This window comes from Falco peregrinus, chromosome 4 (genome assembly GCF_023634155.1).
Source record: "Falco peregrinus isolate bFalPer1 chromosome 4, bFalPer1.pri, whole genome shotgun sequence".
Lineage (NCBI taxonomy): Eukaryota > Metazoa > Chordata > Aves > Falconiformes > Falconidae > Falco > Falco peregrinus.
In genome coordinates, this window is record NC_073724.1 from 51,021,233 (window position 1) to 51,291,401 (window position 270,169).

The window sequence follows — 270,169 nt, forward strand, 5'->3', positions numbered from 1 at the left end:
TAACGCTTTTCCTAAGAGCTTGCAAAAGAATTGAAAAAAAAAGCGGGTGTTTTTTTTTTAGGTTAGACCTTTTATAACTAACTTTATTCATATTTTAATGAGTAATGTATGAATAAGTAGATTTTTAAGTTAACAAATGAATATTTAAAGAAAGAGAACAGAATAAATTTGTCAATCAAAAGCCCTCCAAACCCAAGTACATGCTCCAGGCGTGATCTTTAAAACATTTATGCACATGACTAACTCGTGACACATGAGTCATCCCAGTACAGTCAAGGGTACTAAATTAACCTTTTGTGAGGAACACGTGTTAGGATGACAGTTTCTATTCCACCCAAGACAGTGGAAAAGACAAACATCTGCAAGGCAGGAGCCTGATATCAGGCCATCATTAGGCTTTTTCTCCAGAAAAAGGTGGAGGGTCTGGGGATCAGGTCTGTTGGGAAAGGCCCTGGGATGGTGGCAGGCAGCAAGCCAAACATGAGCCCATGGTGTGCCCTGGCAGCAAAGGTGGCTGACAGCACCTGTGTTTATGAACAGAGGCATGGCACACAGACTAAGGGAAAGGATATGGCACTCACCAAGCCATATCTAGATACTGCATTGAGTTTTGGGCCTTGCCGTGCAGGAAATACATGGACAAACTGGAGGGAGCTTTCAGAAGCCCCCAAGGCAGTGTGGGCTTGGAATTCTTGGAGACTGAGAAGAGGTAAGGGCAGCTGGGTTGGTTCATCCTGGAGAAGAGGTGGTTTCAGGGGTACCTAGCAGTCCCCCCTGTGCCTACAAGGGGTCATTGAGGAGATGGAGTACTCACAGTGGTGCAGGGTGGGAGAATGAGATACAAATGTGCACAAGTGAAATGAGAAAGTTTCAGACTGGGTGTAAGGAAAAGCTTTTCCCCCATGACGACAGTCATACAGTGGAGCAGGTTGCCCAAAGAGGTTGTGCAGTCTCCCTCCCAGGGGGTTTTCAAGATCCAGCTGGACAAATCCCTGAGCAGCCTGGTCTGATCCCATAGCATACCCTGCTTTGAGCAGGAGGTTGGACCAGGTCACCTCCCCTAGCTCATTTTCAACCTACAATCCCACAAATTACCTACTGCTACTGAAATCATGTGATGTAGAATTCCCTCATTTTTTATGCTTGGCTGTTACTAGTGAAGAAATGGTTCCTTTTTTCCTATCTTTCACCATAAATTGTTATGTTCTATCCTCCTAATGAAGTTCCCCAAATGTACTGACTACCAGACAGCCTTGTCTTGATCTTCCATAACAATAAGCACTTACCATGAGTTACTGCTATTACTTTTTAAGTCAAGGATGCTGCTATCCTGGCATATCGCATCAACTGCGGAACAACATAAACTAAATCAACATATTATTCAGTCTAAGAATCGATTACGCTTCATCAGCCATCTCACTTTTGTAATTTTCCCAGTAAAATACCGTGATGAAAGGATTATACACATCACCATGTGAAGCTCTATGTGTGTGACCTCTAATATAATACTTCTGTATTGATGACTAATTTGGCCAGAAAATGCACCAGCACATTTGTAGAGAGTGAAGGAGATCGGATATATGATTCAGGAATCCCTTTTCTTTGCATTTTGTATGGTCCCCCTTACACAGGCTGCCCAAACACAGGCTATTTTCAGTTATCTAAGGAATTTATGTATCAGTCTCGTTCCTGTGGGCTAAACACAGAGTTCCATTATAATTCTAAGAAAATCCCACCTTAGAGTCCCTTAGATATCCGAACTGTCTGCAGGCATGAGCATCTCTGCAAGGGTCTAACTAGAAACAAGGTTTTGAAACCTTACAGCCAGCCTGGTTGGGGCACCATGTCAGGAATTGGACTCCTTTAAGCTGGGAAAGGGGTTTTATGAGAAACGGGTTTATCTTATATACAAGATAAGCAATGACTCCTCTTCCTCTGATGACTTTTTAAAAGTATAGTAGCCACTGAGGCTTTGTGTGGAGGGCCACATTTTGTGTGTGCATGTGTGGCACCATGAGAAGTCCCTCAGAGGACTTGTGCTCTGCCTAGTGCCTGGCTCCTAGTAGGGTTTAGGCAGGAAAGATGAACATATGCACTCTAGCTAGGAAAGCATATTCAAACCTGAAATGCTCAGACCTGGGGAACTTTGGCTTTTAAGTCAAAGAGGGAGAGGTCCAATGAGTTTCAGCAGCTCTGAGGTGGCCATGGAGCAAGCTATTCTTACTTATAAGGATTCTGGGGTTTTATATCCTCCTTAAATACTCATGCTTTCTAGATCTGGCCCTAAGTCCATTTAAAATGTTTGTAGCAGATCTTGGGGAGAGAAGAAAAATTTTTGCAAAAATAAAACAATCGTTAAAAATAAAAAAGATAATTTTCTGAAAGAAGTTCTAGACAAAGATCTTCTTCAGCTATTTTCCTGCAAAATGGTCAAGCTCAAGATCTAGATAGTAAAAAGAGAAAGGAACTCTCTGAAGGAATTCTCAGCAGGTATCTTAATAGTTATAAATCCTCTTATTTCTCTTGCAAGATGATAACAACTGTTGCAAACTGCTTCTTCCAAATCAGAAGGGTGAGAAGAATTACAAAAGAGGACAGATTTAAACAGGTTTCACTCATCCTGGACCAAGAAAATTCCAGTGCATCTCTGTTTTGGACACCATCAGAAGTGGTGAGAGGGACTGGTAAGTAAGGAGAGAGGAACAGAGGGATATGCTAGGGCTATTTCTTCCTACAGTATTGGGTTCTTCTGTGCTTTCCAGCTTACTTTTGTGGTCAGGTTCGGAAAGAAAGAGCTCCAGAATCAGATGTTCCAACATCAGAAAGTCAGCCAAAATAGATTGCTTTCCCACTGCAAATCTTCTTATATACAGAGTAATTTACTATCTACAGAAGTTAAAGCAATCTGAAGTAGAATTTGATATGTTTTTAAAATCAAGCTGAGGGAATATCTTGCTGACCAAGTCTATGTTATAAGTTAACTGCCCATGACTATCCTTTGGAGACCGTTCAAGAAACTTCTGTGTCGCCTCCCAGTACAGACCCATAGTAAGTGAAGGATTATAAACCTGTCTCAGTAGATGATAAGAAATAGCCATATTTGTTGGCTGGCCAGGTATCTCTCTGGTCATTCTTGAACACTTAAAAGCAACCATAGTAATACTATGGACTTGTCTCCCTCTAATATGATCATGACTCAGTGGTTTATCTTTACCAAAGGGTACAAATACAACTGTCCTATGTTAATTATTAGCTGAACAATGTGAAGGATGGATAAAGGGTAGCTGCCTGAGCCAAACCTGAGTAAGTCAGGTGAGTGGAAGAACATATTTTTAAGAATTTCCAAGCCCAGTGTAGACGCCCCTTCCTAAGTGCACACCACACGTAGGCAGGTCAGGTTGTACTCATTCAGTGTCCTGCGTGGTCCCCCATTGCTGTATGCTCACACAGCAGCGCCCACTCAGTCACTTGCCAAGGCCTACAGCGCTCCTCTAATTCCTGCTCCATGATGATGTGACCTTACCTATCATCAGATGTTAACGGACAGATGCGCAGTGGTGCTCTGCCCTTTCCTAGCAACGCAACATGTTTAGGTCTACAACCTTATTCATTAGGAAGTTTGACGTACAACAAACATGTCTCCTCAGCCACCTTAAGTACCTCAGAACTTCTCCAAGGGCATGGAATCATATTTAAAATGACTAGCACTGCCTTTGACATAACCCTTGGCTTAGGCCTAAGTTATGTTTAAGGCTGGTTAAAGCCTAAGAATGACATCCTTAGCTATTTTTGTGCTATGGTGGAACTCTACAATAACAATGAAGGCCATACAGAAGATAATACTTTAGCAGGGCTCAAAACAGTGGAAACAGTCTGGGGAGCTAGTGAATATGGCCTTTCTTACCAGCTTCTGTCTGAAAGATTGAAAATATGTTCTCCAGATTGCTTGTAGCATCTCTTTGATTATTAAGGAATAATGAGGCATGTGTTACCCCTAAACAGCAAAAAAAATCCTCAGTGGGCTTTCTGCTACGGAAACTCATCCTTTTCAACATTGCCACTAGTCTACAGCCAGAAATGAGTCTAAGTCATAAGTCTCTTGCAAAGGCAAGGTCTTCTGAGCACATTAAGGAAGCATAAGGGCAAGGTTTTCTTTAAGCTCACTCAGGAGCTGGTTTTAATATCTTCATTAAGAAATACCTTTCCTCTGGAGAAATTTTAATATTGTAAGTTAGTGCAACCCAAAGCTAAATGTTTGCCCTGGCATCAGATGCAGAGCTAAGAATGATGAACAATATAAATACACATTAAGGTTTTTTGCTTTACCCTCCTGGATATGTTCCTTAGGTGCTTCATGCTGTGGCATCTTTAATCTATTAAAGATATGTCCTAACACTTGCAAATGAACAAATATAGCTGAAATATGACTTCTTGAATAACTTTGGAAGCTGTAGAATATAGTACCTGACTGAAGATGCACAAAAGCTTTAAAATTTCATGTGTTGTACTTCCTTTTCTGTGTCTATTCTTTAACCAAAAAGCTTGATAGAGTTAATCCACATGGCACTTCTGATGTTCATAAGCATCTTCTTTCAATACTGTTACCTCATTGTCTTCTTTCTTGTGTCATTTTTTTCCAGAAGTGAACCAACCCCTATTCTAGTTTTTGATTTTGGTTTTATTTTCTCTTTCATGTTATATATGTAAAGGAAGGAATATTTTTCCCCTGCAATATAAAATAATTAAAGTCACGCTGATAACTGAGAATCCATAAACTGACACTAACCAATAAGTCCACCTTCACCCCAGGATAATGCTGTTTAGCAATGAAGTGTAATGTTGTTTGTGAGCTGATTTGTGGCTTCTACATTTCAGTTTAGCCTCACCAGAAATTCATCTCAAACAGACAAGGAAACAGATTCTTCCTGTCTAGTTCTATCACATCTTCAGCAACATCTGGTCTCCAGGATTATCTGTTGGGGCCATACTTTGCACAGGGCTGCCTGAAATGGAGCCTGGGTGGAGACACTGTGGAACAAAGCCCTTGGAATGGTCATTCTTTAAGAATTTCTCATGTATGTAAACCTGCCCTGTTCTTTTTCTCCTCCCCAACTTTACAGCAAGTATACTTTTTAATGAAAATATAAAGAAAAGCAATAGGCTGAAGTTCCAGAAGACAAACCTATAGAAAACTGTCACAGCACTCTCCAAACTATCAAGCTCCAACAAGGTCTTTTACTATCTCATACCAGCATACTCTTGTATGCTAGTCCCTCTACTGCCTTCTCCTCACCTCATCTAGAGCACACTCTCTCTTCTCTCTGCTTCTTCCTCCTCTCTCTTCGTTGGCTCTCAACCTCTTAACAGAACCAGCCACAGCTGCACCTTTTCTACATCGGCCAACCCACCGTCCCTGAAGCCAGCTCACAGCTGTATATTATCAATGCTAATTAACCCAGCTTCATTCCACTACACTTCCCTCTTTTTTTTTTGGTTGTTTTTTTTTGTTTTTTGTTTTTTTGTTTTGTTTTTAACAATCATTACAACCTTTTTACAAATAATTTTTTCATACAGTCCCCTATAACTCCTCTACAGAAAACCATTGACTCTGAGAGCCCGAAAGAGCAATCCATAATACACAAAGAATTAAAAGATCGTAATGTCACAAACTTGGCATAGCTAAGAGCAGCCTCCAGCCTTGATCAGAACATGCAGGCTTCTTGGTTCCCAGTAATTGCAGGGAACAAGTGCAGCAGTTGGAATTTATTGAAGCATGGAGGGAGGCTGACTGCATCTGAGTTCTCTGGTTGTGTGTCCCTGCAAAGGCCAGACCATCATGGGAGGCTTCCCATCCACGTTGATGTCAGATGATCCTTCTCTTGGTGGCTGATCCTATTCTAGAGCTACATTTTAGTGGTAAAAAAGCACAAAGCCACCACTTTATCCTTCAGAATCAGGCAGAAGCACGAAAAAGGGAGAAAATTCTCCACCACTCATTGTCCTTGTAGCATACATTTTGGAGACTGAAGAAAGAGGTTGGTCTAGATAAGAAATAAAGATGCCACAACTAAATAATGTTTTTAAGCTGAAAATCTCTTCCTCCCCAGATAGTTATAATACTCTTACCAGAAAGCAGAATAAAATTATATCAAGGTCAACTTCACAGAGTGGGTTTAAATGGTAATTCCTACTTCTCACTCAAGTTTTTTGAAGTTTGAATGTGTCATTTATGCTTGTGTCATAATGAGCAATATAGAAGGATTGAAATGATTGAAAATTACTAAATTATCACTGTAATTTAGTACTCAGTTAATGAAGGCTTGAACTGTTGTCTATATTGCCATGGTGTAGTTAGCAGGTATCCATACCGAATACAGTTTACATTTGCAAGAAACAGAGTTAGTAGTAAAGGTTAATCCATTGCAGTATAAACATTTGATCTTGCAATGATCCCATTAACCTTTTTCATATGCAAAGATTAGGAATAAGCAGCTAGAAAAATACTAACCTTATTTAAAATAGCAGAGCTGCAAGTACCCAACATTTTTTTTAGTCTTCCATGTAGGGGCAGAGGTTTAAAGGCTTCCTCCACTTCCTCTGCAAAGTGATCAAGCCCAAAGTCTCACAGGTCTATTAATGTATTAAAACAATGTTACAATCAGCAGTTCTATGAAGTAAACTTAATAAAATAAAATAATAATAAAAAAGGAAAGCTTTCATCTCTGTTGACTTGGTTTGAATCCTATCCTAACTGCAAGAGTGAAGAGGTTGGAGGTTCCTCTCAGCAGGCTCTTCAGCACACCCTTTCACCAAGAACTTCTGTGGGACTCATCTCACAGTCAATAACTGAACCTCCAAGCAGTGCAGTCATGAGAAAGATCCACCCTTTGCTGTTCCTAAGCCTGTTCCTGTCATGCCAGGTTTTACTATGTTAATAGCTGGAAGTTTCTAATACTCATGTCTTCTTGTTACCGAGACCTATCTGCTTTCCAGTGGATGGACCCTGGATAGTTGCATTGTTGCAAGCTTTTTAACTCTGCAAGATCTCAGTGAAAAATAAATGCAGTCAACGGGTGCAGCTGCAAAACCCAACTTCAGGGCTGAGTGCAGCAGCTTAGATGTCAGCATGTGCAATTGCAGACTTACTGTCTCCCGACAGAGGGGAGGCCATTAAACACAAGACCATAGAATAATTTAGGTTAGAAGGGGCTTCTAGAGGTCATCTGATCCAACCCCTGCTTGAATCAGGGAGAAGTTCAAAGTCAGAGCAGGTTGCCCAGTACCTGATGCTTCTGTGATAGCTTTCCATGGCAGGGAATAGTACATAGGGGTGAGCAGTGTGACAGCAGAGTTGTGACACTGAGAATTATAGTGGATGATGGCTATGAAGGATAGTCCTACATTTCTATACCCTACATGGTCTGGCAGTCTGTCTCCATCTTCAAACCCTAGAAAGAAGCTAGCACTAACCTCTTTGTGTTTTCTTAAATACAAACAAACCTTTTTGGCATGTTGCCCTAGGAGGTCATCTTCTTTATTTCAGGAGCAGAGCATCCCAGGTAAAACCAGTGACAACAGCTGCTAAAGGATGAATTTAAAAATTACTAATAATTTCAACCCTGTTAATGGATTAACCTGTAAACCAATACCACGAGTTTTTTTCTGAATAATGGATCTAATATTTTAGCCAGGAAAGAAAAAAATATTAGAAAATATGTACCTGTTTTTTTTCAGATTACCTGAATCAACTTTTATGGTATGAAAATAGAGGCTGTTTGCAAAAGAGGCCTTATGACTTCGATGAGTTTGTGCAGCACCTAGCACAACAGAGCTACTCCCAAAATCAAAAGCTAGAAATAAAGAAACTGGAGGTTTTGCAGATCTTTTGCCCCATGTATTCTCTCACCTTTGTGTTTCAGTAAAAAATAGCTACCGTAGGCTGCTTTGGAACCATTTAACTGCCTTTGAAGCCAGCTCAGACCCTTAGGGAGATGGTGCGTTGAGTTGCCAGGGCACTGCTGAGTCCCTGAGCACTTCCAGAAAGCAGCTGCAATAAATGAGACCAGCCCTGTGGCTCCTGCTGTTCAGGTCCTGCTTGGTGCAATGCCCCCAGAGGTGTACAAATCCAGTGCTGGAGAAACCAACTCCAGGAACGCCAATGCCACTGGCTGAAGGCAGCTTGTGCAGCTGCTGTGGTGGGAGGGCACTCATGGCTGGTGGCAGAGAGGTGGTGGAGACCACTGCTGCAGTGGTCCAGCACCACCACCTTGTAGCCCCCTGGGCAGCTGTGTCTGGCAGGCCTTGCTGCCACAGAGGGACTTGTCAGTGCTGCCCATCTTGCTGCGTGAAAGCAGATGTCCCTCTGTATGGGCAGTCCATTTTGGTCATGCTCTGCCACCATTTATAATGTTAGCTGGAACGTGTTTAAGATGCCATGGTTGCTCAAAGATGGAAATCGGCAATTAAGTTTGTTTAATAACAATTATTACCATAGATCATGGTGACAGTGTGGATAGAAGTCCTTACCATTGCTATGGCTTCTACCAAATGGTTCATGTTTATTTCTCTGTTATGGCAGCAGCAATGGCAAAAAAAGGGAATGTCTGTACATTTTAATGGGCTTGGCATAGATAGCAAGATATTTGCACTTGCATCTAGCTAATATGCACTTGCTAGACTGCACACTTTATAATCTGCAACAGAAGCTGGCAGGCTCTCCCCACCTCTCAGCTAAGATTTAATGGAAGGTACTGCAGTCTTCTATTAATAGCATCATTTCTCCTAGCTACAGCGCATGGGCTAGCTAGCATACCATGAAGAATTGTCTTAGTACAACAGATAGAAAGATAGCATTGTCATAAATAGCAAATCAGGGATGACAACATAAATAAGCTGATCACACCTTTTGACTGATTGCACATTTCCATTTGCTTATCTACTTGTTAATTTGCAAATGTAATTATTTTCAAAAGAGTTTGTAATCATTACTGCAAATTAGTGAGCTACTGATGCACTGCACCTTGTTAGACCAATCTGACTAGTAGGAGCAGAATTAAATAAAAGAGAATAGTAGATTAAAATGGAAGAAATAGAAGTTCTTATAACAAATCTAAGATTACTGAACATTTTATGATCACTTAAAACCAACAATTAACAGGAACAGCCTACACTGTAAGATGTCTTCTGTAGGAACTGATGACCATTTGATAAATATTTGTCACCCAACCTTGCCTTTGCCCCCACAAAAAGCAGGGAATAAAATATACTATGATGAATGTTAACGCTGACATAATCTGTAGCACGTCTTAAGTTAGTGACCACCTCTGGGTTCCTGTTTTCCTTGGTTATCTATCCTGTGGTCATCTGTTGGTGCCATCATACCAGGTTTTTAAGGAAACACTGGTCATATCAAACCTTTGTCAAGAGCAAGTGGCTCTTGGTAATACATCATCTAGGCTGTAAATGGTCTGATAGTATTTTGCAACAGAAATAATGTCACAAGGGAAGGGCTGGCTCTGTAACATGAGTTAAGCCCCAAGCCCCCTTGGCCAAACCAGGAGACAAGCACTTCACTATGTTCAAGTGGAGGTGAGGAAGGCAGGCAGCTGCCATCCCATGCATGTTGCCTTGTGGCTCACCACAGTGCCCATGACACCCCATAATCCTGGTGCGCTGGTTTGGGTGTGCCAGGTCCCAAGTCAGGATCATCACAGACCAAAGGTAAACCAGCCAGCCACCCCGAATCGCCCACGTAAACCATGCTGCTGTGCAAACTTCATGGTGCCATCGCGGCCGGTCCCCTGTGACAGGAACTTTTTTCAAAGGGTCTTATAAAATGCCCCAAGAAAAATCAGTACATTTTCTCTTCTCTTCTCATGTTAAACTGAGTTTTCAGGCAAGCATAGGTCAAAGAAAGGAGAACAAGTTTATACACCAAATTCAGCAGGTGATTCATAAAATTAATTTTGAAAGTTACAAAAATAGACTTAAAGCATCTTAAAAACAGAAGCACTGCATGTCCTTTCACTCTGTTTTATCTCTTCTGTTTGACTGGATCAATAGTGAAAGCACCTGAAGAAACACTTTCCAGGAAGGAAACTTTTAAATTAAAATGCTTGTTCTTATGGTGAGTGCTGACAGGGCTGAGGTGGGCATCGCTGAAGTTAGCAGCTACATCCTATAGAGTGGAGAGAAACTGCTGAGGCAGACGAGAGACAGCCATGCACAGGGACAAGCTGAGCTGAACACACCTGGAGCTCCATCCACAGTCCATCCCGCATTATATTTGAAATGCATTCCCACCACAACCTACTTTGGCCGTGTCCTGACTTGGTCATAAGACAAGTTCATAAAAACAAATGTGGTCTTTGAACCAGGGGATCATGCTCTGTCCTCACAAGGGTTTTATCAGAGAAGAGTTTGGGAAAACCTGATCTACACTGCTGCATTTTCTTCCTGCCAGGCAAGGAGGAAGGAGCCCCATCAAGGCAAAATGCTGATTTACTCATCTACCACCAGGTTTCTGTTGATGAGGCTCCACTAGCAGCCCAAAGCTGCTGGAGTTGAGGGGGATCGCTTTGGAAGAAAATGCTTTGATGACTAAATATCAGTAAAAGGCTTGTCTAGAACCAAAAATCATGTCTCCATTTGGCAGAAAATTCAGTTAAACTGAATTTAATTCAATCTGCGAGAAAAGGATTGAGCATCAGGGTTTACAGGTGACTGGGTTCTCAGAGGCAGCAGACATGCTGCAGGGGAAATATTTCTTGGTGGGTTCAGTTAAATTTGATCTGATTCATCTACTAAATTCCTTGGGATTATCTTGGATTCCCTCTTTCGGAGGAAGTGGCAGGTCAGCCTGGCTCCATGTGCAGGTCGCTTCCCAGCCCCAGAGCCCTTTCCAGCTTGGGAACTCTGATTTGCATTCCCTTTCCCGCACATTACTCTTTCACATTTCTTCTGCTTATTACACCAGATTAAAGAAACAGGCTAATGCTGCAGGCTTTCCTGATGCAGTCACTCCAGCCAAGGCACAAACAGTTCTGAGTCTGGAGCATACAAAAAGTGCCTGAAGACTTCACTTGCTTTTATGCTATTGTTGGGGGCACTCCGGTACCTAAATTTAAGCACATAATAGAAGTGACTGAGAAAGGAGACCAGTCTCACCTAGTTCATTATATAGTTGATACAGGGCTATAGGTACAAATTAGATGTCCTGACTAACCTATATCTTCCTGCAGACCATACAAATGGAATTTGATGACCTAGTTGCTCACATCTAATGTGTTAACATTAACATTGTCCTAATCTCATGCTGAGACCCCATATCATTCCTGACAGACTTTTATATAATCTGGTGTTTAAGGCATCCTTTGATGGACAATCTGTATGTCCCTAAAAAGCATACTCTTTAGCACGACTATTACAATACTTTTTTTTTTTTAGATCAATCTCCTCTGCTGATGTTTAACCTAATTATTGTTTGCCCAGTCTACAGGTGGTTTTGGGGGGTTTTGGTTTTTGTTTGTTTGTTTGCTTTTTGGGTTTTTTGGGGTTTTTTTTCAGTGACATTCAGATGATTGGAGGCTGTTTCAACATCCCCATTCAGGCTTCCTTTGACAAACTCTCAGCTTTCTTCAGTCTTTCTTCACATACCGCATACATCATTTCTTTGACCTGATCACTCTTGTCTTCCTTTAAATTATTTTTAATTTTTACCCTCATTTTTCTTGAAAAGCCATACAGAAAGTCTTTCTGAAACAGCTCTTTTGATGGGGAAAAAAGGAAAGATCACCTCACTCGTTTTACATACAGCATCATCTGCTTATATGCCCAGATTTGCATTTTCCACAGCAGTGTGATGCTGGTGAGAAGCACACCCAGGTAGCAGCATTTCATTGAAATCTCATTTCCTTTCCTGTAGCCAGCTGTGCTTTGTCTCCTGTTTTGGCACTCAGTTGATTCTGCCTATGGAGGTGCAGAACTTTTCACTTTTCCCTTATCAAGTAGCATACCTTATCTGCTTCAGCACTGGCTCGTAACAAGTCAGTACTGCTGTTAGGTAACTGTGTCTAACGAATCTCAAAAGCCTAAAAAGGCTCATACAGAGGACTTGGATTGATAACTCTTCTGGAAAAACAAGATTTTTGGGAAAAGGGGCTCTGTCAAAGTTACTTTACAACTTATTTGCTTTTTAAAGAAAAATAAGCTTTAAGTAAACTCGTAAGTTGACACAGTGTGCTGCTTTCAGAGTTGGGTTTTTTTTCTTAATGTTATTATGAAGAAGGGAAAATTGCTGGTCTTTTCCCCAGCAACAGAGGTTGATTTTGCTAAAAGTGTAGATGTATTCTTCCACCAAGACATAATTTCCAGTCTAAAAAATATATGTACTGACAAGAAATTAAAAATAGAAATCACAATGCAAGGAAAAACAAGAGATTAATTATTTCTGTAATCCACATTTCTGATGAATACGATGCATACCTTTCTGAGCTACTATAGCTGTCTTTTTCCCTAGTAATCATGGCATAATGCAAACCTCTCCATCTAATAACAAATTAATAGAACAGTTCTTTCAATTAGACATATGAAAAATGCATTTCCAAATGAAGCCACCACATGGAGTGCAGATTTTAGAGCCAGAGAGCACGTGATCTTGATTCTCCTCGCCTTTGCTCATTCAGTTTGCATAAATTCAATTGAAATGCCACTTAATCCTGGCCACTCCGCTGATCCTCCCTGCAAGGACTTTCAGCAGAATTGCCACACACAGCAGAAGAGGAGGAAGGAGCATGAAGTAACATGGGCTTCCCAACAAGGGTAGATTTGCAGTGCTGTGCTGTGTATGAATCTCTGGGTCTTGTTCCTGCTTTGGGCAGCCTTTCCTATCAAAAACAGGAACTTTCTGCAGCCTCACCTCAACAGACGGATGAGGTGCAGCAAGCTGGTTTTGTCCACATTGTAGCTGAGCAGTGAAACCACCAAGGATGCATAACACAAGGAGGTGGGACAAATATTTTCCCCATTCAGTCCTTCTCCCAACAAACATTTAAAAAGAATACCACTAAACATGGAAATTTACCTGCTTTCTTGATGGAGATCTGCCAGCAGATATGTGCTTTGAAACGGGCTTTCCTGGCTTCAGGAAATAACCTGGTAACAGTGCTCCACTCATTCCTAAAAGAAATAGGGTCCCGTTTCCATAAACAAGACCAGCAACTGTCTGTGGGCTTGCCTCTGATTTCCATGAAAGCAGGATCGTTCTCCGCCTAAAGTACCTCAGCTTGGAGGTTATTAGAGATATAGTACTAATGAAGATTACAATGCAGTGATTTTGCTGTTGCTGATGTTAGTAATGATTTATTTTGATTATTTTGTGAAAGTACTGAGGTACAGAAGACAACACACAGACACAAAAGCTAATCTAAGAACTCAGCGGGAGGTTAAATGACCACTGATAATTACCTGCCCTCTTTAGAAAGGCCAGAGTGTTGAGAATAAGACTTGGGGAGAAGAAGCAGGGATTTGTTTTAATAAATTATAAGGGGATGACAAAAAACCAAGTGTAATCATTGCTGGTTTCCTACAGTGTAAGCATTCAAGGGTCTCTAGAGATCCCTGTGTCATCATGAAGGATCAGCCTTGAAGTTTAGTCTGAGTTAATCTATCTAAAGGAACTGGTGAATACTCTCTTGATCAGTAATGTTTACAGGCTTTGGAGAGGGAACAGCACAGGGGAGAGATTTAAAGCCTTAGACAAAACCTTGCAGGTATATGCTTAACTTTCAGCACCCTCTTCCCTTCAGGAAAGCAGCTGAGCGTTTCCTTTTAATCTTACCGACTTTTTCTAAACCCTGTTGTCTCCCATGGAACCCACAGGTATTACCTGAGGGTTTTGCTGAAGAGGTTTTGTCCTTCCACAACACTGCTGATCCTTGAGTTTCTGCTAGTTCCACCAGCTCCTGTTGCCATTCCCTTTTCAATATTTCTATTTATAGTTTTTTAGGTAAGAGGACACCGCTAAATCATATACTGAATGCTTTCTTTTCAGATTATTTTTCTTTGAAATCTTACATGCACTCTGTATAATTTTTCTAATACATACAGCAAACTATCCTTTCCACCACAGATTTATTTTATATGATGTCATTAATGTGTCTCTAATATATGCCTCCTCAGCTGCATTATTCCACCTTCGTCTGAAGAGCAGCTCAGGGCTGACCTCACTTAGCTGAAGGAAACCTAGACTCCTTCCAGTGAGCAGGGCATAACTGAGGCTCCTAAAACACCCAAAGGCATTTCAAGATGGCTGAAGTCCAAGACAGTCCAGCAAGGACTCTGCTGACACATTCCTTGCCAGGCAGAAAGGCACAGTGCTGAGTCCTGCCAGCTTTATTTGTTTGTCCCTCTGTCTCCTGTCCACCTTGCCAAGACAAGGAACTGGAGGTCCCCAGTTGGGTCACCTGCCCGGGTGCTTGCCCATGAGGACCTCCCCAGTTTCCAGCTCCCCTTCAGCCTATGTGGCAGAGCTATTGTAGATCAGCTGTATTTTGTATCTCTTTCTGTTTCACACAAAAGCAGTAGCATCATCAGCTAAAACCAAGACAAAGCAGAAGGAAAGCCCCATGTTTTGGAGCTCTGAAACTGTCCTTGAAAATACAGTTTCTCCAGCTTCACAAGTAATAACGAGTTATGCTTTCACATCTATATCCTAAGCCAACACTACTGAAACATTCACCAAAAGCCAAGTAAGGCAGGCCTTTTCAGCCCACCAGGATATTCCCCCTGTCTACGTGCTCAAATTACAGATGCATACTATAGCACGCACAGGGTATGTTCATGGAGTATCATTCAATTTAAAGAGAATGATGATGAGGGAGAAGCTGGCAAGAGAAAAGGATGAGGGCAGTACATTAATGAACTCTCCTAAATCAGAGTGTGTAACCATCTAGCCTCTTCAAGAAGACAGCAATCGGCAGCCAGAAAAATAACTCATTGCAAGAGATGTCTCTTTTTACAGCTGTGGTTATCGCTCTGGCTGCATGGGCATTGTGTGCAATGTATTTAAAGATAATATCTGACACATTTTTTCTTTTCTGATAAATAAAGTGTATTTTAGTCAATGGTATTGATTTATTCCTTTCCTTGCTTAAATAGGAAAATATCATTTAATCAAGATTTCCCTGTCAGCTCAGAGGTAATGAACTACTTTATTGACATGTTTTTCCTTGTAATAGTTATTATCAAGCCCTCCATTTCATTGTCCACAATGCACTTCCTTGTACTACTCTCTTTTTTTATTACATTTGTTTTATTTTGCAGCAGTAAGCTAGTTATAGTTTTATTAAAAAACAACAACAAAAGCCAGCACATTCCCAAATACGTACGAGTCTGTGGTGAATGTAGGAATCGGTTTTCTTCTTTCATTTAGAGCAGAAAAATTATGCTGCTACAAGAATTTCAGTAATTAATTGGTATGAGTGATTTTCGCAAACATGCTCCTGCTGTGAGACCTTTTGCCGCAGATTAACTTTTACATCCACTTCAGCCAAAAAAATAAAAACTAACAAGCAGTTCAAAAATCTCTCTCCCCACTCCACCAAGCTGTTCCTGCAATCAACCTTTTTATTTTTGTATACCCAGCCATTGTAGAAAAAGGGACCAGCTGTGCAGAGGTAAGACAAAACGTGGTAAAGCATCGGTTCTAATTTTCTGTTTGCATTCTCGGGAAAGGTTTTGGCACGTCCCTGCTGTTTCTGATGTAGATTACTGATTCATAATGGGACTTTGCAGTAAGATACTGGTTCATTTTCCATGTGGTTAAAATTGCTTCCTGATATTTCTCAAAAGAGCTCAATAGGGATTAGAACATCTCATTTCTGGAGATCTGCTGGTTAAGTGTCATTGTTCTGGAGTCAGGCACGCCTCTGCCCAAGAGCCAGATTTTGCATGTTGCATTGAAGAAGCATCCATATGTCTGACGTCCATGCACAAGTGGAGCCTCCCCCTCCCACTTGCCTACGGCTCAGTGGTGTCCTGGCTGCAGGACACTGGGCTCAGTGAACCAGAGGATAACCAGCATCACTCCTGGACCATGTGCTCCAGGGAATGCATATCTACTCCTTCTGAGTCCATGCAGAGCACACAGTGGAGATAAAACTCAGCTTTATCATAAACATTATAATGTTCTCTGCTTATCTTAAGGTCTGATCTGCCTGAGAGAGGTCGAGGCTTTTGGGTGATATTTGGACAGGGTGTCCTTTTCTATGCCTTGGAACCGCAGACTAAAGCTCAAAAACGTGAAGCAAGCAAACCCCCAAAGTCCAGAAGGCACTTGGCTCATGAAAAAAAAACCAAAAGACCAAAACCCATTTTTAAAAATGTATTGAGTCAGTCCTATTACTTTGGAAGAGGCAGATCATGATTTTGGAATGCCTCAAGGGAACGACAGTGACCTCTTGTTAACCATGACAGGGAAGAGATTGTCTCTTGACCTTCCTCCCCCCTCTGCACCAGCCCAGCCTGGACCATTCCCCATGCTTCCAGCAGAGCCAGGATTTCACCCAGTCTCTACCAGCGTTTCCCTGCGCAGTCTTGTCTGTGCCAAGGGCACCAGTGTATATTGCGGGAAATCTTCAGTGTAGCTACTAGTGGCACAGGAACTGATTAGTGATGTGATAAAAAATAATGAAAAATCAGTTGAAAGATTCAGATAACTCTTCAATACTCCATGTAGACTGTCAACAGGATATATTTATGTAAATCGTTGTTGCAATACTTTCAACGTAGATTGCTGTAGGCTGGTTTTTCCCTTTCCCTTCCTTTTCTCTCCTCTTTTCTTTTCCTTCCTTTACTCTCCTTTCCTTCTCTCTTCCTTTCCTCTCTTTCACCTTATTATGGTTGTACTTTTGTTGTCTGAACCTCAAGAATGTAAAAGCAGTAGAAACAATACATGTTCAGAATTTTCCCTGAATGATGCCTTGCAGAATTACAATATTCTCCTTCCTGTATTCAGAAACAAACCATAGTCTGTCTGAACTATGTAAACAGGAGAAGACACACACCCAGCTCTGAGGTGGCTTCTGCAGCATGCATGCCAGACACCAGAAGATCTCCTGTCCTATCAGCACAGCTGTTATCCCAGCACTGCAGGCAAAACCAGGTTCAAGACAAGCAGAGGCAAATAGCTGGTCACACCAGCTGCGGTTCGGCTACAGAAATCCTTGCCACAGGATGCTGCAGATGCTAAATGCATCAGGACAAATGCACTGAGGACTACCTGGAATAAAAATGCCAGTTCTGGCTCACAATGTTCCTAATTCTTAGATTATTGGGGCCTGGGAGAGTACTGAGGAGACATTTGCTTGGTTCTTATCTTCCTAGGCACCTGCTGTGGACCACAAAAAAGGCAGGATATTGGGCTAGATGGACTATTCTTGTAGGTGTTTTTAATGTTTAAGCAGCCAAGCAAAAAGAGTTGACAGTCCTCAGAACATGCACTCTTGCATCTCCTGACAGCAGCATCATCAGGGTCGATGTTTCCCAAACGGTTCACCGCATGGCCCAGCCAGGACCCTGATCTCCTTCTGGCACTGCATGGAGAATTGCAGGATGTTTAGTTTTGATTCCGAATGTGAAAGAAAGCGAATATCAAACTCCTCCATGAAAAAGAATTACCATTCTCCATCCAGCTGCATTAACTATTCATAACTTCACTGCACACAGAATTTTGTTTCACATTCCTGTAGTGTACTGCTTCCCAAATTGTGCTAAATGTACCAAGAGCGTTACAGAAACAGCCTCAGAGCAGCATGCCTACACTGCCCAAATATTTTAATGGTTCCTCCTCTGCTTGCCAATGTCAACAGCACTGCCAGAACAAGCCCAGCTTCGTATACCTGCCCTAGCATCTGTCATCCCATACGGCTACCTCAGTGAAACATACCTAACCATGAAAGACCCCACACCAAATAAATGGACCTCATCTGGCAGGGTAAATGAGAACGATCTGTGCTTTAAATAACATCTCAAGCATACTTGAGGTCTTGGAGGGTATCAGGATTGTCTCCTGACTCATGAAACGGGGCCAGGAAATGCCTCACACTAAGTGGGTAGGTGCTTGTTTTCCCAGGACCATCTACAAGCAGTAGGTGCAGCAATGCAGGTGGAACCCTCCAAGAAATGAAGGGGAGCTTGAGATCTAGCTGGAATTTGTTTCAATCCGGTTTGAATTTCTGTCATTCAGCTGTTCTGTGAGATGTTTTGCAGTCTGCCTTGTTTAAGGCAGATGTCTGCACCTTAAGAAAATGTTGGTAGAAAAGAACGTTGTGTTTGAGAAATGCAGATTTTCAGTAAATCTCCTGAAACCAAATTTTTCCAAGATACTGAAATCTCCTGTCTAAGGTATGTGTTGCAGAAATCCAAGCTCTGAAGGTGAAACTAAGAGTGTGCCAGAGGTCTGACCGGCAAGTGTCTTACTGTTGGCATAAAACGTCCATCTGTAACTCCCAGTCCCTGAATCCCTTGCTGAGAAGAAGAAGCAAGTAAGCTAACGAATCTGTGTTATAATGTTAGAAGATGTTTATAGGAATGATTTCTAAACCACACTGACCTGATGGAAAAGCTTTTTATCAGTACCAACCTGATATCATTTGCTTGGACCTAAAAGGCTTGGCTTTGTGCAATACTCTGCTTATCTGTCTCTCTGCTTATCTGTCTCTCTGCATCCCATTCAGCATCTCGGAAGGAGGACAGCTGAGATCCAAAACAGACTCTGCTTTCAAGACCAAATTTCCTTTCCTTCTGTATGTGACACTGGCTCTGGTGTTTTATTATGGACTTCTCATTTGTCTTTGGAGGATGTATCCTCCTCCCCTTTCTTCACTTTAAAGCCTTCCCCTCTAATCCTGCTAGCAGAAGGTTATTTCCCCTCTGGATAAATTGGAGTGTATCCAGCCCATACCAGCTCCTCTTTCAGAGAAGCCTCACATCACATGAATCTAACATTTCTTCTGCCAAAAGTTTGTTTTCAAAATCCAGATTGTTCTTTCTTCGCATTTATTATTCACAGGACTCATAAGAAAGTCTGCTGCAGCCCTCTCCTCGAGTCTTATTCTTCCCATGAGGCTGCTACTTGTGTCACCAGTAGCAGCTAATGAAAAGCAGCCTTCCCTCGGCAGGACTCAAACCGTCCATCCTGATAGCCATATCTTTTTTTTTTAATGTCTTTTTTTGTTTGTTTGTCATACAGGCAGTCTTGCCTAATTTGGAGTCGCCTTTCAGAAGCAGCCGCTGTTTTGCTGTTTTGCTGGCTTCCAGACAGTGTCTCTCAGACACTGGTACCCTTACCCACTTGCTGTCCATCATCCTCATCTCCAGTGTTTCTTCAGGGAGCAGCTAGAAACACACAGCAGCATCTGTCCTTTTCCAAAATGGTGTATCTCTCTGTACAGGCCGTGCTCATATCTCAAGCCTTTTCATGCAAGAACCTTTCAAGTCCAATACCTCCATTTTGCTCTTCTAATGAAGATGTGAATATTTATACCTGAGTTTTTGCAGGCAAGGAAAAGCTGTCCTTAATCACATCAGAGCCACTGTTTTGTCCATGTTGGCAGCAAAAATGCATCTCCCTTTCCATTGCTTTGGTCTTGCTCTGCAGTCAAAGGGGGTAGCATACAGCAACGTGGGCACCAGTGAGGTGTCTGAGCAAAGCTATCATACAGGGAATGGTGGCTCCATGACCTCTTTGCAAACTGCACCTCAGATTGTGATACCTGAACTTCATCTCTCTCAGAGTGCTTTAAACTGCATGCTTTCAGTGGGGTTTCAAACTCATACACTCTCATGTGCGAAGTGTCTATTCTTTCTTCACACTTACACATGGTGCCCAGCCTTTGTATTGCTCAATGGATGTGGATTATGTAGTCCGTGGCTGTGTCCTCAGAAGTAGACAGGTTTCAGCCTTCTGCAAAAAGGGCCCTAAACCTGTTAAAATTAACATTGCCCAAATAGCACTTACAAATTTAAATACCTTAGTGAATCTAGACCTTAAGTATTGCATCCTTTTTGTGACTTACAGGTGGCAGGACAGCAACTTACGTGGTCCCTTCTCCAATACATACATGTCTTACAACAACGGATTTATCACTATTGCCTTTTGTAACCTTAATATCTGCCACTGCAGTTTGCCCTGGTGCCCTGCCTTCTGCTGCTGCTGCTGTCTGGCTTCTTTGCTATCTGTCTGTAACTTAAGTCTCTTTCTTTCTTCTAAATGGGTTTTTCTGTTACCCTGTCATTAATATCCTACCGAGCTTTCCTGTTGTGCAGTGGGCAACATGACTAACTTCAGCTAATTCCCAGTGGATATTCAGGTCTATTTGTCCTAATTCTGCAAGAAAAAAACACCTGATATTCTGACACCATCTAAATATGCCAAATATAGTGAAGAATATGGATGACATTTACTCAGACCATTCAGCTCACATGCCTGAATTTTCCAGTACCTGCCTCCTACATCTGCTGAATTCCTCTTTAAGTATCATTTGTTTTGTTGTCATTTTAGTTGTCCTGGCCTTTCACAGCTCAGAAGAGGAGCTGAAGGCCAGACCCAGTTAAGACTCCTGCATCCACTAAGCAAGGGCTGTTATTTCTGACTTCTCGGTACCTCATTTCTGGGCTGGCAAGCACTTCAAACCAGCAACTCAAAAAGCCCACTGTGTGTGCAGACCCAGAGTTAGAATCAGCTTTAGACCTTTCCACAGCTGGGCAGCTGCTAAGGGAGGGGAGACTGACCTAGAGCAAACTGACCCTAGTTTAAGTACCTCAATCCTCTCTTTTCTATCTAACTCACAATAAGAAATTCTGAAGAGTAGCAAAAACAAACAGAGCACTGAAATGGTGCCTCCTCTTAATTTTTCTTTTTTTCTTTTTCCAAAACTCATATTGGGTTTAGGGGATTGAGTCCCTCCTTGTTCCTGTTCCAGCTCCATGAATGAAGAAGTTTGTATTCCTTCAGGTGCAATAGGAAAGAAATGCTAATATTTTCAGCATTCTCTGTCTTTCAAGTCATAGAACATGTAATTCTACCCTCCCGTGATATTGTATTTGGCAAGGTCTAAAGCACTATCACAGCCCATAAACTACAAAGGAAAAGGAATCTGCTATTAGGCATTTCTGAAGGCAGAACCCAACCATACATTTTGGAAATGCCTGAATTTCACAGCTCTGCCTTTTGAATATTCAGCATAAAATGAGGTCCATCTTAGAAAAAATCTCTGCTCTATTGCACTTCTAATCATTTGGCGAGCTGGAACTAAAAGTGAAGTTTGCTGCTTTTCCACAACAGCATATTGCACAATCCTCTCATCTCAGTTTAACCCTCCTGCAACCCAGTGCTGTTTCAATATCTATCACATTCTGGTAATGATATTTTTACTTCAAAATGGGCAAGAATGTTTTCCAGCAACGATTAATGAAGTTGCAAGCAACGAAACATTCCTTTTTGAGTAGTAAATGTTTTCTTCTTCAGCTATTTAGGGAACACAGTGGAGGATCCAAACTGAAAAACAGATCAAGCGTTATGCACATTTTTGGTAAACAAAGCATACTTTGTTGACTTGGATTAGAAATGTAGATCAGATTCACTAGCAAGGTTTGTTTCCAGTGTGACACCTTTCCACAACACATGTCATTACAGGGAGGGTGGTGACCCAAGCACTAGACTCTCCATTCATGTAGGTTTGTATTCTGTGTATGGATGCAGAGGGACTGAGGCTGTCTGTGTGGTCTGCAAACTGTCTGAGCCTGAGCCAGCTCTGCTCAGAAGATGGAAAGCCAGGTTAAAGTGGAGCTATGTCCAAGCTAGTAAGACCTGACGGGAGCTGTATTCTGCCACTGCCACCACCTTCTGGACCTGAGTTCTCTTGTGTCTGCCTAGCTTGATGCATGAGCAGAAGTGTCCAAGTCTTGGATGTCTCTATCCCTCCAGAAAAAAAATAATCCATTATGGGCCAAAAGAATCTGCTGCTGAGTTCAAGCGATGATTGGTGCTGTGTGTAGAGGGAAAATCCTCATCACTGATGAACAAATAAGGAAACACAAATGGCTTGGGTTTGTACCCAGACTGCGCAGCAGAAACACATCTCTTAACTCCCAGTGCAACCTTTGCAGGTGTGCACTGCCCTGGAAAATGACTTGGAAGTTTTCAGCCCAGCAAGAGAAGGCCAGGTATTCCTGGCAGGATAAGGAGGGAATAGGTCACCATGCTCTGGCTATGTTGAGCCACTGCTTGCAGGCTTCCCATTAACAATACGAATGCACGGACAGGGTGCTGGCAGGTAAGCCGTGCTTTCCCTGAGCAGCAGCAACCAGCAGGAGGGCAGCAGGAGCCACAGCTATTTCCCCAGGGAAACAGCCTTGCCAGCTCAGAGCTTGCTGCAGTGCTCCCCCTCCAGCTCTGCAAAGCTGGTGATGGTCTCCAGGATAGTCCCCGATTAATCCATCCAGGCTTCAAACAATAAAGGCTGGAGAGCTCGATGTGTTGGGGAATATGAGGCTGGAGGAATCCCTGCCTGCCAGTAAGGGCAGACAGCTGCCCAGGGAGGAACTGCAGTTTCTGCAGGAACTGCTGGGTAGTAACTAAGAAGTGTTTGAATCCCTGGTGTAATTGCACCACATCCAGCAGAGTAAAATCCAGGTTACTCCCTCTTGCCTAGCTCATTTAGGCTGTAAAAACCTGTGGAAGAGATTGCTGCCAGGTGACTGCACACAGCATGCTGTTCTACAGCTGCTGTCACACTCACGATCAGAAATGGCAGGCAGCTGGAGGTGTGGGCTGCCCGCAGCTCTGCCGGGCTCAGAACCAGAGTTGCACTCCCACCAGGCAGTCAAGCAAACAGCCATCGCTGGATGAGGGCAAGGCTTCTGTGTCACGGGCAAGCTTCACCACTCTTCATCATTTGTACTCTTGTTGGCCCGCTTTCACCTGGCAAGAAGGAGGCAGTGGCATGCACACAAGGGCACCAGCTCCTTACTTACAGAGCAGTTAGTCCAACCCTTACTGAAAAGCATTGGCTGCATTACACATTGACCAGTGCGGTGGCTGAACACTGCTGGAAAAGACCAAGCACCAAGTGTCACCCCTGCTCTCTCAGGTACCTGTCATGCAGCTTCTCCCACAACCCGTCTTAGGAGTGATTAGGGGGTTTGTTCCTCTCGCTTCCTTTTTGTATGGCGAAGGCACACAGGCTGCTCTGCTCTTTGAAGCCTCTACTTGCCAGCATGGCAGCATTTCCAGCACCAACGTGGCATGCCTCTTTCTCTTGGAGTTCCTCTTACTTCAACCTTGGTGGCCACGGCTGCATCCTGTACCCCATGATGTCACACCAGAGCCCTTTACAATACATTAATACTTCCTTTGCTCTTCAGCCAAACTGGGAAGCCAATATTGTGTTCAAAGTATTTTTCTGCTTTTGTTACAAATCCTTCATTTAGTTTTCATGCAAGAAGGTCATCAGGGACAGAGCTTGCTCTGAGATAGTTTCATTACTTACATTAATAATTCTGATTTGCCTGACTGTACAAAGTCACAGGCTTGGATGGTAATGCATCCTCAGAGCATACGACTCCCAGCATACTAGAGAAGGATGATTTTGTGGCTTAGGTATTGATCTGAACAAAAGGACTGCAGTCGTACATAGCTGAGCTGAGAAATCCTGGGAGTGCCTGAAGCCATAGGGCACTCCCAAGACAGCAGCTAATGTTCTGTTGTCTCTCCCGGCAGCAAGATACCCACTATGCAATGCACCACCTATACACCCCTTGAAGCAGGTACTGTTAAAGGTCGTCGCAGGGAAGACCCAGACTGTTGTAACCTTGATCACAAGGTGGTGTCACTGGGACAATGATGGTGTAGAGAGCTGGGTGCAGAGAGCATCAGAGCTGCCCTCACTGCAGGCAGCAGCACTATTGTGTGCCTGTGTCCCTTGTGGGACTCCTGGGTGGCCAGAGCCGGCAGGAGGGCAGGCTGGGTGATGGTGGCCACTGGGCCAGCCTTCAAGGGACAAAGATCCCACTGCCAGCTCTGCTGCAGGACTGCTGTGAAGGTGAGAAGGCTGCCAGCATCAGTGGTGAGCTCCAGCACAGATCAGGTCAAAACACACACCCACTCCCCCAGACATGGGGGAAGGTGGGCGCTGCTCTGGGTGCAAGCCAAGCTGGTGGGAGGGGGCACAGCACAGTGGTGGCCAAGTGCAAAGCATCTTTCACCTTGAGCCGCAGGTGTTTCTCTTCTTCCACAGAGGCTCATTTTATGCAGTTTTTACTAAAGTACTCAACTTCTTTAAAGTGTTTGGTTTTGTCGGGTTTGTTTTTGTGGGGTTTTTTTTTAGGGAGCTATTGGTATTATACCCGGAGGATATACTAAACTCGCCTTCATTCTGCATGTTTGTTGGAAAGATGCAGCTGGGCAGCAGATAAAATTCCCCAGGTGGATTTCAGGCAAACGCTTTATTGAAAATAAAGAGGTAGACCTTCAGCATTAAAAAAAGGAGGGGGAAAAAAATCAGTCATGGTTCTTTTAGCAGGATTCCTATAAGACAGCAGAGATACTATTAGTAAAAGAAAAGTATCAGCAGAAAAATGTTCACAACCTAGTGCTGATGATTTAAGAGTAGTCAGGGATTCAGCAGACATTTTAATGTGCCAGCAGCAGAAGGCTTAAAAATAAAAAAAGTTTGTGATTTAAAGGGAAAGTTATCAATGTTACAACATCAGTTTGTGTCTCATTCACTTTCTCTCTCCTGATGGGTTTGTCTCTCACCCGTGAACTGCAGGAGGAGCGTGGGGGTTTTTAGGTTTTTTGGTTTGGTATTTTTTTTCCTTTTAGTGGAAAAGTAAGCCTAAAAGCAAGCATGTTCACAGTCACGGGGTGAATCCTTCTTCCCACTAGACACATGTTTCCTGGTGGTGGTTTTCCTGGAAAGGGCAGGTCAGACAGCCTCCATGTTGCGACAGCACAAGTGGGTGCTCCTGCTGGCCCTGGACCAGTGGGCAAAGGAAGCTGAAAAAGCCCTTGCTGATGTTTGCCAGTGAGCAGCTATAACCAAAGATGAAGATTTCTCCTGTGAAAACAACACCTCGAACTGTGCTTTGCCTGTCAGGTCCTAGCCAAACACCCTCCTAGCTCAGCCTACCTCAAGGTGACCGCTCCAAGGCCACGTTCACTGCCTGCACAGACCAGTCTCCACCAGTCCTGTCCAAAAGGCACCATGCCTGTGCCTGCAGCCACACATAGCAGCACAGCCACCCGGACTGCCATCAGGAGAGCCAGCGGATCCATGGACATGCTGCAGGTGCCATCATGGGCAGCAGCCAAAGGCAGGGTCCACTGGCATGGAGGACTGAGGTGTTTGCACACTTGCCACGCTGGTGTGGGGGCGTGAGACATGCAGGGCCTGCAGATGGTGCTATTTAATTGTTAAAATGTCTCCACCTCCCCATCACAACTGCCCGCTTTGCATCGCTTGTTTTTTGCAGGAGCAGCGTGGTCACTGCCAAGCTGCAGCCGCTCAGGGGTGCAATCCGAGCGATCCACGGGGTGGATCACTGCTTGGACAGCAGGAGTGGTAAATCACCCTTTGCTGTAACAATGCAGTTTCCTCTTCTGGCTCCCCGAATAGGAAAACAAACAGTAGTATCAACAAAAGGCCAACACCTGCTGACATGGTGTGAGCACAGCTTCCCCTGATTCAGCTGGAGGGGGTTGCACCTTTGCAGACTGTGAGAGACAGTCATATTTCAGAAGCTCTCAGATGGGGTTTTGTGTGCCATCCTGGCTGTAATATGCACACTAAATCCTTAAGTATTCCTCTTGGCAAGAAGTACCAGTAGACCATAGACAGAGTTGGCTACAAAAGCAGAAGAGATAAATTAGTTTAGGTAAAACTTCCAGAGCTATAAAAACTCAGCACAACTAGCAATGCCCATTTCTTCTGCAAATTTCCAAGAGTCTGCCTGACTCCTCATCACCCAAAAGTAACTTTAAAACCTGTTCTAGTTCGATCCCTTCTGTGGGAACATTCCACCAGCCTGAAAATGATCTCTTGAAGAACTCTAACTTGGCTCTTTGTTCTGTCCTTGGGACACAGCCAAGCCGTGCAGCCAATATAAAACACACTTCGCTTACCGAAGGTGCAAAGGGCAGGACATGCAAAGGATTCTCACAAATTTCAGAGCGTGAATTTCCACTTTCTTTCACTGGGGCTCTGTACCTTTAAGCCACACCACCTCCGCTGCAGTGCTTTTCTGCAGTCTTTAGGGAGAGGGGAAAAGGAGGAGAGAGCAGGCAGGATAGGTGGGGAAGGAAAAGGAAAGCAAAAACCCCTGCAACCTTTGGTATCAAAAGCCTGCCAAGCTGAGGTGGGGAGAAAAGAAAGAAGTGGAATGAGGAAGAGGACAGAGAAGTCTTGCAGGCTGAGATAAGGAGACCAGGAGGTGAGCTCTGATGAAGCTGTGTCAGAATTTCAGGGGCTTTCTGGCATTTGTAAACTTGTTTGCAGATATGGTTTCATTCTTGCTTTTCAGGATTGTGGAAGAAATAATTTGTTAAGCAGAAAGACATATTTGGTATCTATGACAAGGCTTCTCAAATCCAGGTGAGCTCAGGATCTCTCAGACTAGCACCACAGTTGCCCTGCTTTGGAGGTCTTGACATTTCCTACAATGTCCCTGTATCTGCTGCTGCTCAGCAGACCATTCCTCCTCACTGGTCGCAGGTGTAATCCCTCCCCACCCTGGAGGAACGGGGCTTTTTCTGGCAGCAAAATTAATTCAGGGTTCTCTGATCCCCTGTACTGGAGGTGCTGCACCTCTGTCACTTTAACCATCCTCTCTTTAACACTTTGAACCTTCCCCTCTATATGCACCCCAAGTGGTCATGATCCAACACCTGAGAAACAACCGAGTACCACAACCATAGCATTAATGCTATTAATGCAGACATATATATATATATTTTAAAAACCTCACTGAGATTAACACATGACTATTCTTTGAAGCAGACAACAATCCAGATTAGATATGGACTGAGACATTGCGCCAAGATACCTTATGGTATGGTGATAAGTTTGTAATCAATAAATTAGCGTGTCTTTAAAACTTGCCACCTGTCGTGTGACCAAAATCATTAGCTTATTGTAAGTCAACTGTAAAGTAAAAATAGTTTAATTTAAGCTATGAACTTTGTCTCCAAACATACTCCTCTTGATCTTGGTCCCACAGATCGTTCTGTGGTCCAGCATTAGCAGAGACACAGAAACCCATTGCTGAGTTAATTTATTGTTGAGGTGAACAGTTTTTCATTTGTTCAGCCATTAAGATCCTCAGAAGATCCTAACTCCTCACTTAAAACTATCAGGAGATGATGTGAAATAGGCATTGACTTAACCAGTTATGTGATAGTGTTGAAGCTGACACACAAGCACCTTCCGCGTGATGACGAATGATGAAAATGTAGCTGGGATCTTGAAATTGCCAGAGAAAAAAATAGTAGTACTTCAGGCTGGGAATTCAATTTTTCTGCAACCGAGGGAGAGCCCAACATATTTGCATTATCACTAAAAAGGCCTCTCTACAAATGTAGGAGGGTTTTCAATTCACATACTTTTCTCCCAGTGACAGAGAAAGTCTCCAGAGGGCTGAGATCCAGAGCTGGCTGAATTCTGTTTATCTCCATCACCCTTACTTACTGTCCTCTGTGAAAGGTTTTATTTTCTCCTTCCCACTGCCAGACTGACCAAAAAGACTTTCTTGAGGTTTTTATTGAGTAAGTGTACAGCACTCCATTTTAAAACAACACAGATGTGTGAAATCAGTGTAGCCAAAGGAAGGTTTACCAGTAAGGTATCTGAAACAGCACAAAAATTAATGACACAGGGCAAAACATTCCCCAACTGAATTTTTAGGATTTTTAGGAGTTCCCAGAAACATCTTTTTTTGGCACAATGCTATTCATTTGCCTTTTTTATTAGCACTATTTTCTGGAAGAAATTCTAAAATAATTTCTAGTAAAAATGGTGAAGTGATACACTGTGATGAAATCAGAATGCTTATCTGGGAAAGCTCACCTAAACTTTTAACAGGTGCTCTGACAAATATCATACACAGTCAAATTCAAAAATATGCCTTTAGAAATACAAATTTTATCACTGTTACCCTCCTATTGTAAAAAAAAAAAAAAAAAAAAAAGAAGAAGAAGAAGAAGAATCCAATATCCTGGGATCCTTGACAATGGTAATATTTGGGGGAACATGGTAGATAATAACATCACTACAAGCGTCAAGGGCAGCAGAGCAGCAAGGGGTGTAGATCTGGAGGTGTGAAGCATGACAAAAAGGAAAAAGATGGTGTTCCCCTCTCAAAATACAGCATGGAAAAGCCACCCCAGACTACCAACCACCTACATCTCTGCCAGTAAATTACAAGTGCCCTGTGCTACCCACTAGCACTGAGGCTGGTTGGTATGAAATGGTCCATACCCATGCCCGTAAACTATCTTAATTTCTAAACCACAATGGCTGCAGATGAGCTGCCCGTTGGGAATGGCTACTGGCTTGTGCTAACCCCAAACAGTGCTCAGACATTGTCTGGCCTGAGCCGATCTGTCCCATTGATCCAGGCCAAAACCACACCAGAGCCTGTGCTAACAATTTAACACCAGGGGCAATCAAGTTCAAGTGCCCAGAAATGTTTCCCGATTAATTTGCTATTCTAGATGTAGCCAGTGTGTCTAGGCTTGATAGATGCATTGGGAGGATGATGTTGAAAAGTGGGAAAAGGCTCAGAAGAGGGCCACAAAAGCAATTTGTTGTCTGTAAAAGTTAGTGCAATGCTTAAAGAGCCCTATTTATTAACTTTATTTAAGGGACCAAAAGGCGTTGATCATGATCTCCAAGAACCCATATAGAAAAAAGATTTCCTGTAGACAGCTACCCTATACTCCAGGAGTTAAAAACCGTGCTGATATCCAGAAGCCAGATACAGCTTTACAGCTCTCAAGCTGTAAATAAGGCACGTTTTTAAGCATTAGGAGAATTAACTATGGAACAAATTAACAAGTGCTGTGATAGATTCTTCATCATATGTGATCCTTAATTTAATTTGTTTCTAAGAAATATCTTGAGAATACAACAGATGCTTGGGGGCTCATAAGGAAAAAGTATCTGAGTTTCTTTGACTTGTTATAAAAAAAAAGTCTAGATTATTGTACTGGTACCTTCTGATCTGGAATCTAGGATTTGATGAAAAACACACTGTCAATACCTCTAAAGTATAAGTGGGAAGACCTCCTGCTAAATCTGTTAAAAAAAAAATAAATACATGTGTAGTTGTAATCCAAGCTATGTAATTAAACAGGAGCAATTTAGGCAAAAATTACTGTGGCTTATCAGTGCCAGCCACTATCTGGAATAAAACTGCTGTGAAAAATAGAAGTCATTCTTGATATAACTGTGCAGAAACTGCCTGGTTGTATCAATATGAGCGTGTTGCATCTGCCCTTTCTAACTGTCTGAAAAAAGCAAGATCCACTCTACCGGCACCTACGTTTCACTGAGAGCACTGGAATTTCTGTGCCAAAGAACTCTGCAGATCTTTTGCCCAAGACTTGATCGCACATCCCAACCCAACCCAAACATAGCATAAGCTAATTGGCGTGCTCTACCTTACACTCAGATACAGAAATATAACCATGATCCATATGATTGCTGTATAAACACAACAATAGCTGAATTTGGAATAAGTTTTCTGCTTGAATAAGAAACTGATGACACAGACAGATGGGTTTCCTTACAACATCAACTTATTCATGAGGCAAAGGTACAGAGGACAATTGACTGGAGGGAATCAGAGGAGCAGAGCTCCTATCCAGTGCTTTACATGCCCCAAAATGAAGGGAAACAACTGGAGAACCTTTGGGCCCAATGACCACCTCCCATTTTTTTGAATAGTTGTGGGAATAAAGCTACAGGTACCCAGTGTTGTCCTTTCCCAGATCTTCACGCCTGACTCACAAGACAATCCATGGTGATGGCAAAGGGAAAAGCCCACACCCTCACCTCTCCCATGTCTCATGTCAGGCAGTGAGATGTGGGTATATGCTGCACTGCCCAGGTAACTTCTGCTCCCCTTCAGGGACATCACCAAGCAGAAGTATCTGTCAGAGGCACAACAGGGTCCCATCCAGACTCTTTGCAAAGCATAATTTTTCTTACTAGTTCCCCACACAGTGTCTTGAGCCTTGGCTTTGTGGGGCGGGAGATCTCCAGGCTCTCTTGGGTCACTGAGCTGCCAGCACAATTTGCAAACAGTGGAGTTGCAAGGAAGAGGCATTTGCAGCCAATTTTGCCATGCTGGGACATTGGCTGAGTGCTCCAGGGACCTATCATTTTAAAGAGGTCTGTAATCTTGCTTTTCAATTCTTTAATAGCAGACACTGATGTAATGTTACAAACCAGGTTTCAATGGCCAAAGTTATCTGGAGCAGCAAAATGGAAACATGGATGAAAAACAGCTGAAAAGAGGTTAGCAAAAAGTTTGCTGAGGGATTTCCAGATGAAAACCTGGAAGAAATACAATTCATATCCAAAACCCTTAAGATCTAAGCTCAGGTATGGAGTGCAGGAGGCAGCAGCACAAGCATGGAGATCACTCTTCCACCAAGGAAAACCAAGAGAAGAAAGCCTCCGGACAAGATATGGGTGAGAGATTTACACTATACTGCAGTCAGTTGCTTAAAGGAGCACAACTTCAGCTGGGTTCCATTGCAAGAAAAGGTGACCGCATATACAGGGAGAGCTGGCCGAACTCCTGCAGGGAAATCACAGTGACATTGAGGCACAGGGAGTATGTACCCAGATGCAGTCAGTCAAAGTGTCGTTCCTTCTGCCCTCACCCGTGGGGCTGATTTCCACTACACATGTTAAATACACCTGCGGTGCCTTGTCCCCCTTTCAGTTATGCAGCAATAAAGCTATCTAGTCAAAAGGTACTTTTCCTCACAGAAAAGAAATTGCCTCTGTGTGAGACTTTACTGAGAAGATAGTTAGCTCATCGCAAGACACACGTCTCTTTACACAGACTAATCATTTACCCTGCTTCCTAGATTACCTCCACACTAGGAATTAGCTGGATACGTAAAGATCCTGCCTGCAAAACTTCAAACATAAAAATGGGGTGGTGAAGAGTGGAGAAATCCCTGCAAATCTGGTGGGTTTGGAATGGTTGGATAATATTAATTTGGTTATTGGGGTTCCTCAGCTTGAAGCAACATCCCTCTGGGAGGAAAGGTACCTGTGATACCGCCTCCTGGCTCTGTGTGCTTCTTGAGCATGTACCCTTTGTCTGGCACTTCATAATGATAACACCACACCTCCCTCCCTGGAGACTGAAAGGGCTTTAATGCTGTAAATAGCATTTTAAAAATGAGATTCCTCTGAACATTTGCATCTTCTATTGGTAGAAGTTGTCAGGTTAATGATTCATTTGGAATAACAAAAAGCCACCTCAGGTGACAAATTTTCATCTTCTTATCTCTGTAGCTGTTATTGCATGGAACTAGTCCAGGATTTATCTCCACAAGTATTTATGCTTTTTGTAGTTCAGTGTAATCTACTCAGTTGGTAATTAAATATCTCAGTTTATGCACAGGGACATTGTACACTTTGTATTGTGTGACTTATACTGTATAGGTTGTCAGTTTTGTTTCTTATTCCTTTTTCTTGTTGCAGTAGGTGTCTCAGGATGTTGCATTATGAGGCAAATGTTCTCTGATATTTTCTAGATAGTTATTTAGATAAAATAAAACATATACTGAACAATAAGGAATTAACGCCTCAGCATTAACTTAGTGTGAAATGGCTGATATTTACCAAAACCAGAACCTGGTTCTAGGGACTTTATGCACTCAGATGAGGTTTCCTAATCTACTTTTGTCCATAAGCAGCCATTAAAGCACCCTAATGCAAAGTCATGCAGTAAAAATAATAGAAGTTTTGTAGCATATTTTTAGCCTAAGTTCCTAATAACCGACAAATCCAACTGAAAAACAATATTAAGTTACTAGCGTGTCAGTCGAGCAACAAGCTCCATCAGCCTGGGCAGCATGAGTCAGCACCGGAGGAACTTTAGCTCTTCCTTGGGGAGCTCCACATTGGTGCAGAACACCAAACTTCACGGCTCCCTCCAAAAGTATTTTATCTACATGCAGTAGCACAAATTTGTGGCCAAACATCTGTACTCCTCCCAAAACCTCATCTTTTTCCAGGATATGTCATATTCATTTCCAGGTGTCAGCCACGTGGCTTCTCCGACACATCTTTCCCACAGCCATGTATCACAAAAGTTGGATGTTTTGCAGCAGGCATGACAATAAGTCCACAGACACCAAGGACACCCTCCTGCTGTCACACTCAGCCAGGCTCTGCTGCTGCCCCAGTGTCCCCACCAGCCTGCAGCATCCCCCAGCAGTGTGCCAGTGCTGGGAAAGCTACTGCCTATCTACACAGCCTGAAACTGAGCCTGAAAAGATGGGGTTTGCATGTTTATGGCACCTCAGGGAATTCCAAGTCGAGCTCAGCTTAACAGCTATTAAGAACAGGGGTTTAACAACCTCTCGTCTCTGCAAGCTGAGGCAGGCTTGTGAATATCTGTGTGTTTGAGGTCGACAATATTTATTGGCTTAAGCATCCTTCCCAGGAGAACTGGATAAAGAAACTTTGATGGGGCCATACGTTCTTGGACTATGCAACATTTTATTTTATTTGTATATTGTACTCATAAATAAAAATGCCTCATTAACTACACAAATGAATTTCCTCTCCAATTATGTTTATCTTTTATTATAGATTTTAATATAGAAAAACAAGTCACCACTGACATAAAATATTGCACTCTGTTGAACTCTCTGTATTTATTTAAAGCATTTTTTCCAAAGTCCTTCTTTGTGAAGCCTTAAAACATTCACGTTTATTCCTCTTCAGAAACAAATCAGATTTCAAAATCTTCAGCAGACTGGAACATTCATCCTTCTAACTACTAGTAATATAAATTCTGCAAATACAGAACTATTGTTCATCACAGAGCTCTCTTAGCTCTGCAGGAAAAAAGAAAATAATTTATAAAAACACACATATAAAACAAACCCATGCTTCAGAAAGTCTGTGAGTACATGAGATAATATCATAGACTTAGACCCACTGAAGGGGAAGATGCTACTTGCACACACTAATGTTTCTGGCTGGTACCTTGAAAATAACAGAGCAAGAGAGTGGGATGGAGACCAAATTTTCCCCAGATCTCAGGATAATCTCTTTTTAGTATTACTAGTATTGTCGTAGACGTGATCAGTTAAAGATACAAGAGAGGCAACACTTGTAGGGAGAGATAATCTGATCTGTTAGAACGCTTGCTATTAGATCACCCGATTTGCTGTGACAGTGTCCTCAGGAAAGCAAGCCAGTAACTCTGGGTGTTGCTTTCGAAGTGTGAGAGTGTGAATCTCTGTTATGCTCCTTCTACAGACAGGGACTGGGCTGTGGGGGAAGTGACTTGTTAAAGATGCTGCAGTGAGTCACTGGAAGGGCTGTCAGCACCCAGATCTCCCTCCTGCCTGCTGCTTTAGCAGAAGCCTTTAGTGACATCCTTGTGAAATTAAACCTTACAGCCCCATTCCTTCAAGCAGTTACAGACACACTAAACTTCAGGCACGGCAGCGGTCCCATTAGAGCCAATACACATACTTGCATGCATCATGTTGAACAACTTTTTTGCAGAAGCCCCAAACCAGCCCAGACATCAAATCCAAGTTTAAGAGACTATACCCAGAGCAGTGTCACGAACTGTGGACATCTATTGCTGTCCCTCTGCCCTGTGCCAGCTGCCACGTGATCCGCTGACAGGCTCAGAAGCACTGCCTTTAGCCAAAATAACGTTTCCCGAGGGTGCCCCCCTCCTGGCTCTTTGAAAAGCTTTAAAACCTGGAATTGCTATTATGCAAGGGGCAGCGAGGGCTCCACAGAACAACAGGATGGTGGGATTTGCCCTTCCATCCCTGGGTCTGGCAGAAGCCCCACCTTGCCAGCTCTGGAGCTTGCTGCCAAAGGTATTGGCCACTGAAGTTTTGAGTGAAAGTTGTGGGAGCTGTGGATTTGAGTATGGTGACAGTATATGCTTGAACACATCTCTGTCTGCATTCCTTGTGCTTCTAGGCAACTATTTCCTGCACAAGCTGTTACTTAAATTAACTGATAGAGTTCAAAAGAGCTGTATTTTTTTACTTAAATCTAAAACTATGCAATACACCATTAAATGGTGGTTAATGGAGAAGTAGGAAAGGAAAACACATTTAAAGGCATCTGCTGTGTACCACTAGTGATTATCTTTCAAACATAGGCATTATAAGTCACATTTTTCTCACTGAACCTGACCGGTAGTTAATGAAAATGCAACCATTTTGGTCATGTAGGTCTAAATGCATTCATGAAGATAAAATGTTAAGGTGCAAAGCCTTCTCTGGCTATAAGCTTCCCTGGGGCACACAGAGACACATTTCTTCATATGTGAGTGGGAAGGAATTGATGGATAAAATTCAGATGGACACAAGCTGTGCTGCCTTATTCCCCAAAGTTTACAGGAATTTTTCAGTCACTGTACAACGTAATAGAGGAGAGATTTCTGCTTTCTTTCTTTACAGACTCAGGACAGTAGAGCTAAATTCACAAGCCAAATCCACCTACTCATTTGCACTATTTTGCTTTTCCGGTTATATTTTCTGACAGTTTTAAATTTTGCTACAAATAAACCTCACCTGAAACTGGGAGTTGTATTTATTTTGAACTTTTTTCATGCACAATCCACTGATTTAAAGCACTTTGGGTACAGTTTTATTACCATTCTGTGAATTATTTTGTTGTGTCGCAGACTGCAAGAAGAGCAGTCTGAAGGATTCATTAATAATAATAAAGTTGATGGTGTGATGTGATAGTAAAAGGTGGTTTAAGCAGCATCATTTGGTGCGATTATAATTAGCAGTAGCCATTTAAAGGTCCCAGCGTGCATTTTGTAAGAGTAGAAACGTTAACCCTAGTGTCTTGGCTGGTTTCCAGCATAAGCAATTACATTCTTCCCACAGTAGTTAACAATCCCTTGTTGCTTCAATTAGATATGGTATTCTTTGGTTTCTCTCTGAGAGCTGTCGAGTTGCGTTACCGGCGCTGTTACATGGCTGTTGTGTTCCAGCTGAGAAGTCCCAGTATTTAGTTACAAATGAAGCGTTCCCTGCTTGTAAAAGGCTTCTGTAGGGTAGACTCAGAGCACTGCATAAATCAATAAACAACAGACGTACTTGATATTGTACACTGACTTGAGGGTAGGAGGAAAAAACAAAAGAGAGGAATGGTACGGGCAGAAAGATAACACCAGGATATAAATACAACATACGCACCTATCCCCCTGCACGGTACACAGAGGGGGAAAGGGCAAAGGTAGTAACAGTGGGCTTGGTCCTGGAGGAGGAAAACAAATAAAGTCCAGAAAAACTGATTTAGCATTGGATCAGCCACACAGTGTCCAAAGAGATCTTTCTCCAGATAATTTTAGGAATGGAAATATGATCAGCTAGCCTCCGGATTCCCTCTGCATTGAGTGACAGAGAGTAGAGAGCTTCAAAAATTCTTATGACCAATACCAATTCCTTGTGTTCCTTGAAGTTTCCTTAAACTAGTTGATTTCTTACGTGAGTAGTTACAACTTTGCTATCATGGTTAAAAGTCTTTCATAGCTACAGTTAGATGGGATGTTCCTCAATTCACAAAGAACTGTTTGAAGAAATCTTCCCACAACCTAAGCAGTTCTTGAATACCCAATCAATATTTTATAGCAAACCAATAATGTGACTACATCACAAGAGATCTCTAGACAGATGACTATTAGTTGTAGCCAGGATAAAAATGAGTAGAAAGGACAGGGTGTTACAAATTGTCCAAATTCAAACTCATTAGCTTAACTTCTGTGCAGGAAAATCCCCTTGATCACATTTTGTGTGTTTTGAAGACTTCTATAATTCTATTACTTTTGTCTTCATGAAACTTCTTAGGACTGTTCAGTGAATTACAGAGCAGGATTTGTACACCGACAGGATTATGTACACTGTAAACAGGCTACACCGTATATGGCCATACTTTGTTACTAGGTGATCTCATTTTTAGTTGTGCCTTCTATTTCCTTCTACCTCAGATACTGGGCATGATCCATTAAACATCCTTGACTTATGATCGAGCTGTAAGCCATTGCCCCAACCATCCATTTAGTATTAGAACCTCATCTGAAGGAAAAACTGCTACAGAGGACAAGCAGATCTCAAGAAATGAAAAGTGCCATCCAGAGAAAGGAAGGCAAGTGATGGAGAGCAAAGCTCCAGTTTTATTTGTATCGTTTAGTGATGCAGACAAGATGAAAATAGTTTGCAATAAGGAAAAAATGGGTCTTAGAAACTTTCCCCCCTTTTATTCCTATAATTGTAGAAATGGGAGTTTATTCAGGACCTGAGGAAGACGGAGGGGGGCATTAATGCAGAAAGAAGAGGACACTGACTCTAACATATCCCAGTCCATTTGTCTATTTATTCCAATATTTGTAACTTCAATACTCACAGGAAAGACAAACCCTTATGCCCTGATCAATGGAGTGTTGAATGATGTGGAATAGATGATAGATCACCTGTACAACTCCAAAGAAATCTTCTCCAAATGCTACCTAATCTACACCCAGCAGGGAAAGGAGAAAAATTTACTTTAAATTTAGATAACAGTGGCAAAACCAACAACAACAAAGAAGTAGATGAATCAGCTGGCAACAAGCATGGGAAGGGAACATGGAGATGACCAGGAAGAAACTACTTGCCTAACCTTTCTGCAGGACTGTAACAGCCACAGGTGGTTACTGTGCCTGTAACGGCAGTTCCCTCTTTGGAAGAGCACAAACAGGGTCCTGCTGCCCCTTTAGGTGACAGACCTGTCTCGGTGGTGATCCTCAAGAAACAAAGAACCAACACATTCCTGGTGTAGTACCTGATGCTGGCGCAAGCAATCCTGCAAAACTAGGATTTTGCATGATATTTTCTTTGAGCTTGCCTGAAAGTTAAAACTCAGGATCAGGGAAGAGTTAGGGATGATAATGAGCCCCTCTGAGGAAACAGGTGAACTGTGTCATGTTCAGGTATGCAGTTGTTCACAATTCTCTGTGCAATTAGGTAATAAATAGGTAGGAAGGGTGTATTTCTACTCCGGAAAACTTGTGTGGATTAGGGATAAATTACAGCAGCATAATCCCATTCAATAATGAATTAGAAGCACATTTAACACTAATGAGACAGCAGAATGGTAAGGAATGAAATTGGGGGAAAAATCTTCTATAGTTGAAAGGAAAAAAAGCAATGTTCATATTATAATTCAGGCATTTCACACACACAAAACTACAGTAAACTGTAGATCTAATTCTGCAGGTTCTGTGACTCAGGCCACAGCAGCCCTAGTGCCAGAGCTGTGTGTTACTGGATCCTTCAGCAGACCTGGCTCAAGCTGCAGCAGTGTGGCTGGTTTGCAAAAGGTCACTGCCAAAGCAGTGAGATCACAGAACCTTGTCATTTTACACCAGCATAAGGCAGAGCTGTGCCACTTGCTGTCCCACACTGCATCTATCTGGCTCCCCTGCAACCTCATACACTGCCACAGCTCATCCGTTACAATGACTTTTGCAGCATCTATGTGGTTCTGAGTGCGTACTTGATCATCAGACAAAATGGAGAGTCAGAGAGGAATTTAATCCTTACTGTCTTACTTGGATCCCCTTAACCTGAACAGTAGTCCTAAACAATATCTGTGACACCAGGAAAAAAGACAGCTGGTGAGACTTGGACAGATGGGACCAGCTGTCTTTGTACCACTGTGCACCACTGAGGTTTAGGAATATCCTGGCTAATTACTTAATGGGACACTCATTGGGGCTGCTGGTTATAACTGAACTGTGCAGAAATGAGAAGGAAGCAGTAACAGTCTTTCTGCGTATCCTGCATTTCTTGCTATGTTCAGATGCACCTTCTTTTGTTCCAGGCTTTCTGCAATCCTTGATATCCCATCCTTAGAAATAATCAACACTGTTTAAGTACAAGCAGAGATTACAAGGATTTAATTAAAAGAAAGTGCAAACCGTGGGGAAAAAAAGAAAGAACTTTGCACCTGGAAAACATGGGAGAGAGCAGTGGGGGAGAAGGGAGGGAGACAGCTTAGCAGCTAGGACTAGAAATCCTTCTGGTTACCTTACAGTGCTTCTCGAATCACCTCAGCTCTGCTACTCCTAGATAGAGTCTGCAGCAGACTTGGTGCTGTATTACAGACTTGCTCTAGAAAATGTGGCTGAAGAGGATGATTAGAGGTGTAAAGGATATCAGGTGCTGAAGAGACAGGCTGACTTTCCTGTACAGAGTGTTATGCCTCCACCACCTGAAGCATCTCCCAGCGCCCATCCCACTTCACAAATATAGCATACAACAGCAAGGGCAGAAACCTCTGCTTCAGGCTGTGAATAGCATTCACCCAGAACACACTCCCCGTGGCCACCCAGGCAGCTCTTGCTTTCCCCAGCAGACATACGGCTGGGCCACCACAGAGCAGCCAGCCTCCAGGGTGAGGTGCACACCTGGACCTTTCTGTCTGGTTTCAGCCACAGGTTTCTATTCTCCTCAAACAAGAAAATGAAACCAGTCACCACCCTCTCCCTATCTGTGTTCCTCGCCTGGGCTATTTTAGGGCAATTGCCACTAGCATTTCTCGGCTGCCTGGGCTAGCTCTGTGGGCAGCTGTCTTTTTGCAAAGGTATCACCAAACTATGCCTGTGATTCACCACCTGAGCATGTGTGAGAGGCAGACAGGGATGGCGCACACCAGCTGCCTCTGGATGCTTTGGGGCAGTCTTTCCCAGCACAGGCAGACCTGGTCTCCAGACTGCCTCTCCTGGGAACAAGATTCTGGACAGCTGGGCATGAGGAGACCTTCGCAGGGAAGCCTGTCTATCTCAGAGCTGGTATGAGAGCAATACAGCACCATGCTGGGCTGCAGTGCAGCTGTGTGACCTGTGATACAAGAACTGAGGTGGATTGGTGAGGATCAGGAAGTGTTAAGTAGAAGCCCAGGTTAGTTTCACTTCATCAAAGCCTTCTTCTGGTCAAACCATCGCTGCTTCTGTGCCTGTATGTGTGTACACACTCATGCACACACACACACACACACACACACACACACACCACCACCCCCACCCCCTACTTTCAGGTGTTTTAATTGCTGATATGTGACTTTCGCAACACCAGCCAAAGGAACACCTCTGGGACCAGTGAGAAGCTAGATTTCCCCAGAACCTGAGACTAGAGAGCCAGGCAGACTTTCCCACAAGAAGTTGAGATCAGCAGCTGGAATGGGCCCAGGGAAACTCTCCAGACAGGTAAGGAGGCACAGTTATATATGCTTTGGAGCAGAAGACATTGTTGTGAACTTGGCTGTGGTCAGAGATCAGAAGCTGTGTAGACAGGAGCAGGTGAAGAAGTAGCAGAGGTATCAGTGCTTTGCTGTCCTTGAAACAAAATTATTAAAAGAGCATGGAGAAAACATGGGAAATGAGCCTGTTACCTGGGCTGGTAGCTCCATCCTCAGTTTTAGGACCTTCCTGTGGACACCTGGGAACTGAGACACCCGACCATTCTCCTCAAGGGCCTTCTTTCCCTGTGGTCCTTATCCTTGGATTTCACCTTTTTGGGGGATCAGGTGGACTGGCTGTGTTCCTGAACCACCAGTGTGCTCAGGAAATGGTCCCTCCTCACCTTTCGTGCTGCAGTCAGGCTTGCTGCAGTACAGGCAAGCTCTCCCTGCCCCGATGCCAGACTTGGCCACTGATAACCTCAGCCCTCTTGTAGGTGCTCTAAGGACAGCTGGCCTTGCCTCTGTGCCATTCCCTCACTGTCCCTGTTGAAGCATTTCTGAAACAAGGGTTCAGAAAGTGGCATCTTGCTGCAAAACAGCCTTCCTACCCAGAGCCCTGGCAGGACTAATACTAATACCTCTATCTCTAACCATTCTGGACTCCACTGGGCAAGACTGGATCAGGAAGATAAGAATGTTATATATATAGCACGGGATGGCTTGCACTGTCATTAAGGTGCTATTGCACTAGGTACTTTGGATAATCCAAAGTCTTTCAGTGGTCCAACACAAGACATGAAGTCTCATTCAAATAAAGGCCACCAAGGCAAAGTGCATTGCAGATGACAGCTGCAGAGCAAGTTTCAGTGCAGACAGATGTATCTAACGGAAGCCTGGTGGAGGAAAACAGCAAAAAGAAAGTGGAAGCACAGGGCTTAAAACCTGCAGCAACTGGAGGGCATGATGCTGGGTGGCAATGAGCAGGAACAGGAAAGAACAGCAAAAGCTTTGCAATAACTGTGAACAGGCAATACTGATCCAATATAAAGTCTACTGACAGAAAGTTAATCCATCAAAATGCTTTGAACACATCTGAAACTGGCAGAAGTTTGTACACAACTGGCATTTCATATTGTAGGTTAAGGGCATTTTTCAGCAAGTACTAGAGGTGTTTGAGTTTTAACACATCATCAAACCACATCCTCACACTGTTGAGCTATGCACATATGCATACATGTGTATGTACACATATATAAAACAGGAGGCATCTCCACCCCAGGGATCAGTGCCCTCTGAAGCCAGACACTGCAGCTGCCTAGTCCAGGCTGGCAATTATCATCAGTAGATGGAAATATCCTCTCCCAGAAAAACAAGCAAATCTACACTCTGCAAGGAAAAAATCCATCTGTGGAAATCAGTTTGAAAGGATGTTTTTTCATAAAAGCATTGTAGGTTGCAATAAAATACCTAGAGGCTTTGTTAAAAGGCTCCAGCTACACGGTTTTCAACTAGTTGCTGTAAGGGAACATGGAGACGGCCAGCAATTACACTTCTGGAGAACCAAAAGCAACTCCTGTAGTTTGGATGTTGACTTTGAATTGCAGAAACACAGGCAGCCACCCCAGGAAGTAAGAAAGCATTTGATTTTATCTTTATTGTATGCATCCTATTTTGACAGATTTCTAGAGTGGTGAAGAGATTGATTTGATCTACCTAGACTCTCTGCCTCCATGTAGATGTCATTTATTTTTGCACTGACAAACAGATTTTTTTTTGTCCATTTCTGCTTCTTGCTGTGGTCCTGATGTGTAATGTCTGCACAACACTCTGAGTTTGAGTTCATGCCATTCTAGTTAAAGAAAATAAGGAGCAGGTGGACTTGCTGAGGGGGCTACTAAGGATGACTGAGGGAGTACAAGGGCATAAAGACTGTAATTTCTTAATAATGAAAGTTTTCAAGTTTGATTGCTGGACACTTAAATGTTTTCAGGTGGGAAGTTTCAGAGTCTTGTAAATTGAATATAAGCATACTGACAGTAGGCTGGCTTAGTCTGCTTTGACAGATCTTCTGAGGAGCAGTTTGCAGGTTCATAGACAAACCTTGGCTGCAGATGGAAACCTGCTTTACAATACAGCTTCATTATGTCTCAGTGGGACAACCTAGGACAGATGGGAACATGCACACTACTAAGTCCAGCTCAAACTGCCACATGCCCAACTGCACGGCACCTGGGCTAGCTGCAGGATTGAAAGTTGAGTGTCACTGGCTCCCCCAACAGCCTTGCATGCTGCATAGGTTGAAGCACAACTTAACTCAAGGGAAGATCTTTTGTGTGTAGATAGGATGGAGTTTGGGTCAGATTCACTACTAAAATGGAACATTTGCACAGGGCAAGAACTATTTTTTAAGGCTGGTACTTTCATTACCTACTCTTCTGCTTCACGTTTTCTTTTACCAGAAACATACTGAAAGGTTGGAGTGAAATTTTTCCATATGTCTTTGACACCAGTGATTGTGGTTTCATGCAGCCTGTGTTTCTTTTCTTTTCTGGTGATGGACGGCAATCCAATTTCTATGTCACTTCTTCAATGAAGCTGAGAAAATTATGCATTCAGTTAAATTCATTCATCAAGTAGTCCAGTTGACGGGATCTTGACCCTAAATTTATTCATTAGCTTAAATTGTCAACTATTTTCTGTAGTAATTGATTCCTTGACCCTCAAGTGGTCAGGAACTGTCAACATATGCAATGTGAGGTTGGCACTTACCAAATTACAGTATTTATGCTTCCAGAGAGTTTCTTCTTTCTCCTGAGCAGAAGGTGTCCACTGGTTTGAGAGCCACTTCCTACGGCTTACCATCAGCTCCAGCTGTAATAAGATCAATCTGCCTCACAATGGGAAATCCAATGGAACCAGGAGTGTTCCCAAAACAGAAAGATTATTTTCAAGTCTAAGTCACTGATGAAATGACCTTTAGATCATAACAAACCATCACAACAGGAACTGTGAGTCTGAAATCTAAAATTTGGGATTCATATATGGTGACTTAAAATAGAAAGCAAGAAACATGAGTTCACGAAGGCCTCACTGTAAAAGTGTCAGCAGGTGAACAGCTGATGAAGTTATCCCAAAATTTTTCAAGGCATTTGGTAATGACCACCTTATTTAGAAGGGAGAGCTGCTGGACAAAAAATTCCTTTGTTTTGAAACTGATACATCTTCTGCTTTCTAATCTCACCCTCATGTGCATGTCAGAACAGGGAAAACCTGACTGCAATTGTCAGGATCCACAAGAAGACCAGTGGACCACTGTCCAGTCTCCTTTAGAAGGCCTTCAAAATTGAGTGATACATCCAAACATTTTTCCAAAGCCTGAGTTAGTCTGGGCCTGGTTAATCTGACTGGCACTGTTCAACTTGTTTCCACAACTTGCTGGAAAGCTGTGTTCGTCCTCTTCTATCCGCTCTCTGAAATGAGGGTGCATTAGGAGGACCACAGCTAGCACATCAAGGGAGGTGATCCTTCCCCTCTCCTCTGCCCTGGTGGGGCCACATCTGGAGTGCTGGGTCCAGTGCTGGGCTCCCCAGTGCCAGAGGGACAGGGAACTGCTGGAGAGGGTCTAGCAGAGGGCTACAGGGATGATGAGGGGGCTGGAGCATCTCCCTTATGAGGAAAAGCTGAGAGAGCTGGGGCCGTTTAGCCTGGGGAAGAGAAGACTGAGAGGGGTCTTTTAAACATCTACAGATATTTTAAATGTGAGTGTCAAGAGGATGGGGCCAGGCTCTTTCCAGTGGTGCCCAGCGACAGGACAAGGGGCAACAGGCACAAACTGCAACAGAGGAAGTTCCGTCTGAATGGGAGGAAAAACGTCTTGTCTTTGAGGGTGAGAGAGCACTGGGACAGGCTGCCCAGAGCAGTTGTGTGGTCTTCTTCTCTGGAGACATTCAAACTTGCCTGGACATGACTGTGCTCCAGGTGACCTTGCTTTAGCAGGGGTTTGGACTACATGATCTCCGGAGGTCCCATCCAACCCTGACCATTCTGTGATTCTGTGAAATTGCTCTGCTTTCTTAAGTGCAGCGCTGGTGCAGAAAGGGCATGACTACAATCATGGGTGCCTTTTTTGCAGCTCAAGCCTGTTCTTCCTCAGGCTATGGAACCACTTTGTATACGGCAATAATAGGTTGCAAACATTCCATGTACTCCGACAGCTGTAAAACCACATTTCAGAGATACAAAATTTTCATGATTCATATATCTTTTCCCTCCTTCTACATGCACATGTTTTGCCTTTTGATAACAAAATGGGGCCTGCAGTCTATGTAAAAGCACCGCTCACTAATGCTCTGTGGCAGGACAGCATATGACACATATTCAGTAAGTACACACATACCCGCTCCCCTGATGTAGAGCAGATCAGGATTCTTAGGCAGGGATATGGTTAAATTACTCTAATGGCAAAGGGAAAAACATCTAAAAGAGAACTAATCTAAAGTGATGGTTTGTCTCTTGCACAGTGAGAGGGATATTTAATTGCTGCACACAGAACTGCATGCTTTTCTGATCCAATAAAAGGAATAACTTCCTTCTGAACAGAAAAACTCAGAAGCCCTTCCCCAGGCAAGACTCCCACTGAAGCAGACAGTTGCAGAGGGAAGAATTGACCCTCACTGCATGAGGCGAGTAACCCATCTAATTCTTTAAGCAAGGCAAGCACACAGGAAGCAAGCCTCTTCCCAAGACTTTGTTGTTTTCTTAAATTCTAGAAATGTTGATGCTTTGGCATCATGTCTTTGTAGGGCACAAAGATATACAGATTTCAGAGCACTGTTCATGTCTAATGCTGGAAATAAATAAGAGAGCATTATAAAACACACACATGACTGCTAACAGCTCCTCTGTATTTTCAGGGAAAGCATCTACCCATATTGTTTCAGTTCTGACTATATTGTTACTGTATCAGCAGACAATGAGAGAATATACATCATCTCTAAAAAAAACGCAAAAGCTGTTTTGTACATAACATCTTGCACAAAATATCTTTGATTTGTAGATCAAATGGCTCAAGTTGCTTATATCCCTGCCTTAAGGGCAATGCTTGCTTAAGGACATTACTTGAGTAAAGTATTAGAATGCAACCTAGTGCAAAGGTAAATATGTAGGACTACATGGTTCTCTTCAAATTAAGGTTTACGAACAAGTAAATACGTAGTTGATCTCACCCAGTCTCACTATGCTCTTCTATGGATGTAAGAAGCAAACCCTTATAAAAAAGTAAGTTTCCACAGTTACAGCCATGAAAAGAAAAAGGAATGAGCTTCACTAATTCTACATAACAAGAAAGGAACAGCTGAAGATTACCAGGGGTAAGACTGGTAAGTGGAGAACAGTTACCTTAGCTGATATTTATGAATCAATGAGTGTCATCACTCACACAGAGTTCAACATGTAGAAGTGTTTCTCCACAAATATCAGTGAAATACTCAGTTTAACATATTTCTTAAGCACATGAGAACTGACAGGGTGTGGGGACTTATATTGTCCTGGAAGACCTAAGTATTTAACATAATATGGTCAGAGATGGATGGTTCATCTGGGCTATGCTAAGACATAAAATTAGAGTTTAAGAATTAATTTCAGGTTTTCTCCACTTCTACCTGTGACAGGACATTAAAAGGAACACTTTTCTATTACATTCCTGGATGCATTAGAAGTCTGAAATGTAAAAATTTGCACCACTTAGCCTGTAAGTGCCTGATCATTAGAACAGACAGATATCGCAGGGCCAGCCATCTAGATGAAGCTGCTGGCAGAGAAGAAAACGGAGGCTTTTATCAGAAATTCTATCTGACAATTTTTTATCTGAAATCCTACTACTGGAAGGGCGTTTCAAAGTAGGCGGGTGTTTGTCTTTCACCTCAGAGAAAAATGAAGGTCCCTTTATCCTTCACCACAGGTAGGGCTATGTTCCTACCAGTCCCAGGACTCTATCCTTGCTTGTTCATCCCAGATGCTCAGGTCACACTATCACCCAGCCAACAGGTTTCCTGGAAAATCTACCCTTTATAACAACTTGCAGAAATATACAAACCCAGATATCACCCTGGAAGAAATCCTGAATATTCTGCCCTGTAATTGCCACAGGGAACAGAAATTTTATTACGGTGGTGTGGAAATAACATAGCTGCTTTTAGGAGCTCCAAACTTGCCATAAAAATATTACAAGATAAAGATGCACATGACTTGTTAGTTGCCATAAAGATTTAGCACTCCTGTTAAATTATCCACTAATTTAATCCAACCACCTGGAGAGAATGCTAGGACACGTTCTGAACATCTGGGGTGGATCCAGCTATAGGACCTGACTTGCATTCAGACTTGAATAGCTTGAGTTAGCACCACGCAGGAGTATCTAGCTCTGCCCACAGCAGCAAAATGCATGGCTCCCAGTTGTTCACAATGGGGTTGGGGGGGTGGGGGTGTTGGTGAATGAAAGAGTCATTTTGGAAAGTAAAATCAAAATATCCAGTTACAAAGCTAATAGCCAGAGATGCGAACCAGCAGAGAGCAGCAAGTCCCTCCCTGCAGCAGGCTGGCGCTCCTCCAGGAAGGCTGGGAGCAAGTTCCCCCGCAGTCCCTGTCCCCAGGCTGGGCTGGGTCCCATCTCACAGGGCCAGGCAGGAGCCATCCCAGCCCAGGGCTGGGACCCAGGTCTGAGCAGTGCCCCTTGTGCCCAGTCACCACAGGCTCAATTTACAGACAAGGGGCATTGGAGGTTACGGGTTATCAGACTCCACAGGCTGCTGAATCACACCTCAAAGGCATTTTCTGTCACTGTGGGCCTTACAGGGTTCTTGCAATGTGTGTTTGCTCACATAAAAACAACAGTGGAGACCTATTGTGGACTTTCTGTTTTGCACATAAATGACACTAGTCTTGCCAATAAAATCTTGCTAATTGTGCACCAAGTGCTTCTCCCCATCCCCATCTCCCTTTCCATGCTGTGGATGCTACCTCAGTCTGTCACCAAGCTGCTTTTGTGCATCAACAGACCTCTTGGAAAGGCAAGCAAATCCATACTGCAGGGTCAGCTGAGGACAGCAGGGTTGGAGAGGTTCAGCAAGGGTCAGAGACAGGCTTTGGTCCGGAGGGAGTGCAGCCGAGAATGAAGTGCATGGCTGCCTGTCAGGAGAGAGGGGAGAGCGCTCCTCACTTGCCTTGCCACAGAGGTCTCCTATCTGTGCTGTGCCAGGTCTGCAGGCTGTTTGTAACTCAGATGTGGAATTTGATGAAGAGCAACTTTACCCCTTGGCCCCTGTCACAATCCCCCATAGTACATTAACACATGAAACTAGACCAAGGAAGAGTGGAGGGAAAACCAGCAGAGATTGCTTGAGCGGCTGTGTAGCCTTTCTGAGAGAGCAGGGAGAAACTAATGCACGAAGATTTCCCAGCAGATAACAAAGGCAATGTGGTTATAAAAAGGCCCAGTTCCTACACATTAAAGGTATTTTACAACTGTAAGTAGTTTCACCAGCACTCCACAGATGCAAGAAGTTGCCCACATATATGAATGTGTGCAGAATTGGAGCCCTCCTCCTTCTCACAAACCGAATCATACACAGGCTGGCATATGCTTGTTTTGTCAGGGTTTGCAAGAACTTGGCCAGTACCAAGAAACGTTTGGCAGCAGATTTGCTCTTGTCTTCTGCACTCTGCATTGGGTCCCAGTTTCTCTGTAAGATTCCTTTTCTCTTGCCTTTTACATGGAGCACCATCCTTCATTTAGGCAAAGATGTTTCAGAAGGAAAAAGAAGTTTTGTCTGGAAATCTTAATAAATTGGTGCCCTTTGAGCAGGGCATATGAAGTGAGGGAAGCAATGGGGCGGGAAGGCAGGGTGGTTCCCTGTGCAGTGAGGGGCAGGGATGACAGGGGATGCTACTTAAAAGCCCTGTCGCTCAATTCATGTGGGAAACTGCTCAGCCACCACATTCATTCCTGAGCACTTTCTGCCCCTTGCTCATGATAAATGGAGGTCTTAGACGGTTTCCTTGCACCAAGGTGTACCATGGCAAAGCACAGGGTGCATACAAGCTGGAGTCTGCCAAAAAAGCTGAAGGCACCAGTTAGCATAGAGGCTGTAAAAGGAATAAGAGCATCCCCAAGCAATTGGCTTCCCCAAAACACAACCCTCCCCTTTAGCCAAGCCCTCGTATGCAGACACCTTGTACTTCCCCTTCAGCATCTATATTAATACATGAAAGCTTTTCACACCTCCTTTTAAATAAAACATCCATGGTTGCATATAAGCAATCCACATCTGGTGCTCGGTAGACGAGAGCAACTCCTTCATTACATTAAAAAAAAAATTAATAAAAGCAGCAGCTCTAAAGGAGATGATTATCACAAATGCTCAGACCCTAAAATCCTAACTAAACTAAAATGCTTGACAATTAAGCAGCTCACACTGTGTCACTCTATGGTCTTATTTTATTGCTGGGTTGTTTCATTTCTAGTGAAACTGGTCTTTGAACTGTAGGTAGTTTTATCCAATCTGTTATTTACTGCAAGTGCCATCTCTAGACCCAGATAAGGTTCGCCTGATGTTTATTACTGGTTTAATTTGTACTTGTATACTAATACCTTGGGGACTCACTTGAAATTTTTCTTAGTAGGATATTTGCATTGATATTGTTCAGCTTAAAATGAAAAAAAAAAAAGGTTTGTGATTAAACAGCCTGCCTTCTGAACCAGTTCCTCTGGACTAAAGTTCAAAGATCCTTAATGAGACAGTAATGCAATAAAAAAAGTTGGAAAATACTCCATTCCAGGGTTATGAATGGAGACTTCTACCAAATCACAGTCTCCATAATTAAAGCCAACAGCTGTGCCTTGTGTTTGCATACCAGCTTAGGATAAATATATGTTTCTGTGGAGAATGACTGTTGTTCTACTTTCCTGTGCCACTGTCCCAGGTGCCAGCTCTTTCCCTCTCCTTTCAGCCAGCCTTGTACCTCCCCTTCTTGCCCTCAGCTGGATGGTTTTTCACGCAGCCACCCAGAGTGAGGAAAGTCTTTGAGCAATCACTCAGAAAGAGTAGGAGAGCTATGTGCTTTTCAGCCAAAGAGGGGAAACGGACATTACTAAAACATAAGGACCAGACAGCTATGTGAGCTTATGCTCTCACTAGAGGATTGGCTTAATCTAAATTTATCCTTCTAGAAGTTGCTGCCTTCTCTAAAGCGGTCAGCTGGCATCCCTCTGCAGCCATCGGAGAGAGACAAGGCACAGCTGGAGAAGGATCACTCTGCAATCGAGGTGTGGGACTGCTGGGAAGATTCCCTGCTCACAAAGATGTTTATCTCTCCCCACCGATGTAGAAGAAGCCTTGTTTTAGGTGGTCCGGGATATGACTGTGGACAGGAAGCTGGGAACATCCCTGTCATCACGCTGGGTAAGGTTCCCTTCCAGCGACTCTGATGTATGAGATTGTGGGACAGGTCCAGCCACCCTCCTTAGAGGGTAGTGAAAGAATGGAGGGAGCCGGAAGGGTGGACATTGAAACAGTATGCAACAGCACTGTGCTTCATACCCATGCAAAAAGTCATTTTGCCTGTAGTCTACTTCAAAAGCTAAGGAAGCCAATGGGTATGCAACCATGGTGCTGTAGTCTTCTCATGCACCCATGAGTTCAGCACAGGGTGTGAAGTAGCTTACAGTTGTTGCTGTAAAGGCCAAAGGGAAAGAAAATTGCCCTTTGTTTCTGCACATAGTTTGCATTTCCCTTGGTCAGGATGGCATTCCTGCAGCTAAAGGAAACAGAGCAAGTGTCTGGAAAGCAATGCTTGTATTTCTTGTGCAAAGTGCTGCCTGCTAAACCCCCAGCTGCCAGAGCAATTTATTACCTGCCTTGTGCTGTGGTCACTGGGCTGCAGAGCTCAGGGTGAACTTTAGCAGTCCCTGGTGAGACAGGTGGAAGGCACCTGTCAGAGGTGGCCATCTCTACTCTGCTCACTGGAGCACGGGCTGAGCATCATTCTGTCAACTCTACATTTTCTGCCCATGTGTTGGAGGACTGTCCAGCTGCAGCTCAGGCCCAAAACATTCACTTAGTAAGTAACAAGTTTCCTCTGCCTCTTCAGCAACCAGCTGCAAGACTCCTGCCAAAGCCACCCCTACCAAACCCACCAGTTAGACGCCTGACAGCCTAAGTAGTGGAGTAGTGCAACAGCAAGGACTTTCGTCTTGAGAAATACTATCAGCCAAGCCGGGGTCCAAAGGCGTAAACAAACGGGGAACAGGCCAAGCTCCCAGGAGGGAAGACAGTGGCTGCTGCCACTGCGGCTGCTGCCAGCATTTCAGCACAAGCTGAAGCACTTTGAACATGCCAGCAACCCTGGCAGCAACCCATGGCTGCACATGCCCAGTGAATATCTCAGGCTCTTCTCCAGTGGAGTGGGAAACCCTTGTCTCAGTGTACTGCTAACAGCCAGAATTGTGCACAGACAACACAACCCAGGGTGAAGGACATTTAAAGCCACCCTGAGTCATCCTAACCATAGTGTCTGTTTGCTTCTGTAGCTCCTTCTCCAGAAGGACACTGCTTGTTGTGCAAATCTTTACATTTAGTATGGGCAGAATGAAAAGCCTGAAATTTCTCTTCCAAACTATTTAAAGGTTGAAACAAGTCACACTTTTCCATCTGACCACGTGGGAGCTAGAGGGCTGGTGGGCAGAGCTATCTCCTCCTATCCAGTTGTTGTAGAGCTGCAGAGGAAGAGTGTTGTGTGACATCCTGACCTGTTGTCCATTAAAAGCAAAGTTCTCCTCAAATTAACTCACTGCCCCTTCATGAAAAGTCAGAGCCATCAGTGTAAACAAAGAAGAAATACGATCTGATTTTTCTCAGCATCAAATTTTCTCAGAGAACAACCTGAGAAAACATCGAGGCTTTTATTCAGTAGTCCTGACAGGCATATGCTGATCAAAATAAGAGTGTAAAACATGCTTCTCCATTGAAAACCCTCTGTGAAAGAGATATTTGTTCATGAAAGGTTGCAGCTCATAAAAAATTGAGGGAAGAAAGGATGTGGTGCTTTGCAACCAAATTGCTCTCAATGTTAGGGGACCTCAGAGCCCCATGGACACCAATGATTTGAAAGTGAGGGTGAGTGCAGAAATAATACAAGTTGACTGAGCAAACTACAGCCTTCCTGCACTGTCTATGGCATCATCACTGGTGCTTCCTTTTCCAGGGAATTACTAAGACTTAAGGAGTTGCATCCCACTTTCCTGCATCAGCTGCAATGCTTTTCCCCAGTGAATTTCCTCTCCTCCTGAGAAAGACTAGATGGGCTCCAAGAGCTGCCTTTGTCTTCACTACAGAGCAAACCACCCAAGCATAAGCAGGGCTTGGACTTCTGCCTGTACTCCCAGAACAAGCCATATAGTCTGGCCACAATGAATGATGATACCTACCTGCAGGTAAGCATGCATGCGTGGACGGGTGCTGCAGGTGTAACAGAAACCACTGGAAGCTCTGTGCACATTTGCGTTGCATGATGAAGTTCAGTACAGAGATCCTTAGGCACAACACAGCCAGCATGAAGTCAGTAAGGGTTTGTGTGGTGCTGTGCTATGTCACAGACATAATTTGGGGGAATCTTGGCTGCTCTTCTCTGTGTGACACTATACAGGGTACACTTGCTGTCAGGCATGGCTTCATATTTCTGCCTAGCCCAGCTGCTCTCACTACAGGCTTGAACAGATATTTTTATACAGTTCTGGGCTGTAATAAAGTTCCTTTTCTCAGCTCCTTCGCCACCCAGAAGCTAAAAAAGAGGTTGAAGAAGCACAGAGTGTTATGGGGTCAAAATGCAGGTAGTATCAGCTACAGAGCTTACCCTACAGAGCTGTTTTAGCAGGCCACTGCAGAGACAGTATAATGTTACTTTTTTCAGGGAAGAGAAAAATCTGAAAAATGCAGGTGTTTCCCAGTATAATCTGCTCTTCAGTGCTCAGAGTGAGCTACTGCTTCATGGAGACAGTGGGGTCTTCAACAGGTTAAGCACAAGTTTGGGTCTTGAAGGGAGGGATCTGGGTTCTGCCTTCGGCTTTATCAGCATGCAACACATCGGTCAAGGCCTGGCTTCTCTCTGACTCAGTACCTTCTGTCAGGGAAATGTGTGTGATCACTTTTTTAGCAAAACTCTTTCATATGTATTTGTGAACAGCCTTACACAAGACCAAGCTGTTAATGTGCTAGCTCTGCTCTGGGAGAGACATCATTCTGGTGATCCCTCCAGAAAGTGTCTTACTGGTTTTGGGGAAAGACTGCTCAGTTTAGGTTTTGTGTGGCCTATCTGAGGCAATACACAGAGAAGAGCAAGGCAAGGGCTTCTTCTGAGATAACCCACCCATGACCACTTCCCCCTAGGGGCAATGCCACTGCAGTACTGAACAGAGATGGTAGGGAAGGCTTTGGTCCAATGCAGTCTGCTGCTGCTGGATGACGAGTGACAGCCAAGCGAGGACTGCTACCTGGAGCAGCTGGAAAATGGAGGTGGGGAGAACAGTGGTATCAGTTTCCTTTTTCACCCTCCCCTCCCTCGGTTATGCCATTAGTCTATGCCTGGATGTTGATGTTCTAGATCTGCCAGGATTTCTTTTTTTTTGTTTTTTAAAAAAGAAATCTGGGTTTTGGACTTCTGCCCTTTCGTTGGCTGATTAAGGTGGATGAAAGAGCATGGGATTCTTTGCAGCACATTAGACAGTTCTGCAAGTCTTTGCTTGGACAGCTGTCACTTGAGGTTGACAATCTGGCAAGGACAGACTTGCACAAACTTCCATATTGTGGTTAAGGCTGTGATGTATTAGAAAAGCTAGATGTTCTCATCTAGCTGGCTTCAGCTTTGCTTACATCTCTGAGATTACACAGATGGCACTGACTTGCAATCTGCTCCAGGCTGTATCTGTGAATGAGCTCCCAAAGTGGTATCTGTAGAGTTCCCTGATGACTTTGGCATCTTTGATCACCAGGTGCCATCACCTGTCTGCCTTCCCCTGAGCAGGGATGTTAGCAAGGACAGTTGGGTTTGTTCCTTGGAGATCCCAAAAGGCCATCAGGGATACAACCAGGTTTAAAATTTTCAAAGCTGAACGAGATGCTCAGTCAAGCAAACACCACTAATTTCAGCTGGGAGCTGCTATTAAATCCCCAATTCACACTGAAGAGTCAGGGCTGTTTAAGTAACAAATTAATCAGAAATATACTTTAACCTACGAGGCTCCTAAAATGTTATGTGGCTGCTTTTTTATTATAACAGGTCTCTGCATCTTCATATAATTGTGTTGGAAGAAATATACTGAATCCACACTTGCAGTTATATTTCCACTCTCAGAAACTGACAGCTCTGTTTCAAATACACACATGCGTGCACTCACACACACACGCGTATGCATAATGTGTATTTTTAGAATATATATATACACCCTGTCTAAAATGAGTTCATGCTGCCTTGTAACAGGACCCACTCTAAAATGCTGCACCATAAAAAAGCAATCTCTGAGCAGACAGAGCTATAGAAATAAAACATACAGACACTTTGGAGATCAGGTGGCACCAATGTGCACAAGTTAAAACTTTATGTGCTATGCAGTATTAGGAGAAGAGCGGGAATAAAAACATGAGCGACATCTGTAGTTTAAAGATAATGGTGTGTTATTCTTTGATTCTTAACAAAGTAAAGAGCCAATGCCCACACAGACAGAATGGCAGATTGATGCAATAACTTTTGGGTTCCGCAATAATTATTTTCTCAAACAGTACTGAAGACTTAGATATATAAGTACTGGTAATATGTATTTTACATATACACACACATATATATATAAAATGTATATACATATATGCGCCGGGAAGAATTAGTGGGCATTGTTTTTACCATATGCATGGTTAGAATCTATATGGTGAGTCTAGCCAAAACAAGAAAAAAAATAAAACATTACTTTGGAGCACGTTTGCTGTTTTGGTACTTTTTAAGGTAAGGAAAAGAGCATGAACTGAAAGCTGGGGCTCAGCACAATTTTAAATCCTCTGACCCTTTTCTCCATAGCCATGTTGGGCAGGTCAGTAATCCCCCTCCAGGCCCCTAAGAAATGGCACTGGCTATACTCAGCGGCTGCCACCTGAATCGTTGTGGGGATTCAAGAGAGCTGTCCAAACCTCAGAGAAGGTGCCCATTATTGCTTGGCTTTAAGAGGCACCTCATTTCATGTGGTAGTTGTTTCAAACCCCAAGATTCATCCTGCACACTTCTGTACAGAGCACAGGTATCCAACACGGGAAACCAGACCACATTGCTTTGGCACATTGCTGGATTCCCCCTTCTCCCGTGCAGTCACAGTAAGCAATCACCAGGGAGCCGTAGGTACCTGGTTTGCAGGACCAGTGCTGCTATGCGTGATAAGTAACATATGTTCCACTACGTATTCAAAGATGCTCGAGTCTGCCATTGGAGGTTCTCACACTGATCCCAGAGGATATGCTGTTGCCTTCAGTTGCATCTTTTCTTGCTCGAGTCTGCATGTGGGACACGGCTCGGTCCTGTGACGATGTTCTGGAACTTCTGGACAAGCACAGAACTTGGAATTATTTATAATTTTAAAAAAAGGGACTGAAACACTAACAAAGTATTTTCTGCAGTTTGGCTTCTGACTGCAGACCAACTCAGCAGCAACATTTGTTTCTCATTAAGTTTGTGGTTGTTTTTTTTTTTTTAGCTCAATGGATAAAAGGCGGAGGAGGGTAGAGAACAGAGCTATGGCCTCTGAATGAATCACAGTCTCAGATATCAAATTGTTATCCTGTACTGCTTCCCTGCTACCCAGACCTCTGCTGTAACAAACTGAAGTCATCGTTTTCAGTCTGCGATCCCCCGGAGTCATGCCTGTGAAGGTGCAGTCCTATTTAGAAATTTCCCGGATGGATCCGATACCGATATATTCATTTATTTTTCTTTGTAACCAGACTCCTCAGCAGTAAATTCACAATGAGGACCGAGGTTTCCAAGCTGTGAACCAGAGCTGGGTGTTTCTGTGGCAGCCAGAGTAAGAGGGCAGTTGGCTCTCCTATCACCAAAGAAGGTGAAAGGCAGGAACCGTTTTTAGCGTTCATAAAAGACAGCTCCTGTAGTTCCTAAGCACACAGGACAAGGAGGCTGAATGACAGAAAATCTTTTAGATGGTGTTTATTTTCAAGACTGTTATTCCTTCACTATACTAGGTGTGGATGGCATTTTACACCAATGGGTATTTCACCCTATTTCCAGAGGTTTTCTACATGCAATCTCGATACACTTTCCTGGAGATTAAAAGTCATCATCTTTTATCACCCACTATGGCCAACTGCATGGATCTGCAGATTTTGCCGTTGAAAGTTTATTGCCAAATGCATTTGCACCTGTTTGGCCCCAGCCAGGCTGAGCTAGAGTTTACTTCTGGTCTACTTCAGTGCTAGCTTTGTTATCAATATCAGAAACTGCTCTTAGTCATGGAGATGTGTCTTAAAGGAAGGTACAAACACAGTATTGTGTCAGCCAGCCAAAATACTATTGAACTACTGACTTGGTTAGTCTCAAAGATCAGAGTAGCAAATTACATTCTTCCTTTCGGGCCCTGTTCTGGCTAAACCAACACTACATTAAAGCACTTAACATTCCCTTCCACGCTGAAGGGAACCACCCTGTTTGCTGCCTCTCTGTGTGGCTGCACTTCATGCCACGCAGATTTGCTCTTCCTTGTTTGCTTTGGAAACTCGGCAGGAAGCCACCTCCAACTGCACATGGCATCTGGAGCTCAGGCTTTGACTCACTGCTTTTGTCTCACACTACTCTGGATGAAAAGGGCAGCTCAGTCAAGCAGGTACTTTCTTCTCCAATTCCCAGTACCATGACAGCAGCCTCCTCCTCCTTTTGTTCAGAACATCCTTAAATAATGCACTTTCAAATTTCTGTGAGGATCCCAAAGGTGGAGACAGTTAAATTCAGCTTCTTTATCAAACTCCAGAACAAACAACTTACTGCAAAGCATTCAAATTTGATGACACGCAGCAGCTGCACTTTTTTCGGGCAGTACTGTTAATTTTTCATTCAACATCTATTAACAGAATTAAAATGAAAGAGAAAAATGCCAAGAATCTAGAAATAATGTTCTTTCAGAGCTTTTTCCTATCTATTTCAACCTGGTTTCTAAAGGACACAAGACTTCTGCGATCTTGTATCTGAGTGTTTGGTCCCGTGTATCCCCTTGTTCCTTACCAGCACCACCCGACTAATCCTTAAAGCACTTAGTTAATTTCAATCAAATTTGACATGAAGATCAAAACCACAGTTATACTAAGACCCAACCAGTTTTATGGAAATAAGCTACCAAGTAAAGGGAGACATCATTAAAAACACACCCATTGAGGGGAGGCCCCTAGAATGAGCTCAACTCATCAATCACAAGAAATCGCACGTGATAGAGAGACATCATGAATAGCCTACCCAAGAGAAAGAAACTCACATCACCGCATCTACTTTTTATTAGACACCTGAGAATCCAGCCACGAGACACAGGTCCCTAGGTGAAGCATGCTTTGCTGCTTGTTCTGACACTAGAGCTGCTCATTTAAAAACAAGCATTAAGAAAATGTCCCATCCCTTTCATCCATGTGACTCCTTTGACCTCGCTGGATTCCAGCATCTGCATCTATCCTTCACTCTTTCAGGCTCATTTCTTTACCTGATGCCAGCTGATAATGGTTAGGCGGGTAGCAAACCAGATAAGGCTCATTTCTTTCTCCAGTGCTTACCATTTAATGAGGGGCAAAGCAGACGAAAAATATGCAACATTATCTATGTTCACAAATTCTGCACTCACATATCCTATGTAAAGAAAAGATGCTATATGTTTATAAAGGGTAGGTGGAGCCTTTCCCATTCAATTTCTTTTAGCAGGATTTTTCTTAAACAGCGCTCCTTTTTGAGGAAAGAAGATATTAAATGTTCAGGAAAATATTTCCTTTGTATTTTGCTTTTCCCCACACATTTTTAATTATTTCTGAGTAACTTACCCCCTTTTCAGCTAAGACTTGTTTTGTTACCATCTTCTGTTTCTTGCACATTCTTTGGCTGCTTTTCATGCCTGTTATTTACATCTTGACTTTATTAAACCAGTGCATCTGTCCCACTCTTAATTCCTGGGAAACTGCAGTGCTACAGCTGAGCTTCCCACGTAAAGATTTAATTTCTGGGGGGCACCTTGTTCACCAGGCCTCAGGGGTGCACCTACATTAGCACTTCAGCTCCAAAGTGTGCTTTTGGAGCTAATCTCCTGTTTGCCACCAACCATGCTTTTCTTGTCATACTGCGATGGCCTCCAATGGGCATTCAGACCACTGGACAAAGCTACAACTAGTCCAAAGTAAAAATTCCCTGCAGTGTGCCCTGTGTGGGTGCCATTCCTCAGGACCAATTGTTCTGCTCTACAAATGCATTTTAACACCACTTTTTCCAGTGACATCACTGAACGCGAGAGGAGAAATTGCCCCAGAATCTCCAAGGAGTGTTTCTATACTTTCAACTCATCAGTGTTTATAACTCACCCAAGTGCACCCTCAGCATTTTTTCTCTGCTCATTTGACTTGTTTGCTGTACATGAGGGTGAGTTTGCTGCTGCCTGAGCCCATTTTGTGACTAAACTGCTTTCCAAGTTCAAGTTCATTAATAACAGTTAGATTTGAGATTAATCCAGCTGAATGGGATCCAGTCAGGGTGGGAGGGTTAAATGTTGCCTCCAGGGAAATAGAATAAAGAAAGCAAAATACCAGAGAACATTTCCAAAATTTAGGTTAGCTCTGCAGTTTGGGAATGTAAAAATGGAACCCTTGTATATACCAAACTGTCTGGCTGCATAAAAGGCTGGGCTGGCTTCTGTTGTGTGCTTGATCTTGCGGCAGCTTGGGCAATGACACAGGTGGCAAGTTACACAAAATAATTAAAAATGGACTGTCAGAAGGCCCCAAGCTATGTATTGGTACACTACTTTTCAGTTACACTTGTGATACATTGAGACCTAAATTCTCTTGACTTTGCTATTACTGATTCTGACACATGTTGGATTACAGCGATACCTAAGTGAACAAAACCAGTCTCAGTAATCTCTCTGGGTATTCTTGGTTTTATTTTGGTTTTCATTTGCCAGTGCTGTTATAGTTCTGTGTAATGATATTAATGAAGTTACAAGGCTGAAGACAAGATATGAAGAGACATTAGTATTCTTCAGTGCTATGGCACAGAAAAACAACAAACTCCTAAAAGCACTCACTGTGGTTCCTTCTCTGAGGTTTATTCTGTTTTAGATGGAACTAGAGTCTGTAAATAACAATTCAGCAAATCAAATTAATGACATCAAAAGGAATTACAGAGGCATCTGGGTTACACATTCATCTAACTATATATGAGCTCCCCTCAAATGGCACTTTATGTTTTTGCAAATTGAATTAGACACAATCTCATAGTGTACATTAGCAGGAATTAAATACTGAACTAGTTCCAGAGAAGCTACATCCCCAACATGCCCCCAAAACCATTTTATTGATGAGTATGAAACAGTTTATGTAGGCCTAACAATAGTCCATGCATCTTTATTGAGATGAGTGAATTTTATGTGGGAAATAAATCATAATTATAGCAAAATGTGAATGCTTATCATTCTCTGACCTCGTTAGCCTGACCTCCCCAGGGACCCATGATGTTAGTTCTGGTTTGCCTCTGAGATTCACATAATGTAGAAACCAGACAGGAAAGAGATTTTTTTTTTCCTGGCTTCAATCACAACAGCGTACAGTTACAGTCTGTGAGCCAGGGAAATAGCTGTGAGACAGAAACACTCACCACAGGTCCTTCACCCTGAAGCCATGTCTGCTCGCTGTGGGCCTTATGACAGGTTGGCACACAGTTGCTATAATTAGCTTGCACTGACTTGAGAAGCTACTTTCTGTTGCGGCTTTTTTTCTGTTTGGTTGCTTTGGGGGTGGTTTGGTTGTTGGTTGCTTGTTGGTTTTTTTTTTTTCAGAAACCATCCATGTAGTCTGTGTTTATAAGCCTTAATATCCACCAGCCAAGGAACAAAGAAGGACAAGAAGAACATAGCAGCTGCCCTCCCCTCCCACTTTCCACTCCTGTATGCAGGTGTCATGCTCACTACCACCATGCTCCAAAGTTTAAAAAATCCAACTCGCTTTGTTAAGACTGTGAATGCACTGACGCAAGAGCCTGCCTCCCAGCAGATGATGGCCACCAAGAGAAGGGGAGTGACCTTTTCTGTTTGGAAAGCCCCTTGGATATAACTAACACCCCCTTACGTCGAAGCCCACTGTACCCCTCTTCCAGTTTATTGATTTTGCATTGGTCTGGATTATGAGCAGACGATCACTATGAGGAAATACTTCAGGTGGGAAAAAAAAGGGCACAAGGGAAATGGTACTTCAGTCAAGATGTACTACTCAGGGTGTTAACTGAAGTGAACTGGAACAGGAAGGTAACAAGAAGCATCTGGGATTTAATGTAGCCATAGTGATTTTGTAATTAAAGGAAAATAGCTACTGTGCTGTAAATATCAAGGCACTCCAGCCTACTTATCGTTCTAAATCGCAGACTATTGCCAAGCTGGCAAAGCTATATGGACTTTAATGATAACAAAATAGCTTGTGTCAGCACCCACTGACTTTGGTAGAGGTGTCTGACAGAAGCAGAGGTGTGTTGCATTTTTACCCTGGGCAAGAGGAATTACAGGCATGGTAGAAGAAAATGCAAACACTGATTTCTTTGCCCTAGCCGTGTCCTGCGAGAATATGAGAGTTTGAGGGTTTCCTGAGTGCAACAGTTTGTTCCTTGAATGGCACTTTCCCCCTCTAGTTTTTCAGGTGAGGACATAAAATACTTGAAGGAAGAGGGAATTCTAATAATGTCCTGTCAGATGTATTTTAAACCCAATGTGGTCAACATTCTGCTGTGTATACCAATCTGAAGGAATTCAAAATCAACACAAGGTTATAAGTAGTTATTAGCTGTCTGACAGCTTTTCCTCTCAAACCTCATTACGGGAATCTGCTTCAAATGAGGCCATTCATGCTATACTGCCTCTTACATAGACAGCCTTGAATTTTAAATGTTTCATTATCCTTTGTATGCCCCCACACCACAGCCAACATCTTGCACAAAAATGGCTAAATTCTTGCATTATCAAAGCAGATCCTGGGTGATCTGTTGGACGAATTGTTAGGTCTGTCCACTCTTGTCAGTGGGTTAGATTCATACATGCATGTCTCATGGTGGCATTTCTCTACAAAAGTAGTCTTCTGAATGTTTGGGGTCCCCCGCCCCCCCCCCCCCCCCCCCCGCCCCCCGCCATCTCTGTTTGGATGACCACTGCTGTACATTCCTCTGTTCTCACTGTTGTTCACTAAATCACCATGTCCACTAAATTATTACTAGGACTACTCTGAAGTCAGTGGTCCATGTGCTTGCAAAAGGTGCAAAAGAGGGGAAAAAGGGGAACCCTTTTGCTTGAAGTACTTGTGGTGGTTTCTCTGGACCACTGTGTGAGTTGTGATTCTCTCCAGACTTCTGCTGGGTGCTCAGCTGGCTTCCACGCTCTCCTGTCTGTTTTCCTCTTACGTTTACAGGTAACAAACCATCAGCTTGCGCGCACCAGAAACTCATTTGCTGTTGTAGCTTCCTGAGGCTCTGAAGCTCTGCTGCTCCACAGGCTGCTTCCAGACGATGTGGTACAAACACAGCTGAAAACTATTTCACAGGGCTTAGGTACCAGCTCACATAGCAGCCAGACATAGCTGCCTGGGGTGTTCCCAACCCACCTTGCCCCAGTGCTTGTCACCACTCTTCTGCTGAGGCTGGTTAGCAGAAGAAAGTACCAAGGGATCCCCCGCTGTATCAGGACAAAGGCAGTTGTTCACATGCACTGCTCAGGTGACCTGCAGCAAAGGAACAGGGACAAGAGGCTGGGGAGGGAAGGAGCAGTACAAATGTCACACGAGTGCTATGTATGAGCGTGAGCGCCTACCTGCTCCAACAGTAACTATGTTTTTATATTAACCTCTCAAATCAGTGTAATGTGGTACTGAAATACAAACTCTAAGTACCAAAGAAGTTTAAGTACCCGTTGCGCAACATGCTGCACTTACCCACAGCAAGAGGTGGTCCCCACACCAGGCAACACCTAAGGAGCTAACTGGGAAACGAGATGAAGCAGAAAACTGGGTAGAGTAGGGAGGTGACCCAGCCCTGGGTAGACCCTGTCACTAGTGATAGAGCAAGGACATACATTGTCAGTCATCCATGGTGACAACAAAGAACAAAACTCTAAAAAATTGTTCTACAAAACCTCTTCCACCGTGGTGTGTGGGTGCGGTTAGGTTCAGAGCCTGAAAGACAGAGTCCCCATTTGACCTACAGAGCAGATGCAGGTTAAAAGCAGACTTAGTGGAAACTTCCTTGACTGGAATTATTCAACCATGACCCAGAAGACTCCCTTTCTTGGCAGAGGCCATGCTGTATTCTGCTGTCCTTGAGACAGGCGGGTAGCTTGCAAAGCTTGTTCTTGAAAGTGAGGCAGCCTATAAATTGAGCCAGGATTTAATTTTTTTAATTCTGCATGCATATAACTTACCTGGTCACTAAACTGATTTTCAAAAATCACCTGCATTTTTCCAGGTGACGGAAAAGTTGGAAAAGAAATCTCAGAAAATGAGGTATTTTTGTTATGACATCTGTCACACTGAATGCTAGAAAGGTAAGGAAGGTGCACTTTCACTCTTAGTCTAATGTAATTTTCTAATTTTATTCCAAACACCATTTATGTTCACTTGTAGCCTTGGACAGAAAACTGGAGCAAAACTTTAAATATTCACTCTATATTAATCTCTACATTATTGATTTTCAAAATAACATGTATCTGTACGGATTTATTTCTAGCAGCAAATTCAACTATAACAACAAATATGCATAAGCAGTCTTTCTTTTACTAAAGTAAGAATGCAGTATGCAAGAGCTAATCCTCGAAAACCTATCAAAAGTATGCTGAATTATTTAAACTTGCAAAAAATTACATATTAGTAGAAATGGAAACATTTTTTATTACTGAATTCTTTAAGAAGAACACTCTGCCACAACAGGCAATGAGGATGAATGAACTATGTGGCTGGGCAGAGTGCACGTCGTCTATTCTGGATAGTTATTTTAAATGGAAAACAGACAATTTAGACTAATTTTGTCCCTGGTATAAATCTATTAGCATTAATGGTGTTGTGACTACTTGTACCAAACTAAAATTTGCCTCTATTTCTTAAAGACTGAGCCATTTAACTGTGGGTTTCTCAGGCTGTTAGCTGAACTAGGAAGCTTTAGGAAGAAGAGGTGTGTAGGTACAAGCTGTTGAGGGCTTTTTCTTCAGGAGAGAGGGAACAAAGTGAACTCATTGAGTTCAAGAGAAACAAGGACCATGAGAGACAGAAGGAGGCCAGATCCTTGTGGCTTTCAGGAAGAAGCAAACTGCCTCATGGCTTGGGCTGGATTGATGAGGAGTAGCAAAGTGATTGTGGTATATGCTAAAACAGAGAAACTGGGAGGAAGAAATAGAAGAGAAAAAGAGAGTGCTTGGGGAAGGCTGAATATGTTCAGAGTTAGTGGCCATGCCTGAAGCCCTTGGGAGCCAGGATACCAGTGCAGCAGAGCTGGATATCTAGGGAACAGGGAAAGGCCCTTCCGTTTTGGATCAAGGCCAGCAGCTCTTTGACCAGACTGTTGGCTGAAATACAAAAAACAGGCCTGTGTCTGGGCATATCCAAGGAAAGTTCTCTAGTGAACAGAATAGGAAGGAAAAAGAAATTTTAATACAAGCTCTTCCTTCCGCAAGAAGAGAAAAAAAAAATCAACCCAAAGCCAGATAACCAGTTTCTGAATCTGAAAGTTGCTGAGGCTGCAGAATTGGTGCTGCTTTTGGGGTCCATGCCCAGTTTCCTAAGAGTGCAGGAGAGTGAGGAGGGAGGACTCTCAAATAGGAATGACAGTTTTGAACAGGTATCTTTCAGCGTGACTACAAAGTCCTTCAGATTGCCATATTGTGGCTGGCTGGTTTGGACCTTAACAATTCAGACATTTCCAGGGCTTTCTCCTAAGGTTTGGGAGGCTTTGTCCGGCCTGTGACAAAATTACCCAGATTCGTAATTAATAAAAGCAAAAATGTACGTTAGTATGGATGAATGTTTCATTTTTAATAATGGTAATAGAAGACCTTCAGTTAATGAGCCCTCATGGAATAGCTCTGTAACAGCCCCTTCAGCCACACAGAATCATGGAATAACTTGAGTTGGAAGGAACCCATAAGCTGGAATAAGGATCATCAAGTCCAACTACCTGCTCCTCACAAGACTACCTAAAGCTAAACCATGGTTGTTAGTGGGCAGTATTTGCTCCTTAGCAAAAGACTACTGCAGCAGTGCACTGGAGGGAACTATAAACTCCGAAGTTTCTTTTCAATATTTTGTGTCAATAATTCTGACAGATTTTCGCACTTTTAACAAAAACCAGTTCCAGGGAAGCCAATGTTAAACTCCCATTTAGATAGCAGCAATACCACATTTCTTGCCTCTGCACATTTTTCCAGTCTTCTGAGAAAATAATGTCTGGAATAAGATAAGTGTGTTACCCATCGTGCTGCTTACAAGTTTTTCCTACACCTTTTCCCATGTATGGTTTCTGTCATAGGTAGCACGACCAGTAATAAAAGACATTTATAGCACATTGCTTCTCAAAGGTAGGTTTTGGCTGCAGTTTTGCTTCCAGCTACAGTGTCCACATTCGGACAACTTGCACTGCGTTGAAGCAGACAAAGTGGTTTGAGACTATGGGACTGGTAAATGGCAGTAGACAGGTCTAAAGTGTATTGTTTTTAAGCGGTTCACTGCCCAGAGTGAAAAATGACACCGGATATTCAAGTGTGAGCCAAAATAAATCCATTTTTAAATGGTGATGTCTCTCATGGAATAAAAACTGAAGGGCCATGCTCTGACAACGTAGTACAGCCACCTACTTATGGCATGTCAGGACAGCAATAAGTGACTCACCGCCCACCTACACTCCAGGAACACCAGCGCCTGATGTCTCTATCACAGTGTTGTCACAACACTGAATTTAGACAAACTTTTTCCCACTGCCCACAGTCTGTACAGCACTTACCACTTGTTTACTTTTCCAGGTCATCAACCCTTAAAATATCTCAAGGTGAAAATGAGTGGGAATGACATTACACAAACACTTCCCTTTCTTAGTAAGCTTATACTAATATTTGCTTTAAAATCCGTTTGTTGATAAATGCTAATTAAATACCAACTCAAAGCTTTATTTTGACCCTCTCTTGGGGTCTTTTGGATGCCTTAATTTGCAGGGCAATCAACAAGTCCCACATAATTTTTTCTGTAAGGTGATCAAAACCACCATTAGAGGGAAAAAAGAGGATTTCATATAGTAGGAAGAAAGGGGAGAGAAACATCTGGAGCAGAGAGATTATGAGAGTTCCTAGCTGTGCCATCAATTGTCAGTGATGTAAAAATGGAGCACAGCAGTGGCTTTTTCATGTGATGGTCAATGAACTGCAGAGAATATTCCACCCGTAAAGAGATTCATGAACTGGTCTGTCCAGCCAGACATCAGCTGGTGCTTCCTGAGCTTTATTTATCCTTTGAGGAGCAGGTACCTGCCAGGGGCTAGTGTACTGCCTAATTTTGCTGTGCGATGCATGGCCATGGGAATTAGGGTGAATGTTGTCTGCAGGTAGGAAAAATTACTTTCTTGGCTCATTCTGGGAACAAAGCAAGCTAGTCAGGTGGAGAAGAGGATATAAAGGGAAGAGATAAAAAACATGGGTTAAATGGAAGTGTGAAAGGAAAAATTTCAGCCTCAGAGGCTGCTTGTATAATAATAAATCAAATGGGACAGGGCCCAATCTCTGCAGGCTATTAGGATGGTCCTGTTCACATTTGAAGAGCTAAGCTGTCTTCTTCATACTCCCCTCTCAAATACCTGGTACATATTATGCTCCAAACTAATTGGCCAGACGTTGCCTGAAAGACTGGTAGGTGGCACAAAACAAAGCACTATTGGAGACCAAAACCTTAGCTAAAAAGTAAGCATTCCAGGTGACTATACACTGATGCTTGTGCCCAAAGTTTGTTTCTGCTTTGCTCTTAAGCGTGGAGGAGTCAAAGAAGACAGTTCTTCTCCCAGGATGGCATATGGGGCCCTGATCCACAGAGGAGCTAAAGGTGGGGGGGAACAATTTGACCGAACTTTGTACTATCTACATAGTTGCTCCATCTGTTTTATTAGGCAAATTGAGTCGCTTGATATTGAAATAACACATTCTCACACAAGTTCCCAGTCTCCCAGAAGAACCTCAAGGCTTCATACACACTTGCCAAAAGGTAGGGTCTCAGCCCCTGCAATCAGTGACCGCTCTGTCATGGCAATAGCTGAACGCTCCTCACAAAGCATTCATTACTTTCTGGGTTCTTAGATATTTAGTCATGACTGATGTCAGTTCCTCAGTACACCAGCACAAGTGTAACCTCCCAGGGTGACTTTGGATGCATAGCAGAACTAGAAGCTCCTCTGTCCTTCTGACAGGATGAGACATCTTTTCCTTCCCAAATGAGCTGCCCTGTGGTGAATGGAGCCTTAGCACTGAAGCTGAAGGGTGACTATTCACGTCTGATGGCATTGCCTGAGACGTTGATCACTTTGGAATAAACTGCCACCGGCAATGGAACTGCAGCTGAGGTCTGGGTACTTCCACTTGCCACCCTCTCCCCTCATCGACACAGCCTGAACATTGGGAGCTGGGGAGAGGTTAGGTGGTTTTCACTAGTTTTAGGCAGAGAACAAAGAAGTACTGCAGGATTTGAACCAGTTTGTTCAGCAAAAAGTAGGTGATAAAAAATAATAATCCTTAAACCCCTAGATACTCAGATTGTGTTATTACTTGAGAATCTCAGTTTTCATATAAAAACTAAAGCAGGAATATATTCCTGATTGCCTGAAAATAAGTCCCAACACTCCAAATACCAGATGGCAAATAAAAAAGACCCAAACGTACTATTTTTCTTCTGTACATTAGAGGGGCTTAGGGAACAAAAAGATTCATTTTTATATGCCTTGCTTTAGCAGTCTGGTACAAAAATGCTCATATCTAGCTAATAGGAAGGTAATTTTCTGAGGGCTGGCATGAGATAGTAGGACGTGTGTGGAGAATGTGACAGTAAAGATCAGACTACACAGAACAAATGGTGGTGAGGTGAAATACAGTCTTGGATGTGTTTGAGAGGCCAAGCAGGACAACGATGAGTGAGGAAATGAGGAGAGAGAGCCCAGGCCATGGTGTGACTTCAGGAGATATTAACACTGACCTTCGGAGTGCAGAAAGCCAAATTTATGCCATGAGTGCTGTATGAGGTAGCTTGGTACTGCCAGGCTATACTCCAGCCAAGTGTTCATACTCCAGTTGCAGGTTAGATCGGGAAAACTCTGCTTCTGCTGGTAGCGTTGTTGCAGCCCTCTTGAGGAAGGGGGTAAACAAAAAAAAGCCACCCTGTAAAAGAGCACTTTTGCTGATACGCCTTAATCCGTACTAGGGGTTTCTGCTGGCACAGCTATACTGGCTGCAAATCAGACTTCAGCACTCCCCTGATTGATGTACATACCTTGCAACAGTTTGTCATGCTGATCTGGCCAAGGACTGTGCCAAGAGAGAGGGAGTCAACAGACCAGACAAGGAGGATGAAAGTGCAAGAGAGTAGAGAAGTTTTCATGTTGCAACCAAGCAGAGGGTGAATAATAGTGGAAAAAAGATCAACATATTACGGATAAACAGTGCTCACCATGGTTTGCTGGATGAACTTCTAATTCTAGCCATATAAACTTGGAATTTTTTTTGTTTAAAAGAGAAGCCTCTGTTTTTCATTGCTGTGTTAGCTGTCTGGTGTTTTGTTGAAAGAGCATTATAAGAGATATCCTTTTTTAATATAAAGATATATTAGCTTGTAAACTTGAAAGGCAGCCTGTGACTGTTGAATACATGAGCCTTCAAAAATCATGGGCTAGTGCTTCATTACAGGTAAAAATTGCTTTATTTTCATCAAAACATGGTGTTGCCATTGCAGATCTCCTCCACCCTTTAAATTTATTATGCTGGCTGCTCTTCAGATTTCTTCTAACTGTTTTTGATGCACCACCCTTTCACTGGCAGTCCTTCTGGTTTCCCATGTATTATTTATTTAAAACATTAGTTATCTCAGGTCCAGCGCTTTTCTTGCAAGCCATACAGGAGCTTGAGTTGCAGTGTGAGATTATTGCTGTGGCTTAATGAACACAATTGATTTAAGAGAGACAAGAAATGCCCTAATGAAATCTCTCAGATTATGATACTGTTACTACACACTGTACTACATCTCTATATACTACGCAAAGATAGATCCAGTGTATGTATGCACAGACTACGTGTATACATACAATGGGTATTGTATACACACATGTATGTGTATTGTGTTCATATGGTGGGTGCTGTATAGTGTATATATAGCTTATTTATGGTCAGTCTCAGTCATGCGTGGCTTAGTAGTGTTACCTGATAATATAAAACCACAGACAATACAAACCCATTTAAATTAAGGTCAGCAAGGAAGACTGGAGTAAGGAATGGATCACTGACACTGCTGACAAAAAAGAAGTAGCAATTTCCCAAGCCAGTAAAGCCAGCGCAGCATCATGGAAGTACTTACTGTTCATGGGGAACTGGTTGGAAGTTTCAGCTTCTGGACAACAGAAGAAGAAATAATCATTTTTTTCCATAACTGAGAGTTACTTCCAGAAGAATGCCAGTGCTCATTTTCTGTTTTTCCAAACACAGGAAAAGCTAGTCAGTTAAAAGCCTACCCTCCTATTTTAATATACTGTCTTTGACATACAAACGTCTGTTTATTGCGTTAGTGAATGCTGAATTAGAAATCACCTTTCAGCTGTTTTTGTGACATACATTCCCCACTGGTACCTAGCTGTATATGATGCTTATATAGACTCAACTGCCATACAACCTTGACAAACTATTGCTTGCTACACAATAGAGAGGTCTACAGAACAGTAAGATGAATCACTATACCTAGAGAATACAATTTCACTATTACACTAGGAAAAAAAACCAAATAACAAGTGTCTGTGAATCTTTATCGGTTTTTAAACTGTTGGGAAATTCTAGGGAATTCATGAGATCTCTTGAACCAACTTCAGTAGAAGCCAGGTCAGGTCTATTTAGCATTGCAGAAACACAATAACTAGATACGGTTATTAAAAGCAGGTCTCCACTGAATTTCACTAGCTTTAGTAGACCAAAAGGATGACTTATTTCTTATGGTCAGTGGCCTATAATATAAACAGAGACAATAAGTTTGACATATATCACAGTGTTCTTAAAGTATGTGGTCTTTTAGCAGTCTGTGCTTAGAATTTTTAAGGGAGTAGCAAACAACTGTATAGTTGGATCTTGGTATTCACCACTAAATTTGGTCATAGGTATTAAAAGCAAAAGTAGTCAGGAACTTGTGTTGCCCTATTACAGGGATATTTCTACTTTTATATATATATTATTTTGTAGATAGTCTGAATTGATCCCAAACCATTCCTTTACTTGAAGGATTTTTCAGGATGCAAGTTACTAAAATACTGAATTTGACAGTTTCTCTGCTAATATGAACAGACACTTTAAGAAGCTTGCAAGCTGCCCAAGCAGCTAGAAGGGCCCCAGCTACCAGGGATGAGTGCTGCGGTTCCCTGACCCAGACCCTAGTGCATCCCTTGCTGCTGTGGCAAGTGGAAATGCAGACTGGGCAAACCTCCCCATAAGCAGTATCACGAGTCTCCTGACAAACCCAGCAGGTACCACAGAGAATGCTGCCTTAATTTCAGCAAAAGCTCTTCAGGCTATTAGGTTTCAAACACAGCAGTCAGGCTCAATGAACCAGAATTTCTTCTGCTCAGTTCTACTTACAGATGAGTTCCCCAAAGGCGGCAAAGTCACCCTTTCACTCTCCTGCTGTTGAGGTTTTTTTCTTCCTTTCCTTTTCAAATCTTGTTGTTTACAGCCCATTTACACCATTTTGTACTAAGCCTGGGCATTCTGAGTCAGTGCTAGGCAGCAGACAATCAATCAGCACTGCCCTAGACCTGCAGCAGACTGAAAGTGGCCATCACCTTCCCAGAAGGAGAAAAAGCCTGCAGCCACCTCTTTCCCCTGCGTACCCAGCATCCCAGCTGAACGGGAGTCTTATTTTCACCCTGCAGAGTCACAAAATCCAAAGGCAAATCTGACCGCAATGACTGGCCAGCAAACAAACCATGTGGTAATACTGGTTTGCAGAACTTTCTCTTCAAGCAATTCTGACTAACAACCAAATAGCAGGAGAGCCCCAACTTCCCTTTGTTAATTCTCCAGTGATGGCATAGCTCCCCTCAGACGAATCCTTGTAAAAACTCGTTCAAGCAGCTCTAATTAGCCTTTTGGGGAGATGTTTTTTAAGAAACCTAGATATAGCAAAATGTAAGCATAATGGGTCATTAAATACCCCTTAATTTGAAGAGACATCCAATTTGGTATTCAGGAACAGTATCCTTAGACAGTAGTTTCTTTTTAGAGAGATGTGAAACTGAGTTTTTGACTCCGTGTGTACAGGAAATCGTACAACAGCTTTTATATGAGTAGAATCATTGCCAAGCACATGGTGTTAAAAATTGCCAGGATTAAAAAACTCACAGAATTGCTTTAAGAATCACAGTGTCTTCAAAAACATAAACTTGCATCTTTTTTATATTCTCCCATTTATTTTCTGCTTTAAGGTTCCCACTTTCGAGCTTTTTCCAACCACAGTTGCTTGCCTTAGCAAGCTAAGATTGTCGCAATTATACAAGGATATGCAGTTTCTAGAACAGCAACAAATATTGTGAGGCTCACCATAAAATAGCAAGTTGGCAGTGTCGCAGTAAGGATATTAACTTTTGTGTCCTCCCAAACTGCGTTTTCTATAAATAGCGTCTGTCTGCTTTTACTCCTGCAGTTAATTACATAGATTTTCCTGCATTTCCTCTTCTGCAGTGTCCCTGTGAATCAGTATGTTGGCTCATGGACTAAAGCAATGTTTATGGTTATTCCCCAGTAAATGCCTTCAACATTAAAGCATTGATAGAAAAGAACGTATTTCTGCAAGTGGGGAGGTTAGGTGGGTAAGGAGCTGTCTCTGCTTTCCCACTGCAGAAGGGGGCAGCTTGCTGCGGTGTGTTATATTTTTTGGCAAGTGTGCCAGGCACAGATGAATCACCGCAGGATCATGACAGGCTGGGGTTTCTCCTGCATGCATCTCCTATTGTGTGTGCCCCATCCAGTTTAACTTTGTCTTTCATGGTGGAGAGCTTGTTGTTCTGTGCTCTGGACTGGCTTGGGCAAGACTTTAAGGGGAAATTTACCTCCCCCAGCTTTGGATACCACCAGAGAAACACCTTCCTCTGCACTAGTGACTTATGGCTTCTACAGTCAGTGGAAAGCAGTAAGTGCTTTTGAGCATGAGCTTCACCTGACCTGTTTACCTACTAACCCACTTCAGGATGTTCTTGGTGCCCTAAAAGTGATGATTTCTCTCCACCGTTAATAACTCAGTCATGTGAGATCATTAGAGGAAAGTTCCAGATTTGAAATCTCTAAATGCTGATCAATGGCTCTATATGGTTAGTTCTTACAGCTCAAATATTACTGTCATTAAGTATCTGCAGACTAGTATTTTCCACAAGAATTATCCCTATAAGCTAACTACAGCTACCTGATTGCTTTATTTCTTTACTTTCCAGACTCTGCTACACCTTGATTAGTTTCTTATATAGTTTATTACAATGTAGTACAGATTTCCATATCCTTTGTAGTACAGATTTCCATATCCTTTGTCGCCAGTCCCTGCAGCGTCACAGGGACCAGTTGACTCATTTGCCAGGGGCAGATGGGGCTGAACAGCTGGCTCAGGCTGATGGTGTGGTAGAGCAGGAGATCCTGCAACATGTAGCTGGCAGGATGCAAGATGCAGGTGCCCTGAGGGCACAGTAGATGGGAAAAACATTTCAGTGAAAGGCATGCAGAATGTGAGAGACTTGTTAGGTCCTGGTAATGTTGCTCTCACTTCCAAAGGGCAGAAACCATTTCTCAATAATGTCTTACCAATGCACTGAAAAAGTCTAGCTGGACTGCTCAGGCCCTGCACAAGATCCACTTCCCTTAATGCTGCAACACTGAATATCCCTCTTTGTCTTTCACACATGGCTCCTGCTCACCTTGGGACCCAAATCTCCACACTCTGGCTGTTGAGAAACAAACAGGATTTGGAAGCTGCTTGTGGTACATATGTATAGAACCACAGAATCATAGAGTCATTTAGGTTTGAAAAGGCCTTTAAGGTCATATATGCCTCTGTGCATGCATGCGCTTGTCTGTGTGTATCTATGTATCTCCTGTAGCATGGAAGGAAATGAAGAATTATGGCATTTTGGCTGTGTTGTCTCTCCTTATCCCATTCTGGCACTTTTAACATGCTGTTCACACTGAAAACCTCTTGCCTTCTTTCTGTTAGTTTGAAACATGTACACCTGTCCGCTTTACAGAGAGCCAGATGGGATATGTCTCATCTGCAAAGGGCAGAACAGATTTTGTCTGATGTGTGGTACCATGTCTTTACAGCTATTTTTATAGTTCTTAAAGTCCCAGATTCTGACTGAGGCCTCTGGGTGGTTCCATAATATTAAGCATATTAATATTAAAATAAGTCCTTTGGAACAGAGAGGTGACCCTTTATGAGGGTCGGGGTAAATTGATAGATGTTTCTGACCATATCCAACATGAGAAATCTTTATTTTAGGATCATATAAATATTACAAAAGTGTCCTAGTAAATTGGACAATATGTTAAAATTAGATTTGTTTCATCTTCTGATGATAGGAAGAAGTTAATTGTTGAAATGGAATAATGGCAACTCCAAGCATTCAAAGGCCATGACAAGTCAGATAATGAGTTATTACATCAGTAATATATTTGGGATCCTTCCTCCTTGCCTATGGGGTTTTCATCCTTAGGGTTCAGGTAGGTACATTCTCAAACTGTTCCACACAACTACCAGGCCAAACACATTTTTTGGTTGACATTGCGATTCTCACATACCCACAAACCCCAAAACCATAGAAATACTTCAAATATAATCAGAGTTGATAACTCTGAGAAGATAAAAGAAATGGCTATCTAATCTCTAAGGAACCCGCCTGCTCACATAATAACAACTTGATAATGATTTCAAGCTGTAGGCCATGTGGGATCTAAAAGGCCAGGTTAATACAATGTCTTGGGCTGGACAATTCTATAGTTCCTTCTAGCCTTAAGAGCTAGGTCATACCTAAAGGCTCAGCTTTTAATGGTCTAGGCTATCAAAGATGAGCTCATTAGTCATATTATCAGCATAACCAATGCTTAGAGCCTCTGTCTTTTTCAGCTTTAGTCCTTGATCTGAAGAAAATTTGTGCTGTTGAAGAAAAAAGTCAGACATTGGGAAAGGTTCTAGGGAAAGCTTGACATGCAAGAGATATTGGGCATCAGAGGCTGAATTCAGGTTAACGGCAGGAGAAATCAGAGAACAGATAGCCAGCAAAACACAGAATGGTTTGGCCCGTGAGGTGGAGGACAATCAGAAGCATCCATGTGACATCAAAGGAAGGGCTCTGCAAGGGAAGGGGTCATCAATGGATGGCAGGGATTGCTCAGTCAGAACACAGAGTAATCCTCAGGCATACCCCAGTTTTAGTGCTTTGCTCCAGTGACCCTGAAAGACAGTAAAGGGCCCACATTTTAGTTCAGGTTATCCAGTAAAATTAGCCCTTGGCTCTTGGGTCCTCAGGCTTTTCCAGTTAGCTCATGTTCCTAGAGGGTGATACCTTGCAGGGACCATGCATCATCTGGACTGATTTAAAGCCAGACTCCCTCCACCCCCTTTCCTCCAGAAGACCCCATAAAAAAGAGATGCTGGTGTATTGCAGTTAACAACAAAAGCAACATACCTGTCATTTTGCAATCTGAAAGGTAGAGCCAGACTTGTGCATGTGTATTTTGTACCAGTTGAAAGCTGAATTTGCTGCCTGCCTCTTATTTGCAACCTCACATACTTGGACTGTGTAGGCAGAGAGAGATCAACTATGAATTCAGATAGAAATGGTTATGCTTTCTCAAATCTCATGTGCACAGTTTTACTTAGAAAGGGAAAGATTAAATTCTTGGGAGTGTCTACATTGCCAAAATCTTTGGCTAGAAAAGCCTGGCAATCACCAGATTTTATAGGCTTTTTATAATAAAGCTAATTCTTGTTTTTATGTATCACACATTAAGGGTCCTCTGATTTTAATATAAACATCCAGGACAGGATTCTTCATGAGACTGAGAGGTTGCTACAGTCAATGGGAAAATTTTCTTGTGATACTGCCTTGTGATAGTTTAGCTTGCCTATATTAATAAGAAAGCAGTTTACTAGCAACAGAGAAAGTCCAAGCCAATGATAGGAGAACAATAATTTTTCAGCTCTCGACCAGTGGGGTGTTACATTCTTTCTACTGTTTTATTTATACTGCAGCTTTGCAAGGGTGGCCCTTGGCTCTGGTGTGCTCAAATACAAGGGCTTTAAACTGTTTTGAAATTAAGGATTTAGCAAACACAGGGGTTCTCACCCAACTGTTATCTTTCTGCTGCTGTATCTATTTGTAAAACTCAGCTATGCGAGCTGGGGATTACAGAAGAACTTTCGCTCTGTTTAATATCTTTAAACTAAGTTTTCTCTCCTGTTACTCCTTTGTGGAACAAAGTTTGTTAATGAGAACCCTGAGCACTCCAAAACAGAATGCAAATAAAACAGGTTTTAAAATATAGCCCACTGACTTATAGACCGTTTCGCATAGCTATGTGGTTGTAACTGACAATTTTGGGATATCTGGTGTCACAGGTTCAGTCAGTATCACAAAGCATAAGCACAGTTCATCCCAGGTTAGGCTCTGCATACTTGCCAGTACACAGGTGTTTTCCTTAAACAAGTAGCTTAAGGGTTATGTGAGCATGTGTCTTTTCTTACCTTGCCTTGAGCATTGTGATTTAAAATTTAATGCTATTACATCTCCAATCCTTCATTCCCTTTCAGTTACTGTTTGCTGAACATACAGTGCAAAACCTAATCTACACACCTTTTCTTGCATGGCATCAGGGTGCGGTGGACTCACCTGTTTCTCAGTGACTCAGCGACCGGCTCGTGTCCCCTCCCAGCACAGGTTCCTACCACCCCGCAGCACTGGTGTCTGCACCTTCCTTGGGCTCAGACATGCCATACTTGTGAGTCACGTGGCACTGATACAGATGTGAACAGTTTGCTCTGAGGGGTGATGTGCTTTGACATCAGAAAAGAGCAAAGATTACTGTTGCTTCTCCTCTCAACCACCAACCATTGTGTAAACAAGCTAGAGGGCTCTCCAGAGAAAAGACGAAGCCTCAACGCTGCTCAAGCTCCTGAGAGCCAGGAGTGAACCAGAGCCCCACAAAACAGTGGGTCGCAGAGGCAAGTCGTGGAGTCCAGCAACCTGCTTTTTGGCGTATCTGCAGCTGCCTGCAAGGAGCCTTCAGGTGGGTAAGCTTGGTTTCTGGGAACATTGCAGAGTCATACTGTATCCTCCTTATCCCATTCTGGCATTTCTAAAGCACAGGAAAAGGATTTTTGTTCATTCCCGCATACCCCAAGTTAACCCCAAGTGTAAGCAAGTCAGGAACTGGTTTAATCAAGGCAAAAAACAAACACAGAAAATTAAAATTGGGAGGTAGTGTTTGTGGTTTTTTTTTTTAATTTGTCTCCTTTGTCTGTAAGGGATAACATTTTTGTATTTTTTCCCTTATCAAGTAAGGAGCAGATTTACCAAAGAAACCCAGGCCAATTCTCCCTTTTCCCCTTGCACAAAGTAAAACCTTGTTGCTTCCGTATAATGAGCTGGGAAACCCAGGAAATCCCTGCTAACCTTGCAGTAGCATCAGCATAGCTGACAGCAGGATTGGTAAAGGGTTTGTGGCTTCACACAGTACTAATATCAGGCCGTGCACTGAACTAGCACTCACCTAGTGCCTCAGGGCCTGAAAGGGGGTCATAATTATCTACACGTTTCCGAGCAACTACAAACATATTGCAAATGGGGAAAGAAAGGATGAAGGCGCAGCACTGTGTTATAACTACAGGCTGTGAGACTCAGGTAACGGCTTTCACGCAGTTTTCAGGCATTTTGTCATGGCAGCATCTTAAATGTGGGACCCAGGTCCTCTCCCCAGGAGATGCCCCTGTCCTGTCCTGACCTCCTTTTGAGATGAGAGGTCCACACTTTGTGCCCGTTTTCCATGATAACAAGAAACTCACTGAGAAGTATCGGGGGCTCGCTACTGAATGCAGCAAGATCCCACCTTGGGATATCACAGGATCAGGACCAAGGGTCACACCACAAAACGCGCAGCCTGGAGCGACCTGTAGCAACCTTTTGTGCTGCCTGAGGAATCTCATATTTAAAAGAACTGCTCTTAAACCCCAACCTCAAGCGATGCTGCAAAGACTCGCGTCCCGCCTGGTAGCAATAACCTCCGTTATTCTGGTATTACTTGATCTTGAAACATCTGCATACATTCATGTGCTTGTGACTTTAGACCAAGTCTTTCAACCTGGTTTATTCTCTCTTCCGTATTTCAAGGCCGTCTATCGCGCTCCCCACCCCCACCCCCCGCGCGGGCAGGGAGCGCGAGCCGCCGCGCGCGCGGTGCAGGCACTGCCACCCCTGGCTGGAGACCCCTGCCCCGAGGGACCCGCACGGGCATCCACGCAAAGGCTGCGGCCCGGGGCGGGCGGCACACACCGCTTTCCGCAGAAACCTCCGCTCCGGCGGCCGGCCCGGGGCGGCCCCGGGCACCGCGCCCGTACCGGGCGGGAGCGGAGAGCGGGGAGCGTGTGCGGGGAGCGTGTGCGGAGAGCGGGGAGCGTGTGCGGGGAGCGAGGAGCGGGGAGCGAGGAGCGGGGAGCGAGGAGCGGGAGCGGGGACCGGCCGTCGCGCTGTGCCGCCCGCGCTGCGCACAGGGACGGCGGCGCCCGCGGCGCGCGGTGCTGTGGCACGAGCCAGCGGGTACAAACTCCCGCTGGAGCGTGGGCGCGGGCCGGTGCGGCGCCAGGAGCGCTCCCGCGGGAATTTTTTCATCCTACGCCCAGACCCTCCTGGTCCTCCTCCCCGCGCCTGGCTGAAAGTCAGAAGCAGCCGCCGAAGCGTCCCTGGCGGCTCGGCGCCCCGGGCCGGGCGGGCTGTGTGCGGCACCGCCGCTCCCCGCTCCCGTTCCGCTCCCCGCGGGCCGCCCCGCCGCCCCCGCGCCCCGCCGGCGGCCGCGCCATGGCGTACGGGACGGCGGCCGCCGCATCCCCCGCGCCCGGGGCCGGCCCGGGGCCCAGCCCGCCAGCGGGACGGGGCGAGGCCCGCGGGAGGAGGGCTCGGGCCGCCGCCTGCCCACGTCCCCTCCCCGGCCGAGGAGGAGGAGAAAGCGAGAGAGGTCCCGGCAGAGCGGTTAGGAGCGGGTGTGAGGGCCCTCCTCCCCCCCGAGGGGAAGAGGAAAGGAGCGCCGTGGCGGGCGGCGGAGGATGATAACATAGGGCCGTGCCCGGCGTGGGAGCTGCCCGCGCTGCCCGGGCCGGGGCGGCTGGGGGGGCGGCAGCGATGTCCCAGGGCACGGCAGCAGCAGAGGGGGCACCCCAGGTGCTGCCGGAGGGGAAGGAGAGGCAGAGGAAGAGGAGGCGGAGGAAGAAGAAGGAGAGCAAGACACGGGTGGTGCGCTCCAACTTGTTACCTGAGGCCGAGGTGGAGAAGTCCAAGAGGACGGCCCTGGCCTGCAACCGCCTCAAGACCACCAAGTACACGGCGCTCTCCTTCCTGCCCAAGAACCTCTTCGAGCAGTTCCACCGCCTGGCCAATGTCTACTTTGTGTTCATTGCGCTCCTCAACTTCGTGCCGGCTGTCAACGCCTTCCAGCCAGAGCTGGCCTTGGCCCCCGTCCTCTTCATCTTGGCGGTCACTGCCATCAAGGACCTGTGGGAGGATTACAGCCGCTACCTCTCCGACAAGGAGATCAACCACATGGAGTGCCTGGTGTACAGCAGGTGAGGCGGTGCAGGTGGGGGACGGGGATGGGGGGCACTGTGGCGGCGGCAGCTGGCACCAGGCACGAGGATGTGGGCGAGCAGAAGTGTGAAAGCAGGGCAGCGAGCAGGTCCCTTGCAGAGGGCTTTCCTTTCCGCTCCAAGCATGAAGAAACTTCCAGTTGCTCCTGGAGCTGGTGCCTTCCATCTCTTTACTCAGAACTGCGGGAGCTCCTACGGTCCTGTACCTTGAGGTGGAAGTGAGTCCCCTGCGGTTGCTGGGCTCCCCCAGTAAATCACTGATTTATGAGTAAGCAGCATTTTTTATAGGTCTACACATGTGCTCTGGGCTTGTTAGTGTTCTGTGCTTTAAAGGAAGGACAGTGCATGGCAAAGTGAATGTGTTTGATTTGCAAGATTTTATGCAAACACTTGCCAGTGTTGAGCGGTCAGTTACACTGGTGTGTAGTTTCAGGCATTAATTTGGTTTATAGTAATGTGAGGCCTCAGTCAAGTAATCTATGAAATCTTCACTCAGTGAAGGAAGCATGGAGGTCAGAAGCATCTGCATTTGAGTTAGGTCTGTGGGGTTTCATGACAAGTGGATTAGCGAGCCTAAGCTGTTTGCTTTTCCAAAGAATGAGGCAGTCTTTCCATTGAACGCTTACTTTTAAGTGACTGCTTTTTATTTATTGTCTCAATTGTCATCATTCCCTGTGACTTTGCTGTTTCTCAGTGTTCCAATGGATGGAGTGTTAGGTCGTTTGTCTCCTTCAGAATATATTTTTTTTTAATGATCTGGGCTATGCATTTGGAACACTTGGTATCCATAAATCAGACTGAAATTACTTTTGCACCATCATTTATGTGCTCAGAATCCAGCTTTACAGTAATTTTGTTTTGCTTTTCTCTCATTGCTAGATAGTAATCACATAGTAGTTAAGGCTAAGGTTTTCTGGGGACTGAGAGAAAAATACCTTTTCTGAGAGAGCAGGCTTTAGTTCTGTTTCTGGTGCTTCTAAGTTTTAACAGAAATGAAACACGTGCCAAGAAGCTTACACTGTGATTCCACGGGCTGGCTGGGAGGGGTCCTCTGGGCTGACGTAAGCATTGAGGCAGAGAGTAACTCTCCTACTGCAAGAAAAGCATGTGGAAAAAAATAACATAAAATGATAAAAAGAACTCTGAAAAGGCTGCATTTTCAACATCAGTGACTCGGCTTGTTTTTTCACAAAATCATATCGGACAAGAAATCTCACCCAGGGATATACCCCCACCAGTAGGTACACATGCATGGGAACACAAGTAAAATGGCTTTATTTCTGTAAACTAAATCGAAAATAACCTAGCCGAATCACACACGTAGGCATTTCTAACCTAAGGCTGTGCCTAGTGCCTTGTTTGCCTATAGTTGTCGTTAACTCTGAACGCTTTGGTGTTTAGGGAGGTGGGTGGTAGGAGGGCTAGTAAGAGGCTATTCTTGTAGTAAAATAAAATAGTGATAATAAAGATGGTTAATCTAGCCTTTACCAACTAAAATCCATTTAGAAATAAGCTCTCTTATCTCCTAGATTGAAAAGAAAGAAGAAATACCTGTTGCAGAAGCTGTTCAAAATATTAACAGATACCAGTACTGGGATATTCTGGAATGTTTCTACTCCCTGCAATTTTCCATACCCCTCTCTGCTGCCAAAAAAGTTGACATGACTATGAGAAAAGGTGTACCTTTGGTGTTAATACCACTTGTGCTCTTTTAAAGGGACTCCCAGCTAAGTGCATTGCCCTTTATAATGCTTGTGCTGTTCCAGAGTAAAAAATCAGAATTGTTCCTTTTATTGCAGAGGTTAGATTGCTATTGGGTGATACTTAGACAGATAAATTTGGGAGTAGTTTGACTTTACATTTGCATCACAGGCGTGTGTCAGCCTAGGCCCTGTGGGGCAGCAAACACGGAATCTTAAAGAGCTCCATCACCTGTTCAGGGACAGCTTTCTGGTTGTGAGCAGAACTGGACAATGTGTCCTTACAGCTCACTGCAGAAGCCTGGTCCCCAGTAGCAGGTCACCTATTTCCACTTTCCAGCAGTCCCTAGGAAAAGCTTCCCTCCCACAATTAAAACAATAAAAACAAAACAGGAGGTGAAAATAATTTGCTTAAATGTTTTTAATCTGCCCAATTTTTCTTCTTTTTTAGCCTTTTTTAAACTTCACCAAGTCATCTTTTGAACATGCTCCACCCCCAGTGAGTGAGATGGGACTAGAAACTTGCTGTTTTGGAGATAAAAACTAAGATTCTCACTAACTTGAGTGACAGGGAACCAAGATTGAGAGATTTGTATCAAGGTTATGAAAGGTGCTGGGCGTTGAGTTCAGAAAAGCTGTTTTCTCAGAAGGGTGTCATGCCAGGAGAAACAGAAGTGACTGGACATGACTTTTACCTTGTTTCCTTAGTCTCTTGTTCTGGAAAAATGTTGAAGTATAAATGTCACATAAGGAAGTAGTAAATAACAGCTTTTCTCCCCACATCCGCCGTTTTATGGTGATGACCTTTTTGATCAGTTGTGCTGATCAGTTTTACCTCCTTTTGACCAACCCAGACACTCTCTCTCCTCCCCACTCTGCCACTTCCTTGTGGTGCTGTGGAGGCAGACTTTGATGCAAATGCTGTCCTCGATAGAGATGCTTGTGTAGGTGTGGCAGGTTAATGAACATAGCTTCAGTGATGTGCTCCCCTAGGATTGTCAGAGAGCAGCAACTCCTCTCTTCCTGGTCAGTACTTTGTAGCTCTGAAAGAGGCCTTCTGTGAGACAGGATGTATCTGGGTGCCAGGGTGGTCCTCTGAGCCATGATGGCCTCACACAAGCTGCAAGAGAGCCACCTCAAACATGGACTACAGCGTTCAAATGCAGACTACAGCAAATGACAGCGAATTATAAATCAGCAGCTTAAGACGGGGACTTTTGCTTCGCAGTAGCAGAGAAAAGACCTCAATCTTATGTTATACACTGTTTAGTGACCCAGTAAATACTCAAATCAGATCCTGTATATTCTGTCATATATCCTCCATGTGCTTCTTTCCTGGCTGCTGAAGTACCCGTCCCCTGTTTGATTCAAGTAGCAATTAATGATGCAAGATCTACAGGACAGAGAGAATGCAGGGGTAGGCAGAGCCTACTGCTACTCAGGCCAGCTTATCAGGAGGAGGTTCAAGAGCGTGCGAGCAGTATCCACTTCGAGCTCCTCGGGAACAGCCTACTCAGGCGATCATGTCAGTAATCCAGTCTGGGGGAAAATACTGTGCTCTTGCTAGGCTGACTGCTTGACACTGGTGCGCTGGTGTGCAGACCAGGCTGCCTTCCTCCTGCCTGCCCAGTGGACTCAGATGACCTGTTCTCATACAGCCACTGCTGAATCAATGACTCAGTGGCTCATAGTTGGCAACACTTAGTGGACAACAGAACAGTAAAGGATGATGCAACCTAAAGTAAAAAGCTTGAAGAAAGACGCAGCTTGTTTTCACAGAAGGAAGGCAGCTTTTGTTTAGAAGTTCTGGATGTTTGGGAGAGTCCCTCAAAAGATACCTCTTTCTAGAGTCAGATGGTGTCAAGTGAAAAGACCTGATTCTTTGAATAAAATGAGAAGAAGCTGTTGAGTTTGAATTGGCAGTGTATGCTGAAGAATGAAACATGCTAGAGAATTGCAGGCTTGTGTTGCTCTGTGATGGAGTTTGCAGGTCTGCTTGTAAGAGCAGTCAGGGCTATTACAGGCAAAGAGGGAAGGTTTCTTAGCCAAGAGAAATTAATGGGGCCTCTCTCTGGAGGCCTTTAAGGGCAGCTCTCCCATTTAGCAATACAGAGGAAATTTGGCACTTATTTTAGGGGGACAGTTTCACAGGACACCTAGAATTTAGGTTCCGTGCAGGTGCTTAAATTAGGAATGCTGGATCACAGCCAAAACTCTTTCTTAGTTGTTTTAAGTTCCAAAGGCATTAGAGCCACACCTGCAGAAAATTGTTCTGTGTACATAATACTTGCAAACCTGTGATCATCTTGGTGTCTCTTTATTTTTCTTCCTCATTTCCATCACACAGGGATGGAGGTTGAAGAGTGGAGGTTAAAAATTTGCACTCTTAATGGTGAAAACTTATTTGGCTATTCTGCATTATTATCTTGGACTTGGAGGATGGAAGGGTGATTTTTTTCTCTGCGATTACTGTCCTCCAGTGCTCACCAGCTGTGGCTGGAGTTGTGCATCATACATGTAAATGTTTGCTCCAGGTAATTCCAGGATGCACACACTGCTGCCGCTCCTAAGTATTTGATACAACTAAATTTGTCACTGGAGCAGAAGTGTTAAAACTCTTCTAAGTAGTGTGCTTTTACAAAGTGTGGTATACATTTACATGGTATGTAAATAGAAGATGAATAGTGATAACTACAATCACAACAAATAATGGCACTCATCCAGCAGGGAATTACATTTTGTTACTGATTCAGTGCTGTGTTGTTGAAATAATCTCTGCTACCATTTTTCTAGGAGCCTTACGTTAAAAAGCAAAGGGCTTTGCTTTTTAAATCTACTCTCTAACTCTTGTTGTGGCCATTGAACAGTATTGCTAAAGAGTGTAATGGTCTCTGCATGCTGATCAGGGAGTGATAACTGCTTCCTCTGTCAACCTGTGACTTAGAAAATTCAAGACAAATTGGAATTTACGACTAGATATTTGTCTCCCCTCAGGTGTGGAAAATGTTTAATGGGGCACTCAGGCAGCTATCAAAGCAGGCTGTTTTACATTAAATGTTAGTTTCTTTCTGCAAAACTCAAGAGGAGGAGAGAAGAGAGTTTGATGTGGGCAACATGTTTCATAAAATTTCCAAAATACACTCCCTTCTTCTTCCCCTCTGTCACCCTCTGTCAACCCGCCACTGAAAGCAATTCCAGCCATGGAGGCAGAAGATACAACAGTGTTACCAAACCCTCACAAGGGCAGAGCAGATCCCACTCATGGCCTCTAAAATAGTCACATGATGACTTGCCCTGCAACCACTTCACTTCTTAGGTGCCTTATTTTGCTGGCAACACCAGTCTCTGGGGAGATGGGTTGTGATTATCTCCCACTACTACCCGAATAGACCAGAGTAGCTTCTTGTCCCAAAACGTGCTGGCAGGGTAAGACATTTCTCAACAGAATAAGTTTGTCTCATTCCTTCCAGAACACAAATGTCACTAAATGTGATTCAAAAGGAAACTACCTGGGATTACTCAATTTCCTCTGTGAGTGAGCGAGCTTGGTGCACAGAAAGCTGAAAGCAGAAAGTAGCAGTCTGAATCTGTTGGTGACATCAGTGTTCCCTCCTTGAGTTTCCGAGAGGTGCAGCTCTGTTTGTCTTACTGTGTCTTTGTCCTTCGCTTCAGTTTGGGTTGGGCTGGCAGTAAGTAAACTCATTGGGAGATGTAGTAGAGGCTCTTCTATTAGACTGATAGGGAGCAATTTCATTCTGTAGTAGTTTATCCTAGTAGCAAGGGACGTCTGTGCTAAGCTGAGACGTAGCCAGCTGCAATGCACAGGAGAACCCATCTGTCTGGCCATCTACAAGTATGCTGTTTATTTGCTATTTAGTGTAGGGCAGATTTTCTAAGTGCCTGAGTTTCACTACTGGAAAAGAAAAATGCCTCATTACTGAGCTCTTTCATTGGTATAGGCTGTCATGAGAGCAGTTATAGGCTGTTTAATATGCCTCTGGCTAAATGCCAAAGAAGATGATGTTAGTCTCCACTGAAAGACTTAGTGATGTCCCCAAACTAATTTTTGCAGGTGCATGCTGCACTCTGGAGAGACACCATAACTTGTGCTAAGCAGACCACAGCCCAGAAATATAGGTGGCCACCTTATACGCAGATCTACTTGCTGTCATGTGTCAGTATTACCTTGAGACCATAATTATAACTAGAGGTGGCCAAAAGAATAGCAGATCCACTTGGTTCTGTCAGAGTACATTTCCAAAGAAACTATACAAGAGGAAGTAATTGTGTGTATTGTTCAGCTCTGCCTGGTACTGTGATTCCAGATTCCACCTTCCACATGTCATCTAGTCAGAACTGAAAACGAGAATTGAAAACCATGACAATCATGCTATAGATCAGTGTTTTGTGGAACTGCTTGTTAGTTAGCATGGCATAACTCAGCCAGGGCATTCCTTCTGCTAGCAGACCAGTCCTCCAGAAGTACTTATTAGAGTAGTGCTCTCAAGCTCTGCCTGGGAGTTCTTAATTTTACTATGGGAGTGTTGGAGGACTCCCAGGAATGAAAAAAACTTAAGCAGCTTCTTTCGATTTTCCCTCCTCCTCCTGACTAATGTTAGCTGATAAGGAAGGTGAAAATAGAGAAGGAAGGAGTGTCCCTGTCGCTGGGCAGGATTTAATTCAGACGCCTCATCCAGGCTTACACAACTCGTGTGTGGATAGGCAGCCTACCTTGACAACAGCAGCAGGAGAAGTCCGAGTGCCTGATCTCCCTTTGCCATGTAATCCAGCATGCTCTGCATTTGCAGGGCAGTCACTCTGCCCAAGAACAGCGTAAGAGGTGCCTCTCCTCTCTCCCTGCAATACTAGACCTTTTGGGTACGTGTGGGCGTTTTGTGTATGTACACAGTAAGGACAATGCAGCTGGCAAGCCAAACACATGGCTTCAGGGTTATGCCCAATTTGCAGGATTTACGCTGTGCAGGCTTGGTTTTAGCAACCACATATATTGAGAGCAATTAAGTTCATGAAAAGCAGAACAATTTGTTTCACTTCACATAGTTGGGGAGGCGAACCAGTTTCCACAGCCGACCTTCAGCCTCAGTGTTTTTCACTTGGGAGCTGGCACTAACGCAAGTATGTTAGTGGCCAGTCATTTTTGTACCCAGAAGAGATCCACAGCAGAAACACAATCCAAAGCCTGCTGCTACCCTGCAGCAATACACTCTGCTTCATCTTGTCTCACCAGGATGTGGAAGCCAGACAGTGGGAGTCTCCATACGTGGGGCCAGGGAGAGTGCATTTCAATGAATGGCATAATCATAAAGTGAGGAGCCAACTTGATGCTAAAAGCCAGGACACTGACCTCTTAGTGATAAGTTTGCGTAGGTGTATGGGCAGCATCTTCCTCTGATGTATGTCAAGCACAAAAGTTGACCCAAAATGCAGCCACAACGCAGATGTGTGAAAGGTGCTAGCTTATAGCTTTTCCTGGGTAGGGATTGTGGTGGTGTGCAGGGGAGAGGAGGTGCAAAGGGCATGACAGTGACATGCGGTGTTAGGAGCTTGAGTAGCTCTAAGTACTGAGCTCAACTGAGGAAAGGTGCATACACAAATATATCTTTGATTCTGAAAGATTTGATAAAGCAAGCTTCAGATTTAGTTTGAGGAAGGTGACCTGCATGTTTCTGAATGAGTTGGTTTAATCTTTGCTGTGTGTCCAGGAAGTGGGAATGAGGGGGGCCCAAACCGAGAGTTTATAGTGCCTGCAGGATGTGAGCTGCAAGGAACAACTTTCTCTCTTTCGCCATTTTTAGGATATCGTTACACAGCCTGTCCATAGAAAGCTGCTAGCCACCCAGCTAATAGGGTGTTCTGTGCTGTGGATTTCTGAGGATGCCTAACCCTTACCAGCGGGGAAACTACCATCTAGTTCATTGCTCCAATGGCAGCAATGTTTTATTCTGTTTTGAAATTGTTGCAGGTGAAGATCTCTGCCATGGTCAGCATACATCCTTAAGGACACGTTGGTCAAAGGACAGTCTTGAACTGGCAAGGCATGTGTTTTCAGGGGCAAGGCATGCATTTCAGGGATGGGAAACATCTGTCCATCTCCTCTGCTGTTTTATTACAATTTTGTTCTTGTCTGATCACAGTTTCTCTAGAGTGACAAATAGGCCAGTCTCTTCAGTGCAGCGGCCAACATTTGCATCATGCTCAGTCATTTCATAAACCCAGACTCTGCTGGAGATTTGTTATAATAGGCATGGAGGTCACTTGTTTTGTTTTTATGTTCTGGTTGCCTGGAAATACTGACCTACTTCAAGGAAGAGTTTAAATGCTTGACTGACAACTGCACTGCAGTTCTTATATATCTGTGCTGCTACTATATTGACACTGTGGGTGTGAACGCTGTTGCAGAATATTTGGTATTTCTGTAGTTTTGACCTTTTGGAGAGGAAGAGAAAGTCCATTCTGAAGTGACAGCATTTGTAACCATAGCTGTTTTACCTTTGCACGTTATCTTACGCTCGCTATCGCTAGACTTTTTCTAGGTTGAACAGCCACATACCTATATGCTTGCCCCTTGACTGTTCACCTTCCTACCTTCTGGTAACAACCTGAATATGGCTGTTTTGGCTGTTTAGCTGATCCTGTTTGTTCACTAACAAGTCATTGGGCATTGTTGTGGAATCTCGCAAAATACTAAGACAACACATAAAGTGCTGAATAGCAGTCACCTAAATACAACTGAGAGCAGTGTTCAGATTCTCTCAAAATCCAGACATGGAGCAAGACATCTTAGAAGAGATGCCAGTGGATAAATTTTAGCAGGCAGATTTAGCAGCCAAACCCTTAAAGATGCAGGAAGTTCATTAAGCACGTTAGAACAACATTAATATGTTTTTTGCAAAAGTAGATAATAAGAAATGAAATCTAATCCACCTAAGCCTGATATTGCAGTTGTAGTACATTTTTTTTATGTGGGCCCACACTTAACGTTTGAGGGTTCCATATTTTCTTTTTCTCACTTTTCACAGTTCCCATGTTCTCATTGTCAGCATCCCCTTGCTATACTTCCCTCTGCTGTACACCTGCAAAGCTGTGAAAACTTGATCTTACACAGTTTACTAGAATACATATATTGATTTTATCTGCACACTTGAAAGCATTCTGATCTTCCTTCTTGGCTATCTTATGTTCATATTTTATCAGAGATGTTTGGGTGGCAGTGCCTGTCTCCTGAGTTGATTTGTGTCTTAACTCTTCTGCATATGCCATTAGTTGTCTTCCCTGTAAACAGTAGTGAGCTGCTGATTGTAGCTGGCTGGCAGGAAACCCTCCAAAGTGCTGATTAGGTTGTCTGTGACCTGAGGAGAATATTTCCTGAAGGAGCCTATTCAGGTTCTTTCTGGGACAAGAGGTGAGATTTATTTCATGTTGCTTTTAGCAACAGTCTAAGTCATCTACACTTGTGCCACGATCTGTGGAGAGCACTGAACAGTTTGAGGAGGAGGGGGAAATCCTTCCAGTTTGAGACACTTACCTTAGGTTAGTTTGAATCAGGAGGTCTTTACCTCTCTCCAGTGATGACATAGGTGAAGCTGAACTAGCTTATACAGCTGATTTCAGATAAGATGAATCCCATTAGTAAGCTCAGTGGGAATAGATATTAATTCTTCTTAATGCTCTGTATGATTTTTGGACTGTAGAAAGGGAGCCTGTCCTTCTCAATACATTTAATGATTTAAGAACTACACTTTGAGAATAACAGATGCAAGTATGTTCACCTGTAAGGTGAAGGTCATAACCCAGTATCCACTGTTTCAACTCTTGCCACATTCTGCCTTCAGCATTAGCCATGAACATATTGTTCATACTTGTGAAAAGTATATATATCATTTATCTCAGTGCTGAGGAACAATGTAAGAGATGAGTTGTTATCAATAAATAATTTTCCTCTTTGAATAACTGATGGCATTTGCATTCCCTTGAAGTTTTTCAGGCTGCCTACATAATGTGAGGAATCTTGGTATTTCTGGTTGTTGTTTGCTCTTTAATCTCAGATGGCAGCTTTTGGGGAGGACTGTTGAAACGTAAGGTAAGATGTTCCTAATTCTTCTGTTTGTCTGGATGTACCTAAATGTTAGGTCAGCTAAAACCACTTTCCAAGCTCTGTCTCTTAAAATGCAGAGGGCAGTTGTGTGTTTCACATAAATCATGGCTGTTACAAGAGTGAAAGTGGGGCTTCACTGCCAGGTGCCTCACAAATACCACATTGGGCTTACATTTCACGTCCAGTTGGATCAGGTGTTAAAACCTGCAAGTGACATTACTAGGCGATCAGGGATTGAATCAGAGGGATAAATGATCAAATTATTTTGCTTTTTTAAGTATTGCTGGTTTACCCTTGGTTGCCAGTTTCGATGCTGGAATTTTAGTGCCCACCCATAGGGAGCACAGGCACATGCAGACACTATGTAGCTGTAGAAGAGGGGCAGCACCCTAAGATGTGGTGCCACTGTTTGCTGTCTTGAAATTCCGAAGTCCTGTTCATCTGCTTGTTTGCAACATTTACACTCTGCTCTTCCTGATTGTTCAGGCTTAAATGTATAGTCTCCTATTGGTTTTATCTTACATTATGTCCCTTATTTATTTTCAGTACAGTTCCCTGTGTCTGTCTGCTTTTTATCGTGGGATCGTAGGTGTGTGTGGGAGCTCCTGTTTCTGTCAGGATCATAAATTCATTTAGGTTGGAAAAGACCTTTAAGACCATCAAGTCCAACCATTAACCTAGCACTGCCAAGACCACCACTAAACCATGGCCCTAAGCACCATGATCCTGTGGGAGCTTTCCAAAATGCAAGTTCAACAGAAAAGCTGTACCACAGCTGAGCCAACCATCAGTCCAGTAGTGCTGATGTTTAATCTGCCACACCCATTTCCCAGGAGTCCAATAAGTCTGTAATAGCCCTTGTCATGGACCAAACAATCCATGATATCTCTTCAATTTCAGGAATACCCCAGTGGAATGCTTTTTTAAGTTCTACCATGTTATAAAATAACTTGACTTATTAGCAGTGAAATAGCTTTTCTTCCTGGAGTGGAGCATCTGCCAGCTCATGCCAGAAGAATGTGTAGAACACCAGTAAGATCCATCTGCCAAAGAATACTGAAGCATAGGATCTCCAGCCTGACAGTATATTAGCAAAGCTAGCACTGAAAGGATGAAAAATCAACAACCAGTTAATTTTTTGTATTTCCCAAGTGTTTGGTTGTTGATATGTTTTTTATTTTGGGTTGATTGTTTTTTTTGTTGGGTTTCTTTTTGTGTTTCATTTTTCTTCCAGTTAATAAGCCAGGTAGAAATTATCAGTTATTATCCCAGTTTCAAAACTGTTAAAGGATGACACTGATCATTACCAATCACACTAAAGATAAAACTCATGAGAAAAATTAAGCCCAAAAGATGTATTCTTTTTTCAAACAGAAGTACTGAAGAAGAATCTAGTGTTATAAAGACAGAAATAGTGTCTTTGAAGCACATACAGTGTCTCTACCTTTTAAAGACTTTGTTCAGCATTTTAGTGTAAGATTTCTCTAAAATTCCCCATGGTTATTCTAAATTCAATCCTTCTTGGAATGCAGGGAGCAGAAGAGGAGGAGGAGAGTTCCTGAGTTTATTTTCAATGGCATTTGGTTTGGCTTGGAGAATTTTTATAATGCTGATTGGTCCTTGCATATTAATTCATATTCTTCTGCTGCTGCTTCTAAATTGGAAACTTTCCAGTTTATTATTTTACATCTGGCAATCTCATCCTCTGTTGTTTAACCTTTATGCTTTATCACTAGAAATAGCTGGTTTATGCAGTGAATCCAGCCTCTTTGTCATAATAACATTCCCTTCAGCTGTCCTATCTGTCAAGTTGCAGAAAGGTTTTTGTTTTTTTGGTTTGGTTTGGGTTTTTTTTAACCACTATCCACATTTACAGAAAGCATGCCTAGTGCTGCACCCTACCAAAAAGTTTTAAGCAAGAAAAATAGGATACGTGTTCTTTACTCTTTACCACTGGAAGAAACTTTAGAAACACAACCACATCTACAGAAGTGATTAAGACCAATGGTGCATTGCCCCAGCTAGTCAAGCAGTATTTAAACTAGATGCAGACCTGATTGCTGATCATTTAGGAGCAGAGTTCTTACTTTTCCACTTTCTGAATATATATCCGGATGTCCAGCACTTCCATGGGATGTCTCCTCATCCATGTCTAACTCTGTTCTGACCTGCTTTTGTAACTCATTAGTTCCAGTTAGATTCCACAGCAGTTCATTCCACAGAGGTCATACAGAATATAAAAATATCATAACACCAGTCAGTGTTCCCTGTAAATTTTATTTCTGTGCTACACACCTGTACATATTTAGTGGGAGCTCTAAGGTGATATGCAGTATAGAGTGAGAAACTATGCACTGTGTATTTAGAAAGCTTACTCTGTTCATCCTTTTGCCTAAGTGTAACTCAAATAAGAAGCAATTTTTTTTCTGTCTATGCAGTTGGTTGCATGAATGCCAGTCCTTAAAACTCAGCCATAAAAAGTGTGTTTATATGGTATACGTTCAGCTTGAAGTGGGGCTGTCCCAGCTGGTAAATCTGAACAGCTTCACAGCACCATGCAGAGGTGCTTGCTGCTTTGGAAGCAATATGGGCCATTACTGCTGTGCTGTCTCTTAGCAAGGCTTGTCAGCTTGAACATGGCCAAGTTCACATGGCTAACCATTTTCTGTCTGTGGATGGGGCACATCTGGTGCTTGTGTGTGGGACCCTGCACCCTGTCCTAATTATTGTCCTTAGACTGAAAAAAGCCAGTAAGAATGTTCAGTAAATACAGATGCAAATTACATGACCACTTAGTTTTGGGGAGTTGTTTCATTTTAACTCTGACCAAATGGACGGTAAACCGTGATTCTCATTACTAGCAGTTAATGACAGCAGTATTTCTTGAGTAACTTTGGATGAGGAAATAATTTTTTTTAGAGACATTAATGTAATAGGTGTGATTTACCACATCAGCATAGATCAGGTTACTAGAAGACTCACAATTTGGGGTTGGAAAGCAAATTAAACAAGCTGGATACAGGCTTAAGATACGCAAGTGAAACAGATGTAAACAAGTGCTACTGTGAGTTGTTATCCTACCATATTTCTGCATCTGAACTCATTTTTACTGAGAACGTAAATGAAGTGAAAAAGCTGCTTTTGAATACTTAGGAAGGAAGCATAACATTCTTAGTTTTCCAAAGCTTCAAAAAAGCAACCTGTCGTGCCACAGCTGTGTAGGTAGTTCGTGCTCCAGAATCATGTTCACCCTGCTTGAAGTCAGCAGAACTCTCTTTGTGCCATGAGTTTTCCCCTCGCTTTCTAAAATAATTTGGTCAATCTGACATCCACCATGTGATCTACAGGATCACCTTGCATGACCAACTTTGCCGGCTTTCATACTTGACATCTCTCTGCATCTATCCCTGTTGTAAGGGCAATCCCTGGTGATTTCTGTAGGGAACTCAAAGGCACATTTATGCCATGAGGCAAGGAGGTCTGTATTGGCAGTGTGGCAGTGTGGGCAGAGCCCTTTGTGGCATTACTGGGATTAGTGTCTCTGAGCTGCTCAGCAAGGCTTGTGAACTAGTCTGTGTAAGGCACGTAATGCTCTGGTACGGTCATACTGCTTTGAGAGGGAAGCTGGCTGTACAGCAGTTGGTTCAGATGTCTCTAACTTGAGTTTCAAGATTATTTTGCACCTCAGAGGACTCTGTGAACTTGTTTACATAAATGTTCTAATCAAGAGGAAAAATTGAGGTTAAAGTGTTTGCAGCTATAGATAGCACCATCAAATGTTCAGTCCTTGGACTGGGAAAATATTAAAAAGATGATTGGGAGCTTAATAAATCTTAAAATGTGTACGAATGGAGTCACAGCTGTTCCTCTGTAAAGGCAGCCAACAGCGTTTTGTACACCTCAGTTGGTTTGCTTTACGACAGAGTGGGTACAAGGAGAAAATGGCCAGGGTGACAGTTGTGCTGTCTTGCCAAGAGAAAGTGTGACTTCGTAACTAGCAAGTTAGCAGTTTGTATGCTGGGACAGCTGTCTTATTTTGCATAACTGTGCTATTTATCAACAAACCTCTGAATAGTAGACAACAAACAGCCACTGAATGGGTGGCCATTACAAAAGCAGAGGTGGGTCTTTTTCCCCAGGCCTCTGAAGAGTTGAGAAACTGATGGCCAAAATAACCACAGTGTTTTCATGGTACTGAAAGCAGGCAATGCAAATAGCCAAGAAAGTGGAAATTCAGTCTTTTCACCATGACCTGGGATTATGCTTTGGCCAGCTCGAACTTTTGGTCGTGGTTTTACGTTTCTAGGAGAGGCACTTTACTTCTGAAGTTGTGCTTTGAACTCTCCTGGCACAGAGAGGGCTGATGGCTGACAAGAAGATCAGGCTGCAAGGGTGGTACAAGCAGTCCTTAATTCATCCTGCTAGGAGAGGGAAGAATAGAGCCAGACTTCATGCATAAGTAGCACTGGCTCTGTATCCTGTTTCAAGTTATTAAAATAACACTCAGTGTGTTTTTTAAAAGGCATTTTACTGAATGCTCTCTAATGCCCATAACAATTTTAGATGCTGGGAAGTAAATATTTTTCTTCCACCAGTGTGTTTTGGGTTTTTTTCCCACTTGGCAAGCACTGGTATCTGGGGGGTTTGTGTTTTGTTTTGGTTATTCTTCTGCAATATTTAGGATGAAATAGAAATTAACTTTGCTACCAATACCTTGCAGATACACATACACAAGATACTTGAGCTTGCCAAAACAAGTTATTTTTTGCATCAGCATTCTTGATTTTATTTTCTGCTTGCATGTTTTCAGAAAAACAGTGCTTCTTACCAGCTGCTGTGGACAAAACATTGTGGCTGCAAGATCGACAAACTGACGGCTTTTCAGTTAATACTGTAGAGGTCAGCTATGGGAGAGACAGTTGGGGAAAAAATAGGAAAAATTTGATTATTAGAAGGCCGCTTAAGATAAGACCAATGCTAAGATAAATTAAAAAATAAGGCAAAAGACAAATGTGGTTCTGACCTCTAATGTCAGAAAAATGAACTGTTAGTGCTTATAACTGGGCCTTGAAATGAGCCCTGGAAGTAGACTATGCTCTGTGTGATGGTTTTGATTTACATCCCGCCCTTGATTTCTTTTTTTGATGGACAGTTTTCTGTATCATGACAGACTAATTTTGCTTCACAAGCACATGAACTCTCCCCGCAGCAAGATGGGAACATCACCTGTGAGAGAAAGTCAGCAGTCCCAAGGCAAGCTGTATCCTCCCCAACTCAGGTCTTTAAGGGCATCAGTGGATGAAGATGTGCTTACCATATCCTTCCTGTTTATCCAGAGCACTGTTAAATATCCCATCTACACCAGAGTCATGTGCCCTTCTGCCCTTTTTTTTTCTTTTCTTGTTTGGACTAGTGTCTTTTTGAATTACTAAAAGGCCTTCAAGCATTTTAGGAAAGAGGATGGTGTTGAATCTTAAACATGGGAAGTCAGCAGATCTCCACTAGAGTCTTCGATGGGATCTTGGGCAAGTTACATAACCCTTTCTGTGCGTCAAAGTCATAGTCTGCAAAATGGGAACAGCATGATCTATCTCACAGGATTTTTGTGGTTTGACCTGGGACTTTTAAAAGAGGTCTTTGTTGTGATTTGATTCCCCTTAAAACTGAATGGAAGTTCAGTGTCTCGATTGTCTCATTTCAGGGGTTTTCAAAGCAGCTATCTTATGTAGAAAAGCTTGATTATTTGTTCTTTTTCCCCTTGGATTTCTGCATTATTAGTGATTTGATTTCAAGATCTCTTAAAATGGAGTAACAAATAGGTTATGGAAAAACTACAGGCCCGGTCATAAAGAAATCTGTATCTACCATCTAAAAGGATCTGATTAGTCCCAACACTAATGTGGTAAATGGATTATAATCACTCTACTTCTCCCATGATTCTCAGGGAAACTGTGAAATAAAAAATATTTTAAGGGGGCATTGTCAAGAAAAAAGATGGGCATTTAGTTAAGACAAAGCAAAACATTTGGAGGTGCCATGTGTAGAAATAACCACTTTCAGAAATACCTCTTTACTGAAAAAATGTTACTGCACAGGAACAGTTGCCAGCTGGTAGAGGTGGAAGAACTTAAAGGAAAGGAACAATGCAGAATTAGAACATATGTACAGTGACAAATTATGTGCAGAAAGAGATAATATTACAAGTCCTCCATCATGTTCCTTAGCTAGAAATAATCCTGTGAAATATTTGTTCGAAAGATCAAATAAAAAAAGACTTTGTAGCAAGGAAGGGTAATACTGAAACTATCTCTAGCAGATATTCTGAAAATATTTCAGGTGAGAAACTTTTCTTGTGTAACAGTCTCACAGATTTTTACTGTAGGTAATGAGGAGTTCTGCAAATACCTGGACACAAGGATCACTTAATGTCATCAGACTGAAAATGGGGTGTGTTTTTTTGGAAAACTTGCACAGAGGAAGTGGTGATAAACAAGTGAAACATTAAGCCAAATTCTGTGTTCACTTACCTTCCCTAGAACTGGACTATGCAATGGTTTTAAACTCAGAGATTTAGATTGCACATTGAGAAGAAATTTTTTTACGATGAGGGTGATTAGGCACTGCAACAAGTTGCCCAGAGAAGCTGTGGATGCCCCATCCCTGGAAGTAATCAAGGTCAGGTTGGATGGGGCTTTGAGTAACCTGGTCTAATGAAAGGTGGCCCTACCCATGGCTGAGGGGTTGGACTACCTAAACCATTATGTGATTATGTGATTCTGTGTCTCTGTGAGCAAAAGAAAGGACTTACACATGACAATCTGATCAGAGGGAAAACTGGGATTCCCAGAAAGGTTGAGATTAAGGCATTAAGTACCTTCTGTATCTACCAGCCAAACTACCTTTAAACTGCTGAAGTTGCTTGGTTTTCTCTGAAACCGTCTAGAGCAAGATGAGATTTGTCTTGCTTGGCTTCAGCTGTTTGGATATTAGGCATTCAGTCCCACAAACTCTTTGCCTCCTTACTAGCCTGGGCAGAAAGACAGGCATCTCCAGAGAGCTGTTGTTCTTATTCATCTTCTGCTGGGAAGAATCACCCATCAGAAGTGCCCTTGGCCACCTTGCCATCTGCAGTGGAGACAGCTAGGCAAGTAAAGCAGATGAGGTCCCTCGCATCTGGACAGCTGAAATAAGGTGAGATAAAAACCTTGTCTCCTCAGAAGTGTGGATGTGGATGTGCGTAAAGGTGGTCTTACTAACAAACCTGTCACCTGCTTGTTTGACTTTGTTGTAAATATCAAACTTTGTTAAGAATTTTAGCCGAAATGTTACTAAGTTTTAAGCCCAATTACTGCTGTTCCGTTGCTTTATACAAGCCAGGGATGTGCTTTCTCAGGGGCAGATCTTCTTGTTGTCGTACATGTATCACTGAGCTGCTCATCAACACCAAATCCTGTGCTGTATTATAGACCCAGTTTTGTCAGAAGTCCTGTAATTTTGTTAGTGCACCTGCTGTTTTTCTAACAATTGTCATGCTTCATTTCTCACTGGAGAGACTTTGCTTTTCCCATCAAGTGTGATTGAAGCTAGCAAACCCAGCAGCAAGGCAGAAGTCCAGACCCAGGCCACCCCCAGCCCTGTGCCAGCATGGTGCCAAGGGAGCCCTCTAATGTCAAAGTCGTATTGCCAGCAGACGGAGCCTTTCTGGCCATGTCCTTTGCCACCACTCTCGCCCAAGAAAATACAGGCTTCCAAAAGCTGTGGGCATATCTGAATCCACTCAGATCTACTGCCAAAAGAAGTTAACCCTTTATGGTATCCTTTTAAAAAATTACTTGGGAGACCTTACATTTCCTGAATAGTACTCAAATGCTGTTTATGGTTATCCGTAACTAAGAAGTTGAAATTTCTAAATAGTCAGTGCTAAAGTCTTTCTGGAAAAGCCTTCGATGATGCTACAGGAAGAATTCCTCTGTCAGATATATAGGCACTTTAAATGCTTTTCCATTTTCAATAGCACTGAACGTCTCTGCAGAATGGTATCTTCCATAAAATAGGGAGATGTTTGAAAAGGACACGTACTTCTGAGAGTCTGTCCATTGCCCCTGCTGTCTTCTGTACCTCTGTAATAGTTTTGTAAACATTAGGCTATTTTGAGCAATACAAGTGTTCTGCTTCATGTAGAAGGGAAAGAGACATTGCTAAAGAGCTGATAGAGATATATTGTTTTGTGAAGAAAAACTCTCTTTCCAAGCCTTTAGTTCTCTCCTGTTTTGCTCTTCGTGGGGTGGAGGGGAGGCAGGGAAAGGAGGGCATGCTTATAAATAAGATGGGAAAAGAAGTTGTTTTGTCAGAACAGAATATGCATGTTATTCACTGACCCAGAAAGAAGAGCCACATGTACAAGATTTAACCTTAAAAAAACTGAAGACATCTTTCCTACCAGGCCTATAAAGAGGTTTGGACTATAGCAGACTCAGGTATAGGAATGAATGCTGGGACTCAGTAGTGTTGGAGTCTGTTCCCTTCCCCAGCTCTGAGTCTGCCTATGTGGTCTTGGACATTTTCTCCTGAATTGCTCCCCGCAGTAGTTTTCCACCTGCATCTACAAATCCCAGGAGATGTGGGAGGCATTACGCATATTCTGTGAAAGGTAAAAACAAGCTTATTGTCAATAGGCTTAACATGCTGGATCTGTTCTTCACTAGAAAAATGCTTGCACTTAAAAAAATAAGACAAACCTCAAAAACCTCTGCTATCACTTCGGAAAAGCGAAATGGTAAATTTCCTGATGTCTGCTGTTTGGGACTGAAGCCTGCTCCAAACTGCAAAGACTACGAGATGATCTGCTTGTTTGAACCTATCCAGTTCATCCACTTTGATCCATCTGAGCCAAGTTGTTGTCCCAGCACCTTTTGGTGCCATTTTGGAATATTGCAAATAATAACAAGTAGACAAAATCTAATTTAGTGCATTCTACTGAAAAAAAATATTAAAATGTACTCAGTCTTTCTGTTATCACAGTTACTGCTGTCACCCCATTGCAAAAAAGGTTTTTGATGTTTCTTCAGGGTGAGAAGCTGTAAGTTTATTCTGTAAATACAACCTGAGCAGACTTGTAGGAAGGAATGAGGTACATGTTTTCTTTAAAGAGAGCTGTGCAGCATGTCTCAAATGGAGGGATCCTTACTCAACAGGTAAGGATGATGAGCAAAGCCTCTTTCCTCCAAAGAGTTCTTAATTGCTTTCTCTTGGGGGGAAAAAAATGACAAATAAACAAACAGAAAATGGAAGTGTACCAACTATCTGTAAAAGTTTTATTTTCACACTGTGCTTCAATTTCATTACAGCTTTTGAGGAATAACAGTGATAGTCAGACATTCCTCAGATGGGAAGTGATTAGGATGTGAATTGCTGTAGAAAAGCACTATTTCCAGTAATAACACAGCAGGTGTTTTGAAGAAAGCTGTTCTAACCTTTCAGATTGCAGAGGCATCCCAGTAATTCTAAGAATCACAATCTACAAAAGCCTAATTTCACTATTGCTTACCTAATTAAGAAGGGGGGAAAGGGTGTGGTGAAGCTGAATTTTGAAAGGCATTCTCCTACAAATTAGCAGGTTCCTATTTCTGATCTACCACTAGAAATAAGGTCATTTAAATGGAGTTTCAGAACCTCCATGCTGGAGCTGGGCACTCCAGGTACAAAATCTTATGCTGTGATCAAAGCCTAAAAAAGTTTAAAGGCATTGCATCATGGAAAATAGATTACAGGTAGTGATACCAAGATAACTGGTGTCTGATAATTATGTCGTCTTCATGGCACAAGATGCAACTTCTTTAAAAGATTTCTGCATGTTTTCATGTTGCTATTTGATGCACAAAATCTTGTCATAAAGATTTCATCTGAATGCAAATCCACCACATCCTTTTTGAAATTGCCCTGATGGTACAATGAAAAACTTGCACATCGTTTTCTATCTGAACTTTGTTTAGATGTAGTTCTTCACCAGTGAATCTTGTTCTTCCCTTGCCTGCCCACCTCTCTCAGAAAGCTTTGCCCCAAGTAGCTGTCAACAAATTTTGATCAGGTCACTTCTCATCCTCCACTTTCTTAATTAAATGGACCCATGGTATAGAAACCCAGTATTACCCCTGTTATTCACAGTATACCACAAGCTCAGTATTTGGTTGGATTTTCCTCCTGCATAGTTGTATGTTATCTATTCAGTTTACAAAGACAAGTTTTTAATTTAAATGTTAATCTATCCTTGATAATCCAAATTATGAATAGCATCAAAAGAATCTAGGGTCTTTTGGTTGGACCAAATAGCACAAGTCCCATTATTTCTAATGGATGCAAAATTAGTTCCTTCTTTTTGCATGGTAAAAGTGTAAGAATCAGAAGTAATGTGGACAAGTAGAGTAAATAAAATTTATCTATTTGTTGTATTTCCAGACCATGGATTACACACTGCTTTATTACTTTAGCACGATACTCTTTTTTTTCACTACTTGCTAAGGACTATATCTTGCCTTTAGTTTTCATGCAAATCAGCTATTAATATATGGAAAATTTGCAGTATCAAACATCGTGCAAGATATTCTGAGCACAGTGAGAATGAAACTCACTCCCATCCATTCTAGCATGGGAGGATGGGGTTAGTTCAGAGCCTTTTGCTTGGCAGAAATCTGAACACAACAGAGACCTGTTCCAAAGCACACAGAAATCACTGCAAAAAAACCTCCGTGACTTCAGTGAGTTTGGGATAAAGCACTGGGACTTTCCTGAAAGGAAAAGAAAATGGCAAATATTTCTAATTGTAAGTAATCTTAAAGCAGACAGCTTTGTTGTCCAAAATCACTTTTAAGGAGCTGCTAGAGACTAAAAACATGTATAATTTGATTAGTTTGATGTCTAGGATATTTTTTTTCCTGCTTATTCTTTTTAGCTGATGGGGGAAAAGAAGTATTTTCTTACAAGCTTACCCCAGATTGATCACAGATAAATTCAAGAGCTTTGATGTGGCCAGCAAAGCATACTTACTGATCTAATAACAAATACAAGTGTTCTTGGAAAAAAACTCTCGGGCGTATACTGAAATTTCATGTTTGTTTTTCTCCCCTTTTTTGAATAATAAAAAAATGAAACCATTTATTTTTTTTTTAGGAATGTTTCCTCAGGCTCATTGTTCTATTTCAACTAAGCACACACTCTATGGAAGAAAGAATAAACAAGTAGAGCTTTGTACTTGGTCCACAACAAGAGACCCTATTTTCAAAACTCTCATCATAAAAGCCTCTGAGAACTTAACTTGACTTACATTGCTGTTGCTTGGCTTTTGTTGCATGTAAAGCTTGCTGAAACCAGGCCTATCTGCTCTTACAGTTCCCAGTATTAGGAAAGAAGAGATAACAATTGAAAAATTCTCATTTGTCCTAAAATTCAAGGCTAAATGATCAAATTTCCATTCCTCTGGTTGTTATTAACGTCCCTTCTTTAGAGAGGGGAGCTGTGAATTGCAGCAATGCCTGATGGTAAGCTCCGATGGGCTCTTTCAGCTGACCATATGACACATTTTCAAATTGCTTACCTTAAAATGTGGGCTGTGCCTGGCTGCTGAGTTAACACATGTTAATTCTATTGGAAAATAGAAGCCCAAGGGGTTTTTGTTGTTGTTGTTTCGGTGGTTTTTTTTCATCCCCTGAAGCTATCTATCAGATTTGTATCATGGCCATCTTCAGAACTAATGAAAACCAGAACAGAATAAAGTTGTTGGGAGACACATAAACCTAATATTAGTTTGGGAGGAGTAAATATTTATCCAGGGAGAAGACGATGACTTATTTAAAAACTGACTTAATTTATTATTTAGGAAAACCACCTTTCAGTATCCACCCTGCAGCCAAGAATTGTCCTTCTTTTTCGTAAGGATTATTACAGTTTAAGAAATGAACCACACAGCCCAGAAATATACTGGCAGGGGCAGTCTCCCAGAATGGAACTACTCATTAAACTCATTTATCCTCCTAGCAGACCATTCTAAAGGTGTTGCAGCACATTAGGGACAAAGCTGGATCGCTGAAAGGTCATGGCTCTCAGACAGTAGCTGTAGTGGGAGTCGCTCTGGTCAGGTTTGGATTTGTACTAGCAGTTTCACAGGGTGCTTGTCCATGACAGACATCTTCACTCAGCAGTTCTGTTTAGTACCTTATTTTTAAGCTACATGCCAAGTAAACCCCCAGAAAAGTAAGTCTGGGAGTGTGTGAAGGGGTCAGGGAGGTTGTTTCTGTTTTCCTCATTTCATACTTGGTTTACTGGGTGAGGCAAGGGACCATAAACATGGTAGAGTTTCATATTCAAGGTTGATTGGTTTATTTTTTTCTTTTAATCCTGTCCAGACTAGTAACAAGAAGGAACATTTCATATTTGCTGATAGCAATTGAAGTGTCAGGTAGTTTGCAGTCCTAGCTTAGTGGGCAGTGGACAGGCCACCACAATTATTGGCAACTGTGATGCTTTCTCATCTGAGAGGGCTTGAACAGGCTTGGAGAAAGAACTGCTTTCTCCAGCAGAAACGTCCCCTCAACATTGAGCAGGGACAGCAGTGTGGTTACACAGCCTGTTCTAGCTGCAGCAGAGCCCTGCAGAGGTGGTTACCACCAGGACCCTGTTCCACCCCTTCAGCTGCTCAGCTTAACTGCTTTTAAGGTCTCTTTGTAGGTCATTTCAGTCAAAATGATCCAGATGAGCTCCAGCGCTTCTAATAGTGATACTCTTTTTGTTTGTTTGTTTGTTTTTTAACTGACCTGACTTAAGCAGCCACACCAGCAGCTGTGTGAGCAATTGGAGGCATCAGTCACCTGTTACAGGAAGGCAATGGTGAGCACTCCGTGGTGAGCAAGAGGGCCCAGCCGTACTCAGAACAGGCAAAGCCATTGCAGTATCCTCCTAGAGCAGTGCAGGGAAAACATGAAGTACCACTGCCTCTGCTATGCTAGTGCTCAGGATGAGCCATGGGGATATCCAGCCTTTCCCTTCCTCAAGTGTGAATAAAATACAAGTTTCTTTGAACATGTGTGGATGTTGTGCTGCTTGGGCACAACAGCAGTTTTGGTCTAGTAGTCCCAGTCCAGTACTCTATGTTAATGTGTTTGCTGGCCAGATGTAAAACACCTGATGGATTTTCATTATTTTGTTCTGTCTGTGCCCCTTTGTACCACACTAAGTGTGCTTTCCCTCTTTCACATAACAGATCCCAGTTTGTAAGTTTATCACATCTCTGCAATGATTTGAATGCACTTGTACAACATAGTTATTTTTATATTTCCTTATAAAGACCTTTCCATGTTTGTGTTCTTTGAACTCTGCCCAGATTCTCATCCCTTTCATTCCACTGTTGAGATCTCTGGCAATATTTCAAATAGCAGAGCGGTAAAAGGAGTAGAAATCCCTGCTAGATGATGGGATTATCTCTGTGTTTAGCTACAAATTGTGCTGACCTTCAGCTGGTGTGTTTCAAGACAGTATTGCTATCCACACCCTCATCTAGCATGAGTGGGACACATGAGCTTCAGTGTGTTTTCACATCCTAATCTTTTATGTCATCTGGACCTGTGACTTGACCAGAGGATAGTACAGCCTCCTTCCTCCCACACTTTACAAGTCCATGCTTCTGTGTTATATTTAATAGCTCCCTGTTTCTTCTTCATGCACATAATTTCCAAAGGGTTTTCAGGAGAAGGGTTCTTCAGTGCTACTTACAGTAATAAGAAATCTTACACCTAATCTGGGTATTGTGCATCTTTCCAGAAGCACTGAATTAGGAATCTCTCTCTGCAGATAGGAGATAACTTAGCTCAGTAGGTCCCGTACTCTGTGTGTTTGATATGTCTAGTTTACCATGGTGCATACCACTGCCTGCAGATCGTTAGCTTTGATGGTGACTAAAACTGGAGTTAATCAAGCGCTCCTCTGTGACTCTCCCTCACTACTCCATATGCTGTCGTTTATTCTATGTCAACAGCCTTTGAGTAATTTATAAGCCATATTACACTGCTCTTTACACCTGATACTATTAAAAGTAACATTTCCAGAAAGCTTTCGTGAAACACGACATTGATGACAGCACTAACAGTCAGGCATTTACGCACTCTCTTTTCTTCTTGTACTTTTAAGCTTTTGGAAATGCAATCACATTTAGAATTACATCCTTGTAGGTGTTTTTCTGTACTTGTTTTTTGCCAGAGAGGCCAGCCAGAAATCTGCAGTTGTCATCGGTGAGAATTTTGACATGTAACTCTTTGAGAGGTTTGTGATTCGTCATTATTACTCATTCTGGCAGTTAATGTATTTCTTCAAATGTTACACCATCACCCTAAAAATATGATTGCAAGTGTTGAAACTTGTAGTACCCAATTCTTTTTTAAAGTAAAAAAAAAAAAAAAGTGAGGATATCTGTATAATCCCCTGTTACACTGGTGACTCAAATGCAGACTCATGTCTCTCATCATGTCACTTCAATTAAGAAGCCACTATAATAATCCACATCTTTCCATAAACTCCAGTTTCTCATAGAATGCAATAGAATGTTTTTTTAGTCAAAACTCAAATAATAATTAGTAAAAAATAAAATAGTAATCAGTACAATACAGTCAGTGGTTTTATTTACAGAGAGTTATTCCTTCATACAAAGTTATATACAGTGACCCTGCTAAGTTATCTACTTTAGGCATAGAGTGGAATGAGGCATGTTAGCAGTTAAAATAGTCCCCAGACAGTTATTTCTTTTCTCATTTTTCCACCAAGCTATTTTAAAAAATAGAAAAGTGTATGATTCTGCTTGAAGAAAGGAGTGTGTGTATTTGCGTAAAAGGGAGTCATAGGTTTTTACCGTGAAGGAATCAGAGTTTACCTTCATAGATTGTAGACTTTATTATTGGACTTCAACTTTGGCTCATTTCTTGGATTTACTCAGAGTAATTGATCAATCTTAGGGAAACACCTTTTGTATTTTCTGATTTATATGTAATAGTTTATATTAGACCAGAAATAATAGATTTAGTGATACTTTTATATAGTATTTCATTCTCTATTGAAATGCAGACATTCTGTCTATCCTAAGGCATTAAGATAAGTTTCCATTGAAAGCAAAATGACAGCAGCATCATTAAAATGTCCAAGGTTTTTTGAGATGGGGAGGTCTGATATTTGAGGAGCGTATGCAAACCAAATACCTACTTCTGCAGATTTCTTGAAAGTGAGATTACATGATTTTAAAAGACTGTATTTCAGTGTTTTATGGTACAGCAACTTTGATTGTTTTCTATTTCATACTTTTTTCGTTTTATAAAACAAGGAGACATCTTTGTTCATTTTCACTGGATTTCAGATGATGATGGTGTTGACCTCATGCCAAACACAACTTGCTTTGGTTTCGGCTGACTGGTCAGTTCTAACCAGCAGTCTGTCACTAGTTTGACACTAGCATTTTTTTGCTAAGAACTTTGAAACTGATAAAAGTTTCATACGTATAAAAAAGTTTATGTATAAAAACATAGAACTTTGTAGCTGATAGGTGCTGGAATTTGGCTAAGGATCTCTCAGTTTCAGTGCCATGCTGGACAGATTCAGAATCTGTAGTAAACCTAGGATTGCATGACTCCCACACCAGTATTAAAAACCTTTCATTTTGAAGCTGTACTGTGCATGCTATCTCAAATAACTAATCACTTGATATAAACAGGTTTTGAAGTCCAATCTGGGCTTCTGAGGCTTGAAATGTCATGGATGTTTTGCTGGGGAAATACTGAGTCCAGCCTGAGCACCTGAGTCCAGCTAAATACTGGATAACTTTAGTGATACCTGTCAGAAGATAGAGCTCTGCTGAGCTCAGTGTTGAAGTTTAAGGTCATTAAACTGAGTGCAGAATATTAAGTCCACTCCAAGATTAAATCATTTGAGGCTTTCTGACTCAAAGATAACTATGTGCATGTGGAAAGATAAAAAGTTGGGATTCTGCTGGATTCCTGCTTTCCCATCTGCTGCCATGCTTCACTTACCTCTCTGTTAAGGGCTGAAGGAGACAAAAAGAGTACTTTATCTGGGTTGACCAGCTAGAATGATACAGTCTGCTCTTTAGTTTTCAATTGATAGACTTCTTTACATGAAATTCACTCTAATAAGAAATAGAAAGAGTCTAGTGATAAACCATACTAATTATAAAATCCCAGACTATGGATTATATCATTTTACCTTCATCCTTCAGGAAGACTTTTCAGTGTCATCATCCTAAGTTTTCAGGTTGATTAAAAAAAATGTAATTCAAATGAATTCTAAATCAAAGCAGGAAAAATGGATCTACACAGTTTCTGTAATGTTTCCCAAATGAACTGATGTGGAAGTGATTGATAACAAAGTGTAATAGGATGTATTGTACATATCATACATACAAAAATATTACTGGGTCCTTTAGTTTTATATGTCGATAAATGTACAGAACTCAAGATGCCGTACCAAGTGAACTAAGGCTGGCTGTGAAAGGCACAAATAAGGAAATCAGTTTTCCCTCCCTAGATTTCTCAGGAGAAACTGTGTAAGTCTCACTGCTGTGAGGTGGATCTTTGCAACAATAAAATATAACATCTTGCTGTAGTCTCTCTCTAAAAACTTATATACCCCATGTATGAAACTGAATGTGAATAGTCCATTGAGATTCTCTTCAACGTCTCCTGTCTGCTTTGCTGAAAGTCACTTCAAGAGTGCAGCCCTCAACATGGATTCAGCATGTGATTTTATTTCAGTCTGCACCTCCAAAGACCACTGCGGCCCACAAACTGGTAGAATCCCAAAGCTAATATGGCAGACCCAGAAGACAGAGCTGTCCAGTAACTACCCAGTTTTTCAGCCTTAGCAATAAAACTTCCAGTCCCCAGCAAAAGCAGAGTCACAGAATCAACAACCTTTTATTACCAGCCAGCCTTAGTTTCTCCCCATTTTCAGATTGCTGACTGTTTTTTTCCAAAACCAGAACTTCTGCTAAGTTTTCCTTAGCAGCCCTTGCTCTGTGTTTTCAAATGGCCATTAGTTGCCTTTCTTTGCTTTTAATCTTCTTTACAGGCTTTCCTCCATGTATACCTCACACTTTCCTCTTCTGTATGTACGTCTCTCATGTACCTCTTCTTGCATCTCATGTACTTCTCATCTCTCTGACCCATCCAGCAGACTATTCTGCTGTCTCCTCATAAGTGTCTGAGACATGTAAAATCAGGGTTCTCCTAAAAGGATGTAAACCCAGCCTGAAAGGGATCTGCTTACTGATATAAAGATGGTAAGAAAGGAGAGAACATTTTCATATTCCTTGTCAAAAATAAATCTATAGACTGGCAAATGTGTAGGGCTAGAATCCCTCTTTTAACCTGAATTGAAAATTAGTTGCATTGTAACTCAGCTGGTTTGATTCCACAGGTGCCTTTCCCAAATGTAGCTCCATTGCACAAAAGTGCCAAATAGTTTCCTGCAGAAGTCTCCTTTGGGGCTCACTCAGCCTAAGTCAGGTGAACAGTGTGTTACAGTGGCCTGGTCTTCTCCAGTGGGTTGCCAGCTGTGATGGAGTAGCACATGGCAGTAGCTTAGGCTGTAGAAACCTGTTTGCTAGACGATGCCACCCTTTCTCATGGTTCATTTGACAGTCTCCAGAGTCTATTCATGTCATAATATGTCATAGTAACCTGTGTGTTAGAAAGTAATATGTATGTGACAGACACTTTTACCCTTGGAGAACACAGTGGTTTCCATTTATTTTTAGAATTTATCAGCTTGGATTTTTTGAAGGCGTGCTCTGTAGTCACAGGAAGAACTTGAAGCTGCTTACAGCGTTGCCTCTCAGGTTAAGGTCATGTCAGTGCTTCTACTGTGTCCTGTTTGAAAAGATGAAGGAAAATGACACTCTGTATGTAGAGCTCTCAAACAAGATTTTGGGCTAATAGCAATTTTTTTTTTCTCACGTTGCACAAAAAATGAATGAATATGCCTTCCTGTCCTCCATAAAACATTCTGCTTATTTTTATGCAGAATAAATGAATGTAAGTCTAAAAGTGTCAAGGAAATGTGTTTGTTTGGATTACACTAAAAAAATTTTAAAATGACAAAATTTAGTTTGACCCTGAAGAATTTATACATCTTTTTACACCGCTTTCTTGCTGCAATACCACAGCTCAACTGCCAGAGTAGGTCAGGGGTTTCTGAAAGTGCCAATGTTGTATGGCTTTTGTCTCCATAGACAGACCAAGCTGTAGGCAGCACGCAAGCTGGCAGCATGCTGATGGAGTGACCTGCTGTATATTAGAAGCTGTCTAGACTGAATTTCTGTCCTGGTGACACAAGTAACTCTTGCCATATGTTTACAGAAGAAATGGGTTGTTTTGAGGATAATCAGGAAAGCATTTTCAGAATTTGTACTATGCATTTACAAAGCAGCCTGGTCTAAATTAGTGCCTGCAGATAAAAGATTATTTTCCTTTGATGAGTGAGACCCACATCACAGGGGGATTGCAGTCATGACTTTTAGTTTTAGAAGCTTTACAAGCTAAGGTGTCTTCCTTGCAAAAAATTCTCCTTAGTTAACCTTACAGTTACAGAACTGAATGCAATCCATTTAATGTTTGGAAACGTTTTGTCCATTAGATGAGTCCTAAAAAAAGATACATGATCAGTCATGAGGCGTTAACAAAAAAGGTCACCATCTACAGAGGTGTAGCAAAAGCTAGATGAGATGGGTGCTCTGGAGAGGATTTAGCTTCCAACTGGATGTAGCAAAGAGGAGCCGTTGAGTTTAAAGTCATTAATTGCTGAGGACAGAGAAGGAAACTGACTGAAGCAGAGCAAGTATGGAAAAAGGATGGAGGCAAGACTTCAAATGAGTGTCTTAATAAGAGTTTGTCATTAAGGAGAGAAAGAAAGGCAGACATTTAAGATGTGGTGGGATTTTTTATGATGGGGGGAGAAGGAATGAAAAATATCACTACAAAGGAAGTTTAAGAACTGGACTTTGAATGTGTTAAAATTCAACTATCTCTAAAAAGCTGTGATTCAGATTTTTAATGTCTTTTTGAATTTCTTACAGACTTGTAGAGGAAGGGTTCAGGGTAAAAATTTCTTATGTTAGGTCTGCAACTTTTATCTGCAAGATTAGATTGGTTTAATTTGGAATAGCACATTGAGAGATCAGGTTGAAGTTCAGTTTTAAAACTGATGTTCCTGCCTTTCTAAGCTAGCTTCTGCTTAGCAGTTGTGACACAAATGTTTTGGTTTCAGTATATGCCAGGCTGCTGAGTGCTGCTTTTTCTGCCCGCAACCAGGGTGGCCTGCCACCTGCTGAGGTGTTTCAGATCTCAGAAGCTTTTTTAGGCTGTTCCCCCTCCATGATTCAAACCCTTTCAGTAAGTAGTCTCTTTGTAATCGCTTGCTCTAAGCTGAGTTTCAGGGTGTTTCAAAAGCAGAGTTGTTCGCAGCCAGTCACTTTCTTCTTTTGGCTGCTGTAAAGACCTTAAAATTTATTTTTCTGTAGGCTATTGAATTTCAATGTTTTATCATTTTCACCCCAAGGAAGGTATGAATGCAAGCTACAGATAAGGTTTATTTCTGGAGTTTGGCCAGAAAGAGTATTTTTCTGCCTGAGTTAGACACATACTCAGGTACCTTGCTAAATCTGGGCCAAGATTTGTAGCCTGGTTTTGAAGTTCAGTGAACAATAAGTTAAAACCATGCATGAGCATTTCTTTTCTAATTGTAAGAATAATATTTGCAAATAATTTATTTAGCAATTACCTAGAAAGATTGAGCTTGATGAGGTAACCCTTTCATGTAAAAGGAATCAAAGCACAATATCCATTTCTATTAGTTGGCCCACTTAGATTTTGAATTCTTGAAAATGAATTAAAAAGGGAGTTTCCATGAAACAGTGTTCAGAAATGACATTATTTCTTCATAATAGTGCAATAGTGAAGAATATTTTATATTTTTAAGTGTCTGTAAATGTTCAAATGTGTAAATGTTTTTGTTTAAATGTGTACAAATGTGGTGCTTAGGGACATGGTTTAGTGATGGACTTGGCAGTTCTGGGTTAACAGTTGGACTTGATCATCTTAAAGGTCTTTTCCAACCTAAATGATTCTGTGATTCCATGAAATATGTACACATCTGACAATCAACAAGGAAGGTCTTGAAAATATTCAGGTTATAACTGCCTCAGTGATTTTAAAATGTATGGATAATTACTATGGAAATTATTATGGAAAGATACACTTCATTGTGAAAAAGTATTGTGTAGTAAACTGATGGAAACAGGCTATCAAAATTTATATTGATGCTGTAGTCATTATAAATTGCCCATTTTATTGATGATAGTTCAGTAGTAGTGGACAAGTGGCAAAGATTACTTGCTTCCCTGCAGAGCTCTTTGATTACAAGGTCTTTGAATAACTGTGTTAACAGGTTGAGGTGTACTGGCTTCGTTAGCTGACTGTGTCTCATAATTCCATTGGTCTGACTATAATTCAGTCATTTTGATTGTAAATCAGTGTGACAGGAAAGGAGTGCATTTATCTCTGTGAAAACAAAAGTAGTATTCTAGCTTAGTATTTCATATTCAACTACACTCATTGACTGGCTCCAGCAAGTTTAGAATATTAATGAGATGAAGACCAACATCTTGAATTCAGGGGAAGCAACAGATAGTGTGAAAACGGGGGCTTTCAGTATAATCAAATTGACATTGAAAACATTAAATGAATTCTTACCCTGAATTTTTTATATGTGCATACCAACAGTAATCAAGTTGTTGAATCTGAACTACTCAAATGTTTCTAAAGGCATCCTACATTTCCTTTAAATAGTTGAATTTTGCATTTTGTGGTTCTCACTTCTTCAATATAGATCTCTATTATTTACTTTCACCAAGAATTTTAAATATAGAATTTGCATCCGTAGACATACTTGTTTTGGCTCAAACCTTCAAAGATTCATATCACTGCATATGATTTGCATGGAGTTTGGTCTTCTAATTCTTCTCTGATGGAAGTGAGGAACATTTTCATATTCTGTGAATTTTTGTAAAACAGTCTGAGTTTTCAGTGAGGTTGAATTCAGACTGCATCAGGACCTAGAACATAGCAAATTCAGACTTATGCACACCTTGGTTTCAGACTAAGGCAGGATCCAACCCAGTGTGTGTACTCAGTCATGAATATTGGAAAGTGCTTCTAGGTCCCAGTTTAGATGTGGTCTTACCAGTCTTCACTAAGAAAGCATTCTTGGGAAACACCTTGTTATTATTTTATACCAGAATTTTAGAGATTTTCAGATTTTTTTTTTCATTTGAGGATATGGTAATTTAAACATCTTAGTACTAAGATAGAGCTTGAGGCTGTTTGATTTTCCTTGCATTAGTGGTATTGTCTTGCTGGGGCAAGCAGTGATCCAGAAACGTAAACAAGGCTACATAACCTGTGAGGGCAGCTAAAGATAGAGAAATTGGCTACATACAGCCTAAGATAAGGCACTATGTTTAAAACTTCAACTGTGGTTTTTAGATCAGCCCGAAGTACAAGTTAAGGCCTATTCTCCTGCCAGCTACATGGAAGAATTAGGATTCTTCAGAGTTGTAATGCCTTTTACTGCTCCTTCACTCTTGGGGATGTACTGATGCTGGAGATAGATGTTTATGCTTTAGATAGGGGCTCTCCAGGGATTTATACTGATACTGCTTCTCATAAAGTGACTTTGTAGATATAAATTAAAAATGTCAGGCAGTTCTTCGGCTCTGGCTACCAGTACAAGCACTAGTGAGAGCACTGCAATAACCTCCAGCTCTTCCAGGTTTGGTTCAGCTACTGTGATAGAGATGTCTTTTCTGAGAAGTCTCATAGCTCTTGTGTTTAAGAAACTGCATGGACAAATAGCAACAAAGAAGAGGTAACGATAGTAAATACTAAAAACAAAGGCTTTAAGTGAAAAGATCTTTATGTTCATGTCTCAGCTTCTTAGCTGACCCTTCTCTTCCTCCAAACAGGGAAGAAACTTCTGAGAACCCAGTTACCCCAAAACTGCTGACCTCCTTTCCGCAGAGCTGTAGCCACTTAGGAAGACATAACTGTGATGGTGCGTGGGCAGTAGCTCACAATTGAAGCATTGCCTCACCCCACTGGGAATTTGTATTGGGGCATAGGGCAGCCAGTCATCATACCAGTGACAGGGTTCTAAAAGCAGCATACAGCATCTGATCAACAAAGGTTTGTCAGGTGCTACCGTGATACACATTTTGGACTTTTGAATATACTGGGGCCTCTTTTATTCACAGGTTGGCATTCCAGGTAAGGTCAATGTTTGCATACAAATCCTGCCAAACCTTTCTTCCATCACTATCACAAAAGCAGACAGATGTGTCCAGTTTGCTTTGCCTGTTAGCCAGTAGGCATCCAGGACTGCCAGGTAAAACTTCCCTCTTTTCTGTACCTGGCTGGGGGTGTTTGGTGCAGGCATCTAACTGAATAGATGTGGAGATAGACCACAGTGTTATTCAGGATAGCACCTTAAATCTCCCTTTGTACCTCTCAGTGTCAACAGAGATGTGCCTGGGTATGCCTGAGTTTGAGGTTTCCCTGTTTATACAATCTCCATTGAATGCATGTCCTCGCATGGAGGGAAGTAGATCTCTAGTAACTGTAGAGTTAAAGAAAATTCATAATTTACAAATGAATACATACTTCCAATATCCTAGCAAATCAGTAACCCACATATTACACAGCTTTGCACCTCAGTTTCAGAGTAGAAAAAAATGTTAACATGTTCTCTAAATATATAGTAGCATCCAACTTTGTTTTCTTCTGCAAGATTCTTCCAATAATATTACAGGCAAAAGGGGTTTTTTTCTACTTTTTAAAAAATCATTACCAGTTCTTTAAGCAGTTTTTGTGTGGCACTGGAAGTAGCAAAGTCTGGTGTATGGGCTAAAGCTAATTTCTGGAATTGCAGCCAGAAGAAATTTAGAGGGAACAACATGCAAAGGCTAATCTTAGTTGTTCCGAGTGAGCATTGCACTCTGGAACCCACTGAGATCTCAGCTGGTATTCAGATAGGTAAATATTTTTCCTGTCCTCAACCTGAACTTTAGACGTCCAGATGAGAACAAACGAGAGCTTCCAGATGAGATGAATGTCATGGATGGATGTTACCTAGAGAAGAGCAGAAATGGCAGGAAAATGTAAAACTTTATAATTTTCAGGAAGAACTGGAGAAGATCGAACACTTCAGTCTGAGATGCTGATTTTACCTGTTAAATGTGAAAGTGAATTATTAATATTCTTTTCACTAATTGTCTTGTTAACATAAAATAGCTGAACTATATTAACTTCTAGAGTGCTTTTGTGCAGTGATTAGATAATATGTTATCTTCAGATCTTTAAAGGAGATGTGTTTGTATGGCCCAGTTATGTGGAGAAGACTAGCTTCCCAAACTGAGTATCAGTATCAATGAAGAACTCCATCACAGCTGTGCACATAATTAGCAGTAAATGCCTTTCCTAATAAAAATTCTTTCAACTGTTACATGTTCAACTAAAAGACCTAATTATTTTTCAAATAAAAACTGTTGCACTTAGGAAGCACTTTTCTTTTAATAGTTCTTTACAAATGGCTTTTTGTGTATATGTAGTGAATATATTAATGCATTTTTATGGCCTAGGTCAGGTAGATCAAATGAGGCAGGTGCATAGAACCAGAGCAATAGGAAGGAAAAAAAAATTCCCATTGAGGTGTCAGATTCTGTTACAGAATGGGATTTTCGTCATTAACTCTGCAGAGCCATGTTATATATCGTTAAGGTATGAAGACCTCAGTTGGAATGGTCACCTGGCTTAAATTAAGCACTGGCTTAAATGCAGTGGGATACCACTGAATGGAGGATTTAGTCCACTGGATTTATGCATGTGGCTCACACCTGAATTTTAGGCACTCAGTTTTCCTAAGTGTCTTCATGCCATTAATTATTAGTTTAGAAGACAGGGGCCCTGGAAGGCTTCTACACAGAACTCACATCTTACCAAATTTTGGCACCTATGATCTCCCTGGGATGAATTACTTCTTTTTATTTAATTGTTTATGCAGCAGGCACAGATACAGGGGATTTGTGTCATTAGGTATCTGTTACTTGAGTGGGTTTCCGTCAGGCGGGGGATCACTTCTCCTCCCATACTTGCAGAGTGCCAAGCTCAGCTGAATCTTTTTGCAGTGGCTTGGAGCAGCACTGTAATATGAATATTCAATCCTACTATCTGTGATGGCTCTGAAATTCTGGATGAGAACCTTACCTGGCTGTGGACCCTCTGGTGAGGTAGCTGCCTCCTTTGTGTCTGTGTTATTTTGTTCTAGGTACCAGTAAGCAGTGTTGTGAACTGCAAGGGTTGTATTTCATGATACTTGGAAGACGACATCTAAAGATGAGCACTTCTTGCATTACTTTCTTCAGACCAGAAGTTCTCATGTCTCAAACTATCAAAAGCTTTGAGGCTTTCGTATGGAGGTGACTAACTCTCGGGTTTTAATGTCTGTAGGACTAGATGCAAACTACATCCAGGCTGTTCTTCCACTTCTTCCGCCTCCTTGTGTGATATCCATTTAGAAGGCCTCAATACTAACCATCACTTATCCATCCTGCTAAGTATAAACAACTGTCAGTCTTTTCTCCCAATATATGTTTACTGGAAGAGTGATAGGAGTTCATTAACATTTTTGACAGTAAACTGACAAATTTGGATTTTTAATTTAATCTTTAATTTGGAGCTGTTCTTGATGTCAGCCAGGTCCTTCCTTTCCTTCTCAGGGGGCAAAAATAGAGTGGGGTAGTGCAAAAGAACGTATCAGGTAATCTGTGGTCCCAGTGACTTAAACCATGTACAAATCAGTTGGCTACAAGAGCCGTGACAAGTCTCCTGCTCAGGACCAAGGTAACCAAAAGAACTTGGGGCTAATTTGCAGGCTGCAAGCAGAGCAACTCCTGTTAACAATTAATTAAGATTCTGACAGTGTCGAGAATCATACCACTAAAAAAAATAATACTAGTTGTGTCTCTGAAACACTTTTTGGGTTTTAAAATCAAGTTCTTGAAGACAGTGTTTTCTTTCTGCAGTTAGTGTAAAGTTTCATTACATGTTCCACTTTTATGTTTCATGTTGTTATCACAATAACAAGTTTCTTGGCTGAAAAATAATTTATTCTGAATAGCAAATGTTTCATTATAATGAACAATAGTGAGGTCTCTTTCAACATGATGTATAATGGAGATCACAGTGCCAAGAGAAGCTGAATTATTACTTCCACATTATAAACCTGAATCACTGAGGTTTCCTGGGTAATTTTTTTTCATAGGAAGTTTGACTTGTAACAGAAAAATGAGCAGTTTTTAGAAAGTGTGAATTTAATAAAAGGCACCTTTATGCCTCATCATTGCTATACACACACATTTGCTTCATGTAACTGTAACATACGTTTGTACTTGCTAATCCTCCAAAAAAGAAAAAGAGTATTTGAAGTCCATGAAAACAAGAAAACTTTGAAGTGCTGTTAAAATAATGTGAAGATTAAAGGGTCTATATAGAAACTTCATTCATGAGGAGATTTTTTTCTTCATTTCAATGTTCAACATTTCTCAAGAACACACTCTGTTAATCTGTTTTTTCTGATTAATATCAGATTCAGAGCCTCTTCATGATTTATTTTAATAGAAACAGATGTTATCGTTTGTGTGGAATGGAGACATATTCTGGGCATTATGTAACCTCCTTTGGCATTAACTTATGCTACATGTTTTTCCTTCATTCTGCCACAACATTGTAATTGTACCCAAATTGTTCTCAACGCGTTTCCATAGATACATAATGCGTTCAGACATTGTGTAATATATGCCTTGGTCTCACAGATGGCTCTTGTTTTTAAACTCTGAGATCTACTACACCTGTAGTTTTCAAATCATAATTGGTACTGGTTGTAACACAGCAGTTTTTGCATATATTTCAGTGCTGTCCACAAGCTCTGCTTTTGTAGCCAGTGATGAATTATGCAAAATCTCTGCCAGCCACCAAAGTGTTCATAGAGTGCTATGGGCTCAGTTATCATGAACTCTCTCCACATCTGCAGGGATGTCAGAAGAGGTGGAGGATTGAAAGCAAGGGCTCCAGCCCAGACAAGGGAAAGAACAGAAAATTTGGGAAAACCGTATGAGCATGAAGGACCTGTTGAGAAACGGCTAGATGCTGGAGCCTTTTTAAAGATAGTTTGGCCGATGTGACACTTACCTGTGTTATAGTTTGAATTTCTCCTTCAGGAGTTGCTCTACTTGCAGCCTGCAAATTAGCCCCAAGTTCTTTTGGTTAGCTTGGTCCTAAGCAGGAGACTTGTCACGGCTCTTGTAGCCAACTGATTTGTACATGGTTTAAGTCACCGGGACCACGGATTACCTGATACGTTCTTTTGCACTAACCCATTTTTGCCTCCTGAGAAGGAAAGGAAGGACCTGGCTGACATCAAGAACAGCTCCAAAATATGCCTTGTACATACACAACTGACCTGCCTTTTGTGGAGGGCTTTTCCTCTTCCACAGACTTAATTTATTGCTGTGCTCCTTTTAAAGCCCACTGGTTCAATGACCAACCTCAGCTGGCAGGGAAGGCCAAAAGGAGTCTGATTTCTTTTGAAGTGAAGACGATTGTTACTTCAAAAGCAGGTCAGCGGATGGGCTTGGACTGGGAAACAACATTTCATTTGGATGTTTTGAGAGGCTTAAAAACCTCTGGGTTGCAGCTGCAACCTGTGTAGGAAGTGGTATGCTGTGTAAGCCAGACAGAACAGACTGAACAACCCAAAAGGTACAAGAGAACATCCTCTATCGTTTGCTAAATGTATTGTAAAACCCTCGCTGAAATTAATATAGGAGTCTGTGCTGGGACTGAGCTAGGGTAGTGTTACATAGAAGCACAGGTGCCCCAGCCACTCGCTGGAATTAGTGTAGCAAATCTGCATCAGCCATTCTCACTCATTAACTGTAATTTTTGTCAGTGGAGAAGTATATGAAATAAGAAATTATTACCTAGTAGTCCCATCTTCTGGATTTAACATAAAATTCCTAGTATGCAGACCTTGCACAGGTGGAACAGGTCACAGCTCCACATTTCTTTACCCAGTTGCTTGTGATATTTTCCCCAAACTTTAAGGAAACAGAAAGACAGAGAAGAGCAAAGGAAGATTCCTCTTAAATGTTGTGTGTGTATAGTTTTGTTATCTCCCTTTAAATAAATTTGACTAATTCCTTATTTTACCAAAACAGTTAAAAGCTATTCAAAAGAAGGAAGCAATTATTTTTGTAATGTTTAAATAGAGACAGTTTGAAATCTTTGGCATTTTATAGATACAAAGTGACGTTTGGCACAAACCTGCAGGCTATTCTGCTTCAAAACAGAGCACAGGCCAAATATATGCAGTAGGTAAGCTAATACAAAATTTTAATACCAATTACAATAATTTTCTCTATGTTCATACACTTGAAAGGTGGTTGCCGACTTTCCCTTGTATGTTCAAAAGCAGGGATAATTGCACTTCGTTGCTGCAAAAGAACATTAACTTCTAGAGGAGTTTGACTTCTGCCAGGGCCACGTTTGCTATTGGGTAGCAACAGTGATGATGTTGATGCACCTGCACCAGCTGACTTTTTAGCCATCCATCTTTAGATTTCAGTCAATGTCTACCTGTAAAGATATGCTCAGAAAAGTGAGCGCAGTGGCAAGTTCTGCTCCCTATAGTGGCAGAGAGGAGTTTGAAGATTTATGTGACTGTGGGTTTAAACCACAGCTGACAAGTTCGTTGCGTGCAAGTGTGTTGATAAAGATTAGGTTGTGTGCAGGAGGATGGACATTTTTAATATGTAAGCTCAACACAACATACTACATTTAGGTGGGCATAGCTGTCTGAAATTAATAGTTCATCATGGTGATTTAACTGGAGAGTAATAACACTATCTATCTGTTCCTTTTGCAGAATGGCAGTAGTTCATGACAGCATATTGATTTGGAAGACTTTTGTCTAACTCTTCAGGTTTGAAAGATAAGAATTAGTATCTCTGACCTCTTCCTGTGATTCATCATGGTTTGCAGCTTTGGATTCTTGCAGCATCAACCTTAAGTTTATTATCAGTACTAAAATCTGTCTCCAGCCTTGTGATAAGTGAGAACAGGTGGAAATTGAGTTGTGGGGTGTTAGTTTCTGGGCTAAATATCCGTGTCAGGGTTTCCTGCAACAGTGGGAGGGGGCTGGACCCACTAACTGAGATTCTGCCTACAGCCCTATGTTCTGGCTAGAATTCTTTGAGCCCTTCAGCAAAATGTTCCAGGAGGTTTGATGATGTGTACTTAAACTTTCGGAAAGCTTTTGTGGAAGAGTCCTTTGCATGAATTGCCTGAAGCCCTGTGCCGAGACTGCAGAGGACTGTCATTGACCACACAATAGCTATGGAGTCAGGACAAAGCAAGAATAAATGTCAAGGTCTCAGAGACACAGACCAAGGCGTCTGTGTTTGAAACCTTAATTTCTCATCTGGGTAATTAGGAGAGGAAAGACACCAAAATTTGCAGATTATTTTAGTACATTAAGGACCAGAGACAGGAAAGCCTTTCCAAAAACACCTTTCAAAAATGGTAAATGGACTGACAGGACCCTGCCAAGAAAAATTGTGCTGACTGTTGGATGAGTGTCATGGAATCATAGAATCACATAATGGTTTAGGTTGGAAGGGACCTTTAAAGGTCATCTGGGTCAACTCTCCTGCAGTGAGCAGAGACGTCTTCAATGAGATCAAGTTGCTCAAAGCCCCATCCAGCCTGACCTTGAATGTTTCCAGGCATGGGGCATCTACCACCTCTCTGGGCAACCTGCTCCAGTGTTTCAGAAACCTCATTGTAAAATATTTCTTCCTTCTGTCTAGTCTGAATTCACCCTCTTTTAGTTTAAAACCATTACCCCTTGTCCTATCATTACAGGCCCTACTGAAAAATCTGTCCCCATCTTTCTTTATAAGCCCCCTTTTAAGTATTGAAAGGCTGCAATGAGGTCTTCCTGGCGACTTCTCTTCTCAAGGCTGAATAACCCCAACTGTCTCAGCCTGTCATCATAGGAGAGGTGCTCCATCCCTTTGATCATTTTCGTGGCCCCTCTCTGGACCCACTCCAACAGGTCCATGTCTCTCCTGTGCTGAGGGCCCCAGAGCTGGACACAGCACTGCAGGTGGGGTCAAACCAGAGCAGAGGGGCAGAATCACCTCCCTCACACTGCTTTTGATGCAGCCCAGGATACTGTTGGCTTTCTGGGCTGCAAGTGCACGTTGTGCGCTTATGTCTGGCTTTTCATACACGATGTGAGTAACAAGTACCCACATTGCTGCATTTTGTTGATGTTCTGTAAAAGTGCATAGGTTGTGGTCTCCAGTACCTAAATATCTACAGGTGCAAGGAGGTGGTGCCTGGGATCTGGTATGCATTCCAGTCCTGTGTGTAAAACTGCTGGTATCCTCCATGGCCCTTACTGTGGAGAGCTCAGCTGAAGCATCTGTTTAAATGTTGTGTTTGCTCTGAACTTGAAAAGTGTACAGAACCATTTGAAAACACCACCAAACACGATCATGCACATAATGCCCACCCATGGATATATTGTGTTTAATTCAGGTTTTCTATCACAGCAGGCCAATGCAATGTACATCGTTAAAGATGTAGAAGGGGCCCCTTCTGAAGAGGGATTGGAAGAATAATGTCTGTGAGGACACACTGAGGCAAAACTGCTCAAATCCCTGAACTTCAAATAAAATTTAAATCAAGCACACTTGTATGCCGCACCTTACAAACACAAAGGAGAGCTTAAATTTTAAAGACAACCTTTCTTTTATAAGAAGTCTGGTATTCCTAACTCTCTAGATCATATAACTTCTGCGATTTACTGGCACAACATAACAGCAAAAATAAACATTTAGTAGCTGATATAAAACTTGGATGACAAAGTAGTGTCCCTGCAGAAGTCAATGGCAAAATTGTAACTGTATTAACGGGGTCACTTTGTGTGTTTTTACTGGCTAGAGGTATGACAGTTGTCTCGATGCAAACGGACCTGTTTCTTCAGAAGAGTAGGCTAGGGATGTTAATGGAAAGCTTCTAAAGGACTGATATATTTATAGTGCATCTAGTATCTGAACTGCTCCATCTAAAGGTGGTATCATGCCACTCTACTGAGAATACTTGCAGTGATCAGTCACTGGCTGCAGCGAGACAAGTCTGACTTCAGAGCTGTGCTAGAGGACATAGAGCAACCCTGGCTGAAGAGGATTAGGAACTAATCTTCCATGCAGACAGTAATTTTCATCCACTGCTGGCCCTTGTTAGCAGAGAACTGATCAAGTGAAATGCTGGGCCAAATTGTTCCTGTGTGTCTGATGAAGGGGGCTTTTCTCTGGGGCTTTGGTGTGTGTGCAGGAGGTCTTGCATTCATAGATTCACTGAATCACAGAATGCTTTGGGTTGGAAGTGACCTTTAAAGCTCACCTAGTCCAAATCCCCTGCCACAGGCAGGGACATTCTTCACTACATCAGGTTGCTCAAAACCCCATCCATCCTGACCTGGAACACTTCCAATAATGGGGCTTCCACAGTGTCTCTTGGGCAGCTTGTTCCAATGTCCCACCATTCTCATCATAAAAAAAATCTTCCTTACATCTCATCTAAATGTACCTTCTTTCAGTTTAAAACCGTTACCCCTTGTCCTGTCACTATAAGCCCTGGTAAAAAGTCTGTCTTACAAACCCTCTTTATATATTGAAAGACTGCAATAAGGTCTCCCTGCAGCTTTCTTTTCTCCAGGCTGAACGACTACATTTATCCCAGCAGAGCCATTTGGCCTTGTGTTGCTTGATATCCACCCTTCCTGCCACAGTGTGTATAGTTGTGGCAGTTGCTAAGCATGTGAAAGACAAGGAAATGCTAAAATAGCCTTGGCTTTTTAAACAATAGAAGTTAAATAAAAAATTGTAGTTCTTATAACGTAATATGGGCCTACTTGCTATTTTTATCCTGATCATACTTCTATACTACTACTCATTGTACATGCATTTGAACATCACCCAGTTTCACAGTTAAATTTAAAAGGCTTAAGAGCAATGGCCACACCTAAAGGGATTTGGAGTTACATATTGCATGGCTAACACACCATTCAGATCAGCGGTGTGATGATCTGTACTACGTTATGGCACACTGGGTTTCAAAGCAATTCATACTCATTAGCGGGAAAAGTTAAATGTTGGTTGTGGCCTGAGTGTGAAGGAACTGGGTAATTTCAGCACCTAGTGTGTGTATTACCTGCCTTTGTTCAACTACCAAGTTTTTATACTTGGCTCTTAATACATTCCAGGCTTTATCAAATTAGAAATCACAGCCATCATTTTCATTCCTCCCTTTATAAACTGGATGTGAGGAAATTTTGGGAGGTAAAACCTGATCTGATACATCCTTGTTGTGCTACCTGACACGTTATTGTTCAGGATTTGGGCTAAATACATGCATAAAAGCCAATTAAGTTACCAGTTCCTGTGACAGCAGTGAAGGCATGACAAGGATAAACTAGGCATGGCGTAACTATCAGTAACTCCAAAGTAGCAACATTGACAGGACTTGCGTGTTTCTGTTTGGTTACAAATCTATTCATGTTACTTCTGAAATTTCTGTATTTTAAAATAATATACTTTAAAGAACATTAAATAGCTGCTACCACTCTCCACCCCTATCAGAATCCCATTCTGCCAGTTTAAGTGCTGTCACAGGAGACTGTCTCTGGTGACGGTGACAGTGCCAGCGCTGACAGCCATCTAGGTGCTCACACAGCAAAAGGTCTTCTGACAGCTTAGAAAAGTGTCAGAATAGCAGATTCCCATTTTCAGTAAGTATTTTACTAAGTTAATTTTGTGACTGTTTTGAAATTAATTTCTTTCAGAAACACAACAGAAAGCAATTTACACAAATGCCAAGAAAGCACATGAGTCTGTGCGTCTCATGAAAATAAAACCTTGAATTTTAGCTAAAATTAATTAAGCAGTCACCTGTTCCGTTTTGCTCTTGCTCTCAAGAAGTTTAAAAAAAATCAAATGAGGTTTAATGGTTGTATCTAAATGAACAACATACACGTTGCTGTTTCAGTCGGGTAAGTCTTCGAGCTGACAAAGAAATTGCACTCCAAAATAAAAGGTTAAGTGTAACTAAGCAGCAATTAGCTATGTAACAGATGGTGCTGTGGCTAGAATGGAAATACTGCCGAAATATTTAAAACAAATGACAGTGTCCTTTCCCCGTAGAGTTATTGGAACTGCATTTTTCCACATGACATGCCCTTGTAATTCTAGGTTTAGTGATGAATAGTGGAAATTCCTTGTACTTAGGGATTTTTGGCTTCTTCATCCCAATATCACAAAGTTTGTCCCTGTTAGAAAGAGGGAACAAGGGGAAGCTATCTGAGGGAGCATTGGATGGTGGACATTCAGGAGCTGTGCCAAGCAGGTGTCCTGCACCCAAGACTGTTCTCAGTTCCCCCCTTGCCCTGAAGGTGACTCCTTTTCAGCCAGTACAGACAGCAGCCCCCTCCCGTTCGTGGGGTCAGACAGATGGCTCAAAGCATGGAGGGAGGGAAAGGAGAATGCCTGAAGCTCCCGCTTACCCCGCTTAGCCAGGTCTAACAACATATTTTCCTCTGGGCCTTAAAAGACTTTCTTGGGAGTTCGGACGTGGTTCTGCGTCAGTGGGAAGTGGCCTCCTGGCACTCTGCATTGCCTTTTCCCAGCGTAACGTGAGAGTACCTGAGGACCTTCCAAAGGCGCTATACTCCTGTTACAAATCAAACCAGATCTTAACAGAAGCATGCCAGTCTATGTATTAATTTTTTATATATATGTCCTGTAAATGTCTTTTTTTTTTTTTATTTTCAGGAATGAGAAGAAATATATAAGCAGATACTGGAAAGAAGTGAAAGTTGGAGACTTTGTGCAGCTTCGCTGTAATGAAATTATACCTGCTGACATACTGCTGCTCTCCTCAAGTGATCCCGATGGGCTGTGCCATATAGAAACAGCTAACCTGGATGGTGAAACTAACTTAAAACAAAGACAGGTGGTGAGGAGGTTCTTAGAGCTGGTAAGTCACCATTCCTAACTCTCATTTAAGGTAAGAATTTGTTTCAGGTAAGTAAATCGTTTACCAACCCACTCTACACCAGCTAAATCTGCTTGTTCTAGTAGTGTTAATGAATTACTGTTATGGTTGTCATTAAAATACTAGCACTTGCCAACAGCTGACCTCATCATAGTATCAGAATTTTGACCATAATTTTCCCCTGAATTTGAATAGGAATTATTTGGGGCAATTGTGTGCGGTTGGAAAACGGGGATTTCTAATGGCTTCTATTGTAGCTTGAGTTTTGAAAACACATTTTAACTGCCCAGTGAGAAGATATTTAAATATAAACAACTGCTTTTCCTGCCTGTAAACCAGATCAGTTTCAATTAGGAATTTTGCCTGAAACTCTATTGCAGAATATCCCTCCAGCACTTGGAGCATTAAAGCTTGTAAGATTTAAAGGGACAGCATGCATGTATTCTGGAGGTGTCTGTGCTGAAAAACTGTTTTATTGCTCTCTCACTGTGTTTATCTCCCCCAAACAGCACTATTTTTAAATAAACAAAATCCAGATCAGTTACTGTCAGCAGCATTAGAGGAAATTACCTGAAGTTTTACACACTTTAATAATCCTCCTGAAACAGTATTTGTTTTTATGCCCTCCTCTCCCATCCCTCTTGCCAGCTAACTCCGGTTTCCTGTATTTTGTCAGGAAAAAAACATCATTCTCTAGAGCACAGCTACATCTTTTTTTCCTATGAGCTCTCCTCATTTGAGAAATTTTGCAAACAATGGGAGCTGCTGTCCTTGCCACTGTCATCAAAAGTAACTATAAAAGCCTGTATTTGTACTGAGGTAGATCAGCATTACTGAAGTTGCAATCCAACCTATAGGATAAAAATCAATGTGTCTTCCAGATAATTCTTTATGATAGATAGAGCCTTTGAGTAGCATGTAAAAACGTGAGATAAAAACTTGTTTAACCATCAGTGATTTCCACATAGAGTTTAGACATGACACAGCAGCTCCTGCCACGGCAAGAAGCTTAATCAGCTACAGGCCAAAAGTTTAAAAAACTCCGTTTGTTTCAAAGAAGCTTTTGGAATTGCTTTCAAACATCCCATCCTGTTCCCACTGAGAGGAAATTTCACCCAGTGGGTAGAGCTCCAGGGAGGTACTCAGATGATGTATCCCAGTTGTCTGCCAGCGTAGACTTCCTTCATGACCTCAGGCACGTTATATAGGGCAGAAATTATAGATTGCATAGGCTACTGAACAGAGATGCTTTTTCATGTTTGTTATAAGCTAAGGGCATGTCACAGGTCTGTCTCAAAGGAAGCTGGGAAGGTACCAGTTCCTCCACTCATCCACAGCAGATGGTTGGATTTCTGTGATCCAAGACCATCTGACACAGCAAGAGGTGTTGGTAAACACAGTGAAAGGAATTGATGCGTCCAAGTACAGATCACCACAAGACTGACTTTCAAGAGCCTTGCTGCCCAGAGGAGTTCTTTATACTGTATCCCTGGCTTCCTGGTGTCAGAGTCACAATTCAGCACTAGGAGTGTGATTGCTGGAAGCTGTTGAGCTAAGAGGGGACCTGCTGACCCTACAAAATCCCCTGCTCCTGGAAGCTGTGACGCCTAGATGTGTGCCTGAGCCATCAGTTGTGGAGTCACTCTTTTGTCTTTAGCCAATGAACACATGCATGCATTAATACAGCAGGAAAACTGGGAGGGAGTATCCCTGCAATCTCGTGTTTGGCATACTCGCTGAGGTTTAAATTGCTGATCAAAACCAGGCAGCTAAAGACTTCAAGTCTGGGTTTTGTATGGTTTGGCAAGACCTGTAACGTTTAGACTGTTGCATGGAAATGAAGTGGCAGTGCCATTTCCTCCTCAAAGGGGTTAAAGGTTCTCAAAGACTGAATTGGGTCACATTAGGGAAGAAGGCTGAGGAGACAGTGCCCACCTAGAAAGGCAAAGCTAAGTTTATGTGCCAGACCGTTCAGTACATCAGGGTATACGTGGCTTGGCTTGCTCAGCATACCCTGCTTTACTGAGGAAATCGCTTACAGTCAGCTTTGTAGACACCTAACACACTTTGCATTTCAGGCCCATCCTCCTTCTGTATCTTAATTTTTTGTATTATGATTATGGAACTTTTCTATCTCAGAATTGTGCTCCAAAATACGTGGATAAATAATTTTTTAAAATAAATTTTAGGTCACAAGATGCCTAGCTACGATAGCAGTGAGGTCCATAATAAATTTTTAGGGTTTAAACTGGGGTCAATGACAGAAAGCTCATTCATTCCAATGAAAACAAGACTGGGCCCCAAGAAGTAAAGTATTGAAAGAGGGTTTGTAAGAAAACCACATGTGACTACCTCCCCTCTCTTAAAATAGCTAAGAAAGCAGGAAATACCCAAGCCCAGGTTCCTGCGTCAACTAGGTTGTAGGCAAAGTGCACACTTGCAAGTACCGAGTCCTCAGCAGCTGCAGCATCACAGAGCCTCTCTTATACATCATCCTATAATTTATCCAGCAGAATACTTGCCATCCTCATTAAAGTCCTAGCCAAAACCTGTCTGAGCATGCTGTTAATTCATGCAGCAGCATTAGTTTCCTCACCCCATACTAGTAGGGGTAGACTTTTACTGGTTCTTGAAGGTGTTGCCCTGTTGAGAGACACTCAGCAGCAGGATAGAAAACTACTTGGGAAATGTTGGATCAATAGTAGGCCCACAGCCAGCTACATGGAATAGCAAAGTAATGCCCATTTTTTGAAGTGAAGCACAGTTCCTATCTAGGTATGTCTTAAGTTTCCACAGCTGGAGAGAGATTACTGATGGATCTCATAAAATACATTGCAAGACTGGAGTTTTGTTGCACCAAATACTGACCATCCTTTTACTCAACCTCAGAGAAGTTAATTTCCAAGTGTTTTATAGGACGTCCATCCCAGCCTGTTCATGCATTGGACAGGAATGCTTTTACATTTTTATATTACCATTGTACTCAGCAGAAAAACTCTGTTTTGTTTATAGCTGTTTGGTTCTGTGTCATTTTGCAGCCCTGTTGTTCAAACAGTAAAACAAATAGATTATGTAGTCCTGACCCTGTCTTTCCCACACTGCTAAATTCTTTCCCCACCTCCCTTACAGAATGACATGCCTGGTCATGTGGCTTATCATGGGACAAGAAACAGAATTTTTCGGAAGCTTCTTCTTAAAGTATCAGCTGTCAATAGCTGTCTTTGAATAATGTCTCCAGCAGTATCTCAAGCATTTAAAAGAAGCTGTGTTACAAAGCTTGGCCTTTCTGTGTTTCTTAAATGAACTAACTGATAACTTCTGAGCACGTGCCTGTGAAGCAGCTCGATGAAGGATAGCTATTTCTATATCCATCACTCTGCTAGGCATGGGAAAAGAGCGGGGGTGGGAACAGTTTTTTTAAGCCACTTCTATGTTTTCCTTATTCTGTCTCCCTGCCCTATGCCCACCCATGCAAATTGCAGTCCCACAGGTCTGTGCTGAGCTGCTTTCCATGGAGAGCCTGGTTGCCAATTTGGAGTCACTGAAGCGGGGTGTGTGCTGGGCAGTCCTCTTGCAACCACAGCACTCTCTCCAAATGCTCTCTTCAGAGGCCAGCAAGACCAGCGTTGTTATATTCAGTACAGCTGTCCTCTGGAAGGGCAGCCATTCTGCCAGCATGCTCTGAAGGATCTTTGTGTGTCTCTCTTCAGCATTAGCAGCATATAAGGTCCATAGTTTCAGAGAGTAAAAGATCTTATAGTTTCCCCCTTCCAAACCTTTGTTCATAAAAGTACCATTCTGATCTCTTTTTAGCCTGACTCTTGAAGCAACAATAAGCAATTATTGAAGCTGTTCTATATCCTTGCCTCCAGTGCTTTGCAGGCATTATTTTACTCTTAAGTATATGCTCAGAAGATCCAAGATCAGCATTTGTGGGCTTGGATTGGACCTCTCTGCTTGTGAATTCCAAGAAACTGTTTTCCTTTATAGTGCAAGTGACCAGAAATATTGCTAATTTTAGTGCTGCTTTGATTTGTCTGAGTAATTTATAGTAGACTGGGAACACACTGCTTGTTAGCTTCGTGTGTTTGTTAACAAATGTGATCTGTCTGACATAAACCTGTACTTTCTGTACATGATTCTGCATTCTATCAATACACAAGCTGTAAGAAGAGTCACTGATATGTCCCTCTGTGGCTTGTATGTCTGAAGATACCAGTTTGAATGTATACCTCGTTGTTCTATACTCAAAATAGTCAGTCAAGAAAAACCAGATTTTTCAAAGGCCTTGACATTTTTTCCTCTGAGACTTTAAATACTCTAGTCTTGTTATCCAGCTGCTGCAGTGACAGGATTTGTTAGAAGTGTTTGAAATGGTCAGAAATTTACTTCTGCATGCTGTGTTTTTAAAGCCAAAAGGATAGTGGACTGTCTTCACACTGAAACACGGATCAGATCCATGTGTGCAGCATGACACGCTGGCGAGTGCAGCTTGGAGAAGGCACTGTGCTAAATCCCACTGTGAGTGATCTAACAGTGACCAGTAAGCATCTCTTGGAAAAAACGAGTGTTTCTTGGTATTCCACCAGGTTTCTTCTAATTTCTAACCCACCCTTGCTGCTGCCGAGTCACAGCAGCCATTTCTGGTGCACTGGATCTAATCAGAGACACAGTAGGCAGGAGGAATCAATGTGTTTTCTGTGCTACTCTGCAGGCTGCTGTGCCACCACACCCTCCGCAGTTGCTTATGGAATGTTTTCCATCCATCTGAGACGTAGTGTCAGCCACTCTTCAGAGTGGATAAGCAGATACAGCTTGGGCTGCAAGAGCTCAAAACTCCCTTTCAGGATTCATAAACTTGATTTAGGATATTTTGATAGCATGAATCTAGACTCATGAAAAACATTTACATTTCCTTGCTCCACTGTTTCTACTCAGTATGCCTTTTAACAAAATCCACAAAGACTCACTGTGGATTCTGGAGCAGCTTATGGTTTATTAACCACTGGCCACGTCCTGGGTGTTTATGTGGAAAACTTCAGCTGAAAGCTAAGCTAAATCTTGCAGCTTCCATCCCCTGTGAGAAGGTGCATGTATCCCTCTCAGAGCTGGGGGGCTAGGGGATGCAATTTTTTCCCCTTCTCTTTTTCTCCTAAGAGTAGACCTTTGTTCAAAACAAGCTTGTATTAGCGTGATTAAACAGGTTTAGATAGGCCTTGCAAATTACTATGTGGCTGCTTATTTACTTTGTTTAAAAAGCACATCTGAATTTGGTGTCTGCCTGTTTGGAAGGGTTCATTTGCATGCAGACTAGCACCACATCAGTCTAATTTCCTCACAAGTCAGTATGTGAACCCTTCTGGAATATCTATAAACTCAGAGCCTGTGCTTACTGCAGGCACTTTTGCTCATCAGTTTCCAGCCTGGAAGCTGGGCTGAATTGACAGACCCAGCTTTTATTCCTGTTCTTGCATAGTGCTGGAAGCATACTGGGAACAGCTGGAGTTAAGGAACAGTTCCACAGCTCCATGTTCCAAGCATTAAGCCATTTATACCATATCTTTCTTTCCCTGTGAGTCCTAGGCAGAAACTGGTCCAGAAGAGAAGACCACTTTCTAGAAGGGCTGAACTATAAGTCTGACAGTTGGTGGCTGGAGGCTTCACTTTGGGAAGGGCAACCCATGCTAATTGCATGCATACAACTCACAGGGCAGCTTTGGTATCTCAGTGTAGATGTTCCTTTTGCATTGTTTTTCTCCATTTAAAAAAAAAAAAAAGGAAAGAAAGCAGTTTTCAAATTTAGGTTTAGCCTAAACTGAGATTTCTTGTGTAGCCATCTGCATTGGTTAAACTAGCCCAGTTGGAGAGAACAGTTGAAGTTAAGCTAGGACAACTCCCAGACCCAGTTTACAACTCGGCTGCTGATACAAGCTTCTTATCTCAAAGGGTCTGATTGAGTCTAAAGTAACACAAGAATGGGCATAGCTATACTCTTCCTGTCAGGCCTTATCCCACTAATACCCTCATGCTATCATCCACTTTTAATTAGTGGGAATGGTACAATGTTATAATCAAGTAGATGTGAACTGGTCAGCATACTCAATGTTGTTTATACTGAAAGTACTTTAACAGGGTAGAATCAGGCCACAAGAATAGTGAATGTCTATATTGCATCTTTTGGGGGTTATCCCTTTGCCTTTCTGTTTTTGGAACATTTTGAGAAGGTTCACCAGGCTAGGAAAAGTGGCTCAAAAATTCCAGATATGCACATGTTAAAACAGCAGATTAGTGCTCTGTCCCACACGTTGCCAAAATTAGATTTCCCTGAGGGAGAAGAGAGTTAAAAAAAAATAACCAAAAGAAAACAATGTTTTTCCCTATGTACTACCAGAATATTAAATTTATTTTTTTTTTTTAGTTTTACAGTTTAGCTTAAGATATTAGAGAAATAAATCTTGTATGAATACTTGTGTTTATCAGTGCAAAATGCAAGCATGTTACATCCCATTAAGACCTTTGTCCGAGGTCATGCCTTGAATGTTCAGTAGATTTCTGTGATGAGGGTTGAATTGCTATGAAGAGCTCTACACCTATATTGTTGTCTCTTTTTTTGGGTAGTACGGTGTTCAGAGATGACTTCTGTGGAAGCCATGGACACATCTAGTTAGAAGAGGAAGCAACTCCTGTCTCTCTAATAGAGAAACAAACATAGAGCAGCTGCATGCAGAGCAGCCTGGTGCAGAGCAGGACCAAGTCAGTGCTGTGGCTAACTCTTGTGCAAGCTAAAAGTCCTAAAGGAAGGCTGAGAACAATTTTTCACTCTGCTGGCTTACCATGGCATTTAGTCAGCAGTCTCACACTGGAGGTATGGGGAAATAAAAAAGGATGATGGTTCACTTCCTCCTTGGTGGGCTTTGAGCAAGGTTATTGTCTCTTTCTAGTTTCCATTGTGCAGGTGTCCAGGCCACAAATTTGACAGTCAAGAGAGGTTCATTAGAGGGTCAAAGAATTTGAATAACTGTAAGTGAAAAGTTTTAGCATCTTAATCTTAGCATTGTGGGGAGCAGAGGAAGAGTCCAGTTCTGAAGAGTGCCGAGTACTTCACTTTTAGCATTGGCTAAAATGCTGTTTGGTTTGTGCTTAAATATAGGTTAAAGGGGCTAACTTGATGAATCAAAGTTTGTGTCTTGGCTGTGAAGGACCTCCCATCCCTAGGGTAATCCTTCCAGCACTGGTAGAACAGTGGCAAATCCATGTAAGGAAATATATTATGCCAGTACTTGTACTGCATCTGACCTTTAGAGAGGCAGGACATTTCATTCCCTGTATCGATAGTCCAGCATCTGTCTGTTCTGCTGTTTCTCTGAAAAAGCATTAGAAAACATGAGGTTTGCAGACAAAATAAAATGCTATACTGCTTTTCTGTTATAGAGAAGTAAACATTTACATTTAAAGCAAGTTAAAGAGAGATTTTCCAATTTATTTATTTTTTATTTTTTTGGTCATGACTTTTCTGGTCTCTTAGCCTAATTCAGTTTTACTGAACAAAAGTTTATTTCTGGAGCTGTTTATTCCTTAGCCATACATTGGCCTGTCAGCGGGGAACAGAAAGTATCTGGAATATCTGTCCTATAACGCTGAGAACTCATGATTTTAGGGCAAGTTTTTTGAGCTGGAAACACATCACTCTACATTTGTCTCTGATACTGCAGCCCCAGTTGGCAGTATCAGTGATTAGGTAACGATGGAAAGACCTTCTTTTCCAGAGCTGGCTTATTAAGCCATGTGTAACCCCAGCCATGATGGTATGGGCTCACTTTCCTTTGGAAGCACTGAGATGGAAGAGGGGTCTGCTTTCCTGCCAGAAAAGGCAGAGCAGCAGAATGAGGAACTCCTGTATTTATCTCAACATCCAGGATGTGAACCCTCATCCCACTTCTCTTTTCTCCACCTGCTACCCTCCAAGTCTTTTACACATTTTAGTACTGATAAAGCCATGGAGGCCAGTAAAAATTTGCATTAAAATGTTACTTGCATGGGAAGTGACTGGCGTATGTCTCAAAGCTGTTGTTTCAATAAACTTATGAAAATTTCCATTCATTGGTTATACTCAGGTTCATACTTTCAAGGTCTGCTATGACTCTGTGATGGTCAAACACTTTACATATGTGTATATTCTTGTGAGAGAGCAAGCTATGATTGCGCTGTAGGTACGTGACTGGAGAAGATACTGTTCACACAGAACTATAGTGCTTATACTTCCATTTGGTTTTGAATTAAAAACATCAGTAGTGCATGGAGTTTAACCGACAGCGGTGCTAATACACTAATTCAGCTTTCTTACTAATGACACAGTAATGGACTGGTTTACACCAAAGCAGGGAACACTTAGCTCTTTGGCTTCTAAGAGAAAGAGAATTTGATGTTTAACATTCAACACGGTTAGAAAGCACTTATAAGTTGTTATAAGCCTCTATTTAACTTTTATAAGCTTGTCTGCTTATTATATTTTTGGCCTGACTTGATTGAATAGCAGATTCAAAACCATGCCCCAGATGGCTAAGTATACTCATATACCTGTATAGCAATGTGGACTGTATGGCTGAGATGACGGGGATCTGACTTACAAGCTGCTGCAGTGTAACAGGAAGAGATAAAAATGACTTTGTCCTGCTATTAACTACATGGAGGTAGGAACATCAGCCACTGAGAAACAAAAAGCAATGGAGCATCTCCTGGTGCTTCACAGGAAGCTGTTTCAATGATCTTTGGTTAAGGCAGATAGCTGATAATGACATGGAAGAAAAATTACACAAGTTATTTTATTAATTGATGCTCTACCTGTTGGTCTTATCCCTGACATTCGATGTCATTGTTTGCACTTCCACATCTCACATTTATTGAATGCTTATAATAATGAATGTTTACATAAGAATCATGTAGTCATAGAATAGTTTGGGTTGGAAAGGAACCTTTAATGACCATCTAATCCAACACCCCTGCCATAGACAGGGACATCTTTCATTAGATCAGTTCCTCAAAGCCCCATCAACCTGACTTTGAACACTTCAGTGACAGGGCATCCACAACTTCTCTGGGCAACCTGTTCCAGTGTCTTACCACCCTCATAGTAAAAAAATAATCTCATATCCAATGTAAATCTACTTTCTTTGAGTTTAAAACTTGCCCCTTGCCCTGTCACTGCAGGCCTTAGTAAAAAGTATCTCTCCATCTTTCTTATAAGCTCCCTTTACATATTGAAAGGCCTCAATGAGGTCTCTCTGCAGCCTCATCTTCTCTAGGCTAAACCCCAACTGTCTCACAGGAGAGATGTTCCAGCCCTCAAATAATTTTCATTGCCCTTCTCTGGACCCACTCCAACAGGTCCATGTCCTTTATGTTGGGGACCCCAGAGCTGGATGCAGTACTCCATGTGGGGTCTCACCAGAGCAGAGGGGCAGAATCGCATCCCTCGACCTGCTGGCCACAGTGCTTCATATGCAGCCCAGGAGACAGTTGGCTTTCTGGGCTGCAAGCACATGTTGTCGGCACATATCCAATTTTTCATCCACCAGGATCCCCAAGTCCTGTTCCACAGGGTTGCTTTCAATCCATTAATCCCCCAGTCTCGATTGATATTGGGGATTGCCCCGATCCAGGTGCAGGACCTTACGCTTGGCCTTGTTGAACTTCAGAAAGTGTTGAACTTCAGGGTCCATCCCTTAAGCCTGTCAAGGTCCCTCTGAATGGCATCCCTACTCTCAAGTTTATCAGCTGCACCACTCAGCTTCATGTCATCCACAAACTTGCTGAGGGTGCATTCAATCCCACTGTCTACATCATTGATAAATAATGCTGGTCCCAGTACAGACCCTTGAAGGATACCACTCATTACTGGTTTCCACTTGGCATAAAACCATTGACTGTAACTCTCTGGACACAGCCATCCAGGCAATTCCTTATCCATCTAACAGTCCATCCATCAAACCCATATCTCTCCAATTTAGTGGCAAGAATGTTGTGGATCAAAGGCCTTTCAGAAGTCCAGGTAGATGACATCTACCCAGAGGATAAGATAGCTGGCGAGGGAAGCCTGTACAAGAGTAATAGACTCTGCTGTTCTGCTGTGCTCTGATTCAACAGGTCATATTCATGTATGCTTTTAATTCCACACTTAACAAAGCATACAGATTACTGAAGGCTGCACAGGAACTTTGTAACCACTGTGCGTGCCTGAAGCATGAGCCTGGCTAGAGTGCTGAACAGGGTAGCAAACCTCAGTCTCGGCCCCAGTGATACATGTTTGTCCCCCTTAGCTCATTTCCCGGTTCTGCTGTCCGGTTTTGGAACTGGCAAGGCCATCATGAATTTCTTTTCATAAGATCTATGCAATCAGCTGTTGTCTGAAAAAAATCACCCTTGAATTCCTTGATTTTTTGAAAAGGTGTTTTTCACTTTGCTACTGAAGTCTTTAGCATGTCGACCAAGAAGGAACTCGTTCAGTGAAATAGATAGTAGATGAGACTAGACAGACCAGAGAGCAGAGCTCTTAGCCAAAGTATTCTGCAACCATCCCAACTTCCCCCAGGTACCGTGCATGCCAGCCACAGCCTTGCTGCCCTCAGACTGACTATTAACCTTCACAGCTGCCCCTCCACCCTCTCCACAGAGCTATAAGGGAAGTACAGAAACAGCAAGGGTTTAAGCAGAGAAGGTGTGCTCTGAATGCCATGTTTGTGTTAGGAGCATTAATAAAGCAGGTATGTGATAGTGCATGTTGATACAAGACACACGTCCAAGTGAAGATGGGATGCCAGTGTCCAGCTCAGGGAGTTTTTACTTGGCTATATAGCCTTCTCATGATGGAGATGCTCACGGAAAGGCTGACAAACTTGTGATAGTGCTGATATGAGTGTTGCCCTGTAGTATTTGGTGAAAAAAGTGTCTTTTCATTAGGACTGCTTCTTTCCCTCTGTGCTCTCCTGCAACTGGCTGGTGTTGGAGTCTCTCAGTTCCTTGGGCAGTTGCCCTATGTTACAGGTTTCCCCCACATCCTAGAAATGTTTCTTAAACATGATGCCTTGCAAGGTGAAGCTACTTTTAACCAGATTCCCTGTCTCCAGGTTGAGATGGACTCATCAAGCCTTCGTGTGTTTAACTGCGTCCTCGCATTACAGCTACCACTGCTAGGTTTTACCATTCATAAGGAAAACCCTTCATTACCAGCCACTGTCTCTTCTGTCAGGACTCTGATGTTCTGGGTTTTGTTTGTGGATTGATGTAAGAGAGGTGTTTGGCATTTCCCTCTTCTGGTTGAAGGGTCTTGGTCCTTCCCATTCCCATTTCTTCTGGCAGAACTGCATCCCACAAGAAGTCAGACTGGCCAGCAGCCCAGACTAGAGCAGGAGCAGGCCAAGGTATATTCAGAAGCTGAGCTAGCTGTTGTGCTGCTAAATTAAAATGACCGTGCAATGCTTCTGCCACTAATAAGTTTTCTCCAGCAGTTAAAAAATGCATCAGAAAGACTTCTAAAATCTCTCCAGAAAGGGGAAGGCACTGGAGGGTGGGGAGGGTTACATCTTGCTGAGTGTCTGTGAGCATGAAGTGAAAAGCTTCTGGAGGAGCAGTGTGGGTTGTACAGTTTTGTGAGCCCTTGAGAGGCTGGATTTGTGGTTTAGTTGAAGCGCTGAGCTAATGCTGAGGGTGGCTCTTACAGACAGACTATGAAGCCATTCATTTATTTCAGTGACTGGCTTTTGGAACAGTCAGATACCACTTTCTTAACTGTCCAAGTCTGGGTCCATATTTCAGCCTTGACATACTCTGTTCTCTTACCACTCTCCAGTGCTGCTATAGTCCATGAACGAAGTCATTCACACCACTGTAATTTTCAGTGCATTACTAAGGATAGCCATAATCCCAAGGGATGTTGAATTTGCATGTGTGTATTTTCAGCATTGTTGACATTTTTTTGGTAGTTTTGTCCTGTGATTGACTAACAGCAGTTTCTTCAGCTGGCTCTCATATAATTGTTGAGGTCTTCCTAGGCCTTGCAAGCAACACATTTCTTTTCCTGCAAGCTGGGTATTGTGCTGTTCCCTCATACTATTTTGTACAAAGGGGAAAACTTACTTAAGTCAGCCAGAGGAAGACCATCCCCCCTAATGTGTATTTGGCTTGCTCAGCTCTTCCAGTGACTCTGAATAGCGAACATCTCAGTTCCATTTAAACAAACAGTACTGAAAAAAATCCAATTATAGTAGTAGTTGTCAGTGTGGAAAACAAAGCTATTAAATTCTGATGTACGGGTGGATCTGTTTAGTTCCTAAACAGCATAGATCAAACTGTTTCTTCCTTTTCTTGTGAATTAGTGGCACAGATAAATTCTGTCAGAGACTAATGCAGTTTAGACATTAAAACATTTCAGTCTTTTAGTCTATAAACAGTCTGCATGCTTTGGATACGTAAAATCAATATGTAATTCCAGTTGCACATTAATAAAAGGTCAGATTAATTTTATATGGTAAATGCAGGGTACTGCTATATAAAGCAACAATAGGATGGACCAATGCATTAGGAGGATGTGTTCTTATTGCACTTAAAAGCTTTCAAACTGGAAAGGTGTTTTTCTAGGCAGATTTTTGTCTATTAAATATTTCTTTTGAGTTGTCTCCATGACTTCATTTCTCCTTTTTTGTTTCCTCCAGAAATACATGCCAAAACAAGTCCCAGAGCCCTCATCTAGCCATTGTACTGCAGGGAGAAGTCTGGATAAGTTCCCCAGCATAGCCAGTAAACACAGCGTGATAAGTGGGTAACTGTCAGTGTCACCCAAGGGCATCCTGGGGTACTCATGCTGTCCTGTTAAAAGGAAGGACTGAACATCAGACTCAGGTTTCTGCAGCAGTAAAGTAGGGCAGATGAGTAAAGGAAAACATTTTAATAACTATGCATTATTAATATCACTAACAGGCCATTAAATCACCCATACCACACGCATTTAATGAAGGGGAATATGTTGTTTGAACACTGTGTAATTGTCAAACTAAGTCATCTGGCAGAGCAGCATGCTTTGCTTCTTGAGCTATGACAGTTTCGTGAGGTTGCCAGCAGTCAGAAAGGTTGGCATTTCACTGTAGAGATTCAGAATTATCTTGCAGCTAAAGCTCCAAAGTCATGTTGGAGAAAGCTAAATTCAGTCTCCTTTTTTTGTGACAGATCTCTGTAGTTCCTTCGTCTGTCTACCTGCGGGTTTCCCACTCTGTAGAGGTGTTGTAACATTTTCCTTTCCTCAACAGTATACCTTTTTAGGATATAAGTTTTTCAGTATTCACCTGAGAGATAACAGAGAGTGGCTTATTTTAAGGAAAATTTTGAATAAAACACCTTTCCATTATGTTTTCTTCTCCTGTGTTTGTTGTGCTTCCCCAGAGAGACAGCCCAATTCTTGCAGACCTAAGTTACTGTTTTAAATGGAACTCTTTATCAGGTTTAACAGGTAAAGCATTGTTAAAGCCTAGTCACAAAACCCTTTACATCTGCAATTTAACTTTAATTTGAAATTCAGCTTTGAAGGAATCAATATTTAACAGGATTTTGCAATATGACTAAGTTTGCTTACATAAGGAAAATAAGCCTTCCCATTGCTTCATTTAGAGTAAGAATTAATTTCCCTAAATGTTAAGAAATTGGAAGAAGTAGGATTTATGGATAGGCTGTTAAACAGTTTCCTAGCAAGAAGACTCTGGAAGAATTGAAATATATTCTGTGGAATCCCTGAGTACATAACATATCTAATGTAAGTATCACTGTGTGTCCTTTTGACAAGTTTTAAGCTCTCAGAAATACCTCTGAGTTTCTAAAGGGTCAGCATTTTTTTCAGAGGAAGGCATTGAACTAAGGGCATTTTGACAAAATCAAAATCTGAAGTCAGGTATTTGAGGAAATTCTGTTCATTATTATGTAATTAAATCCCTTCTTTTTTTTCCTCTTGTTCTTTTTTTTTTCATTTTGACTTGATATTACTATGGCAGGAGAGTGGAGCAAGAAGTGGTGTTCACTCCTCTGATGTATCTTGTGCATCACTTCATACATGCAGAAACCTTCAAGACCCATTTTTAAAATTATATTGGTAAGAAAGAATTCTTACCGCTAGAGTGAAGTGGATAACGTTTAGTCACCGAAGGCTTCTGAATGCAGGGTACAAACAACTCCAATGGGGAGATACACCTGAATGTTTCTATGCATTAATGGTTGACCAAATGGTGTATTTCTTTATTTCTGTATTTCTGAAACTCTCAGACCATATGGGAAGAAATGACTGAAACCTCTGTTTCACATGTTATGACCTACCCACAGAAAAAGAATGATGTTGTGCCATAGTGGTCACAGCAACAGGTGCCTGGTGTCTTGCTGGGCCACACAGCACTGGACAAGGCATGCCACCAGTTTTATCTTCTCATCCCCTACGTGCAGGCCTATGGTCATTCTGTATTTCAGGCAGTGTTTACCAACCATCCAACCATTCCCTATATTCTCCAGAGCAAAGGCATCCAGATATATCTTGTGGTTTTACTCTTTTGAAGTGACTTGCATCCTATTGCCGGTGTGCAGGCAGCACAGCTCGAGAGCCCTGTTGTAGAGTGACGTTGTTGTGATACCATGATGGTGATGTGAAATTCAAATCCAACAGGAGGAACGGCATCCATCTGAAACACCAGCAGAAAACCAGATTGGTGCCTGTATGGATGATGCTTATATCCATGCTAACTCTGTTAGAAAAGCAGAGGCAATACCTAACATTTGAAAAAGAATGAAAGTATTAGTTTTTTAGAGCCTGTAAGTGCTAAGATAGCGTGTATAGCATGGGCAGAGGGATTTACACTAGTCCCATTTGCTCAAGACAAAGGGAACCAAGGATTCTGTTTCCTTTCAACTTCATGGAAGTCAAATCTGCATTTCTTGACTTCTAAATATCATCCATCTCATAGACCATTGCTCTTCCACCATTTCAAAGAGAATTAGAAATTGATTGGCCTGGAGGGAGAGAAGCATGAGTGGCAATATGATTGTCTGCAGCCTTAGAGTGTTAATGCAGGAGTAAAAACATTTGAGTTCTGGTTGCTGTTTCTTTTTTTCTTTTAACGTAACTGAATGTGCTTGACTTTGCATAGACTTTAACATACATGGTGCTCATAGTGACTTTTTTCAAAGTCAACACTCACTGAAACTAGCATAATCCTTTCTGGCCCTTCTTTTAGATTTCTTATTTCTGAGTATCCTTTCAAACACAGTTTTTCTGTAATGCCTTAACAATGACCAGTCTGTGCTTCAAATAAATTAAGCACTACCTAGCAGTGAGATACTTGTCTTAAGTGTAAGCATCAAAAATCACTAATGTTTGAATAACCTTTTCAGCTACCCATCATACGTGTACAGTCACTATTCGGTTGCTTCTTTGTAACACATGAAACATGCATGCTGCCTCTTCATAATGCAAGCTGTCTCCCTATATTATAGACTTGGTTGGCTCGACATGAAAGATTATTCTTTATCAACACAGAACAACTCTATATTATTTGTGGAAATTATGGGATAAGATTGCATATATGATAATAATATTTAAGAACTATGAAATTATGCAAAGCCTGGCCTTACTTTATTTTACAGGGACTTATCCTTAGAATTAGTCATGGCAAGTAAAATGTATGTTGTAGCAAAAGGAGAACAGGTTGTTGTTGTTGTGGCTTAACTTCAGCCCAAAACTAAGTACCATGCAGCTGCTCACTCACCACCACCACCACCCAACAGGGTAGAGAGAATTTGGAAAAAAATAAAACCCTTGTGTTGAGGTAAGAACAATTTAATAACCGAAATAAAATATAATAATAACAACAACAATCGTAATGAAGAGATAGGGAGAGAAGAATAAAATCCAAAAGGAAAAAAAAACAAGTGATGCACAACAGAGCTGCTCACCACCCACTGACTGATGCCCAGCCAGTCCCCCAGCAGCGATCTGCAGGCCCCAGCCAACTCCCCCCAGTTTATATACTCAGCATGAGGTTCTATGGTATGGAAAATCCCTTTGGCTCGTTCGGGTCAGCTGTCGTGGCAGTGTCCACTCCCAGGTTCTTGTGCTTCTCCAGACCTCTGGCTGGCAGAGCCAGAGAAACTGAAAAGTCCTGCACTTAGTATAAACATCACTTAGCAACGACTAAAGACATCAGTGTAGTATCAACATTATTTTCATACAAAATCCCAAACACTGCATTATACCAGCTACTAAAAAGAAAATTAACTCTATCCCAGCTGAAACTAGGACAGTTTTTTAACAGAAATACATGAATGACATGAACAGAATTTGGCCCTGGCCTTTGCCATCCAACAGTTTTGTGAAGTTCACTGGGGAACTTATTTGCAGTCAGTGAATCTCTCCCAGGTTTATATCAACCAGAAAGTCAGTTGTTCAAATCAGCGGTGCACAAGGCACAAGTCTGGGACACATGCAGAAGTACTGTATAATAAATACGATACGTACCTTCAGAAAAGAAAAAAAATGCCTCCAGCTGCTTTTTGTGAGTAACCTGGCCTTGTTGGTGTGCACTGGGAGACCATAAGAACACCAAATCAGTCATGTTTTCAGGGAAATCAGGAACTGGAAAGCCTCAACTCAGGTTGCAGTCTGCCTAGGCATGGAGCTTTTCATCCCTCTTGAAGCTGGGACCGCTTTAATGCCCAGCAGTTCTGTAAGTGGCAAGCATGACACTGAAAATCAGGCACATCAGATAACTGATGCACAAAAGTCTGGGGAAGAGCTATTCTCAACCATATTTTGATTTTGTATTCTGTGTTGTAACAGTGATGCAGAAAGAGAAGAATTAAAGGTAGTGGCAGAGAATTTAATTTTTTCATGGACTTCTACCCAGAAAACAGCACAAATCTTGATTTGTGCAGTGTAAAATCAACACTTTTGACTTTAACTTTGTTTAGCTGTAGCTTCTCAGCTGTTAATATATTAGACCAGCATCACAGTTTCTGTTTTATTTGCTGCTGAAGTGTGGATATCAGCATAAAAAGGAACAAAATATTGATCATTTTGAAATCTTATGTTAACTTTGTGCTTCTTTATAACCACCGAAAGCAGTCACATGCAGGCACTGTTTAATATATTTGTTCATTCATCTACTGGAAGGCATTTTCACATCAAAACAGTGTCATCAGCTGTTACATACAATGTATATCTACCCTTCCATTTCACAGAGAAGAGATGAAACTATTTGATTTATTAATAAATGAAAGAGTTTCTGCCATAAATCAGAATTCAGCAGTTTTGTTTCCTTACATAAACTACTATTTTAATTGGATTTTCTCACTTCCCAGATATTATCTGGTTAAAGACCATAATCACATATTTCAAGTTAATTGTAACAGAACACAAATACACAGACGATAAACTTAAAAATAAAGAACTTCTATTTCCAAAACTGAGTTATAAATGAAAAGAATCCAACAAAGGAGGGAGAAAGACTACATGGTAGTTGCATGGTAGCAATGAAGAAGTTGAGTAGGTTTAGTCCTTTCTGATCTTGACAGGATCTTTCTTCTCTGTGAAGACTTTATCTCTAGATTTTTAGTAGGTTTTTTCTTATTTGTAAAGTCACTGGCTTTGCTGACAGGCTTTCTTAGCAGAAAGGGAATTCAGTCTGCAAACTTCCAGTTGCTTTAGAAGCTAATGTATCCTTACAGCACTGAGACCATGCTCTCTCTGCTGAGTTCAGCAGTGATAGAAAAGCTGCATTTTATTACATTGGGTTTTATTTTTAGGTGTCTTTAGGATTCCCGCAGGAGCATTCATCAAAGATGTTAAGATTTCTTTTGTTTCTTTTTTAAGACCACTGAATGAAAATTTGTGCTAAATTAACTGTATTATATATAGTATGTTATAATAAAAAGACAAGAAATGTTTCCCTTTCCAGTATCTTCATTTTATAAATGCAATTTAAGTTACAGTGGTGACTCTTCTTTAACACAGTCCATAGGCAGACAGTATATTATTAAATACCTTGAGCAGTGTATATGGATTATTTTTCTTGTAGGTTTGTTTGAGGCTTCTTTTTTCCTGCCAAGGAACATACCAGGGCAAGGAAGGAAAAGATCATGTTCTGGAGCAGCAGAGCAGGTGTTACGCAGACAGCACAGGCTTTCCCAGAAAAACAAGCTTTGGTGTGACTTGGGAGAACTTCACCTTCTCCAAGAAGCTCAAGTAAAGCCAGCTGCCATGTAGCTCTGGCTGCTACTGTATGTCTCTGTAATGTGAACCTTTTGGCTGCTGGAGGCAAGGATACAGGCAGAGTATATACATTTTAGGAGCTGTAGTAACAGATTTCAGATGTCAAGGCCTAAAACCTTCGTGATTTCTGTTCTAGCCAGAGATTCCTTCCTTGTGACTGCTGGTGTCTCTGCCTGTCTGAAGTGAGCAGCTGAGGAGTGAGCATCAAAGGAAGTGAATGTGTTGCTTTACAATATCTGCCTTATTTTACAGCCCAAGGATGTCTTAGGCACCTCTGTAGAACTAGATACTTCCAAGCATGTCCAGCATCAAACTTCAGTCACCTAGAGAATCACAGAATCGTAGAATGGTTTGGGTTGGAAGGGACCTTAAAGACCGTCTAGTTCCAATCCCTGTGCCGTGGGCAGGGGCACCTTCCACTAGACCAGGTTGCTCAAAGCCCCATCCAGCTTGGCCATGAACACTTCTAGGGATAGGGAATCCACAGCTTCTCTGGGCGACCTGTTCCAGTGCCTCATCACCCTCACAGTGAAGATGAATCTACCCACTTCCAGTTTAAAGCCATTACTTCTTGACCTGTTACTGTATGCCCTTGTAAAAAGTCCCTCTCCAGCTTTCCTGTAGACCCTCTTTAGGTACTGGAAGGCTGCTATAAGGTCTCCCCGGAGACTTCTCTTCTCTGGGCTCTCTCAGCCTGTCTTCATAGAAGTGCTACAGCCTAATGACCATCTTTGTGGTCCTTTTCTGGACTTGCTCCAACAGGTCCATGTCTGTCTTGTGCTGAGGACCCCACAGCTGGATGCAGTGCTCCAGGTGGGTTTTCATGAGAGTGGAGTAGAGGCAGAATCACCTCCCTCGACCTGCTGGTCATACTTTTGATGCAGCACAGGATACGGTTCACTTTCTGGGCTACAAACACACATTGCCAGGTCATGTTCCAGTTTTTGTCAACCAGCATCCCCAAGTCCTTCTCCTCAAGACTGCTGTCAATCTGTCCTCCACCCAGCCTGCATTTGTGCTTGGGATTGCCCCAGCCCACATGCAGGACCCTGCGCTTGGCCTTGTTGAACTCCATGAGGCTCAGACGGGCCCACCTCTCAAGCCTGTCAAGGTCCCTCTGGGTGGTGTCCCTTCCCTCCAGTGTGTCAACTGTACCACACTGCTTGGTGTTCGTAGGCAAACTTGCTGAGGGTGCACTCAATCCCAGTGTCCGTGTTGCCAACAAAGATGTTAAACAGCACCAGTCCCAGTACCTGCCCCTGAGGAATGCCACTCATCACTGGTCCCCTTTCCCTGTCAGTGGGAAATTCACAGGCCTGCCCTGACTTCTCAGATGTGATGGATAGTGGCTCAGCCACTTCATCGGCCAGTTCTCTCAGGACCTGCAGGCACCAGTTCCCTCAGGACTCGTGGATGCATCTCATCAGGTCCTATGGATTTGTGCACCTTCAGGTTCCTCAGATGGTCTCAAACCTGATCTTCTCCTACAGTGGGCAGTTCTTCATTCTCCCAGTCCCTGCCTTTTGTGTTCTGTGATTTGGGCAGTGTGGCTAGAGCACTTGCCGGTGAAGACTGAGGCAATGAAGTCATTAAGTATCTCGGCCTTCTCCATGTCCCAGGTAACCAGCTCTCCTATTTCCTTCGGGAGAGGGGACACATTTTTGCTAGTCTTCCTTTTATCACTAGTGTACCTATAGAAGCTTTTCTTGTTGCCCTTGATGTCCCTGGCCTGATGTAATTCTGTCAGGGCTTTAGCTTTCCTAACCTGATCCCAGTCTGCCTTTTGAATGCAATTGTCCAGTCAATTCCTTATCCACTGAGTGGTCCATCTATCAAATCCATGTCTCTCCAGTTTAGAGACAAGGATGTCACGAGGGGCAGTGTCAAATGCTTTGCACAATTCTGGTAGATGATGTCAGTTGGTCTTTCCTTATTCTACAGCACTGTAACCCTGTCATTTTCTTCTGACCAGGAGAAATATCTAATGATCTTAACCAACAGTATTTGGTGCTGAGATCATCTGGATTTCTTCCTAAGGCTCAGGTGCTTGTCTGCCCACTTTAATGTAATCCAGGGAGTCTGATTCTTAGCATAGCAATCTTCCTTGCTCAGAGCTGTCCTTTGTTTTTACTCCCCACTCCCCACCCCCCTTGTTTACAAGCTGAATTCTACATCTAAAAGTGATTCTTTCCTCCAGTGGGCTGTAGCTGTCTCTAAGTGACAGCCCATCTTCATGGTTCTATCATCTCTTGTTTCTTGAAAATACAGAAAAGGTTTCCCGAAGTGTCAGGTGTGGGTGGTTTGAATTGTCTCCTGTATGCTCTAAGTCTTTTTTTCTTGCATGTGTAGCTGGTGGAAAAATGGAGGGCGTTGATGGTGATGCTGACATATCCTCTAGTTTCTTTTATCTTTTATTTAAAATCACCTCTTCTGAGTAGAGACAATATATTTTTTAAAAAAAAAAAAAAAAGGCAGCTGTGTTTCAGAGAGGCTGGCAATAAGATTGTGTCTGTCCTTCAGTTACTGATTCTTAGTCAGCTATTCCCGTACCGTGTTCTGAAAAGTAGTGGTTGGGGTCTACAGCTGCTCAGAAAAAACATTACAAAACATAACAGTTGCAGTATTATTACTGTTGAAAGCTTAATAATATAATAATTCACAATTTGTTCTTTCATTTAAATGGTGTGAAAAGCAGTTTACTTAAAAGCAGTCCTCACTGATGGAGACAAACAGCCTTCTCAGCAGCACCAGGACCGGGTATCTCTGATTTCACTGCATAGTTTGTTTGGTCTGGCAAAGAAGGGAGAACCTTGATTTTTATTTAACAAAATCAAGTAATTATGCTGTGATACGATATTTTTCTTCAGACACAACAAGGTGCTAGCTACAGGTAAACTTAGATAGTCAGCAAAAATACCAGCTTCAGACTAATGAGCTAGAGAATAAAGAAGTTTTTAAGTGTTAATTAGGAAAAAGTTATTCTGCTATATGTGTGTATTTACTGTAGTAGATTAATTTATCGTGTTGACATAAAGCAATCAAGAAGTCTTGCTAATATTTCAAAAGCTCATATTAGCTTTTTCATAATTAGCAGTATATTGACTTATGATGTCCTAGATTTTCAGTAGCTTCGCTGAACATCAAATACTATTGAATATTTTGAGCCTTCCCAGACCAAATTCATTTGACTTCTGGGCTCAGCATCTTTTCTCTAATTCCACTGGTAGAACAAAAAAAGTCATCCTTGCAAGGGAGATTTTGGAAGGAATTTTGGTGCCCAGGTGCCTTTGATTTTCAGTGCCAGTGGTCAGTGTCATTCATTTAATTGCCTTTGAAAAAAATGGACTTTAACATATTATGAAAAATAGAATATAAAATTATTTTGGCTGTAATTTGCAAGTCTTTGCCCTAAGTAATTAACACTTTTATTATTCCAGGACTCAGAATTTGACCCCTTGAAGTTCACCAGTGTCATTGAATGTGAGAAGCCAAACAATGACTTAAGTAGGTTTCGAGGTTACATGTGAGTATTTCATATAATATCCTTCAGTATACACTCCTTTAATATGGAAAAAAAAAAAGCAGGTTTCTTTTGGGCATTGTTCTGTAAGTTGCATCTTCACATTTAAGTCGGGCTGCATATTTAAAGATCTTTTAGAGGATCCTCATTTGAGATTTCAGAGTGAGATGGAAGCCTCACATTTCCATTCCTTAGGGTGGATTTAGTTGTTAGCTTTGTTCGGTTTACACTCCAGCAATGAATGCATGAAGTAGTGCAGTTACAGATACTCTTCTGCCTTCTTTCCATGGATCAAAAAAGCCCATCTGGAAATGGGAGGAAATAGAAGACAGGTCCAAGAGAGCCAACAAACAAACACAGTCTGTTGTATACTACTTTTATGAAGGTGGGTCTGTTTGAAGGCAAAACTGGTACTTTTGCAAGTATGGCAGTATTCCTTTCCTGTCATTCAGATAAAATAATTGGCTCACACAGTGGGTGTGCTTGTGCATCACCAAGCAGAATCACCTACGTCCACTTGTCTTAATTCTAAGCAAACTGAACTGTATTAATAGGGTTCTCATCTCTGGCCAATCAGTCCTGGAGAAAGTCCTCAGAAAAAGATGATTTAGTATGTGCAAAGCACTTTGCTTCTAACATAGCCAGGACTGTAGTGTGTAGGCATGCTGATAATGGTAACTTAGGAGATGCACTCTTGCATGACATTTTTCTACAACCTGTAACCACATGGAGAGTGAGAGCCCAGGATATTTAAATTTTTGTCTAAATTTTAATGAAGAGAGTTAGACACTAATTCTGTTTAGAATACAATGATTTATTACCCATATTGATTAATAGTGATAAGCAGTATTGAATTGCTTAAATGGCTCAAGATAAATTGCTAGAGCTTGGGGAATTTTTTATAGTAATGCTATTTACCACTTCAGTTACTACTCTCAGATGTCACAGGTTGTGTAGGATGTACTGTCAATTGGTGTAAATCACGACAGGTTTTTTTGAAACTACATCAGGTTGTAGTGTGGGAAAATGTTTTCCTTTATTTAGCAGCACAAAGCCCTACAGTACATTTAAAGGTAAAAGTTTTAGTATTAGACACTACTGCACAAGAGTCTGTAACTGTCTACATTTAATAGAGAGCCTGCTCTACTGCAGAAAGGACATTTCCGGATATGGAAGTGGAAAGTTTGGCAGCTATTCCAACACACTTCATGTGTGTGAATCTTAGTCCCCAAAATATTGAGCAGCGGTTGAACACTGTAGAAGATATGCATAAATTGGTGTTTCATTATATATTTAATTTTGTACTCCATGTGGAAAATTTCTGCAGTGTGTAAGTTACAGAACCATTTGAATTACGTAGCAAAAAACATGCTAGTGTCTTTTGGAAGACTGTTGTTCAATATTGATTCTATTTAATCTTCTTCATATTTTAATGTTTCACAAATGCTGTAATATATTTTGACACAGCAAAAAAACAAGACATCAGTTTTGAATCTGGCAGAAAGCATCAGGTGATGTCCAGGTCTCATCAGCTATGCTGCAAGAAATTTACAACTAATGGACCATGGGGCACTTGAAGTAAAGAGCAGGGACCAACCCCTCAACAAGTAAACTCTCAGTGTCCTAATGTATCATGGGATAAGGCTTTTTTCCCCCTCTCTTTTTAAATTTCCTTCATTAGTATCATGAAATCATGGGTCTATTTCAAATCAAACATTTGCAAGATGAATAGTAATTAGCACATCTGAATTGAAATGTCATTGCTGTGTCAAACTCAGATCTTAACTCCTGTTCAAAATCTTACCAGTAGTCACTGCTCGAAAGAAAGATCCAGATAGCTCTCAGCTGGTAAAAGCTCAACTGAAAAGAAATGTTAGTGAGCTACTTAAACAGGGATGCTATGAAATAATAGACTTGCAAGAGATCCATATGTAAAAGCTGTGCTGAGACATTACTGTCAAGGTTTGCTTGAAGTTTTGACCAGTTAGTAGGTTTCCAGTTTCGATTAAGACTATTTTTTTGTGTTTTAAATATAAAGAGCTCCTTTAGTTCTAATGTCTGTGCTGACAAATCTTTCAAGGAGCTGGGGGGGGGGGGGCGGGCGGGCAGGGGAAGAGAGAGTCTGTGTGTCTTTCTGAGTCTCTGTGTTGTAAACATGTGAAAGTTCTGTTACCTGCAGTTCTTCTGAAAAAAAGATCACTACAGAAAACCAATGTAGCACAGGCAGGACAGTGTAAAAGGAGACATGATAATACAAAATCACAACAATATTGCAAAATGTGTTGAGATGAGCCTGGTCCTATCCTATATCTGTAAAAGTATAGCATGCACGTTACTACATGTGACTTCCTCAGTTATATTGGCACAATCTCCATTGAACACACTCTGGGTGTGCAGACAGACAGGCACACTACCAGTTCTACTCGGGTGCTTGCTTTATTTCAGTTTTGCGGTTTCTGCACCCTCAGATATCCCAAGCATACTTCTTCATTGTATTTCCCCTAGAAGAAGTCTTCTGTGTAAAAAGAATAGAATAAAACCTAACATGCCTCCTGCCTGTCAGGGCCTAGCCAGATTATGTGCAGTATGCATGGACAACATTCAAAAATCCCATGCGAGGTTCCAATAATAACAAAAGAGGCTTTAAAATCTTGTTTCTAGCTCTGTGTGTGTATATGGGCAAAAGAGAAGTAATAGTAGGCATTCTGGCTTTTCAGCTTTTCTCTGAAAGTAAGAATTTTATTATTAGACAAGAACAGAAAACTTTATCTGATCATACAAAATAACTATAGCAATGAATTATAATAATAAGAATACATCTGTGTGTTTCTAGTTCAAAGCTTGTCATAAGATAACAAAAGCAAATTAAAATAAAATCAGGTTACAATTTTTTTGAGGGGAAAAAAATCTATAAATCTATATAGTGATGTTTTCTTAATGTACTATAGTGACACCACCTCTCCTGAGGAAAAAAAAAAACAGATTAAGTTTCATCAGAATTGAGAGTTAGGAAGATTCTGACTGATGATGTGCACTGAAACTGTGTTTAAGATGCTGAATATTTTCTTTGGGAGTGTCAAGCCTTGGAAAGTAATGCCAGCTCTACCATTTGCTTTGTAAGATACTTGAGAAACCAGAGTGTGAAAATACTCTCTTTTGAATACAATTTTGATACGTCACCTTGTCCTTTAGTGCTGGTAAACACGTAACAAGGAAAAATATAAATAGAAGGCTGAAGTGAGCTACCATCGGACATATTTTTGCATTGCTATTTTAAACCAGGAGACTAATTTTTACACAATCACTTTCACAGTGCTGTAGCCAAGTAGTAGCTAACTGCATATGGTCTGCCCATTTCTCCTAATTCGTGGTGCACGTGTATTTTAGATGTTTAGATACTGCATATTTGTAGTGTCATCTGTGTGAAAAATTGCAGAGAAAAAGAGCATTGCACCTGCACTTGCCGTGGCATTTCCTCGTGGACTAGCCTTCACATTCCGTGTGTCTGAGCAGCTTCAGCAGGCCGCTGTTTTAAATACCGACAAGAGAAAAGTTTCCTTCTTTGCCTCCAAAGTTACACTGGCCTGAATCCAGAGAGGGGAAAGCAGACTGTTCAGCCTCTGTAACAAGCTTAAGGTTTATATCTCTGCAGGGCTAGAAATGGGATCTAAGCCATCCCTCCACCCAGACATAAAGTTATAGCCTTGGGAGGTTTGTTATCAAAGTGAGCAGTTTTATCTAACTCTAGTTTTCATTATTTTTTAATCTAGACCTTTATGTCTGTAATTTTTTTTTCCTTTTGTCATCAGTGCCCAGTTGTCTTACATGTATGTTCTGTTAGCGAGTCACTGGGAATGAGTGCAGGCAAGAAGGAAACTGAGTTTCCTCCAGCCCATGCCAGCTTCTTTCTCACAGTTTTTTATTTCATCCATGTTTTCTAAAGGTCTGGTGAGCAACAGGTGAGTTGAATGACTTAATTTGGATGTGAAAAAGTAAAAAGCAGTAGCAAATGAATGTAAAGATGAGTTGTAGGTGAGAAGGCTCAGACTGTGGGTGAGAGCCCTAGACTGGGGTCTTGGCACCTGCAGGTTAACTTCAGGTGTTGCTCTGTTGCTTTGGGGCACTTGTATAAGCTAAGATAGTATGAACAGATATATAATTATATAGAACAAATACACAAGTAATTGGGTGTAAAGGTTGCTATGTGAAATAAACCTGTCACAGTCCACTGTTACTGTGAAGTGTAAAAAAATGATGAAGGCTATAAAATCATAAGCCAGAGCAATTACATCTTAAGTAGGTTTATCTTTAAAAAGTCCCATTTATTAACAGGAATTGTAACTATCATTTGGAGACTTTATTGGAAATTCAAACATTCTCATGATTTACAAGAAATGCTAATGTAGAATTCAGCCTTAAAAAGCAGAGGAATGGCAGAATCCTGGTAGTAGGGTAATTTCTACAGCATGAAATCATTAAGCAGTTATTTCCCATAGTTTAAGCGCAGCCAAATGTGGGTAATTCTCTAGCTGGCAATCAGTGCTTATACCTATTAACATACTGCAAGAGGGCTGTTGGGCAGCCCCCGTTTTTGAAGCTCCTTTGGCAAAAGGTGAGGCAGTGGGTTTAGGAGGTTTGCAGAAGAGGACAGAAGTAAAACCTCTGCTCTTGTATCTGAGGCCAGCAGGGAGGGTGGACTGGGTAGGAGAAATTCTCACCTGATGAAAAACAGATCTTCAGTTTTGTATCAGAATTACAAATTATGTTATCTACGTCTTCTCCATTTGTTTCTGGTCTCTAGTCAGATATTATCACTGCTGCTGCCTCAGCTGTCAAACCCATCACTTCTTCTCTATCCCTACAGTGAAAAGCTAAGCATACCTGTTGAAACACCAATGCTTTTAATTTTAAAATTGAGCAGGAAGTGAGTATAACATATTACACTGAACTTAGAAGGACTGTGTATATGTGTCTGTAGATATATACGTATGTATGAATGTATATCTAGATCTTATTTGTGTGTATACTCACTAAGAGCACTGACTAGAGGCTGCATAGCATAAGCAGCATAACTATATAATCTGCATGTAGTTCTGCTAGGCTGGGGAAAAGTACAAAGGATTCACCACTGTGAACCTTTTCTTCTTGCAGATCTCAGGATATTTTCTTTAGGCCTGATATCCTAGGAGCATGCACTGAAGTTAGAATTTTGATCCTCATTCAGAAAAAGAAAAGATTTTAATAGTTAGAAAGAAGCATGAAGATATAACCCAGGTGTGAAAGCTTAGAAAATAGGAAGCAAATAAAAAGAACTCAATCTTTTTATAAAAGGCACAATTTTAAGCCAGATTGCAGATTTCAAGGGACACAGGATTTTAAATACTGAAATCCAGCTAGCGATAAAATTCAATGTTGCAACATCACAATGTTAATTTTAATATAGCACATGCTTTTCCAGGATTTCTCTTCAACTCCCAGCTTTTACGAGTTTTTTATTGCAGTCTGTTTTTTAGACTTTGGAATTGTGATTGTCTTGATGCTCTGAAACTGAAGATAGACCATTTAAACATCTCAGACTTTGCTTTAGTCTTCTCTGAGGCATGATACTGCAGTCGATTAAATTTTATTCATTTAGAAAAGGTTTGAAATTACTATTTGGTTCGACTGTTTTACTAATAAAACATTCTAATGCTATTTTTTAATTGTTGTTATCATGGTTTAACATTGCCCTGGTGACTGTTAATTCTCATGAGGCTGTTTTCTGTATTTCTCTGTCAGTATGAAATTTGAGTCAGTCCATGCGCAGCAGACAACAAGTTGTAGTGCAGACATTACTTTGCCTCATTTTTCTCATGTCTTTTGGTGCTAGTCAACAAGAATCATTAGGGTGCAGGCATTTTGCCTTTCTTAGAGTCACCGAGGCACTTCTGAAAGGAATTTCTCTTGTTCTCACTGATAAACACATGCAATTTTTTTCCTTTCTTTTTCACTGCACTGACACATATTATTCCTGGCACATCTTCCTTAGTATCATATGCACTACACAGCTGCTCTTAGCTGGACTGGATTAATTGTGATTGCACAGTCCATTTGCCCATACACAGAAAGTCCAATGCATTTTCAAAGAATTAGATAGGCGGCACACATGCTGTAGATTAGGCCTGCATATCTCTAGTGAGCATTTGTGCAGTACATTTATATATCCAACAGCAACTGGTACTGCTCCAGCTGGGCTGCTGCATGTCTGGGATTCTTGGGTAGGTAATCTCAGTTTTCAAAGTCTGCCAGAGAATCTTCCCAGGAGGAAGATCTAAGGAAATATTTCACCATCAGGTTGACAAAACTTAAACTTTGAAGCTGTTTCCTGGGCTTGTTATATTACAGAGTAGTATGATTTAACAAGCTTAATGTTTTGACATGCTGTGCTTTGTTCTGTTTTTAAATTTTCTGCAGTGTACATAAAAGTGGAAAAAAGGATGGACTGTTCAAAGAAAATCTTTTGTTACGTGGATGTACCATTAGAAATACAGAAGAGGTTGCAGGAATAGTAATCTATGCAGGTAAAAGCTGCTTTTCTGCCTGACAAGGCATACTGCCTTTTTATAGTTTCCTTAAAATAATAACAAAAATCCATATGACATCATTTGATGTAATTGTTTCTGCAGGGCATGAGACCAAAGCTTTGTTAAATAATAATGGACCCCGTTACAAGCGCAGTAAGCTTGAAAGACAGATGAATGCTGATGTCCTTTGGTGTGTCCTCATACTTCTAATCATGTGTCTGTTTTCTGCCATCGGTAAGTGCTCTTTAAAAGTACAAACTGAAGTATCAGACTTTCTTGGGCTTCATGTGCTTTGCTTAGCTATGTCAAAAACATATGTATCTGTCCAAATATGAAATCCATCAAGCTGCCTCCTTACTTCCTAATTTTTGTTGTGTTGTCTTCTTTGAAATCATCTACACTCATCTAAGTAGCTTCTTAGTATGTGTCAAATACATGCTATTAGTACCAAGATCTGAAGGCTTAGGTTCTATTACCCTTGATAGCATACAAAAATGTCAAGGCCAAAAGAAGCCACTTGGTAGTATGTAGTCCCCTCAAAATTACAGGTGGTAGAGTGTAACGTGCCATTAAACAGTCAACAGAGTAATTTATGAGCAGCAAATAAACATAATTAGCACAGTGCTGTTCCCCAGTACTATTTATTAAATCAAGGGCACAGTCCACAACATTGACACACTGTCCGCAAGGCTGCAGCTTTAACATAGAAGAAATAAATAAAAGTCTAAATCTGCATAAATCCAGGTAGAAGACACTTGAGACTTCACGTAGTGTTTAAGGAAATGCTGAGGTTCAGGTTAATACTCTTAAAGCCTTTATTTCTATTCATTTGTGAGAAAGAAGAGTTTTATGTTTGGCACCCAAAATGATTTTTTATATATGGCATATGTATTCCATATCCTTAACGTTTGTGTTTTCTGTAATGTTTGTGTGAGTCAATCAGCATAAACACCAGAATGTTTCCTAACAACCATGGTGTAGTTTAGTAACAGTCTTATGCCATTTTAATACATCTCTGTGTGCCTTTTTCCAGGTATTGTTAAAAGCTTCTTAAAGATGAGTATTTCCAGCTGTGATTCAGCCAGCATATTTGTTTCCACTGAGTTCGTGACACCCTTTCATAGCATCTGTGTTGGGGAGCCCAGTCCTCAGGGCTGAAGTGCCATGGCAGGCTTAATTGCAGATAGTCACTGCATGCATCTGAGGTGGTGTCCCCAGAGCAGCAGCAGCAGGGTGCCCACTGTGGTGGCTTCAGTTCAGCTGAAACTCCTGAAATGTATGAATGTGAATGGGAGGAGGTGGCACACAGTAGGTGACAGAGCTAGAAAGTAGGTGACCATGCTACAAGGGTAGAAACCACCAGCGGAGGGCCAGAGCAAACTGCTGGAGGTGGTAATGACCAAAAACAGCTGGAAAGAAATTTGCTTGAGCCCTTGTAAACCAGAAGTGCCTGATGCTTCAAGACATGCAAAGCTGTGTTCTGTAAGAGTCAGGCAATGTTTTTTACTTTCTGTCAAGAAAGTGTAAGTGGAGATACAACAACTAATTCTCTTGAAAATCTGAGTTAGGGTGTTTATGAAACAAATCTTGGTGTAGGTTGCACTCAGTATGGGACTTCCAGGTTTTGCTCTCAAGAATAAAAACATAGACATCAATAAAGACATCTTTATGGTGATATGCTCATATTGGTAGTACAGGGACAAAATAATTTGCTTATTTGGCTTACGTACTGGTTGGGGGTTTTTTGAGAGTTCAGTGCTGGGTTTCTGTATCAAGATGTAAATGACCTTGTCAAATGTGGCTGAAAAAGATTGCTTTTAAAGTATAGTTGTGCCCTTTTTTTCTGATTCCTGACATGGTGAAGACAGTTTGAACGGTTCTTACGAGTCAGGAATCCTTACTTGTTTATAACCTTAAAAGCATCAGGCATACTATTTTAGGTCTTTCAGGACTGCAAATCCTAGCACTGTAACTAAAAAGGCACCTTTCTGTCTCTTTAACAAGACTGTCATCTTCCCAAAATAATAATAATATTAACTTTATCTTTATTTAGCTACCAGCAAATTCAATAAAAAACGTTTTGAGCAAGGCTGGCTTAGAGTTCCTTCCGTACTTAGTTCCTTGGCTTACGTGCTATTGACTCTGCTGATACTGTTTTTTCTTTAGTTCTGTAAACATGGTGGGTAAGATTCACACAGTAAGATTAGTCTCTTCTGACTTTATCCAGCTGAAATTAGTTTAGTGATAGCTGGCTAGTGATATACCTAGTGCAGTCAATGGAGTTGCTTCATTATAACACATTGAATATCGCTGAAATAAATCACTTTCTGAAGACTCATTTTCTCTGCTGATTACAGAAAGACCCTAAACTGCTAATCTAGACTAGCCAGATCACTTTATTATTATGTGAAATTACTCTTGCATACTGTCCTTAAGGCCAGACAAATCCCTTTCTTAAGCCCCAAATCTCAAGGCAGAAAAAAACCCCATGGGTTTGGGGCCTTCTTCAAAAGTCGTGCAGAACAGTTGAAGACAAATACCACTTTCCCACATAATTCAACTCTAAGAACAAATCCATACCATAAGCATTTTTCCTTGCAGTTAATTTGCTTTTTTCTCTGTTTCAACTCTTCTGCAGGTCATGGCCTATGGGTATGGCAATATGGTGAGAAGAAGAAACCAGTTTTTGATGTTCCAGGACCTGATGGCAAATATTTATCTCCTGTTTTAGCTTCAGTATATTTATTTCTGACAGTGATCATAGTTTTCCAGGTAATCAAGTTGTACATACTGTCACCTCTGTTCACAGTTTGCTGTAATAAAGCTATAAATTTACAGTATGTGTAGTACCCCTTCCAGCAATAAAGCATGTAGGAAACTAATAATGCACTAAAAAGAAGTACATTCAGTCACTTTAAAATCAAATTTTAACTATAAGAAATGTGATAATATATAAACAGGAAGCTAAATTAAATAAAAGAAGTGGCCTACCCAGTGGTAAAAAGGTGGTAGCTTCTCTGAAAAATAAACCGATGCACACAGTAAGCTGTCAGAGCTCCCTTGGTGTTAGGGAAGGTAATCATCTGAGAACATTCCCCAAGAGACTCAAGTATTTTAGTTTAGTTTATTTTACTTCAAACAAGTAGGAAAAGATAGGATGCAATGGGCCTTGCTGGGAGAAAACAAGTTTTATGTTTCATATCCGTCCACTGTGGAACAACACCTCAAAGACTGCAGGTGCCACTTTGGGTACAGTGTCCTGGTATGAACATAAGTTGTATACTCTTTTCACCTGTTTCAAAAGATACTGCTCTTAACAACTCCATATCTCAGCTAGATAACAAACTCCATTAAAAATCTTTTGGTCCTGAGGAGAAATGTACTGAATGGCAAAGGTGGCAGTAAGCTAAGAGAAGTAACAGACTCATGTCACTGGGACATGTGGAAGTACGCCCAGTGGGACACTAGAGGAGGCTGCATTACTGGAGGCAGCAACTCCTTTATGAAAAGAAATGAAAAAGGATGTTAAATAACTTTTTACTCCATAAAGTATTAAATTATGATATTGATTAAAAAATTTCACCACCAAATTCTTCAAACGCCAACCTTTAACTGTAGTTTTTGTTTAAATAACCACATTTGCCACTTATATACATGCTATAATTTATCCTTCATATCTAATTCAGCAAGCTAAATAATGTGTGCTGTCAGGAATTTCTGTCCTGAAAAACATCTGCAGAGAAAATCTCAGGTACAAATTAGGTATTTCATGGAGTTTCAACAATCCTCAAGAAACAGTTGAAAATCTTTTCTGGAGAAACTCCTTCTCACATCTCTTTCATCAGCAATTATAAAATGTGTTCTTCGTTCAGATAATCTGCAGTGCAAAAGTTAAGGCCAAAAAGATTGTTCCTGTGAAGAGGTTAACACTCCTTATTTTGTTTCCCACCGTCCTGCAAGGTGAATTTGTGAACAGTCTATTGTTTATGCAGAATAAATTTATCCCATTCTTTCACATTTACAGGATTCTAGTGTACTGTCTGGGTTTGGTCGGGGCTTTTTTTCTTTTCCTTTCCCAGCTAGTTTCAAGCTCACCTCATTAGCCTGAAAAAGATTTGCTTCTGTCCAAGTTTTGATAATGACCCTTCTAGACAGAGTAATGCATTTCAGCTTGGCAATTCACCGTAGGTTTTCCTCATCTAACACAGTAAATACCTTTCAAACATAATAACTTTACAGTAGATGTTTAAAGTACATAGCCTCTTTATGTTCTAGTCTAGTACCAATTTAACTAGATTTTACTAATTCATTGTATCCTTCCTTCTGTTTTGTCCTAATTCTCTTCCTTTTTATGTATTCTAGGTTATGATTCCTATTTCTTTGTATGTATCCATTGAAATAGTTAAAATCTGCCAAGTATACTTTATTCATCAAGATAAAGATTTATATGATGAAGAAACAGACTCTCAGCTGCAGTGCCGAGCTTTAAATATCACAGAAGACTTAGGTCAGGTGCAGTTTATCTTTTCAGACAAGACTGGGACACTTACTGAAAACAAGATGGTTTTCCGAAGATGCACTGTTTCTGGAATAGAGTATTCCCATGATGATAACGGTGAGCTCATGATCTTGTTTTCTATCTAACAGTTGTACTTTGAGCATTCTGAACTAGATATCAAAACTACTGTCATCTTAAAAAAAATTAAAATTAAAATTAAAAAAAATTTACATGTATCCACTCAGCAAAGTCTGTAATAGCTGTTTTCAGATTAGTATAATTTGATGGCTGTGTTCAGCTAGCAATGCCAATTTTACCCAAGTCTTCTGTAACATCTACAGTATATTAAGGCAGTTAAAGCTTCTGGCTTTAGCTCCTGATAACACAAACACTTGAGCATGTGGCTAATGTAAGCAAATTGAATAGTGCTGCTGGTATCACTATTGTTTAGGGTGTTTGAAGTATGCTATGTGGAATACCAATTTTAAGCATACAGCCAGATTAGTATCTGATTTAATACCTGGAATGAGATTATCCTTTTCTGCTGAGAAATAAATATAAACAAAGTTACTGGGTTTCATATTAACAGGAAACATAATATGGTGTAATAGCTTGTTTTATGTTACCTTTGTCAGATTCTTTTCAGTGATCCTGTGTGACAGGTCTGTGTTAAGGTATGCTCACTGTTCTATGAACATTGTAGTTGAAATAATGTCTCCAAGTACTATGTTCTTGAAACACTAAAAAGTCACTAAAAAGGGAATGTGAGGGTTGTCATCCCTGTGTCATCACCGTTTTAAAATTAGTAAGTGAATTCCTGTTTTGTGACTTCTTTGTAATTTGTGTTATTTTCCTGTAACATTTTATTGTTATAATTTTTGGCATAGCATATCTTAACTCTTCAAATCATACTCTGTATGCAGGGAAATATTGATAGCTACAATAATGCATTCCTATTTGTAAATAAATTATTTTCTTAATCTACATAACATATAAAGATCAGTAAGTTTTCTCAAAGACCATTACAGAAGTTCAGCTTACAAATAAGATACAGAATAAGAGAATAATCAAAATAGACTGGAAAATCTAAAACATGCTTTAGAGAGTTCATAAGATTCCAAACTGAAAAAAGATACTAAGTTTTGGATTTTGCAAGGATCGGGGGTTTTTCTTCTACTTTATAATAGTACTGAGACCTTACATTTAAGGCACTCTTTTTCAAGAAACTTGCTGTTTGGGTAGTGTTATGATCCCAGTGTTACAGAAAGAACTTAAACAGAGAGAAGTTATGACTTCCTACCTCTGTACTGTAGGTAAGGAAGAGAGAATTAGGAGCATCTTTCTGGACACCTAATTCTGCTTGTGACACTCTGATTCTTCATTCTTGTTTTCTCATTGCCATTGATCGTTTGCTTTTTTATACTAGTTTCAGAGTGTACACTTTTCCTTGCAGGAATGATGACGATACTGCCACCTAAAACAGTGCAGAAAGGGTGTTTTTATGAGCTTGGTATCATCAGCTGATATGTAGACTGAACTCAGACTCCTGAATTTGAGTATTGAGTTTCAGATCTTTTTTCTTCAAATGTAATGTAGTTAACAGAAATCTAAGTTTGTGCATGCTTTCCTCTTACGATTTCAGGTTACAATATAAATGTTAATGAAAGCAGAGTGAATTTCACTACAAACGGAAATGTCAAATAAGTACTTAAACTGATTTTTTTCTGTCATTCTTTTCACATATGGCTATGTTTGGCTATGTTTGGGCTTTCTTGCAACTCCAGTCAGTATGAAATTTCTGACAAATACAATTTTAAATTAACATGGAATTTATACACAATATTTTACTCTTTTTTTTTTTTTTTCTCCTCTACAGAATTTTGGTCTTTCTCTGTCATTCTGTATATAAATGGTGATAATTTTTATTGGGTTTTTTTCCCTAAAATCAGGATTAATAACACAGTAAAAACTATTCTTCACTCAAGTCTTTTGTTAGCTCTTTTCTCCAGTCTGATTTTCTAACCATCTCTTATCTTTTCTGCTGCTGAAACTTTCTTGATTAGCTATGGTAAAATGTCTGTCAGCTCTTTCTGGTTTTAGGGAATGCATCAACATTTCATTGCTGTGTGCTCTACATGCAAAAGATTTGACAGCTGCTTTTCTATGTCTTACACCAGACTATCCGAGTTCCCCTCTGAGGTTCTGGGACATATGTTATAACTGATGCCATCCTGCTCTGCACCTCAGGTTTTTCTGAAGATTTAATGAATTAGAACATTCTAAAATCTTTCACTTGACAAGCAATCTGATGCTGCCATATATGCAAGAAAACCAAGTAAAATGCATCTGCCTTTTCTGATCTGTGTCTTCCCTTATCTAAGCAATTTTTCAGTCATACTGGTTTGGTTTTTGGAATCAAACTCTGAGTAGCACTTCAGATGAAGAAATGAATTCAGAATTTTTGTACATGGGTTAAGATTCAAAAGCTGAAGACAACAGGTCTCAATCACAGAATCATAGAATATTTTGAGTTGGAAGAGACCTTAAAGACCATCTGGTTCCAGTCCCGCTGCCATGGGCAGCAACACCTTCCACTAGACCAGCTTTCTCAAAGCCCCATCCATCCAGCCTGACTTTGAACAAGCCTGGCCTGGAAGCTAGGCATGGGGCATCTACAGCTTCTCTGGGCAACGTGCCTTGCTACTCTCACAGTGAAGAATTTCTTCCTTATAACTAATCTGAATCTACCCTCTTTCAGTTTAAAGATATTACCCCTTCTATCCTTACATGCCCTTGTAAAAAGTCCCTCTCCAGCTTTCCTGTAGCCTCCCTTTAGGTACTGGAAGGCTGCTATAAGGTCTTCCCAGAGACTTCTCTTCTCCAGGATAAACTGTCCCAACTCTCTCAGCCTGTCTTCATAAGAGAAGTGCTCCAGCCCTCTGATCACCTTCCTGGCCCTCCTCTGGACTTGTTCCCACAGGTCCATGTCCGTCTTGTGCTGAGGACCCCACAGCTGGATGCAGTGCTCCAGGTGGGTTCTCACAAGAGTGGAGTAGAGGGGCAGAATCACCTCCCTCGACCTGCTGGTCATACTTCTTTTTATGCAGTCCAGGATACACACATCGCCAGGTCATGTTGCAGTTCTTGTCAACCAGCACCCGCAAGTCCTTCTCAAGACTGCTGTCAATCCATTCACTGCCCAGAAGTGTCGTAGGCAAACTTGCTGAAGGTGCACTCAATCCCACCATCCACATCACCAACAAAGATGTTAAACAGCACTGGTCCCAGTACCTGCCCCTGAGGAATGCCACTCATCACTGGTCCCCTTTCCCTGTCAGTGGGATCTTCACAGGCCTGCCCTGACTTCTCAGATGTGATGGATAGTGGCTCAGCCACTTCATCGGCCAGTTCTCTCAGAACCCATGGATGCGTCTCATCAGGTTCCATGGACTTGTGCACCTTCAGGTTCCTCAGATGGTCTGAAACCTGATCTTCTCCTACAGCAGGCAGTTCCTCATTCTCCCCAGTCTCTGCCTTTTGTGTTCTGTGATTTGGGCAGTATGGCTGGAGCACTTCCCGGTGAAGACTGAGACAATGAAGTCACAGAGTATCTTGGCCTTCTCCATGTCCAAGGTAACCAGCTCTCCTGTTTCCTTCAGGAGAGGAGCCGCATTTTCCCTAGTCTGCATTTTATCACTGACATACCTATAGAAGCTTTTCTTGTTGCTGGCGCGATGTAATTCTGTCAGGGCTTTAGCTTTCCTAACCTGATCCCTGGCTGCTCAGACAGTTTCTCTGTATTCCTCCCAGGCTCCCTGTCCTTGCTTCCACCCTCTTTATCTTCTTTTTTGTGTCTGAGTTTGTCCAGGAGTGACTTGGTCATCCAGGCACACTTCCTGGTGAAGGTCTGTTTTCTACTGTAAAAGCAGATAGCTCAGAATGGAGGTGTCCTTGTTCTGAGCAGTTTGGTCTAAGTTTGTTATTCTGCTGTGGCTGGGTAGCAGTGCCTGTTAACTCTAGTTTCTTGACCCTTCCCATGGTAAGATGCTGTTTTCAGTTTTGAATGGGTTTACAAAACTGTTTTTTCAAGTTTTTCATGCCATATGTTTGCCTCAGGCATGAATTCTTGGGGAAAAAATTCAGTCAGAACAGCTCCATTCAGCCATATCCAAGAATAAGGCTAAGATGTAACACACTTTTTTCCCCCATGCTAATGGAGTTCTGTCAGATTTTCCTCTGAAGTCATCTAGAGGCCATGTATGTTGGGGCTCAGCCACGCTCATGCAAAGCAGGAGAGTTATGCCTACAGGTGCAGATTGAGGTCTGAAATTTCCTAGCTTTGTGTGCTGCTTAGGGTTAATTTTCTTCATAGTAGCTAGTATGGGCCACGTTTTGGATTTGTGCTGGAAACAGTGTTGGTAACACGGGGATGTTTTAGTTACTGCTGAGCAGCACTCACACGGGGTCAGTGCCTTTTCTGCTCCTCGCCCCACCCCACCAGCGAGCAGGCTGGGGGGCACAAGAAGTCGGGAGGGGACACAGCTGGGACAGCTGGCCCCAACTGACCCAAGGGGTATCCCGTACCCTATGGGTCATGCTCAGCATGTAAAGCTGGGGGAGGAAGAAGGAAGGGGGGGACGTTTGGAGTTTTTGGAGTTATGGCATTTTGTCTTCCCAAGTCGCTGTTACAGATGATGAAGCCCGGCTTTCCTGGAGATGGCTGAACACTTGCCTGCCAGTGGGAAGTGGTGAATGAGTTCCTTGTTTCACTTTGCTCGCGTGCATAGGTTTTGCTTTATCTGTTAAGCTGCCTTTGTCCCAACCCACGGGTTTTGTCACTTTTACTTTTCCGTTTCTCTCCGCATCCCACTGGAGGGGAGTGAGTGAGTGGCTGGATGGGGCTTAGTTGCCAGCTGGGGATAAATCACGACACTTTGGAACTTTAATTTTCTGTTGAGGCATTTTTTTCTGCATAATCTGGAACCACTGCGTTTCTGTTAATTACTCAATCAACAGATTTTGCATAGTCTTCCTAAATTTTATCTATGCTGCGTTGTAAGCTTTTCTTCCTAAAATTTGTTCACAGTTAATGACAAGTTATCACACTCTTTTCTGTTCTACAAGGATTGTTAACACTGCATTTGTCATCATCATACATGAGTTCCTTCTATTAGTGCACTAAGCAATGTGTGTGACTTCCCTTATGTGTAGCTTGGTCTTTCCCCTTCTTCCTCTCTCTGTGTGTGCAGTGCACAATTTGTTTGGGTTTGAGGGCCACTGAAAAGGCATGTGCTACACTGTATTAGGTTTGGCATATTTGGGTTTGTTTTCATGAGGGGTGGGAGTGCCCCTATTTTTTTTGGAAATTTGTCCCATAAAACCATGTGAAAGGTGAGCTTTATGATTACAAGGGAGAGTTCTGTTTTGCATCAGACATGGACATGTTAATCATGGTTTTCATCTCAGAGGCTTACATGGACCTTATGCAGGGTTGAAGTGATTAAATGCTTCTAAAATAGAAACTGAAACTCTGAACAAGACGTAATACTCTTATTTTAGGTAGTATAGGGAACAAGGGGAAGTCTTCACAAATTTGCTGGAGAAAATATTTTCCTCCAGAATTCTCTATTAGCTGTAAGTTTCTTATGAGGCTGATGGCGCTACGCCCAGGAGTACTGCATTGTTTTAGTCTAGACAATAGGTGACAGAAACATGCATAATAGAGGCCAATAAATTGCACCAGTGTGGAACAGAATCTCTTGGCTAGCTGGAGGTAGTACAGAGTGTTGTTACTCATAGGTACTGCTGTGCAAGAACTTAGCACCAAAGAGGAATCCAGGAACACTTGTGAAGGCTGTGAGGGAAAGTGTGAGCCACAGTTCCATGATACAAACTCTATCAAATATTCATTATTGGTGAGGTCACCTATAATATTTGGTGATGGTTGTGTGCTGATTGGGGTCAAACTATGGGAATTTGCACTGCCCATTTGGGCCCAGTGGGGACTATGTTGATAGGAATGGGATTCTTGTTACCTGATTTTAGATACTTGTATGTAAGACAGTCATCTAGTAGCTTTACAGTTACTGGAGAAAATTAAGCATTTGTGGGATGTAATTCATCAGACCTGTTTTAGACATCTACAGTTGTTGCGTAATACGTGCCTGTTTCTCTGTGGCTTAGAATTCTAAACACAGGTGAAGAGAATTCCCACCTCACGTCTGTGTGACCTGCATTCTTCTGTCTGTTCTGTTGTCTCCTTCAAAGGTTCTTCTTGATTCACAGAGTGTTAATTCAGGAGCAGGGTATGTCATGGACCACTCCAAGTGGAAGAATGGTTGTCCCATTCATAAATGTCCTAGGCATTTATGGAATACCCAGTGATGCTATACTCTGGTTAAATCCCAGAATTATTCTTCCAATCATTACTTCTCCTAACCCAAAAGAATGTTAGGGGGAAAAAAAAAAAAGGAATTATTTCCCTATATGTAAAATTATGTTGCCATACCGTAGCTGTTCCCTTCAGGCCAGTGGCCAGCTTCTAATAATTCTGAGAACTGGCCATGCCCCAAGTCTGTCTGCTAATCCCAGAGACAGTAGGTGCCCAAAAGCAGACTGTGCTTCTGAAAGTCGTTATATGATTTAGCTACAACCAGATGCTGGTGGCCTGGCATTTGTCCGGGTGTTTTTCCAAATGCTTAATTAATCGCGCTCTTGCCTATAGGGTGTGATCTCTGTTTTTCTAGATTTAGCCACCCATTGTATGGAACTTTTGACAAAACATGAGTTGAATCTCCATGAATGTAACCACTCAAATCTGAAAAAACTTAATTTTTCATTCTTTGCATTCCTCTCCCTTTCTTCCAATGACACTGAAAAAAGATCTAGACAACATAACAGAAGTTTATGGGCGTACAGGCAGATGATAGAAACCTCAGTGATTTTTCTATTGCCTAGCAAAGTTTCCTCATTCCTAAGTCTGAGAAAGAAGGAATTTCTTCTGCTTTCTATATTTTCTGGCTGAAGATTGGCCAGCAACTGCTTTTCATGTGAAAATTACATTATTATATTAAATAAATCTTTCTTAATTTGGGGGGCTGTTTTGTAGTGGAACTTCCTTACTCTTCTTTTATGTAGTCAAGAGAATGTAAGGCTGCACATTCCAACCACATTGGAGAATTGGATTATTTTTTTTAAAAAAAGGCATAAAAATCAATAAAACTGTTTCAATAAATGTCTGTTGCTTCCAATGGGACTTCTCATCTGCCACCTTTACAATTTGACAATCTTCAGAAATCAGGAGAGTCCATTTAGGCCTTCCCCAGAAAGGTCAAAACCTTTAGCAGAACAGGATGGATCAAACACTCTGTGTAGCTTGTTGATAGTTTCTCTTGCCTTTTGAAAAATTTTATTGGTAACCGAGGAGAAAACTGGTGCTAGCACACATAGAACTCAGTACATTGGGAATGCCCCATTTTAAATTGTAAAGACAGAATAACTCATATTTAGAGACAGGTGATACTTTTGTCTAAGCATATACCTACACTTACAGTTGCTCTGGAAAATCTCCTGAAAGGTAGGAATGATACCCATTTTTAACTGGAGTAAAGACTTCTTAATGAACTACTTAAGGTTATTAATTTTAAGCCCTTGGGGATGCTAAGACAGGAGAGGAAGGAAAATCTTGGTGTTTTCTAATCTCAATACTTGTCCTTACAGGGAAATTCTTGCAAAGTAAATGAAGATTATGTTAGCACACTTGTACAAATTTATAGCATGCTAGCTGCTCGACTATTTATGTAGACACTAGAGTGCACTTCAAAGTGAAATAAGCTTGCACTCATAAGAAGGAAAAAAGTTGGTGTGATGGTGTAAGTACTGCACATGTAGATTTATTTCATGATAGCTCAATAACAGCCTTACTCAATGGTTTGGGGTGAAGTGGAACATCCCATGGTGAAATCAGGGCCCACACAGTGACAGCTGAATTATTCTGGTTTAGCGGGTCTGCAGTTCTATTCTGCCTGAAGGGAAATCCTTTAGAGCTTCCTGGTCCCACTTTTCTAGTGAGTGGAACATCTGGCAGTGTGGCAAGTGTCTCTGGCACCCTGCAAAATGGATGTCTCATTGTAGAACATAGATAGCATGGAAGATAAAACAAAAACAAGCAAACCCAAAAAATAATGAAATAAAAGCCTTTTTAAAATGAAATAATGTCTCTTCAAATACTTAGCAGCTACTACAGGAGGTTTATTTATTGTGTGTTGTTGTCTTCTGAAAGAGGGAAGAGAGTTCATGGCTGAAGTATTAATTATTGTTTCTTCTTTGTGCCGTAAATATAAAACAAACTAGAGGATAGTGAAATTTGACTTTCATGAATTGCATTGCTGTGTTTCTCAAAAGTTGTTTGTGTCTTTGCCCTTAATAAAAAACTATCAGACAAAAGATCAAGGCCATCAGTTTTCAGTGCTGAAACTGAAAAGCATCCCACAACAAAGTCTTTCAGGTTACAATGTTCACAGGAAAAGGTTCTGAATCGGAGAGGGCTGAGTGGGTGGAGAGAACAGCATGTTCCTAAAGAAGCACGCTTTGCACAGCTGAAGCATTGTGAACCTTAGCCATAACATAATGATTGAACCAGGTTTCATTATTTCTTCATACTTAATTCTTGCTGCATAATGTGTAAGATTGCACTTGAGAAAATGCTGAAAGGTGCTAAGGCCTGTTATTTTATTATCAAGCTTACCTTGGTATAAACTGAAATAGCACCACTTGTATCAAAATAATTTGACTTGGTTAAATGAGATTCTAGTCTTGTATCTACTTCCCCTTTTTTCCTGTTTTCTCAGTGGCAGGAACAATTAAATGAATGTGCTGCAATGAAAACCTATATAGAGAGCAAGAGATAGTTAACATTGCATAGACTAGAAAGGACCGTGCTATTGGTGTAATGCTAATAAATCAGCTCAGTGCTGCATTAGAAAACAGCTTTTGCTGTGTTGAACAACCAAAATATTTTCAGATGTAGTATAAGAAAGAAAAAAGAGCAATGAGGAATACAGAAATATGGTTTGCAATCATAATGCTGTATTGTGCCTGAAGTGCATTCTCTGCTTAACCATAGAGTTTTTATACATGGAATAAAATTATAATCAGTTCAGGGTCTTTGGAGTCATGTATTTCAAGATTTATTTTCAGAGCAGAAGCTTAAATTAGGTATGATTATTAAAGAAAACTTGTCCTTTTTTAAAAGTTGTGGTCAGAAGAGAGTTGGACCAACTGGGTAGCACATTTTGCAAAACTGAAAAGAGCAATTGTAGCCAGTCCTTTCCCTGTCAAGAAATATTACCTGTTACAAGAAGCTTCTGTCAGTCTACCTTTCAAATGCCCAGCATCCACAGTGAGGATGATTATCCCTGTGGCAAATACAAGCTTTTCTTATGTTTTTCATGAGAGAGGCTGAGTGTCCACATGTCACACCAACTCTCCTTTAGACTGGGTTTGCTGCTGAGAGCCTTAGTGAAGATGAGGCACGAAAATTAAATGCTTCTTAGGAATGATTTAAATCTTAAATGTTTATAATAAAGTGCAGAAAACCTTGCTGGCGTGTCGTCCTGAGCAATGTTTTTTCAGCCTGGGATTTGCAGCATGTAACTAGGAGCCTGCAGAAGATAATTGCAGGGCTTGCGCTGTCAGGCTGGGCACTGCCTTCCACTGGCCTCATTCCAGCATGTACACTCCATCACCTCCCCAGTGAAGGGGACAGAAGTCCTTGAGTGTGCTGCTCCATTCTGGTACTTGAGGCATCCTCTTAAGATGACACACTGTCATGTCCACATGGCTCCTTCTTCGCTTGCCTGGGTTTCCCTTGGAAGGAAACTAGGATGCTGGAGGGAACAGTGAGCAGCCTGGCTTTCAACTTGATTGAGGACCTGGATCAGTGTTTGTGACATGCTGCAGATCACTTTGGGCCCTCAGTGTAGACTCTTTCTGATATAGGCAAACCTATGATCAGTTGAATTAAATTCACAGTATAAGGATCTGCATTTCCACTGGAAAAATGCATAGAGCCTTACAGAGCAGAAGAAAGTGGGAATTAGTGGACGAAAGTGATGGGATGGGTTAGAACTGTGCTGTCCCAAGGCACATGCAACAGGTTGCAGGAAGAAGCCTGTGCAGGTGAACTGAACTTTATTTCGTTGCAAGTCATTACCATGCAACAGATGGGCCACAGGAAACCAGTGACCTCCCTCATTTGTTGAGCTGTCTTCTAGATTCTGTCGTATGAATCAAAGGACAAGGTAGGCACTGAAAGGAGAAGGTGACGGTGCTGTGCTCTTCTGTTTGCAGTTGTGTGGCTCAAGGAGCAGCTGCCCTCACAGCGCTGAACATGCCATCGCTCAACCTCTTTCCCACCACATAACACAGAGGAGCGTGAATCACACCAAATAATGCTAATGAAGGAAATCCTCCATCATTCACAATTAGTCTACATCAGCTTCAGGGCCTGTGCTGCAGGGCTATATTCAAGCTATGAGACCCAAGTGGTTTGCAGCATGCCCTGCAGTCTCTTTTTCATGTCTCCAAATGCACTATGACCCTTTCTACCTGCATGGCCTGAATTTTCTTCCAGCAGGAGCCAGAGCACAGTGCAGGATGTTGCATACCTGAGCATGCAGTTAGGGTGACAAGTAGGGAGAGCTTCCCATATTTTAGACAGAGCCAATACATTTTCCAAATGGAGCGGAAAAAACCTCAGAGGTACAATACTGTACTGATAGAGCTATGACCATGTATTCTTGTGTGTGGTCTGATTTCAAGTCCTCCAGCTGCTTTCTAACAGCTGAAATACGTTTGAAAATTGCAGTGGATGATGAGGATGGTGGCTTTTTTGGTTGTAAAGCTAGCCAAGTTAAAGTGATCCCATGCCAAACTCACTACGTGTAATGCAAGATTTTTCTCAGAAAGTATTTTGGAAGAAAAATCCTCTTTTTTTCTTTTTTTTCTTTTTTTTTTTTTTTGTGTTAAATGCCTGAATAGTTAACTTACATGCTAGTGATTTATTATTTGACATTAGGAAAATCTAATTTGTTACACCAGAGAACCGAAACAAAGCCGAGCCACAAATACATAACTTGTACTGTATATCTGGAGAGTATGGATTATTTTGAGAGTATAATGAAAAGCCTTTCAATGAATACCTAATGAAGGAATAAATAGATACCTGTTGGAGTGGCATGTGCCTGCCTAATGAATAACCCAGATTATTAAATGTCCGTGGTATTTTGGAATGGAAAAATTTGTTATACATCAGAACTAAACAGAGCCTGTCAATAGAGGGGCTGGATTGCACGGCTGTTTCACACCTCTTCTTTCTGTTTCCTTTTTACCTTCTGTATATCAGACTGCCAGGACTGGTTTCTAACATTAATTGTAGTGGATTCTTGGCTGGGGAAACATTCATCTAAAATATCTCATTTGGAAAAACTCTTTCATTCCATGTAAACTAGGTGCTGCTCACTGCAACAAATAGTGATAGAACAAGGGTTGCAGCAGGTGAGGGTACCCTGGCTCTGATACTGCATGATGCGTTGTCCTGGCTATCATACTGTCCAGAGAGGAGGGGATGGACTCCAGGGTGGTTTTAGCACTCGGCTATGTGTCACGAATCAGTGTTCATGTCTCCACTTTGCAGCAGATGGCCCTGACCTTAAGCAAGGCTTTTACGCTGTCTGTACCTCATCTCTCTATATAAAATAAGGGCAGTAGTGCTCTATAGACATGCTCTTCTGAGGATGTTTCAGATGTCAGTTAACTGGTACTGGAAAAATGCGACACTTTGCTGGAAAATACTTTCTGTGAAATTTCCATGTTCTGTTGGAAAGGACAAGAAAATTTGCTGGATTGTTCATTTCATAGAATCATAGAATCATTTAGGTTGGAAAAGACCCTTGAGGTCATCAAGTCCAACCATTAACCCAGGACTGCCAAGTCCATCACTAAACCATGTTGCTAAGCATTGCATATCCTTCTCAGACTGCAAGTGAAGACCAAATTATTTGGTTGATTTCATGAGAATGAGCTGCCGAATAGTCTCCAGGAATGTAGTGAGTTACTGCAGAGTCTAACTGCCTTTCAGAGAGTGTGATGATGAGGGAGGCAGTGTATTGTATTACATTTTTAATTATGTTATCTGCATCCTCCATTAGATACTACCATTCAATTAGGACCAGGCTTTGTCATCTCCTGATAATGGAATCAATCTTTAATACCATGAAAGCACAGTATAATATTAAAACCAGATCCCTTGAACAAAGTCTTTGTGCCCCTCTCCCTCTTTCTCAAGACATGTTGAACATACACAGCATTTCTCCTTCTGTATTTTTACCGATAGCCAAACGCTTAGCAATGTACCAAGAACCTGATTCTGAGGAAGACGAGTCAGCTCCAAAAGGAGGAACTCTATCCCAGCGCGATAGTATCTGCAGCCATCAGAGTATCAAAGTAATACACAGAAGCCAGAGCACCAAAACCCACCGGCGCACGGGTAGCAGAGCTGAAGCAAAAAGAGCAAGCATACTCTCGAAGCACACTGCATTCAGTAGCCCAATGGTAAGTCATGAGACCTGAATGCATAGTGTCCTGTGTCTTTTAATAGAACAGTGTCCTGGAAAGGGAAAGGTAGACTTTTACAGACTTGACTTCATCTTGGCATTTTTTCTTCTGTCGTCAGAGCTGTTTGTACAAAAACAATCAAATGTTGGCATAGATCTTATCTAAATACCTTCTCTGTGGGAACAAGTTAAAGGCAAAGACAATCTAAAACCTTTGTTTTAGATTTTTAAAAGAAAATGTATGCCTTCCCTTTATCTACAGAAGCTGAGAGTAGCATAAGGTGTGAGGTTAACGACTCTAATTGCTCTGTGTATGCCTTTTCTCTTTTGTCAGAGGATTTTAAAACTAACAAAGTGCTGGGCTGGACACTGTGTATTCCAATTCTTAGACACTGTTGACTACACTGTAGTATAATTTTTAGCGTACTTCAGGGTTATCAGTGGATTGCATATGTTGTATTGCATATGTTGTATTTTTAAAAGTAAAAACCTTTACCTTTCAAAATACTAGTGAATTTATGTCCTTAAAACTTTTCTTTGTTTAATTTATTTTGTACTACTGTAATTCGTGGAAGTTTTACATGAGCTGAATGGTAATAAGAGAGCAGAGAAGCCAAGTTTTGCTCATTTAGGGATTTTGTATTGTGCACTGTTGACACAAATTTACCCTTAAAACAAATTACAAATATAGACACAAAAAGATGGTGTTTACACTGATGGAACTTCATGATTTCAGTCAAGAGTAAGCTGTCTTGGTCCAATTTCAATCTGCAGTTTTTACACACAGGGTTCTGTGGTTGCTCAGATTCATAAGCTGCTGAGCATCAGCAGATACTGAAGGAAGAGCCTTGGATCAGTTTGGCTTTCAATCTTTTGTATTTTTGCATCCTCCTATCATAATACTGGAGTTTGCTCTAACAAGAAATAGATTAAATAAGTGGAAAGTACTGACGAAATAGAGTGGAAGGTGTTCTGTGTTTCATGAATTACCTTCAAATATATGGATGGGTTTTGTTCTCTAGCATGGTTTCATTTTATTGTGCTGATGTGAGGCCGAGCTTTGAATGTCATTGCTGTCTAATTTTTCCACTCTTTTGATCTCTGTAGTGTACCATTCCTTAGTAATAGATAATATTGTCTTGAATTAGACAGGGAGGAGGAGGAATATTAGTATGTAACTCTTCTCCTATCCACTACCCTCAAAGTAGATTAATATTGCTGCTATAATTATCTGTAGTGAAAATGTTCGTAACACACTCGCATTTCGTTTTCTGTAGGTAGGTTCACTGTTAACTTTATTGTCTAAAATGAGTGTCTTACAGTCCTCCTCACCTCCACTCTGTGGTGCAGGGCCACAATAAAACTCTTGATATTGACACTGCTTTGGATGCTTTGATTGCCTGTTGCTGCTTTGGAAATCTGCAGAATCACAGATGTTAATCACTGCTGTTTATTACTAGGAAAAGGACATCACACCTGACCCAAGCTTGTTAGAAAAGGTGAATGAATGTGCAAAACATCTGGAGGTCATGAGGAGCCACGAACAGCCATTATCCCATCTGAGTCCAGAACTATGTGATATTTTTGACTTCTTCATCGCTTTGACTATATGTAATACAGTCATGGTTACTGCACCAAATCAGCCCCGACAGAAGGTGAGTTAAAGAAACAGCAAAAGAGAGTTTAAGCCTCTTTTGTATTGATACTAATTTATCTTGTAAATTGGGGAAATGAAAACCTCCTGTTCCAGTAAGAAACAACTAGAACTAGTTGTGAGGCAACTTTTAGAACCACTATGTGATTGAATGGGTTTAGTTAAGCATTAGTTAAAAGGTGTATGTTGGCTATTTCACTTACCTTCAAGGTAAGATGCTTTCATCAACAATTTCAAGATACTTCTGAAAGTTCCCCGATTTCTTGTACTGTAACTTATTCAGTTAATAAATATATGTATGTGTGTAAGCATGCATGGAAACTAATTCATAATTGTTCAGGATTTCCCAAAAAAGAATATAAGCTGTCTGTGAATATTTTATATGTATGGACTAAATTAAGAGAAGAGTGAGACATTTATTAAAAGTTTTAAAAAATAATATAGTTGAAAAAAATCACTTAAAACTTTCAAATTATGTAAAAGATGTATCTTAAGCTCATTATGAGAAATAATTATCATTACCGGTTAAATTGGCCTAAACCAGTGTCATTGATGAATGAGAATTTCAAATACTTAATCTCAAGATGATCTGTAAGACAAAAATATAAGGGAATGTAGTATTAAAGCTAACCAACATCTGGAATTTCCATTCTGGAGAAAATTCTGTGATTTGTTTCTGGTCCAGATTGGAATAAAAAGTGAAATAGTCTGCAAAATGGCATGATTTTGTGCCAGGGAAACATTTGGAGAATGCTCGGTTCTGCTGTTTCAGGAATGCTACACTGTTATACAATAATTTAATACATATTACTATGAATATGCTATTACTATTAATAACATTGTATCTGTGAAAAAGATTTATGTAAACTGAGATGAGTGATAAAACTGAAGCAGAATGCTTTGATGCTGAAAGAGAAGGCAGTGGAAATCATTTATTTCAACATGTTCCTATTGAGAATGTTGTTGACATTGGCATATTCTCATAAAACTTTTCTGATACCACACTTCTCGACAGAAAATTTTTGCATTAACATTTTTTTTACTACCTTCACTGAATGGGCACAAAGAATGCCAATGTTTCCTACTAATGGTAGCTTTTAGGGTGCCTTGCTGGTGGTGGTGCAATATTGATGGTCTATCCATTAGTCATATCTGAGGATGTGAAAAAATAAAAGATGTTCTTAACACAAATTTATGTCGTTTCACACACAGGTACAGTTCTGTAGTTCTAGTAAGTTTTGCTGTTGAGTCAGTTTTGTCCATTTACTTTCCTTTCTCAAAATACAAAATCCATTACTTTTTGCTCTCAGAGAAATTATTCTCTTTAGTTGGGGCTGCTTAGACTGGATATCCATGTCCGAATTCTTTTACAGCTTTTCTTTGGGTTTTGTTCATTGGTTTGGTTTTTAATTCTCAAGGTTAGAGATCGCTTTGAACTAAAATCTCCAGTAAAAACCATAGAAGACTTCATACGAAGATTCACTCCAAGTCGCTTGACTGGATCTAACAGCAGCAGTTCATCTAGTCTAGCTACAAGCAAATCCGTGAACAGATTTGGGTTAAGTGTGCTTTCATCTACATCTACGGATAGCACTTTTTTAAAACTGGAAGAAAAGCTGGCATACTCTGCGCAGATGAATAACAATGGCTACAGCTCCCAGCAGGGCAGAACGGCTGTGGGGAGTGGACCTGAGGAAGGGGAACTCCGTTACGAAGCAGAGAGTCCAGATGAAGCTGCTCTCGTCTATGCAGCAAGGGCGTATAACTGTTCTCTGGTTGGAAGGCTATCTGACCAGGTATCAGTGGAGCTACCTCACCTGGGAACATTAAGCTTTGAAGTATTACATACATTGGGCTTTGATTCCATCAGGAAGAGGATGTCAGTAGTGGTCAGACATCCTCTCACAGATGAAATAAATGTTTACACTAAAGGAGCAGATTCAGTTATTATGGATCTTCTTCTGCCCTCCTCTTCAGGTACACCTCTTACTTACCTTTGCGGGAGTGGGGAGTGGTGGGAGGCAGTTCTGCTTAACTGCTGAAAAACTCATCGTATGTTATTGCTTTCTCTAGCAAGTAGACCTGCCTGCTTTTGTTGTGAATAGAGGGAGTGGTAGAATGGCAGCCATCAAAGTATTCTTCTATAATACTTCGTTATTATAGCAAATTTTCTGTAATAAATAACTGGTACCTTACCTTACAAGAATGAGTGAAATGAATTTCTGTACAAGATCTTCTACTAGCAAACTTTATTTTGAAGGAATTTCTGGAAATTCTGCCAAAGCAATTTACATTTCTTCAGAAAACCTGCCTGGTGGTACTTAGCTATTTGAGTATTTTATGTGAAACCCAAGCTCTTCCTATTGCAGCTTCCCTCTTTCTTTCATTTGTGAATCTTTGCATCCTTTTGCTGCAATATGTTTGCATAAATCAATGTATTTATGCTGGTTTGACTATGATGCTAAAGGGCACTGGGAATCAATCAGCCATCAAAACAGAATGGATGTGGCAAAAGGAGACATGCTGTTCAGATGAAAAATCTTGGCTTCAAATACATAATTGACTAGCAGGGAATAGACATGTAGCTGAGAACATGTAGTTGTCAACATGGAACTTCCCTAAAGCATGGAGACTTCTCCAGCCCCCCGATGTCACAAGATATAGGGACAACTTTAATTAGCTGCTAATTGTAATCAGTTGGATTCAAGAAAAACCCTGTAAGCTTTCAGAAGTTAGAGGAGATGCATGGGTTTCAGTTTGCGTGCATCAGTTTGCATCTAATTTACTGCATTTTCAACACTGAATTTAATCCAGTGTTTAAAGGTTACCCCAGTATGAATAGACAGAGCCCTGTCTATAATAGAAAGTGCTGAGGTACTTCCCATGTTTCACTAATGCAATGAAATTACTTTGACATCAGTTGGAGTGAACAGTTGTGAAAGGCTTATACTGTGTAATTTTAGTTTAATGAAATACAGAAAAATTTTGGTATTAGTTTTCTGTTTACAGCCTTATAAATCAAATCTGAGCCAAAAAAATTAAAAGCAATTTGTCCTTAACTAACAACAAAGTATTCATCAATAATTTTCTAGTAAAGATCTGATATCACAGAAGATATATAGAGCATCTGTAGAAACTTGTTTCCTTGAAAGTACTAATAGAGAATTTGTAGTATTGAGAATTTCTAATAACATACCCAGAAAATAATGTTTGAAAGTGAGTTCTCAGAATGAGAACTGACCATTAAAAAGAAAGGAAAAGATTATTTTAATGCCAAGTCTTAAATATTTTGTCACCATATAACAATGTTTGAAACTGCTGTGTCCATTCACAGTACACTAAATGGATCAAGGAATTTTCAGGCAAATTTCAGGCAGATCTAGGACCCACCTAGGTAAAAACAGCAAGGACAGTTAGAAAACTAACAACAGTGACATTACCAAAGGTGGTCTATGTCAGATAAAGGGAAGCAGAGTTCCCGAAGATGGTGCTGGCAGTGGGCAGATTCTGCAGCTCGGCAAATACAAGGATTCCACCATCTTTACAGGCCAGCAGACTGAAGGTGGCTTTGAAATGGTGGGGGTTTAGGGGTTTTTTTAGGTTTTTTTTTTTTAGTATTTTAGCCCAAATTGAACATGAGTTTTAGCATGTTACGCTTTTGCAAGCAATATCAAGTGCAGCTACTAGAACATCATAAGCAGTTTCCCTTGTTTTCTAGCCCTCTAAGCTCTAAGCCACTTCTGGCTTCAGAAATTCTATACATTTCAGTGGATCTGTCTGAAAAATGTTTGACATTTTTCTTGAGCAGCTTCACTCCTGGAACCACATTAACAGTCTCTGCTTGAAGTATCCTAATGTTAGTGGATAAGTTGTCAATTCCCGAGGGAACAGCATCCTTTTCACATTACAGGGAGGTGCTCCCCAGGTAGAGAAAACCTCAGAAGATTATGCTGTGGCTATTACCTATATTGTGGGATCTATTGGTGGTTTCAGTCTGTTCTCTGCTGATGGTGGAACGTGACTGTGAGAGGAGATGTATGAGAATTCAGGCATTTATCATTTCAAGGAATTGACTAGTAAGTGAATGGACATGACAGCTAATCCCAGTGTTTGCTCTTTTCTGTCTTAGTGCCTCAGGGACAGGTGTATTGTTCACCCATCAAGTGTGCATCTTTGAGACTTTGTGGTACATGCGCCCTTAGACTGAAGGACCAAGGCAACACTGTGTCTGTGATCTCCCTGCTCAAACATATGTGTCATGACTGGGTCCCATCAGACACAAACGTCCCTGATTGGGGGGAATAGTATTTTAAAATATGAAATCAGGAACAGCCCAAAATCAGAAGTAAAAATACTATGTTGTAGCTTCAGTTGTGTCTTACAGAAAATGAGAAATCACCATGTGCTTCAAAACTTAAAGACTTTCTGAATTGACTCTATTTGCTCTGTGGGTATATCTGGTTGAAACTGTGACACCTGATGTTTTCTGATAGCATAAAGTTATTTTCAAAAGCCTTGAAATTATTCCCAAGCATGTATTGTTTTTACTTTATCTCAACAGTCACCATGTTCATAAATAAGAAAGTTACTGTTTGAGTCAATACCCAGCTCACACAGGAACTGTGAATGTAAGTCATTGAGAAAACAATGACTGGGCTGGCTTTCCGCAGCTAGCAATTACGGGAGGAAATGAAGCAAGCAGCACACCCCTAGCTTTCTGTCATGCTTTTGGAGAAGACTTGTTTGCTGGTTTCCATTGACACGGTGCCTGAGGTCACAGTGCTTAGCGTAGAGACTGCATCCCAGCTAAAAAGAATCTCAACAACTGACTTTTGTTTGCAAGAGATTCCTTCCCCTCTTCTAACTTCTGATTATATGCTGATAGATGGTTGAGATAACAGGAACAAAAACCAGAATGCTGGAATTTCAAGCTCCCAGTTCCTTCCTTCCTACAACATTAATACTTGTATGTGTTTGTGACAGAGCCTCTGAACACCCCATTAGACACTGTGCTGCTGGATAAATGTGAAAATGCTGAATGCTGTGTAAGTTTATAGACAGAATGCTGTGTAAGTTTATTACACATAGTAAGGTCAAATTGAGTATGAACGCCCACTGGGAAAATGGGCACTGAACATGAAGATATTTATGCCATCTAATTTAAATACTTGTACTAAGTGCTTAATATAAAGATATAGTTAGTGCCTTTAGGTCCTCAGTATGGTCAGTTGAGAAAGGTGAGCACATCCAATGATGAACGGAGACCATAGGTAGTAGGTTTCTTTAGGTGCTCAGGCTTCTGTTGATGAGTGGTGTTCACCTGACTCTGTGGATGGTTACTGTGCAATTACCAGTAACACAAATATTGCATTAAGGAACAGCTCCAATTACAAAATTATAATACTGAAATGATGCTATACCCCAAAAAAACATGTAGACTTCAAAAATAAAAATTACATCAAGGGATGGGAAAACCTGCTATAATGTGCAAGTCATTCTCACTCAATGGTTCCAATCTGAAAAATTACCAGCTTGTATGTTTACTGTAGTACTAACCCTGCAACTCATATTATTTAAGATTGCTACTACAGTACATTGTACATGAACCTGTCTTGATCCTAGATGGTAAAAAAGATGTATGTCACCTGTTTTTAACTTTTGAAGACATCATTTCAGGTAACAAGATGGAACAAAATGTGTTACCATCATATTCATTACTCTTTTTTGATCACAGTGTGATCACGTTGAACCAATCCCAGCTAAACAGAGACAAGGAACACATGCTTAGCCCTGGTTTTGAGTTCTTACAGGTGGCTTTATGTGAAAAGTAAGTGCAAGTTGTGCTGCTGCGTTCAAGGTAGAAGATAGCTGGGAGGTCTGCACGGTTGTAAATTCTCTTGTACATGAAATCAAAATCATACCCAGAACTTCTGCCATTGACCTAGGCCAATAGGTAGTATCAGTACAGCAGTAAAAGTACCTACATACGCTGAGATACACAAAGAGTACTGTTTCTGTTTCTTTTGAGATACTAACCTTGGCAGAAAATTAATTGCTATTTTAAAGTGTAATTTTTCTGCACAGAATGAGATGTGGCAAGAAGCATTTTCTACTAGCGTATTTAAAATCATACTTTTTCTGACATTGTTGTTTGCTGAGATTATCATGATTTCTCAAAGTATTCTGGCCAAACAAATACTTAAGGAGTAAAAAAAAGGTCTTTCTAACATACATTCACAACGACTTCTGAAGAGAGAAGGCAGAAAAGATAGAACAAAAAGACGAGATTGTTTTTCTATATGGAATGTTTTCATTGAGTTTCCCAGGAGACATCAGCAGCTCTTTAAATGGATCAGTTATAAAGTGCCAGTACAGTGAGTACTGTAGACAAGTTTTTATTCTCTGAGGCCATTCAGCTGCTGCTATTTTTCAATCACTAATTTATTTTTTTATTCTTATCTAGATGACCCTCGGGGCAAACATCAAAAAAAAATCCAAAGCAAAACTCAGAATTACCTTAATCTGTATGCTGTAGATGGGCTGCGAACCCTCTGTATTGCAAAAAGAGTAAGTAAATGCAGACTTTTAGTTTGCTTTTAAGGAGAGCCTTGACAAAGATTACTGAAGGCATTTATTAATTTATTGTTCTTGATTCATAACTCCTTTTTCATTTTATTCAGAAAAGTATGAATGCCTCTGCATCACATTGACTGTACCCTCACATATTCTTTTTAGGTTCTCAGCAAGGAAGAGTATGCCTGTTGGTTAAAAAGTCATTTAGAAGCAGAATCCTCTATTGAAAATCGTGAAGAACTTCTGTTTCAGTCAGCACTGCGGATAGAGAAGAATCTGCATCTGCTAGGTAATGAAATGAGAGCTGAACATGAAATGAAAATGTGTTAAAAATTCTGAAAGCTTGGCTATGAAATTCGTTCTTTCCCTTAAATGGTTTCTGACAGTACAGAAATTGGCTTCTCTTGGACTTTGTCATGGCTGTCATGTGCAGCACCACAAAGGAATGGGATATAATTAACATAACAGGCCTACCCTGTTTTCCCTGCTCCTGCCATCATTTTATCACTAGTGAAATGCGTGGAGTAATACCAGGGATGAATTTGACATAATATCATAAATGGGAACTGCTGCTGTAAACAGGAGGAGGGCTTGGCCCAAACTGTCTACAGAATTTTGTTAGCTTAGTGCCACTTCAACATGTCAGAGATTTCCATGACTCCAGGGGCACCAGAGACACTCATAAAGCAAAAGCGCATAAACTGCATTTGCGAGAGGCATCAACTCTCATATTTATCTGGTTCACCACACGCACCCAGGGCATTCTGTGGAAGGGGATTGCAGTACTTCATGATGATGCAGATAAAATCAATGTATGTAAAATGGCTTCCAAGAACTAAGTCATACTCTTCCTCTGCTGAGTTGAGATGCTGAAAGCACTGAGATTCTAAAATGTATGTATATTCACTATTATTCCATGCATCCAACTGCTTCCTCTGGCAAAGAAACTGGGACAGCCATAACACTGTTGGAAATAACAACCTTCACTAATTGCCCACATGCCTGTGTCTGGGAGACTAGATCCTTCTCACCCAGCTTCTGATGTATCTACTACACATCTCTAAGTCTTTCTGTATAACCAATGGAGAGACAAAAAAAGAGAAAGTGCAGTTCATTTAGTCTGTCTTAATACCCACTTTGGGATTAGATGAAGACCCTTGAAGTGTCTCCTTCTCTCCTTTGACTTAAGTGGGAGCATGAGGTGAGTAATTGAGACCGCCTTAGCCAGGAAGATCCCACCATGGTTGTGCCTGTTGGCTCTGCCTGCACTTGGAGGGGAGGGGGGGGAGTGGAGTGGGGTGGGAAGTGAAATTGAACGGCCAGACAAGTAAATGAGCTCTAGCCAGAAGTAAACTACCCATTCAGTCATTCCCCAAGAACCTCATACTGAGGTTTGTATCTTGCAATGACCAGTCATGATTAGGTCATTGGAATAAAAAAGTGAGTCTAGAAAAGGAATTAATCTTTTCCTTTGTTTGGATAATAATAGCTTTCCTGACATTGCCCTAAGAATGTGTTTCCACCTGCATGACTGGTGCTCAGACTTCAGGTGGACTTCTCTTTCTAAAATGTTTTTTAGAAGGAACAACCATAGGAATAATAAATAGCTGAGCAAAGTTTGCTTTGCTTTTCCTATTGTCCCAGGTAACTTGCATGTCTGTCACCTTCTCATTCTCTAGCAGTGAGGGCTTACATTTCCTCATATTGAAACTCTCTGAAATTCTCTCTGACACTCAGTGTAGCACTGATGTATCAGTGGTGACACTGAACTTGGTCCTGAGTGGCTTTTGCTACAGTATTTTAAAATCTTGTCTCTGACAATTCATTTATGTAAGCGTAGGAAATATACCCAGTCTCTTATAAACAGATAGAAAGATACATTGAAAGCCACATTTTACTTTCATATCATGGCCAACGGATTTATGATTTGTTTTCTGCTGTATCTCATTTGTCAACCAGTGTCTTTCTGCAAGAGCAAAGAGCAGCAACAAGGCAGGAAAAAGTTTGTGTCCTCAGCCTAATGTGCTGTCACCAAGCTGCAGTCCCGCTGTCACTCCCCTTGAAAAAGGAGAAATCTCTAGTCACCCAGCCTCTTCTAGTTGAGGAAAGGCAGTTGAGAGCCTTAAGAACCGAAATTATCTTCTAGGAGCAGCAGTATCTTCTCTAGCAACATTTGGAAGAATGGTAAAGATGGTAAAGATACAGAGCATAGAGACAATAAGGAAAGATACATCAGCCTTGTGAACCTCTGAGACTAGAAGTGGCATCAGTTTTTCTCAAAAGTTTCAAAAACTTTTGAAGTTTTGAATTCTGGATTTATTGATGACTGTTGATGCAGATGTTTAACCCAGCTACTTTTCACACCTCTTTCCTGATACCCCCAAAAAGGTGCCCTAATCTCGCAACCATTGGTAGTTTAGCTATTTCTCAATAAAAGTGACTGCTGTTTGGGTTTGGGATTTTGGGTTGGTTTTTTTTGTTGTTGTTGCTTTTCAAAAAATCCAAGCTTGCAATTTCAGGTGAACTGTTAACTGTTCATTTGATGTGGAGTATTTTTCTTTTTCTCTGTGCTTAGGTGCAACTGGCATTGAAGACCGTTTACAGGATGGTGTTCCAGAAACCATTGCAAACTTGCGCAAAGCTGGGTTGCAGATTTGGGTTCTTACTGGAGACAAGCAAGAAACAGCTGTTAATATTGCATATGCCTGCAAGCTACTAGATCACGATGAAGAAATCATCACTTTGAATGCTGAATCACCAGTAAGCAGATCCAATACACAAGTTTACTTGTGAACTAGCTTTGCCTTATTTTCAGCTTGTACAACTAAAGTTTGATGGCTTTTTTTCCTTTCCCTCTTTTTTTTTCTTCTTTTCCTGCTTCATCTGTAATTTTCAGGTAGGACATGTCTTTGAATACTTTTCAGTGAATCATGCTTCTAAGTCAGTGTCATGTATCACAAACTTAACTGAAAACATGTAACTGTGTGTAGTGGGCTCCACCATGAATGAAAGGATGCCATAGCAGCATAAATGAATGCCTTTCTTTGGTATGCATTCTCAAAACATCCCTAGGTTAGCTTATTGGCACTAACAGGTCTCCAAAAGCAACCTGTTATTAAACATGTGTTGAGGCAGAAAACAATTGATAACCTATTGAAAATCTGTGCTTTATTTTACACCACTGAAATGTAGTGTTTAAATAACGCAGTCATTCATGTTTTCTCAGGTGGCTTTTTCTCTGGAGAAGCAATACTTAAATTTCGATGCTAACACTGAGAGTCAGAAAACGACATCTACAGTAATGCCTTGCTTGCTAACAGACCTTTTCTAATTCTTCTGAATTACTGATCTTTCCTGTGCTCAAGTTGTTGCAAGCAGCCAGTCACAGAGAGTTTACTGATATGGTCTAACATACAAGGAACCAGACTGATAGTGCTGTAGTCCTTTAATGGGGTGATAAAATTGAACTTCAGATCAGCAGAGGAGAGGTAGGCCAGCAGTATCCAGCTCCAGGTTCTTTCGAAAAGGAAGAAAAGATAACAGCATTTTCCATTCTTGAGTGTATCAACTGAACTGGTAAATTGATTTTCCATGATCTTTCCTTTTTGTCATACTTTGCTGTAAGACCAATAGCATTTCATTTAAAATGTTCATATATTCTCGATAACATCTTTTAGTTGAATATGGCTAGGAGAGAGAATTCAGTTTAAACAACCTTTAATTGGCCTTTAACAATGCATAACTCTTTGATCTGAGTTGTAGGCGTGTACATGGTGCTCATCACCATACTTAACTTGGTACTGATACTGATTATATCATTTCCCAGCACTGTTATTCTGAGATGGAGCTAAAAGAAATTAGTTTAGCATACAATACTGCATGTTAAAGAGAAATTAGATTTTAAGCCTTTCGAGTTCTCATTGCTGTCACATCTGAAAGAATTAAGTGTGTTTAGAGTGAATAGAAGATTATTCGAAATTAAAATTTTAACAGTGCAGCAAATTTAATATTTTCCCCATATTCCTTATGCCTAAATATACAGCAAGCACAAATATTTGAATACATGTTCTTTTCTCTCAAGCATATTTATTTTGAATTTTTTTTCAGGAGACATGTGCTGTCTTGCTGGAACAGTGTCTGCAATGCGTAGAGTCTAAATTTTCAAACAACACAATAGACGAAGCTACTGGAAACATGACTGTTGGGTTCACCCCTCTCTATCCACCCTCTTCCTCTGTGCTTTCCAGCTTGGGCCTAGTGATTGATGGAAGGACTCTAGCTTACGCCCTGGAACCTACACTAGAAGATAAATTTCTTGCACTAGCCAAGCGATGCCGTTCAGTACTGTGTTGTCGCTCAACCCCACTCCAAAAGAGCATGGTAGTGAAACTAGTCAGAGACAAACTCAAAGCCATGACCTTGGCAATAGGTAAATATCTCAGTTTAAACTAGTCTGCCTTCATGAATACTGTGCCTTGAGAATTTTGATTTTTTGACTTGCAATAGGAACTTTCCAGCTGCCTCAGAATTCAAAGAGCCTTCCAGTTTTGTCTGAAAATGTGTCAGACACCTCTAACATATGTATTCAAAACCAAGATAGAACTCTGGAGTGGTATTTCGGTTTTCTTCCTACAGATGTTAAGTAATCAGGACCCAGGTATGCTGTGAGGTTTTGGCATGTCCAAACACAGCTGTGAAGAATTGGGTTAGCTGATTGCTGTGCAGATAACCATTTTGCAGTCACTGTATTGCACAGAACAAAACTGTGCACAGTGTTGTTTCATCCAGTCACGTTTAAACTCAAGATTCTGCATTTTTCATCACAAGTCAGCCATACAGCACAGGATATGACTTGGCCTTGTCAGTATGGAGAATGGATTTACAACTGGCATCGTGCCAGCATTTGCACTTCTTCCCAGCTAATCACTCAGCTGGTGAAGGGGAGATTTTGTCAGTCAACCTGTCGTAAAACTGGCAGCATCTTCCATGTTTCCATGATTTTTACATAAGAAAAGTCAGCCAGCTGAAGGTTAGGCTTATGTTGCAGTGGAAAATACGATTGCAGTACTGTCACAAACACACTAGCTTTCATCTACCTGTCTTAGTTAATCACAGCAGGAACACATGTGGGTTGGACCTACCCATAAGAAACCCTAAAGATATATATAATAATTGTCAAGGCTCCTGTAACATCCACATCACCAAATGTGTGCTGATTGTAATAATCCTTATGCTCACTATATTATATCTAGCCCAAATATGCCTCCCTCATACTGAATTTATGTCTTTGGCTGACTGACTGTGGACATAATCATTTGCATATGTTGTCAAAAACGTCTGGCTGTTAACTTGAATTATCCAGAATGCTTAAAAACACTAGTAGAGACTGGGAAGCTTGTGTTTTCATTCTTTCTGAGCATCTTGAGCCTGTGAGTTGATGAGCTCCTGCTCTGGCTTAAAAGCCTAGCAGTTATATCCTCCCTTTTAACCAACGTGAGCTAACTTAGGGTTGTGTTGTACAGTCACAAAGACGTCAGCTTTGTCAGTTGAGCAGATACCACTCTTGTATGTGCCAACAGCAGGGAAATTGGGAGTGCGATGTGAATGTGCACCTCAGCCACTGAAGTTTAAAACCAAGTGTGTCTTGTCATCAGCTAACAGAGTCTCATTTTCCACTAGCACACTCCCTGTAAATTTAAGAGGTTAAGGAGTCTCTCCATGGCCATTCTGGTATCCTTTCTATGTCACCTATCACTTGCGGTATCATGATTGGAAGCAGAGCCAGAGATGGTGGCTGTACAACCACTGCAGTTAAATCTGCCTGTGATGGGTGTACTAAAGATCTTGGACTGTTTGATCCAAGTCAAGAATTCATCTACTTTTTAATTTTATTGTATTTTTACTGTGTAGACAATGTCATTGGCTTTAGGTGTCCTTGCACTTTTCATTCTTAGTCATACCTGATTGCAGGCAGACAATTAGTTAAGAAGCAGAAGTACCAGGAAGCTCTTTCTTAGCCTTCCAATTTTTAAGTATTTGTGCCATTCAGGCCTGATACTTGAATTTTAGGTTTTACTAAAAAGAAAGGAACTTGGTTTATTTTTACTTTTCCATGATAAAAAAAAAAAGTCTACAAAGATCAGAATGGCAGCTTTGCCAAATGTCAAACCTTATATTCCGAAGATGGACCCTTTCCTAACCACCATCTGCCTTACTATACCCACCAAACCCTTAGTACACATCTCCCTTACTATACTCAGCCAATAACTCAATAACAAGCGGTTTTCCTTTGCTTTGCTGCTGCTAAGTGTTCCTGGCCTACTAGTGACAACAGATCTTGATCTTGTCATCTTTAGGTGATGGTGCTAATGATGTCAGCATGATCCAAGTGGCAGATGTTGGCGTGGGGATCTCTGGTCAAGAAGGCATGCAGGTAATGTTGCTTGTTCACTGAAAAAGCTCTCCCATGAAAGGGTGGAACAGGCACTTCCCATATATCAGCTTGACCAAGCTGTCTTTGGATAGCCAGCACAAATAAAGGAGAAGTAGCAAGTCATGCTGGGGGGTCCCAGTTGCACATTGTAACAATGCTTTCAGCTTCAGTTTGAGCTTGTGTTCTCAGGTCCATAGTGAGTTTAAACATGCTGCCTTCTCAGAAAATTCAACTTATCAAATTCCTCTAAGAAATATGTTTTAATTGTTAAATCATTTATTAAACAGAGGTTAAAAGAAGGAAAAAAGTTCAGCTATGCATTATTTAGGAGATAAATGTTTGTCACAGCACTCTCCAAACTAGCCAGCTACAACAAGTTTTTTTACCATCTCATACCAGCATACTCTTCATGCCAGTCCCTCTGCTGCCTTCTCCTCGTCTCACCTCATCCAGGGCCCGCTCTCTCTTTTCTTGCTTCCTCCTCTTCTCTCTTCATTGGCTCTCAACCACTTAACAGAACCAGCCACAGCTGCACCTTGTCTACATCGACCACCCCGCCACCCCTGAAGTCAGCCCACAGCTGTATATTATCAATGCTAATTAACCCAGCTTCATTCTTCTACAAAGGTTCACTTATTCTGACTTTTATTCTAATCTCTCCTGTACTGCTTCTGTGTTTCTGTGAAGTAGCTGCACAAGCCCATCCAGCTGCTGCAGCTTCTTTGCATGGTGTGATGGTGACCCTTAACCCAGCCACCCACACATCTTGCTCATTCAGCCTATTCAGACAGCAGAACAGTGAAGAAAGAGAAAACTGAAGCCCTTTGCAGAACCACTGATCCTACATAGCATTCCAAGTCTTGGTTTTCTCCCCATTTCCTGCCACAGGGAAAAGCAAGATAAAGGGCCTTGCCCCTGTAGTCTTTTGGATGTATTCAGCCTGTGATTACTGTATTTACCACTGTATAAGAGGCACTTCCCCCATCCCCAGAAGAGAGGATGTATATGTATAGGATGTACTACATACTGTATTACCTATTACCTCTACCTCCTCTACTTCTAGTGCAGTTCAGTTGCAGTCTTAGCACCAGATGTGGCAGTAAGACACAGAGGATGAGGAGAATACCTTATTTCTACAACTTACCTTGTGTTTGGGCTGCTGTGCAGGCTGATCGCCTCAGAAAACAGAGTAGCTGAGTATATGTCAAAGAGTGCTTCAGAGAAGGTGGGAAATGTTTCCATCCTGAGGACCTGAGCAGATGAGCATGCTCCTTAACTTAGTTACCAGTGGGTGGTTCTCTGACCCACATTGCATTTTTTGCAACACTGGCTGGATGTTTTGCTTGAAAGGGAAAAAAGGCCTCCTTCACACAATGTGCAGGTTGGCTATAGAATTTTATTCCATGCTTTAATTTATTTGGTTCAACACACAAATATTTTGAAACAAAAATTTGACTGAGCTATGAATTTGCATGCCAACTTTTTGCATTTTCTGACATGCAGATCACCAGAAACTAGGACAGTACTCTGGAGAAAAGTCAGTACATGTCTTCTTTTATTTATTCATATACTCTTCCAAAGGCATGCTCACTTGGCTGTTGCTGGAGGTTGGTTACTAGGGAAGATAGTCTGACCCAGCATAGCTATTACACTTGTTCTTGTAATCATCCAGTGGGTTCAAAGTAATCTCCAGGACAAATGGATGGCCATCAGCGCTCTTCAGACAGACAGATTTCGGGCCTGCAGTCCATTAAAAATGCTTCTCCAAACATGTTAGCAGGAGAAAATTAGACTGGAAAGAAGCTATCACAAAAATATTCAGGTACTCATTATGCATATGGCATTCCCAGCCATGGACCCTGTAAGTCTGACTTTGATGGCCGGAGAGGGCAGAAAAAAAGGAGGTCTTGAATTAAGCTGATACCAAATGTATTTGTTGTTCCACAGCCTTCACCAGGATCAGAGAGCTTTGCATAATTTCTGCGGTATCACTCTGCAGGCAGTCCAGGCTCCAGAGACCCCAGAGGAGACTGGCATTGTGGGGTCCCCTCCAAGCGTATCAATTCAAAAACATTTGACCCAAACTTCTTGGGTCTTACTATCTCTTGTGAACTTACCAGCTCCTAACATCTACGTATTAATTCAGATCACTTTTTTTCTTAATGCAGACATACAGTGCTCATAGCATTTTTCTACTCCTCTCCCCATTATGCCACTTTCATTTGAGTTCATACACTTAGAATAACCAGTCTTCAATGCCCCTGGCTTTTGCGGTGTATTCAAATCTGAAAACGATTTGCTCATTAACCCATTAAACCACTGGGGTTTTTCTAAATGAAAGTTCAACAGAGTGGAAAATGTTTATAGATCCCTTCCTTTACTCCAAGGTCCTAAGGAACCATGCAGACCTCTCTTCTGTAAACAACTGTCAGAATCTTACACATACAGGTACTCAGAAGGCGTTGAGCATTTATTTAGATGTATAAAACAGCAATACTCTTTGACTTGTTTTCTTTCCACATTCTATGGAAGCATGTGGAGCATGAATCACTTTTTCCTGTGAAAAAGCTGGAAGAAAAAATAAAAATGTGAAAATCAAGGGGATATTTTGAGACAAAATAAACAAGCAAATGTAGTTGGATAACACTATCTTCCTCACTGTTCCTCACAGTAATCAAAATGCAATAAAAAAGAAAAAAAACCCGTCACTTCTCACAACGTGTTGCGAAGTACTGTGTTAGAAGCACAAATGAAAAGAAGCTAACAGTTTTGTTTTGACATTGGAATAGGCTGAGATGGGGTGGAGTTCAAGGAAGCAGACATAGCACAGCTCTGTTCTCCTCAAACTGCAAGATAGCTGTATGTCTGCAAGACAAATGAGACTGTTCTGTGCAGGGAGGTTACAAGAAGTGTGTCTCAGTACCTGAGAAATCCCAGGTTGTGTCAACATATTAAAAAATGTCCCAGTGCTTATGCACATCTACTACTTAAATTACAAATTATTACACCTTCTCTTGCATACTGTTTTAGAGTTTGTTTTAATAGCTTGTACAAACAGTTACTTGGGAAAACTCAGCCCTTTTGATGATTTACCAAGAAAGCGAATTAGGAAAAATTTAAAGCTGTCTCAGTTAAAAATACACCCTGCAGAGTGTGATGAAGACATCGCTCCTTTGGAAGTTTTTACTTTTCTTCATGTTTTTGCTGAACTGTGAGGAGAAAGGTGATACCAAGATAGAAGATGAAATATAAAATAATATTAAATGAAATCTTAATGCAATCCTAAGGATAAGGAAGATCATGAAACAATTGTGGTATCACCATCATTTACAAGAAAGTCTCATCTAGATGTACAGTACCCTGAATTTTAGTCAGAAGTAGAGAGAAACTGGTGATTCATTTTGTCAGTGTGATTTGGCAGTCTGCACAGTCCTGGAGGCATCTCATCTAGTGTGATTTTTTCATAGACAGTTACAGAAAACATGCAATTTATAAAATCCCTCAAAATACTGATATCTCAGGACAGGCAAGTAAACGTTATGAGCCAGGATTGCAAATGTAATTAAAACTAATGCTTTTATAGTTTTGTCTTTTAAAGTCCAGTAATTATGATGCAACCAGTTAATTGTGCTTTTTTTATTGTATTCTCTGGAAGTTCATTTCTTACTTACCCTGTAAGTACCCCATAGTTTTTACAGAGAGAGAAATTACAGCCACCAAGATGTTCACACACACGGGCCCTGAGCCTTCATGCTCATGCAACTGCAATTGCCAGCCATTCTCCCACTTCTTGCTTTTTGCTGCTGCTTGTCACCATCTGGAATGTAGACTGTAATCTCCTTTAGGCAAGGACCACGTTGCCTTGCATGTTCTGCCAAGCTGCCAGGTTTGCTCATAGGTATTCCAAACCGATGCAACAATATCTGCATTTCAGATGCACTGTAATGGATTTCATTCTTCATCAGTACAATTTCCATTGGCTGTATGGGTTGAGAAGATGGCTAGATTCACTGCTGGTGTTGAAAGCAACGCTTTCCAATAATGATTCCAACTTTTCTTTCATTGAAGGCGGTGATGGCAAGCGACTTTGCAATCCCAAGGTTCCGGCATTTGGAGAAGCTCTTGCTTGTTCATGGCCACTGGTGTTATTCCCGACTCGCCAACATGGTGCTGTATTTCTTCTACAAAAATGCCGTAAGTGTTTGACTTGGCAGCTTTATGCTACCACATGTTTCCAGGGTTTATTTTGTGCTACGTGAGCATTAGGTCAGCCTTCAAATGGTTTATAAATAAGCTACAAAGAAATTTGCAGAGTTGAGAGACAGCTGGCTGCCATTTGCAGGAATACAGGACCCACTCCATAACAGCTACAGTGTCCTGCTGAATGTGCAAATTAGGTAACAGAAATAACAAGCACTGCTGAAGAAAAGTTTCTTTATAGATCAGTTTTGCAGAATTTAGCTGGCTAGACACAGGAGTCTTTAATGCCAAAGCCATTCAGCATTGGTCCAAAGTAGCAGTTTAGTGTGTTTTCTCTTCCTGACCCTATCTTGTCATTGCTTATGAATCACTGTGCATATTCCCTAGTGACCTGAGATAATTTGAGTCCTCTCTGTGTCTCAGGTGGCAGAGATTGGGAGGGCAGTTTCTTGCTTTATCTCACTTCCAACTAACCGAAAGAGTTCATTAGAAAGGAAGCACACAGTGGTAAAGAACAGACTATGGGTCTGCGTTTCCTCCCTGGTGTATAAAACGGGAGCTAGTCCAGTACTGGGCACTGAGCCAGTAGCAGCTCGACTCCTTGGCCCTAACAAAGGCCCTTTGCATTGATCTTGGAGTACAAAGATGATTGATTGAAAACTGCCTAAGAAGACAACCAAGAATTCCATCAGCTGGGTGGGACTCACTGGCAGACACACAGATCTGCTCACTTGCAACACCTACAAATCACCACGGGAGCAAGGGATATGAAGAAGATGGAAAAGGCGGAGAGTCAGAGCTCTCAGACCTGTTTGCTCCAGAGGGAAATCTACGAATTCTGAGCAGGAGACTGGATTTTGTCCTCAATATCAGAAAAAAAATGGCTCTCAATTTTTTAAAAGTTGCTTTCCAAATTTAATCTAATCCAGGGCTTGTTTTTAATTGGTGGCCTAACTAATTCCCATCTGATTTCAGTCTGAAGGTTGGTATTCTACTGGGGGAAGACCATAACTTGCTCAAAATTTTAAACATCACAGGAATACCTGAGGGAGTTAAAGAATTAACAAAGTGTCTTTGTATTAACACAAGCGTGTTAAAATAACTTCTGTGGTCTGATGAGAAACTGCATGCAAGCATCCTTCCAGACAAAAAAGAAAGAAGGGTCTTGGACGATCTGAACTGCTGCCTGAGTCTGAAATAGCAAGCAGATTTAAATAATGCTGCACTGAGTGGAGAGCCACCTGTGAAATATATGCTGGTGTTCATATGCCTGAGTTTTAAGGCTTGATCCTGAATGATGCTGAACGTCTGTATTCCCCCCACCCAGTGCTGTACGTTTCCAAGATACTCTTTGCCTTGAGAGTATCAAGTCTGAACTTCTAAGAAGTGTATACAGAGCTATCTTACATTAAAATAAATAATAACACCCCACGGTAATACACATAAGACAATAAGATTGCTGGAAGCAATCAGCAGCCAGAGATGTTGTTTATACATCTACATTTTGTTCAGGTCTTGTAAAATCTTCCATTTCCTTTGGTACAGCTCCCCTTGAGTATTTCTCGTGCCATTTTTAGTAAGACATTTTCAGAAGCTGCTGCCTCAAGGCTAGAATATAACTGAAGAAATCTCTTTGTGTTGACTCTGCTTTGGCAGCCTTGGGAGCTTTCTGAGCAATACTTGTTGCTACTGACTCTAAAACTGTAGTGGGGTATCCAGCATGCAGACATGAATATGTCTGATACAGTGCTTGCCCCTAAGGAAAGAATATTCAGAAATGAAAGATGTGAGCACCTGATCCTTTTGCAAGGAGACTATTCTGGATGGTTCTTCACAAGAGGGTCAATACAGCTACAGTGCAAACATTCTGCAAGTTTTCTGTTTCCTCAAGTGTTTTTTTTTCCCATTTGCTCATAGTATGAAATTTTCCATTCCCCACTAGAACCTATCTAACTCAATGTTTAAATTCCAAGTTGCTGCAAAAGCTATTTGGAAACTCAGATGTCTTATCCAAGAAGATGTTTAGCTTGGTGGAGATAATAAAAATACAAGTGAAATATAAACTAAAACATAGCATGACTAGAAATATCTGAGCTGGATGAAAAAGTGTTTCATATAAACAAAATCTTACCTGCACAAGCATGCACTGCTTCTTCCCCTTTATACTTTATCTCTGCAAGACAGCACTGGACATTCACTGAGAAATTATGTCTGGGGCCACATTCCTAGAACAGTCTCATCTGGGAGAAAAAAAGGAAAACCTTTTTTATTTAAAATCTAATTCTATTTTTATGTAAATTTTATTTTACGTTTTCAAGGAGGTAATGCACAGAAGCAAGGAGGAGCATTATATTTGAAGATACATTAAATGCTTGTTTAATAAAAAATAAAATTTCAGGGAGAAAAAATCTGATTTGAGCTTAGTTACTGAAATGTCATTTTTTGTACAGTTTTCTTTGACAGCACTGCTGAAACCCGTACCAGAGGTGGTAGGAAAATTTTCAGCTCACTGTATTTTCATCAGACTACCCATTTTTGTCAGAGACATACTGTTTACAAGACAGGTTAATTTTAGCAAGGCTCTAGAGATGAAAATTTCTTAGGTCTAGGATTAGCTGGATTTTGTTTATTTCCAATGACAGAGAACTATCTAAATCCATATATTTATTGCAATTCTTTTTTGAGAAAAGACTCAGGAAATTTTGTTGGGTGTTGGGTGTGTCAAGGAAATCATTTTCAAAATCTGTTCAATTTTGAAATGAAATTGCCATCTCCCAGCAAACTGTACTGAAGAGGGTTAGCTCTGGTAACTCAGTTTTGGTTTAGCCAGTGGAAGATAATGTCTCCTGTAATGTATTTACAGAAACATTTCTACAGATGACCCTGAAAATAATTCATAGAATCATAGAGTCATTTAAGTTGGAAAAGACCTTTGAGATGATCAGGTCCATCATTAACCCACCACTCTTAAGTCCATCACTAAACCTGTCCCTAAACACAACATCTATGTGTATTTTAAAACCCTCCAGGGATGGTGACCCAACCACCTTCCTGGGCAGCCTGTTCCAATGCTTGACCACCCTTTCAGTGAAGAAAATTTTCCTAATATCCGATCTAAGCCTCCACTGGCACAACTTGAGGCTGTTTCCTCTTGTCCTGTCACTTGTTACCTGGGAGAAGAGACCGACCCCCACCTGCCCACAGCCTCCTCTCAGGCAGCTGTAGGGAGCGATAAGGTCCCCCTGAGCCTCCTTTGCTCCAGGCTAAACACCCCCAGTTCCCTCAGCTGCTCCTCATCAGACTTCTGCTCCAGACCCTTCACCAGCTCCGTTGCCCTTCCCTGGACACGCTCCAGCACCTCCACGTCCCCCTTGCAGTGAGGGGCCCAAACCTGAACCCAGGATTCGAGACGTGGCCTCACCAGTGCCGAGTACAGGGGGACGATCACTGCCCTAGCCCTGCTGGCCACACCGTTTCAGATACAAGCCAGGACGCTGTTGGCCTTGTTGGCCACCTGGGCACACTGCTGGCTCATGTCCAGCCGGCTGCTGACCAGCACCCCCAGGCCCTTTCCCACCAGGCACTTCCCAGCCCCCCTTCCCCAAGCCTGTAGCGCTGCGTGGGGCTGCTGTGACCCAAGGGCAGGACCCGGCACTTGGCCATGTTGAACCTCACACAGTTGGCCTCGACCCATCGATCCAGCCTGTCCAGATCCCTGCCTGCCCTCCAGCAGATCAACACTCCCACCCAGCTTGGTGTCACCTGCCAGCTTACTGAGGGTGCACTCAGTCCTCTCATCCAGACCATCCAAAATGCTACTGTTTAATTTCTAATATGTTATTTTATAGTATGGGCTCACAAACAGTGAGATATATATGTTGCTGCTGATATACAGGCTACTTCAATGTAGTATGCAAACCTTGCCTGAACATATATATACTCTCTATATATATACAAACACATATATGTACATTTACACGCAGCAGGACTGACTCTTATTCTGTGGCAATTCCCCCTCACACGACAGGCTTAATCTCCTTATAGCAGTTGTCACTGACTAAGCAGACCATAGCATTTTTTCCCCCCATGTTTAAATTTCAACCACATTTTTGGCTTACAGATAGAACAGATCTAGACTCTCCTCTGTATATCTAAAAATGATGAAGGGTTAACATACTCCAGCTGGCTGAAAGCGTTTGAGAACATAATACAAAGTTAAGAGGAAGTAAAAGGAGAGGTGATGCCATTTCCCTTCTTCATGGTTAAAATGGGGAAAACCCTCGAGGAACAGTTGCCGAGGTTTTTCTGATTGCCTTCCATTTAGTATTAATCGCTTTACAAAGAATAATAAAAACGGCAATTTTAGGACGACTAAGCCTGGGAATTTATTTCCTTTCCTAAGCGGCCACCCGCCTTTTTCTAGGCTCAAATCCCCCCTCACCGGGTGAAATCAGCACCTCTCCAGAGCCTTAAAAACCCTGGATTCTCCATGCTGAGACTGTAGAAGAAATGAGTTGTGTGGTTTGTCCCTTTTTGGGTAATTACCACATGAAGAGTCCTAGTGCGGCTGTGTGTACAGCTGAAGAATAAGAGAGACAAGAATTGTTACAGCACTGCTTATTTGCTGAGTTTCAAAGCACAAAGATAGGACAGTTAAGACAGCTTTACTAGACCTTACAGTTTCACTTCTCTTGCTGCTGCTAGTCTCGTGTTGGTCTTGCAAAAAAGCTCTGCATTTACCTACTGAAGATCAGCAGAGCTTCCCAAAACATCTCAAGCCAGTAGAGAATATTATTATGGAAATGCTTATTCATGATAGTAATGCAAGTGCTATGAGATCGGTACTCCTGTACCTAGAGATCAGTGATGGTTGGGACGGCTTTTTACGGTTAGTTAAATTGCACCTCAGAGTTTCACTTGAACTGAAAGTTAATTTTGTGTGAAGTCATCCCTGACACCTGAGATCTGAGGTTCCAGCAGCACAAACTCGCAGGAGTGCCAAATGTTTGCAGCTTAGCTAAGTAGCCAGGGCATCAGTGAGTTTCAGAACTGGCATCAGGATGGTTTCTGAACTCAATGATGTGCTGTTGATGATCCTGCATACCTTGTCATATTTACAGCATTGCTTGTTCTGTTTCAGATGTTTGTGGCCCTTCTCTTCTGGTACCAGTTCTATTGCGGGTTCTCTGGCTCATCAATGGTTGATCAGTGGTATCTCATCTTCTTTAATTTACTCTTCTCTTCCCTTCCACAACTGATCACTGGTGTGCTGGATAAGGATGTGCCGGCTGAAGTGTTAATTGCTGTACCTCAGCTTTATAAAAGTGGCCAGAATATGGAGGTAAAAACTTCTTGATTTTTTTTTCCCTAATTGTCTTTAGTTTCAGCTGAAAACCAACCCTGCTCCCAAAGGATGGATGACTGATAAAAACAGTCTGAAAAGTCATTATTATTTCATTATATTTCTCATCTGAATCAAACTATCTAAATGCCAAAAGTACATTTAAAACAAACAAAAAATACCACCCAGTTGTATTTTGAAATATGTAACAGGAGAGAAGGCTGGATGCTTTAAGTCAGCCTAAGCTGAACACCCCATTTATGGTCCAGGCTCACAAATAACAACAAAAGTAAAGCAGATTACACTGCATAGTGCGGACTTTCACACTATAACCTCACAGTACTTACTCAGAACTTCAGGCCCCAGCCCTTTATAAACATCAGAAGAGAAAGGTGGCTTAAGGAGTAAGCGTGGAGGTCAACAGACAGACTCTGAGGGAGGTAGTCACCAGCAGATGACAGCAGTTGAAACGTCTGTTGAAAACACCTTGTCCCCATCTGCATGAATTGTACAATGAAATCAGAAGGAACTGCAGGAGGGATCCAAGCCAAACCATTTCTGGTAATTACAGCCACAGTGTACTGTGGGAAAATCTTTCTGCTTGGCAAAACTATTTATATTGAGACACTGCTTCCAAGGCAAAAGCCTTTCTTGAAAGTATCTGCCATTGTGCCCTCTGAGAAGAGACAGTGAGTGGGTTTTGCCGTTAACTGTACACCTGCATTCGGTACCCCTCACATCCAGCGCTATTGCTAGACAGTGTCCTGGAAAAATGAAAGGAAAATTTTAGTGTAACTTATTTTTTAGTACTTTAGTCTAAATTCTTTTTCCATTTTCTGTTTTCCATTTTCTACACTTCTTCTGTTCCAGTGTATTGTACTTTAAAAATCTGTAACTTTAATACCTTCCTTTCTTGCACATTTTTAAGGTGATAGAAATCTTGTAATGGCTTAAGCTTGCTGGGAAGTTGTGTCTACCTGTCTTCAGCTGGCAAACCAAGGAGAGAAGTCTCCCAGGTTCACAGTACAATTACCTCTCATAGGCAAGCCTAGGGACTATTCTGAATTTGTTTGAAATCTAGTGAGCATATTCTGTGAATAGTTACCTAAAAAGGTATTTTTAAAACTTGCCAAAAGTCCTGCTTCAGGTAGTATCCCTTTCAAAAAGATATCACTGACTCAAAGCCTGTAGAATTATAGAATAATTCTGGAGGCCATCTGATCCAGACCCCTGGTCAAAACAGTTTCAAAGCTAGATGAGGTTGCTCAGGTCTTTATCTAGTCCAGTTTTTAATGTCTCCAACAATTGAGATTACACAGTCCCTCTGAGCCACCTGTTAGTGTTTAACCACATGTTATTTCAGTAAGCCAAAGAACACCATCATTCTTTAGTGTCTTTCAATTCCCATTTTTAGGCTGTAGTAATATTCTCCATAGAGGGGAGGAGCCTTTATGAACCCAGTGGTTGGAGATGTAGCCTATATCCCAAAATCAAATAAATATTTTGCCATTTACAAAGTACTTTTTCTTATATCTAGGTCTTTTATATGACCATCCTTACCTCTTCAATTGTTTATTTCTTTAAGCCAATATGTTAGTTTAATATTGTTTCTTGGTGAGCAGTTTTGTACACACACACAGAGATATATGTGTTATATATATCTATGTTTTATATACATATTCCTAACATAGCATATATTCCTGCGTGAATTAACTGCTGAAGACCATTGTTGTGGATCTTCTTTCAAGTATGTGTGCATTTTCTGTTTTTTGTCTTGTGAATAAATACCCTGTGCTTGTGTCTAAAACCCATTTACACACATGGTTACACCTCAGAGAGATCCTCCTGAAATCAGTGGTCTAAGTGTAGTGCATAGAGTTGGACACCTTCATAAATGTTTACTGATCTGAGTGTCAGATTCAAATTATACCCTCTGCTAGGGGGGAAAGGGAGGGGGGGGTGGGGAGCAGCAGAGGACCCACCTCCCAGAGCAGGGTGACTTTCAGGTAGACTTCTCACACTTCATCCCTGAGGGTGTCTAACTGATTGGCAAAGTCACGGAGCTACTTGCAGAAGCCCTTAAAAGTGTCCATTGGAATATCCCCCTCAAAATACTTATCCCAGCTAACAGCATTTTCATTAGGCTCTCATGTCTTTTTCTTTTTTTTTTTTTATTTTATGCCACAGGAGTACCAACCACACATGTTTTGGATGAACATGATTGATGCTATGTATCAAAGCCTGGTTTGCTTCTTCATCCCCTATTTTGTAAGTGTTTGGTTTAAGACTTTTGATTTCAAGCATTCTGAGGAGAACTGGCAACACAGCATGGGCTGAATTCTGTCTCCTTCTTTACAGACTTACTATGATTCAGAGGTGGATATCTTCTCCTGGGGAACTCCCATCACCACAGTAGCACTGTTCACCATCATACTACATTTGGCTATTGAAACCAAAACTTGGGTAAGGAACCCAAGGCTTATATAGAAACTCGCTGACATATATGTAATTCTTTTCTTAGTGCCATTCTTCAAAAACAGAAGATGGTTGTTCCATTCCCTCAGCACGTTCTATTTTTAGTGAGCATTTTAAGCAAATGTAAAAAAGGTTTTAAACTGTGAACTGTGAACAGCTTTGTAGTGCTGTATCTATAATGAGAATTTTTGAAAATTCTCTTAATTTTCTGAAATCTTCACTGTGCTTTAAATTCTTCACTGTACATGGATTTGGTGCCAGAAATTAAGAAGCTTCAACTCAGAATAACAGCAAATTTCTCAGAATATAAAGAATCATTATTATTTTGTGGGTTTTTTTGTTCTAGACTTTTCTCCACTGGTCATCTTGCATCTTCAGTATCCTTTTATTTTTCTTTGTGGCTCTGGTTTACAACGCTTCCTGCCCAGTATGCCATCCTCCATCCAATCCCTACTGGACTATGGAAAGGCTGATGGGAGACCCTATGTTCTATTTCACTTGCATTATATCACCAGTCGTTGCATTGCTGCCCAGGTATTGCATCTTCTCTCATATCTTTTATCATATGTGAAAGCACTTTATGCCTGTGGTTGGGAGGGCAAGGAACATTTCTTTTTCCAGTCTCCCTCTTTCTTTTTGCCTTACCAGCCAAGTCATTATTTTTCAGTGGCTGATTATATGAAGTCAGGTTGTTTAACCTCTTCTGTGCTCCTGACCACAGGAACAGACCACAGCTCCTGACCATAGACCACAGGAGCGGGATAATTGTAGATTGTTGGTCAAACCTCCTGGCCATGCAGGGATTTGCTACTGTGAGGTTTTCCATGATGCTTCCAGATTCAACCCATCCTCCGTGAACACGCACAGTACAGAAATTCTGATAGTATGTTGTGAACTTTCTTGACTACCTATGGATGTAGGAAGTCTGCTCTGCAGAATGACCCCCATTGCCTTTGATTCCTCATCAGGAAAGATGAAAGATCATGTAAGGTGGATCACTGACTAAAGGCACAGATTTATTACACTGCTTGTTATTAAGCAAAATACTAGCACAGCATTCAGAGCTTTTTGTCTGGAAGCTTGTCTCGAACATAAGAAAGGCACATAAAACTCTCTTTTTTTGTGTTGTACTTTTTTTCTTGGATATTTTCTCTTAATATCTTGGGTACTTCCTTCTTTCAGTTCTTTTCACGTGCACATTCTCCTCTTGCAGATTTCTGTACAGAACCCTTCAGGGAACACTATTCCCAACCCAGCTTCAGCTTGGATGCCAGTTGAGTAAACTACCCCCAGAGATCCGCACCCAGCTTCTGACCAAGTTGAATGTAAAGGAAACAGTACGTCAGACACAACCCTTTGCAGACAGATTCTCACCAAGCCTTGGCTCAAATGCCAGTGATTCCTACAAGGCCTATAACCAAAGCACACCTTTGCCAACATCTCCTCAAACAAGGGAGTCACTTTTCCAAGAGCACACAAAGGCAAAACATACTGCAGATCAGACTGTGGCTGCCTGTCCCCAGGGTGCTGTGTTGTATGGGGAAAACAAACTCCCCTCATCTGCAAGTAGTCTGGAAAGGTCCATGGGATTTCATGAAGTTAGACATGGCACTTCAGAGATGGAGTCGTTGCCTGTGGGAGCAGCATTCCCATGGAGCTCAGCAGTTGACCAAGCAAACTTCAGTTTGTTCAGGTGGATCACATCAACTCCATTGTTCAGTCGCATTGGGACTGTTTTACAGGTGTCATCAAGCAGTTTACAAAATGAAACACAGGACAGTATGTGTGTGCTTGGCTCTTCTTCGCATGTGGACTTCAAAGGCTTAAAAGAACAGAGCTCAAATAACTTGCAGGACAAAATGAAAGGGACCCCAGCTGAGCATTGTAAAAATGACAATTCCGAGACCACCTTTTTATGACATGGGCCTTAAATATATTTATATATTTTCTATTTGCACACATTTATAGTGAGATTACTCTATTTGTTTTCAAAGATGAAACAGAAAATCAAAGGTACAGAATGATTATTTAAAAATGTTTAAATACAGTATATTGAAATAAGAGCTTTAAATATAAAAAGAAACACTTGAAAGTTCCATTTATATTGTTTTATTTTTTCATCTCATTTTGTAAGGAAATGCTGTCTCTTTTATTTTTCAGATGCTTCTCTTTTATTCTGACACATACTGTAAAAGAAAAAGACCTCTCTACCATATTCAAAAGGATTAGATTCAGCAACAATTATTGGTATCATTATAGGCCATTCAGTAATCAAGGAGCAAAAACTGTGATAATAAATAGGCACTGTTATCCATCCATCATCTGCTTGTCAGGGTGTTTTGTCACTGGAGCAAACCATTAGGCAAGACTATCGAATTATTATACACCTCTCTGTAAATGTTAACATTATCTTACCACCGCATTAATAATACTGGTATTTTATAAGTGGCACTGTATTTTGATATTGCAGCCATAGCATTTTATGTGTCATGATAAAACAATAAATAAATGACCAGCCATATTGCAAAGTGACATCCCAGTCTGGCATTAATAGTAATTCAGCCCTTCACCTGGTGTAGCTAGCATTTGGCCAGCCACGGCCTCATATCAGGCTGTTCAGCTTCTGAAGAAGAGCTGCTGGGTTTTTGTGAGGAATGATTTGTTGGCAAAGAGCTGGTGCCTTGTGTCATCTGTAGAGTTTGAGCTGGGAGGGTCTGTGATCTTCTGTGCTGGAGCACTACCATGAGTAGGCTGGTTTTGCTGAAGAAGTCATCCCTGCTTACTAGTGGGGAGTGGAGGACGGGCAGGGTGGAGATTTGTTAGGCACCTTCACTGTTGTTTCAGCCAGGATAAATCAAGTCCTTGGTGATTAGGAAGGGGCATGACCAGCTGTGAGGGTGCAGTGCCATGCAGAGTTACTTGAGCTTGGTCTAAGACAGGCTAGCCCAGTCCTGAAAGCAGGGAGCTGCACTGCTTTCTGAGGTTATGCCTGATCCAACTTTATGTGGTTGTAAATCACAAAACGCCACTTGTCCATGCGTGTGTGGCTGCACTGTGCTGGCCTGACACATCTCAGAAGGGTTTAGCCTTGGAAGGCTGCTTGGTTCTTTCATACCTAGTCACCATGACCTCGTACAAACCAGCTGCTGCACTTCTTTGTTTCTGTATCGCAGGTTTTTGAATGGCCTTTGCCTTGCTTGCCACACATTGTGTAAGGCCAGGACTTGCTCGTGCCACGCTCTGTGCCACGCTCTGTGTAATGGATCGCTTCAGCCCATTAAGCTACAGTGCCTACCATGTGTCACTTGCTAATACATTCGGGATCCTTTTTTTTTCAAAGATTTATACACTGGCCTCTTTCCCAAAGACAGAATTGATGATATGAAACTGTAAAATGCCAATGAAAGGAGGAGATGAAAGCATTCTAAGTAAGAGGTGTCAGCCTGTAAAATATGTTACCCTCATGGAACGTGACACACCCACGTGTAGCCAAACTGCATTTGGGGATTAGAATTGACTAGGGAGAGGGAAAAGGTGCTAAGGGTCTTACTCTTTCAGTCTCCTGTGAACAGCTTTAGGCATGCAATTGATTAAAAAAAAATGTATGTACCTGAAGCACAACTTCTCCCTTTAAGCCTCTGGTTAAAGGGGAACGTGGCTTTATGTGTGTAGATTTTAGCAGAGGAAAGCACATCTATTGACTCATTTGTTACTGGCTGAAAATGTCTTGACGTTTCTGTGCTTTATATTAATTGCCATAGAAGTGAGGTGGCAAGGGTGGGCACTCGGTTTCCATGAAGGTAGATCAGCATCTGCCCCATCAGTGCCAACACAAGCTGGGCACCACTGGAGTGGGCATTCTGACACACACCTCTAAAGCAGGGCAGGGTCCCATGCCCTCACAGCACTTGTTCCTCTCCACTTGCTGGAAAGGGAGCCTGCGGGACTCAGCTCAGGTGGAGAAACCTTTGCAAGTGTCTCTGGTTGGGTGAGACAGCTCCAAGTTTGGACATCTCTGCTTGCTCTACCAACCTTCTCAGTGTTGATAGTAACTCTGTTGGGATGATTTTGCACGTAACTCTTTGCAAGGTTAGCTGGCAGTATTTAACACAAACTGTGCAGAGATTGCCATTGTAAATAACTCACCTGTGTGGAACTGCAGTGTCTTAATGTCAGAGAGGAAATCGAGTAACGTGTTGAAACGTGTAGATGCTGCCATCTGGTTAGAAACGCTCCTCTGCTTGTAAAACAGGATGTCATAGAAGGACACAGTGTCAGAACTCGGGTAGGCAGAGTTCACAAGTTTGCAAGAGGTTAAATTTTGTCAGTTTGAGAGTGTCACGGGGTCATAGCAGGAGCTTGCCAGGGATGTCACACGTGTGTGCCCTCTCTCAGTTACTGCAGCAGCCCCAGCAGGCAGGTGAGGGTCCTTTGAGCTTATTGACTCTGCCACATCTTTCCATAGTGTATTTGGTGTCCTGCAGGCCTTCACAGGACTTGCCTGGTGCTGGGAGCAGAAAGGGCTGGGACATCACTGGCTTTGGCTCAGAGCTGTATTTGATGATATTCTCATCAAAAAGAACCTAAATTCCTTGCTAACTGTGCCTTTGTGATACAGTTTAGTTGTTGGGCTTTCAGTGTTTCAAAGACTGTGTAGGTAAGGGATAAAAATGTTCCTTTGGGACTGAGAGGTGCTCATGTGCTGCCAGATAGTTGTGTTAAGTTGCCTCTGTGAATGTGAGAGTAGTACATCTGTGTCATATATTTAGGGAAACTGTAGATCTAGATCCTCAGCTGCTACAACCATCACAGCCCCTCCGATGTCTGCAAGCTGACTTACCCCAGCTGGGAATCAGGCCTCAATAACTGCTGTATTTTTCTGGGGAAAAAAAAATAAAGAAAAAAGAAAAAAATCCTTAAAGATATATTTTTATATGCCTAAAGTGTAAATGCTCCCTTTGTACTAAGAGAGAAAATACCTTTATTATGGTGGCAATCGTGCAAACACGTATGACTTTAGTCTTAAATAAACCAAATAAATAATCCTGCTGGATGGAGCAGTGACCTCAGCAGGACTGCTTGCCTGCTTACAGATCGATAGGAAGATGTGCCACACTGAGGCCTCTACGTGCCAAACCACACAGCGAGATACCTGGGGGCACAGAACCAGGTCAGTAGGATGTCAGCAAGCAAGAGGTCTCCATTTTCTTTTGGGAGATACGTTATAAAATAATATAAATAAAATGTAATTTAAAGCACAGTTTGGAGAAAAAAAGACAAACAGATTTCACATTTGGAAAGAAAATATTAAGCAAACTAATTCTTTTTGTTTCAAATCAGTTCTCTCTTCAGCTGCCAGAAGACAAACACATCAAAGCATGTTACTTGCTGGGCTTTAGGGCTCATCAACATTTTGGGGCTGCTATTAATATTTGAAACGTTTTAACTAAACAAATACTAATGGCTTTTTGAAGCTGTATACACTGATTTTAATAAAAGAGAAATAAACTTGTAAAGTTATTCCTGTCAGTGAAGTTGAGCAGTTGTCATTTCAGGCAAACCAAAGCTTTAAATTCATGAGACAAATCCCAAAAAAGCATGCAAATGTGTATTAAAAGATTCCGTGAGGCAAGTAAAACAATACTTAGGTTTGGTCTATTACCAACAACAGCCCCCTGTACACTCTTTGAAATATTTGCACTGAACTCTGCAAGCACTTCTACATCTGCCTGATGTTGCTGGCTGAAGAAGTCCACCTGAAATTAAGACTGAGAAGAAGAGAGTTGTGAATTAAACATCACAGCGTTCCATGTTTCTTACTCTTATTTACATGAACTAACTTCTTGGTGATTTATCCATTTTATAAATCTCTTGGATGTGTGAATGTCTTTGAGAAACAGCCAGAACTCTTCTATCAGGTTAGCACTCTCATCTCAGAAATTATATCTCCCACATATGCCACTGCACTGGAACTGGGCATATAAATGTCAAAACAGGACCAAAACAACACTCCGGTATTTCTTCCAAGACTTTCCAGCTATACATCACTGCTCTGTGTGCCCAGACAGTCATGCACCTGTTTGCCACCTTCCTGCGCTGGCTGTAGAACCGTGGCCCTACCACCTGATGGCCATTAAATGAGGAGCTATGCTTTTCATAAACTGGAAAGCTTACGACAGTGTTAACTTCTCCCTGCGGCCAAATCCAGTGGCACCCTGTATTGATGGAAGTGCTTCCTTGATGGGGACAGCTCATCCTTTAGCCAGTAGAATTTCCTCGGACCCTTTCAGATTATTCAGCCAGGGACAGCCCTTGCATCCATTATACGACTTCCTCAACTACCTTGCATTGAACCTTGACTTGTCATTTATTCACACCCGATGCTGCCTAGGGCCTCAGTCTGTGCTTGAGCCCAGTACATCTCCTGCAGGCTCTACTCACTTAGTCAATGAGTGCCACTTCGTTGTGCTTTCTAATGTCATGCTCACATTTGGCTCCACTCCACACTGATATATCCCAACCGTTGTAGGCTGATCACCCGATCCACATACAGCAGATACAGAGGATTTGAGGAGGTTTATCCATTAAAGATGCTACACGAAAGGGTTTTGCACGAATACTGGCTGCAGTATATGGAAAATGTTCAGCTTAAAATAAACTCCATCAGAACTGTATGTGGTTGAATCATCTAGGAGTGACAAATCCTGCCCTCGGAATTGGCCATCTGAAAATCTGCATCAAAAACTGAACTTAAAAAAAAGTCTCATATTTTTGCAGCAGCTAGTTCTTGATTCAGACTGATCATCACCATGGGCATTATTCAGTCCAGCATTAAATTCAGTAATGTGCTTTGAGTGTATATGGCAGTTCAGAAGAATGATGCTGATACAACAGGCCATGTGCTGTGATGGAGTGGTAGCAGATACATGTCAAAGACACTGCGGAGGCCGCTAGAGACAGGGTCATGCAGATGTAGCAAAGCTGGGAAGGAAAGGCACTGCTAGATGCTATTCTGAAGTCCCAAGGTTGGTGGAGAGATGAGAAGACCTTCAGAGCTTTCCAATAGTCTTTTGCAAAGTTCTTTTGCAAAGGTTCTGCACTCTCCCTCTGCTGCTGGTGGACTTATTTGCACCAACCTTAAACCTCACTAGAGCTACACCACAAGTGAATTTCGCTTGTTATCTGCAGCTGAGCATGGATAGTGGGGTTGGAGGCCCAGCTAATGTCAAGCAATACAGCTGTACTGACTCACATGGAGGTAGGCTGGCACTTGCTTTGCAAACAGGAATGTGCTGGCAGTGCCCTGGTGAGGAGTGCTCCCTAGCCAGGGACCAGGGCAAGTCCCAGTTCAAGTCCCAGGGAGCCTCCCTGTATCAAAAAACAGGGCAGGAGCCAGAACAGGGAGGATTCCACTGTCCTCCCGTGCACACAGGATGCAAACCCTCCACTGCTCACTAGACTGAGACCGCACATTTGTTTGCAGTGTCCAGGACAACTCTGGGCTCTTAGTGACGTGAAAGAGAAGTAACAGATAATATGATGGGGAAACTCTTCCTGCTCCATCAGGAATCTCCTGCAGCATTGCATAAATGCCTCCATGGTTTTTTTCCATGCTTTCCAATATGAATCCTGGCCATCAGAAAGCCCCTGGGATGGCTGTGCTTCCTGCAGTTGAAGATGCTATGGGGAGTCTGCTGCTGCCACCAGAAGTGGCCCATTGAAGCACCCAGGGCCGCTGCAGCAGCTGATGGGCACTGTCGCCACTAGCAATAGCTCCATCAGTCACCATGTGTGCTGCTCACTGAGGCTCCTTCACGGCAAAGGAGACACTATGTGGTCACAGTCCATGTGTCTTAGTTAAAAAACAAAAACAAAAAAACAACAAAAACACAGCAAAATGTTTTTGCCCTGACTTAAGAGGGTCATGACAGGGAAAGATTTACAAGTGTCTTTAGTTCTGGACACCCAGATCAAGATGAATGTTTCCCAGCTGTCCTGAGCTGTGAAACCTTGCAGTACATCACACATTCAGAGGCATCTCTCGTGCTTTATGTGCTTCAAAATTTCCTGGGGTTTCCTGGGGAGCTGGCCACCCCCAAATCCAAAAATCTAGACTTAGAAGCCACTGTTGAAAATAGTAGCAGTGCCATGAGGACTGTATTTTATTTACATGGAAAAACAACAGTTAAAAGAAAGGACTTAACTTCTAAGGAAGGTTTTTCTATATAGCTGCATGAGGAACGATCTCAATTTTGAGCAGCAGCTTCCATGTGGTTTTAAATATGGCTGTTTGCTCCATGCAGTAACATCTCCCTTGATCGATGAAGTGCAGCACCACATAAATCCTTCCAAGAGGAGGTTTAGCATATCCTAGCCAAGGCGGGCAAAGACAGCCAGGTCCTGCAGCCACCTCTGCTCCTGGAAGGACTTCAGCTGAGTCAAAAGTCTGTTTCATCAGCTTGTCTTGTGTAACGCCTGCCTGTGATGGAGTCTCATGAGAGGTATGACTGAACAGGAACCTTGTTAAAAGCAGATTAAAGACTTCAGCATTCGGCATGGTCATTGGTATTGCTGCAGCATGCATAGGGCATGCATGGAAATAATCTCTCAGTGAACACAAAATGCTTGAAAGAGCCTTTTGACAGACTGGAAAAGGTGTCAATAAAGAGCTAGCACAAGAGAAATAAAAGCTGCTCAAAGTGGGTGGAGTGCCTGGTTCCCACTGCAAGGAGCTGTCCCTGGACTTGCAACTCCTCCTTATTATCTGGGCAGTTGCCCCAAGCTGGGGCAGGGTGTGGGTTTCCAGAGGTGGTGTAGGCTCAGAGCTGGAGCAAAGGGGCTTTTCACTCCAGCCCCACAGCCCTTTGGGTGCTAAAACCCAACACTGCACTGCTGTAGCTAGGGTAGGTAGCTCCTGGCCTGAAATTCCCAGTGGTATCTTGCTTGTGCTAGGCCATCGTGTTTTCCAAAATGGTAGGTTTTAAAGTCTCCAGTTTCTTCCCAGATGGCCTGTTTTACGTGCATGAAGGCATCAAACTGTCCCTGCGGCAAGGCTTGCATGGCTACAGTTCCTACCTTTCCACCCTTCCCCACTTTCCTCCCCAAAATGTGGAGGCCACAAAGAGCACCTTGGACCTTCAGAAACCCAAACCATGACAGAGATATTGCTCAGCATTTTCATGCCTGGAAACAAAAGGTGAGTGTGGCCTCCAGGGCCCTTTTATTAATGAAAATAACAGAGATGCCTCTGGTTTAATTAGCATCTTGGCAGATACGTCCTTCATACCCTCCACAACTGCCCCCTGAAGGGAGTTCAGCAACAGCTGACACTGCTCTTGTACTATTATTTATGTGCAAATGTTCCAAAACTTGGGAACAAGAACGGGGATTTTGAGATTTTCACTGTAAAAACCTGAAAATGCAAACATCCTTTTTTAAAAATTAAATTCCCGATGAAAATGCCGGGGTTATATTTACAAAAACCCAAGTTTCCGACAAAGTCTTTCAATCAGCCATGTGTACTGTTAGAGCTGCATGAACCAATTTTATCCCGAGTGGGCTGGGTGTTTGCAGTTTGTAAGATCTCTGTCATTTTGCACACACAATTATCTTCATAGCTGGTTTGTTTTGCTAAACCCCCCAAAACTCAATAAAACCATTATAGCTGAAAGGGATTCAATCTTCAGCTCCATGTAAAATGATGGAAATAGAAAGTTTGTTTTAGCATCATCCAGAAACTGAGGGCAAACAATGACACCATGGGAGGCATTGCAGGCAAAGGCTCCTCTGCCCTGGGTGCCTATGGAAATTATAAAGATCAACAAAGGTGCCAAGAGTTGTGGTTCATCTGAAGTTGTCTGAATTTTGAAGCTTAAAAGTGAGTTCATTCATTTATATCCAAACACACTGGTGCTGTGTGCAACCATCAAATCCCGGCATTTTCTGCCTATTGAGTGTTGGTTTAAGTGGCAGCCCAAGGCCCATGGCACAAGAAAGCCAGCCTTTTTGGTTATTTGGTGCTAAAGAGAGAGAGAGGTGCCAGCTTTTCTAAGCAATACCCTGGGTGTTTTACTGCATTCAGCTGGCTGCTGTTGTAGCCCACCAGTGACCGCCCCCTTGCCAGATGGCTCCTGCTCACCCAAGACAGAAGTGATGTCTCCTGTCTTGAGGTTTTGGGGACACATCAAATACCGAGAGGTTTCAGTGGACACCTCTGCCCCCACCTGCCCCCACAGAAAAGGGGTGATGGCAGGGTGGGGGCTCCTAACCCTCTCCCAGCCTTTGGCAGGCCTGCACCTTCCCCATTGCACAGGGCACCTCCAGCCCCTGCATGTCCCTTTCCAGGGGCAGCAGCACAAGCAGAGGAAACGCATTTCCACATACATTTCCAAACAAGCACCCATCACCCATGGAACCTTCTCTGTCCCCAGTCCCCTGTTCTCTCAGTCTTATATAACCATTCACTGGGACCTTGCTCCAGCCAATTGTACTTCTCTGTGTCGCACTACCACAATTCCATCTCATGTTCTGCAGCCAGGGTTCATTCTTTGTCCCAGACGTCCATGATAAAAATAAAATACAAAATATAATATTTTTGTAAGCAAAGGGCACAGCTGTCAGGGCACAGCTCTGGGGCATGAGTCCTCCTAAGGCTTTGTGCACCATGAAGTGGTTTACCACAGAAATAATTTTACAGGCATAGGTGCACCACCACTGTTTTCCATCCTGTAACAGGATGGGGGGAAATGCTGTTTGACAAAAAAGAAAAAGATTAAAATTCAGTCCACCCCCTTCATTCCTTCACCACTGGTCTCTGAGTATGGGGTTTCTCCTGCCTGGCAGCCCTGGGCTAGGGACAGCTATTCAGTTCATCATCCTTGTCCATCCTCAAGGACGAGTCCGCAGACGGCAGCTCCAGTGCAGCCCAGAGGTCAGCACCTCCAGCCAGGCAAGCCCAGGGGCAGCTCTGCTTTCGGGAGCCATCAGAGCCCACAGGCTGGGTTTTGAAGAGGATAACATTTTTATTTTTGAAAGCGAGAAGAAGGAAGCATGCAGACTTCTTCAGGTTTCAATAATAGGCTCTTGAACACTTCTTAGAGGTAATTTAGTGATGTCTAAAGAGAGGAGTAATTTACATTTTCCATTGTTTGTTGGGAGCAGGAGAAAAAAACCAAAGAGAAATATAAGTGGCTGTATTATCACAGTATGGAGTTAGTTGTGTGTTTTTTTATCAACTGCTTGAAGTCTAAAAAAGCCCTTGTATCCCTCTATTGCTGGCACTGGCTTTTGTTTTCAGCCACTTGTTGCCTACAAACCAAAACTGATTCTGCACAAGGGGAGAAAAGAAAGTACTTAAAAGTGAAAACTGTATCATTTATTTGAAAACAATGTGGAGATTTTAAACCTGTAACATGGTGCACTGATGCGAAAGCTCTGCTTCAAGGGTGCCCAAGTAGGAAAAATCCCATTTTGCTCCTTACAAAACTAAAAAAGAAAGTGTGAACTAAAATCTGGAATATTTTCAATTATATTTGCTTCAGATTTGTGTGAGGTTTATCCTTAAGAAACCCATTTAAGACAGGTTTATGAAGACATTCTAAAAGGTCAGGATATTTTTAAACCACCATTAATCTGGAAGAATGCCCCTACTGTATTGAAAATTGTTTTTCATGCCTCTCAAAAAAGCATGCACACTGCTAGCTAACCCTATACCTAATTACTACTTCCCCCCCCCCCCCGCCCTGTTTTCAAAGGGGTGGGTTTCTGGGAAAGCTGTCCCCAGCCCAAGGGCACTGAGGGTCCTGGGGTCCTGGCTGCGTGCATGAGTGCGTCGGGGGCTGGGTGATGCCTGGGCATGGTGGGTGCTGCCGTGTGTCAGGCTGTAACAAACCTCCAAAACAAACCATCGCACAAAGGCAAGCTTGTCTGCTCCCTCCCTCCTGTGATTTAACAGTTTCCCATGCCGGGCTGGTCTTTTCTAGAGCTTTTCCCAGGCAGTGCAGGGTAAGCAGCCAAGCTTTAGACCCAATAAAGTAACAGCACACACACCAGCAGAGAAAGAGTAATAGTGGATGGGATTAATTTTGTTTCTAACATTAAAAAATAAAAAGAAGCCACAATGCTGCTTAGTTTCAGTAAGATGTTTTCTTTCTTTTCCTCTCCTTGACAACACATAGGGCTCTGTAAGTCTTGGCATTCAGTGTGCCTCTCTCCAGTTCTTTACAATCAAAGAGGAGATGCATTTATACACTGGTTGGGGACTGAGCCATCTCCCTGGCCTAAATTACCTCAGTGACATATATTGAGTCAAAGGGTATAAACTGCATAAACCACACTGCTTACATTTAGGTGCCATCTCTATATGAGCCAGGGAGGACTGGTTGAGAAGGGAGAATCTTTCTTCTGCATCAGCACAGCTGGAAAGAGTAAAGGAGCTCTACTTCAGTGACAGGGCAGTGGGATGCAGCAGGATGCTACAGGATGCCGCAAGATGCAGCAGGACCTGGCAGGGCACAAGATATGTTTGTGCTGTAGATGCTGCCATGGTCTCACCAGCCTGCAGGGGTAGAAGGTCACCCATGCAGAGGCAGCTGCCAGCTTCCCCATGCAAATTCCTGGTGCACAGATAAAAGCCCAGCACACGTGCCTGTATTTGAAAGCCTGCTCAGCGCACAGACATCAGGTTTACTCTCTACTAGGAACACCCAGGGGGTTTGCAGGCAGGCCTCCAAGATGAATGCATGTCCTGGTTTCAGCTGGGATAGAGTTAGTTTTCATCTTAGTAGCTGGTGCAGTGCTGTGTTTTGGATTTGGTGTGAGAGCAATGTTGATAGCACACTGATGTTTTTAGTTGTTGCTGGGTGATGTTTATACCAAGTCAAGGACTTCTCAGTTTCTCACACCCTGCCAGTGAAAGCGATGGAGGGACACGGGAAACTGGGAGGGGACACAGTCAGGGCAGCTGCCCTGAACCAGCCAAAGGGATGTTCCATACCATGGGATGTCATGCTGAGTATATAAGCTGGGGGAAGAAGAAGGAAGGGGGAGACATCCGCCATTATGATGTTTGACTTCCTCAGTAACCGTTACATGTGCTGGAGCTCAGCTTTCCTGGAGATGGCTGAACACCTGCCTGCCCATGGGAAGTGGTGAGTAAATTCTTTGTTTCACTTTGCTTGTGTGCACGGCCTTTGCTTTACCTATTAAATTTTTCTTATCTCAACCCTCGAGTTTTACACTCCTTTCCGATTCTCCTCCCCATCCCTCTGGGTGAGGGGGAGTGAGCGAGTGGCTGCTGGTGCTTGGTTGCTGGCCGGGTTTAAACCATGACAACGCAATAATGCCCGAGGCGTATTTCTCATGTCACTTAAAAAGGTAGAGGAACTTGACATCTCATTTTGGCACCAAGCGTGGCTGTGTCTTGTATTCACAGGCCAGATCAAATTGCATCGAAGCCCATTTAAGAATTATAGACTGAATTGATCATCTATCAGACTACCAGGACGGAGGCTCCCAGCTTGTTTCAGCTGCTGGCCCAGGAGGAAAACCAACTGACAACTCCCATCCAAACTGTGAAATGAAACCCAGCGGGCACAGAGCAGCTCTCCTGGCTCCCTTGCTGCCTCCCACCCCGCTGCCAAAAAGCCCCAACCACCTCTGCAGCCAGAAGTTCCCCTCTGGGAATCACCCGCCAGTGGCTCCTTCTTGCTGCTTTCACATATGCTTGCTCGGAGAGGGTGACAAGGCTGGCATCAAAGCAGATCCTGGGCTCACCTGCCAACTGTCACCTTGCGATTTGGCACAAATAAGAAAAAGAAAGGCTAGAGTAGACACACAGAGTGACACTACCCTAAAATTAAAGTTTTAATGCTCAGTAACCAGCCTCTGCATCTGTGGAGACACCACACCCCCTCTTCTTACACCTCTGTTCTCACCCTGTTTCCACAGCCATCCATCTCATTCCACCAGCCTGGGGACATGTTTAACCATGTGGCTAAAGCTGAAGCTGCCTGGGAAAAGCTCAAACCTTTGTTTTTCTGTTACTCTGCAGGCTGCCTTCACCTGGGGGCACTCCACAATTTTCTTCCACAAGTCATGAAAAGTTGTATGACTTCTGTTATTAAACTACAAGTACTTTAATTTGCCTGTCCTCAAGTCTGCTGATTAATTCAGGAACACAGCCTGTTTGTCTAAGAACAACCATGTTTCTTTTTTATTTTGTATTGCGTTTGCATGACAAGGATTGGGTAGTGGGGGGGCTACAGGGGTGGCTTCTGTGAGAAGCTGCCAGAAGCTTCCCCTTTGTCAGACAGAGCTGATGCCAGCCGGCCCCGAGATGGACCCGCCGCCGGCCAAGGCCGAGCCCAGCAGTGATGGTGGCAGCGCCTCTGGGACAGCGTGTTTAAAAAGTGGGAAAGCCAACCCCAGCCGGAGAGAGGGGCGAGGAGGTGTGAGCGCAGCCCCCTGCAGCCCCCCGGCCGGGCAGGAGGGGCAGGGGGGGCTCCAGGCGCCCAGCAGAGATGCCCCGGCAGCCCCTGGCGAAGCCCCCGCTGGGGCAGGCCGTGCCCCCGGCCCATGGCGGCGAACGGGGGAGCAGATCCCCCCCCGCAGCCCGCGGGGGGCCCCAGGCCGGGGCAGGGGGTGCCCGAGGGAGGCTGCGACCCGCGGGCAGCCCGGCCGGAGCGGCTCCTGGCAGGGCCTGTGGCCCCGCGGGGGGGAGCCCGGGCCGGGGCGGGTTCGGGGCCTGTGACCCCGCGGGGGGCCCGGGCTGGAGCCGGCTGGGCCTGAAGGGCGGCACCGCGGGGGGGCCCGGCCGGGGCGGTGCGTGAAGAGCTGCAGCCCGGGGGAAGGGCCCCCGCGGGGGAAGGTCGCGGAGGAGCCGCTCCCGGGGGAGGGACCCCGGGCTGGAGCAGGGCAGAGTGTGGGGAGCCTCCCCCGGGGGGCAGGAGCGGCAGGGACCGCCGGAGGGACCCCCCAGCCCCAGCGGAGAGAAAATTGGGAGTGGAGTTGATCTCGGGAAGAAAGGAGAGGTGGGGGAAGGTGTTTTAAGATTTGGTTTGTTTCTCATTATCCTGTTCTGATTTGATTGGTAATAAATTAAATTAATTTTCCCAAGTCAAATCTGTTTTGCCCATGATGACAATTGGTGAATAATCTCTCCCTGTCCTTACCTCGATTCATGATCCTTTAATTATATTTTCTCTCCCCTGTCCAGCTGAGGAGGGGAGTGATAGAACAGCATCCAACCAGGGTCAACCCACTACATATCTATTCATCTACTCAGTAAAAGACCATAAAGTTTTTAAAGTTTTTGTTTCCCTAAAAAATATCTAAAAGCAATTAAAATCCAGTACCCTCTGTTTCCCATAATTTGATTGCTGTCAGCTGTATTGATTTAGGAAGGTGCTAGCTGATTTCTGTGCATTTTTAAATTATTATTATTAGTTTCTAGCTGAGGTACTTCTAGATTTACTGGCCATAAAACACCCGTGATGTAGATCAGGAACCCAGAACATGGCTGTGCATGACTGCAAGGCATCCTACCACAAATACTGCTTTTAAGCCTGGCCACTCCCTTCTTTTTCCCTTTTTTATTTTGTTTTGGGTCTGTTTTCATATTCAGTTATTGAAAGAAAACCTGTGTCTGTGGAGTGGGTCCTTCCTTGTGCTCTCAAAAAATTAGGGCCCTGTTTTATTCTCTCCTGTTACAGCAGTGAACTGTAGTTCAAGCCTTGCTCCATGGGGGAATTCCCATCCCTCTGGGCAGCCCTCTGTATCTCCAGATAAGCATTTACTAAAATTTGGGTGTTTTTTGCGTTCCTCCACCAGAGCTGCCATTATTGTTATGCGCCTCATCCTCCTGAGCACCATCACTATTTGGGGCAGCCCTGGCAGCATGACGAAGGCCAGCATCTCCTGATGCCAAGTAGATTAAAGAGGTATTTTGCTATCAGTGATTTTGACAGGAAGGGCTTTTCAGAGTATGGTCACTTGTGGCAGGTGGATCAGCCAAGTGACAAGTGGTAAAGGACTTGGGAGGCTTGAGCTGGAGTGCTGCCGCCTCTCATGCCTGGGTTTGCCCTATTTCCTTCAGCCACCGCCAGAGGAGAGTCCTTTGTGCCAAGAAAAATCCTTTAATTAGCCTACATGCTTACTTAAAACTCTGAAAATGCTGCCTCGGGTATTTTGATCACAACTACGTCACGCAGCTGGCAAAATCTGCTGGAAACACTGCTTTTTTGCTTTTTTCTGTTTTTACTCTTTTTGCATTATGCCGTTGACACAATACAGCCAGGAATTCCCCTTGCTGGGAAGGTGAGGTGCCGGGATGGGCTGAGAAATGCTCCTGTCCTGTGAGGAGCCGGACGGGGCTCCAGGGCTGTGGGAGGGAGGCAAAGCCCCTTGTCTTTGCCCCCTGCAAAGCCACCTTGGACCATAAGAGGACAGGGACTGCATAGCCTTGGAGAAACCGCACCAGAATAATCTCTTTCCTGGGGAAAGGACAGGGTCTGTGTCTGCTCCGGGGAAGCTGTGGGGCGAGGAGTGCCACGACTCCCACATCCAGACTGAGAAGTCTCTTTCCTGGTTCTTTCCTGATCCTTTTGAATCTGAAGGGTCTCAAAAAAACATCTACACCAGTTGAGTATCCCCTTGTACTGCTTTTTTTCCATGCGAGTAGCAGCCTGAGATGCAACAGGGCTTCGGGGAGCCTGGAAGGGCAGGGGATGCACCTGGCCATCCCAGTGCAAAAGTACAGCCTGCGTTAGGAAACCTGGGTGTGTCTGCTCTGCATAAGGGAAAGCCCTGCACCGACCAGCAGTGTCCGAGGACCTGGACCCATGCCTGCTTGCACCACCACAAACTTGCCACAAAGACCTGGGGATCAGAATTAATTAAGGGTCTCTTTTCTGTGCTTTTTTAAGATGGAGAACTACTTGGCTTGCGTGAAGTTAAGGCCAGTGGTGGGTAACCTGCTGGCTCTCTGGGCATCACTCAGGTAGCTCCTGCCCTGAAGGTTTGGGTTGCACCTTGGCAGAGAGCTGGTGGCTGAGGAGACCGACAATGGCATGGGAAATTTTTCCATATAATACTTGTCCAGAAACTCCATACATCCTTTCCCGCTTCACCTTCCTTCACCCCCACACCCTCTCAATCTCACCCTGGGAAAATGCCTCCATAGACAGGGCTTTCATGTATTTTCTTTCCTGAGTCATAGAATCACAAAATGCTTTGGGTTGGAAGGGAGGTTAAATGGTCGTCTACTCCAACTGGTCATCTACTCCAACCCCCCTGCAATAAGCAGGGACATCTTCAATTATATCAGGTTGCTCAGAGCCCCATCCAGCCTGACCTTGAATGTTTCCAGAGATGGGTCATCTACCACCTGTCTGGGCAACCTATCCAGTGTTTCACCGCCCTCATTGTAAAATATTTCTTCTTTATATCTCATTTAATAGTTTAAACCTATTTCCTCTTGTCCTGTCAGTACAGGCCTTACTAAAAAATCTGTCCCCACCTTTCCTATAAGCCCCCTTTAAGTATTGAAAGGCTGCAGGAAGGTCTCCCCAGAGTCTTCTCCAGGTTGAACAACACCAACTCCCTCAGCCTTTCTTTAATGTACTTTCTTTTTGCGTCCAGACTCAATTCATCTTTGCCTAGATATGGAGATTACTGGAGGGATTAGATGCATCTAGAGACAGCAATCAGATACATCCTTGTTATCAATATGGACTGTGAGAAGTTTTGCACTCCGCCTTTGGAAAAAATCTAGTGGAAAGCATGGTGAGGATAAAGAGGAAAATTAACCCTGCCTGTTGCTTATGGTATTTCTGAATCTGTCCAAGGGATTTGACTTCCCTGCAGCATCCACCCAGCTGCTTGCTCTGGCAGGAGCGGGGACCCCGCTGCCCCCAGGCATGGCTGCCTTGGCACCAGGAATCACTGGGGGTCCAGTCCCATCAGAACCGTTCTGGGAATTGCTGTCTTTTTGCTGTTGAAAGGTGGGAAATAGGACCTGCTGTTCCTGAGAGCAAGGGTTTTTAAACCCCAAAACATTACCCCAGCAATGTTTCAGCAGCTGTGCCCGAGTGCAGGGCTGAGGGTGCTTCCCAGAGCCCTCTGCAAATGCGACCATTTCAGTTCAGCCTGTGGGAGAAGTGCGGGATCAGGCCAGAAGCCAGGCAGAAAGCCTGCAGCTGATCCAAGGAAAGCCGTGCTTTCTGTAGGCCACCACCTCACCGCCGCAGAATGAGCCTCTTTCTAGCAGAAATTGCCCTGGGTTTCTTTTCAAGTGGTACAGAAAGGGCTTATTGAGCCATCTATTCTTCAAGTAGGTTAGGAATAGAAGCAATCCTGTGCTTTAGTTTGGGCTAAAGAAACAGAATTTTTCCATGTTTTGCAACTTTCTGTTTGAGATTTTGGACCAAGCCCATCACCCAGGTGTGAGGAGAAGCCAGCCCTAGCCGTACTGCTGCTGTCAGTGGTACCAGACAGCAGTTTCCCTGTAAGGTTGTTGCCATACCCTGAAATGGCTGGGGTGCTTGTGAAACACCAATAAGCACAAAAACTTTGTTCTTTATGTTAATTGGCAGCACAAATTCCCCTTCCTCATGTGAAGCCAGGCAGAGCTTGGCTCCTCACCTTCACGTTTCATCCCTGCTCATCCAAAGTGCATCCCCCTGTTGCCATCTGTATTGCAGTGGCAATACCGTGCCCCTTGCTTTCACATCTCAGCCCTTTTCAAAAAGCTGCTAAGGAGAGGGCAGTAGAAAACCTCTGCCTTTTCTTTTTTCCTTTTTTTTTTTTTTTTTTTTTTTTGCATTAAATTGTACACAAACAAGAAAACAGATTAAATAACATGCTTTTTAGGGCATATGTTTCATAATACTATCAAGAGTATAAGCTTTTAAAGCAATCTCTCCACTAAAATTAAAACAAACTGCTTGGAATAGCATTTCCTAGGCTCAGTGGGGGCAAGGGGATGCTGATTTCTATGCTGCTCCTCTACAGCTTGTTACAGCTTTAAGCTTGTTGCTTAAAAACGCAGTTAGGAAGTTATTATCCATCCTTCAAATTATTTGACAACCAGTGCACTTGCATCACCATGGCAAGGAAATTTTGCAACTGCTTGCACACAGGTGTATAGAAAACCAGTAAACCAGAGTCCTTCAGGGAACTGATCCATCTCCCAGCACCTGGCCCTTGGCCCAAGGTACAGATGGGGAGGTTGGTCCAGAAGCTTCACTTTTGTGATACATACAGTTATTTATTGGTGGGGCTTGTTTTCATCCATGCGGGGGCAATAATATAAAAAGCCACATCAAGACTGAGATGAGATAAGAAACTGCAGAGGGCCTGGAGCCTTAGGGAAGCAGATGGGACATTAACAGTTGGAAATGGCATAGTTTTTTTTCCAGTGTCCACATGTTCCTAGCAGAATTTTGCAAACCATGCACATCTGTCAGAAGAACCTTTCCCTCCCAAAAAATAAAAGACATTAAAAGTTTACAATGTTAAAGCACTCTTAAACACTTCCTTCCATGTTGTTTTCCTTACTGAAAAGCTGATATCATGGTACCATGATCCAAGTGCAAGTATACTAAGGAGAGAAGAAAATCGTAATTAATAAGTGTAATTTTTTAAAAAAACAATCTGCTTTTAGGGCTCATTAACAGCTTGAGTTTATAATCCTGTGTCTTGAGATTTAGCAGGACCTGAAGAAAATGCTATGCCTGACTTCCATTACCTTATACCTGTGGGCCAGCAAACACCAAAGAAAAGCTGAAGGACTTTCAGAGGTAGCCCAGTACCCTCAGCATCAGCATTTCTCTAACCTCTCCCTCAGTTAAAGAGCAAACAAAGTCCAATGTGAAATCCTAGACAGAGTAATTTTCATCACAGCTGTCTTCCAGCAGAGACCCCGTGTGATTTCAAAGAGCAATATTGATCTAGATATATTTTGATAACAAAAGTATGCATTATGTTTGCCCAACTAAAGCACTTTTGAAACCCGGCTGCTTTAAATTGTGTTTTGACTGCGTGGAGACACCCATGTTTTCCGCATTTAACTACTGTATTTTCACTCAGGGGGCATTTTGTTCTATAGCAATCCTTCAACACTGTTAGTAACATTTAACTCAGCATGGAGCATAATCATAACAGCCATCTATTTATTTGATGGAGCTGGTAAGCTGGAAGAAACACATACACAAAAGAAAGAAAAAGAAAGGACCTGAGACCAGAGAAGTACAGGGGCTACCAGATGCAGTCTGAAATCACAGACTTTTGCTGGTAAAATGTAAAAATCAGGATGCTGGATTTCAGTAACGAACTCTTTCAGGGACAAAAATATAAATAAGGCGCTTTTTTTTTTTTTTTTTTTGGGGGGGGGGGGTTGGGCTTTGAGGTTGCAAGTCCTGCAAAGATGCAGAGATGATTGCCTTCAGCACTGAGCAGCAGAAAGCTTTCATGTAAGAGCCCAGCAGGAATTCCTTTTGCTACCTATTTGGTTTGTATACGTAATTCAGAGGCTTTTTACATAGTCAAATTAGAGACACTTGCTCTTGCAGATGAAAAATAATTAACATTGGGACCTGAATACCATGTGATGCTCTGGGGACCAGCCAGACCTCCCTAGCCTGCCCTGTTTTGAAAACAAAGCTCTGTTAGATTTTAATTCACTGCAGCTTTCATTGTGCCATAATCTTTAAAGCCGGCAAGAAGAGACATGAAAAAACAGCTGGCTGTAAAGAGGCAAGCATGGGTGGCCAACACATTGGTTCTCAGCCCTGGGAGTTTCCCAAAGGGCTGCAAATGTCCATCCTCCAGCACTTTGCTGGCTGGACCTCCTGGCTGAGCAAACGAGCAGACCCAAGGGACTCGCTCAATAGGACAAGGGTTTCTTATTACAAGTGCACCCATGCCCACCACATGCAGAGCTCTTCATCCTTTGCAGCAAGGCCTACATGGTGAGTACCACTCCCTACAGTGAGATCAGAGGTTTTCCTGGAGAGAGTTTCCTTAGGGAAATGAGATGGTCACAGGCTTCGCTCTGAGGCTGGAGGACATCCCTTGGGCTGGCTGGGAGGTGCTTTCAGGCTCTTCTCTCCACAGGGCTATCAAGAGTCATTGAAGGAGTCTCAAGGAAAATGCTGCACCCTTTGGAGACCACCACAGCAGCCATTTGGCTCCCACCTGCTCTTGGATGTGCAAATTGCTCCACACAACTATTTCCAACAGAGGTCTCTTTGGCTGTTGTCAGGCAGTGTAGATGCTAAAAAGAAGTATACACTTCTCCCTTCATTACAGAGGAAATCTCCACTGGGCTTGTTGAAGGATAAAGTGAGTCTTTGAGGAAAACTATTTTCTAAAGATTTTTCCCTTCATTTGAGAAGTTGCTAGTGTGAGGCTCAACAGCCCAGAGCAATTTGGCTGAGCTTGGGAATTGCAGAGGTCAGCATGTCTATCCTAAGGCATCTGAACTCCTGTGTATATCACATGCCTGCTATAGGCTTGGAAGAAAGGCAGTCAGAAATGCCTTTTTTTTTGAGGTAGCCATATGTGCCCCAGTGTAATGGCTGCCGTACCTTACCCTGGTCCTGCTTGATCGTACTTAATACCAGCAAGAACACAGCTCTCTGCCAGAAGCCACAACGCGGGCTTTGACCCCACGGCTTACCCTCTTGGGAAGCACTTCATTGCTAATGTAACACAACAGCGAGAGGGTGACACTTGCACAAATGTGCTGCAGTGCTGCACTCGCTGTCACCGAACAAGCCACACAAGCAGTTCCTCCTTCTCACAGGGCATGCGCTTGGCTGCAGCACCCTCAGAGCGAGGACCTTCACCTGCAGCCTTGGGCATTTTGGTGGCTTTTTTGCACTCATGGTGCAGAACTGTTTTGAGAACAAAGGATGGATTTTACGTTTGGCTTTGCTTATTGCTTCTACCTTATTTTTTTCGTTTTCTTTTTGGTTAACTGTTAACATGAAGCGGGGAAGAAATGATGAAAGGAGAAAGTGCCCCCTCCTCCGCAGGGCTAATTTCAGCATGTAATCAGCTTTGCAACTACTCTCCCAGGAGTATGTGCACAAGAGGCTCTAATTAAAGTGAGAATGTGATGGCTGCAGCTGCCCTGCTTGTGGCAACAGGTAGCAGGCGGTGCAGTTCACACAGCCATGAGCAGTGGCGGCACCTCTTTCCACACAGCTTTTGTTGGCCCCAGCCCAGGCAATGGAAGCACATGGTGGTCATGCAGGGGGTCTGATAGCTCTGCAGTTAGGGGCCTTCACAGTTTTTCCCCAGTGCCTGGCACACAAAAAGCTTCACCGGCGCAGCTAATGGTTGCTGTTCCTGTGGCAAACACATTTAAGCCAGAGCAGAAATATAGCAGTGTTGCTGCTGTACATCCCTCTATCCAACGGCACCTTAGGGACTTTCAAACAATGAAAAATAACCTCCAGCACAAGGACTGTTTTCTACTAGCATCACTACATCACCATGGAAGGAGCTCTCCTGCTTTACCCATGCAGAGTTCAGCGGAGAACTACACAGGTATCAATACGGTCTCTGTGTTCATTTACACAGGAGGGATGTTTGGAGGCAGAGGCAGCCCCAGTGCAGGTGTACAGGAGCAGCCACCCCGGGTGAGCAGGTGAGCAGCAGCTCTCTTAGGGGGTGATCATTCCCACAGCTCAGTTGCATGGCCCACGGCTACAGATGTAAGGACTTGAGCTGCAACAGCAATCTCCAGGGACACGTTTTTTTAAGCTTCCTTGAACTCATTCTTGTTTTCAGCCTGCTGCAGCCTTTGCCAAGAGATGATACCCTGCCGCTGTTGTTGATGCTGCTGCTGTCACCAGACCCAGGCTGTCCATCCATCCGTACTGCCACAATAGCCCCTGTTTGCTGGCTGTAATACAGATTTTCAAAGTACTGAAGAGGGTTATTACTATATAATGCACTCAGCCTAATCATAGGAACACAGTAGAGCTGAAGAGGGGTTGACAGAGCTTCCCCAGGGGAAAGTCACCTACTTGGACCTGGCCTTACAAGCAAGGAGTGATATTTATTCACTCTATTACAAGCCAAGAAGAAGCTGCCTGGAGCAGATCCAAGATGACCTGCTTTACTACTGAAGAAAATGCATCAAATCAAACTTATGCTCATGTCTCTGCTCTCAACCATTAGCAGGGATTAGTATTCTTGTGCAGCCTCCTCCTGGCATTTTATCTTCATACACTGGCACTGGCTGGTGAGCTGATGCTGCTAGCTGGGCTGGAGGTTGCATCCCCAGCTTGTCTTACACCAGGGGAGTGCTCTGCTGCAAATGTGGGAAGCGGGGACCGCTTCCTAATGGCAGTGAGCTAGCCAAAGCAGGCAGATAGAAAGTGCACGACCAATGTCTGCTCTTTGACTTTCTTTCAGTTTTTCGTAACCCTTGTTGCAATATTTTCCCTCCCCGAACATCCCATCTTGCATCCAGGTGAGCAGCCACAGAGCTGAGTCCCACATATTGGAAGAAAGCAGGCAGTACACCTCTGACCAATGTCTGCTCTTTGACTTTCTTTCAGTTTTTCGTAACCCCTGTTGCAATATTTTCCCTCCCCGAACATCCCATCTTGCATCCAGGTGAACAGCCACAGAGCTGAGTCCCACATACTGGAAGAAAGCAGGCAGTACGCCTCTGACTTTGTTACAGGAGAGAATAATGTTTTCTTTGCTCTACTCTGCTGTCTGACACTTGGCTTTGCTGACCATTGTTTTCACCAAACACATTTTTTCAGTGTGCTGAGTCTCATGCACATCGAAGCACAAAGACTGTTAGTGTGCTTCACAAAATATGCTTTCGCTACTGCTCACAAAAAAATGAGAAGGGGTTAGTGTTCTCCTGGCACATAGTAAAAATGTCATTTTTTTTCCTCAAAAAGTGCAAACCAAACTTGTTTTCCAGTCAGCCCTCCTTTCTGAAGATCAAAAGCTTTCATCTACCCAAAAGAAATTCAAGGCCACTAAACCCTAATATATTTTAAGCTGGAAACAAAGTTCCCCATAAGGACTGGAAAGCTAGTCCCAAGCTATATATGCCGCCTTCTTTCTAGGGTATTTATAGGCCTATGTATAACGTACATTTTAGGTGCAGGTAACTATCAGGCTACCCTGTGTAACTCATCTTTGTGGATGTGCTGTGACAAGGGGGACAGACTGGGCACACATTTTCTCTGTGAGCATCGCAAAGTTGCAGAAGGCTTGAGTCCATGTAAGAGTGTAAGTGAGGTAAGGATCCCACCATTGCTTTGCATGGGTGAAGCAGAGACCTCGGTACACGATTTAATTTCAAATCCAGGAATAAAAAGTGGCTTTTTGTCCCTTTCACACAAGTATATTTCTATTTTTCTGTGTGGTGGAAATAGATAGATAGATAGATATAAACTCATATGATTACCATTTTTATAGTAAGATACACTTTTCTACTTATATAAATGTATCCAGGGATACCTAACTATACCAACCACCAGAGAAATATATATGTATTCACACATAACCACATACACTCACAAATGTTGGTTATGTGTAATATTATAGGAAGCTTAGTTTCAGGCTTCCTCTGGTTGTTTCATAAGTGCCTCAGCAGAATTGCATAAACAAGCACAATACAAGGATATAAAGGGTGGGGGAGTCGTTTCTTATAACATACAGTAGTACAAGTAGCTGATAACAGCAAAAAATAAGTGATTGCCTCAGAAGCTGGAAACCTCTATAGCTGAATGGTGCATTTTCTTCCTTTTGACCTCAAGAGCATTCAGGAGTAAAAGGTGATTGTCCTACTTTGCTGTCTCATTCAAATCTGGTGCTGCAGCTGAATTTGAGCACCAAACGTGCAAGGACGCATTTTTCTCCCATTCCTGCTCTTGTTGCAGAGATTCATGGAGTATCAAATACTACAAAAAAGGATGCCAAATTAAATTCCCAGAGAAACCATTTTTCAAAGATTTCTCATCATTGACAATAATTTTGTCTAGTAATATTCAGGGGAAAAAAAATCAGAAGCCTTTCAGCTGGTACCTGAGTGCCATGAAATTAAGGAAGCTCAGAACTCAAGGGTACATTATCAATAGTAATCATGTTAATAGATATGATTGCTGATGGAGATGGCTGATAGCTTTGCAAATGTTTGTTGAGTACAATCCCCTCTTCCTTTTTTTTTTTTTTTATGCATTGCTTGGCACAGCTATTATACTAATTTTTCTGAACAGATTTCAGAGCAAAGTGGTCTCTGTGATGTTGCCTTGATGTAATAAGGCCAACATAGCTTCAACAGATCAATCTGCCTCTCAGTAAAGCACCTCCCACAGCACGTCTTGCTATTCTGCACCTAATACCCCTTAGCCTGATCCACCACAAGAGCTGCCCACCAGAAGATACCTGTTCTAAATGCTGTTTATAGCCCATGCAAAGCTTGGTATAGGATTTGGGTCTGTCCTCCCACTTCACAATGTCACAAGATCATAGGAAACAAATGTGGAGGGGATGGGAAAGCACCCTTGGCCTGTGAAGAGGCAATGCAAACAGCAGCACCTGGGTAACTAGGAACAAAAAGCAAGGTCAGCTTCACATTTTGGTAGACACGCAATGAGCAGAGTATGTTCATTAGCCTTTAAAGGGACTCTAGATGACTGTGCAAGATCTGAACTTAATGAGATAAATCCCACCCCTGGGAAGTCCAAAGATTTTTCTGGATTGCCATCACTTGGGCTTATGACTCAAGGTGGTTTGTGCTGCAAGTGTAGCGCACTCTTCTCTAGCACCTAGTTCCCCACATTCTGCCCTGGGTGGTCCACCTGCAAACAGTATATTCCTCCTGATTTTCTAGTTCAAATATTTTGGTTTTATAGTGCATCAAAGTGACATTTACAAACAACCTGTGAGTTCTGCTAGTGACAGGATCTTATTCTAAAGAGTTATTTTAAAATACAACTAAACATATCTTTTCCCTTTCCCAACCAACATACACTTAAGAAAATAATCATTTCTCCCCAGCTCTGAAGTGTGATAATTCAAATTGTAATGAACTCATTTCATTAGGAAGATAGGCCATATCCATCCCTCTCATTTCAACACTCTGAATGACTTTAGAGCACAGCAAAGAGGTACTTTTCTCCCTTATTCCTCCACTCCAGTCACCAAGTATTCAACACTTACAACTAGATCAAAGGCAGCCAGATGATTCAAAGATTTATAGCATTACTTAGTAAGGGCAAGTGCGAAAGTCAAATGGTAACTTCCCAAGAGAGACTGATTACTCTGAACTGCAGCTAATACAATTCACTGACAGAGAGTTATGAAGACGTAAGTTCACACCAGGGCAAAGGAAAACTGCCGTGTGGACTCTGGTGTTCCTACCAAACCTGTTCAGCACATTGCTGGCAAGTTACTGTTCAGAAATACTGCTGTTTCAGGCACCCATGGATCCCAGTAATGTCCCCCTAAAGTTTCTAGAAAACTGCATTTTCTACGGTGTTTTCCAATGGCATTGTGTTGTCACAACTTGAGCGGCAGAGCTGAAGAGGAGAGCTCTATTTGGCCATTTGACCCCCTCCAAAGCCCTGATGCAGTTTCACTGCTCACACCTCCATCTAATTGCCACAGAGGCAAACTCACTCCATGTTCCGTGAAGGTGACATATCTCTGTGGCATTTCTCTTCATTGCACCACAACTGGACCCAACCTGAGTGCATCTACTGTCATTAAGTGGCCAACCTGAACTCAGCCTCAGACTGCTGGTGGACATGCTGCCTGCATGCAGGCCTGCACCCAGAGGTGGCCTGGGGCTGTGCTCCAAAGAGGAGACACATGCCTCATTCCCCATTGCCCACCAGTTATTCCTAGGGCTCAGCATCCCCCAATGCACTTCTGAGATTTCTTCTCCCTTCTTGGTCAGTCCCAATCAAAGGATGGATGGTCCCACTGGTTGCACCAGGGCTCAGCTTGCCCTTTCTCTTTCATTAGCAAAACAGGAAACTCCTACCTTTTTGTATTCCAGTTTTATGATTATTATTTTTAACAGGTGAGCAGTTGAACATTTGTTTTCATTTAATAACTTTTGCACTTGCCCTGAGAGGCTGTTCAGAAGAAAAATCCTTGTGAGCTTTAATTTATAAAGCAGTGATGAAGGAAGTTATGGGGGGTGGGGGGAGGGTGAGTAATTGTGTTGTAGCCTTTCTTCCACTTCAATAAAATATATTGAGGCTGTGGGAATGGCCGTTGTCTTCTGGGAGCTTTAATTCTCTGCAGTACCACTCAGTCCTGGGAAGACTGATAGCTAAAGAAGTCCTCCACAGATCACCTCATTACCCTCCAAAGACCGTCCAGGGAATAAGAACCTTTGGAAGAGCGTGGGCCACTATTTCTGGGGAGACTTGGAAAGCTTCACTTCATCGCCACATGAGTTTTCTATTTTCTTACAAGAAAAAAAGCTGGAATTGCAAAGACCTCCCTGTAGTTCTCTTCCACAAGAACTGCAGGTGCTCCTCTCAGCACAAACCCACATTGGTCCATGTATATATCTCCTCATTTCTGGCCAAACCACCAGCAGATGTCTTGCTGTCTGCCAAATCCTGCCTGCTTGAGCTTACAGCAGTGATTTTTACACCCAGCAACGAAGCAAAAAAGATGACTTGTTGCTCAATATGTTTGCTCTTGCCCTGTGTCCCTGGATAACAGCTATGCAAAACATACCCTGTTGCTGCTATACAGTCTTTACTCTACTTGCCTTTTGCCTGAGTAATTCACAAAGATGGCATGTCCCATTCATTCCCGAATTCCCCCACAGATCACACCCCATTTTCTGAAGCAGAAGCAGATATCCACCTTGGCAAACCAGACAATTTAGCATCCTGAGGTGATAGTTAGCATCCATGCAGAGCCAGCACAAGAACAAAGGGCCCCTTTAAGTCTTCAGAAGGGATTTGAGAAGGACTTGAACTGTTGGAGGAAAAAGCTGTTGGAGATAAGTGCTGGGACTTTTTCCCCACATCTGAGACATCAAGCCTGAATCCCATCTCACAAATCCTTTTGCCAGAGGAGAGGAATTAGCCCTGAGGAGCTTGGTTAGGGAAACCCTTACATTTAATCCTGACCTTACTGAGAAGGTTTAGGCCATAAGTGAAGATTTTTCAAATAGTATGTCATTAATGGATTAGGTGACGCAGTAAAGGGGAGACCAAGAGCTTTTCACATGGTCTTCCAAGGTTAGCTGGATTATTTTAAAGAGAGGAACAGAGTCGCAGCGAGACAAAGCCCCTTATCTGTGACATAAACGCTGAAAGACAGCAGCATGTCATAGGGACATTCATTCAGCAGGGATAACCTTGCAGAAGGAAAGACAGCAAATGGGAGAAATAAATGAATGTTCAAAGCAAAAGTGAAAATTAAGGATTAGTTTGTAAGCACCAGGTTGTATACCATTTTTTCTGTTAAACATGCTTGTTAAAATGGCTTGTCAATGTGACCTCAGCCAAAGACATACATTGCAAAACACAGGCAGGATTACTAATTTTTCAGAGGCTACTCTTCTTGACAGGTTAAGCCATAATTTTGCGGTAACTCATTCCACCACTGAAGTTGCTGACATTTACGACTGTGCTTTGAAATGCTGATATACCCAAGGATTTTGCAACATTAGTTCTGACATGCCAAATTAGTCCATCGGCTCCTTCCAAAGCAAATCCACCATGCAGTGGATGAGGACATGGCAGCTGAGGGCTGTGTGGCATCAACACAAGCCCTGCCCTCAAAATGGACCACCCGAATTTTCATATTCTGTTAGCAGGTGCATTGGGACCCCCTCCATTAGCACTGCCTCATGCATTAAAGGAGGAAAAACGTTGCCTGACATTGATCAAAAATGACATCTAACTGCAGCACAACAGAAATGTGGCAAGTGTAAGACATCAGCATTAATAAGACTACTGTAGATGTGAGTTGGAAGGAGATCTCAAGGAGTTCCCACTTGTGTAGATGATGCTTTGTACCATCCCTGGGGGACGTGTACCCAAAGAAGGAAAAATAAAAGGCCAAGGACTGAGCAGACAGTGGTTTCTGTGAGAAAACAGGGAACAAAAGAGGCATGGCCTGCCCTTTGCAGGGTCTCACTAGAAGAGCAGCAGAGACCCTTACGTGTCCGTCAGGTCATGATCAGGGAAACCTACTTGCAGCAGCTGCTCTGAGTGCACAGACTGGCTGCCTTCCTGTTCCCAAAGGGAAGAAAGACTGAAAAATATGGTGAGCATGGTCCCAGACCCGCTGGTCTGATGCAAGAGAGCAGTCCCAGGTATGTTTGATTCAGGTATAACATCAATGTCCTACCCTGTTGGCAAATTCTGAATATCAGTGGTGTGCAAGTGTTGAGTCCAGGTGAGTTGGAAATTTGCCCTGACATGCGTCTGCTGAATGAGGAGTCCATTAGAAAAATAAACTACAGGCCATGCTGCGAACTCTGTGTTTACTTTCACTGTATCTTTAATAAGACATTTTAAAACTTCATGACTGATGGTTTATTTGCCCTGAATCTGGTTTTGCATTTCTTTATCAGCATCTAGAATCCTACATCTCCCCAACAAGCCTGGTGCGCAGGTGAATGGCAACACCGCTGGCTAATGTCACAGACCAAGTCCTTTACTGGACTTGCGGTTAGCTCTCAAGTGAAAAAGCAGCTTTCCCAGTGCTCCCCCAGTATAAATTACAGAGCTCAATTTTATTCAAGACAGAAGAAAACACAGAGGATTATCTTGGTAAACTCATCTGGCTTTATCAGCAGTAAATTTGTTGTTCAAGCCACTTAGGTCTAGTTACTGTAAATTCCTGTTTAATTATAATCCACATGTTCTCCAGGCCTGCTCACCCGCCGGCACACCTCGACAAGCATTGTGCAGAGGAAACGCAGCTCTGCAGTTTTCAGGGTTAAGGAGCTCTCTGGAGAATTCACCAGGACAGCTGCTCCTCACAGAGGGGCAGCGGGGCCAGATCCTAGGTGATCCACAAGGGTCATTTTAATCAAGGCAAGCTGTAATCCTGAGCCAAGAGGTAATTACCAGAGGGGGAAGAATAGGCAGCTTCCTGGTCCCTTACTGGGGTTAGCGGTTAGCCCACATGAGCTGCCACTGTCTGCTGAGACGCTGCTCCAGCACAACACCTGCCGAGACGTGGGAAGATCTCTGGTTCTTTGCAATGCAAGTGGCGTTCCCCAGCCCTCCAGAGATGTGGACATGGCTTTTCTTTTGTTCATACTCATACTGCCCTGCTTACTTTCCCTTGTACGTTTTCTGGAATAGCCTATATATTTTACTACTGAGCAAGTGACTCAAAAGCACATTTCAGTTTCTATCAGTCTAAATGCTATTTTGACTCTTTTAAGCTAAAATCCCTTCAACAAAAAGGTGTAGTTTAGACATTCATAAACGACCCGGAAAGAAGGGGGCAAAAATAACATGAACGAAGACTGCTAAAGACATAACCTATACAAAGTATATAATGAAGTCACTGAACTCATTGCCACAGACAGGATGCAGCATAAGTCAAAGATATGAAGAAGTGGATGTTTCATGCACTGAAACAACTTAGGTTATGTCATACCTTGGTTTTTGTCCTTTCTCATCTATCCTTGAACTTTTTTTTTCTATATAAAGGCTAACCATTTGGGGAAAATTTTCATTTGAACATTTAAAAGATGTCCTTTTAAAATAACAAATGGCACATATTATGAGATTTGCTTTGTCTGGAATGTTACTCAAGCCTCTGTGAGAATCTTCACATGGATATACAATGCCATGGAAGTAGGTCTTAGAAAAGAATCAGAGTTTTAGATTCTTAGCAATACTCAGAATTACTTAATGGTCTCTGGTAATAGAAATTAATAGTCTTTGCTTCACAGAAAGTAATACCAGACAGTCTGAGGTTAAGGACAAAGTTTGTCTTCCCACTTGGCAATGGTGAAGACTTAGCTCATTTCTTTATTCTCCTTTTGCTCAGGCACAGTCCAGTGAAGCTGCTTAGTGTATACTGTAAGTAAAAGAAGAAATGGTGAATTTAAACATTTATTTCTCCCTATTTAAATATAACTTCTGAAAAGTTCTAACAATTACCTAAAGATACCACATCCTCTCAACAGAAATTCAGTATATATTTTTTTATTTTAAAATATTGCCATTGATGGTCCAAATCACTATATCACTTGAGCTTTAGTTCCTGTATCTACTACTGTGTTTTTATTTTTAAGATGTTATAATATTTCCAACTACAGCATCTTTCTAAACACAACTCCCAAGTGTGTGGTGATTTCTGTAATGCAGACATTTAGTCATGGCACAATATGGTATTTGAGAGGAAAAACAGTGTAGGGATAAGCGTCACATTGACAAGGTGGGCAATGTTGGGGGACACTGACAAATCTGCAAAAGAACAAGTGCAAAAGAACAGGACAGGTATTAAAAGGTCAGATGTCATAGTCAGAAAGGAGTTTCTAAAAAACATAACTTTTGCCTCTGCAATTACATTTCCAGTAGATCCTTCCACTTTGATCAGACACCGGATTGATTATGACAGTTCCAATTTCACTTTAATCTTAGCAAATTGTTCTGCTATTATATTGTTAGACCAGAGGAAGATTCTGCCATCCAGTGGTGAAAAATTGCTCTTTTACTTTAAGGCCACAGCTTATACTAAAACCATGCTACACTTTTAATCAAATGGGCATGTCTGGGTGACTGTAAGAACTTGCCTTTCTTTTGTTCCTGGACCAACAAAGACAACCATTTTACAGGGCAGTACACATCCACTGGTAAAACTCGTGGGGATGCAATTTGTACGCAGACGTTGCACGCTGTCAGTACCTGGCTTTGTTCTCTCGTTAGTGCATTTGGTGTTGTTACCCAGACAGCTTAGGACACATGTGCCATGTTTACCATGTGCCACCAGCCTGTGTTTGGATGAGTCCAGGGCTGGTGTAGTCCTGCCACCAGCCTATGCCACAGGCCCCAGGATGGAGGGGAGATCACATGTGGAAACATCTTCTGCCCAGGCAGGGAAGAACGGAGCAGCATGCTGAGCCTGGCTCAGCTCATGCTCGTCCTTTTCCTACCGCAGCAGGCAATGCCAAGAGTCGGTCTTGGACCATTTATAGAAAAGACACTTAGCAATATGCAAATGCCTATCACAGTTTCCCAACAATTTACCACTGCATCCCCATTTAATAACGTGCATAACCAAAGGCAGAGTTGGACCTTTGCTGCTTTGGGTGCTGAAAGAGTGGACACATGGTGACACATGACAGACTCTCAGCCTGTTCACACCCTTCACCTGCTTCTGTGCAAGTTCTCGGAGTTGCGCGGCACTGCACCAGGAACATGGATCCCTGTTGTGCCCTGTGCAGAAAGGGCATGCTGGCTTTACCGTTCAGTCTGCAACACGTAAGGAAATAGCCAATTTTTGAAAGTAATGAGCGGCATTTCTGGAGGTGAGCATTACCCAGCCATGGTGCCACGGTGGGTAAACCACCCATGAGCCATGTGGGGTGGGGTGGCTCAGCAGAGCCATAAAACAGCCCTGCCAAGTCCTAGGGTGAAACACACGGCAAAACACTGAATGGGACTCCACCCCACCGCAGATCAGGTGTAAAACGTGTCACTCTGTGCAACAGAACACAGCTGGGTAGGTCACATTTTTCATGTGAGAGAGATGGAGGCTTTGCTGAGCAGCCATCTCCTGAAATACACCAAGCAGAAGACGGGAACAAGGAGAACTGAAAGAATCAATGCAGAAGGTGACAACAGAATTAATCAGAGCTGCCATGGTGCCCAGCGCCAGGAGAAGGCCCAGATCCCAGCTTGGTCCTGTCAACAGAAGCAAACCAGGAGAAGGTCAATATCCCCCCTTTCTGGGGGGGCTGCCATGCACAACACTTGCTTTGGAAGCAATCACGATTAATTACTCCTCCAATTAATCCCTGCGTCTGCCACCCCAAGAGGGGCTGCCGAGCAGCCGGAGCTTTCTTTGAGCCTCGGAGCAGAAGGGGATTGCCCACACCTCCTCAGGGCACAGCACAGCAGCCAAGGGACACGCAGAAGACTAGTGAGACCATGCTGTGACAATGTTGGTGGCAGGCAAGGGGAACTCGAATTTCTGCCTGATGCCAGTACTCTCATGGTCCTAAATACACTTCACAGACCTGGAAAAGTGATTTGTTTTACCAGATGTGGCCTAGTACGTTCACTCATTTTGGATATCCCAAAGAGCTAGGTGACCTGGTCCTTAGCCTAATGCTTGAGCAAAGGATGGACAGAAAAATATGTTTAGTACCCTTAAATGTATGAAGCCTTAGTATTTTGAATATTGCATTCGCTTATCATTTGCTCCTCATCCCAAGAACACCAACAAGGTGTCTGCACTATTCTGCCTGCCCACTTGTAAGAAACAGCTTTGAGTATCCTCTTGTTACCCAAAATTATGTTGGGAAAGTACTCAGAAGCATTTTGGGGTGGAAGACACCAGCAGCACAGGAGCACAGACTGCTCAAATATCTCCTTCCCTCTGGGAGGACACAGACCTGCACTAGCTGTTGTAGGAAAGGACAGTCCTGGTGTCCCTGTGCTGGAAGCAAGAGGGGTGGTGGCAGCAGCCTGCCCTCTTCCAGTACCACCACAGCCAGGACATGCCTCACAGACTAACACACCTAAATTTAGGTGTTTTCATATAGGTGTGAAGTGCAGTTGGACTGACCTGGTGTAGACATCTCTTTTAGGGTGCGCTGAACAGTCCTCAGACTGCCTTGACGAGATCTCTATTGCCAACAAGAGAAGATGAGCTGCCACCCTTGCAGAAGGCACTTGCATGTGGGCATATAAATTTACATGTCCAAGTCTGGATCCTGATAGGGATCTCAACAGCCAGCAGGGCTGGAGTGCCTAAATACATCAGGCAGGCCTCCATCTGCCAGGGTCTGGAACGGGGAAACCATCAAGTGAATGAGATATAGGCAATGCAGGGCTACTCAGCCTTTCCAGCGCAGGGCTGAGAGGCAGCCCACATCAGGATGCCTCTACGGACTTGTTAAGCCTCTGTGTTAAGGCCTTGTGCTTCATTTTGCAAAAGTTTTCTGAGGCTTTCTTTTCACGTACAACCTCTTGAAATATTGATTGGGGGAGTGCTGAATTTGCTCACCTGTCATTAGGAGAGCTGTAGGTGGGTGGACTGAAGACTGCTTGGGGCTCTCAGGCAATTTCTGTCAAAGAAACTATTTTTCAAGCCAAAATGGCACATTTGTGTTGACTTACATGTGTGTGTGTGTGTAAAGGAAAATTTTTCCCTGGATTTGGCTTTAGAGATAGTGAACTGCCCTCGCAGAAAATTGATAGCATTTACCTTAAAAAAAAAAGAGATTATGAAACTTCAGCATGGGACAGGTTTTCCCCTTCTAATGTATTGTATTCAAGTGCTGAGCTTGTTTTTATTTTCCATTCAGAGTTTAGCTAGTATCTTCACTGCAGGGAGAAAAAAGTATTATGAGCAAAGATGTAACTAGTCAAAAAGAAGACACAACTGAGCCATCTTTCGTATCTAGTATCCAGGTAGATAAACAATCAATGGATGAAGAAATTAATTTGAAATACATTAAATCCCTGACTCTGCCATGGTTACTTGAGAGCCAGTTCCATTTACAGAAAGATAGGCAAGCACGAGCTCTTTCTCTGCACAGAAGCAAATCTTCCTGCAGCAGACGTGCTTTAAGAGAGAACTGCATCTCCCAAAGACATTTTTGGCTGTGGGATTCATCTTTTCCACAAGGTGCTGCTCCTACGGAGCTTTATTCCCGCAACTTTATCCTCACAAGACAGGTTCTTTTGACTAAAGTTATACACGTGCTTAATCAAGTACAGAACAAGACAGCGTTTATTCACTATTTTTATAAAGCAATTATGAATGACTCACTTGCATGTGATTTGTTCAGTAAGAATTATGAGCCTTTTACCTCTCTTCTGGTAATGTGAGAGAGCTTTGCTTTTTGATTTATAGTCATTTTCTTGGGAGGACCAGTTCCGTAGGAAAACGATCAAATACTTGTCTTTTTCCATACCAGATATTTTTCAGGACTACCCTCTCCCTCCTTTCTGAGTGATGACCCCACTAACCAGAGCAGTCCAAGCCCTGTCAGATGAGCATCAGGTCTGCCTGAATGCTGGGCACAGTCTGGCAAAAGCACAGCAAAAGACACTCTTGGCTGCGTTTGGACCTGCTTCATGCAGTTTTCCTTATCAAGCAGAGGGCAATGCAGCTCACAGAAGAAATTGCAGAACCAGAGTTTCTGCCGGCAGATGCCATCAATGTCAGCAGAATTACATCCCCAGAGAATTGAAACTTTTCAAAAGTAGAGATATTTTAAAGACTATTTTAAGAAGGTTTGAAAAGGAAACACTACTCCAAACACTTGATACTCTCTGTTTCCAAGAAGTCAGGAAAATCTGAATTCCAGAAATGGGTTATTTCCTCTTTTAGGAAAAATGAGCTGGCAAAGATGTTGGATACCAGGGAGGGAAAGCAGACAGATATTGGTATTATTTTGTCTGAATAGCATTCATGCCCCAAGGAATTGCTTTATTTCTGCATTACTAGCAGTAGAGTAAGATCAATTGGAATTTTTAAAGGAACCAAGTAGGAAATGTGAAACAATGGCCTGCTTAACACTCCAACAAAAGCTCAAACCTCATCCTGCTAGGTTTGGTGACATTGCTGTTTTACCAAGGGTGAGATATTGGAGATCAAAGGTCTTCATTAATTCTAAAAACTGCCTTACTGGGAGCAAGGAAGAGGCTGAGCTGTCAGTGGGGTCACTGTACCAGCAGTCCAAATGAAGTCACTGAGATTTCTAGTGAAGTAATAGTCTGTTCATCCCCAATAAGGATATGACAATCTAGTATAAAAACATGGCATTCTTTAAAGCTGCTGTAAAGATAAGTGGTGTTTGGTTGTCACTCATTATTAACATTATGAAATGATACATACAATCATAAGAAAAATTATCACCAAAGTCTAAAAAGGAAAGTGGGACCAAGCTTGTTCCCTCAGATGGGTGAAGTACACTCAGAGACAATGCAGATTAATCTGCCGGTGACGGGGCACTATCCTTTGCCTACACCACAGTAAGTAGTTTCAAAGGTTAGCAAGGAGATGGAGAAAGGGTGAGAGAGCAGAAAATGTGAAGAGAGAGCAAAAATGTGAAGAATTCCTCTTGATCAACCACTAAAGGGAAAACTATGGACTGCTCAAAGTTTCTGCTGGTTTCCGCAAAGTGCTGACAGGACTGTGCTTTCTGCTCCTCTTCACTCCAAGGTCATTGGACTGTCAGTGGACTGACTTCCTTAATTCACTTTTCTAGTGTAACCACCTGGAAACGTGGGATGGGGTATAACACATAATGACAAGTGCTTGCATCTTGCTGAATTTTTTTTTCAGGATATGTTTCAATAGATGGACACAAACAAACGCTGCCGCTGCTTCCTTTCTAGCAAGGGTTAGTTACAGTTTACACAGAAATCCAGTCCCAGCACCGTTGCTGCAGGCATCTTCTGAAACATGTTTATTCTCATGACTGTAACATGTAAGCCTGTGTTGAGGATTGAACACTTCTGCAACCTTTTTTGTCATCAGCAAGAGGCCTCGACTGCAAATTTCAAATTTGATCTAAATATCCAAAAATCTGAAGCTGCTTAAATCTGTTGTTTTGTTCAAAACAGTTTTATATAGCAAACTTCAGATCATCTAGGTGATATGATTTTTCCTAGCTGGAGAATGGTGTTTTCATTTGTGCCCATCCATTCCATGGCAAGTCATTTACCAAAAGTAATGTGCATCCATGAAGAAACCAGTCTGTATCTTCTGTTGCTTTCAAGTTGATTACAGAGGCAGATACTGTGGAGTCTCTTCAAGTCCTCCCACCTAAATCTGGCATACAAGCTCCAAAATACAGTGAAACAATCAAGAATTGTTCCCTCCAAATCCATGACAACTTTTACCTGCTAGTCAGACCAGGACACGAAGATGTCTAAAACAAAAACGCACCATGCAAACCCGAATAGCTCATATGGGTTAAAGGTAGCTCCAGTGACCAGAAAGGAAAGGCCCTCCCTTGCATGTAGCCCTGCCTGTCTTTTCTTTATTATTTACCCTGCCCAAATTTTCACTAACTGAGGGACTTACTCCTGTGCAGGCAAAAACAGGAAAGGCCTTGTTGAAAAGAAGCAGATCTGCTAGCCATCATCATTATTCTCAAGGACAGACGGGCCCACAAAATATGCTTTATATACTTTTTGACCATGGCAGTCAAAAGAGGAAAGAACATTTTCTCTGCAAGTGAACAAGATGCTGACACACCAGCTAAACAATAAAAAAAAAAAAAACCAACAAAAAAACCAAACAAAACCAAATAAACCACTACACAGCAACAAGAATCATTCAAGGTCTGTAAAATCTAGCTCTTCCATCAAACAGGAGGGAGATCATTCTGGTTAGTCTGCAACGTAAGAGCAGGAAATTATTTGTTTATGGGTGTGAGCTGATGAGTTGCGAGAAGAACTTGGATGTAAGAAGACTGTTTCCAGAGCAGACAGATGTGTATTGCAGTTATGGCAAACTCGCAATAGCAGTGGGGCAAAATATTGTAACAGTAAAAATAATTACTCATTGGGAAAAAAACCCAAATATCAGAGTATGTATTTAAATCTTGAATTGTTGAAGTGAGACCAGCTATCTTTTCAAAATGATTGGGTTTAGTAAAGGTGGGTGAGAATTTTTAAGTAGAAGTCTATGGATTATGTTATACAAGAGGTCATATTACACATTCACAATGTCCTTTCTGGATTTAAAATCTATAAATTTCTATTAGGAGCATTGGCTTTCACAGGCTGCTGACTTTATGATAAACTCTCTGCTGGGTCTCAAATGCTTCATGTTTGGTCTTAGGGGACAATATTGTCCATATATTTATTTTGAAAGAAAACTTTCAGCTGACTAGGAACTGAAGAAATAAAATAAACTTTCAGCTTAAAAAAAAAACAAACCAAAAAAACTTACCACCACACACACAGAACAATAGTTCAGTTTTCTCTGTTGAGACTCTTTGCTCAGCCAAAAAGGCACTGAACAAAAAATGGGTAATTTTTGTAGCAGAGACTGTGTCACCACAGAGAATCAGATTATTCATTTCCATGACAGAAGATACATGAAACAAGGAAGTTAGGCGGGAACAGCTAAGCAGGCACCTGGGATATATCCAGAGTACCCTGGTGCAGCTATACTACACCGGCTGACCCCACCTCTTTACTGCTCATCCTGATTTTCACACACTTGCACCAGCTGCAGCCCTTGACCACAAACACAAGGTCACTGGTGATGTTATCCACCAGCATCTCTCAGTGTACAGAAAGAAGAGGGAAAGCCAAGCCAGAGACCAGACCCCTTAGCTGGTTGCCTTCCAGTCTCAGGACTGTTACTGGGATGGAGCGGCCGGTCCCAGCAGGAACAGACCCCCAGGGAAGGGGGATGCTGAAGCCACAAAGAAAGCCTGGCAGTACGGCGACCCTTTGGCCAAGACAGAGCTGCAGGAGATCTGAAATGCTGGAGTATGGCCAGGTTTGTGACCAGACTGCATCCACGTTGGGTAGGTCATTTGTGGTGAACAAGGAACACCAGTCTCCCTTCCCTTCAGAGTCTTTGCAGCAGTTGAAACATTAAAAAAAAATAATTTGTAAAGCCGTCTACATTGCTAAAATAGTAATGCCAAACACAGTGCAGCAGAGCCTGCTTTAACCTTCTCTGCTCAAATGTTCTTCATTTATTAGGTCTTTGCTTTTTCATCTTCATGAGAAATATCCCCATCTGTTTGGTGGCAATAATTCTAGGTTTCAGTATTTCGTTCCAAGGTGAAGCAAAAAGCAAACTATTATTCTATTCACTGAAGACTAGAAAAATGGCAAATCTTGAAAAAAAAATTTAAGATTGAGATGGAACAGAATCAGTTTCTCCCTACATAAGAGATCGATTGAAAAAATAATTTCCTTAAAAGACCGTGTCTGACTCTCATTTTTTTCATTTTCTGGAGTTCTCTTCAGAGACTTACCGGGACTGTGGTTGCTTAAGGTACAAGGACAGTATCATTTGCCTTTTATTCTGTATGAGCACAATAAAGCAACCCCTTTTATTCTGTAGAGCAAATTCAGTCCATGTAAATGGATACATCTCCCTTTTCTTATTTTTTCTTGCTCTCAACACACCTGCTTACTGCAGGGTTGCACTTGGCTCTTTGTCTTTGTGAGACTGCTTGCTTGACCGATTCACATACACGTTAAAAAAGCCATTTCACTTTATATGGCTTAGCCACGAATGTCCAGATGGGAATTGAACTCCTCCTTAGCCACCACCTACTGGCATCTTCTTTTCTTTATCCTCTCCTAACGCTGTTGCCCACTACATTTAACATCCAAAAGGGCCACCCATTTCACCAAGCGCTATACAAATACATAGACAGTCCTTGTGTTCATAATTCCCACAGGTTTTATAAGGCTAAGCAGATACACAGGGAGGTGAAAAGGCTTCTCCAGCACAACGTGGCTGGAAAATTCATGCAGCAATCCACCTCCCTGGCTGTGCTGCTGCTTCTTGCTCTACAGACACAGTGAGTCTTGGAGAGCTTCTGTCTCCTGGTTAGCTGTTTCAAGACCTGACCACGGTGGGAAACTGACTTTCTTGTGATTTGGGGAAGGTTTACTTAGGATTGCTGGGGAGTTACCTCCCAGCTGTTCCCTATTAGAGATATATCACTACTAATGTATGGAACCATTTACTTATTTGTTGGAAGTGTTTAACAGAAATTTAGACCCAGTGCTCCAGAAGCAGTCTGCTCCTGATAGACACAGACTGAGAAATTGCATTGTAGCAATTGCCTTATTGTCCATCATCTTGGGTTTCCATTACTTATAATTTATAGAGGTAAATATAGGGAAGATGCAGACATTTTATCAATAATGACAGCAGTTCTGCTGAAGCCAGAAAGTTGCAGATAACTCTTCATGACCCAGGAAAAAGAAAATGAGAGGTGATCAGTACAAATACTGAAATACAAGGGCAGGAGCACATGCTGTGTCTTACAACAGTATATATTTAAACACTAAATATAATCTGGGGCCAAGTTGCGGGCAGAGTGGGTGCTATTTACACAGAAGACTCTCTTTTCCGAAATGTAAGAAAGAGCAACCACTTGAAATTAAAGTTACTGACATGGTTTCTCAAAACTTTTCTGAAAAGAAAAAGAAAGATTTACTGGTGTAAGGGATCATTCTTATTTCTATATTTCTTCTGATGAGCACTATGTTAGCTGCTACATACTTGCAGTGTATAAAAAGTCCAAAAAATTGTTTCTGTATACTGTTCCTTTTGTGCTAGTTCAGTCAGCAATCATCTTTTTTTCCTTTAATTTCTTTACATAGATTTTCCCAAAGTAGCATCTGTTTTGCCATTTAAAAATTAACCGTGTAAGCACAACAAAATCAGAGAGATGTCAAAGCTGTGGAAACTTCCCTTGCAACCACACAAAGCCAAGTTTTGGATGACTGTTGCGAGACGATGAATCATCTCAAATCATGGAATTCGGGTTCAGGTTCAGTAAGCTAGCTATTATGAAGCTCAGCAAATCTATATCCACCTCTGATGTGGTGGTGGTGTGCTTTTTGGATTTTGGAGGGGGAGGGGTGTGTGGGAACTTCTAATATCATTATTCAGACTTAAACTTTGCCAGTTACATATTTCAAAGCCTTCCTTAAATGAACCAGAAGTCCTGTCCTAAACCCTTGACAACTCTGATTGACAAATCCAAACAGAGCAAACCCAAAAATGTAGGGAAAAGTGTTCTCAAAGACAAGTGTTTGCAGTCAGCAAAAGAGCTCTTAGATACAGTTCTCTGGGTAAATCCTGGCAGATGAACTCAATTAAGAGACAAAAACAATTAAACAGCGATGTGTGACAAAAATTGGCTAAACTCTGTAAAATCTCCTTATTAGGAAACAAAAGAATTATCATTCTGCTGTTTTCCACAGAAGGAAGGATGGCCTCTTTCTGTCTGTGCCCATGGGGCAATGCCAGCCTCTATTCACAGTGGTCCAGCTGGCAGCCCACAGACCATGGGATATTCCCATGTGCCCCCTGCCTTCCCCTGAAAAGCCTGACAATGTGCAGGAGGAAAACAATGCTTCAGCAGCCAACACATCCTCCTGCACATGCAGCACCAGCCACGGAGCTGTCTAGGAGCTATTGCCCTGGCTCCTGGGGGAAAAGGGGTGCAGGACACCCATATGCGTGCTTATGGATCAGCACAGAGACAATCATTAGCTGCTTTTGTAGACCCTGAGCATGGGAAAAGGGTGTCTCAAAAGCAGCTCCAGTTACCACATCTCCTCAGCTTTTGACCAGCTAGTAACTCCTTGGCTGACAGGCAGATGTGCAGCAAGAAACAAAACCCCAGTTTAATCCTGTCCATTTTTCTCCATTGTGACTGCGCCAGAGCAACCAAGAAATGTGCATCTGTTCTGATCCACATTATGCAATGTATTCCCAGCTTTCATTTTGGAAGAGATACTATCTTTCAAAGATAAATTAGATGCAAGAGTCCCAGAAAACTTCTGGTACAAGTGTTTTGGAGGATTGTGAGGTTTAGGGCAGCCCTCAGCCATGTCCTCCTCAGAGGGCTGATGGCCAAGAAACCATGCCGGGAAACATCTCCATGGGAAGCCCCTAAGCTCTGAGTGACGGGAGATCGGATAAAATGTCCAATATGTCCTTGTCCTCCCAAGGCATCCAGGGTTAGCCACTCTTGGGGAATAATTGTTGTCCACAAAGGTCTGATCTAAAATATTCATTTTTTAATGTTCATAAAGCAGTAAGTAGTCAATGGTCACTGAAAGCAGCTTACTTAAATGGCCAATGATACTGAAAAGTTCAGATAGACTTCCGTGGATATGGGGTAGTCTTAGAATTCTTTGTGGTTATCGTTCCACTTTTAACAAGATAGGAATTAATTTAAAAAATCAGAGAATTTTAAAGTTCCAGAAATAGACAGTGAGAAGTATCCTTGAAAAAATAAATTATTGGATTTCAAATATTGTTGTTGTTGTTGTCATAATTTTCAAATCTGGCAGGGAATTCAAGACATAGTGTCTAATACATTGAAGTCAGAAAGAAAAATTTCAGAATCTGCAAGAATATGAAAACTTCTTGGTGTAAATGTTTAAAAGAAGATAAGGAATATCCTGACCGCCACCCCCACCCACCTCTCTTCTGAGGAAAAAAAAAAATTACAGCAAGTGCCAAGCAATCTTTTTGGCTCCCAAATCTTTCATGTAGCATGTATAATAGGATTAACTTTAATTGCTTTCAGCCTATATCTAAAGATGAAGAACAGGATACCAGCTGGTTGGAACAGAGCTACCACACCAGTCATTATCTATTAAAAAACTGTCTGGCTCACACCCCAATTGCACATAAATGGGTGCTCCTTGAGGTCAACTTTTTTACCTCACCAGCTGCCTTAGCATTTCACAAACCTCTGTCACCCTCAGAAGGTGTGCTCAGGTTATTTCTTCTTGTTGTTTGGGCCTGCATCCTGCAGGATTTGGGGTGTTTTACTCTTGCATTGTGTCTAAGTAAATGTTTGACTGTACGCAGTTAGGTCCACAGTTTTCAGACTAGGGGCCATGGTGGATCAGTGTCAGACTGCTAAACATCTCTCAGGACTGACCCTTTTGTTAAAGCTCAGCTACTTTTTCACTGAATTATCTCTTCCTCCACAAAGGAGACTATTTGTTTCAAGTGGACTGCTTTTGTTGTTAAATACTGCTCAGATTTAACAGACAGCAGAACTACACCTTTGCCTATACGCAGTGTGCAAACCAAAGAGAAAAGTAATTCTAGTGAATGAGTTCTCCTAGCCTGAAACCATTCTCTGCACTAGCAAATATTTAAAAGAAGAAAAAAACCGTGGAATGTAAATGGGTAACATTTTCTACTGCTGAAAATGTTCCATATGACCTTATAAAATGTCCTTTTTTCTCCTGGATGAACACCAATCTCACATATGCAATAGAATATTCATCCCTCTTAGAGTAATTTCTTTCTCAAAGAAATTTATCTTTCAGTATTGCACTACAGATTCCTTTTCAGTGACAGGACTGCTGGTTTTCTCTGAAACTAGCAATAGATTGCAATCCATCTCCCTGCTTTTATTTCTTCCCTCTTCTCCAGAAGTGTTTTAGAGCATAGCTACTTCCATCTTTTTAAAAAACAACAAAACGAGTAGTAAGAAATTTGGAAAGTGAGTGGAGGATTAGAAAAAGATGTCAGATGTCAAAAGCTCCTACATGATATTACAGTGAAAAGCCCAGTCAGGTAAATGAACCTTGTGTTCCTGAGTCCCTCAGACACCTCTTGGAAGGTCCATCCTACTCCATGCTTTTCTGCATCTTCCAATGTTTCCATTTGGGGAAAAGAAGGTGTCTGTCAGCACAGCATTCCTCCGGCTTAGCCTGTGTGATTGTCCCTTTTCCACCCAGACTGAGTCAATTTATTGCTCAGGATAGACCACTCCACATTCCAGTTTGTGGGACCAGTGTGCAGTCTGGGCAGCTACCACAGGCACACTTGTGCAGTGGATATAAAAGCAGAGCCTTTCTAGGCATGAGGGATGATCTCTTTGCTCAGCAGATGGCACAGCAACAATGGATACTCCCTTCTGCTTTCTGCAGCTCTGAAAGATGGAAATAACTGCCTCATGTAAGGAGTGATGGTTCAACAGCCTTCTGCTGAGCCCCAACAGCTCAGATAGGCACCTCATAGCAGGGTGAAACAACCCAGCTTCCCAGCTGCAGCTGAAGCTTTCATGTGGAGAGGCTGATAGGGAAAGAAACACTTTAGGACTTGCAGGGATCCTCAGGGATTTCCAAAAGCAGAGGGTATCACATACTTACACAGCATGGAGCATGCTGTGATTGCCTTTTTACCCCACCTGCAAAGCAACTCTTGAGGAGCAAACACATTCACACACCACGGTGGGGTCTCAGTCTGGTTCCAGAATTTCTGTGGGAGAGAACAAATTCCTATGGATCTGTATCATGAGCTTGCCCCAGGCAGCTATCACCCCAATGCCATATCAATGCAAAAACAAGTGATTACTCCAATCTGGGACCCAGTTAGCCTCCGGTACCTGGGTAAATGATGCAGAGATGCAAGCTGCTAGTTGAGGCCATGTTAGGGCAATTTGGCAATGGTATTATGGAGTAATATATCTATGGGTAATCAGCACTGCAGATATACTTGAAATTCTAGCAAGGTTCAAGAAAATGGGATTCTTAGCTTGTTCTGGGAACACTAATGGCACACACAGGCCTCTCACACTCTCTTGCAGGTGTCAATAAATGAATTCTCCACAAGAATTTTCCTCCTGAGTTTGCAGGTCTCACTTGCCATCAGTGTCACGCAGAATGGGACTTTGAAATATGGCTCCTTCTCCCAAAACTACAGCGTTTGCTGTATTCTTCCTGTTTGACTTGAGGATGGGACTGTGCTTTACTGCCACCTAACCAGAAGTCAGATGGACATCATGAAAACATGGAAGCAGAAGCAAAGTAGGAGTAGAAGGAAGCCCTAGGCAGATACAAATGGTTCTCACAAGCTGCAGACATTGCCAAGGCACAGGAGATATTATGATGTCCTGCTCAGCTCCCTGGCAGTACAGGGAGGAAACATCTGCAGAATGATGGGGAGATGCAGGAAGAGAGAGCATTGAGGGATCAGTCCTGAAGGACTTCACCAGTGAACATATTGTAAGTCATGGCAAAGCTGAAGCAAAGCTTATGTATTCAGAGGAACTCTTGTTATCTTCATGTATTCTAGGGCAAAAGGAGAGACAGTTGTGTAGATATGTCTGTCCAATTTAGTATTCCTAGCTGCCTCAAAAGAAAAAAAAAAAAAAAAAGAAAAAGAAAAGGAAAAGAAAACAAGAGAAAAAGAAGAAAAAAGAGGAAAAAAGAAAAAAAAAAAAAAAAAAGAAAAAGCTCTAGAGTATGATTCACTTCATCCTAAAGTAGATGTTAAGATATGTCAGATGAGTCACAGCCTAAAATTGCCTATTTCATGCCATCAATTATGAAAGGGAGCCCAGAGTGATTAGTTCAGATGAATACACCTACAATTATGAATGTTAGATGAGCTGAATCTCCCCAGAAAAGTTCTCAGTAAGGGTGCAAGTATGGACACAGGCTTTGGTACACACCAGTTCAGCAGTGAAGATACTTTCTGGAGGCTTTACCCTGAAAAGCCAGCTAGGAAAAGCCTTGCAGCTGCCTCGGCCATGAAAAGCAGAATTTGTACTTGTCCACATCACCTCCTCATTTAAACACTGAGCCTTAAATCTACCCTATCAGTTATTCAGAGAGCTAGCTCTTATCTCTGAGAGAAAACATGTGATTTCTGAGTAAAAAATACACCTGGCATTAGTCATGTAGGTTTATGGATCACAGTTTCCACATAAAGGCTTTGTGGGGTCTGCTGTTTGAACATCTAAGTCTGTACTTACATACACAAACTGATTTCTATGGCGAACTGAGCTAACGCAGAAGTAGGAGTTACATGTCTTTCTATTACACAGATACTTGAAATTCAGCCTATTGCTACTGATACAACAGAGTCTGTGAGAACAGGAATGATCTGACTTATTCTCTAGTGGAATGAGCTTGGTGGAAGCTGGAAGAGCTGCACCCTGGCAGAGGATCAGAGGGAAGACAGGACACGGGGGCAAGCAGTAGGTCCATCACTCCAGAGGAAAAGCTGAGTCTACACCAGGACCTCCACTGATGTGAGCCGCCCTTTCAGACCTCTGCAGATAAGAGCGTGTCGGGAAAAACTGCTTCCCCAGCCTTTCCTCCAGTCCAGCTCTGGAAGAAGGAAGAAATGGCAAGGGAATAGGCACCCTGCCAGTGGGACCAATGCACTGTCAGCAAAATTTTCCATTTAATTTAATTGTTTATTTACAAAACATTATTTATACAACTATCTTTCCCTTATCCACCAGTAGCTAGCTTATCTGGCTTACAGACAGGCAACACCATGGGGCAGAAATACCCATTCCTCTCGCCTCAACTGTCCATCCTGTGTCCAGCAACACATACTCATTTTTATGCTGCACCTGTGCAAAGGTATTTCCATGACCTTATATGGGCCTGCAATAAGGAATTTTCTTGAAACTGGGGGTTTGGTGCAGAAACCCCCAATCAGCACTGAGGGAATCAGCTCAGGGCCAGTAGTATCATCCTGGAAGTAAACTGCTGCTTCCTGGCCCATCACAAGCCATGGTGATGGCCTGACTGCATGGACGGAAAACTGTCTGTAGTCACTGACACCGTGCAAGTCTGCAGCAGACTTACGTGTGCTCTGCACAGGAGTGCTTTGCGCAGAGGTGGTCCAGCCCTTGGGCAAAGCTGAGGTTACAGATCTGCTTTCAGGACTTTGTGCCTCATTATGCCCAGCCATTCAGATGGGAAGACCTGGAGCCAACAAAGAAAGGTGATTAAAATGTTGCAAGTTCTTTATGAAGAAATTCTTCTCACATTTCCAGCTAATTAGAAATAATCATGTAAGCTTCCTCCCACCCCCAATTTAACAGATTGGTGACATTTGCCTTCAGAGCTACCTTCCCAGAGAGTGCTATCAGCGTGCCACAAATTCTGTTCACTTAATAAATGTCTTGAGGGCTCTATAATATTTGAAAAACAGGGAGAGCAAGGCTACGCTTAGGTGGATCAGAAAAGCAGTCAAAGTGGGCTTTAGCACAGATGGCCCCTATGACTGTGAACCACACGTTAGTTGAAATGAAACGGCTATGCAGATGAAATAAAAGCTATTAGGCCACTAAGCACAGGCCTGGGACACAGAGATGGTCAAGACACCCTGCAGAGTGAGGAGGAGGGCAGTGTGGCATTCTGAAGGAAGGTGGCAGCTTGACAGGAGAAATAAAGGGCGCCTCTTGGCACCGTGCTGCAAGTGCCAGGCTGGTCCCCCTGCGGGCATGCCACACTTGCCGCACCATGCTCTTCAGCAGGGGAACGTGCATCTCAAGTGTGTTAGCTGGCTTGGTTCAGGATATGGCCCTTCAACCTGGTAGGAATTTCAACTGCCTCGTGCTCTGGAGCACAACACTGCCTTTGTTTAGGGGTGGCTGTAACTCAGGATTTTGTTTATCTCAGTGAAAATGTAGCTCGGATGTAGTAACCAATAGCACAAGAATGTCTTCCTTTGGTCTTTCATGTTTCCTCTGTGGCATATTTGCGAGAAGTGGGTGCAACAGAGAGAGAGATCAGGAAGTGTTTAATAACCTCCTGGTTATTTAATCTGTAAATACCAAGCTTTGAGGGGACTTTGATGTAAAAGTACATCAAAAGACAGGGTTAGAATTCAAAATTATCTCAACAAACAGGAGATTTAGGCTGAAAAAATAGCACAAAACTCAGTGAGATAAACGCAAGTTAGTTTGGGTATACAAAAAATAATCAACTAAAGACCTACTGAGTGGGGAAAAACTCAGTAGGAGTTGTGCAGGAAAGGATGTAGGGGTTGTGATGTGTCCATCATAGGCTGAACGTGAGGCAGAACTGTTATACGAAGATAATACTGAGGCGTATAACAGGATTATAAAGCATCCAAAATAACTTTTGTTCAAAGCCCAGCTCTAGTTCAATGTCTGAGTTTGCACACTGTTTTCAGGAAAGATGGAAACTGTTTGGAGAGAATCCCCAGTGGAGAAAGATGGATTAACTGGGAAATATAGCTTGAAGGACACTTCTAGAGGTCATCTAGTCCAAACCGCTGCTCCAAACAAGGTTAACTTCAAAACATTGTTCAAGGTCTTTATCATTGTCCAGATCAGTTTTGAAAATTTCCAATTCTACAGTCTCTGGGATATGAGAAAAACTCAAGAAATTGGATTTTATCTCTGAAGGGCTTAAGTTCAGTGAGATTCATTTGTGATTTGTAGGATTTATATTAACTCTTGGGAGATGCCTGGGTGTTCAGTGAAGGTGGGCTAGCATCCCCATAGTATTCAGACATTCCCATTTCCTGCACCCCATGGAAAATACCTGGACGGAAATCTTCCCTTCCATCTCCACCTTATGAGTGGTTAAGTTGGCCTTGTAGCCAGTCCGTGCCATTGGAAAGGTCTGAAGCATCCTGGACCTGACTTGCTCAAGAATTTAGTTCTAAACACTTATTTGCTAGAATCTATAAATGAAAAAGGGTTATGAATGCCTGTATTTTTATTTACCTAAGCATATTAAAATGAAAGGATAACCAGATATCATAAGAATCACTTAAGTGCAGAAGGATTATTTTAGATTCCATTTCCACCTTTATCATGATCATATGTCTTCACTGGAGACTCAGCCTGGATGACAACTGGCCGTGCCAGAGTGTGGGCTTTTCCATTGCAGATGTCATGTTTTCACTCCAGCCATGCACCTAGCTGTATTGGGGTCCTTTCTGCAGAGACCTTTACCTTTTCCTGTCCAGTACTAACAGAGCTCAGCTGCCCAGGATGCATGGTGGACAGGCTCCAAAAAAACACCAACATTTAACTGGGCTTTAAGTGCCTCCTCAACTATTCGTAGAACAGAGGGTCTCCAATTTGGAAAATGGTCAAAGTCAATAGTAGACTGAAGACACATCTTTTAGATGGCTGGTACACGTTAATGCCCTGCACACACACATAAACACACCCACATCTCTTTTTGTTTTGAAGTGATGAATTCACCATCATATAGCAATTATCCAATTCAGAAATGAGTCATATTAACTACCAGAAGAGTGAAATCTGTCCATGCAGTAACTTTCAGCATTATAAATCTCTTTGGAAAATATTCTATTGGACTATTTGTTCCTGCGTTTCAGAAGAAAACAAAGGGGCTGGTTCAGTTTGGCAGCACAGAAGTTAGCCAGGCAAGGACAAGCAAGAGGCAGGCAATCCAGGCAAAACCAAAATCAAGTGAGGTCTGAAAACTTGTTAATGTAAATTTCAGCTCAGTGCTGGAATCCAGTGAAACCTTCAAACTCATTGTTATTCACTAAGCAGATCGAAAGAGTGAAATGAAATTCAGCAAATTGTCCGCCTCTGCAGAGTACAATATGTTCATTTTGAAGGGAAACCAGTGTACGGATCGAAGGTGAAACGTAAGCCACGCTTACCTCGGGGGGAGGAGTGGGGGTTCAATGGTTTTTAAAAAATTCATGTCTCTCCTTCAATGCACTTGCATATACCACACTGGCCTGCTGCCCCCTTCAATACGCTCTGGTGATAAAGTCCATTCTCACCTGCTGTGTGCACTGATGCCAGGGCAACAAAGGTTCACAAGTGGCAGTCCCTCTGAGGTCCCGTAGGAGCCAGACTTTTGACTGATCCTTTATTAAAACTAACCTCTGGTTCAGCCCTGCTCCCGTGGCATTTTGTGGGAGCTAATTCAAATTTTCTGTGTGGCCTGCTTGATTGAACTACAAAGCTAAAGGTGAAAAGCTAAAGGTGAGTAGGGAAGACTCTTCCTTCACCCATGGTGCGTGTTACCTTCTTCCTGCCATTTGAGGGATTCATTTTGTTATAACTACCCAGACACACCAGTTTATTATTTGGCCTGTGACATTCTCCATCAGAGACTAGAAGAATTTTTTTTGTGGACACCCACAGAAAGAGACGGTGTGCGACAAAGGACTGTACTACTAGACAGGACCAATACAGCAGGAAAAGAGCCAAAGGAACATTTTCCCCTTTGTTATGGGGGATCTGGAGTAGCTTGCTCAGGTAACCAGAGCTCAGCACCCTCTGCCCCCACTTACTGCTTTATCTCATGCTGTGTTACCCCAAGCATTCAAGCCCAGCCTCCCTTCAGGGAAACACGGTGGTCATGGCTGGGTTTCAGCCCTGACTGCCTGTCTGCCACGCTGCTGCTCTGCTGGCCTGGAGAGCGAGACTTGTCGCACCTAAGCTTAGAATTGCCCAGTTCAGACCATCCACATCCCCACTAGTGGCACCAGATTCATCTGGGAAACGGGGAGGGGAACACAAACCTGTCAGATTTGTCAGATCCAGGTTAGATGTCTGCCTGGGGATGAGAGTAATGATTGTGTCTCTTCAATAACTACGAAGGGAACCTGGGAAAAGCAGATGAAATGAACATGCTAAATGAGATGTAGCACTGACATTAAATGGGGTGACTCGCATCCAAGGTAATTAGAGGCTAGCAGAGTTAGGGTTAAGTAGCTTAAAGCAGAAGACTATTTCCATCGTTTATTTTTTATTTCCTGAAGTAGAAATGGTAGGAAAACCAGTTCTTCAAGGTCCTAGCGGCTAAAGATTGTAGCATGCTGCTTCAGAGCTTGCTTGATTAGTATTTAATTTCAGTCAGTCATGCTCTCCTAATGAAATGTCTCACCTATAACACTTCTCTGAGCTTTGGGGGTTTATTTTCCATAGAAAATTATCTTTTAATGGGAATAACACTTTGTACAACTAAAGTTCCTTTCTTCCAGCGAGTGCACAGTACTCTGCAGTTGTTAGCTGCATCTCTCATCACATTATTTCTCTCTTGTTGCCAGAAATGCACTGATAAACAGGGATTTCTCTCCAGGGCAAGTCTTTCCCTCTTGCAATGTCTGGCAAGATGGGCACCGATCAACGATTAAGGTCAATCTCTCATGTCCTCGTATGCGATGTTCTGGTAACAAAGCAGTAGCTGAGCCAAGAAAGAGCTCTGGCTGCTCATTACACCACACACACTCCCTCGTTTGTTAATTGTGTTTGAACAATGAAAAGTCATTCTGGAATTAAATCTGGTATGGAAGTTCTCAGCCAAAATGTGCATTTGCTTGGGACATTTGGGAAGCAAGGTAGTGGGGATAGATTGTCTGCATCTTACTTCACTGAAGGTCACATGGCCCCCGTGCACTTTCGGGTGAATTCAGACCACTTACAAGGGTACCTCAGGAAGATTTAGGCACCAGAAAAGGAATTCGCGGAAATGGTGAGCACTTTAAAAAGCCTAGGGCTGCCTATAGCTGCCTAACAACGACCCATACATCTGTCCATGAGAGGAGACAGGCTGCAAACAGGGGCAGCCCTGCTGCAGCAGAAGGCATCAGGGCAGCCTGGGCTGGTGGGGCCCCAAAGGCACGCTCAGATCCTGCAGCCCAGCACACACAGAAGCATGGGAAGCAGCCCAAACACAACCCACTGGCAAGAAGATTCCCAGGCAGCATCATGTGCTCAGTTGGGGTTCATTCCAAAATTGTTTAAAAAACCTAAATTACACATCTTTCAGACAGGGGAACAGTGAGGCAAAGTCCCGAGCCACCCAGCAGCCCTCAGCAGAGCCCTCTCCCTGCTCTGTTTGCTCTGCACATACTCTCAGGGCTTTGCTGCCTCTGATAGAAGTATGAGGTTGAATTGCCATAGCAACAGCATCAGGCAGGTGCAAAATGCGGTGTTTTCTCCACCAGATGTAAAGGAAAACCTTTCTGCTCCGGGGAAGGGGCCTGTCAGTCGTAATGAAGATTGTCCTCTCTTCTTTTACCTGGAAACATAGCAAGGAAAAGTCTTTATTGATTTTTTGTGAGGGAACTGGGGCTCCAGGATTAATCATCTTCTGATGTTTATTTTTGCTACACAATAGGTATCCATATAGGTACAGGCAAAAAGGATATGGGCTAGATATAGCACCGTATACAAAGCAGTGAAGGGAATTTCTCTTTGCAGCAGACAGGGTCAATGAGAAGGCAGTGAAATGGAAAATGATGCTGCTTTTCCCAGCTGCCCAGTAAGTGTCCTGGCCAGAGCACAGGTCAGTTCCTACAAAGTAGAAGTGACAGAGGTAGCCCAGGGAGATTCCTCCCTGCCTTTCAAGGCTGCTGGGGGCTTGTACTTGGGCCAGGCATGTAGGGCATGCCTCCTTGTTTGAGACAGACCCAGTTTCCCCCCAGTGTGCCCCAGGAGCAGCTTTTTGCATCGGGGATGGGATTGGGATACTCCCAGAGCTGAGCTCTGGGCCAGCATGAGGTGGAACTGCAGCCACTGAGACATTCTCCATCACCTTGCCTTTAAACTTTGCACACCTTGGGAAAGCTGGAGGAGAGGGGTGTCTGACAGAATAGCCAAAAAGCACCTGTGTTTTCATTACGTTACACACCTGAAACCTCAGTGACTGTGCCCTGAAGAGGAAGAGGGGGAGTTGTTTAGCCACATGTATCTGCATAGCCATCAGCCAGTGTACTTTGTAGTTTGTCATTGAATTTAATTATTTGGGGGCTGTTCCTTATTATTTTGAAGTGGCCCCTGCTCCACACAAATGCTTTATTTTACTGTTGAAAATATCAGAAGTAAATAACACTGAGACAGAGGTCAGAAAAATGTTAATTACAAAGAAGGACCAAATCCCAGAGCATCCTAAATTTCTAAATCATGGGTACTGATTTTTGTGTCCTTCTCTTCGGGTTTTGTCACGATTTTTGTCCTGTTGTTGTTCCTGGCAGTTTAAAACAAATTACTCCTAGTTCCCATTAACTTTGCAGCTACGACTACATTACCAGAGGGGAGCCTGGCGTGCAGACATCATTCCTTTCAGAGTGGCAGCCTTGGCCGCCGAGAGCTCTCCTCCACCCCAAACACTTCCTAACCTACAGCTGACAGATACAGCCACCTGGTGGCATTTGTGTGGGAAATTAAGGGCAAACTTTTAGGGTCGGCAATCCCAGCAGAAAAGGGGAGAGTACTGTGTACGAATAGCTATCAGCTTGTCTGTCACACCGTCTTGCAGAAGAGTATTAAAAAAACCAAGCCTTCTATAATAGTCTCTCAAATTTTCCCACCTTTTTTTTCCCTATACATACATATATCAAAATTAATTTTGATTTGAAGAATGAAGTCCAGGAACTAACTGGCATCACAGTCTTCCAGGCATTTTGTAACATTATCAGTCAAGTAATGAAGTGTACAGATAAACCACGAGACAGGTGAGCAGCGTCAGTGCGTCTTCTGACAACAAATAGCTCTGTGATGCTGGCTAATCGATTCTGACTATTAAATGTGTATTTCCATGTTAAAACAGTCCTCCCTTCTGTTTCTTAGGGAGTCAAATCTAGGGTAAACAATTTGTTTATTTAGTAGTGTTATTAACAGTATCAAATATGTTACAGATCAAAAGTGACCAAACTATTTAATTGACAGAGAGAACTTTGACCTGTCAAGGAAGTCCGTAAAAGAGCAACAGAAAAGCAGCAAGGCCATCCCCTTCAAAGGCACTGAAGGCTGCTGTTAACTATATTCTGAATCATAAAAAGCACAAATTCAAAGTAACACGTGCTAACAGCCCCCTCCAAAGCAACCTTCTAGCTAAAACAATACATCTAAAAATACATCTGCTGATGAGGTCAGTAGGTTTATCCCCATTGAGAGTCAGAAGGGCAGGAACTAAATAATAATGCAGTAAGAAAAAAAAAGGAAAAAAAAGTCTACAGCAGTGAGAAAATACAGTGAGAAAATAACAAGCTCTTTGTTTGTAGTTTCAGCTTTCCTGACCAGCTCCAGTATGTGATCTCTTTCCTGCTGCTAAAACTTCAAGTTCAAATGATCACTGTCCAAAGTGCAGAATGATTATTATAATAAAAATGCATTGAATACCAACACAAACAGCTACTAATAAAAAACATTTCATGGTAGAAGATTCCCTCACCCCACATCCCTGAGTAAAGACACAGATCTAGTGTAATTATTGCTGACAGTGACTAATTTACTCATCACTAGACAACAGCGTCCACTAGACTCTCTGTGTAGGTGAAGATGGGATGGCCAAACTGTGCTCATAGTATCCTCTTCCCCTCAGTTTTCTGAGAGCCCAGTTCATGCTTGGCACATAAGAGATTTCCTTGATCCCACAGAAGCCTTGTGTGTAGAAGAAAATGTGGCGGCTTTTAGTCCGGTAAGCACATTCTTCAAGCCATCACCACAACCAAGCTGCCAGAAACTTCCAGAAATACCAAGAGGTGGCAGAGCTTTGGGGCAGTCAAGAGTTTTTCCAATGAGTGAAAAAAGACAGAAGTTGAAATCTGTAATTGCTTTGAGGAGAAGCAAGAGTTTCAGGCCTGACGCAGGACTGCTAGGGCCACTGCAGAACAGCAAGCAGAGATGGAAAAAACTTAATCATGAGCCAGCTCAGCAGCTACAAATGTTCCCAGTGCAATGCCCAGTGAAGGGATCCAAACTAATTCCTGCTTAAAAGCAAAAGCCTATTTTAAAAGACTCATACAAAGAAGAGGGGGGAAAAAAGAAAGGAAGAAAAAAAAACCCCAACTACTTACTTGGCTTTATACTTCAGCCACACTGTGTGCTTGTTGCTAAGGCACAATCTGCAGATGTGTGCTGGGCTTGCAAATCATACTAAAGCATCTGCGCCTGGTGACCAGTCCTGCTCCTCAGTAAGCGTTTTCTCCCCTGACATCTCAGAATGACAAGAGTTGACCTTACTGACACTGCTGCCCTAGAAGAAATAGAAGGGAACATTTGCGTCACTAAAGCAGCTCCATTGAGGCGAAAGCACCATGGCACCCAAGGCAAGCCCCGCTGAAGCGTGAGGTCCCCAAACAAAACTCTCTGTGAGTCTGCATCTGCTCCCATCACAACGAGTGCCAAAAATGCCCTTGACTTCAACTAGAGTAGGATCAGGTGCTCTCTCATGGGAAAGGCAGAGTCATCCTAGGCAGAGAAAACCAGAGCCTATCAAATAGGATAAAATACAGCAATTGTGAAGGAATCCTTCAGGGGGATGTGGGGGGGAAAGCACCCCTGTATTTCCATTATTGCTACTGGGTCCCTTGGTGAGATTAAGGTGGCTGTGAAACTCCCAAGCCTGCCCCTGTAGGGACAGGGTTGGCAGGTTAAGACACAGTTATTTTAGAGCCAGGGTGGTTGTTTTGGTTTTTAAGCTCCCTGAATCTCTTTTGATAGCTGAGCAAAACTGGCAAGGTTAATAAAATCCAGGCAGCTAAGAGGCAGCTGTGACACTGCTATTCGTAGGGCATCAAACCAAGAGGTCAAGCATGCTGACTTCAGCCATGTTACACTTGGGATAAATGGGACCCATAAGATTTTTTCTCAGTTCACATCTGTGCAACAGCATTGTGTTGAAAAGCCAAAGGTTTCTCAGCCCTGGTACATTGCCCAGCTGAGCACGCTCCTGCTGCTTCTTCCAGCCCAAAACCTGTGCTTTGAGGTGCAGCAGCACCCAGGCATTGCCTTCAGGGTCGTCTCTCTGGGCTCATCCAGGGGCACACTGAGCTGTGCTGTACCCCGGCAAAGGGCTGGCACTCCAGCAGTGCTGGCCAGGTCCCAGGCACATCCTCGCCAGCCTCTGTCACACTTCACAGCCACCTTCTCCTGTAACATAGTCCTGGTGGGGCTGGCTGAGTCGTTCATGGCTTGTCCCTCCAGAGACCTTGTGCTTGCAGGCCACACAGTTCATAACACACAACTCCTGCCAGAGCGGGGGCTTTGGTCTTTTTTTAAAGCCATTTGCTTTAGACCACACGAGCAATACACAGAACCAGCCCAAAGATGAAATCATCTATATGCTGTGCCATCCTTGCTTTGTCTCACCACCCAGAATTGGTTTTGGAAATTAAGGGAAATTCATCTCAGGAGAGGAGCGCCTGTTTGCTCTACAGACGTCAGGAGCACAGCTGACCTTTGGAGGATGGGAGCTCTCTGATTTTGCGGTCTGCGTCTTTCAAATGGGCCCATGAGACAGATACACTCTCTTTTTTCTGCCATGAGGTAATGCTACGTCGGCTGTTGTCAGATGGTCAAGGTCCCTCACAGCACAAGCTGATTCTTAAGGAATAAAATGTCTTTTCCCAATAATCGCATAAACAAAACACCAACGAAATAAAACTTACTTACAGCATATGCTAGCAGATCGTTATTTACCCTTGGAATTGTTTTTGCAGGCAGAAAGTAAATTTTATTTGAAGCGATCATATTGTAGATGAGGGTTACAAGGCTGGATTTGTTCAGGAAAAAAATCCCACTAAGTTATAAATGCTAAATGTGAGTCAGAGGAAATTTCTAGACTGATAAAACAAAAATTGAATAAGCAGTTTTAATATATTTTTGAAGTATGTCTTATTCTAATCTGAAGACTTTGACATGTCTAATATATGTGGAATTCCTGTTTAAGTCTAAGTCTTATCAGCTGTCTAAAAGAAACTGCAAAGTTCTCCTCTCGAAAATAGACCACCCTCTGTAGAGCAACGAGCAGCCATGGAGCAGGTTCTGCAAATTCCTTGTCCTCTGCTTATCACTAGACACAAAACCACTATTCAAGTGTATAGTGTCAATTGTATATGTATTTGCAGAACAGAGCCACCATTTGGTCCCACTACACTGCTGAAGATAGGCAGTGTTAGAGACAGGAAACAAACCGCAAAGTCAGGGCATCCTCTTTCAACTATACTTGCTCAATAAAAAACTCTGCACGGAAATGAAGGGAGTACCACCTACTTAGGCAGGCTGGACCAGACCTGGCAGCCCATGAGTCTTTTCAGGGACACTGGATCTGAGTAGGAATTGTGATTACATGTTTCTGACACTGGCTGCTGCTGGAGGGAGAGCACTAGATCAGATGTACTGCTCCAGCAACTGCTAAGTTCTTAATTTAGGCACTTTATGGAAATTGTTGAAAAACATTCTAATTGGAAGCAACTTCTGCTTCTCCAGCATATAATTTTCCCCACTTTTTAGTACTGACGCATTTGCATGAAAACAAGCTCTTTGTTTTTAAAATTCCACTGCTCTTGTTGTTTATTCCCCACTGGAATTCATAATCCTGTGTTTGCACAAAGCACTATAATTGGTTGCTGTGGAAGGGTTTCTACCAAAAGGAAATGATTATTAATAATCAAGAATGAACAGTTGCATAAAAGAGATTAGTAAAGTAAGTCTCATTCTAATAATAATAATGGTAATCTCCGTGAAACCAATGCCTTCAAATGCTTTGAAACATAAACATATCCTAGTGATAAAAATCATCTTTAAACATGAAGAGCAGTAAAAAAAAAACATAGGAGCGAGTACAGGTAGAGTTTGGCTATATTAACAGGGGCAGTGCATTTTGCAGCTGGCAATGAGTTCAAAATCCCACCATGAGCTGAATATGTCCCAGACCAACATAAATACATTACATATATATAAATAAGTAAAAGTAAAGACTCAAGTGGCAATTAATGACTTCACATAAGTAATTCCTGCAGCCCAAACAACATGTAATAATGAACTAATACAAAGGGCAAGTTTCTCCACATCACCTATTTCTAAAATTCTTGAGAGAAGGAGAGGCTTTCCTGGTATCTTGCATTATTTCGGACATGCTTACTACAGACACGGAAGGTTTCAGTTTCTGGTTCCTGTGACTCAGAGGTCTGGCACAGGAGATCCTGTTTCTAAATAGCCTGAGGAATCAGTGGAGAGAGGCCCCTGAAAGATTTTTGACCAGATTACAATCTTGAGGCAGTTTTTGAAGTCCACCAGAGTTGGCTGGTACATTAACTCCCTGCAGACTTTCAGGGCTCAAGGACCTTCCTCCTTACCAAAGAGCTTCTGTTGCAGCACAAACTAGTAGGCTGCAACAATACTTTACCACTGGTCAGATTCTACTGTCTGTGCTGTATCTCTTTCCTCCAGAGGCCAGACCACACTACTCCTCCTCCACCCAACCTCCTCTCCCACCATCCTCAGGGCTATTTAACTCCTTAGCAGGAACGAGCTACAGCTGCACATCATCCATGTCAATCAACCCACTGCCTCTGAGGCAAGGCCACAGCGGCATGTTATCAATGCTAATCAACCCACTGCCTTCATCCCTCTACAAACTTCCTAATTTTCCCTTGTAAAACACATTTCTTCTTTTCCAGCCCACTGTGATTCCAACTTTTAACCCAGAGCCATGCTGCTTCAATAGCAGTAGGAACAACCCTTGTTTTGGAGCAAAGCCGTAGGGACCTGGACACTGAGCCAGGGCTCCCAGTCCCTGGGTTTACCTGCACCAGCCCTCCAGAGGAGCACCCTGCTGCCTGCCAAATCACTCTGAGGCAGGTTTAACACAAGTCAGGCTTTAAGAATAAAATATTTACTTTAAAACATTGATATGTAACCATGGAACAACGTTGTAAAAAGATAAAATGAACTGCCTTAACAAGGGCATATTTAACAACGATCCTCCATAGCAGCTAGCGTCTACGTTTTTTAAGCATTATTATCTCCCAAATAACTGAGTTCTTTTCTCTTTTGAGATTGTTTCTGCCTCCTCTTGCATCTTTTCCTCAATCCTCCCACCTGCCCTCTCCATGGGAGGCAGAGAACAGAGCGGCACAGAGCAGTGCTCAGACCGTTCCTCCACACCAGCTCCAGCTGGGATGTTCAAAGCTTGCTTGCTTCTCACCTGTAAAACCTCCCTCTTGGTGTCCGCTCCTGGGCATTAGACATCACTTGGTGCTCCATGTCCAGTAAGGAGATGCAGAAGTCCCTTTTTTCCCTTCCTTTTCTTCTACATAGGTGGTTCTACAAACTTTTCAACAGCCAAACTTAAACGTCATGTTCCTGGCTTCAGGTTGCTTTTCTGTTACAATATCCTGAGGAAACATTGATAAATATGATGCATGATATTATGATAAGTATTAACATCCAGTCTTCGTCCTATATTCACAGCTAAATGTATTATACAAGTATTACATAACTTTTACATCACTTCAACACACACCCATCTAAAATTTGTGCATGAAATTATAGAATTTACTTCTTAGTGAATGATTTTTTTGCATAATAGAACAAACAGTGAAGCAATGAACAAGTGAGAAATCTTTGTAATTGCAGTCATCTTCAGTTGCCTTCCTGTCTGGATCTCAGCAAACTGAGGGACATTTGAGTTCCAAAGGTGTGGCACAGAGGTATTTCCAAAGCAAACATCATTCTGACACATAAAAATAGTAGTCCCTAATATGGACTCTAAATTACTTCATGCATGCACGACAAAGATGAAACTGAAATATTTATGTGATCGTCTTTTGTTAGAAGGGTTGCCAAAGCCTGCAATTTGCCTTTTTATTAAGTGAAAGGACTGTGTCCTGTCTGCTCGTAATGGCATCTTTGGCATGGGCTGGAGGTGCTTATTTCTCTGCTTTGACAAGCAGAGAGTTTAAGGTCCGGGTACCGCTTCTTTGGGTGCATCCTTTGTCACTAAGTCATTTGTTTGGTAATACAAAACTTGAGGGCTCGGAAATATCCTTTGATTTGATCTCTTCTTTAAGAAGGTACCTCCCTGATAAAAATACACATCAGACAATGAAGAGGAAGTGGAATCTCTCCTCCCTTTGCCAAATAAACTGCACTGATGTAATTAACTAAATTCAAAGTCAGCTGATGTGGGTTAACTTAAACTTGTTCAGTAAATAGACATATCTGTAGCTACTTTTTGCCAATGATTTTCTCTGGCATTTATACACAAGTAATGGCCCTCAAACATGACACAGGCACGCAGGAATCCTTCTAGACCCTGCGTTAAGATGAGAAATATTCAGTTCAAACCAGAGAAATGAGACATCAGTATGCAAGCAAAGGGATAGTATCTTGGAGGTGTACATGTTTGGATTTTCAAAAGGCTTTGAACAAGCTCCTCACAAAAGACTGTTAAGCATCTGAGTTGTCAGGATATATGCGGGAATACACTCTTCTGAATTAGTAACTGGTGGGAAAATACGACACAAAGGACACAGGTATGGTCCAGGTTCACAGTGAAGTGAATTTCTCAGCAGGATCCAGCAAGGATTTGAGAGACCTGTATTAAATTGCATATTTGTGTATGGCCTGGAAAGGGGAAAGGGGGCAACTGAAGCAATAAAACTCACAGGGGGTGCAGAGTGATTCAGGGCAGCCAGACCTGACTGAGGATAAGCTGAAGTCAAGCTGATGGTGCAGAACTGCAGAGGGATTACGCAACATGGAGACAATGGCAGGCAGATTTCAGTGCCAGTAACTGCAAAGTAATGCACATGGGAGGAAAAAACGTAACTTTAAACTGTATCTGATGGAGTGTAAAGAAGGTATAGTCAGTCAGAAAAGAAATCTTGAAACTATGTGTTACTTCTCTGGAAGCATCTCAGTGTTCAATAGTGGTTAAAAAGACGTTTGGGGAATTATTAGCAGAAGAATAGAGGAAAAAGCCAGAAAATACTATTATGCCATGGTGTCAATCCCCAGAGCATATATTCACTGAATATTGAGTACCACTCTGGCCATGCCATCTTAAAAGGAACATAATACAATTGGGAGCAGTGCTGGTGGGACAGCAGGATGATATGACTTCCATATGAGGAAATGACTACGCAGACTAGGAGTGCACTTCGGAAATGGTATGATTGAAGGGGTATATAACGTAGGGCTCCACAACCAACATGCTGTCGCTAAAACAAATTGGGAAAGTCTGTTCCCTACTTGCTATTTATCTGGGAAGAGTGACATGGTCTGGTAGCTGGCTTAAAACAATGAATAGGAAGAACTTTTTCACCCAGCACATAATTGTATCACTGAACTCTGTGACACAGGATAATGTGAAGTGCAGGAATAGCAATCGTTTCAAAAGGGGATTAGATCAGTTCATGAAAAGCTACCAAAGGCTATTAAACACGACATCTTTCTGCAACTACTTACTGAAGAAAATCCCTCAACCACAGAGAGTGGAGCTGAAAAAGCATCCCAGGTAATACCACATATATCCTCTATATCTGCCCTTGGCATCGGCTGCTGGCCCCTGGCAAAAGTGTGCACAGGGCACTAGGTCTAACCTGTTATGGTAACTCTCACCCTAATGCATTTACAACTATGTTTCCATACTGGTAATTTGGTGTCCATGAGTTAGAGATTCAGTTTCCTGATGTTCAGCTACACGAAATTCAGTGACTATCAGCCTATCAAATCATTATAAATAACTTTGCTTTACCAGCGTCAGAGAAGGAGGCAAAAGCACCAATATTACTTTGTTCCTGGGGTTTCCTATGGAGTCAATTGATTATTTTCTCCTGAAGCAAAGCCACAGTAACTTTATACAGTTACTGCACCCCAAATTTTGCTGCAAAAAGACAGAAAGGACAAGGCAAATCTTGTCCTTGGCCAAAAGTTTGGCTCTCTCCAGCCCACACAGCTCTCTTGCACTACCACAGCTGCCTTTGTGCCTGCAAACTCTTGTGCTGTTCCCCAGAGCCTGTGGCACAGGCACCAGCTTCACACTGTAAAAGCATCACTCTCGTGGGCTTCTGCATGGCCTCTGCTTCCCCAAACACTGTAAGTCATGGGTGGGGGGAACACCCACACAAAGCACAGCCACAGGAGTTCCCCACGTGGCTCAAGGATCCAAACAGTATATAATGTGAACAGAAGCAGCTTGCTCTGCTAGAGGGGACCAGCACTGAGTTGGCTTTGCCCCACTGGCAAAGTGATGCTGAGGTCTCTGAGTTGATACCTGGGGAGATCCAAGGACACAAAATAAAAGAGTGTGTGATGAGAAGGGGGTGCTGAGAAACAGACAGAAGGCCCATGCAAGGAGAGGAATTATACATGAAGGTTCAAGGCCATCCTCTGGGATGCTTTGCCTATGGGAAGCTCAGTGAAAGGCCATGAAACTTCAGAAAAGCATCAGGGTGCTCTGGAGCCAGAGAAGTTGTGCCAGAGTTTTCCTTGTGAACACTTCCACATCTTTGATCGCCAAATGGAGATTTCTGCTTTGCTGCTTCAGCTTATCTGGGAGTCCTTGTCCCAGGCAATGCACTTACATTATTTTTAGCATACACAGTAAAATTCCATTTTGTTTCTGAAACATCCAGTTCTCCCAGCTTTCACCACTGTGCTTTTGCTGAGGCCACACTGTTTTACAGGATTATAACCTCTGCAGTTTAGCAGAGTCAGATTTATCAGATACCACCATGGGTAAAACTGCAGAGTCCAAAGGAAATAATGAAAATCTCAGTCAAAATAAGAAATTGCAGTTAATGTAGGAGTTCTTTTTGCTCAGCTTAAGTAAGCAAGATATGAACCTGAGCATTTAGGCTTTAGAAGCTGTAGAAACCAGGTTTACCACTAAGTCTAATAGTACAACATTATGACTATGGGAGTAACTGAGTTACTGTAAATCACACCTACTTACGTGATAGGAAGTGTTGTGTAGAAATCACAGGACTATGTCATTAATAAACCCCAGGAACAAAACACAGATTTTTTTTATTAGTTTTAAAAGCCTGAAAAATCACAGAAGCTTGTGAATATTAAATTAATGAAGCATTGAAGTATCAGGACAATTACCAGGGCAATATATTGAGGAAGTAAAACACACAAAAGAAGATAAAGGAATGTGCTGACAACACAAACTTCTGTCAGTAGAATGGAAGAGGAAAAATATAAAACCCACTGAAAACTGGTACTTTTATGAAGGAAAAATACTCCCCCAAGGCTAGTATTTCTGAGATAGCAGCTAGAACATAACATCTGAGGTCAACTTAATGAAGGTGAGAGTATATGAATAGCTTATCAGACCTATAATTTCTGTAGCTTTATAATTTTATATGACTTTTTCTCACTGGTTGAATTTTATTAAAATTAAAATTATACTTCATAAGTCTGAGAATTTGTTCCAATTTTCTTTCTTTTTTTATCTCCACAGTTTTTACACTTGAGGTACCTTTAGTAGCTAACTGAGTGAATGCAAAACTTAGCTTCAAAAGTTGTACAAATAGTACTGACTTATTGTAACCACATTAGTAGCTCCCTAAGGGATGGAGTCATGGGTTATTTTACCTCCTTTGGGAAACCAGCCCACTTCTCACCTCCTAATCCCCCTGGGAGGGTCCCTCTAGCACAATGGTGCTGAGGAAGGGTCTCCTCTGCACACCCTCTGCCTTGCCTAGCAAAGATACATCAGGAAGAGAAATGACAGGAGAGGGTTTGACTTTGCACCCTAGCAGCTAGATGCTTATCTTGGGCATAAAAGTCCTAAGTCTGTTCCAGAACCAGATAGATGGACAGACAGATCCCTGCTCCAGACTATATGTAATTTTTATACAGTCATTGCTTAAAAGCTCAAAATGCATAAAATTAATTAAAATAAAGGGAGCAGAAGTCCCTTGCCTTACACTGAATCCCTTGCCATAGGCTGTGGAGTCAGATCAGGTTTATGGGGGGGTGGAGGGTGAGGCTGGCAGGACCCCCCGCCTTACAGCACTCAGATAAGGACAGAGTGAAGTACAGGTCCTGGCTGTGAGAGCACAGCCACCGGCCAGCACTGCCCTCAGCTCAGCCAGGCACCTGGATGTGTGGCTTCTGCCTGCAGTGCTGAACAAAGTCACCTCCAGCCCAGGCACTGCTCCTGGCTGAGCAGCAAGGGTTGCCAGCACCTCCGGCTCCCCCAGAGCAAGACCCTCCTGCAGGACAGCCCCTTGCAGCGGTGGTCTGGGTGCAGGGCACCTATGATCTCACCCTGTTCCAGAATTTCAATAAATCCCAAAAAGCACCTGGTGGTATCTTTCAATGCCTAAATCATCTAATTAATCTGATCAATGAATGAGGACGGCCTGCTGTCTGTACAAGTGACATAAAAGAATGATGTCTATTAGCACATTAAGCATTATTGAGTGTTGCATGTTCTAACACCTGAAATGACCAACAGGAAAACCTGATGGGCACAGGTTCACTCATCCAATTCAGGTTACCTCTGGCCTTGTCCTGGAAAGGGACAAGGAAAAGATCAGCTTTCTGATGTCAAACATGAGTGCTGATGGAGGAGGAAAATTTCCAGGCGATTCACCGAGGTTCTGTGAAAACTAAGAAAGGAAAAAAATGTAACAGCAAATTCCTGCAAGAATAGGTTTAATGATCTTGTTTCTCAGGTTATTCATAGACCATGTCAATAAAAAACCCAGCTTAAGTATCTGTTCTCCCAGCTGTCTCTTGAAGGCTTTCCTCTGCTTTCTGATTCCTGTGTAAGGAGTATATATTTTGGTCGAGGATAGTGCTGACACAGTGGTACCCACCAGCTGTCCAAATGGTGGCATGGGCAGCTGGGCAAGCCAACAGCCCTCGAGCTGTGCAGCTTCAGCTGAGGTCTGGCACGGATAGAGATGCAGAGTAACTAACATCATTTTAAAGGAGAAAAAGTTCTTCTGTATTGATTCCCTGTTGCTTTTAATCACAAGCAGAATTTGCCTTTGGTTTTACTTTCTCTTCCCTATTCTTTTTAAAGCCTATCCTACTCTCACTGTCATGGCCCCTACCGAGCCCTGGCATAGTTTACAGTAAAACTTAACTTTTCAATGTATCACCAGCAATACAGTGGTTAAAATCTCAAACACCCAATTAGAAAGTCACCCAAAGGCTGAAAGCTTTTGAAGTTGTTGGCAAATTCTCTGCTGATAAGATGTGGTGGGTTCATGTTGGCTGGCTGCCAGACGCCCACCCAGCTGCTCTCTCACTCCCCCTCCTCAGCAGAAGGGAAGAAAATAAGATGGAAAAGCTATGGGTTGAGATAAAGACAGTTTAATTAAAAAAAAAGCAAAAGCTGTGTGTGGAAGCAAAACAAAAAGAGAAATTTATTTGCTACTTCCCATCAGCAGGCAGGTGTCCAGCTACTCCCTAGGAAGCAGGGCTTTGGTATGTGTGGCAATTGCTTGGGAAGACAAACATCATAACCACGATGCCTCCTCATTCTCCCCCTTTCCCTCAGCCTTTATTGCTGATTACAATATTATATGATATGAAATACCCCCTTGGTCAGCTGTCTCTCCCAGGCTTTTGCTCGCTCCCAGTCTAATGGTCTTTTGTGGATGAGAGGATTGGAGAGATGGCCTTGATGCTGTGCAGTCACTGTTCACCAGTAGCCATAACATTGATGCCTTATCAGTACTGTGTTAGCCAGAAATGCAAAGCCCAGCACCATACATACTGGTGTGAAGAAAACTAACTTCATCCCAGCCAGACCCAGTAAGAATTAAAAGAATCTAATTGTCTATATTACATAAGAAAAGAAAAAAAAAAAACCCAACAAATAAAAAAATCCTTGTCTGAGTAATCTTACAACTAATCCAATGTCATTGGTGGCTACTCTTCCAGCATCAATTAATTCACTTGCAATTTAGGCAATAAAGAAGAATAAGCTCCCTAGCTGAGATTTACACATCCTCTGCCATGGACACATGGAAGTTGGAAAAGATCTTTTATTAGTCTGTGGGATAATGGTTCTTCCTGGCTCACATAGTAAACTCAAAAATATAGGTGCATTGTCATCTCTTTATGTAACAACAATTATGAGCTGACGATACTTTCATTTTGAAAAGGTTGTTCAATTGGAGAAATTATACGGAAAAGCTTAATCTCTACAGATTTGCACTGATTCCTTTCTCATTCTGGAAGCACGAGTACCTACAGAGCTGGATGAGTTGTAAAGGCGATCGGATGCTGTGCACTGGCTGTAGCCAGCTTGCCAAACAAGACTTCGGAAACACTACCTCTGCTCTACGTGCTTAGATGGGATTTTGCACTGGGAAGCCACAGATGGGACAAAATCCAGCACCTTTCCCTGGAAAGGGGCAGGGGAAAAATCTCCTTTCACATGCAGTAAGCACAGAGGATTTTGGTCTTGGTAAAAACTTAGCAAAGACTGGCTCTATTTTCTGATGGGCAAAGCCTCACTGAAGGCAGGTGGAGTCCCAACAACAAGAAAAAGAGCCTGAACTGGGAAGAGGCCTGGAAACCATGTTGAGCAAGGTATGGTTTCACCTCAATTAGCACAGCCATGCTGAAAACACAGCATGCCCAGGTCTCACTGTAGCCACCAGAGAGGCACTGCTGAAAGCCATTCAGGCTGATTTTCCTTTTGGGTTTGTCTGTCACTCTCCATCGACGATGGAGATGGGCAGCAGCACTGCCCATGGAGTCTGTCTACTCTAGTTCCTAATTTTAAGGTGTGCAGAGTCGGAGCCAGTCCTCTGAGCAACTTTTTTCTTGTGCTTAATTTTGTCTTGATGAGTAACAAATGAAAGCATAAGAGTCTTAAATTATAGCTGCTCTCCTTTGAACTTGGCTAATACTAGGCTCTGCATGTGGATGGACAGAGGAAAAGCAGTAGCTCAAATTGAGAGCACTGCACTGAGGGCACACCATGTTGCTACAACATTTGCACACTGGAAGCTAATCATTAAAAGTCTTCTTAATGATTTTTCTTTTGTGCCCTCTCAAAGCTGAATAAATGATCATTCACTGCCTGGTAATATCTGACAAAGCCCTGGATACTGGAACAAAGTGTTCGGTCCTATTTAGTCACATTCTGGAAAGCTATTTATGTCTATTTTTCTTTGTATTATTATTATTATTAACACTGCTCCATTAAGAAGCATGATAATCATTTACAAACTAAAGAAGTGGTAAATATGTCTGGGTGTAAAATTTATTAGTGACAAGCTATTGCCTGATGTGACAGAGATTGCTAATTCCTAATTTTTCACACAAAACCTTGCTTCCGATAAGGAATGGTTGAAAATGTTGATAAATCTTTGTTATGATGTATTTAACGGCTGCTGGTGAACACTGCAAGACGTAAATCACAGAAGATGGCATTTTTAACTAGTAAATAAAAAGTAAATGAAAATACCATCACATATATTTAGAAGGTGTTTGAAAACAAAGGCCTACGAGTGATTTTTTTTTTTACTTGAAAGAGCTCTAAATGGGAAATAACAATACTGGAAGTCTATATTGCAACCCTGCATTTCTAAGGCACCACCCTTTCACCAAAACTTGAATTATGACTACCAACTGAGAAAAATTACAGAATCTGGCCCACAGCATGTATCAGCATTGAGTCTGCTCAATTGTAAAAGAATCTGGAGGACAATGCACAAAGTGGTTTGGAGTGATGGGATCATATTGACCAATTCAGAGAGCTTAGAGTCTGTCCTAAGCAAACGAGAAATCTTACACATATGTGAACAAAAGAAAAGAAACCAAATGAAAATAAATCCAGGGACGTGTTGGCTGGAAAGCACCAAGCTCAAGCTGTAAACACAAATAATAAGCTGCTGCAATTTGCCGCTATTGGCGAGTAGAGCCCATATTATTTTTGGATGTGCAGGGTGAGAATTATCTAATCTAGAATTTCCTCTCCTACCAGTAAAATGCAGATTTGACTCAACATGCACAACCCTCAGAATGAGCAGTGTGGTTTTTGCATGTGTTGCAAACTGGGATGCAACACCAGAAGGTCAAGGTGTCCAAGGCAACCATCTCGAACCTTCCTTTCTTTTCTGTTACCAGTGTTAAATGCTGGAGTGACACTGCTCGGCAGCCACTCTCTGACACAGTTCTTGCCAGGGCACAGGACTTCTGGGGGAGGAAGACACAGGACAATATCCTCCTACCATCGCTCAGTCTGCACACGTGGCCACAGCAGGTGTGGTTACAGCCAATGTTCAGCCAAAACCTACCAAGGAAGACAGTGATTTTTACTCTTTAAAGAGATGAAGGTCAGCTTTCTCTGGTTTGGACCATGCACAACTGAATTTCCAGTTTCCTCAACTTCACTGAGTTCTGCTGGAGTGTATCCAAGGACAGAAGTAATTTCATTAACACCTTTGCCATGTGGGCTATTTAAGGAGTTTAGAAACTTATTTGAAATATTAAGCTTTTCTATCTTAAAGTTTGTTTTCAGGTCTGGTACTTCCTAAGTTAAGGAAGATGTGCCTCACTAAGCAGGAATATCAGAAAGCATTTTCTGGAAGATGAGTTACCTAGAACAGCTTAGCTTTTTGATTCAATAGTCCCATAAGCATTAGACTAAGCCTACGCTTCCTGTCAGGAAACTTCTTATCAGAGACAAATGTGTATCCTGATACATATATTATGTTCCAGACCCTACAGTGAAAAATAATGTTTGCTCTTGTCTGTGGAAAAAGGTAGATTCCAGGTATATTCCATATTACTGCAGTTTTGAAAGGGTCAAATCCTTGCTTTTTCTACCACTATGCATTGAATTAACCAGCTTTTGTGGGTCAAAACCAAACTCTTCATGTGGAGTGATAAAGAACTGTGTGAGTGTGGATTTCACTGGGTGGAAAAACCTGACAAAACCCACATTTTTAGTAAGTCAGCCCAGATTTTTACTGCACAGTCCTTTAACAGTGTCAAGGAAGAATATAAGGCCATTAAGTCAGTGGAGATGTATCTTCAGTTCTATTTTCTTAATTTGGTTTAAATGGTGTTGCCAACATGTCACCTTTTTAAAATAAACACAGATAAGCTTTTTTATTAGCACTGAATTTCTAGCTGGAGGAAAGGATCGGAGAAAGTTAAACTGAGTTTGCTTCGTTAGAATGTTTGCATAATTACTGAGATTATGCTGCTGTTACTATCTGCAGCTGTTAAGTGCTGGGCAAGATATTTGTGTCACTACTATGAACATTTACTTTTCATAGCAACACTGTGCACTTTTAAGTATTATAGGTAAGCTTCCATTTCTTATTATTTTGGTCTACTTATGGGTTAGCATGTTTGCAAAACTGAGTATCACACAACCAAAATACTTCTTGTACTGTGACACAGAAGGAGAGCAAGGAACATTCATTCCCTTAGTCTGCCCCTGAACAATGCACAACCTTTCTCTGACTCGCCACACCCTTTGAAAAAAAGACTTTTAAACTGTCAACTCAAGAGACTGTGACCTGGTTTGACTTCTTAGCATCCACAAAGCACAGTGTAGACCAGCGGAAGGCTCAGCGGGGCTCATCTATGCATGTGAACCTTACAGGTTTGCTGTTCGCCTGTGCACTGAAGGAAACAAGCCTAACGTGATCAGACCGTCTGCCTGTACGTCCATTTTTTCTTCCCAACACCTTGGGCAATTTCCACTGGACTGAGGCACTAGTAGTCTCAGCTGTACTTCATAGACATTTCATCAAGACAGGTGGTAAAAAGGAAAGAAATCCTATTAATGATTCCACAGAGGAATGGCAGGAAGAGTTCAGGCATTTCTTGTTTCATTTTAAAGGTAGCTTTGCCTTGATTTTCTGACTCACATCTACAGCTTTAAAAAAACACTGTGCATATTCTCACAGAAACTTGCTTTGTGAACCTTGTTATTCAGTTTTCCAAGATTCTCCAAGGCCATTTCTGCCTCCATTCGTTCATTTAAGCTCCCCCCCTGTCCCCACGTAACTCCAGGCCAGGTGCTAATGACCGCTGCCATCTGAAACACACCATCGCTTGCCCTTTGCTGAACCCCTGAGCTGGAGTCCTTGCTTCTCCCAGGATGGTCCTCCCTGAGTCTGGCCAGAAAAAAAACCTCTTTTCTCAATCAAAATGTAAAGAAATGAAAAGGTTTTATGGATATTTCCATGGAAATGTTCGACTTACAGATAAAACATGAGATTTTCTCTGAAAGTTGGGCTGTGAGTGTTGCTGTGTTTCACAACAGCATTGATCCAGGAGCCTCTTGTTTCTGCTTCTGCTACGGTGTGAGCAGCCAGCTAAAAGGATCCATCTCACAAGACAACCCAGCACCCCGTGTGAAGAAGTCCTTGCACTGTGTGGCCATTTTCTAGAACCTGCCTTTTGACAACAAATACCTGTATTTTGCTGTAAGGAGGTGACATTTTCCATGAAATAGTATAGTTTAGCAAAGCACAAGCTTTCCATCAATAACAGCTCAGATACTTTTTTTAACACCAATTTCCTAGTCCCAACACCTTTCCCTTGTGTCATTTTGAGGGAAAGGCATGAAGATGCTTTCAACCTGAACGATTCTGTGATTCTGTGCACAGGAGTCCTGGGTGTGTGCTGACAGACTGCTTCCAACCTGACACACTAACAGCACCTGCAACACTTCAGAATGGTTCAACCCACCACCACTTGCTTTAATTGAGTAGGTATCCAGAAAGGGCTTTTTTAAGATGCAGTGGTAGCCTCATTTCACAGTATTTTGCTTACATCATGGGTGAGATTCCTCCATGCAGGTGCCTAAAGGTGATTTAGGGTGGGCTTAGTGCCGGTGCCAGGCAGGGCCACTTGAGGTGCCTTCAGCTGGTGCTCCAGAAGGACCCACCCAGGTCTCCCACTGGTTTCATGCCGTATCTGCCAGCGAAGGTATCTCAGATACCTGTACTGAGGGACCCGAATGAAGCCCTTGAACTCCACTGAGCACAAGAGGGCTTGGACACCTGGTTCACAGCCAGCTCTCCACATGTACATATCGAACTACAAATCTCTAAACTCTGGAGCTGAAGCCCATACTATGCCTTTAGTCCAATGCTATTTAGACCCAATCTGATGATATTGCTAATGCCCACATTCATGATGCTCCATTTTGGGTGACACTGAGGCCTGACAGCAGATCACAGTCTGGCCTCTCTGGAGAACCAAGCTCTTCCCTGTGTTGCCAGAGGAGCACACACACTGCACCAGTGCGATGTGCAGGCACTGAGCTTCCCCTCTCCTCTTGCACCAGGTCTGCACCACACCTAATTTACACCCCCGACACTGATAAATTCCTCTCCCAAACAAGGTGCTCTCCAGGGACTGATCTATTAACTGCACTGTATTTTAGTTGCAGCAAAACCCAAGGAACAGAATACGTCTTCTCTAACTCTGCCAGGCAAGCATTTTGCATTTGATGAGGGGCAATTTATAACGGCTTTTGGCTGAGTTGAGAGCTGGCAAGTGTGCCAACCTGATTTCAGGCAGGGAAAAACTCAGGCAATGAGAGAGTGCCTTATCATTCCAGAGCCTTAGGAAAATACCTGGCCACTTTCTGAGAGGACCTTTGAAGTGGCTCACCTGGGCTGTTGACAAGTACCCTGACCTGGGCTTTTCACTCCCACAGGCGGCTGGCATCAGCAGCAGTCCCACTATCCAGAGAGGCACGTGCAGGAGGGGAGTCACCCTGGTCCCTGAGCCCACCCGGCACATCACCCTGCTCCTCCTTCTACCACGTTGCAAGGACCCTGGCCTCCCATCCTCCTCCTTTGGCTCCTTCTCCTTTGGTAGTATCTCACAGGCATCTCCTCCCTGGCCCCAAAATGATCTTCCTCAAACGTTTTCTCTAACAAACTCTTCCTGCTCATGCCAAAGTTAATGGAAACACCGCATGAATTAGAGGGAAGGTCAGTGCCCATGGTGGGAACCCAGCCCTGCGGGTGAACACGGGGTCTGCAGGGTTTGGGTACCTGATGACTCTTTTGCTTAAACCCATTGATTTTATACTGAGCCTTCATAAACAATGGGAAAAATAGCAGTGGGCTCGGCCCACTCATGATATGTTTTGCACATCTTATCTTCCACACAGTGTCACCCTCCTTGTTCTGTAATGTCGGAAATTGAGTTTGCTGTCGGGACATCCTGAGTAGATGAAGCGCAGTTTGGAGGGGCGACTGAACTGGCTCCATAAGGAAATCAGGTCTGGGGCAATCCAGGGGAGTATCTTAGCAATGGTCTCCAGTCTGAATACAGACACTTGTTTTCTGACATCAGCTATACCTCAGAATTTCCCACTATGAGCTCCTTAGAGGATTCAAAAAATGCCTGGTAAAACTAATGTACAGGGTGCCAGTAAGCCTCATCCAGCATAGCACCCTGCTTCTGCTCACTCCCCCTTCACAAGGAGGAACGTGAAACACCCAGACCCCATGTGGGGCTCCCAGGAGGGCCTGTGATGGGGAGCCAGTCTGACAAGCAGAGACCCAGAGAGTCCGGGTAGTTTATCTCATGGAGGAGAGGCAGAGGAGGATGTGATCGCTTTCCTGGAAACGCCTGCCAGAGGGCAGAGGAGCTCCTCACCCCAAAAGACAATGCTGGCACAAGGCTAAATGCCTATGAATAATCCGTCTGGAAATTCAATCAGATCAAAAGGGGGAATTCAGCATCAAATTTCCCATAGGACAAGGGGGGAAACGGTCTAAACTTCTCAGCTGGAGCCTGCAGTGGTTATGAAAGCACAAGTGTGCCAGTGGGGTGAGTAGACAAGCAAGGTTAGGCTGGCAGGAAAAGCCAGGATTTTGGAATGGCAAAAAATGAACACATTTTCAGGCAGAGAAGTCCATCTTCAACGTATTTTGTAACATCAGGAGTGCTCTGCACACTGGGGGGCTGAGATAAGCAGGGTAGCACACAGCTTTGCCCTTTCCCGGTCTGCACTGCGTGCCCCTACCAGTGTCAGCATGTTGCAGGCTAATGATATCCCAGCAGTAGGATGATTGCTTTTCTCTTCATGCACACTTTCTCACCTGGTTTAAAATGCAAAATCACCAAGGATGAAATCTGCAACTATACAATTGGGGACATTCCTGATGTCCCATGTTGAATGCGCCTATTATCCTGTTTACATCCCCATCATTAGGCCAGCAAGATCCCCAGCGACCTATTGTCTGCAGTGTGCAGTGCAGCATTTCTGCTCACCTGTCACTTTGGTGTCTGAGCTTCTTTATCGTAGTATCTGCATATCTCTGCAGTGATACTTCGGTTGTGTGCCAGGCACAGCTCTGGCATACTGCATGGAAAACAAAGCCCTCCTATAGCCTTTCTCCAATCTGAAGAATATCCCTGAAAATCTCTAAAAGAGAACAAGAATGTAACTTGCTTCTAGTAGAAATTACCGAGTTTCAAATTGCTCATAGCTGATTTATGTACTGAAGGCAAAAAAATTTCATCTCCTCTGGCATTTAATATGAATTTTGTACCTATATAACATCATAAGGACCTATATACTGAATAAATAAAGCGTGGGCAGGGCTAGTCATGATTTAATCCCACAAAACGATGTCATGATTAAATCACTAAATTGTTAGTCATGGTTAAATCCTACTGAACCTTGCAGTGCAGGAACATTACTGAGACCAGCTAAATCCTGCCTCCTCCACCCTCGAAGGTGCCCGTCTGCACCTCTCGCCCACCCTAAAGCTGTGTGCCAGGCACGGCAGTGCAGGGCCGGGGGGATGCTGCAGGCACAGCTCCTGCAGTAACACTCTCCTCCTCCAAGTTTACAGCAAATTTCCGTCCCCTGCCACCTTTATAAAAATAAACTGCTCTCACTCTTACTCCCAAGTGGAAATATTCTTCTGAGGCAGTGTATTTCATTTTGAAGTAATAGCCTGCGGTGACTTTTTCCAAGGGCCCTTTACTGCCTGGGAGTGGTTTTATTTGATGGGTGAACAGTGACATCTGCTGGGAAAGTCCCCAGGAGGAGAACTGGGCTCCCGGGGTGCCCAGCAGCCCTGCAGCCTCCCTCCCCTGCAAGCAGGGCAGACAAGGCTCTCCCACCACCCACAGGGCTCCTTACCTGCCTGCCATTCACTCCAGATGGCCACAATTAAGCCTATATAATAATTACCTGTCTGACTGTATCAATGAGCAATTGAAAAAAATCACTAGGTTTGTATCTGGGTTTTTATTGCTTTTTTAAGTGTTAAAGGTTGTGGGATGGGGGCGTATGGGATGGTGGCACGCAGCAGCTGAGCAATCAGAGCTTCTGTCCATGTGTCTCACTAAGCGTTTTGGTCCTTCACCTCTCTCCCATCCAGCACACCTCTGATTTCCCCACTGCCTCCCTGTTTATTATATTATATTTACAATAGGGCTTATTTGAAAGTGAAATGCCCCAGCAGAATTGCTGGCATTAACGGGTGGCAAGGGTTGCATTACTCCGGGCACCGGGGTGCTTCTTCAGCCAGTGTGCAGCGCATGTCTATTGTCCCATATAAACAGCACAATATCACACTCTTTAAAATTTCCTCCAAAAAATAAAAGAGCTTTATCTTAGGAAAAATACAATCTGCTACTTCGAGCGAAGCACTGGGCCTGCAATGTGGCAAGTTGTGTGCTTTCTTGACTTCTTTGAGGCGTTAGCGATACACCTCTCCAAAATGCTATTAAGAAGTTAAAATGCATAAATGCAGGAGTCAGACACCATATAGGACCCTTACTATGGTCAGCAGCCCTCTGACTGTATGGCGGCGGTTAGGTGGTTTTGCAAGAACTCTGTCTCCCAGTTTCCCCTGTATATTTCCAAAGTGCCAGAGGAGAGAGGCATGTGGGTGCAAGCCCAGCACTAGGAACCAGAGATCTCCCTTGTACGTATCACTTAACTCTTCTGACACGGTTTTCCCATATTATTGGTAGCAGAAGAGCTACTGCAATTTAGGAGTGTCAGCTCATACTGATCGTTACGCAATTTTAAAAAAAGAAAATAATTTATGGCTTGAGCGTAAGCACATCCTGCTGTGGGAAAACAGGGCTGCTCACCAAACTGTGCTGCTCCTTCTGGCATAGAAATACGGTGGTGCAAGAAGTGCTCACCTTCTAGCCGGAGGAAGAGGAAAATGCAGTCCACTGAACTTGCTTGACTGCAGGAACACACACAGTACCAGCACCTAAGCCCAAACTTGCCCTTAGTTCAAGCTGTCTTGCCCCCATTGCAGAGCGCCCATAGTCCAGCCCTTCCTCTCTGGAGGTCCCCACACTCCCTGTTTTCCCACCCCAAGGCTCAGCTACTCCCATCACAACCCCAGCAGGGATTTCCAATCTGGAGCTCGCATGCCTCAGCTTCTCCTTCCTGAGAGCTCTGCTAACATCACTCCATTAAAATATTTCCAGGAAACATGTTTCTTTCCCTCTTCTGCATGTGCCTGCTGCCCAAGGAAGCATGGTCTAAAATAAATGCGCTGTTTAAAAACAAGAGAAGGCTTTATGAAGTGCATAACTCAGCAAGTAATTTATACACTTCCCTCTGCAAAATCACATAATGCCTTACAAAACTCAGGGCAGGAAGCTGGAGCTGTTCACTGAGCCATAGATCATGGGAGCAGAAAAGGAAGCAATGGCAGATCCTGTACATGTGCCACATGGGCTATTGCCACCCTGCAGCTCCCTTCCCCACCTGAGCACGCTCACGCTTGGCACCCCTGGCCAAAGATGGATGGCATCTCCTGGCCCCAGAGGCCTGAAGCGAATGGGAGATGCTCCTTGATGCCAAGTAGGAAGCAACAGACCATCCCCCATGGACTCCCCAGTGAAGTGCTGCTGCCTTTCCTGGAGGAATACAGCCTTTCCCAGCATGCACATGCTTCATCCAGATATGTATATAGGTAACATATCCAGAATGATGCTCTATTCCCGTTCTGCTGTCCACCTCCTTCCCATGCTGATTGGACTCACTGTGTAGGATGTTGCTTATGAAGCTCTGGTCTTGTGGAGCACACAGGCTAAGAATAAATTTTAAATAAAATGTTTCTGGGGAAGGTAGTTCTGAATGACTCTGCCCACTGTAGTCCCCAAGCCTTGAGACTTGAAGATAGGATCACATAAGGCAACCAACTCTCTTGCTCTGTTTATCAAAACCCAAGCTAGAGAAAGAACCAGAGATGTCCCAAGAAAGCTGAGAAGCAACCTCAGAGAAGCTACAGAGAAAGGTCTGCAATGAGGCAAGCACCACAAGGTGGGGTGACATGTTCAAAGCTGGGAAGCAGCAGATGGAAAGCAAGTGAGGAATTTGGGAGAAGCAGAAAGATGGAAGGGAGAGGAAGATCTTGGAGACACTGGAGAAGAAAGAGACTGTGAAGGAAAGAAATACTGAAATAGGAGCCAGTCTAAAAGCTCACTTTTTATTTTCTTAACTTGGCAAGGGCCGGGGTGGGTGGGGGGGTGTGTCACCTGAAATTACACACAAAACTATACCTTTTAGCTGGGAAAAAAAAAAATAAAAATAAACCTATCTGGCTTTCTGATTGTGGTTTGGAGAAAGAAATCAAAGATTTCCAAAGAAATCAAAGTAAAACCTTGCAAAAGATTCTTTCAAAAAATCCTTCATTTTCATATTACTCTTCTGCGACTCTTCCCACATAGCTGAGCACATTCATATGAATCACCAGTTTACTCAGAAGAGTAAACACCCAGCCCACAGCACTGAGAGGGAAAGCTGGGACAGCCAGAGCTACAGCCTTGCTTGTTTCAGACCGCAGAGATGGAGCGGCCACAGGGGGTGGCAGCAAGCCCTTTTGCACTCCTGCACCAGTACAGGGGAAAATCTGATGGGGACCCACAAGGAAAAGGCAACTGACTGAAGCAGTTAAGAAAGGACCAGTAAATACATGTTTTTGCACAGGCAGGACTAACTTCTCTCGCCATGAAGCAATCACGATGCATCTGCTAGGCAGAAGCTGGAGTTTGAAGTACACGATTGCTAAACAGCCCTGCATCGAGGAGGCTGAGCAACTGAGCCCCAAAGAACTGTGTATATATGCATGTGTATGGGTGTGCATTCAAACCTAGCGTATTGGCAACAGCATTTCTGCGAAGCAGTCAACATCTTGAAGTTAGTACCAAAAAAATTAGGTTCAAAAACCAGCCTGGGGAGTCTTTCTGCTCTTTGTGCCATTACCATATATACTTTCTTGGCGTTTTCAAGCTTTTCCCAGCAACTAGGCAGGGACGACTCTTTTACACTGAAACAAGAGATATTCAGGTGTTTCCTTTGATTCTAGCAGCTTTATAAAGACTGAGCACTGTAAGCTGGTGGCCAGAGAGTAAGAAGTAGCAGGCTTTACTCCTCCTAAGGGCAGGAGTAACTTCACCAAAGGACCAGAGAGAAACAGAAGCAATAAACAGCCTCCTTTGATAATGGACAAGAAGAAAACCCAAAGCAACTTCATAAGGAAAGTGAAGTGGAACGGTAAAATGCTGCACTTCTGAAACACGGTGTGAAATAGGGACTAAATGTTTCTCCACTCCTCTGTCATCGTTATCAGCTCCTGAAGGATAGCCTCTGGCCAGCCTCTCCAGGCTATGCTGTGAAAGGAGCAACCTCTAAGGATTTTACGGCCGTTGTGCTATCTGCAGAATCCCAACTATGTCTAACTTTCAATACAGCTTGGTCATGTTCTATTTTATGTTCTGCCTCAGTACGTTTGAAGTCCAGAAACAAGGAACAGAAGTATATATGCAGGCTTGCTCTCTACTCTAAATTTCAGAGCTCCTCTACTGCTGATAAGCACTCAGGAGACTGCCTGGTTGAAGTGAAAGCTCAAAGCTTTTTTTTTAAAATTTGTGAGCACTATCTGTACTCACACAGAGTCTCCTTATCCATAGTTCACCATACTAATAATACCTTGTCCCTTGAGTATTGCCCCTAATAGCAGCTTGATGTGAGTCCTGCCCGTGACACCTTCATCGCTCCCAAGTGGTTGCATTCTCCCAGATGACCATGATAAATAATGCAAAACAAGCCTTGAAAGTACCAAAAGAAAAGCTTCCCAGCACGCCCAGCTAGCACAGACACAGCACAGGCATAGTGCTTCTGTGATCTTTACAGCTACGAGCACCTAGGCATTGCCTCTCGGTGTACTACAATTCGGCACTATGGCCTTCTGAAATGCAGGGATTTTATCCTTCTCACAAGGAGAGGTTTGATAATGAGCTGCAGTCTTACAGTGACTTACTCCCACTGCAACAACTGCTGTTAGAAATGTTAACCTTGTCTGGGAAGACTGGATAAAGGGAAATGAGGCAACTAATGGCAAGGCACAGAGTCGGGGAGTCAAGCCTGGCTTTTACAATAAAAAGTTCATTTTCTCCCTCTCCTCTCTTCTGCAACCTCCTTTCACAAGGGAATGGCCCAGCTGGGCCAGCTTTCTTCTCTTCTTCAAAGTGAAGTTCTTTTGTTGATGACATCCAAGCTGCTTTTTTTCTTTTAAACTATGGGGCAAATGCGCACAGAACATACTAAAGGAGTGGCAAACACT

The 270,169-nt window shown here is 42.3% G+C and overlaps 1 protein-coding gene and 1 long non-coding RNA gene across 2 annotated transcripts; one reads left to right on the top strand and one right to left on the bottom strand.

Moving 5' to 3' along the window:
- Positions 1-59,982: 59,982 nt before the first annotated feature.
- On the bottom strand, positions 59,983-76,739 carry LOC129784310 (uncharacterized). The gene is made up of 3 exons (XR_008746863.1): positions 76,603-76,739; positions 67,418-67,527; positions 59,983-60,559 (listed from the first exon to the last, which is right to left on the bottom strand). It is a non-coding gene; the product is annotated as an uncharacterized LOC129784310 (long non-coding RNA).
- Positions 76,294-194,719, top strand: ATP10A (ATPase phospholipid transporting 10A (putative)). The gene is made up of 21 exons (XM_005228686.4): positions 76,294-76,912; positions 119,802-120,006; positions 141,754-141,839; positions 148,290-148,396; positions 148,502-148,633; positions 151,038-151,171; positions 152,762-153,014; positions 165,292-165,509; positions 166,972-167,166; positions 168,584-169,142; positions 173,629-173,732; positions 173,901-174,027; positions 176,314-176,498; positions 177,846-178,167; positions 180,095-180,171; positions 184,240-184,365; positions 189,512-189,712; positions 191,900-191,980; positions 192,071-192,175; positions 192,534-192,721; positions 193,401-194,719. Exons 1-21 carry the CDS (start codon positions 76,473-76,475, stop codon positions 194,104-194,106), a joined length of 4,551 nt encoding a protein of 1,516 aa, XP_005228743.1. The 5' UTR covers positions 76,294-76,472; the 3' UTR covers positions 194,107-194,719.
- The last annotated feature ends 75,450 nt before the right edge of the window (positions 194,720-270,169 follow it).

Bases quoted from the DNA above. Each gene is read 5' to 3' on its own strand.
- ATP10A (XM_005228686.4), top strand. From the start codon at position 76,473: ATGTCCCAGGGCACGGCAGCAGCAGAGGGGGCACCCCAGGTGCTGCCG. The intron at 176,499-177,845 runs GTAAGCAGATCC...ATTTTTTTTCAG, and splicing joins CTTTGAATGCTGAATCACCA to GAGACATGTGCTGTCTTGCT. The intron at 180,172-184,239 runs GTAATGTTGCTT...CTTTCATTGAAG, and splicing joins CTGGTCAAGAAGGCATGCAG to GCGGTGATGGCAAGCGACTT.